At 40.0% G+C, this 288,358-nt stretch overlaps 6 protein-coding genes across 20 annotated transcripts; 2 read left to right on the forward strand and 4 right to left on the reverse strand.

Annotated features, from left to right (window-relative positions):
- Nucleotides 1-32,633: 32,633 nt before the first annotated feature.
- On the reverse strand, nucleotides 32,634-111,420 carry CRADD (CARD and death domain containing adaptor protein). 3 transcript variants are annotated; one of them, XM_014249127.2, is made up of 3 exons: nucleotides 111,339-111,420; nucleotides 107,824-108,129; nucleotides 32,634-33,151 (listed from the first exon to the last, which is right to left on the reverse strand). In XM_014249127.2, the coding sequence occupies exons 2-3, from the start codon at nucleotides 108,119-108,121 to the stop codon at nucleotides 32,856-32,858; spliced, it is 594 nt and encodes a 197-aa protein (XP_014104602.1). In that variant the 5' UTR covers nucleotides 108,122-108,129; nucleotides 111,339-111,420; the 3' UTR covers nucleotides 32,634-32,855. The 3 variants fall into 3 exon arrangements, 2 of the variants coding, with proteins under 2 accessions (XP_014104602.1, XP_014104603.1); XM_014249128.2 differs by lacking the exon at nucleotides 111,339-111,420 and adding an exon at nucleotides 108,669-108,909; XR_001331243.2 differs by lacking the exons at nucleotides 107,824-108,129; nucleotides 111,339-111,420 and adding an exon at nucleotides 48,544-48,775 and having other exon boundaries at nucleotides 33,026-33,151.
- An 8,474-nt stretch (nucleotides 111,421-119,894) lies between these two features.
- SOCS2 (suppressor of cytokine signaling 2) lies at nucleotides 119,895-125,992 on the reverse strand. The gene is made up of 3 exons (XM_005519428.3): nucleotides 125,842-125,992; nucleotides 124,062-124,338; nucleotides 119,895-123,162 (listed from the first exon to the last, which is right to left on the reverse strand). The coding sequence occupies exons 2-3, from the start codon at nucleotides 124,204-124,206 to the stop codon at nucleotides 122,714-122,716; spliced, it is 594 nt and encodes a 197-aa protein (XP_005519485.2). The 5' UTR covers nucleotides 124,207-124,338; nucleotides 125,842-125,992; the 3' UTR covers nucleotides 119,895-122,713.
- Nucleotides 124,539-148,168, forward strand: LOC106628036 (uncharacterized). Of its 11 annotated transcripts, none has more exons than XM_088055537.1 (8): nucleotides 124,539-125,268; nucleotides 129,391-129,503; nucleotides 131,292-131,372; nucleotides 133,661-133,753; nucleotides 135,264-135,373; nucleotides 135,671-135,744; nucleotides 139,799-139,909; nucleotides 147,941-148,168. In XM_088055537.1, the coding sequence occupies exons 1-5, from the start codon at nucleotides 125,010-125,012 to the stop codon at nucleotides 135,306-135,308; spliced, it is 591 nt and encodes a 196-aa protein (XP_087911663.1). In that variant the 5' UTR covers nucleotides 124,539-125,009; the 3' UTR covers nucleotides 135,309-135,373; nucleotides 135,671-135,744; nucleotides 139,799-139,909; nucleotides 147,941-148,168. The 11 variants fall into 11 exon arrangements, 7 of the variants coding, with proteins under 7 accessions (XP_087911663.1, XP_014104505.2, XP_014104506.2 ...); XM_014249030.2 differs by lacking the exon at nucleotides 135,264-135,373 and adding an exon at nucleotides 143,929-144,195 and having other exon boundaries at nucleotides 147,941-148,022; XM_014249031.2 differs by lacking the exons at nucleotides 135,264-135,373; nucleotides 147,941-148,168 and adding exons at nucleotides 143,929-144,195; nucleotides 145,704-146,047.
- MRPL42 (mitochondrial ribosomal protein L42) lies at nucleotides 142,212-150,058 on the reverse strand. 2 transcript variants are annotated; one of them, XM_088055538.1, is made up of 6 exons: nucleotides 149,944-150,058; nucleotides 147,918-148,072; nucleotides 146,056-146,119; nucleotides 145,012-145,096; nucleotides 143,578-143,741; nucleotides 142,212-142,329 (listed from the first exon to the last, which is right to left on the reverse strand). In XM_088055538.1, the coding sequence occupies exons 1-6, from the start codon at nucleotides 150,021-150,023 to the stop codon at nucleotides 142,284-142,286; spliced, it is 594 nt and encodes a 197-aa protein (XP_087911664.1). In that variant the 5' UTR covers nucleotides 150,024-150,058; the 3' UTR covers nucleotides 142,212-142,283. The 2 variants fall into 2 exon arrangements, with proteins under 2 accessions (XP_087911664.1, XP_014104511.1); XM_014249036.2 differs by lacking the exon at nucleotides 149,944-150,058 and adding an exon at nucleotides 148,356-148,695.
- Nucleotides 150,059-157,360: 7,302 nt separating this feature from the next.
- Nucleotides 157,361-176,633, forward strand: UBE2N (ubiquitin conjugating enzyme E2 N). Its single transcript, XM_005519426.2, has 4 exons — nucleotides 157,361-157,473; nucleotides 174,737-174,983; nucleotides 175,166-175,306; nucleotides 175,949-176,633. Exons 1-4 carry the CDS (start codon nucleotides 157,444-157,446, stop codon nucleotides 175,987-175,989), a joined length of 459 nt encoding a protein of 152 aa, XP_005519483.1. The 5' UTR covers nucleotides 157,361-157,443; the 3' UTR covers nucleotides 175,990-176,633.
- Nucleotides 176,634-181,716: 5,083 nt separating this feature from the next.
- NUDT4 (nudix hydrolase 4) lies at nucleotides 181,717-208,608 on the reverse strand. Of its 2 annotated transcripts, none has more exons than XM_005519425.3 (5): nucleotides 208,276-208,608; nucleotides 194,817-194,927; nucleotides 188,903-188,947; nucleotides 186,330-186,414; nucleotides 181,717-185,286 (listed from the first exon to the last, which is right to left on the reverse strand). In XM_005519425.3, exons 1-5 carry the CDS (start codon nucleotides 208,372-208,374, stop codon nucleotides 185,084-185,086), a joined length of 543 nt encoding a protein of 180 aa, XP_005519482.1. In that variant the 5' UTR covers nucleotides 208,375-208,608; the 3' UTR covers nucleotides 181,717-185,083. The 2 variants fall into 2 exon arrangements, with proteins under 2 accessions (XP_005519482.1, XP_005519481.1); XM_005519424.3 differs by having other exon boundaries at nucleotides 186,330-186,417.
- Nucleotides 208,609-288,358: the final 79,750 nt, after the last annotated feature.

A 288,358-nucleotide genomic window follows, 5' to 3' on the forward strand; every position in this document is an offset into this window, starting at 1 on the left:
TTTTTCCAGTAGTTTTCCGGGAGATTTGTCTTCATTGCCATTGTAGGTGTTTCTAGGCCATAAAATATTCTCTTCTTCATGAACAAAGCCAGCAAAAGCAATTTCAATGCATTTTAAGCTTTATTTCTCTATGATATTTTCTAAATAATCCCATTCCTTCCTTTCCCTGAAACCAAATTTTTCTTCTTTGCAGAGGTGGACCTGGTGAGGGGTAGGAGCAAAGAGCTTTATAGGCACCATCCCTGCCCCCATGGCCATCATTATCCCACTTAGGAAGAAACCACTTGCATTTGGATCCAGTCCTACAGAAATGAGTCATTACAGCAAAATTCCCAATAAATTATCAAATTTAAGTCTCCATCCCTATAGCTTCTTCATTCCCTGCAGTTTTCTCCAATGAATGATCCAGGAAAATTCCCGCTTCCTTTGACAGGCACTTATTCACCTCTTGAAATCTGAGGACTGTCACAAGCAAGTTTTGTCCTTGATGATACAGTGCAATGCCAAAGCAGAGTTGGACAGTTTGTGAGTACACACTGAGGGATATGGGACTGAGGCAAAGGGAAATCTAGAGGGACTTTGAAAATGCAGCAAGATTTTCACAGAGTTTTGGCATGGAAACAGGGTACCTGAAGCAAACAGAAATTAAGAAAGCATGGCAGCATCTGCAGGGCAGAGGTGCAGGAGAGGAACTGATAAAAAGAACAGATGGAGAACTCTGGAGGAGGAGGAACAGGAGTAATGGGGTGAGGTAGGAGTGCAGGGAAGATGTGGATGCAGAGGAAGGGAATGTGGAGAGCACATGATGCTATAAAACAGCAGTTTCAGCAGAAAGGCTCTTGAGTCCTGAAGGGCAAACAAAAGTAGATGCGTGACATGGGAAGTGGGATTGTAAGTAAAACAGGTTTGGAAAGTGCTGCCAAAACATTATGCAGCTGTGCTCAGGTTGGGAGTGACAGCCCATTGCACTGCCCCACATGTGGCAGAGTTAATTTAGGGAGCCCAGAAAGGTTCCTTAGCTCCTGCATAAGAAATCCTCACCTTGGGAGGCTAAGCCACTTCAGCACCACATGAGTCACCCTGGCACTGTATTCTTAGAGACTGACAGGGGTTTTGGAGAATAAGATATAGCTGCTCGATTCGACACTGTTTTCAGTACACATACTCTCTGGAAATGTACTCTATCCACATCCATACCCCATGTGGCTGTTTGAATCTTATATCTCAGCTAAAAAGAGTTCCCATGGCAATGAATGGTCTAATAATAAGTCAGTGGAAAAAAGGTTTCCTTTTATTCATCTCAGATTTCTTGCTTTTTACGAGTCAGTGAACTATTATGAAAAGGGAGAAAGAACTACTCACATCTTCTACTTAATGTAAATAATCCAGATTTCAGTTGTACTTTCACAGACATCAAGTTGCAGAGTAAATAGAAAAGGAGAAGATTTACAGAGGAATGAGCACAGCAGGGTTTTGCAATAGCAGGAAGAGCAGATGAATGCAACTTCTTCTTAGCAACTAATAGAACCACCCAAAACACAAAAGGTGGTATCAATGAGATTAACTCCCACACAGAGATTTGCTAGAAGAGAAAAATAGCAGGATAGATACAGTCCTCAAGATTTTGGGCTGTTCCATGAATAGCATTGCATTGTTAATGCAGAGAATGAAGACAGCAACTAGAAGAGAGGATCTTCCTCATTCTCTTGTACATAAGAACATGGAAGGGAAGATGATCTTTACAAGAGTGACCATGATATGACATATTCTATAACTCTTAGAAAAAACAAATGAGAAAAGACCAAACTAAAGAGAATGGGTTTAAGAAAGCAGTCTTCAAATTACTCTAGCAGATCTAGCAGGCAAGATCAAAACAGAAAACAAATGTAAGAGAGGAAGGATTGAGGGAAGGTGGAGAGTCCCTGAATGTTAGAGTAAAAATCTGATCTGCCCTAGTGAGGGGAACGTCTAGAATTGAGTGTCAGAGGAAAATGTGGATAAATCAGAAAGCTGAGAAAAGGTCAGCATATTTCTCATCATTATAAGGAACAGGGGAATTACAAGGCAATTAACTTTTCTTCAGTTCATAGAAAAATGCTGGAAGAAGAAATCAGAGAATTTGGGGCACCTAGAAGATAAAAAACAGATGAATGACACCTAACAAGGATCTGTCATGTCAAACTAATATAATTTATTTTCTGTGTCAGGGCAACAGGTCTTGTGACTTTGAAGGAGGAAGATAATGGCACATACCTTTATTTTATTAATGTTTTCAACACGCCTTGCATGACATTCCCACAAACAAGCCCAGAAAAAAAGGAGTAGTTAAATGTTAGGAAGAACTGTTACTGGTTAAAAACCATGTAATCAGAGATTAGTGCTCAACACTTCATTCTCAAATTCACAAAAAGTATCTGCTGAGGTTCAGCAATGTCTGTACTGCATCCAGCACTGTTCCAGATTTTCAACACTTCCATGGAGAGAAGGCATATGCTTTTTAATTATATGAATGACTAAACTGGGAGAAGCTGCAGTGATGACAGAAGACAAGATGGGAAGGTAGAATGATCTTGACAAATTGAAGAAATTATTTGGAAGAAATAGGGTGCAACTGGAAAAGGCTAAATTAAAGGTTTTAACCATTAAATAGTTACAGCAAACTCCACAAACATAGGGAGAAAATGCCCAGTTAATGCAGGATAATGCAGCTTGGGGGTATAATAGTCTGCAAATTCACTACTAGTGAAGAATTCAGACACAAAATAAGCAACAGCTGTGTTATGATGGATACAAATGACCAGTCCATGAAATATGATGTAATTATTTTGCTATATGTGGTGTTGGTTAGGTTGTGTTCCACTTAGGTCACAGTGACTCAAGAAGCATTTTTTCTCTAGGGGTTGGTAAAGAGACAGGTTGGAGGAATTTGGGACAGTTTGGAGTAGGCTTCTGTGAAAGATGATGAGTCCTTAAATATCTCAAAATGACACACCCAAGTTACTAAACATAAAAATAATTCTTTAAAGATACAAAAGCTAAGTCATAGGAAAGGAATAAATTTCTCAATGTCTGCAAAGGGTTGGATGTAATGTCAGACATCACAGCAAGGAAAAGAGGTTACTGCTTACCAGGAAAATTTCTGCAAAGCAAGGACTATGCAGCACTCAAGCAAATTGGAAAAGGGGAGCAGTAAAATCTCAACTATCAGGGCTTTTAAAAATGGATCAGGTAAGCAATTGCCAAGAATCTACTGTATTTAACTATTCTCTGTCTACTTCCTTCTTTGTATTACCCATAATTTTGCTATCTTGCAACTCACACTGATTCCCAAATTATTCACAAACACTGTGAGTAATACAGGCACCAGTTCAGGATCCTCTGCGTTTTACCATATATTTGTAATGAAAATAAGCCTGTAGTCCTACCCACTGCTTTCTGCCTCCCGCAGAATGTCTGGCTCATGACAATACTCTGACTCTTACTTTCTCTCTGTTTATCTGAAGGGGTGATACCTGACTAGATCCATGTAGAAATTCAAACAATTTACTTTGCCTTCAGATGTTACATTGCTCTAATTTCAATGATAGTTTCAACCAGTTCTGAAACATGAATGCAGCAGTTACTGATCATTGCCATATCTCAGCCTGTATGTGTGTAAATAATGGATAAGCTTTCCGTTTGAAGTCCTCAGGCACACAGTAAGTTCATTTTCTTTCAGCCCATTAGCCTGCTTGAGGAGTGGAGTGCCTTCTCACTCACATAGGCTATCTCAGAGTAGCAATTCCCAACTTCTTTAGTTTGCTCCAACACCTCAGTTGTGATATTTCCCCAACAGCTTCATCTCGTCAGTGGGAACAGGTCCAAAATTAACACAGGTGAAGACTTACTCTGAAATATAACTTGCCTTGTGCTCGTTCAGTTGCTTCCTTCAGACCCTGGTAGTCCCACAGTCCTGTGGATTCTTTCCTATGATTATCACATTTGACAGACTTAAGAAAACTTATTTTTATCTGTAGTGTTTTTTGGGTTTTTTTTAGTTATATCCCTTTGAAGCCTTTGTTGATCCTTCTGATTTCCTGGTAATTTATCACCTACCATAATTTATAATCCTGTTTATTGCCCTCAGTAGGGTCAGATTTCTAAATCCTGGACTGGCTCAAATTACCTCTTAAATCTTGGGACTTGGAATTCCTGTGCTGTGCCTGGTTCCCTCTTACTCAATCCCATGCATATCTTCTGACTGTTTTGAGTAGCATAACTGTTTTGAGTAGGTGACTTTCTAGGGATTGTACTTTAATTTTAAAGCCTTTTAAACTAAAGTGTTCATCATATGTTTTAATGTTTACCAGAACACTGTCATTTTCTGGTGTTCTATTTTTTCCTCTGTGAGCCCAATTGTATGGCTGTCCCGAATTATTTAGCTACTGTCATTTTCTTTGAATTAAGTGCTGCATGTTAATTAAGATTGAATGGAGATTAGCTTTCCTTCTGATGTGCAAGCTCTTGGCCTAGTTACTCTGAGATCCAACACTTGCATCCAAGAAACTGTCCCTCTGGGCTGGTGTAAGCTGTCTGACCTGTGGCTAGGCTGCTGAACTCTCCTGCCACTGCCTCTCTCCTGCTGCCGGGCTCTTTCTCTCTGTACTCACTTTCCTTCCTTTTCATCTGCAGATGTGTATTTTTTGCTGTGAGCTTGCCATCAATCTGGCAATGTCACTTTTCTTGGCATTCATAAGCGTCCTCTTTCTCTCCAAAGACTGCGCATATCTGGGTTTTGCTCAGGTTGGCATTTTGTCAGCAACAGTATTGAGTTGTGTCTGCATCACCCACAATGACTAATTCCCCTCCTGGCTGAGGGGGCCCTTGGGCAGCAAGGGCACTCTGGCCACAGTATGCTGCTGGACAGGATGGAACCCCTGCTTCCTCTGTAAGCTCTGGAAAAGCTTTCACTTCCCACCTCAGCCTTGCAGAAGCGAGGAGACCCTGTGCTCCAGGAGGACCTTTATGGCACAGGAGTGAGGAAGGACAACAGCTCAACTCAGTGTTTAACTTGGAAAACAAAGAGCTCTTCAGAGAAACAGTTCACTGAAAATGGTGCTGGACATGGCAGGGCTGGTGTGCCTCTATTTCCATCCCAAGCAGATGATGTGTCTCATTAAGAGAATACAGGCAATTGTTAATACATCTCTTTTGAAGAGTCCTCATTCGGAGAGTTAATCTCATTAAACCCATCTGCAGCAGCCTGGGCAGTCACAAATGCCTGCTCAAGAGGCTGCATAATGAGGCAAAGCCTTCTCCCTGCTCAGCTTCCCCCAGCGTGGCTGTGCCACCACACACTGTCCGTCCCACACTGCCAGGGACACACACCCATCTGTCCTTGAAGGGAACGCGTCGCACACTGCTCGGCACTGAGCAGGAGGATGTGCTGGGGGCACGGACACATAAACCCTCCCCTGTCAGGCTATGGGTTACACAGCTGTTTGAATTGTTGGGAGGCTTTCCCTCGGTGGCTCTTTTATATGGTGTGAAGAGAGCATTACTCTTCAGGGGACTTAAAGCCCTTGGCCCGATTTGTCTGTGGTCTTTAAAGATCCCATGACGCTTCTGGAAAGAGCTGGAGAATGAATCTCTTTGTGCTGCTTAAATTTCAGCAGGGAGAATTATGTTTTGCTTTTCTATCCTTTCTCTTTCTGTGTTCTGCTTTGTAGATTCAGGCATTATTAATATCTTTTATAGCATTTTAAATGTGCACTGTGTGTGGCAATGTGAATGGAAATCTGAGGGGTTAAAGTCAGAGGAAAATCCAATTGTGAACAGTTTCTGTGCTGGGTGAAGATTGTGGTAACAGGCAAGAGGCAGTGCTGGCAGACAACATATGTGCATAGTGAATAATGAATAAAAAACTCACAGTGCTGTTAAGTACATAAAATTTTTTAAAATTCTGGTATGATTTTCAAAATACTTTTTAATTGGAAAAAAGTGATATTTTCTTCAAAAGCATATTTCTTTGACATTATGATGGAATTAAGAGGATAACAGAGCTCACATCTGATGTAAATACAGAATACCATGACTACATGTCATAAACCAACTTGATTTATGGCAGTGTAAATGAAAGCAGAATCTGTCCTGCAGCAGCACCCACGTGACAGAGTGTGGTAGCTGGTCTGCTGTCTCACGCTCGGGTTTTTTCTCAATGTTTGAAACAATCAAATGCCAAATTTGCAGAAATCTTCTGGCTTTGTGTAACAGGTACATAATATCCATTAAGGAAGAGGTGATGAAATGAGAGGAAATTAAATGGAAAAAACTTTTTCAGAAATAGAGAAAGGAAAATGGGCAGTGAGAAAGAAACAGCTTCAAAGACAAGATTTTAAAGTCCTCAATCAATTTCTAAAAGCAGTTATAGGACATGCCTGAAGATTTTCTACAGTAATTAACAACTGTAATTAAGTTACTGAGAACAGAAAGTGCCTCAACACCACAGGTTGTGTCTGCCCTTAACATGGGCTTTCTACCAGAAGTGGTGGTGCCTTCCAGACCACACTGTAGTTGTTGTCTGTGCCAGTCCTAACAGCTACATTGTGCCCCAAACATCACGTCCCAGAGCATGTTCTCTTGCAGGCAAGCCAGCCAGTGAGCCACCAGCTGCCCACCACCCATTCTCCCGCCCCACAGGTACCCTGCACAGGCTGCACCGCTGTCCAGACTCTGCTCAGCTCCACAGACCCTCCCCCTGCCTCCTGCATGGCTGACTCTGGGGGGCATTGTGTGGCACCTCCTTTTGCTACAGCAGACAGAGTAGTACTGGAGCCTGCTTTTGGGCAGAACTCCTTGCCAGGCCACAAAGTGTGGGGAGCCAAGTGCACTGAGCATGGCTACCAGCATAAAGTGAGCTTCTAAAAGCACCAGCAAAGAGCCTTAAACTCAAGTGGCATGTTCCCCCTTCTTCAGGAGAGACTGTAGCAGGAGCAGGGACGTGGAATGCCAAAAATATTATTGCTTCATGTCTAATAAGCAATAAATGAATTTTATTATTTCTGTTAAGTCATAACCCCTCTGTCGGGTTTCAGAGCTGCTGTAACCTGAGATAGCTAGTATATTAGATAATACTGTGTCAAGGGGAAATATATGGCTTCCTGAGGTTGTCACTGCCAAATCACACCCCATCACTATTGTTCAAAAATTGCCTGAGTGTTAGAACTGTAACAGATGACACTGGGAAGTTATGTTAAAGCACTGTAGTCAAATATCAAGTAATCACACAGTGGGGCCATTCTGATTTAACAGAAGATGGAATTAAGTTTGGAGTTATGTATACTTTTTTCTCTTTGATTTTACACAGGCCATGACATATCACAATTGTTTCTTCTCTTCCAGGCTGCATGGAGGAAGTCTTCAATCTAGTGGGTTAAAAATATAATGTGAAGACATTACAGGAAAACCAGAAGCTTTTAAGGGAAGAAAAGCTTCTTTGCTTATACCTGGGCATGGGTTTGAGACAAAAGAATGTTATTTATTAATAAATTAAACACACAAGACAAATGACTATTCAAATTATTCAAATACTTGCCCAGCAGACCAGGGATAACACACAGAGTTTGCTCAGGCTGACATGGGTCCAGGGAAGGGAGCTGTGCATGCAGCCTCAAGGTAATAGTTTCCTTCAGGAACCAGGAAGAATCTAGAGCAACCAGTACAGATACTTGTTCCCAACTTTGGCTTTACAGCTCCAGTTTTCTGATGTGCATGTCTGACATGTAATGAGAGGCACACAATTGCTGGCATCTAATGGAGGGGAAGTGGGCTTGTGGCAGTCTTATTTTTCTAATAGATGGCATTTCCACTCAGAGAAAAAGAGAGAAAATATCAGTTCCCAAGGACTCAAAAAGAAATAAAAGATTGTTTTAGGGTTTAGGAAACTTCCTTGGTTCACTGGAACGATTTCACAGCTATAAACCTGACACCTTCTTTGCATCTGGCAAAGCTCAAAAGCCTTTCCTCTGGACACATGGGCATAAACCCACCTTATCAGGACAAGGGGGCTGCTTTGGCTGCCCTGCCAGCAGCCCCAGAACCTGTGAGGGTGCTAATCATCAAAGCATCCTAAAATTTACTGTTCTGGTGCCAATGGACATACCCTGTGACAGTGGCTGTGTAAGAGTGTCTGGGCTAAAATCAGTACTGAAATTTCCACTGAGACATGCCATTCACTCCCTTCTCCCCAAAAGGGATAATTTAAAGCCATTAGATTGTTTCCTTTTACAGAGACCCCTCTGCTACACGGCTTGGGCTGCTGCCTCCTCTCCAACCCATAGGACAAGGGCAACTTTTTGGAAAGTGTGTTAATAGCAATTCCTGTACTTCTCCAAACAGATCCTGTGCAGGCAAAACACTGCACTTCAGAGAAGACTGCTCCTTGCTGCTCTTCCTCACATTGCAACCCAATTTAAGGCTGCAGCTGGACGGGGAGGTAGTTAAACACTTCTCATCATATAGTGCAAGATGGGGATAGACTGTAAAGAAGACTCACACATGGCTCTGAACAACTACATATGACATGTTTATAGCATCAAACCCATCTCAGAGCTGCTGGCGTGCAGACCTGCTGAGGAGAGTAGTGAGAGCCGCTCCCTGGAAACCATACAGGCAACCATGAGAAGTGCACAGTTTCACTGACTAATGGGCAGAGATTATAATTCATGATGTGTATGGTACTGGAAGGAGCTTTAGCTACTGAGAAATGGGTGGTGGATGCCTGAGAATCCCTGTGGATTCTGATGGGTTTGGAGCCCTATGAGAGGATGGGAATCAGGCTTCATGGGGAGGGATGAGGATGCTCCTGCTGCCCACCACAGTCAGCTGCCTAGCTGGGACTGTGCAGGACAAAGGCAGGATGACACCCAAGGCTTGCAAAAAGCTCACATTGGAAAACCACACCTTGTATTTGATGGGAAAGAGGTAGCAAGACTGTTTTTGGGGCCAGGGGAAGACTGCTACTTGATGCTGCTGCCTGTTTTGCCTCACTAGCACTAGGTGTAAATAGAGGAGCTTGTCTGATGAAAACATCATTTTTTATAGACCTACAAAAACAAAAAATATTTATTGTGATTTTGCATAACTGATGGTGTTATCTGAGAAGATAATTGTTGGGTGTGACAGCAAACATTCCTGTTCTCCACACAGCCAGCAGGTTTTGGGAATGAATAGGGAATTCTTGTTTGAGCATTTATGGGCTCCTGTTTCTCCCTTGAAACAGGACTCACTGCTCCATCTTGGGGCTCCTGTATCTCTCAAATGCAGCCCTTGCTTCAAGACTCTCACAAAGGTCAGCAAGCCCACAAAGCAGCAGTTGTGAGCCTCACTCTCTTGTGGTTTCTTTTTTAACTAATATGGGTTATTTAATTAATTGTAATGACGACCACTGTGTAGAAAATCTGAAGACCACCCGAGGTGTGAGCTACAAGACAGTCAACATGGGCTTTTTTCCAAACATTCAAGTGGCCCTTTGAGTCCCCTCTCAGCCCTTGCTACCTCCATAGGCACAGCCAAGGAGTGTCACTGCTATCACCACGCCAATGCCAAAAACAGCCCTGCCTGGGTGAAAGCCGTGTCAGGACAGAAGGGAAATAAAAGGCAGTGGTGAAACAAGAGAACAGGCCTGTGCACTAGCAGACCCAGTGTGTGCTAGGTTCCACACCTGCTTCAGACCAGGTCTGTCAGATAAGCAGGAGACTCCCACGCCTCTGCCAGTGTGCCATGGGTGCGCGACAGCTGTGTAAACACTGTGCTGACCACAACATACTAAGCTGGTGGGAGCACAGTGACAGATCATTATAGCAGTGGTAGAATAGGCTTGGGACTGCAGAATATGGTATGTCATCTATGTTGGTATGGGCTTTGGGACAAGGACTCTCTTGCATATTTGTTCTTGACTGTAAAGACATGCTTGGTGGAGGCACTCTGTGGGGTGAACTTAGCTTTCCTAAGGATTCATTTTCTCTTGTCATTGTGTCCTGGTGCTTTCTACAGAATCACTGTGGATTTCTCTTTGTTGCCTGATGCTTGGGCAAGTGCAGCCAGCTTGCCAAACTGGCTCACTTGATTGCTATTTTTACCACAAGCTACCTTTCTTCCTTGTATCTTTGTAAAAGCTGAATAGGAGTATGAATTTTCAGCTTCTTGCTTGATAAGGCTATCAAAACTGCTGTGTTCCCTTCCTGGTGAAAAGAACATAAGGCTCCTTGCCAAGTGCAATGGGGAACAAGCAACGTGTGCTATAAAAATCCTTCACGCATGGCAGCTTCACATCTTCACCTGAATGTACAAATGCTGTTCTACATTTTTATCTCTACAGGTGCCTGCAAAGGTGATGCAGAAGCTTTGGAATTGTAAAGACCTCTGGACATGCGCTTTGAGTCTGGGAAGTTGCTGCAGCCTTCAGGTTACCTGGGTAAGCACCAGGAGTCCAGTGTGATCCCCTGCAAAGTTGTGTGGTTCTGTGGGGTCAATCCATATGTAGGGCTGTGGGGAGAGAAGATATATCTTATGCTTGACAGGAGAAAGGCTGTGAGCAAGTGAGATACAAAGAGCCATCTGAGAGAGAGTTTGTGAAAACTTCCCACGTTCTCTGAGTGTGTTATATTTGCTAAGGGAGTAGTTATTGCCTTGTCCTTGTGTGTTGTCTCTGTCAATCTTGTTTTAATTTCTCTTTAACCATAACATAGAGAAGAAAGACTTCACTGTGCTATGTTTACTGTTTTAGGTACATGCTTCAGTGAGTAAAGGCACAGGTTTTGTAATGCTGGGATAAGTAAGCAGCTACTCAATCAGTGTGAGCAGTGGAAGAGAGACACACAAGAAACCTGTTGGTGGGGACTTGGGCTTAAGAAAATGAGAGAAACAGGTGTTGTGGCTGTCAGTAGCTTGAAATGGGAAGATTACATCTTCTTTGGGCCACAAAACCTGAAAATCTCAAGGAATGGGAAACTCAAAAAACTCCACATATTTTTCAGATAAGATGTCTTGTGATTTTCTGTGGCCATTTGTGGTAATGTGTGCACACACCACCTCCAAAAATAAAATTTCACAGGAAAACTACTCTGGTAATGTGTTTTTCCAAAACCAGGCAGCAAGACCTTCAGAAGACTCAGGACTACCTCCAGCAGCCATTTCAGCCCAGCATCTTCTGCATCAAGCAGGAGATGACATAGGCAGGCAGAAGTGCTCAGGCCCCAACAATGTGCCTGGACGGGCCCCAGGCAGGATGTGCTTCCCATGCCACCCACCCCCAGCACGTGTGTAAAGGGTGAGTGGGTGGCCAGGGTGTGACATCACAACACAGCATCTGCTCACGTCTTTACGCTGCTCCAAAACACCACGGGCTATAAAGCACACAAAAAGCTTGAAGCCATCTCCCGGGGTTTTATCCCTATAGCCTCCTGGGAAATCAAGCTCTCATTCCAGACTCAGACCTAGTTACATGTGAGATGACAAACATTGAAATGAGTCTCAGATCTGAAGCTCATCTTTTTCTTGTTGACAGCATTCAAATCTCTCTGGTTTTAGGCCAAGTTTTTATAGTTGTTTTCTTGTGGGTTTTTTAATCCTTTTTGTTATAAATACATCTCTGCAATTCTTTTTGAGAGATTTCAAACAGAAATTTCTTATGTGAGTGTGGCAGAAGACAACTGAGTTTCAAAACTACCCTTCAAGACAACCACAGAAAAAAAGCAGAAAGAGAAGACAAAAATTAATCCTTGTCATATAAACAGACATGAAGTTGCCGTTTAAGCTGCAGTTCATGGTTTTTATTTGAGCCCAGTATGTTCCATCAGCACTGTCAATCCAAGTGTTATTTGATTAGGAATCTTGAATTAAGTGGCTGCTCCTTAAAAAGTAGTCTATGAGACTAAACTTAGGGATTTAAATTAAGGCGCTTCCTTCTGAGGAACCATAAAGGGCACTGGGAACATGAGCTGTTTAGTGGATTAGCTCCTGAGAGGAGCCAGATCTCTGAAGCACTGTCAGCTGGAGGTCCTGCCAGGCAGGCAGGAGAGTTTTGGAGAAGGAGTGCTGGCCACATACGCTGCTGTTCTTGCTGTCTCACATGCAGCACAGCACAGGCAGGTCTGGTCCTGAGAGAAGCCCTGCAGCAGCTTGCACCATCAATGCAGACATAATCATGATGGCTCAGAAAGGAGCAGCAGTGCAGAGAGAGGAGTCCTCTTTACCAGGAGGAAGGAAAACTGCTGGCATGCACAAATAGGGCCTCTTTCAGGCATGTGGACCTAGAGGACTTCATGAATGCCACAGTCTGCAAGAAGAAGGGTAAAAACATTATGTCTTGTACAGAATACAGGTGATTTGTTGCCAATGGTAGCTAGGCAGGGGTGTCTGGAAAATAGAAAACAGTGCTAACTGGAGATGTATAGATAATCCTCTGAGTCATCATCAGGGCCTATGGGCAGTTGCTGCTTGGTGGGGAGAAGATGAGGAGTGGAAGATTAGTGTAAAGGGTGTCAGAGGTATGTGTTGTTCCAGGTGCAGCAAAACGGAGGACATGTCACTTCCTTGGGGATTTGCATTCTCTGTCTCTTCCTTTCTCCATCTTTGTTCCCTTGCATCAAAGCAAATCCAGCACCCATCTTCAAGTGCCAGTGACTACATGCTGCTACAAGACTTTCTATTCTTCCAACAGCTCCTAGACATCTCTCTCCTCTCACACCTTTTTCCTCTCCTGTACCTACTGGTTTCAGTATCCCTCCACTGTGACCTGGGCAGAAAGCAGAATATTTATGCTGTTTAGAGGTATTTAAAATGATTTAAATAAAATTATTGTTCCACTGCGGTAACAGCAGCTTTCCTCTCAAAAAGGCAACTAATTTGGGCCTCCTTTCTCTCCACAGCTGCCCGTTATCCCAACACTTGTAGGATCTTTGAGATTTCTGTTTCACTGTCAAATCTGGTGGAATTCAATCAACCTGAACAAATTTATGAAGAAGGGGACACACACATAGGGATTCCACAGTTCCATAAATTAAATTACGCTAAGAAATCCATCTACAAAAGAGCTTACTGCTAGTCATAAAATGAAGAAACTGCTTTCATTTGCAAAGAATTTGCAATCTGGCTTTTGTGGTTTTCTGCAGGGGAGACTGATAAAGGTCTGAATTCCAAGCAGGGGTGTAGGCAGAATAAAAGAATTAGTCTCCTCTTTTAAATTATGGAAAACATCAAACTGATTAGCCCAGCAGACTTGTACAAGAAATTTTTACTTTGTTATTTGTACTCAACAATGATACAGTCCATTCTTATAGTATACATCAGCTGAGGATCTCACCATGCCTTGGAGCTCATTGAGCACTCCCACCTCCATTTAAAAAGCACCATCTTTGGAGAGATACACAACAGCTGCTTTGCAGCCGCACAAGAGCTGGCAGGGAATGTGGAAGAGAGCCGTATTGCATCTTTCCTGAATGGGGACTGATCAATATGCCAAAGGTGATGTTTTGTTTGTAGTCAAGAAAAAGGCTTGGGACATGGGTGTTATTCTTTGTCAGTTACCTCTCTTGACGTAGCTGGATATGCCATCACTTAGACTGTGTACAGAGCAATCCCACGGTGCCCATGAGGATTTGGCTATGTTGTGTCACCAGATGGCAGAATTGAGGACTGAAAGCTAGGAGTTGTTGATGGTTACCAAAAGTTTGTCTCCCAGGATGGCTGTTTCATCACCCATGGGACACATTTTGCTGATGTCAGTGCACTTCTCACAGAATAAGTGATCAAATTACCAACACTGTCAGCAAGGTCAATACAATTAGCTTTCTTGCTGGTCGCTTCAGAAATTAGCCCAAGGGTTGTGTTGAGCCTTTTCTTATAATTTAGTAGTTTAAAAGTAAGCCAGACCAAAACTTGGAGTCATGGAGGGTGCTGTTCCTGTACCCTTAAGAAATGGCTGCTGAAAGAATTTGGAAGTGCAATGGCTGCTGAAAGAATTTGGAAGTGCAATCACCAAAATGCTGATTTTCAACATCTAGCTTCAGCCTTGCTCCAGCCATATTTGAGCAGTCACATTTCACAGTCTCTGTGTGTGACAGTCACAGATACCTTCTGCCTCGTGCTAGCCTACCCTGAGGCCCGTGTACACGCCTAGTGCAAGGCTGCCGTTCTGCCTGGCTGGGACTCACGCTGGGGCCAGGCACAGCCTCCTCTGTCACACCTGCCCTGCAGAACTGCAGGCAGACATGAAGCAGGGCTGCTCCAAGGCAAGGCTCATGCTCCAGCATAATCCCCATCCTCAGCCTTTAGCTACCAGCGCTCCTGCCCTCCGTGACCCAGTGCCCCACATACACCCAAAAGCCGCTTCCAGTGGCGGTGAAAGGGGTTGTGGCCAGCTGGAATCAGCATGGCCTTCCCAAAAGTAAGCATACACAGGATTCTTTATATACTCGTGGTTTAAGCTACTGATCTAACTTTGTTCATGCTTTTTGCAAGAAAACTGTGCTGTTACTGCCCAGGAAAGCTTTCTATCAGCTTAATTTCATACTCTGGACTGTCACACATGAATGGCAGCCTCCACAATAGACCACAACCTTTGCAACCCTGCTTTTGTCCATCAAAGGGCTTATTTCCTTTGTCACATGTAGATGATTGTCTAAATAGAGCTGAGATCTATCTGTACACCTTACAGAATTCATGCTTTAATAGGTACTTGGATTTCCAGTTGTTTATTTACTACCTCTGGTTTCCAAAATCCTAAGCTCCTGGGTATGTTTTTGCAAAATTCATCCCAGTTGATAGTGCCACCCAAAAATCATCTGTGGTTGCTATTCCAATGGCTCCTGAAGCACTTAGTGCTTGAAATGTTTCACTCAATGCTTGAAGTGTTTGCAAGTGACCTTATTGATTCTGTGTCTGGTTTAAACTGCTTGCACATAGCAGCTAAAAGAGTTTCCTACTGTCTCTGTCTGGGAAACCTAGCCTTCAAAACCACAGTCCTCTGTGCTGCCAGGCTGTTCACCAACACCTTTGCATTGTTATTGCACTGAGAATGGAGCCCTACAGGAAAAAAGTGGTCTCAAAATCTCCCTGTATTCAAAATAGGGTCCCTGTGGCTCAAATCCTGCTCCTCCATCACATTCCAGCTCTCTGATTCTCACTTGCAGGTGCTAAAGCTCAAGGCTGGGTCCACAATGCATAGTCAGCAGCTGTAGAACGCAGGAGAAAGAGGTCAGGGCAGGACTTGAAGAACACTCAGATACAATGGTGCAAACTGATACCCAAAATGACACCTCCAGACCAGGAAAACTTGAAGAACAAAGGACAAATGTAACCCTTACTGGCAGACATCATGATGGGTAAGTTATGGTCACCCAGAAGGACATTGGCAAGTCAACCAGCAGATGTCCATGGTCCTATTCATACATTTCGTAAAGAAAAGACCTCAGCTCCTTTTTTAAAGGAACAATACATTTGATAATGATATTTTTTCCAAAATGAGATTTGGAGTGGCACAGCTAGTGAGGCAATGAAGGGATAACCATCAGCTGTGACAAATTACTCTGCTGCAGACAGTCCACTGATGAACAGGTCTCCTTTTAGATAAATTCCTTTATCGACCCCTGACACTCATGTAGAGGCTTCCCCTCTTCCCTTCCCACTTTATGCATGTTTCCATAGCATTCTTCTTTTCCCTCCCAGTGCCCTCTGTCTTGTTTTGAAAACATCTACATGTAAAGTGGACTGATTATCAAGCTCTGGAGCTCTCTGGAGTCACTACAACAAATTATAAATGATGTGAAGTGATGGTATGAAGTTAATAATCTCTGCAAACGGCATGATATACTAGCCTGTCTGCTGCATTAGTCAGACACTTTGCTTCGGTTCAGCAAAGTGCTGCCAGAAATTCTGACCACACCCAAAAAGAAACATGAAAATATTCCTCCCAGGAAAACAGAAAGCTTATTTTAGTCAATTTTTGAAATGACATGATAGCCAGCTAACCGGATTTGGCACAGAAAGAGAAAAAGAAAGCAGTGTAGCCCTCCTTCCTCAGAAGCAAATTATAAATCATTCAAAGAGTATTTTTAATTATTGGGCTATTACAAAAATGCCGACAAACGCTGGATGTGTGCAAGATATACAATTCCATTAGGGGTGAAATTAGGGGTGAAAGTGTGAATAGATTCTAGACAAGCACATTGCATATCATTAATGTCCCCTTTGAGCATTTCAGAATATCAGAAGATAAAAAAAATGAAAGAAAAAATCCCTCTTAGGTCAAACACAGGCCTGGCAGAGACTTGGGTAGCCCTGAGTACTGACTCAGAGTCACCTAACAGATGCTTTGTAAAGAATATAACGAAAGAAAGCAAATGCAGAGCAATCCTACACTTCCACACTCAAGTAGGCACTGTGGGGACTTTTTAAGCTGGAGGCTACATCTGGAGCCTGATTTTTAATAGCCACAGAGATGCTTACTGCTCAGGTGGCCTTTCTCTGCATGCTGGGGAGGTTTTCCTTGTAAACAGAACAGAGGAACAGCCCCAGGGACTGCTTTGGGCTGATGCAGAAGCAGCTACCACCTGCTCCTGCTCCTCCAGGGAGCCCCAACTTTGGGGCATAATTGGTCCTGGGTTCCTTTGCTGAGAAAGCCAACAAAAGTTATTATTATTAATATAAATTGTGGTGATGGACTCCCTAATTCTGTTCAGAGAGGTTATTATACAGCTATTACACTGCAACAAAATGTGACCACTACTGATCTGGGCTGGTTTGAATTAATGACCCAGAAATGAAAGGCTCTATATCCTATTAACAGTCTGCCAAGCAATGCCAAAGCCCATTACTTTGGTTTATTTGTAACCCATCAGGAAGGACCCAATGCAAATCCAGATCTGGAGTCAATCCAGAGAAACTCAAACAGGCATCTCTACACAGTCTCTCTCACAGGGCACAGCAGTGACTGTGGTGGGGAAACATTTCCATGGTGTTTTGTTCACTCAGATGCACATGTTGGAGGGTGATGGTGGAAAGCAACTGGGGAGACATGAAGAGGGACTTAGACTCCCACTTTGCAAAAGCCATCTGCTGCACCAGAGCTGCAAGGTGTAAATGCAAGACAATTACCTTCAATTTTAGCTCTGGTCAGTGCATAACCATATTTTGTACTTTGCTGATTGCAGCTGGGAGAAGAGGGGTGGGTTTGGCAGTGGCAGGTGTGCAGGCCCTGGTGTGTACTGTGGGGACAGGTCCAAGCAGGTACAGCCCATTGCCTGAGACATGCAACCCCTCTCCCTGCTGGTCTATTTGAGCCAGCAGGAGTCTTCAGCTGGCACAGGGCCACCACAACAGGACTGTCCCAGGGCATGTTTCAACCCAGCTCCCCACCCTACTATTCACACAGCTGTTGGTGCAGGGAGTGAAACTTTGGTACCACAGTGATAACTTTATGTCCTTGTGTTAATTCAAGTAATAAAGTGATAAGGGAATACCAAGAATACTGTGCTGGGAGTGTGTTATGATTGTGGGGCCATGTGCCAGTCTTGGCAGCTTGATGCTAGTGATTGCCTATGAAATAGCCCAGGTAAGTTGTGTGCCGGGCTGGCAGCCCATTCACATGCAGCACTGCAGGTTTTCCTATCTGCTTACTGCTGGAGATTGCAAGTAAGGATAAGCATACAAGTGAGCTGAGGCAATCTGCAAAGAAGAAATCTCTGCTTTCTTCCCCATCATTACCATCTGATGTGAAAGGAAGAGGAGAAGGGGGAGAAAAGGCAGCCTTTCCTTCAGCCCCTCTGCATCCTCTGCTCCTGAATGAGCTGATGCAACAGCATCATCACCTCAGCAACTGACTGCAGCCTTGATCCAGTCCAGACTTTCTGCAGATCCCTACTGGAAGTAAGCCATTTTTCTTGAGTGTATTTCCAAGAAACAGTTGACAGGCTTGGCACAGCTATTCCTGGAAATGTTCAATAGGTCATCTTCTGGAAGAGAGTGCTGACTGATGGAATTGAACAGATCTTGTTCTGCATGCTGCGCACCGCTCGCTCCCTCTCCCATGATGTCTTGGCACTTGCCTTTTCTCTGTGCCTGTCCCCCCCGCCTCCTTGGCCTCCCCACCCTCTGGCTTCCGCAGCACACCAGCCTGTGTCCAACCTGCTCTGCACCAAAGTGGCCACAGGATTCAGTGCGCTGGGAACTGTATTCCCCTCCTGGCAGCACTGCCGTGGTTGTCTTGTGCTGCCGGAACAATTGCTGTTTGAAGGCAAACGTCCACAGGCAGTAAATTACAGAGCTGCCCCCTTTGCACACACGCACAGTGCCATGGAAATCTTGTGCACATACGGAAACAGGCGTGTGCGTGGCAGTCAGGAACATGGGGACATGAGCGGTCCCTGTTTTTCCCTAATACAAGCATATGCCAGAGATGGGCTTTTAGCTTTTGCGTCATGTCGTTGATTGCCAGCAGCGAGGAAGCTCAGGGTGAAGATATCCTAGGAGAAAGTTGCCTAAGGTGAGGCTCTCTGGCAAGGGAAAAACCCAAGATCCATGTTGGGTGATTTCTTTTGAGCTTTTCCTGTGTTTAACCTGTTTCTGGTGGTATTAGCCAAGGAAGATCTATTCCCTTCACTGTTTTTGGGGCGGATCCTGGCATCTCTTGCTAACTGAGGAAAAGGTCTTGTACAACGATCACAGCCCAACCTGAGCCAGGGCAGATCAGGATGTCTCGCTGGCACTCCCACCCAGGGTGAAGAAGTGCTGCCATGTGCCAGGACACCCCTGCCAATGGCAATGGGGAGGGTCTGGGAGCAGGGACAGTCATTCAACCTCCCTAACCTCTGTTTACCAGTTTTGGCATGTAGAGACTGCCAAGGATTGTGCCCTCAGGTCACCAATCAGGGAGGAAAGTTGCTTCATTTTAGAAAAGCACTTAAGTTTGCTCCATGCAAACTGCCATAGCCTGACTCTGCAGTGTCCCAACCAGCCTGGCTGCAGACAAGGGAGAGCTCAGGACCCCACTGCATCTGAGCTTCAGGGTCAGGCTTGCCCTTCTGCCCACAATAGGTATTTTATATCCATGTTCAGAGAGATTTAGCATGGCTGGATGATTTTAATTATGGCCTACATAGCTCCTTATCTTGCTGAAGGATCTTTGCTTCTGTAACAACGCAACCCAGAAGGTATGCACTGTTACCACCAACAGCAGCCATGTAATGCTCTCTGCCCCGGAGAGGAGCAAGAGCAGGGCTTGTCTTCATGTCCATCCTCAATGCTTTGAGATGGATAAAGCTCTGGAAGTACAGCCTAGGTGTTTGACTAGGATGGGGCACAAAGAGCTGTCCTTGACTCTGCATTTGGGCTGTGGTGATTCTGGAGGTTAAATAATGTTTTTCTTTTTCTCCTGCAGTCTGTGAATGCAGCTGTTCACTAAAATGATTTTTAAACAATGCTTTGCAGGTTCTGTTTTGTCCCACTTCAGTGTTATCCACAAACAATGTACTTGCACACTGACAGGAGTTAAATTTCATCTACATGTGTAAAAATATCAAGACAAAACACACTCAGTCCAAACAGCTGCCAGAACAGATCCACCAAGTCTTCAGGCAGAGGCTCAGAGAAACTATCCTTTCCCCTTATTTCCCTCCTTATTGCCCCCTCCTTGATCCCCAGTGGCCCAGTGCTTATCTCCTCTAGCCTGTGAATTCCTAGAACTACTTTAGCATACAACTTCAGAGGTATTTTAAAAAAATGAGGATTGGAAGGAACTCCTTTGTGGTAGTAATGCAAACAGGGGTGAACATGCAGTGGACACTCATTCCCAGTGCCTCTGGAGCAACCTGGAGCAACCCTAACTTCCTGCTCTTAGATGCTGCAAATTTTTGCTGATTGGAAAATCCAAAGGATTGTTTCAAGGTGACAGTAAAATCACTGCCCCTGTTTAGTGGTGAGCGGTACAAGGGGGGTGACCCTGAGCACACAAGCCACTGACTCCAAACCAGAAGCCCATGAAAGAAAAACGTAACACTCTTGGTTGGTCACCCCATTGCAAACACAAGAACGAACCCTAAAGTGCAGCCCAAAAGAAGGACTTTCCCCAGTGATGAGGGAAGGTGTGAAATGAAGGGTTCATTTTGGAGAACCTCTTTCAAAGGGATGATGTAACCCTTCTGAGTACAGGAATGTGCCTTTACTCTTTAGGTTTTGCTCTCTACCTCCAAAGTGTGGGATTGAGGAAGATTTCTCCCATAACCACCCTCTTATGCGTGGGTGCAGCTGCCTGCTGCAGCATGTCCATTGGGATGGGAACCATGCCCGTGGCTTCCCTCCCTCATTTCCCTTGCCCCAGCTCCCATAAGTCTTCTCATCCACTGATGTGAACCACAGACACGCATGCACTGTAGACCTACTGCTATATTTCTCTAAATTGAGCTCATTGTGGGGTGCACCTGCTCTGCCACACTGGCAAAGCTGTGTTTTTCCAAAGCTCTGTTTTCTAGTGCTTTTTTAGAGGCATTAATAAACATCTCAAATCATCATTTGTTACTGACTTAATTACTGGTTGTCACCACTCAGCAAGTATTTCAAACAGCTGACAGTGAGAATCACTCTGTCATGAGAAGTATGGAAGAGGAACTCTTGAAAAAAGAAAAATATCTCTAAAATAAAGGAGGAGTCATTCAAAGCAACATTTTTTGGGGTCCTTGCCTCCTAGGGGGTGGACATACAGAAAAATATGCCAGAGTCTTTTATCAAGCATTCATTCAATCATTCATTTATTCATTCTTAAAAAGCTTCCCAAAGACTAATTTTAAGGAGCTCACAGATGCCAGTGGGACCAGCTCCCACGCCTTCCTCAGGGTCCGGGGTTCCCACCCTGGCAGTGGAGGCTGCAATTCCATGGCCCTCCATTCTAGTGCAATGTTGAGCAGTGGGAGGGCCTCCTAGAAGAGGCAGCTTTGCAAAGCAGTGTCTACCTGAAGAACACACCTTTCACCTGATCCACTAGAGACCACTTTTCTTTATGCAAGACTTGCTGAGTCAGCAGGAAAAGCCATTTATGGCTAAATGCAAGTAGGTCAGGGTAAGAGTGGGGAACAGGTATAGCAGAAATGGGACAAGTTGTGGGGTTTTGAGTAACTGCAGGAGAACTGACTGTCCTCTAGCTGAAAAAGAAATCCTAGCCTACATTCTGGGACTGGATTCATGTGAAGGATGTATCTTTTAAACCATATAGTGTTTATGAATAGAATATCCTTTCCTAAACCTAGATTCCCTATAGCTTGGTGTCTGCTGATGGGCACCTAACAGTCAGTGTTATTTTGTTTATTTTTGTCATTTTGTTCAGAGCTGGGGGTTTTTAGAAGCTATTTAAAAACATCTCTTCCATTTTACTTGCCTGTGCATCTCCTTAGTGTCTGGACAGCTTGTGGCTGATAGTTTTCAGTGACTCACAGATAAAACCTATTAAAAAAAAGCCCTGAGCAGTGACGCACCAGATGTGCACTGAAATTTTAAAAACATGCTATGACTTTTTAGGAATACATGCAATTAATATTAAACAGATGCCTGAAGTTTCCTGCACAGCTGTTTCTCTGTTACGTGTCATGACTTTTAATGGCACTGAGGTGAGACATACAGACATGAGGAAAAGCAAGCCTATTCCAAATTCAAGCTTTTAAAATTTGAGCAAGAAAGGCTATAGGGGGTGGCGGGGGTGGTGGGGTGAAGCCAAGCTACTAAACCTCTCACAAGGCCCAAAAGGGAACGTATTTGCCCAGGAGTGCAAGTAACTTGGTCATGGTAGCGATGTACTGCTGAGCATTTTATCACCTTTATTTGACACCCTTGTCTTTGCTGGTTTCCTCCAAAAGATCTATTTTTGTAGCAGGGATCCACTTTGTGTTTTTACACAGCTGGGACCAGAACTCAATTACAAGGCTGCATTTTGTTCCAGAATCCCTCTTGCTGGGCAGGAACTGTTTAGACAAACAGAGTAGGTATTTCTCCAAGGAAGTTTGTCTTGCAAGTTTCAATTTCCTTTTATTGGATACATGAACCCTTTATTACCCCCAGAAAGGCCTCCCTGAAATTCACCTTGTCAGGACATTCACAGCTGGTGAGATGGCAGCATTATTGCAGTAGCCAACAGCATTGGCAGCCAGAAGCATCAGGAGCTGAAAACACTTTGTCTCAAAAATCGGTACTTTGGTGGGGTTGGGGGTGGGGGGGATTGATTTAATTTGACACAAGGGATGTGATCTCAATTAATGTACACACCTAAGGCTGATCTGGGCATCATCCTAGAAAAAAGTATAAGAAAAGGTAGATGAATTACACCCAAAAGGCACTGCCTTCTCTCCCTTGACTGTAAAAGGCTGTGACAGGGATCAGCTCTGATGTAGGTGTCACAATGAGAGATGTCTATAGTTAGATAAATCCTTTGGCTTTCTAACACCAAATGTTTGGCCAAAGCTAGTCATCTATGCTCCTTCAACAGTTGGTGGAAAAGAGATTCTTTTAGAAGTTATCACACACTTCTACCTGACAGGTGGGCTGAATTGCCTGCCTATAGGGCCCAACTTCATTCTGCTGTCCAAAGAAGTGTAGAAGACATGCCTGATCATTAGCTGGTGAAAGTCAGTGAAGCTGATGAAGGGATGATGTCAGGTCTCCATCTCGTAGGGTTTCTTTTCTTCAGGTTCCCATCCTCCTCATTCACCACCTCAGTAAGGCTGCAGCTCATCTTTGGCTGGTACATCTTTGGCTGTCTCAGTACCTTTGTGTTTCCTTGTGTATCTCTTCTGGCTCCAGGATTAAGCAGCTACAGTAACACATGAAAGCCCCTGGATGATAAACAGTTCCAAACTAGGTACTCTCCAGTCCCTTACATATATGGTGCAGTTTCCCCTCCCACCCACTGCCTTCCATCCCACAGGGATCTCCTGTGGCCCCACATTTCTCCAGCAACAGCTGCTGTCATTCCCTACGTCATTTTGGAGTCTTGTTATAGTTCTGGTATTTGCTTTCTTGCTATTCATCATGCATTCTGCAGAGAGTCACAGCCAGTTTATCAGTTACCAGGAGCATGCTTTCTGGGCTGAAAAGCAATTTCCTTTTCTCCTCTTGTTGCAGGAGCCTAAAGAGAGTTTGATTTATACCATCAGTTTTAGATTTAAAAATCTTCAGCTTCACCTAGGTACATTTCCTGGAGATCAGCAATGCTTAGTATAGTAAGCATTTAGTAATGCTTAACAGATGAGCAATTCTGTTATGCCATATGATCATTTCTTATACATTAGGTCTGGATTTTTCCTACCATGTTAGTTATAGCCAATGTCAAACAGTGTCATCCTTCTTTTCCTCTTTCTCCTACCAAGCTTATGATCCCAGGAGAGGTCACAGCAGTGAATGTGGCAACCCTGTATTTGCCGCTTCTGATCAGCTGCACTTCTAGCTTGCTATTGTTCAGCACTCCTACTTTGTTGCTGTAATAGCCCTTAAAAACGTAAGTGTTCACCAACATGTTCATGTAGGAGAACGCAATGGCATCATCTGAGAAATGTCTGCCGGGAGATGGCATTCACCACTGCACGGATGGCTTAAACTCAACCATCGGATTTCTTCAGGGCTCGTCAGAAATATGAGCCACTGTGGTTCACCCTGAGGGTCTACACAAACCCACTCCTCCATGGTAGGGGAGGCACAGTGGTACTGGCCATGCATCAAGCCCAGCTTGGGCATACAGCAAAAAGGCGCCATGAGGAATGAGCAGGAAAGCAGGCCTCTATACTGGGCCTAGCACTCACCCCTTACTCTCTTCCAAGTTTGGAACAGGTTTCTCAGGGAGGTGGTAGATGCCCCAGTCCATTCAAAGCCAGGTTGGACAGGTCTCTGAGCAAACTGGTCTAATTGTTTCCCAGCTGATTGCAACGGGCTGGACTAGATGGCCTTTAAAGGTCCCTTCCAACCCAAATTATTCCATGATTCTTTGATTTTATAAAACTTCAGAGAACAACCTGCATTTGTAAGATGGGACAGTTGTGAGAGATTTTGAAGCAGCTGATACTTCAGTTGAGTTAATTTGGTTCCCAAGGAACCAGCTATTTTGGTTGCCAGTGTCTTGAAGCAAGGCTGCGCTTTGACTCATAGGCCCATACCAGAGCTGGGAAAGCCCCTCACAGCCTCAGACCAAGCAGGATTCTCCAGCCAATGGAGCCTGACCTTCCCATGCTCCAGCTCCACCAGAACTGCACCCAAAAGCTTGGGCATTTAGACCTGTTCCCAACCCATGGTCTGAAAACCATCAGGATGAAAACCCATTGGATGGGATGGCCAAACCTCATTGTCCAGCCCTGCATGGTGCATGTCCCGATACTGTCAGAGCAGTCCTGTCCTCTGTGTGGTAGGGCAATGGTGGCTGTGCACCCCTCGGCCACTGCTGGGTGAGCGGAGGCCACAGTCAAAAGTGTTTTCTGTGGTTAGCAGTGCTTGGCCAAGTGCCTACTGGTGCTTCTCTTGGAGGATGGCTTTGCTTCAGTCTCTCATGGCTTGCCACCTTGCCAGGATGCACGCCTTGTGGAATTAGCTTTTGGAAATCACAGCTGGGTGCCCTGTGAAAATTGTCCCTTCTAGGAAAGCATGTTAAACCTGGAGCCATCGTGTCAGCTGGATTTCAGAGTTAAATCTGTGTTGGTAATGTCTGACTCAGAAGAGAAAATAAAGAGAAAGAAAAATCCTACTTTCTCTAGCATGTGCTCACATCTAAGGACAGGGGACCAGAAGGCAGGGACCTGGAGCAGCACTGGGAGAGAGCTCTCTGGGAGCTCTGAAGCATATTCCCTCCTCTCTTGACCTCCTTTATTTATGTCCTTTACATCCTTATGCACACACGTCCCTCTCTGACCTGCTTGCTATTCCCTGGCTTTACCAGATGCACAACAGCTGACGCCCCAGAGGCCCAAGCTGACATGGAAGCAGGGAAACCACCAACCAAACACCACCAAACAAGGGAGCTCAGTCTACAGCTGAAACAGAGAAATCACAGCCCTCAAACTCACAGCAAACTGGTCAGCCAAACTCAGGACTTCATTTCCTCTGTGATTTTCTCCAGATCTTTGTTATTACCCTTGCCTGCTGATATTATGGGGCTCTTGCTTTAGACAATTAGTTTCAGAGGTTTAGTTGATTTCCTTTTTTCAGAGTTCTGTGGGACCCACATATTCGGTGCTGGGTGAGAAAACCTAAGTGTATCACAAGGACGTAAACCTCTGGTTGCCTCTTCAAGGCCCATGTTGACATGCTTTGTACCATGACTGAAAAGCACACCCATGCTTCTCAGAGCTCCCTTTGCTCTGCAGAGGTTTTTGAGGCTCCTGGTTGCCATGCAATGGCTGCTTGCTTTGACAGCAACCCTGAGTGTACACAATCTCAGGCTCACTATGCCTTCATCAAAATTTGCTCACCAAAAGTCTGCATCACAAGCTGCAATGTAAAGTGGTTTCTCAAACGTTGCAGTCAGGACCAGAAATGGAGAGCAAGAATATGTAATTATTAGGGCTCATTTCACATGCAGACATCAGACCCAATGCCACAGAGACCTCAGTGAGAGGCAAGTAAAATTCCTTCAGAAGGTTTGGTTTCCCAGGTCTCTTTGTGGCTTGTTTATTAATCCTGAGATTTTTCTCAGAAGTCTTTATTATCCAGAACACGGGTGTGTGCTGTTCGCATGCTGCTTCTTGGAAATTACTGGGAGGCAACTTACTGGGAGGTAATTCTAGATGGGAATCTGAACAAAAGGTGTTGCTTAAGCATTTCGAAGAATAATTGAGCACTTGCTATGCAGTTTGTTTAATAACCTGAAAGACGGATCCTTATCAGAAGTCTCCACATGCTCTAGTTACTCAATTGCTTTCTTATTTAAATAAAGCCTATCAAATATATCCATAAAAATAAAAGTACCTCATAAAAGGCAGTTTCACTGAGGTGTGCCTGCTCTAGATAATTAAATTAAATGCTATATTTTTCCTCCTAGTATGTCTTTATATAATTTTTTTTTTACAGGGGTGCTGTATGCCTGTTGGGCTTTCAAGGGCAATGACTGAGTCATGAGTCCCCAGCAGTACTCCAGTTAAGGTGCCATGGTGGCAGATGTAGTTGTTGGCTCATCCTAGCTGGTCTCAACCAAGTGGAAATGCTCCCAGCCCCTTCCTGGAGTTCACAAGGTGAAGCTGGGAAGCTTCACCCTCCTGATGGAGAAAGTATCACTAAAAAAAATCAAAATAAACTTTGAAGCAGTGTAAGAATCTCTGTGTACCTGCTTCCTAGAGAATGGAGTCCAGTTTACGTGTAAAAAAATCCCAAAACACCCCACTCTAGTTTGCAAGGAGAACTGAATGACTGTCTTCAGGATAACCCAAAATTAGTGTTACAAAGATAGACAAGTACAATAAATAACAATAAAATAGCTTATGATTGAAAACACAGTGAACAATGACATGCATAAGTTGCAGGTAGTAGAATAGTTGCACATTTTCAAAGTAAGAAGGACTAACATTTGAGGCCCACACCTGAGCTTCATGCCACTGGGCAGGCTTACTTGACAGCTACCAAATGACCAAGTGCAAGCATCCCGATGGCAGGGAAAAATTCCTTCTACAAGCACAGAACCCAAACCAGAGAGGAAGTGCTAGATCAATTCTGAATTTAAGAAAAAAAGATATTGTTTACCAAAAATTAAGCCTGACTCCAGAAATACATCTTCAACTAGGAACACTGCTGATTGGTGCTAAGCTTGAGGCAGTGCTCCCAGCTAAGATGTTGTCCTAACCTGCCCTGAGCCTGTTCATGGAGGTGACTCTGTCATGCAGAAACAGGACCTTGGGCAGTTAAATATTATGCCTAGGCACACATTCCACAGGACAGCCCTCACAAGAGAGAGAAACAACTCACCAGCCAGTGAAAGGGCCTCTGAGCACATGCTGCAAGGAACTGCTAAGGAGGTCTCTGTATATCCTCTCCATGTGAATGAACTTGTTGCTGGTGTGGTGAGGGCCTGGCTGTCATCCTGAGAACCCGGTGGCCTCTCTGCACAAATCTCAGCAGCCACAGCAAAGCACAGAACCTCTGCCCCAAGGTCTACTGGGTTTGTCCCTCTCATGGCCTGTGGCCAGTTCAAGTGCTTGGCTCATTTGATCCTGCCTGCCCTTTCCCAAGTCTGACAGCAAGGACAGGTTCTGTGTGGGTCAGATGTGAAAGTTGCAAAAAAAGAAGAAAACCCACAGATTTCTATTACATTTTGCTTCTTTTGGGTCAACAGTGGCTTTGTAACCTTGATCTCAAGGTGGAAAACTCCATGAACGTATTAATGATCTCCTGAGCCATCAAATCTCAGGTTTTATGGGATTATTCTCATTGCAAAACCCAAAGTTATCTTGGTTTTAGAGACTTACCGATATGCTTTGTTGAATGGTTCCACTTTTCTGGGTTTTTTTCCTTTTTCATGGCATTTACTTTGAAGTGAACAGTGCAAAGTAGTACCCGTGGCAGTGAAAAGAGGACCCCATAGCCTAGAATGCTTATTACATCCACAAAACTGCCTTTCCTTTTGATTGCCTCAAATCCAAAAAGACTGCTTTTTCAAAAAGAGATAGTAAAAGTACCATGCCTCAGCAGGTTCCAATTAAAGAAGGCCTAATCCAAAGTGCACTGAAGTTAATAAGAGACTTTTTGTCTTTTTACTGTTGGGGCTTGGACCAGACATCGGTTTCAGAAATGGTACCTGTATCACATACAGATGTTTTAATGCAGACTCCTCCTTCAGAAGAGACAGGAATCTTCCTGTGCCATCATCAGCTCTACCCACCAGTTTCAAAGGAAAATTGCAATTAATCTTTTTCCACAACTAAAATGCTAGGTTCAGAGGTGAATTCTGCTAAAACACATACTAATTTTTTAATCTGCGTATATTTGTTTCTGGAAAATGCTCATTTTTCTCAGGTAAGCAGTTAAAAAAGACACTGCATTCAGGGTGGGGAAAAAGCCAGAATTTATTTTTATATCTTTAGATCTTAGGTGACTGTAAGACGCCTTGAAATTTAAAAATCTTTTCATTTAGTGAAATTTAGACAAAGATTTTGAATCTTCATTGTAAATAGACAAAGGTTTTATCAACTGTCCTTTTAGCTCTACTTCTACTGTGTCTTGACATTGGTCTATGTCTATGGAGAATATGGAAGCTTATAAACAGCTTTAAATATTTATATATTAGCTCTCAGAGGCTGTTTTCATTTCCAGTAGGAAACAAAATTGGCAGCATGACCACATTTAGCATTAGATGAGCATGCCTTTTATTTTCTTTAACTATAATATAACATTGTTTATTTTTTCAGACTTTTGCAAAATGTTTTATTCCATAGATCAATGGCCATCATAAAATATGACTCCAGATGGAAATTTCCCTCACTATATCTGGGAGAAGTGGTTAACACATGAATGCATTTTCACTGGCAGTCTGACATGCTTTTACCCTGTGAAGATCCTTCCTTTGTGATTATTCATACAGCTTATGCAAGTGAGAATTAGTGCTCTTAGGTCTTGCCTATTGCCATGCTAAGAGTCCACCTGTACTTGCAGAGTACAAAACAGTTTTATAGAGCTTATTTACCACTCAGAAGAGTTAAATGGGATGTCAGAGTCTCCTCTGGAGACCAAGGAAGAAAATCAATGACGACTTCTTCCAAGGACTGCAAGCTATGCCATCTGTTTCATTTGAAGCTCCAGAAGTGGCCACATTTTATGCTTTCCTGTCCTGGAGCTCCTAAACTCTGCCACAAATAAGTAGATACCAATAACACCAAGTTTCACTAGTGAGGATTTTTCAATATTGATTAAGAAACCTAAACACATCAGAGAGAAGTTTCTTCTGGCTCACTTTTGCCAAACTCACACTCCATCCCAGAGCCCAAAGTGGCTGTGCACTTCACCACAAACAGTGGAACTGGGGTTCCCCTGGAAGCCAGCCTGCCCCCTGCACCAACCCTGGAAGCACAGCGGGCAGGGAGGACAGGAGCCCCTGTGCAGGTCTCCTGTCATCACCCAAACTTTGGCACAAGAGAGTTTGAGGTAAAGGGAGAGATGGGGAAACTCACTGAGTTGTCTCGGTCCTGAACAACACTCAAGTTGCAGGCTTGTCCATGAGATTTAAATAAATAAATTTGCTCTTAAATTAGCAGAAAAAATTAAACATTTTCAGATCTTCTGAGTGTTCTGTGAGAGAATAAGAGGCCTTACTATACATCTGAAGAATTAAACTGCCCTAATTGCATCCTTGTGCAAAATAATGCATTACATACAAAAGAAAAATATTTTTTAAGTGGATGGAAAAATCCACTGAGTTAAAGGAATACTACTGTCAGTTAAATGTATCCCTGCATTTGTGTAGTGCAAAAACAAGCTTTAATAAAAATGAAGAATCTGATAGGAACATTTCCATGAATTTTAAAATAACAGCAATGGAAACAATCTCATAAAACAAGTAAACCTCTCCCTCAGATATTCAACTCAAGTATTAGAGCATTCATTCAGGCCCTGGGAATGTGAAAGCAACTATAAATTACGAATTATATGCTTTGCTCTACAATATGAGAGGCCAGATTTTATAATCTTTGTCTAACTGTGGCTCCTCTAATTTTAGTACCAGGTGCAAGGGTTGTACCATTTAGCCCACCTAAAGAAACTGGAGAAATTACCTGATATGATACTCACCTATCAGGTTTCCAGTGGCCCATACTAGATGCTCAGACAGATCCCTATCTTGAAAGGAAGCCTTATTTGGCATGAAATTTCCTATCTACTGAAGGTTGTTTTCTTAACCATTAAAAAGATTCTGAAGTTATCCATATTAGTTATGGATTACCTGACATTGGCCAGCCATGGCCAGCAGGTTGAGGGAAGTGATTATCTACCTCTTCTCCGCTCTTGTCAGACCCCAGCTGGAGTGCTGCTAGCACCTCTGGAGTCCATACACAGGAAGGACATAGAAGCACTGGAGTCCAGAGAAGTGCCATAAAGAGGACCAGAGGGCTGGAGCACCTCTCCTGTGAGGAAAGGCTGTGATAGTTGGGACTGCTCAGCCTGGAGAAGAGAAGGCTAAGGGAAGACCTTATAGCACCATCGAGTACCTGAAATAGACCTACAAGAAAGCTGGAGAGGGACTTTTTACAAGGACATGTAGTGATAGGATAAGGAGGAGGAGCTTCAAACTGGAAGAGGGTAGGTTTAGATTAAATATTAGGGAGAAATTCTTAACTATAAGGGTGATTAGGCACTGAAACAGATTGCCCAGAGATGTTTGGATGCCTCATTCCTGGAAGTGTTTAAGGCCAGGTTGGATGGGGTTTTGAGCAAACTGGTGTACTAAAAGGTGCCCATGGCAGTTGTGTTGGAGCTAGATGATCTTGGAGGTCCTTTTCAACCCAAACCATCCTATGATTTCATAAAATAAAGAACATGAAATGCAAAGTTCACCCAGAGAAGCAGGTACCAGGGTCCTGCAAGTGTGCCCATTACATTGCTTTACTGCCCAGACTGGTTGCCTCCTTGGAGCACTGTGATCATTCTGGGTTAATTGGGGATGAACTGTCTTGAAGACCAGTCTTGTACTCAGACTTGGTCCTTGCTGGTTCAGAACAAGATAAGGTACTTACATTTATGACAGTGGGAGTCAACTGCTTCCTCTAAATCACATTTTCAGTAGTTTCTCCTGTCAACCATCTCTAGCTTTTTTTCCTCTGAACTGCTGTCAGGAAGACTGCTTTGCCTCTCCTTCCTAATATGCAAACCATGCTCCTGTCAATCTCACTGGCAGAATTGCTTCAAAGTCCTCATCCCACTCCCTGTGTTGGGCTGTGCTCGTATGAATTTGCCAAATGCCTGTACACCTGCTCTGGGATGGTTTTCCACCTAAAAAAGAACATGTTGGCATTAAAGCATTGTGAAACAGAAAAAATAAATAAATCCCAAACTCTAAATTAATTTAGCTTGTTTATCTGGAATTTGTTGATATAATTAATCTCTGGAAGCAGGATATGAATAGTTGAGATCTGAATAGGAGTAGTTAAGATCTGAGTGAGGTATAACAGTATCACAATTTAATGAGGGTCATAACTGTATACAGAAGATTAAAACCAAAATATTACCAGATAGCTTCAGAACCTGCAGGAGCCAGATCCTGCCAGGATATATTTTCTGTTTCTATGCTTCTAAAAACCAAGGCACATAGGATTTCTTTAAAATCTTTTTGTCTTTTCTAATTTCCTATGTATTTCAAAATTTAGGTATAAAACTAACAAATTTTAAACAATAAAAAGCAATTAAGTTCATTCTTGCCCCAGTAAAGACTTCAGACAAGGCTGTTAAGCTGTGAAATTAGAGCAAATTTTGCAGGATGGGAAGTTCTTTGGCAATGACTCTGTAGATGAAACAGTCTAAAGTAACTTATTCATAAATAGACCTAGAAACTCAGCATCAAAATTCTGTTCTTCATTTACTGTACAGCAAACTGCTCAGGGAGAATTAAAATGTATTCTGCCTCTTAGCCTTAGGCATCAGAGAGCAGCTGGTCACTCCCATTGCCTTTGGGTATCCTGCAGACTGATCCCCACTTGCCTGGTCAGCAAAAATCTCAGCATTTTTTCCCAGCAGGAATAAAATCTCCATGACAGAAGGGGAGGAGGAGAAGAGCACAAACTTTACTGTTTTTCTGTATAAAATCTTATCTTCATTGGTGGTACAATTACACTGGCAAAGAACTGAGGACAGCAGTGCCAAAACTGCCCCGTGAGGTGCAGAAAAGCTGGTAAAAAGTAAATGAGCCTGGTGCACGGCTGAGGAAAGCTGTAGGGAGAATAGTGGGAAGTTCATCTTGACCAGAAAGGACCTGCAAAATTCACTATCCTGTTGGGTGTGCAGTGGTCAGAGCAACGTGCCTATGGATGTTTGACCTCACCATGAAACAAGATTGCCTGGATACAGAGCATAGTTCAAAGACTCAGAAGGTCTCCCAGTTTATCTATGGACAACTTAGAAGCTGTCTCCTTTTTTAGGCTGCTTCTTGCTCAGTTTACTTGGTTCTTGCCTACTTCTGGTCACTTTTCTACTGTGTGTCTTCCTTGAGAACTCCCCACCTGTGACATGGCATATGCACATAGGGCCTGCCTGCAGAAACCTACACCCATTAAATAATAACAGCAGAAACCCTCACAAGCACCCTACAGTCCTGCTATTTCCACTTAGGACCTTTTTCAATGGCAGACAAAAGTGACAGCCATCTATCCTAGCAAGAAACTGTATGTGGTGAAACTTTTATAAATGTGAAATTAGCCACCTGCAATAACTGTTGTAAAATTGTTAAATTAGTAATGGTGATTAGTCTCATTTTTTGCTATAATATCAGGGAACTAGCATGAAACAGCAGTAAAAAGACTCCAACATAGTTTAGAAAATAAGTGAAACCAAGTCTTGTTCCCTCAGTGAAATCAAAAACCTTGCTGAACTCACTGCAGGCCTGCCTGCTTGCAAGAACTTTGTCACCCTATATCCCCACTGAAATAGCACAAAAGGGAACAGGAAAGAGTGATCCATTTTTTAATGTCTGCTAAAAATTAATCTGGCATGAAAAGAATTACAAGTCATAAGATGTCACAGAAAACTGGAATGTTTAAGCTTAATAAAATCACAGATCCCAACTTCAGTTTTTTTACAGTTTGAGACATCCGATCTTCAACATACATTTCCATCCTCTTCACTTAATTTAATGAAATGTGTGGAAGCACTGAATAAATAGCATGTCTTCACTCAAGCATGTACTGTATCACCGAAGGATCCACTTCCTCTGCCATCAGACTGGCGTGCAGTCTTTGAATTGTCGCTTTTTTCCCCAAACGCTGTTTCCACAGGACAAATGCAGCTACGATCTGAGACTGCAGGTTGTGAGGGTGATTGACTTTACATCGATAGATGTCAGTATGGGACAAACCCAAGCACAAAACTATATGCTCCCATTCAGGTCCCAGCCTCCTTGCCAGCTTGTTCAACTGCTGATCTGTCGGTGACATCTTCAAAATGCATGGTGCAACTTCAGTTATGTCTGTAAAAGAGAGAAAGAAAAAAAAAAAGAGAGAAAGAAAAAGCATGTGTGTCACTAGGCAATGCTGTAAGAGTTAATGGGAGACATTGATAAAGGAGGGAATAAGCATAAGCAAGGCTGAGGTGAAAGAATTAATTAATTAAAGAAACAGAATACATATTTACCTAGAAAAATTAATTATGTAATGAACCAGAAGATTAATCAGAAGAAAACTATTGCTCAGTAGACCATGCTAGGTAGCCTTGTGATTCTGGACATCAGTAATCCAGACATCAGAACTGTACACCAAAGCCAAGACTTCCAGAAGTAATTATAGATTTCAGGGTAGTGAACAAGAAAGGTTTTCAGGGAACCTGTTTCCAGCAGCCATCATCCTCAATGTGTTTGCACCAGTATGATATAGTGACAAACATGGGACCAATAATTCCTTATTACTCCTATTCTGTGATTCCATTTATACACTTCAGAAATAACTTTGATCTCTTACTTAATAGGCATTACTCTTTTTTTCTTCTGAGGGTTGTTCAAAGGAAATTCTGTCCTAAGATGCTACTTACCTATTCTGCCCTGTCATGTATAGCAAACTCATCTTGAGGAGACCAGCCTTGAGGGCTTTTCCTATATTTGAATTAATCTATAAGCATGGTTCAAGTGAACCCAAATGAACAGGGCATCAACAGTGTTCACAAATACAAGCTACGCTTCTTTATCCCTCAGCCCAGTTCTTGTAACACTCCTGAAAGCAGGCATGTATGTGCCACAGCTCCATTCATCTGAGCTCCTTGAAGATGTTTTCAGGAGAATGCAAGGAGGTCCAATTTTTTCTCAGAGATTTTTGCCTGATGTTTAGTCCCATAGGATTGTCCACATACCCAAGAGAATGCACTCTTCATCCAAAAAGATGTTTCACATTAAACTGGTACCTGAGGAGGACAGGATCAATTCAACTACCAAAGCAGCTTTCACAGGAAGAATTAAGATAGCTGTAATTATCATCAGTAAAAATCTTGTAGGGACTGAAGCAAGCATTTCTTACAAACACAACTGATCTCTTTATGTGTTCCCTAGAATAATCTGGTGATTAAAATAAAATCCCGAAAGTATTCATACAAACAGTGTTAGTAGCCAAGTGAGAATACAGTGCTATTCAGAAACATGCTATGTGAGATCCAGCTCACCTAACTACAGATAACACCTCTTGAACTAAATATGCTAGGATTAATTACTGCTGAGAAGAGAAATAGACTCTTCTAAAATACAAACTCTCTCACTGGAAAGAAGATTTCTAAAATAATCAGATTAATTAACTAAACTCCTCTAAATGTGCACATTTCTCTCCACTTAGTGTAAAAGGAGAACTGGGTATAAGCTTAAATGTTGACGCTGATGCTGTAAACAGCCAGTGCCAGTGAAATTATTATCTTCCTGTAAGTTCAAACCACATGCCAGCCTTTAAAAAGGTGCATTTAGAAAAGCAGCATAAAACACCTACAAAGCATATTTATTCTTCAATAGCTTTTGTGATCAAAAGCTGAAATGAAGAGTCAATGCAGTCTGCAATTGCTGTTCTACTTCTCTTGCTGAAGATACTGCAAAAAAACACAGGCAAAATATCCCCTTGAAAAATGCTGATAATAGCCTGTTGGTCTAAAGCAGCAGACTCCCTACAGAAATGCTGCTTTGCAAAATCTAATTTATTGTTCTAATATCATGCTCACAGTCTCCACTACAGCAGAACAGCAATACCAGAAAGCACATTCCTTTATTTTATCAGAAGTTATTGTTTTCGCATAGAACACCCAGAGCCTGCAAATGTTTGTACAATTTCAGCCAAATAATACACAAGAACTATACAAAGCTGCTTTGAGTAAAGAGAAAATTGCTTTCTGAAGACTATTTAGGTCTCTTTGATCTTTTTGTCTCCAGACAGCCAAAGGAATCTGGGGCAAGTGCTGGTTTGTGGATAGGGCAGAGGATGCACAACTTCTGAAGAAGGCTGAGCAGTACCAGTGGGACTGCCCTATGCTGTCACATCACATGTGATACCAGTTTCACAGGTAAGTCAGGACAAGGCAGTGTATTTCATGAATGCAAATAGTAGAGAATAAAATAAATATAGCTACACTGTGCTGTCACCAACAATACTTTTTGATATTAAACCCTTTCCCTGGCTTATGGTCAGCTACTAAGTGTGTACCCACAGCAGTAATACCTGCCAGCCTGGGCTTTTTGCTCTCACACTAAAGTTTTTATATGTCACATCCACTAGCAGAATGATTTTGCGATACTGAAATGTGATCAAGAAGGAAGGCCTAACAATAATACATGTCAGCTTGTCCATCCAGCCTTTGATATTAGACAGGCTTTTTTTTACTACAATAAGTATCTTGTGTTCAGTCTGTTATCAGCCCTTTAATTAGGATCAGAATAAAACCCATCCAGGAGATCTTTTCATCTTACGCTACCATCTGATTCTAATATGGATGTGGAAAACTCTGGGACAGAAGCCAAATGTTAAATTTAATACAAAGGACTGGTATTTCAGTCTCATTTTATTTTCTTTGATAGCTCATTTTCAGCTCTGATACAAAAACACTGAGGAAAATCGTAGATAAATATTACATGACAGACAATATTATTTAGAGTTATAGAGAAATATTTAGTGAGAACTTTCTGTTATGACAAATGCAAAATCACAAAAAGATCTAGGTAAGTTCTAGGATTAATGTCACTCCTAATTTAATAAACCTAATGGTATTTGAGGTGAAATAGAAATGAGTTCTCTGTGCTCATGCCCAAACTGCTTTGCATATATTGCAAAAATATTAAAGATATCTTTTATTTTAGCTATGTTTACTACAAACTCTCATTTATAATCTCTGCTTGTCAGGAACAGCCTGAAGGAGGTAATGAGATTAGAGAAAAAGTTTCAATTATGCAGATCCTGCAGTTGCATTTGAAAGGTACTTTTAGGATACTGAGACCTCATTTTTGGAAAAAAAGGTCAAGTTTTTCTTGTTCTAGGTGGGTCTGATGAGTAGGTGTACGTGCTTCTGTCAGGCAAGCGCTTCTGCTTAGCAAAACGAGGACTGCGCTGTTAAAAATGGGAAGAAGTGGAAGAAGTGGGGCTTGGGGCACCACCAGAGGGTGTTGAGGGTTGCTCTGGAGTAGGCAACTTGTGCTGCTGTCACCTCCACCGAGAACACCAAATGAAACACTGTGTCCAGCTGTGGCCATGGTCTGGGCTGCAAGGTGCCAGCGCCACATGCTGCAGAGATTTAGAGGCTGAAGTCTCACTGCTCATGCGGAAACCACTAAGGTCCTGAGCAATGAGGAGCCAACAGCTCTGTGCTGGGGAGAGAGGCAGCCTGGTGCAGAACTTCTCTCCTGGGACCACCAGCCAGCTGGCTGGCATGGTTCTTGGGACCATGAAAATCCCCTTCCCTAAGGCTGGAGATGGGAAGGACACTCTCCACTCTGGCTGTGAAGCTGAAACTGACCCAGAGAAAGACCTGCAGCTCCTTCTATTCAAAGCTGTAGCATGAGGGAATGTGCTTCTCCCCATGGCTGGTGAAGGAAGCTCATCCACACTGAGCTTTATCCTAGTTGTTCCAGTTAAAAAACAGGAGATGTTGACAACTTCTGGCCTGTGTGCACATCTGTACTTCCAGACCACTGCACAAAAGAGGAGTTACAGTGGTGCTGGTGAGTGTGGACAGGAAACACAAGATATAGATATAAATAGTATCACAGATACAGACCAGACAAAACAGTCACCCAGATAACAAAGATACAAAAAACACAGGGGGAAAAGGCAGACAGTCAACGCTTTCGCATTTCTTTTTCTTCGGAAACTCTATAGCTTTAAGTAGAAAACTACAAGAAGATACTGGAAAAATCAGGGGGATAGAAAACAAGCTGACCTTAGCTGTGTCTCACTTGGCACAAATGGAAGGATGTAAGATAAAGTCCACACAGGAGACAGCAGCAAAAGGAGCTGAGGCATTCACTGCTGGATAACCTGCAAAATACCCAGCTGATTCCTCAGAACTGCTGGGGACCAAAATGCCTTACAGTTTTGCCTAAAGGGCCCTTCTCTATGTATGTGTGACTTCTTTGTGCATGACCAAAAGCATTTGTTGGAGTTTCAGATAGATTTCTCTGTGAAGTCAGTACATTTTAACACAAACTCAACTTTTTGGCTTTTGCTCCCCGCTGTGTAAAAGGGACTTGGATGGAAATTGCACCTGAATCCAAATTGCTGAAAAGATCTGAGTCAGTTGCTGCCTAATCCTACGAGAACAATGCTACAGGCAGTTCAGAAGACAGTTGAAGAGTCAGGGATATATTATGGCCCATCTTTTATCTAATAACTAATAAACCTGTCTGTTGGGAAAGGTGTTTCTGCAGACTGGTCTTTGCTTCCAGCACTGCCTCTGTATTTTATCCGCTTAAGAGGACCATGTACATACTTGTTGGGTAAGACAAGAAGGAGCCGTGGAAGAGGAAATGGGAATCCAGCTGTCTCTTGAGTTGCACATTCTAATGCCCAGACATACTCCATTTCTCCTGGTAAATCATTACAGAAAAAATATAAAGATTTCCCTGGGAAGGGTCAAGAATGCTTCCTAGCCTCCAGAACAGCACCGGCTTGAGAGAAAACTCTCCTGGGAATCAAGGAGTATGCTGAAATCAAGCGTGCAAGAGCCCTTGGCAGGAACAATGCTAGGAAAATGCTCTAATTTTTATATAATGACATCAGAAACAGGTCAGCGAGTCTGGTCTTCAGACCCTGCAAAACTGGAATGGGACTGTAAAGAGGAGTAACTACTTGGGCATGCATCTGGCCACAGCATCTCCTCCTGCTAGGTGTATGGAGTCCTTCAGTGATCTGGACTCAAGACGCTAACTACTGTTCATTTAATCCTCTTATCAGATACTAGTGATGATTTCTGAAGAGTTCAAAGCAAGCACTTCAGAGTCCTCTTTAATCATCTTTTCTGGCATCTGGAGAACAGTTCTTCCCTGAGAAGTGGTAAAGTTGGATTAAGAGGTTCTACAAGCAGCAAACCAAAGAAGCCTCACTTCCTCCCCAGGATGTGAATCCTACAGAGCTGACTTCAGGTCTTCTCCAGCTGCTTACCTGTTCTCAAGACACTCATGAAACTGCTCCTTTCCTCAACAGCAAATAGGCAGGCTTCTTGATGTTGGATAAGAGGTTCAGAAGCTACTAGGGGTACATGCATGCACACAACACCCCACAGCAGATTAGCACATGGCCCTGGTTACTAGAGGAAATTCAGCTAAAAGGGACTCTGGAGCTCCCCAGAGCCATCATGGCTAACATGCTATCAGTGGCATGTGGGGCACTTCAGCTAAAGAAAAACATACATAATATTGAATTTAGTGTGAGGTTCTGCTTCCCTCCAGCTCATTCATTTAACTAGCCTGAGCCACAGACCCAGCACTGGGTACAGAAGGGGCACGGTTGCCAAGGCTGTGTGTTGTATGTTTTGGCAGCTGTGCTATGTTACAAAAATTATTTACTGACTGAATGTCACAATAGTAAACAACTTGCATATAAACAGGTATATTTGCTTTAGAGTAAAATCCCCTTGTCATGAGCACAATAGTGAGAGTGTGTCATGAACAAAGACAACACTTGGCAGATCAGGACGGGACAGGCTTTCATGAGCAGTGAGGGTTGCAGAACCTGAACTGAAGGACACTACGTAACGCTCCTGGAGAGACTGAAGATTTCTAGGAGCTGCAACCTCCCTGAGCTGCTAGAGATGCTGGATGAAAAGAATAGCAGAGAAGAAACATTTTGAGGGATCCCAGTAAGTGCCACAGATAATTGAAGTAAAATGCAAAATTATGGTGGAGATCCTGGTGAGAAGGCTAGAAAAGAAAGAAGTTGTTGGGTAACTGCAGGGGATTGCTTGGCTTGATTTGTTAGAAAAGAAGATGAAAGGTTACAGTAAGTCTCCATTTGTAAGCTGCTCTGCTGCTTTCTTGTTCAGCTGTTCTCTCCCAACACTGTTAACAGGTGAAACTGCAGGCAAATGCCTGTCTCTTCCTACATCACATTCAAATTCATAAGCCAACCTGCAGCCATGAAGGACTGGAGTGCCAGACAGGAAATTATCACATACAATACTTGGCAGGTCTTCATGGAGTGTCCAGCACTTAGTCCTGCCTGTGCAAGTCAGAATTGTCATGAAGGATTATAAGGCTATTTCATTTCAGTGAACTTTAGGATCCAATTTGGGATCTGTTTAAACACAAGAAACAAGTTCAAATTGCTAATCAATGAAATCAATGAAAAAGAGTAAAACATACTATCCAGAAACCAACCCCTACTATATAATTTGGGTGTTATTTTTTAATCTTGTCATTGTTGCTAATTAAACACCAGACCGCTTCAAAGGCCAAGAAGGAAACATTAGTATTTTGCAACAACTCCAAATAATCATGCTCCAGAGAACATGGAGAAAGTATTTCTCTTCTAGGTATCTGTCATGGAGTTACTTTACCTTTAAGAAAGTTTAAATTGCTGGGAACTGCCTGGAGTCTTTTCTCCTGACTCGGTCATTGCTGAGAATTGACAGCAGTTTAGGCCATTGAAAAGTGGGATCAACTTGTGAACCCTACCTTAAAGCGTAAAACCAGAGCTCTCTTGGTTCTCTTTGTTTCCTGGCTGGGAAGGGTGGCAGAGCTTCAGGCCTCCCGTTCCCTGCCCAGCCCATGCGGCCGGGCGGGGACTGGGCTGGGCCCAGCGTCTCCCGGCCGGGGGATGCGGGCCCTGCGGAAGGTTTTCCCCGGGCTCTGGCCGGGCCGGGCCGAGCCGATCTCTGGCTCGGCTGCAGGTTTTTTGCTGTAACTAAATTCACTAGAAACTGCTGAGTGAAGAAAGAGAGAGGCTCTGGGCCTGCAGCGGGCTGGGCGCGGCGACTGCACTCTCCAGAGCAGCCATGAGGAACTTTCCATCGCAGACGGCTCCAGCTCCTGCACAGGCCGAGGCCACAGAACTACCTACAACAGCCTGGGCAAGATTTTAACTCTTTCATTTCCCAGATGAGACTTGCGGATTAATCTTTTTATCCAGACAGAGAAAAAGAGAGCGATCAACATGAAAAGAGACTTTATAAACTACCAGTGTCAGGAAAGAAAAGAAGCTTCAGAAAAGGTAGAGAATTAGGAAGATGCTTTAATTAAGCTGAAATATCTTTCTGTTAAAACTATGGAAATGGACAATAAGGTCTTGAAAACACTCCTTTAATTCATGACAGTATATAGGGAGGAATAGAGTGTTCAAAGTGTAAATTTTGAGTAAAAAGTAGAGTAATTATGGTACAGTGAAGTGCTGGAAGATTTGAAGCCTTGACAGGCAATGAGAAAACTGTTTTCTAGTGAAGCTCACAGAAACAGATGAAGAAGACTTTTTGCCTTTGAATAACTTATCCTTAAAAATCCCATCCCTAGACTCATGGCCCATACACACTTGAGAGTGATGTGAAAATGGGAGGAGTGGGCTCTAATAACAGCAGCTCTGGGCAGCTAATATTAGGGCAATGGAAAACTAACAAAAATAGTTTTTCTTGTGAGAAACTCCATAAATTAACAGTAAGAAACTTCTGTTTCTCTACAAAGACTGGTGAAAAGACTGTAGCAAGAATTGGGACTGTTTTAACCATCAAAGTTCCAAAGTTTTTGTCTCTTTTGTCATGTGAACAAGGGAATAGTGGGTAGACAGGGGATGAAAAGGTTTTTCTGGAAGTTTATTCTGGTGTTCTTATTATTGTAGTTTGTCAATAAACTTTCTTTTTTTTCCTTTTAAGTTTTATGCCTGTTTTGCTCTTGTTCTAATCCATATCTCACAGCAAGAAATAAGTAATTTTCTTAGTTATTGGTTTAAAACCATGACAGTATCAACACATACGTATCTTCTATGCATCTGCAAACAGCATGGATCACTCGGCCCATCCAAAGTCTACTCAAACCCACCAGATCTGCCTTCTGGTTTCAGTTGGTTTTAAAGAGTGTTTGACGAAGGAGTGAGAAAAACTGAACTGTACTATTTGCAGACAGATACCAGACCCCATAAGAGATATTTTTCCATATATAAAGTTAGTACACTCAGCTAGAATTCACTTACAGAAGAAGAGTAAAATAACTTGGAGAAGTTGTATAGCCTTCTCCTGCTTTTAAACGCGTGCATAGCTGTTTCTGTCTCTCCTGCCAAATGTGAGCAGTGAGCTCACTACAGGGATAGCTGCAAGGTGGGAGGCTGTGACAGCTGTTCCACTTGTTTGTGCTGGTTGCCCCCTCTAAAGGCTCCTGCTGACTACCAAAGAGATGCCGACCTCCTTCATCCCATTTCAGGCTACTTGAGAACACCATCTGATGATGACTACCAAGCAGCAGCTGATCTCTGTTCTCTGCTTGGGAAATCCAGATTGTTCCTCCCACAAAGTAGACTCTGCATGGGGAAATCCTGGTGATGGAAAAATCCTGGTGATGGAAAACCTGCACCTTTGTAGAAACAATAGATCCAATATCTTCTTAAGAATATATACTATCTTTTCTAATGCAATCCATTCAAATCTTGGCCAGTTAAATATCCAGAGTAACCTACAGAATGGAATCTCTACAGTGAATACACTGAAAGAAAAACACCCAAAATAAAAAATATACTTTAAAAAGCAGTATATTTTTTTTCAGCTGACCATGTTACAGTAAAACAAATCTAACAGAATTTTATGAGTAGTCATGCTTCACAGTTTCTGTAACTTGGTAACTTCTGATCTGATGAATGCAAACATTATATATGGAATTTGCATTAATAAAATCAACTTCTGTCAATTAGTGATCACAAAACACGTACTTGTAAGCATACTTCTGTCATGGTAATTTACATCTCCAAGTATCTTAATTAAATTATGAAAGGTACTAATCAAAATGAAAGTGAATATGAAATACATTTTTAAGATTGGCTTCATTCTTCCTCATTGTGCTGTTTTTTATGACTTGCATTAAAATATACTAATTTCTCTGTCTTATTTTTAACAAATTGGAAACTATCATACATATGACTGCCAATATGTAGAATAAATTGTGACCATGATCCTTTGGTAATCAAATTGATGGCACTTCCCTGAAGTGAAGCACAATCCACCTCAGGTACCAAATTCAGCTCCTTCCTGCTGAAAGCTAGCTGGGACTCTGCATTAGTGGTATAATTAAAAAGTACATAGATCTTAATTTGTTGGCAGCTCTTCTCCTCTGTGAGCTCTAAAACACCACACTTCATGACATTAAGTACATTTTGGGTATTAGGGTAAGAAAAACAGCATAAAATTTTGTAAATCTACAGGCAATTCAAGAACACAAATGTTTCTATTTTGGCTCCATTCCAGCAGCTAATTCATATATTCTTTATCACTTGCTAAGGACTGCCTAGTAGCTGCAGATGGGGAAGCAGACTGGTAAATCTGAAACATAAACATTCAGATTTCACAACAAAAGTTTTTAGTTGTATTCCCACTATTCAGTTTCAGTTGCTACACAGTTTTCTTGAACATTTTTTAATCTGCTGCTGCATACCATGAGATCAAGTAATTAATTTAATGAATAAATGGCAGTTGCAGATGCATGCAAGGAAAAGAGCACCAATGCAAAGTAAACAGAAACACAACATAATATAATGTCTACTCTTTTCAGGCAGGATGACCTAACATTACAGGCAGTGCTGGATTTAATCATACTGTGGCTTTAGACCTTGCATTTTATGTTGCTCTAGGCACTGATGTAGAAGTAAAATTTGCTTGATATTTCCTATTAATTTCTATATTGTTATACATAAGTGAGCAATATGCATGAATACTGAAATCACAGCTAATGATGGCATCTTTGCAGTGTACCTTTGATATAAATGCATGAACAAGTTCAGCATGGAGCAATACACTAAGGGAAAAAAGAAAGATCTACTCAATTGTTAGGTTCCATGGAACATTCAAGCTTTCAGGAGCTACTAGACAGCACAAAGACACCTGCTAGTCTGAAAGAGTAGAGAGTTTTTGTTTTACAGGCCAGCAGTCACACCAACAGTCAAGCCTACAAATAATGCTGAAAAAAATGAAATTCTGAAGAATGTCACTTCATTTCTATAGTTTCCAATGCTCTGCAGTTCCTAGTGAATTGAATGGTGTTTGATAATACAGAACTTTCAACCATTAATTATAGATCTGAAGCCTACAGAACTAAAATTTATCTTAGTCAAGTTTCTTCTCCATGCTATCATAAATAAAAAAATTATCAGCAGGTGATTTTATGAAGTTGTGATGATCATAAAATACATTCATATTTGTTGTAGACTTCTTATGGTATCATAGGAGGCAAATGTTTACCCATGTGGGTTGGGCAGCTCTGACAGATTAATTCACCCACTCTAAGTGAAAAACAAAACTAACTGGAGCAATTAATGATTGTTTTGTCAGTGAGGTGACAAAATCATCATGCAACTTTTGTCAGGGGATTGGAAGCTAACATTTTTGACAGACGTTACTTGAATGCATATTTCAAAAAGCCTGAGCTGTCTTTCAAAGAGCTGAGGCAAGTGCTAATCCTGCTGCTCCTTTGCATGCAAGACTCAAAGACTCTTTAGGCTTTTAATCTGATGAGTACAATAAGTGAGTAAACTTTTTTTACTATCAACTTTCCTATCAAGAAATCTTTCTAAAAGCTACAGCATTTCAGCAATAAAATCATGTGCTTGAACTTTAGCTATCAATATTCCTTTCATGCAACAACAACAACAATGACACTACCAGTATGAAGGACTGTTTTCTTCTAAAACAAAAATATATCACACATGTTTCCCTTGCAGGACTAAAACTAAATGTGACAATAAGCCATTATATTTAGCCTTGATAGAACTCTTCATTCCTCCTCAAGATTTTTTTTCCTCAAGTTGGCTCCTCTTTTTTGCTTTGGCTCGAGTCATTAGAAATATCAGAATCAAAGATCTGCATGACAGATGGAGCTCAGTTGTGAAGAATGCCTTTGGCTGGTGAGGATCTTTGCCTGGCAGGTGTCAAACCAAAATTAATACTGCACATATTATAGCGAAGTGAGACTGCGTTCCTTCCTGACCACAAACATATATTAATAGAACGAGCCACTCACAGCAAGCTAAAACAGTACTATCATTCTGCTGAATCCTCCACTGCTTGGCATTTTATTTAATCACTTACATCCGTGCAAAACAAGTAAACAGTGCAACAGGTGAGTTTAGTGTCTCCTTACAGACATTTTGCATAGGTGTAAAGACTTCACAAAATGCCATAGGCGACATGGATGTAGACCCCTCCTGGTTTCTTTTCTTCTTCCATTTTTTGCATCAGTACTCTAAATGCTTATGAACTTTAGTAGACTTTTTGACATTTCAAAATACACAGGAAAAAAAAGGTAGTGGTACTAAAATACACTGCTCAGCTACCATCAGTTGCTGTGCCTGGCTTGCCAAATGCAATTCAACAGCCTGAGTCAGAAGACAGAGCTTTCCATAGGTGTCAGGAAGGAGGGCTTCAGGTGGCGTCACTTGTGTCTCTCCATTTTCAGATGAATGGAAGGCTTAGCATCACAACCAGCCCTCTCAAGAGCCAAGTCAGTCAAAGATATGCAAGAAACCAATTTAGAACCTCATGGCTGGTTTCACAGATCCATACTGTCCAACAGCAATTTTAGCTGTCCAATAGGACCGTAATTTTAGAAGGTCACAGCCACAAGACTTTCAGTTATCTGTAAAGCAAACGTGAGAATGCATTTGTGTGTGTGCGCATATAAATACATATATATATATGTACATATATACGTACACACACACACATATATATGTATGTATGTATGTATGTATGTACATGTATACACAAACCTCCCTAATTTTTCAAAATCTTAATTAAAATATATGGAAGTCTGAGATATATGCAAGTCAAATTAATTCCCTTTTTAAAATTTCATTTCCACAAATTGGTTATGGATCTGTCACCTGATCCTGGTAGGAAAAGGGTAAAAATGGGAGTGTGGGTGAAGTAATTTCCGAAACCGAGGTCCAGAGAGCACTTTACACCAGCGGGGATTGGATGAGCACTTCTTTTTCCTCCTTGAGTCAGCACAGCCCGCACCATGTGCTCAGCAGTGGGGCTCGTGGCTGCCCTGTGACATGGCTGGTGCCGGGTGACACAACACGCTGATCCTCTGCCGTCATTAGAGATCCCAATACAGCACGGAAAGTAAGGGGATGACTCACAGCTGCAACCACGCACTCGAGGGCTAAGGACCCAATTACTCTACTACTCAGGAACAGCATTATGCCAAAGGAACTGAAGTAAGTTCAAAATTAAACAAGGTATTAGCAAACATTTGCATTACTTAGGCTGTTTGTAGAAGATTTATGCTACTATTAGTGGGATGATTCATATGCAAAAACCTAAACATCTGAAAAAAATTTTCGTTAAACAGTTAATTTTCATGTCTCATGCATAGACAATGTTTTCCCTCTTAGTTTTGTAGTTTACTAGCTGCCAGACTTTAATCCAAAATTGAAATTTCAATCATTTTGGCTTTTGTACCTAATGAATCAGAAATAAAAATGTTTTAACAACAGAATGAAAAGGCTGGAAGATTGACAGACCATAAAAGATTTGTTATACTTGGTTTGGGATTTTTGCACAGCTATGTCTAATCTAAGTAAGATTGAAACAAAAGTAAAAAGCAAAACTAAAAACTACACAAATCTCTTCTGTCCCACAGATGCAGAAATACAAGTGATATTAGTGTCCTTAAAGGAAACAAACCTGAAATCCTGCTACAAACAAGAGAAAACGACTGTTATTTCCTTGACAACTGTTCCTGAGATCACAGGAACCTCTTAGAGGTAACAATGGAAAACAAATTTAAGAAAGGATTTTTTCTTTGCTTAAGCAAACATCTTTTAGATTCTACAAACTCAGAAACAAAGAAATCAAGAGGCTTTCTTCATAATGCTGAAAATTTTAGCACCAGAACTGTAAACATCAGCTGACTTTATTAAAGAAATCAAACACACCTTGAAATTAACCTTCTAATTGATTTGAGGGTTAGGGTGAAGTATTTTGACCCTCACATTCAACATATAACCTTATTTTGTGTGTGTGCTCCTCAGAGAAGAGGTAAATGACCTGGCAATGGGAGGTTAACACATTCTACAGAAGTGGCCTCAGTTTCCCCTTTGTGGAAATGCACCACACCACATCAGCATATGAAAACTCAGCTGTGTTGTGCAGAAACCACACAGTGCCCACCCACCTAACTGAGCCTTCCACCTGCACCTTAGTATCTGGGAATATCCAAATGACAGAGGGTTCATGTACAAGTTTACAAGCACCAAGACAGAAGACAGGTGAAAATTTGGCTACAATTCTTTGTTGTTCTCTGATCTTGGGAGATTCGAGCTTTCTAAGTCTGTTACAGAGCCTAGGAATTGTATGCTAAAGCCACAAGACTGACCTATTTAAGTATCTTTATTCAGTCTTGTTGATTGAAACTGGAGGCTTCTTATCTACTCAAAAGAGGTTGACAAGAAGATGAAGGTACTGCTACAACTCAGGCTTTTCAAGACATACAATTTACTAGGCATTACATAGTGATATTTATACTGTATTTGAGACATTTGAGAACTTCAGGCACCCCGTGAAAAATCCTTGCTTGAGGCATCTTGGCATTTATACATATATAAAGATTTTCATGTTCAAAATTGCCAAGTAAATGGGAATAGTCAAGCTGAAAACTGTAAAGAGCCTTCCTCTTTTCAGGAAGATCTGTGCAGGCAGATTATGAGACTTGGGACAAGAATCCTTGGATCACCTCAAGAAGCCACATCTCCTTTTGAAACAATCCAGGTCTCAAGCATTTGACAAAGAGACTCAGCAGACCCCCTCTGTAAACCAAGCAAGGAAAATAGAAGCCATTTTTAATACGGTTCTTTGTGTCATGCAAGTATTTCCACATGAAAGTAGAGAAACTCAGTCAACCAAAGATGCCTGTGTCTGTAAGGCAGGAACACAGCTTTTACAGGGAGCAAGTCTGTTTGGAACAGCTGAACAAAAGCTTGATGAAGGAATTTCAAACAACATAGAAAATTGTCTCAGATACACAACTGAAAAAAAAAATAGCTCTGTAAATCCACAGAATGCTCTTCTAAAGACCCTAAGGAACACAGCTTGAGAGTATCTATCAAATAAGATCAGTCAGATATACATGCAGAGACAGCAGGAGGCAGCTGAAACAATCTGCAGCACACCTCTAGTGCTCATCAATCTCTGAGAAAAAAGATAATTACTGCATGAATGTGCACATTACACCAAAGCACAAAGCCAAGGAAAATACATATCTCTGCTAGAAAGAGAAGGTGAGAACTCCTCAGGTTTTACACAGTGGTCTACAGCTCTGTATATTCCAATCCAGTATACTTTCTTTGACTGAAAACACAGCTGTGGCTCTAATTTTGAAGTCCACATTTTTCTGTGGGAATCATTAAATGTAACATCTTTGTCCTGTTCAACAGAAAAACAAATTAATTTATATTTTTTTATTCCACTGCAGCCTTAATTTAATTGTGCAACATTTGCTTTAGAAAAATATTTGAAGATGTTTTAGATATGACCTCATTTATACACCATCCCAGGCTTTCCAGGAACTCGGAACCATCAGCCTCCTAGCCTTTCTTGTACCTGAACTACTGTATTTTATGGCTTCCACGCTGTACTGTCTGGATGCTCTCTGAGCAACTGGGAGGGGAGATGTTCTGCTAAGTACAAACACTTGGGGAGGGGAGTTTGCAGTCTCAGGTGTGGGTTGTGAAAAAGGCTTTGTATGTATTAGGTTATCTACACAGAGTTTGCCACGATTATGTTAAAATAACTCCAAAGAGCTGGGCCTACACATGTCAAAAAGGAAGAGCATCAGAGGAGCCAACAGCCCAGCAGCTCATTTATCCTGCATTTCCCACTCATGACCACAAATTTGAAAGGTGCCCATATTCAGATGCTGCTGGAGCCCTGCTTGCCTCTGCAGTTTTAATCAAAGAAGCTAATTGACCAGGTCCTAGAAAGGTAAACATATAGGTCATCCCAAATAATCTTGAGTAAGGAACTGAGCATAATGGAATAAGGAAATCCACTAAGGTACTGATAACAAAAGGGAGCAGACAACCAAAGGGGTCACTTGCTATTTGAGCCAGAAAGGCTGAAATGTTATGGAAACAAATAGGTACATATATAAACCTCACCTCTACTCTGCCAGCTGCTTCACACAGAATTTTAAGGCATTGAGTTTAATATGGAAAAACATACCTTTGATTCAAATTCTGATGTCTGCATTTACACAAAGTGATAGTTTTTCCAGGACAGTTCACAATGTAGATTCCTTTTTGTCTCTTATCACTGGCTTAGTCTGTTCCCACCTTCTATCACCTTCTCAATCTCTCTTCTCTTCCCTGCCTCATGTTGCAATTGCTGGAGGATTCTGGTGCTGGGACACTGTGCTACCACAATGTCCACCCACCACAGAAAGGCAGCTGGTCTCTTCCCCAGCCCATGCTGGGCAGGCATGCAGCCCTCCCACTGGATAGGTGGACTTGTCTGTCAAAGGTATGTTGCAAGTTTTTCCATGACAAAAATCCCCTGCTACTTTTAAGAAGTGCATTTGTTTTCTTCTTTTTCTCCTCCAACTTTTTCTCTCCTTCCCCCACTTTTTGAGCAGGAAGGAGAGTGACAGGGAGAATAATGATGTCCTCAGCTTCTGTTGGAAAAAACCCACAAAAATTTTCCACCAAAAGTGATTTTTTTTCTGGTTTGTCTTTTTTTATTTTTTTTAAATTTTTTCCTTGTTTTTTGTTTTCTGTGGGTTTTGTTTGTTTGTTTGTTTGGATTTTTTTTTTTTTTTTTTGCACAGTGAGGTTCAGAAACCATGTTTTAAATTTAAATTTCCTAAATAAGGGTCCAGTTAATGCTGTCATTTTGTGTGGAGGGTAGCAGAGACCTGGCACCTTTGTTTCACTTAGCACAGATTGCCGCTGTAAGTGTGGCAAGAGGTCAGCTTGAATTTTTCTCTTGAACTTTTGTATCTTTTCAAACCTCTTTGCAGGGTTTCAGTTGTATAAATCAAACCCCATATTCCAATATGGATGGACAGTTCATCAGGCTTGCTTTCTGCCAGCTGGCTCTGCACTTCACAGTGTTAATTCCCACTGGCTCCACATATTCGAGAAGAAGGAAGAAAATCACTGGTGAGCAAAGAGAGGACCGGAGCAGGCAAAAGCTGGAGTGGCCTTCCCATGCATGGAGAGAGCATCACAGGGGGGTGCAGCAGGTAATGAAGAAGAAAAAGTGTGTGTATGCACCACACACTGTCTTGGTGTCAACTCAGGAGTCAGCCTTGTTTCCTGTGCGCTTTGTCTGAGCAGATGGCAAAGCATGATGGCTGCTGGGTTAGGATTCTGCTGCCAAACCAGCCCCCAGCTGTTTTCAGACTGCTGCTCTCTTTACCAATGCAAAAATAGTCATCTCCCTAATTCCCTCCTTCAAAGTATTATTTTTGGTATTACAGGAGCATATACCTAGCCAGACTATATAATTAACATTACACAATTTTTAATTATCTACCTACAACCATCTTCCTGCTCTAACTGGTGATGGTGGTGTTGAAGGGAGGTTGTTTTGCTGGGTTTTTTTTTGAGACTACTATGAAAATCTGAATTCCTGGGTAGAAACTCACTCGGTACAGAGCCTGCACTACCAAGAGTAGAAGGTGACCCACCACTCTAGCTGTACCACACCTCCCATGGAAAAAAGCTTGTGACATTGTGACACAGAAGCAAGCCCAAACTTCATTTGCAATAGCAAATACATAAGGCAGGAGTGTTCTAGAAAAGACAGTGACAGAAACACATACTTATTTAATTTATTCCTTTGTCAGCTGGAGTTTCCTCATTTATTTTTGTCCAGGAATGTGCTATAAGACTAGGTTGTTAACTGACTAGGACCCTTCCATCAGAGTCTCCAAGTTTGTGCTCCACAGGGCAGCACACCTTCCTTTGGGTATCCCTGCTTCTGGCAGTGCAAAAAGGCTCACTAGCACAGCAAGGTGTAACTCCATGCCACCCTGACCCAGGAGCAGGGTGTGGGCCTCCTGAAACTCAACAACTATCTACAAAACATGAAACAAGTGAAAATCCAACCCCGTCACCTCGTTAGCACAAGTAAGTTCCAGACAAACCAACACAAATACAGCTCTTGGATACATGAGTTTTGGGGATAAACAACCGTCATCCTCTTTGCTCCATACCTCTGAGTTTGCTTGCTCCTGGAAATAGCAGAAGGAACACCCCAACTGCGTGTATATGCACGCACTTCTCAGCAGGCCAACAGCAAATGTTGATCCAGCAACTATAGCTGGAACACAGCAATCCTACACCAGCAATAAAGCACCACTGGGTCAGATGTTATGGTGTCAACCCAAATTAAGCATCATGAAGCATGCATCAGCCAAGCCAGCAGCCCTTCTTAGCTTCAATAAGCCTTGAGCTGTGCTATGTGGAATTGCTGCTTTCCACATGGAATATCTCATTTAAAGCAGGGGCTGCCACAGCAACTGCAATAGCACCACTGATTTTTGATGCGATAAGCTGTATTTAGAGCAGGAAAGCATTGCTCTGTGAGCTGACAACCAAGCCAAACAATGAGTGATAAAGTCACGAGCTTCAGGTTTTAATACCTGGTGTCAGTCCCATTTCCCAAAGCAAAGGGTAGTTTATGTACATTGTAGACATTTTCTGTCTGAAGCAATACTAACACATAATCTCTTTATTTATACAGCCCATGAAGTGTCCCCACCCACACAATGGTCTGATTCTAGATCCACCCTACTGTTGTTTGTGGGAGGAAATCCAGGTGTGTTGCAGAACCAATGGGTCCTCATATTCTGCAACATCAGACATGATTCCTTCCTCACAAGGCTCCAAGGTTCTCCTAGACCAATTTTAAAAAGTGAGAGGGCAGGGATAGGAGGGAATGGTAGACAGATTTGTGGTGGAACTAAAAACTCAGAATTTCTTGAGTCTTTGTCATATGCTGTAATAGCAAAATCATGCTTCCTGTCTTCCACATAAACAGCAAACCTTTTTTTTCAGGATACGAGATCATTAGGATATTCCCTAAACTCACCTTACTTTGGTTTCTTCCCTCACTTGGAAACATAATTTCAAAAAAAGATCAGGCCATTAAATGTAGTGTGGATTATTGTTTCCAAATACCCCTTTCAGCATGGAAAGGACCAACCATGGAATAACCAAGCAAGTCACCCTCTTATGCAACAGGCAAGAAAACTATTTGTGCTGGTACACTATGTTTTTAATTCCTCTGAAGGCTGCTTTCCCCCAGGGAATTCCAGTAATCTGACTGATTGAAGTGTGTTTTGACAAGTTATAACAGTCCAGAAAACCCACTTATGAAATTACATCCTGGTAGCATCTTCCAAAGTAAACTGAAATCTTGGTATCACAGCTCATTTTGGAAAGTACTGTGCCATATCTTTCATTTGTTATGAGAACATAGGTTGAGTTTTAGGTGTAGATAAAAGGTGGTACACCTATTGATGGTACAACAAGATGTAATCTTCCCCTGTACCAGGTTTTTGTACCAGCAGGGGCCCCATGGATCATCTCCTGAAACTGACAAGAATAAAACCATACAATCTTAATATATTCCTATTTCATCTACTTTCTTTCACTTTAGGTGAACACACTGTAAAGTCATCAGCTCATCCTGAAGCCTGTTTGTCCATTCCCAACAAAGTAAATCAGAACAAGATGCCAGTGTAGATGTCAGCCTGTTGGAAAGACGGGAATATTAGCAGAGTCTAAGGAGCAGAGTCTAAGGAGCAGAGTCTAAGGAGCAGGCAATGTTATGCTGAGAAAGTCTTTTTACTACTCCCACCAGCAGTGCCTGCAGGCGCCAGTCACGTGCCACATGCCAGGTACAGCACAGGGTTCCCATCATGTAGGTTTTCTCTGGTTACACCACTACTCCACAAGCCTACCAGTCTCATACTGTATTTTGCTTGCCACTGCCATGGAAAGAAGATATTTGACTGGGTTTGAAACCCTTATATATAAAGAATTTAGGATTCAGAGTGCAGAAGTTTTAAAATGCTAGAAGTGACAACATTTTGGGAAGTGAGTCCCAGAAAGTATGGATGGAACAACCCCATTCTGTCCCTGGGCTCAGCTCCAGCCCCAGATGAGTTAGAACAATCTGGAGATATCTACTAGGAAGACAAAGGAGACAGAGGCACTGAAAAGATAGAAAGTCCCACACTAACATATTTCATTATCCATATTTTTCTTCCTGAATATCCCAAAACAGAAAGCAGACAGATTTTCTGTAGAAGTTACTAGGATTTATTAAAGACAGGATATTGATATGAAACATTCATGACCCTCAACTTAGCAGTATTTCTCTTGGATGGGGTAACAAGGTAAATTTATTACACATCAGTGCCAAGAAGCTCATAATAAAAATACAGATTATAGTTCTCAGACTCATCAACTCAAACCAGATATTGTTGAAGAAACAGTCCAGCACGAAGAATGTCTCATAAGATACTTGCACTACCAAATCAACATATGAAATATATATTTTATCCAACTATAGGATACAAAGAAAACAATTTGATTTAAAGACCCTGACACAAAGGCAGCCTGTGAAGACATGAGGAGACCCCTTGTCATGTTATCCCAGGTGTGGAGTGTGCAGAAGAAGGTGATAGATATGTTAGATATGGGCAAAGCAAGTAGAGATTTTATAGCATCCTGAGCTGATGATATTACAAGACATTAAATGAATTAATAAAGCATGAATAAAGCAAGATAGAGAAATACTTCAACTTCTTGGGAAGCTAAGCTTCAGCAAAGGTTCAGGCAGATCACAGCCACAGCAAATCTTTACACCAATTTTACCCATATAATTCAGCCCCTTTCCTCTTCCGTTCCTGAGCTTCATTTACTTTCTTTATTGGAACATATATAGTGAAGAATCAGTAATTGAGGACCAATTCATTAAATTCCTGATAGTGAGATCTAAATATTTCATTCTGCTTCTGCTGCACTCCATAGAAAATAAAGATATCTCTTCAAGATGGTCCCACAGCTTGCCTCTGTGGCATCTGCGTGGTCTGCATGGCTCCAGGAACACCTAACACATCAGCCTGCTGTGAAAGGAGGACCTAATATGTCCTTAGGTTTTGAAGATTGAAGGCGTTGTAACTGCTGAAAGTTTCCATAAATCAGAGTATAACAGTCCTTTAACAACTTGTCTCTTCTCATTTCCAGACATACTATCAAGGGGAAAAATTTATTCTGCCAAGGATTTCCAGTGTTTCCAATTCCTCACTTCTTCCATCTCATTCTCAGGAAAAACAAAGCAAAGCCAAAAAAACACAACCCTCCCCCAAATTCCCAAAACAAAGAAAAATTAAACAAACAAAACAAGTAAGCACCACAGTGTTTCTAACTGCCTTCCAGAATACAACAAACAAAAAAGCATTTAAAATTGTTCTAGTTTGGGAAAGTTACTAACCATGAGATCTCTAGTGTGTGTCTGCATTTAATAGAGAATGTAATGGAAAATAAAAATAAAACTTTAGTGACCATCCAAGAAAGATTTCATGAAAAACAGGGTGGAAAGGAGTTTGTTTGGATTTAATGTTTCCCCAGAAGCATCTCTAGTCCAAACATTACACCACAGGTCAAATGGAGGGGAGCCAGAAAGTGGAACACTTTAAAAATAACCCCTAAAAAGGAAAGTGAAAGTGGCCAGTCTAGTTAGAATCACAGAATGGTTTGGGTTGGAAGAGACCTTAAAGACTCTATAGTTCCAACCCCCATGCCATGGCCAGGGACACCTTTCAGTACACCAGGTTGCTCAAAGTCCCATCTAATCTGGCCTTAAATACTTCCAGGAACAAGGAATCTGCAACACCTCTGGGCAACCTGTTCCATCGCCTTATCACTGTCACTAAGAATTTCTCCCTAATATTTAGTCTAAACCTACCCCCTTTCAGTTTGAAACCACTCCTCCTTGTTCTGTCACAATACGTCCTTGTAAAAAGTCTCCTTCCAAGTTCCTCCTTTTGTGAGCATGAAATGGATATTCTGTGATAAAAAACAAATCTGGGCTCTGGTACCATCACTGAATATCAGTAAATACTGCACCCTACACATAGGAAGTTCAACAGAAAAATATATGTTCAGCTTGTAAAATTCTTCCTGACTGGTACTACTGCTTTCAAGGAAGCTTACATTAAAATACTTCAGTTTGGAACTGACAGTTTAAAATACTACAAACTATCTTCAACCCTCTATTGTAGCCCTTTCAAGATGCCTCCTTGCAGACAAAGAAGCTCAACAAAGCTTTCACATGAGACCACCTACTAGCAACATCAGAAAAACTGTATGGGGCAGGTGCCTTGGTAATATTTTATAGCAATAAAGTTCATCTTGACAGTCTGTTTCATGCATATTAATACTGACTTTATTTAAGATGCTCCTTCCAAATGAAGGAAAGTAACCTGTTCAATGTCTGATAATGCTCAGACACTGCATCGTGATGTTCATGTAAGTTCATTTCTCCTTTATAGCATTTCCCTGGATCTCAAGGTTGAAGATGCTGAGGGAAGAGAGAAGGATGATGTTGAGCACTAAGGCAATGGAAAGCAATCATATGTTGTCCCAGTAGATCTCACAGGCAGCCCTTGCAATTTCCTCGATGCCTGTCAAATTGTCAAGATCACAAAATGCCTGGAAGGAAATTTTTCCCTCTTCTCCAGCTGCTCTTTGAGACAGAGATGTATGCCATTTAAGGGGGAACCAGAGGATTAAGCATTAAATTGCCTGACAGACAGAGCACTTGAGGCCCATGCAAGCTAAATATCTTAATCAAAGAGAAGACAATTCCAAACTTCTTGTCAAGCATGACTGAGAAAGAAGTGATCTTACTAGAGAAAGAAATGACCAGCAGCTTGAAGCACTCAAGCAAGCTGTAGAGGAAAATTCTGACACAACCTGAGAGGATGCTGAGAAGAGCTTTGAAAAGCTAATTTCTCCTGAGGCTCAGGAAGCTGACGGGAAACGCCCTTAGAAGTCAGAGGAGCTGTCAGCTATCTACTCTGATGTGTCATCTTGCAGGAAACACTGTAGCTTGACAAGGTAGCAAAGAAAAAAAAATGAGAAAAGACTAGTTCTGTATCTTGGAATTGACCCAGAGCGGGAGACTTGCTCCACTACTACAAGCTGAGCACTTCAGGCTTCAGAAGTAAGTAAGCTCTGGAGAGAAACAGGCAAATGCAAACAACACTCCAAGGAAAAGATGCTGATGAAAGGTATTGTGCTGCATGCTGAAAAAGAGAAAGAATGCTTCAAACAGCCAAAGGTTCCACAGAGGTCTGAAAATGAAGTGTAAAGAGGTAAGTACAACTTGGAAGACTTCAAAGACTGGATTTTCGTAGGACCCTTCAGATGCTTTCCTGAAGGGTGAGGCTCCCTCTTTGCTGTGCACAAGGTGAATGAGACTTCTGAGAGCATGGTCCACAGCAGCTGGCAGACTGAGCAAGAAACAAAGCAATGAGAAATGCTGAGCCCCTCAGTAACATGAAAGCCTAACACAGGGCCACAAGGTAGTATGTCTCCACTCATGATTTGCAGCCTAGAATTCTCTTCCAGAGATGGGTAAATACTTCATTTCAAAAGCAAGCAATGTCGTAGCCCTTGCAATGAGATACGAGAACTAGCGCTGCCACTGACACCCTTCACACAACATCTGTACACCGACAATTCATTTACAAGGAGGTTTGAAACCACAGCCCTCAATGCCCAGAAGACTGCACTGACCTCTCTATCCTTCCCAGTGAAGTAGTTCCTCTGGCTGCTCTCAGACACCAAAGACATGTAGGGCTTTCTAGCCTCCTGCCTCTGTTCACAACCACTGGTTGATCAAGGGTAGGCAAATGACTAGTGAAACTCTCAATGTGAGCTGCTAAAGGAGACGAGTCTTGCAGCAGAACCTTCTGTCCCAGCAGGGCCAGTGGAAGCAAGGGAAGAAATAGGAAAATTGAATCAATTGAGGAAACTGTCCTGGTCAGGAATGTCTTTGGTTTCTTAACTGCCTGATTTAAAAAGATAAAGAAAACAAACAAACAAACAAACAAGCAAAAAGAAGATGAAGAAAAAAAAAAAAAAAGGCTGTGGTAGAAAAGGCACAGTCAATCAACTAGTCAGTCATTTCCAGTTCAAATATTTCCATAAGTGTTTGGCAGTGTTTTCTACGTAAGGGACGTTTACTGCTGGTGAAAGATTTCTTAGATGTCGGAGAATTCCCCTTGATGACAAACTCTCCTTAGACAAGCTCCAGTCTGGGCAATTTCCCATTGGAAGCTTTCACAACTTGTTTGTTCAAGCATTCTGAATCTTCTTAAAAGAAGGCTATCAGTTGTATTTCCAAACCTGACTCACTGAAAAAGGCAGTGCTGAAGTGTAGGAAAATTCCTAAATTTAAGACAGCAGGAGCATACTTGACCTGAATACTTTACCTTTACAGAAAACATTTACACAAGTGCTTGGTGTGTCTCAAAAGGGTGTACACACAAGATGTGTTTAAGAATCATTTTATCTGTTATTAAAACTCATTCTAATCTGGATTATAACTTGGCAACTGAAAACTGGCAATTCTTACACAAGAAAGTATATAGGTGGTAAGTAAAGAGAAATACTGCAATCTTGTATGTTGTGATAACCTAAACAACCCTGAAGTTCTAAAATATAAATAATTTCATATTGTTCATTGCTTTGAATTTAGATATCTCTTCTTACAGAAAATATTGTGGACTTTTAATCAGCCCCAGGAGCTGAAGGGGCTGAAGCTTAGCTCTACTAAGCTTCCCAGTCTCAGCAGAGATTTATAAGATAGAGAATTCATGACCTAGCTCTGCAAGCAGGCAAGAGATTGCTCCACTTTTTAAAACCATTAAAGCATATATGAACATAACAGTAGTTCTACTCTCTTCTGCTCTGCTTTTGAATGGTTATGTCCTTGAGATCACCTTCTGTAGTTTGCATGTTAACCAAATCAGCCTTGCAGGTTTGTTGGAAATCTAGAAGGCTTTGCCAAGAAGATAAAAGCTGTTCTCTCCATATCTTGCCTCTAAGACAACTCCCTTACAAGTCAAGCAATGCACATATGAACACAACACACCTTAGTCCAAACTGAAGAGCAGAATAGAGCCAAACTCTAATTATCAACCCAAGAGCAGAGCATACTCCCACAAAGCAACATACAGGCCAGCCAGAACACAAGTAAGATTATGATCAGTAATAAAAAAAAGGAAAATGTTAATTATGGTACGTGTCTCCATTATGAAAAAAAAAGTCTAAAAACACCTATTCATTTATTTCCAAACTTCAGAAAGTGGTTACTATGCCAGTAACATCGGATCTTCAATCACAGCATTTGGTTGCTTTGTCTTATTTTTCTTTGTTGCTTATGCTGGCAAATCACATACAAGGACAGCTAACAAATATTCCTCATACTGGCAAATGCTCTAATGCTTTCTGAAAAAAAAAATATCTAAATGATGCAGTTTCTCTTTCTTTGTGTATGTGTTGAGGGTTTTTTAGCTTTGAAATGGGAAGTGAAGTGCTCATCAGCTGCAAAGTGTTCCTTTAATATCAGCCATGGAACAATTACCTCTGCAATAACCATCATTATATTAAATTATATGCTACCCTTCCTCAGCTCAGTGTGAAGACTAGCTGTAGAATAAAACAAGAAAAAAACCCCAACCCACTGAAAAGCCACTGTAGAGTACTGTGCCCACACCACAAAGGTAAGTATACTTCCTGCAGAGAAACTAAGTATCAGTTAAGAACTGCCTGTCTTTGTTGGAAGTCTTAAGTGAAACCTAAGTGAAGGCCCCTCACCTGTTCCAATATTTATTTCGCTATAATGATGCAGTGCTATTGCTGAAAATGCATACATATTGCTGTGTAATTCAAGAGTACACAGTTATGATGAGTCAAATAGTGAAGATGATTTTGCTTTCAGCATTTTCTTAATTTAAAATATTTTTCTTAGCAACCCAAATACTTTAATGAGGTCTCTTTCAGTACAGAGCAGGGATTTATATATTCTGCTACTTTCTCTGAATAACCAGAAATAGTTTGGTTTTTCCTAGTTAATTTTAAAGATATATTTGTACTTGCTGGCTTTTAACAAACATGCACCATTCTGAGGCTTTAAAATGAAATCTATTTTGAAAAGTGACTTACTGAAACCACATTCAAATTTTGCATCTTTTATCTCTTAGTGACTTCCAGATAGAATTAATTCCATTTACAAGGTATAGGTTTGGTGTATTTTTTTTTTTGGTGGTGTCTTTTCTTAACTCTTAGCTTGATTGACTGCCCAGGAGCTGAAAAATCAACTGCCCTCTAAATCAGTTATTAACATTGGTAGTTAATAACTAGTTAACACTAGTTAAAACTGTGCAGGATAAGACATGGAAAGAGAACAGGGCAGTGTAAGTAAAGTCAGGCTCAGTGTAAGTAACAACTCAGCAAAGATTGACACTGAATAGAAAAGAGTTCACAGCTATGCATGCATTTCAGCATTCTGAAAACAAAACAAAACAAAACAAAAAAACAGAAATAAAAAATCTCCAAGGAGTTTCAAGACTTTGTAGGCAAGGCATGTTCCTTGCTGATGGATAACTCTGTAGCAAGGCCATGAGCAACCACAGCATCATGAGCAGAGGTAGAGAGAGGCTGAGCAATGGAGGTGGATACTGATAGAACTGAAGGGAAGGATAAAGAGCCCTGCTTCAGGATCTGCACTCCCAGATCACAGCTTGAATAGCAAATGACAAATCTCCTCCATGTCCTCGGTCAGAGAAGACTGGATGGAGGGCAGGTACCTCCCTGTCCAACACTGGGTAATGTGCTGCAGGAATGTTGGGATCATCCATTTGATTCAATTCCATTTGATTACAACTTTGTGTAGTTCTGGCTACACTGGACCAGTAAAAATGATCATGTGGATAACCAACGGTTCCTGTAAAGAATATGGAACTACTTTCACTGGTTGACATGTAATTAGGCTCTGAAGCAAGCACCAGCTGCTGAAGTTTCAATGGATAGAGGGTATTGCCAACTCTATCACAGCCAATTTGCATCTCTGAAAGCAGCCATGACTTTCTCTTCAGATTTAAGAAATCTCATTGGATATTGGGGGAACCGGTTGAGAAAAGAGAGGACCACAACCAGCAAGACAATGATGAATGTCCCTGAACTCATTCTCGTGGAATTAAAATGCTGCTATTGTTGGCACCTTTGGCAGCAACAAGATACATCACAGGGAATCCCACTGATTATGTTCTCTCCATCAGTTTCTCATGAATTTCCCTTCTACTCTGCAAGATTTTTAATTTCTGAGAGTGAAGAGCTAACAGAGATAGTCCATACTGAGAGCATAAGTATGGGGGTTTGAAAGCTCTTATGTTTCCAGAGAAACAACAAATAGGCATCTATTTGATCTTCATGTCAAGCATGACTGAGACAATGTCTATCAAGGTCTCCAGTGTGCATTTTTTATAAAAGTAGGAATACGGTAGCATATTTATGGTCCAGAGTTCCAAAATATTCATATTATGTGATGTTTTCAAAATGCTATGTCAGAAACTACATGCTCTGCTAAGCCTCCTAAATTATTCTGGAAACACCAATGATCAAATCCGCAACTGGGGAGCCAGTGAGCTAAGAAGGAAACTTTCTGTGGGAGTTTAACTCATCTGTCAACTGAGAGAACATGAATCAACATGAAACCTTTTCTGTAAATCTGCTGTTAAAATAAGGAGCAGGTGCACTGAAGTCAGAGCTCTAAGGAACAAAGATAACATCTAGCAAACAGCAGCACATTCATGAATATCAAGGTATTTTACAGCACATCAAAGCATATCTGGATAATCCTTAACTGGATTTTATTTCAGGCCATGCAACACAAATGGCCACAATCCTTAACAAAAACACTTTTTAGTCATCATGTTTGTCATAGCTCCTAGACAATTTGTTGTCATTGATTGCATCAGAGATGACATTACTGCACTTTTTTAGGACACAACACAAACCCCAAGAAGACAACATATTCTAGGCTGCTTCCAGTTTCTTTTCTTTCTCTTGGGCAGAACTTCCAACTCCTACACTGCAAGACAGTAGGAATGTAATCATATTACATTTCAAACCATGTGGAGGAATCATACACAAAATCTGATCAGTAGTAGAAGTTTATTCATACTTTCATTTATTTATTTTGCAACATCCAAAAATTAGATGAAAGGAGAAAAGAAGATAATCTTTATTCAGAAACAAATCTAGAAAGGACAAATTTGAAGTCTAATAAAAATGAATGGTTGGATACATAATTCAGTTCATCTCACTATGACAGAAAGAAAAAGGGAGTTGTAGTGGGACCACGTTTACTTTATTCTGTCATATCTTCATTGGTAGGACTCACAGGAAGCAGATATACAGAACAGGAATGACACGGACAAACAGTACCATTAAACAAACTCTCCTCAAGTTGATGCACACCTACTGCAGGATGGGACAGTAACACATAAGTAAAGGAAAAACAATCTGGCCTCTGTCTTCCAAAGGAGTACAGATGATAAACTGAACCTGCCCGTAGTACACATCAAGCTTGCAATTGCCTGGCATATACAAATGCACCCTTGAGTGAAATCTTGGTGTAACTGAAGGATAATCTCTGAATAATTCAGGCTAGAAGGAACCTCAGAAAGTCTCCAGTCCAGCCTTCTGCTCAGAGTAGAACTGGCTGTCAGGTCAGATCAGGTGAATCTTAAAAACCTCTAAGAACAAAGTCTGCATTGCCTCTCTGGGCAATCATTGCTTAACCATCCTGATGGAGAAAACATTTCTCCTGAGGTCCCCATTTCAACATATGTCTGTTAACTCTTACCCTATGACTCTGCATCACTGTGAACAGCCTGGTTCCATCTCCTCATTTACTCCAACAGAAGCAGTGAGGGGCAGATGTCAAGTCCCTCCAAAGTGATCTTTTCTGAGATGAGCCGGGCCTGGTCCCTGGTAGGTGCAGCATCATGATAGTTCTTTGCTGAACTCATTCCACTTTATTGGTGCCTTTCCCATGCTCAAGAGACCAAAACAAGCCAAGTATCTAAATGTACCCTCATGAGTGTTAAGGGAGATAATCCCTTCCCTTGATTTACAAACTCCACTTATCTTAAAAGAGCCCAGGGTGCTCTCAGCCATTTTTGCTGCCAGAACACTGTTGGCTCATATTTGCCTGCTATTTATAAAATATTCACATTCCCTTTTGACACAGTTGCTCCCCACAGTCAGTCACCTTTTTTGCTTCTTTTCCAGATGCAGGACTTCACATTTGGTCCTGTCCTAGTTTCAGCCAAGACAGAGTTAATTTTTTTACAGTAACCAGGAAAGGCATGAGGCCAGACCCTACTGTTAATCAATACCATCTCATGTCATATGCAATGGGCAGGATTAAAGGACTCTTTCTCATTTCAGGACAGGGAAAAATGTGGTGTGGTGAGGAACAAGTTGGTATTTTGTCCCTGCAAATAGTTTCTTTGTCTTATACCTTTTGTTCTTAATGCTGTTACCTTATTTCATTGCTGTTTCCAGTAAACTGGATCTCAACCTGTAATTTTCAACTTTTTGTCCCTCCACTTCACAACTCTGTCCTGGCATCAAGAAGGGAGAGGGGAAGTGGAAGGTGGGAGAGAAGCAAGCAGCATCTGGTTTGGGAGAGTCTTGGACTCTTGGACCTTGGGAGAGGTTGGTTGGGGGCACTGAATTGGGAAGTGCCATTCCTAAACCACGACAGGCCCTAATGGCTTTCCTGCTGGCTCAGTCTACCCACGTGTCTCTGAATGGCAACCTTGTGCATCAGCGTACTGACTGGTTTCCCTAGTTTGATGGCATCTGTAAACCAGATGAATGTGCACCTGGTCTCCTCACCCAGGTCTCTGATGTTAAACAGGGCATGCCCCAACATAGACCCTGTGCTTGTCACAGGCCTCCAGGCTGAACACGACCCGGTAACCACTAAAACAGTCCAATCCAACTTCACAGCACCATGGAACAGGATATTGCATTGCTTGTACAAAACCAAGTGGGTTTACAATAGCAATATCTCAAACTGTTTTGTGGGCTACAGTAAGTTTCAAAGGGTCATTAAAAAAAGTATGTTCTTATCTTATTTGAAACTGAGTCTGTGAACATTAAGAGCCACCAGCTGTGGCTTAAATCTTTAAATGATTATTTGTCTTCATACTTCCCTCTAGGTAATATTTTCTTTTTTTATTTTCAGGACATACCACCATGTCAGCAACACCCACTACAAACAAAGGAACAGAAAGTCAGATGCAAACCACCCTTGAGCACAGGTGCTTACCATACATACCTTAACAGGCTGCTTATAAAGAAAACACAGTAAGGAAAAAATTAGGTTTTTTCCTCACTCTACAATTTGTCAAACTCATAGACACAAGAAGTTCTAGAGGTTAAGTAAAACTGGGTTCAAAACAGATTAGATATATTTGAAGGATAAACAGTCTCTAGTAACTACAAAACAGTGATCCAAAAGCAGCCTTTGGACATACTGAAGACCAATATATATATATATATATGTCTCCATCAGTACCTCTTAACAGCCTTTGTCAGAGAAGCAACACTGCACTAGGGTCTTTTTACAAACCACTCCTCAAGTCTCTCTGACAAAGAGGAAATGTTTAAAATAGGACCTCCCATTAAAAACCCCAAAAAAGAAAGAAAACAACAAAACAAAAAACAACTTCCCATCAACTGCCTCATAGATTGATCTTAAGCTCTCACAGAAAGATCCTACCTTTTTGTCTCAGTTCCCACAATACTCTAGGCTTGTGTTAAACACCCCTACCAGGCTATGTTGCAATATTATGCAATGTGACATAAGAAACAAATCAATTCAGAGATCCAAGTCTGGATCTGAATACTTGGGACTAATTAAAAGAATGTTTGTACTTCTAGAAATCAGTATCTCTACTAACAGGCTAAGTCAGCATCTTCTATGAGATAGTATCCATTCCTCAAGGAGCTGGCTAACCTGGAGAAAAAAATCTGTTTTTTGCTTCAGATAATAATTTCCAACTCTTTCTACAAAATTCTCCTTTGCTATGCTGTCTGCAAAACTTCAGCAGTATTCAGAGGACAGAGGTGCTGAATTCAGGGCCTACCATCATGCAGAAAAATATGTCTTATAATGCACTGTGGAGCATGGTGGTTGGTTCATTTGCTAAACAACTGGAGTAAATAAGGGTTGTGATTTCTGAGGCACAGCAGATTTTCTGTTAGATGGTCTAAAAGAGAAATATTTTATTTTTTCATAACTCAGGAGACAGAATTGTTTCCTGCTAATTAGGTATGAGGCAATGAAATATTAGATATGCAGCTGGGCAGCTTAAATCTAATGAGAAGGAGTGGAAGGTGATGTGATACAGGATGATGAAAGTATTTGCATATGATATTATGAGATAAAAAGTTTGGATAAGATATTTGTAGGGCTATTATTACACTAATTATATTCAAAATCCAAAAACAGGGTACATGGTATAAAGGCAGGGTTCATATAATAAAAATCAAATTGGGTGGTTTGATTTACATGGTTTATAAAAGCCCATGTATGCAGAGCTTCCTCCAAAATGGAGGAAATCTTTTTATCTCAATAGAACAAGGTGATGCAAAAAGTAAGTATAAAAGGGATCTCAAAACACTGGTGGAGTTACGTATTTAAAGAATAGTATCTTTGATTTTAGTAACAAAGGAACTTTCTGTTTACATATATGAATAACTTGCCTTTAGGTATCAAATTATTTCTTCTTTGATATGACAGTTTATGCCAAGTCTGACTTGGAAGAGGAACTGCATCATCTGCAAAATTAAGATGATGCTTTGCATTTGCATAATGATCCCTGGTTAGCCCCTAAGCCCATAAAAAAATGTCTATAATGAAAATAACAACAAAACCACACAACTTATAGTTATGTGTCACAGTCAAAAACTAAATCTCACAACAAATACCACTTTCCCAGCAATGTATTAGTTTCTATCATCTTCCAAGCTCTATGCAGAAGAATCAGAGCTGTTCCTGTGCCCTGAACAAATGTTTCTGGGAATTATAATTGACTGATTTATGAAATACATTATTAATGCCATTTATATTTTTATGACAGGTATTTGAATAAACGAATTCTCTCATAGTTGGAGTTTCTATGGATGGGTCAGATAACAGCAGATAATCTGCCTGAGATTTCTAGAGAAGACTACTGGAGTCCAGTGGGAGCTGAACCCCAATGCAGGCATACTTTACGAAGTCTCAGACTTGGTTCACAAGCCTATTATTTCTGATTCATGGGACTATGGACACATTTCACTATGACATCAAACTGTCACTGCTCCAGTGATTTCAGTGGGAGGATCATAAGCAGTGACAGAACTGGGACCTGGCTACAGGCGTCTAAGTGTATTTTCTGCTGTCATAAGAAGATAATTTCACTAAATTATATGGGTTTCTTAATTGCTCCACACATTATTATTTCACAGCTCACTCACCTTCAAGCCTTACCCATACCCAGGATCACAAGAAATAAACAGTATATACTTGTTGTGCCTTCTGTCTGGGGATCAGAGAGTGCCATATCCACACTGCCATGCCTTTTTTAATTAGCCAAATGTTTTCTGCATTTTATAAATTGACATGTAGAGCTACAGTAATTTTCTTCCTTGCCCATCCTTTTCTTGCATCTGTTTCTTCCAGAAAAGTATGACTGAGTTTAACAGAAGTGATGAGGTTCACAGAAGAATTACTGTGCAGAATACAGACCCATAATGTGGGAGGACAGGTTAAACAGTACCTTCCAACTCCCTACTTCTCCTGTCAACCCCAGCCTTACAATTACATTGATGAGACATTTAACTTCTACATTTTCTGCCTTGGTCATATCCCTGGACCATTTTCTGTCTCTTAAGTGTAAGTGTGGGGTTCCTCAGCTCCATTCCTGTCTGGCTACACTATGTCAGTGACAGCAACTTTGCAAGGACAGTTGCTATGAGTTTCTTTCTAGATTTTCCAGTCTTCAAATTTTCTCTGTGGGTAGATCTGTTTGTCTTTCTAAATCATTGTATCCAGGTGTGCCCTCTTCAACATTTTCTCACATCTAATCCCAGACTACAAACAGACAAGTGTGACAGTAGTTGAACTTCAAGCACAAGTGTTTGTGTTCTAGCAGTGGCACAGCTCGGCTTCTGCATAGTCTCCACTGTCCCCAAACAGAGGGACCTGGGGACAGGCTACCAGCACCAAAGAGTCCCTCTGACCAAACCTCAGCAGCAGATATAAAGTGGTCTACAGGCTGGACAACTGTTTCTTGTCCGAAGTATCAGCCCCAGCCTTCCCAGAGGCATGCTGCTTTTCACCCCACCTCACAATGGATGAGTGCTACAGCAACAGAGGGTGGCAGGCTGGGTAAGGGGCCACACGTGGTCTAGAATTAGATGCTGAACCCTCCTGCTCTTTCTAACATTTTTCATTAACATATGCCCTTTTATTACAGATTGTTGCTCTTGCACTAGGTTCAGCTGTGTTGGAATACAGGACAGATTTATGTCTGGCTACAGTGCATCTACCAGGAAATCTTTCAGTCTTTACTAAATAGAAATATTTAATTTGTCAACCAGAAGTTTCCTCTAAAGGTTAGTGACCTGTCTTATTAAAAGTATGAACCCTACAACTAATTTGAAATTTTCTGGCCTCAGAGTCTAGCCACTGACTCCTGTTATGCCTTCTGTTCCTGTAAAAGTGACCTTTTAGTAACCCCTTATTTTAGCATCACATATTTTCTCCTCATGAAAGCACTTAAACATTACAAATGACCAACACTCTAGTTTCATTTTAAGAAGAGAATTCAAATGTTAAGTTTAGCATTCTTCTTAAGTAATTGGAGGTCGTGTAAAAAAATATCTCGTCCCTCATTTCTACATTCTCTTAATTAGAGCCAAATGTTAGAAATATCCTTAGAAAGCCAGAAATAGGCAAGACATCCCTGCTTGGCCTGGTTACACAGCATGACTCAACAGTGGCCACAGATTTGCAACACATTCAAACATTTTTAAAAAGGGGGAAAAAGAGCATTACTTATGCAGGCAGTGAAACAAAGTTATTCCCTGTAAATCTAGTATAGCATTGAACCCTTATGAATTATTAACTAGCATGGAAGTTAAAGAATTTAATTATAACAAAAGGAAACAAAAAATACCCCAACTGGAATAGCAAAACTATACAAAATTGTAAACTACAGATTTTACTCTGATTAAACTTATAGTAATAAAAAAATTAAATCACGTTTGAAGAGCGGTGATATTCCAATGTTATCTGGAAGGGAGGTATTTTTCCTTCTAATGACTGAAGATTTCCTAAGTTATTATTACTAACCTGCTTCATTCAAAGTTCCAGAATAATTTTTGCACTGATTTCATATCCTCTCCCTTTTTTATTTTCAACTAAAACTTAAAAATAAAAGCTTGAACATTTTTAGTAATTATTTGTTAAATTAACTTAAAGTACATTTTTTCATGTTAAAAGTAGCAGATTCAGGCTTAAAATTACAACAGAGGTTTCACAGCTTTGAGAGATTTGAGATTTGAGCAGCTACTTAGCAAGTTCAGTGGCTGAATATGTAATGCATCAGTGTATTAGCTGTTCTTTTATCCTCAGCAGTTTCCTGATAACCTGGTAACTCAACCTGATAGCCTTCTCAAAGGAGATGACTTCTGGGTGGCGAGGGGAGAGCAGTGGATGTTGTTTACCTCAGCTTCAGTAATGCCTTTGACAGTATCTCTCACAACAACCAAGCAAAACCAGTGATGTGTTTGGTCCAGGTAAGAGGACAGGGAGCTAAACTGACTACAAAACAACCTGTTGAGCTTTAAAGGTTGTGGTTAGCGGCACCAAGTCTAGCAAGACACAGCTGAAGTACCCCAGCAGAAGATCCTGGGGCCAACACAACTTAGCTTCTTCATCAGCGATGTGGATGCTGGGATAGTGGGTACCCTCAGCAAGTCCACAGATGATATAAAACTGGGAGCACCTTGCACTAGAGCACCTTGCTGCCATCCTGAAGGACCTGGACAGGCTGAAAAAATTTGCCAACAGAAACCTTGTGCAGCTCAACAAAATTAAATGCCATATCCTGGGCAGGAATAATTCCAAACACCACTACAGGCTGGAAAGCAGCTCCCTGAAGAAAGACCTAGGCATCTTGATGAACAAGCTATGAGCCAACAATGCACCCCTACAGCAAAGCAGGCCAACAGTGTCCAGCATTACATTAAGCAGAGCATCACCAGGAGGTCAAGGGAGGTGATCCCTCCCCTCTCCTCAGACCTGGTGAGACACAGCTGCAGAGCTGGGTCCAGTGTTGAGATGCCCAAAAAAGAGAGACATAGGCATGGTGGCCTGAGTCGACCAAAGGACCAGGAAGACTGAGAGGTCTTGGAGGATCTGACAAATGAAGAGAGGCTGAGAGAGTAGGCAGTGTTCAGCCTGGAGAAGCTCAAGGGCATCCTATTCATCCTACCCACTCTTGATGGGGGGAAGCCAAAAAGACGGAGCCAGGCTCTTTTCAGTGTTGTCCAATGACAGGATGACAAAAAACAGGCAGAAATTCAAATAAAGGCAACTTAATTTAAAGACAAGAAAACTTCTCACTGAGAGGATGATTGAACACTGGACCAGACTGCTCAGAGAGGTTGTGGAGTCTCCACCCTTGGAGATGCTCAGAATATGATGGCTTACAGTACAGAGCAACGTGTTCTGTCTGACTGTGATCTCAGCAGGAGGTGTTACATTAGATTATGTCCAAGGGTCATTTCCACCCTCAACCATTCTGTGATGTTGTGACTACGCATGTGAAAGTCAAAATTCTTTCCATTAGAGATATAATTTTGCCACTCTGAGTAATCACTTACCTCTCACTGCAAACTGTTTTTTGAAACTTTCATGATCTATAGAATTGTTCTCTTGGCCATTTTGATAAACATTTCTTTTTCCATAACTCATCTACTCTGCTAAGAGGAATTAAATCCTTCCAGTCTGAAAGAGCATAATGTGTTTTCAGGGTGAAAAAGCAGGAAGAGGAAAATAATACAGGATGAACTTCTTATGCTAGGAAAAAATACAAGCGGTTATATTTAGAGAAGACAGCAAATGGACTCTTGGAAATGGCTTTGTCAACACCTGTGATAAGTGGAACTATCTATATACTTGATGTTAGGATTGGGATTAAGAACATTGAACAAGAGTCAGAGTATCATACAAAGAATCCCCTTGAGTTCTGTTCAGCAGATGGACAAAATTTAGAGCAACAAAATCAGGCAAATGAGCCAGACTAACATAAATGCAGCCATATCCCTGGCTGCCTTTCCACTGGTCATCCCTACTAATAAAGATATACCCACTAGCCCTTAAAGTTATATCTTATTTACTTACAGAGTTTCTATGCCATAGATACCAATTCACAACCAATTTGGTCTACACTCATAAGGCTCTTAGGAAATTATTTTCATTTCAAAGTCCTAAATATGCACATTAGGAAAAGGTTCCTACTAAGGTTGCTAGACATTTCCAGATAGAGCCCAAAAGCTTTAAAGCTTTGCTACCAGGAAACGGAAGTCACTCTCCAACACGCATACATGTGCTTTACAATGCACATCATCCTGAGATATCTGCTGATGCGCACCACGGTCAGATGACAGACAGAACAGGCTGGACATGACACGCACAACACACCGTAACGGGTGTATGAGTTGTTTTCTTCATTATAGGAACATCTTAGCAGAAACAGGGCACCGGGGTACCACAAATGTAAGATACTCTAACCTCCATTGTGCTCTAATGTCAAGAGGACTGTGGGAAGAAGGACAGAAGAGATCTAACCGGTTTCACCATTGCTCACTATTAAATTAGCTTGGCAACTTGTCCTCATTTTAATTTAGATAATTTGAGGGAAAATAAACTTGTAATTTGGGGATAGGAAATTTTAGAATAAGCAGTGTTGCAAGAGATTCCCACTCTGGCTGCAGTGTGGTTTGAAGAGTGGGATTTTCTGGGTTTGTTGGGTTGAGTGTGCAAATTGCTTTTCTCGTAACTCAGAGAAGTATCTGAGAGCTGTGTGTTTTTATGTGGCTCAGAAAATATAATTTCCTACCAGGCTGGTGAACAAATACAACTGAACGACACTCAGAGTTATTTTTTATTATCTTGAACACTTGAAGAACTCTTTTCTATTATTATATTGAATAAAAGAAATATGGGAGGAAACAGTTTCTCCCTTGCTTGTTTTCTCTCCTTCACACACAAAAAAACAAGGCAGCCCCACTATTATTTTAATGTTGAACACAAAAATTAAAAAATGCAGCTCAGGTTCCTAGTAAATTTTCTACAGAAAGGACTGATCAGCCTTTCTCGTCTTCCGTAGACAACAAACAAAGGGCCACAAGAGGCCTCCAGTTCCCCTTATGTTTTGGTAAAAGCAAACTGCAGTTCAGATAAAAAGAGAGATTCAGTATTTTGGCCTTGATAAACAGATTCTATTGAAATGAGCAAATCTCAGCAACGGGGAGATGCTCTGAACATTTAAGCTGCCTGTTCTAGTCTCTCGAACCTCATAAACTGCACCTAAGTTTCAAGGGTTTTTAATAATACTGGATTTAGGAAGTTCTGATTTACTACAGAAAAAAATGCACTTCAAGCCACTTTAAAATCCTACCATGTTTTATAATAAAAATAAAAAGCAAAGCAGCAAATACAGCTGGCAGTGCCTGGTTTCCATGAGCTCCTCTGCTATTTGTATCACTCCACCATGCAGAGCTCACTCCAAATGGATGTTCTGGCAGACGTCCCAGACACACATGCCACCAAGTCACAAGCAGCTCATCGTCACACCACCCTAAATAATGAGAGCTACAGCAGCAGTTCTTCAACATCTTTTTCTCTATGCAATCCTGGGATATATTCCTTATGTCTTCTCCTGCCTTCCCCAGCCAGATGGAGAGCTGCTGTCTCCAGGAGAAACAAGGAACGGAAAGATGGGGAACTGCAGGCTGCCCCAAGAGGATGAGGTCGCTCTTGCAAGGAAAACCATGGGGAGGGCAGCTAGCAGTGACTGGGCAGGAGTAGCAGGAGCAGGCACCCAGATCTGACCACAGCTAGAGGAGGGTAGGCTGGCAGCCCCCACAGCTGAAGACCGGTACTGACTGGCCACTATTCTGACAATGCTCCTTGCTGTGTTTGCCCTCCTCCTTCACCTTCCCCAAACAGCTGAAGACTCCCCAACTCCTCCAGCCCTGCCCTAGCCACCTCTTCCCAGGTGCTTCTTTTGCTCTGCTCTCTGAACACAACCTTCCACAACCCCACCCCAGTATATTCCACATTCCCCAACAGACAGAGGTGTGTCCTGGCTTGGCAAGCCACTGAGCTGCATCACTGGGAAAGGAGAACAGCAAAACATTATATGGTGTGAAAAGCTGCTTGGATGAGAGGGTAGGCAGCTGGTATGTGAGAGAAGGAAGATTCAGAGGGAAAAGCTGCAAAGCAAAGTTGAGTCCAGGTGAGACACTGAGTGGTAGGCACAGCAACAGCAGGAGAGAGAAAAAAGTAGACAAAGATCTTCCTTCAAAAGAGCTGGAAAGGATTATGTAGGATTGTGACCACATTTTTCCTCAACCATCCAGGCCTGCCTTCCAGCTATGCAAAAAGTAGGAAAGCTCATTTTTTGTTGTGCACAAGGAAGCTCTGGGAAACTTCTTTTGAGAAGAGTGGCTATTCCTCATTCAGGGGACAAGAAAGAATTTTCTTTTGCACATTGCTTCAAGCACTGAGATAATCCAGCTGCTAGTTTCCTCCTGAAGCCTGAGAACACCCCTAAGCATATACAAAATACTGATGAGCAGAACAGTTAGCTCATCCCAGAAAGCAATGGAAAGGAACAGCAAAAAGATCCACCAGACTGTGACAGCATACATGTATGTTGGAAAGTGAAATGCTTTTGGGGGTGGCTAGAAAGGATGATAGGAGAGGACAGGGACCTTAGCCACACTCAGGTCTAATAGAAGGGACTGAGGGTTTGGAAACCAGAGAGTGTAAGCATGAGCAGCTTGAGGTTTTTATGAGGGAAATCACAAAGAATGTGATGACTGGGGGGAAATGGGGAGAGTTCTCTAGGGAAGTCATTGAAACATAGGCATATACATTACATCATTGTCTTGCTCTCTCGGCCACCAATGTAACACATACGTATATTCTCTATGCTCCATGCTGGGTACCTGGGTGGGTTTGATGCTACACTGCAGCACCAAGAGGGAGGAGACCCTGCCAATCAAAATCTAGCACAGGTCTCACCATCCAGTAGAAACTACCACAGTCCTCAAGTCAGATCTACCATTCTGCTAAATCAATGAATTTGCACTACATACAAGGCAAAGACTAAGGAGGAGGAAGGCAGTTTCTCATTGCTTTTTTTTTTGGATGCAACATGAACTTCATTATACAGCTTTAAATCAGCCTCTCATGTGCAAGAAAGAGATCTCTCTTCCCTACAGGCACTCTAGCTGAAATGACTGGCAGATGAACTTGTTGGCACATTCTGGGGTGCTGGTGGCCATTTAAAGGATAGGTAGCATGCAAAATCACTGGGCATCTCTGGGTTATGAGATTTTGGATAGTTTATCTTACCCACCTCTGTGGTAAGCCTAGCTGAATAGGAGAAAAAGCTGTGGTGTGTTCCAAGAAAAAGGAGGCTTCAGAGGGAGAAGAGGATGACAAGCATGAAACAGTCTAGCATGTCTAGCAGTCTAGCAAAAAGTCTAGCAAAAGCAGGGACTTCATAAGGGTGGCCTTTTGCTGCCTTTTCCTGCTGGATGTGTGAGTCCAGCAGGGCTGTGGCAACTGCAGCCAGCACTGAGTCCTGCATGAGGCACTTTTGGAGTGGTATAGCTTCAAGGATTCAGCATGCCCCTCCTCTCAAGAAAGATGTTGTGCAGATTGCGTGACATTTAAAACACAAATCATCATCAGGGCATATAGTCTTCTTCCATAATTTCAATTATCTACCAATAAGTCATTCAAATTAAGAATTGCTTTCCAAGACGGCACAGGCACAGGCATTTACCACACCTGCCTGACTTCAGCAGCACAAGCAGAGAATTTTTCTAGAGGGATCTTGGGTTTTGGTGGGGTTTTCTCTTGCTATTTTTATGCATTTCAGCCAGCCAGAGACTTCTGCCCAACAGAATCACGGTGTGTGAGAAAACTCTTAAGGTTTAAATAATTAATGTCAAATATTATAAGTTCTCTAAGGGAACCTAAAGAGAAAAGCAAAATCACAACTGATATCTATATTATAAGTAAGTCTGCAGTAAAAGTCCAACTCACTTGTTCCTCAATAGAGAGAAAATTGCAGGTTTGGAAGAGAAAATGCTTTGCAAATACAGGGCTTCACTCAAGTTATCTGTTACAGTGAAGTGAGGAAATAGATGTTACTCCTGTCCCCTGTAACTACTACAGGGTGGATCCGAGTCAGTCTCTACACACAACTACAAGTGCCACCATGACAAGCAAAGGCATGAATATTGTCAGCAATGTTGTTTTCTCAGCATTGAGACTATAATTTAATTTACTGTGGTTGACGTAAAGTAAACACCAGCTATTGAAAAGGATATTGTCTGTATTAGAATCCACTGAAGAAATACCACTGGAGAAAACAAACAACTTCAACCCAGGAAAACCTAAGTGAGGAAACAGAAAAGCAAGGCAGCAGAAAGATCAATTTTCTGGCCCATCATCTAAAAGAACAAGCATTAAATCTTCAAATGGGTTTTAGAGCCTGTGTCTGGTTTGAAGGTATCCTGAAGAAATGCAAGCATTATGTACTGCTTACTTACAATTTGCTTGGCTAAAAGCACATAGTTAGTATATCCAATGATATTTGGCCTCAAATGGAAGAAGTAAGAAATGTGTCCCAGGATACATGCCAGGAAAAGGAGTAGGAAGGTATTGCTTTGGGAAGCAGCAAGTTAGCTTTTTGAAGGCTGTTTCAAGGAGGCAAGACACAGGCTCAAAGCATGCTGCCAAGAGCCAGGTCTGATGCAGAGGAAAACAATCATCCTTCTGCAGAGCTAAGGAAGAGGCAGTTTCACTACCAGCTGTTGTCTGGTTTGGACCTGCTTTCCCCTTAGATACTGTTGGAAAAGACCCTCTTTGCACACATCAATAATTCCTACTCATAAAATAAACCTAGACTATAATAAAATAAGTACTTGCTGCTGTGCTCTGGCTGACTACTGGAAGTGCACTTGTACTCTTGATTGACCACTCAATTAAGCTGAGCTCAGCCTCCACTAAAGACATTATTCACTTCTCTCAGATGGCAGAAAGTATTGTAATCCCAAGAAGGATTAGCGAAGCAGTATCATTTTACATCATGTGGGAACCAGACTATTTACCTTAAACTGCATTTAATTTCATAGGCTACTTATTTCAGCTTTTCCTAGGAGTTATTATTGCAATCCTAAAAAGAGGAGAGCTACACTGGGTATTAAGACTCAACAAGATAGGTCTGGCAGCTGTGAGACACATTCTGAGATAACAGAGCAAGTAAAATTTGGTTCCTAAAAGCAACCTTGAATTCTGCTGATGTGATATTTTCTTGTGTTTCACATTTACTAGTCTAGTGTTTCCTTTCCTCTTCTCTTTTTTTTTATTAATTTTAAAATAATTTGTAAAATAGTAGTCAGTAATAATAATAATAATAATAATAATAACAAGTATCTACTTGCAGCCTCCAGTGACTGACGGAGGGATTGACTTCCTCACTAAGAATGGGATAGGAAAGTGCAAGATTAAGGAAAGTACTGCCATGGTTTCCTCTGAATACTGTGTGCCACTGGACTTAGGCACTGGGAAAAAAAGAAAGAGGGTGGAGAGAATAACAAAATGCAGAAAAGGACTAAAGATAGAATACTTCTAAGGAAACATCTGAAAAAAGGAAGTATAAAATGAAAGAAAGATTGGCTTGTTTAATGCAGAAAGTAATTACAGAAATGATAGGAAAGAAGGAAGCTCCTACTTTCATAGAAGACAGCAAGAATAAAAAGCCAATATGTTTAACAGAAGAACAGTAAATGGCAACAGGCAATTACAAAATTTCTGTATCTTTAAAAAATCAATTTTAATTATTTACTTATCCCTTCCTTTAGTTTTGTTATTAAAACCACTCTCTTTCAGAGGGAAGTGTTTGCTTGTTTGAAGTAGCAAGAACATATCTGCAATTACTCTTTGTGGGGTTTTTGCTCCATGAAGTGCAATTAAACCATATTAAACAGTTTAAAAGATAACACACAGAGTCAAAAATTAGAGAAATCTGTTTCACTGCTTTCCATGCTTAAAAATAAACTCAATGAATTGATGGCTTTATGTTTTCAAATTCTAAGTAGAACATTTCTTAGTTCCAGAGTTCCTGGAAAACAGTAAGAGTAACTAAGAAAAAAAAACTAGGAACAGCAAAAGCTCAACAAATAGCAACTGTAACTTAATAAAAAATTACTTAATTTCATACTCAGCTGCAGGAAACACCTGTAATTGTAACAGAAATTTTGGTCTCTTATTCAACTGTCAGCCTGAAATAGTTCATCAATATATACTTTAATATGTTTTTAATGTGGATTTTGCTGGGGAGGGAAGATCATCCACTAATTATTCAAAAGCTTTAAACTTTCCTGTTCTATTGTAAAAAAATTCCTCAGTTTTGAGAAAGAATAAAAATTTAAAGCTCTGTGACTCCATCAACAGCCTTTAATAATTTCCCACTTAATGTAAAATGTTTGCATGAATGTTAAGAAATAATTCTGAACATTTCCGTCAGGCTCAAATGCCCAATGAGAATTTATTGTATTAGAACTAATCATATTAAGGAAATATGCTGCCCTCATCTATTACCTAGACTTCTTGAAAGCTTCAGCCAGTAAAAGTCAATTTACAAAAGTATCTTCATTTTTCAGGAAAATATTCTTAGAAATTGCAGCTTGTTAATACACGCAGTCAAATATTAAAATGCTTTCCTGCAGTGCTGCTATGCTGGGTAGTAAGACTCTCCTTTAATACAATAGCAAGCAGTATTAAATTTATCAACTTTTACTATGCTGTGTGAAAGTCCCCAGTGGTAAATCTTTCTATTAAGCTATTAAGCAATGCCAGCAACTGGCTGGCAGGGAAGAAGACTGGCCTGGCTGAATGGAGTTTTGGCTGGAACTCAGGAAAAAAAAGGAGAGTTTATGACCTTTGGAAGAAGGGGTAAGCAACTAAGGAGGATTACAAGGATGCAATGAGGTTATGCAGGGGAGAAAATCAGAAGTGTCAAAGCCCACCTAGAATTTAACCTGAACAGTGCAAGTTTGTAAGTTTGCAAACAATACCAAGTTGGACAGGAGTATTGATCTGCTGGAGGCTAGGAAGGCTCTGCAGAGGGATCTGGACAGGCTGGATCAATAGGCCAAGGCTGCACCTAGGTCACAACAACCCCATCCAGCGCTACAGGCTGGGGGAAGAGTCGCTGGGAAGCTGCTCAAGGAAAGGACCAGGGGGTGCTTGCCAACAGCAGCTGAACACAAGCCAGTATGTGCCAGGTGGCCAAGAAAGCCAATGGCATCCTGGCCTGGATCAGCAACAGTGTGGCCAGCAGGACCAGGGCAGGGATTGCCCCTCTGTACCCAGCACTGGTGAGGCCACACCTCACCAATGTCACTGTAGGACAGACATTGAGGTACTGGAGCATCCAGAGAAGGACAATGGAGGTTAAAGGTCACACATCTTATGAGGAGCAGCTAAGGGGAACTGGGGTTGTTTAGCCCAGAGCAAAAGAGGCTTACAGGGGAACTTATCACTCTCCACAACTGCCTGAAAGGAGGTTGTAGACAGGTGTGGGTCGGTCTCTTCTTCCAAGTAACAAGAGCAAGATGAAACAGCCTCATGCTGCACCAGCGGAGGTTTGGTTTGGGTATTAGGAAAAATTTATTCATTGAAAGAGTGTGAGAGCATGAGAACAGGCTACCCAGGGAAATAGTGGAATCAGCATCCAAGGAAGTACTCAAAAAAACATGCAGATGTAGTGCTTAGGGACATGGTTCAGTGGTGAACATGATGGTACTGGGCTAATGGTTGGACTTGGTGATCTTAAAGGCCTTTTCTAACCTAAATGACTTCATGATTGTGTGAAAAATCTCCCAAATAAAGGTGATCATATAGGGAAAGAATGAGCAGTGGAGAGAAAGGGAATATGAGGAAAATGGTAAAAGGGGAAAAAAAGAGAACATGAGCAAGCAGGATGCTCCATTGACAGTAGAAAACATGGAAGGCAAAGGAGTCAGATTTGTACCTAAGGAAGGAGGTACTTATGATGGGAGGCTGTCCTTAACAGCTGAAAACCTGTCATCTAACTGGATCTATAAATAAGAATGGCATATCAAATGGAGATGGAATTTGGAGTTAGGTTTTTGAACAATGCTGCACTTAAAAGATATGGCAGTGGGAAAAGGAATGCCAGTGAGTAAAAAAAAAAAAGAGAAAGAAAGCAGATTCAATACTATAGAGTGCAGTAATTGAGAGGAAACACAGGATTATGCCTAATCCGGTACAGGAAATGGATGTGGTTAGTGAGAAACAAGTGAAATGATTGTATACTAATACTTAGGTCACAGACCAGGGAAGAAAAAAATGGAATTTCAATTGCTGATGCTAAACGTGAAGCAATATATTGCAGGAATAACAGAAAATGCAATCAGGATTAGAGCATGACTATGTTTGGGAAAGGGGAAAAAAGAAGTAAAAATGGTGGACAAGAACTGAACATGAATAATGGCAATGAGATGAGAAGGAATAACATGAATAATACAAAATCCATTTAGGAGAAAGACACTGTGCAGTAGTTTCTCAGTTCCTTTGAAGGAGACCTCTTCTTCTTTTCCCCCAAAGGAATTTTTACCTAAAAGACACAACTCATAGTAGAAAAAAGAAGATTTTAAATTATGAGTTAGAAATAGCAAAACAAATAGATCTAGTAGCAGCAGGGGTCCAGTTATATCTGGGTGTGAAATCCTATGCTCTTTACTAAAAACAGTTAAACAAGGAGGATAGTGGGTATTCTTAGGGTTGATTTTGGGAGTAGCAAAGTTTTTTGTAAAACAGTTGGATTAAGTAAATAATGAGTTGTGAGACCATTATTTGGTTTTGTTTACACTAAACAGAGAGATAATCAAAATGCTTGTAAAAAAGTTAAGGACTTCAAAGGGGCAATTTTGATAAACTTCAAGAAAATAGTTTATTAAATATTCACTTGACCTGAGGAGGTATCAGATAGGAAGAATTATCTGAAGTCTTCAGGCATAGCTACAGAACCACAACTGAAAAAGCAAGACCATGAACAGAATGACTGAAAGCCAAATTTACGTTATAAACTGGAAACTCATAAGCTGGAAATATCAAAGAGAAACTCATAAAATTGCACAGATAAAATCATATATATTTTATGCATCATTTTATCACCCTGATATAATCATAAAAGACAAAGACACTGCTGAAGAGTATCAGATGTGCTTCTGCTAGACAAAGGTCACTGCAGTGCCCTTGCTGTACAAGTCAAGAGCTCACCTTGAGCACCGCGCAAAGGTTTTCATTACCCATATTAAAGGAAACTGGTCTCAAACTGGTGCAGAGCAAGGTTACCAGGGTGGTTGAAAGAACAGATAAGCTTTGCCTAGACAAGAAGAGGACCCTTGGTTAACCTTTGAAGAGGTAGACTTCTAAGAGAGCTACAAGGTTTGTTTCCATAAATATTTTTCAGAGGCACTAAAAGAGCTATTTAAGCAAAACAAGTGTTAACTTAAGAACAAGTGGATATAAACAGGCCACAATGAAATTCAGTCTGAAGTTAGAAGAAAGCTTCCAGCCTGACTGCACAGAGGTTTTGGAACATAATTTTAATGACAGCAGTGAAGACAAAGAACTTAACCGGATTTTGATCACTTTGCAAATGGCATAGCAGAAGGAGGTTGCCTGGAATAGTAAAAGAACAAATGCTAGGATCAGGAAATCTTTTCCATTCCTAATGTAAATAAAAAAATGTTCACTGAAACTTGGCAGAAGCTATTCAATGCTGTGTTTAAATGGCTGTCTTTGTTATTTCATGAAATGTACTTAAAAGGATTGTTAAAAGAAAAACCTTTCTGTTGAAAGACAGCATGGTGTTTTTATGAAGTACAAACAATAAGTATCCTGGAATCCTAGCCAGCACACTGAAAGCCCATTAAAATAAGTTGCAGTAAATTCATTAGGAACTAGTAATAACTATAAAAATGAGGCATTATTGCAACAGCCTAAAATTAATGTATTCTGGAGTTATGCATTTTGGTAAAATTGATGATAGGAAAAACCATCTGTGGTTAGGACAGTGGACTGGGAGTTAACAGTTCAGTTCCTGAACCTGACATAAACTTTAGGGAAGCCGTTCATTCTACTGCTTAATTTGCTAGCTGTAGAAGTAAAATAATCATATTCTTTTCCCTTGCCTGACATATATCAAGGTCTCCACACCTGGAGATGGTGACTGTTGAGAACACCAGGGCTGGTTCTCATATTACATTTCTCATGTTACTGCAACCAGCAAATTGATCATGCAGGATGACTTTGGCTCTGCTGGTTTATTCCCAGTGGTTTATTGCAGTGCTTATACAAGTAATATCACACAACAACTTGGAATTCAGCCATGACAGAAGTCAAGCCTTCTGTATCAACCTGAAAAATCAAAGCTCTGGCTTGTAAATGAATTATATGTAAATGGAAGACAATGCGACTATAACCACTCCTCACAAGGTCGGTCACAAAACTGTCATATTGACAACTGCCAGTCTTCAAGTTCAAAGGTCTAACTCAGTAACACTCTTAAGATTTAAGCAAAAATAAAATGTACATTAATGTACTCTTTAATATCTTTTCATGGAATGTACTCTATATTTTAAGACAGCTCTTTGAATGCTTGTTTTATACAACTTCAGTAAATCCCACCAACATAACAAAAAGAAATGGGATAAACCCCAAGGATTTCAGAGTAAGCAGAAAATCTTGCTGCATGTCTGAAGAAGTTTTTGTAAAAATTACCACATTTGCATAAAAGTTGACTTGTTTTAGTCCATATTTTGCTATGGAAGGCCTTTCATAATTCTCTTGCTTATTATTATTTCTACCACCTATAAGGCAACATGGAAATCCATTCTACATCTTATGAATTGAACACCTAAAAACTTTCATCTTTGTTTTAAAAACTCCAGCAGCTATGAATTAATAAGCCCTACTTCACAAGATGCAGAACAGATTCTACCTATCTGCTATGCAGAGAGCAGAGTTTTATTATCTTCCTTCTGCCAGAAAATCCAGTGAAGAGATGAAGCAGCTCTTTTGATAGATCTGGAAGGCTGCCCATGTAACGCAACATTCACATCATGGCACACATTATTTTGGGTTACAGTTGAATGGCTACGTGAACAGTGCAGATTAATCCCATGCTGAAAAGAAACAAACAATGCTTACAGTTGTGCCAGCCAGAAAGCAGCCACACACAGTAACACTGCTGGGGACTATTTTATACAAGGGAGACAGACAGATAGACATTGCCTTTTTGCATAGGAAGTTGGTTTGTCATGCATTGTACACAGGCCAAAGGAAATGTTTACAGTCTTTGTGCAAGGCTTTATGTAAATAACACCAAACTGACACCTTCAGGTAGTCACGTGCCATTATTGTTTATCAGAAGCATTCCTGACTTTACAGGTCCAATCCTAAATGCAAAAAAAAGCTCACTTAGGTCTCCTGAGCCTAGGAAGAACCTTGGTGAATGTAGAGGAGATGAAGACTAAAGAGAAAGGGTCTTCCTGCATACAGCTCTTAGAACAACTGGAATTTGCCTCTGAAGGCTGATATTTTTATTACATGGCCAACACAGGCCGCATCCTTGGTGAGAGTATACTGATGTCTCTCCTTTAAGTCAACCATGTTTGGGGAACAGAAGTGCATCAAATGCAACTCAGTGGGAAAGCAGGTCAAAAGTTAAATCTATCACAATATCCAGGCACCTGATTCCAACAAGCATGTTCTCAAATTAAGGGAGAGTAAAAATCATGAATGAGAATACAATGCCAAGATACAAACTGCAGCTCATGAAGCTTCCAGGTTCCAGCCTCCAGGAAAAGCATGGCAGATACCTACTGCCACAGACAGGTCTTTCTGAAGCTCTCCCTCAGCCATTGGGCCATGATCCTAATTGGAAACAAGTTGCTAAGACAGATGGACCTTGGTCTGCCTTTATATAACCACCATTAGAGTTCCTGGAATGAGTCCACAGAAGGGCCATGAAGATCATCACAAGGCTGGAATTGTATAAGACAGGCTGAGAGATTTGGGACTGTTCAGTCTACAGAAAAGAAGGCTTTCTGGAGACTTTATAGCACCTTCCAGTGCCCCCTAAAGGGAGCTACAAAAGATCTGGGGAGGGACTTTTGACTAGGGTACATAGTGACAGAACAAGGGGGAATGGCTTAACAGTGAAAGAGGGCAGATTTAGATTTAAAAAGATGTTTACATGTAAACACTCTTCCTAAAACTTATTTGTTAGGAAGAAATTCTTTACTCAGAGGATAGTGAGGCACTGGAACCAGTTTCCCAGAGAAGTTGTGGATGCCCCATCCCTGGAAGTGTTCAAGGCCAGGTTGTGTGGGGCTCTGAACAACTTGGTCTAGTGAAAGTTATCCCATGAACTCCCATGGCAGAGGGGTTGGAACGAGATGATCTTTAAGGTCTCTTCCAACCCAATAGTTATTCTATGATTCTATGATTTTTATGTGTGTATTTTCTCAAGGTCTGTTCACACACACACAAAAAAATAGAATCATATGTTTTTTCATAGAGTCAACACATGGCTTAGTAGAAATCAGTGATATTTCGTAAAACACTGCCAACCCTGAGGGGTTTACACAACAAAATGACAAAACAAAATAAAAATCTGGAAATAGCAGAGGCAGAAGAGGAAGTTTATTTTACAAATTTTTGACTAGCTAATTTGTTTTTCAAAGTTTGATTCCATAATTGGTAGGGGTGATATTTTTACATTATCAAGAATTCTTTGCAGGATTCAAGTTATTTTGCCATAGGAAAATTTAAGCTCTAAAACTGCTACAAATTGCATCAGTAGAGTATTCAGCATGTTATACCCTCTAAGACTGGAATTTCCTTGGGGTTTTTTCTCTTCTGGTGTTCCTCAATATTAGCTCACATAATGAACATTGCAAGCGTAAACTGAACCTGCTGATAAAATCGATGCAGAGCTCTCCCTCCCACATCAAAACTCGGGAAAGGTTCAGGAAGAAAATCAGTGTTTTATATACCCCAGCACTGAGACTTCTCTCCCTCTGCTTATATGGGAGTAACCTGCAGATTCTCAAAATATTTCCTTGATCTTGGGAAATCTCTGGAGTGCCACAACATCCCACTCTGGTGCTAATCCCATGAACTACCAATTAATTTCACAGCCATAAGCCTAAACCATGAACATGACTTTAGGAGAGCTGCACCTGCCCTAGCTTGCAACAGGATTCTTGATGGCACACCTAAAACTGCTTGCTAAACTTTCTTTCCTAAGCTGGGCACCAGCAGTGGGACAGGCACCAAGAACCTATGATAAAGAGCAATACTCTTCCCTTCAGCCAAAGGTCTCTTCCCACCACATGAATCTGAGATCCTTTTAGCCTACCCTGGGCCTGAGTGAGGATATAGCTCAGCCTTGAATATTCTCCCTGCCTTTACATAGTAATGAAAAAATCAATGACTATAGGAAAAGCATTAGTCTGTCAGGGTGCTCTGTACCACGAGAACAAAATTCCTTAGAATCTCATCCCATGCCAGGCAAACAGACAGAAGAGCCTGCTGGTTATAAAGCATGTTGTTAATCTTCGCTTTTCTCTTCCTCTTGCAAGCAAAACAGTCCCAACTCTAGGAATTTTACATAATTCACTTTACTGCCAATTAACATAAAATTCTAATTACTGATTCAGGTATTCGTGGGGGGTGGGGGGAGGAAGAAATTAACTTCTCCCCCTTCCTAGCCTCAATTTCCCTTGTTTTCCATCACCCTCAGTCTGCTGGAGGACAGACAACACAGGCAGCTGTGGTCAGGCAGCTACTCCTTCCTGCTGTACCTTCCTTATTCCTTCTCCCCACATCTTGTTCTTCCTGCCCTTCCGAGGACCAGGAGTGGTCCCACAGATGTGTCCCTAGTGATGGCCCCTTTCCAGATGTCTCCTCCTGCTTGCTTGTGACATTGCTGTTTCCCAAGCCTTACTGACACCCTCCATGGGGCACACCCCACAGCCTCACTCAAACCCCCTTACTTACACCCCAAACCCTCACTGACAACAGGACCCCATAAGCCAGCGTTGTTGTAATTTCAGAAATCGGACCATGAGCCCCTCTTTTGAACCGGCAAAATAAGGAAAAGAAGGAAAAGAAACGGCAAGAGGCCAAAACACGCATTGCCCAGGCATCTCCGAACGCTGCAGCAGCTGGGCTGCTAACGCACACAGCTGACATCAGCCAGGCTGGGTTTTTGCAAGCAACTCATTCTGTTTTTTCCAGACAAAATCAGTTTTAGCTGCAAAATCCAGTTTTCCAGGTGGGTGTCTCTGGTTTGGGGAAGGAGAGGGGGAGTTTTAAGCATGGGGAAAACGCACTGGCAGGGTGTGGGAAGGGGCCAGTGTTGCATCTGCTGGGGTTGCAGTTCTCAGAGTCATACCAGCAGAACTGTGAATTTTGTGCATGTAAAACTTTCAGGATAATGCTCCAAAAGTAATAGCTGTAAATATTTATCTTTTATGCTTAAAAAGCCTGACTGCACAGAATGCTAGATGTTGGTGCATGCAAAGGAGGGATAGGAGAAGGGGAAAAATGTCAAGGCCCAGGGAGTTGTCTGCTAAGGTCCTTCTAAGGTAAATTTTCTGTAGCCTGTTAGCAAGAAATAGTCCGTTTTAGAGAGAAGCACGCATTGGAGTGTTTTGTTTTCTCAGAGAAGTGTGGAATTTGAATCCAGGTCCTTTGGCTTATCTGTTGTAAACCATGACTGTTTCTCAGCACCACACCACTCAGTATTTCCTAGAGAAGGGATTCTGAGAAAAAAGAAAGAGCCCCAGTTCCCTAGAAGCATTAAATTAACACAAGGGATCTGTAAACGAAACAGCAGAGGTTTGAAAGCCTTACCCTTTACTGTTTCCTGCTTTCTTGGAAAAATCTCAGTATTAAAACAGATTGGATTACATTACAGGACTTAGTTGCTGCTGAAGAATTTTATTTTGGGTTATAAAACACAATGTTTGCTGTTTTTCTAATTCAATTTGCTTTTACCTTCCTTATGTCACACTGTTAGTAAGGCTCCTGTGAGAAAATGTAGGTTGTTATTGCCTGCAAACTGCCCCAATTATCATCTGCTCTCACTTTGTAAAGTAATGTGGGTAGAAACTGTGTAGTAAGTATAATGCTGATCTAAAGAAGTATGTTACGATTTTAAACCCATTTATAGCTTTTGCTTTGGGCGTATAAAAAATTACATTAAGAACTTGTTTCCCAAAAAAATCCCCAACCTTAAAAGGTTAACACATCTCTAAATTAAAACAAACAGTAATCCTAACACTACCAACCAGTTTAAATCTCTGAATTATAAAATGTAAACAAGTGATCTTGCAAATTTTATTTTAAAGGGTTTGTGCCTTTGTAGTGAAGTTTTCAGCTCGAATAACAACATCAGCAGCCTCGGGTGGACTCAGAATAATTTCACCACAAACGGCTGACTATAACTGCAGCCCTATGCCTGCAGTCCTGACTAGGAAGACTCACATTTAATTTAAGTGGGAATTTTTGCCAGGTGATAGCTATAGGATCAGGCTTCCTGGGTAGGATAAAAATCTAAAGCAAATTTTTATTTCACGTTTAAAAGTTTTAAGTAGGTGAAGTGAAAATTCTTGGCTTTCCCAAATGACATCAAAGATTGAGGGAGGAAAAAACCAAGAGATTCTTGGTAGCAATATATTTAGCACCTTTCTTGGAATGTAATTGTTACTGGAAACTTTGGGGGTGTATCCATATGCGTTAACCACTCTTATACAGTAAAGTCTGGTTTCTGAACTCATAAAAGAATTACACAATATTCTAACTACCTCAAGAGGCCTGAGAATAAAATCACAGAATTTCACAATAATTCTAAAGATAAAGAGAATAATCAATTTAAGCTGGAAAAAATATTCTACTGCATATGTTACTGCAATTACAATTTCTCTGCATACTGCAGTGATGCTTTTCACATGGCAAGTATGATCAGAGTTAAAAATATAAAAGTGTCAGCCCTAGGCAAGTAATTGATTCTGCCAAATTTATATATGTGTGTAAAAATTTGATTTAATTATGTCTTTTTCAAAGTATTCATGGGTTGTATGAAAAATGGGGGACAAAGGGAAGATGCAGTGAAAACAAGTGATGCAGGTCAGGATTAGATTGTTTTTCCTCTCATCTCTTAATAATATGCATCTGTTTGGTTTCATCTTCCTGATGCCACCTGTATGCTAAAACACTGAACTTTTAATGAAGAACGTTAAATGATACCATAATGCCCGTAAACAATAATCCTTCTTGAGATGGCACAGGACAGCAAATACCAGATTTGAAAAAGAGGGAGTTGTGTGACTGAAAATCTATAGCCACTACCCAGTCTGTTCTGGAGTGTTTATAAGCAGTTTTTTTAAAAACTCAATTGAACAGCAGGACAGTCCACCAAAATCCTATACATTTCACTTGACAAATACTTTACCACCACCACCTTTTTTAAAAAAATACATACATCAATCTAAAATCAAACTGCTGAACCATTTTTAAGCTAGACAGGAAGAAAATATGACATGTACTAACTAATGAAAATGATGCAAGAACTCTGCAGATTTATAAATTATTTATTCTGGTCCTTCTTACATACTAATGTAGTTTCTAATATGATTAGTAGAAAATATAGACAACCAAACATACAGTTATTACAATATTAAGTAAATACTTCAAGTGTAAAAGTTTCTGCATTTCCAACTGAAATCCTGAGATCTTTTTCAAAAAATTAAATACAAAAATCATGGCTCAGACTTGCCTGCAATTTGCAGGTGACTTAAAATGACCTGAAAAATAAATTAAGATAGTATTCACCAAAATGAATTTCTAGTTGAGTATTCAGATCAAACAGCAACAAGGACAATAGCTCATATTATCTTTTGAATGCAATTTAAAACTCAGACACAGAATTATAGTAATTTTGACAGCAGAAGGAATAATTATGGTTCATACAGAAGTCTTTCTGTCTCCCAACTGCACATGTATGTAATAAGTTATAATAAAATAACTAAGTAGTTGCTGAAGGAGAAAAAAAAAAAAATTGTTGTTCAATACACAGTATGTCTGTTCAGCTCTTAACACTTTTAGACTTACTTTCTTTTACCTCATCTCCTTCAGAATACATTTACCACTGACCATCAGATATTTCTAAGTGCAGCCACTGCCTGCCTTGGGACATGAGGGGTGCTCCTTATTATAACAACTAAGTTCCAACTGCATTAGAAAAAGCCATTAATGGACTAAAAATATTCCAGGTTGTCTTAACCAATAAATATCCATGTCTGAATGTTTTTAAAGGAAGTTAATGTTAAATCTAGGTATTCTATTTGAGTCATAATTCAAATAGAAAGGAAACTGTCTGAGTTATTCCCTCTCTGCTAAAATGCAATCCCTACAAACTTCTGGGATCTTTGGATTTCAGGAAAATCAGACCAATATTACACAAGCATATGGAACTTTATGGAAATAAAATATTTTAAACTCTTTGTAAGGTTCTACACCCACTTGTTCTTTCTATAGATATATATGTGGGTAAGTGTGCATACACATCTATTTTAGACATCTGCATATGTCTGACTTCTTAAAAAATCTTAAATATTGATCAGATAATGTGTGACTAATCTAAGTGCCAAGCTACCCACAACCAACAACAATAAAACTATTCCCAGGAAGGATTTTTCTTAGCTTTCTGTAATAGCTGCAGAAACAGTTCCATGTTTTTAAAATTTATAGCTAAAAAATTATTCCACTGACAGAATTATATAAAAAAACACGGACACACTAAATATTTGGTAAAAGTCTTTAAAATAAATATGATTAGTGAATATGGTACCGTATCAGCTATTTTATATATACATTCAAATTTTCAGATTATTATGCCTTTCTTTTTATAAAGAGGCTGTGCTTACAAATAGGTTTTAAGAACTTACCAAATATACAAATATACAATACACATATATATAATATACAATACACAAATATACAATATGCTTGGAGGAATATACTCCTGATTTAAATGTGGAGATGTGACAAAATATTTGCTTTGAGGACAGGGAGTGACAGAAATAGAAAAGCAAATTCATTCTGTCTGAAATATTGAAGCAACTTAGTGGCTTCCTACTCTAAATCCTACTTACAGTATAGAATATGAAAACAAGTCATTAAAGCTTGACAATAAAGCCAGAGATAGTGCTGTAACTGATAGCCTTGGGTGCAAAGGAATAAATGGCTTAAATGCAGAATGTGGACAGATTCTCACTTGACGGCCCACTTGTTTAGCTGTTTTCAGTGGGACTATGACAATTTAAACCAGCTGAAGGCCTACCCCACCATTTTCTTGTTCAAACAATTAAATATGATTCCTGTTTCAGGGAGAAAGGAGGACAAGATTTCTAATAAAAGGAATACCACCACCTAATTTTGTGTTTTCGTTATTTTTATAATAGGCAGAGCTGTAGAAGTCAATAATAATATCCCATTGTAGATGTGGGACTGAAATCAATAAAGCACAGTAAATTCAGTTATGGGAAACAGCTTTGAATGGTTTTAATTATATTTTCCTAGAAAGGCTTATAGAATGTTATTGATATTTGACCTGGAAAGTTCTGTTTTCTATTACAAAGTACATAATATCAATACAGCACCATATATGTCTGCATTCGAAGTCTTTAACCCTTTGCAGGCCACAAATGAAAGGAGAAGCAGGTGGATTTTTTTTTTTTAAATCTGAGGAAAACAGATGTAAATAAACCTGTCAACTGTCATAAAGCTTTAATCCTCCTTTGAAGTTAAGAAGTAATGATGTCTGAAACACCATCACATTCTAGTATGATGAAGAAAGAGAGCAGACTATTCATTTTGTCTATGATGGTAGTTGTATGTTAACTGCTAAGATATATTTTATTTTATTTTACAGCTGCCTCGTTCTTTAGCTCTCCTAAACCCAGCTCATCTGCCTGGCATCCCTGGAAGCCTCTGCCTTCTGTCACTTTCTTAAGTGCACGTACCAGCTGATCAAATCCTTTATTAAATTAGACACTGAATTAAAATTTTAAAAAAAAAATTTAAAAAGCCAGAAAGAAAAAAAAAAAAAAAAAAAAAAGCCATACAGTATGAGCAAAGGAATACAGTTTCTCAGAACTATAAATTTCAAATCCATCTGGTCTGGGAGGGGGACAATAAAAATATATGGAAAGTGATTAAGAAGTACTCCACGATACCCACTCTAGCTAGCTACCACAGATTCTCTGGACCCATCCACGCAGTATATTCATACCACAGCTAAGCAGCTCTAGGAGATGCATAAATGAATATCATTGCCTCTAGTGAATGTAAGAGAAAGCAGACAAGCAGTCACTTGCCCAAAGCGATGCTTTAAATCAGCGTTAGAACTAGGAATAAAATTCCCAAGTCATTCTGCTTTCCTGGTTCAGGCACCATTCAGTGGATTGCAGCACAAAAAGTAAAAAAAAAAAAAAAAAAAAAGGCACCACAGACAAAATTAACAGTTTGGTGTAAAGGGAAAATTATTTCAAGACAGAAGCATTGTGACCAGGCTAACAACAGCCAAATAAATGCATTCAGGCTCAATCAGAGCACTCACCTAAAATGGGACTGCTGATAATCCCGAAAGAAAAGTGGGTAATTTAAAAGCCCTGGTCATTATGAGCACACCATTTCAAGAAAAATGCAGGCACACTGTGACCAACAGTTACCACTTCATTACTTACAGTACATATACTCTCTATATACATGTGTTTGTATATATATATAGTTATATATATATGTATACATTCACATATATATTCACTCACACCGACACAGAATACAGGTCTCAATGACAATTCAGTAAGGTTGGAAGTGAAAAGGAGCTGCACAGTACTTGAAAGGATGACAGAAATTAATGGAGACAGCAAGGCTCAAATGCACGCCCCAGACATCGGCAGGATACAGAAAATCAGAGCTATAAATATAGGTTAGAAATACACAGGAGTCACTGGTGCAATAGGCCAAGAGAGCTGTTTCAACACCTTGGCATGCTACACAAAATGATCTTTAAAATCCATTAAAAAGGGAATATATAGTGAGAGTGAAAAGGCAGCAAACGTAAATGATTAAAGAAAACAACCTCCCACCCAGTTAATGCTCTGCTGGGTTATATCCTGCACCAACACAGCTTCAAACTGATACCAAGGGGGCACCAACACACAAAGGGATTTTTCTTCCTCTTTTCTTTTTTGTTTTAAATATCAAAACAAAGTTTCTTAAGAGCCACAATTAAAATGCAACTGTTAACCCTAAGAAGGCAGCAAAGGAATTTTTTATGAGTGAAGTTTTATTCATAACTAAGGATTCTTTCATGTTTCTCAAGAAGCTCTAAACTAAACAGCTAGATATTTGGATGGATGACACATCTGTGAGTGGCTTGAAAATGCCATTTGCTGAAAATGTAAGCAAAAGGCTCTTAGGGTAGTTTTTTGATGACTGAGGAGGAAGTCTTTGGAGAGACCATATACAGTGATTATAAGGGCAAGAACTAAATTCATCAGTCTTAAAGGAGAAGGGAATTTACTGCCCTCAGACTGTGACAGAATCAGTGTTTGGAAGTGTGAGATATATAGCATTTGGGTAAATACACTGGATCAAGCCAAAACATAAACCAAAATGTAGATGAGACCAAACAGGGAGTTCAGAAACAACTCAACAACAGCATGTCAGGGGACAGCTTGTGACCTGCAAGACAGGATGTAAAAAGGCACAGTTGAGCCTGAGTGAGAGAGACAAGAAGTAGGAATGCACAGAGTTACCATAGCGTCCTTTAAAGAATACAAATCCTGCTCATTTACCACAAACAAATGGAGACCTGCATGTCAAGGAAGGGAAGAATGGAACAAGCCAGTTGGGGCAGCAAGACTGCAGTCTGAAGAGGGAACTAACAGGCTCCAGAATGTGGTGTTCACATCCCACCTTCACCTTTGCTACTCACCCAGCACCAACAGCTCTTTCTCCATGGGAACAACACTTTTGTTTGTTCTGCCTAAAGGCCCAGCTCCTGGCATCCTTTTGCCAAACACGCTGCCCTTGGTTTTGATGAAGAAAAAGCCATACATTCCCCATGAAGAGGAAAGGAAGACAAGATTTGAAAAGTTAACCCTCGAGAGTTAGAAACGAAAACCATGCATTGCTCCTGTGCAATGCCTGCAGCTGTGGTTGCCAGGCTCCAAACACCCCTCCAGCACATGCCAGCAGAAAGGCAACTGGTCTCATGCACGGCCTCAGGAGAGAGCAGATTTTTGTGATCCTGGTTTGGCACCCAGACAAAATTTAGTCATGGTCCAGATCGAGACCAGAGTTCCCCACTTAAATCTCTCTTCTGCAGGCACAACTGTCATGTAAACAATCATTTAAATCCCATTTTCTTTGGTAACATTTTTTGGAGGACAACAATAAGATGGCATGTGTGACTGCAAGCCATCTCAGCCACCCGTGAGAACAGAGCAAACAATTAACTTTTTTTTACATCACTGTTTGCTGTTGACTTAAAAGCAGAAATTCCTTTTTCAAACAATTTTTATGGGCAGTCAGTGTGTCCTGGACAAAGATTAAGATCCACGTAAACTACAGATTAGTTTGGAAAGTTCAAGCGTCATAAATCAGTTGGATCAGAAACTCTGAAAAAATAGCATAAAGCAGCAATGATGCTTCTTGACAGAGCAAACTGAAACCCTTTAAAAAAGCAACTATCCCTGAAAAGTCGATTATGCACTGTCATTTTTAGTAGCCAGTTCAAGAAAGAACATGACAAAACACCAGACATTACCAGCTGCAAATCCTATCTCAGTCCCAGGGGAAGGGGGAAAGACAAAAACGTTTGATTATGTGCAATATCATACAGACAAATCAAAACAGGTTAAGTAAAGAAAGTAGAGGTTTAAGCAGCTACTGAAATCATGAGCTCAGTGGAATGACAACGTGTGTTACATGACCTTCATCTTCTCTTCCAAATGCAACACAAGGCGTTGATCACAATCCTCTGAAAGCTTTAAAAACCTGCGCTGTAGTTAACAAAGATTCCGTGGTAAGTTATGAATACCTGGGTTCACCCTGGTATTAAAACTCCTCTCCAGCAGCAAGAGGTGCTTTGCAAGAAAATTTTAAGTCTTTGGAAAACGTGTCCTCTGAAACATCTGCTTCAGGGCCCCAGGTCCCAAGGATCTTCAGTATGATAGCAATCAGCTGTATTTTTATTTATGAGTTTTAAACACTAACTTCTGTAAAAGCTTCAAAGCCTAACAGTAAAGTGTTTCCACAAGATCACAGCTTTCACGTATTTTATTTATGTACAAGATAAAAAAAATATATCATTGCTAGCCTTTACGATGCCTGAGAAGTATGCTCCTCTTAACAAGATCTCTTCCTCTAGTCCCAGTGCCTGATGGGAAAGTGAGATATATCAACTGTGGGATGTTACCTAATACTAACTGGTCTTAAGTTCACATTTCTCCTAAATATTCCTTAGGACAGGCCACAGAGTAAACCTGAAAACTAGCACCTTCATCTTAAGATACAAACAATAAAGGCCTGCAGGTGCTGCAGTGACTTCTATTCCATAGGCAAGATTCTTTACAACAATTTAAGTAAATTATTAGCAAATTAAAAGAATTTTTATCTCACCATCCAAATTTCCTTCACTATTTTCCTTTAAAGATTACAATTTACCTTTTCCACCACAGTCAAAACAAAAGCAGAAAAATGTATCCTGGAAAAACAAATCAGCAACAAAAAGACAGCCTTGCCTAATTCACAGAAATGTTTATTTACCAAAAAACTTTCATAAAAAGGTATCTTCTCCCTGTGGTTCATATTTCTCACGGTCCAAAAGAAAATAAGAACTGCTAATAAACACGATGAGAAAACACAGAATGGACAGGACTTTGTATATCAAGAGCACCTTTTCCTTAATCTTTCTTTGAAATGGTTCATTTGCGCTCAGAAAAAAAAAAACAACAATAAAAACAACCCAAAACTTAAATCTTCAGCTTGCAGAAGAGTTACGAATGGCTTTATCTTCAAACAAGAAAGATCCTTTAACATTCCATTTTGAGACTTTGTAATGAAACGACACCAATTATTGAGCTTTGAAGATTAACTGAAACTGTACAAAACAGCTGCAGACAACAGGCAAACTTCAGCTTTTCCTCTAGGTTTAGTCATGAAGAAAACTACCCTGAAATTAAATTCTGGTGCATTTTACAGTATAAATGTAACAGACACACACTTTCTGTAGTGGGAAAAAGCTCCAGCTGCTATGAATTGCCTGTTCAAAGTGTAAGACACTTTTCTGAGAAGACTGAGAAGCTCACCAGCGTGCTGCCTAAAGCAAAACACCCAACACGTACAGAGGGAAAAAAGTAAGTGATGTAAAAGAAATCTAAAGACAAGCCATCTACCTTTCTTCAGTACTGAATATCATTCTCTAAATGCAGATTTCCTCATTAGAAAACACTATGAATAGCAAAAGATTCAGCTACTTTTCTTCCCATGGTCAAAGGTTCACCAGCCAGCCTCAGTATACCACAAGGTAAGAGGATCATGGTCTGCTAGAAGCATTAATTCTCCTGAATAGCCTAATTTCAGTTATTACAATATATCCCTTTTCCATAGGAAATGAACTACTTAGGTATGCATATACATTCTGAATTCAAGCTATCAAATGTAGGGTGACCCACTCAAAGCTGAGAATACCTTTCATCACTTCCTCATAACCCATAGGCAAAAGAAAGCATAGAATTGGTTGTAGGTCTGTCAAATTGCTACATGCTATCTGGCATTTGTCTGCAGACGCCAATATTTATTTTATAAATCTGAAATGGTTGGGAAAAACTTTGTAATAGCACATTCCCCATATCTTAACCCTGAATCATACCTTGTTTTGAGTGACTGTCCTCTGCCTCTACATCTGAGGTAATTAATTTTGGTGTTCCAGATGTGGCATATGCACTTTGTTCACATATGTGTTGTATTATCACTCTGCATGAAAATAGTTATGACTGTGATGTTAAAAAACAGAATTTTTATTACCTACCTCCAGTCAAATGAAAAAAATCAAATAGAGTAGTAAAACCTATGCCTAAAAAGGCAGTCACTGAAAACACTGGGATTAAATGCTCAGTCTCAACTTAATCTTTCCTAGACCACTGTCCTGACTGGATTTCATTCCTGGGACAGGCACCACAGGACTAGATGTGGGGAAATCAAGAAAATTACTGCATATGACTATCAAGGTAAAAGAGAGGCTTGAAGGTCAAAGGTGTTCAAAAAATGTAAAAACAGTGGGCCAAAGGGGAGTTTTGAACAAGGTGGTGCCATTTTTCTCTGTCTGGAGACAGGACAGTAAAATGGAGTGGGAAGAGGTCCTGTCACACTGCTAGGATTCCCTGAGTCAAGCTTCCTTCTCATGGTACTGTGTGTATTCAGCTTGACAGAGCCTGGCAAAGGTTAACAACAGGTTCCTTGACACCATGGGTGTATTGAGCAAGACAGACCTGGCATAGCTGTCCTTCCACTGTGTTTCATCCCAGCGTTCTGCAACAGAAATGCTGAACAAAACCTCAGGCATCTCTCTTTTTACAGCTAAGACCTGATGGGTTAAGAAAGTTCTCTGAGCAGCTGCAAGTCTGCTATAGGGGAAGGAATATTGCAAATAACATCATAGATCCTACAGGTGTGAAAAAAATTATCAAAGCCTTATACATCCCTACAACTCCAAGGCAAGGGAAAAAACACTGTACGTTTGTAATGCAGCTTATACAAGGATAGGATAGGATTAGGATTCCATCTTGAGAAAGCTCTTTCTTTAAAACCAAGATGAGGAAATCTAGAAAGCGTAGTAAGCCCATCAGCTGTGGTCAGGAATCAGTGGGTATTGCTACAAAGCTGCAACGATGTAAGGAAAAAGCAGTAATTGTAACTGTACATTAGAATTTGTATCTGATATAGAACATCCAGGAAAAGATAAAAGATCATCTCAGCAAGAATGTCATCTCTGCAAAAGAAAGATGAACACTTTTGTATAAGGGTCATTTTGGTATTGACAATTTTTCACACAAGGAAGAAATTATATCCAAAAACTGAAACACAATATCCCATTTCAATGTCATTTCCTAATAAGCATGTTAATAACTCACGGCAGTACCCCATGGTGAGTTAAAGCAGCCAGCTCTTAATACTTTATATGTTCTATGTTCCAATGACTTTTTTTTTAACCTTGTGATACCATTGGACTCAGAAGAGAGTCCAGAAGCACATGTGCTCAGTCCAAATCTCCTTACAAAGGCAGAACATGCAATCCTAAGAGAAAGATCCAATTAATGACTTTGCTTTCAGATCATTAAAGATGCAATACAACGACACACATTTTATTCACAGAAATTACATTAAGCTTTTCTCTGATATGCATGACCAATGTGCTTCACATGCCAGAATTAAATCAACTACATGTTATAATGTTGACTAATATATAAAATGGTTATGAACATGAAAATAGTAAACTCAGAATTAAAAATCTATGTAGAATGGGGAAAAGGCTCAAAAGTTGTGGCACAGGCATGACTGGAATCATGGAGAAAGGAGACTTTTAAGAATTCATGTAAGGGGTACAGGATTTTATACCCTACTCCCATATTAGTTTACTCAATAAAGTACAGGACCTAACCTATTCAGAGAGCAGCTTTTCATTGTTAACACAATAATATAAATGTTTTTCTTGAAGCAGAAAACTAAATTAGGAGTCTGAGTAACTAAATAGTGACAGCTCTATGGGAAGAAAAAGGGTTGTGTTGATAGCTTGTAGAGTCAACAGGAACTCAGCAAAAATAACAGCAAAAACTACACTTACAGCATAGAATTGGAGAAAAAGATTTTGTTTACTGGTGCATATCTAAGAGGTGTACAAATGTTAGCTAGTGTCAAATCAGAAGGGTAATTAATGCCTGGAAGTACAGAATCTCTTACTACCTCCCTCTCCTCACCAATAACAGGCATGCTTTGGGACTCTGTGCCCACTTTGATGCTCCAGGATTAATTAATTAAAGTTATTAGATCCCCAATTTCAGGACTTCTGTTTTCTTTCCAGCCATGTGTGGAAAGAGCTCATAATTAACCCACAGGCAGTAATGCAAGACAGTGATGAAATCAGAAAAGTTCTAGGCTTGTCTGGATACGTGTATCCCAGATGATGTTGCGGACATGATGACAACTGTCCCAGAATGAACATACAAGTTAAGGACAACACATAAAAAAATAGTGTTTGTCTTTATGTACATAATTGTGAGGTTTCACAATTTTAAGTAGACAGCATATTATTTAGTTTAAGAAGCTTTAGGAATGATGATTGCACAAATAATTCATAACCCTACCAGAAGGAATCAGCTGGCATGAAATCAGTATCAAGACAGGGACATTCTATATATTTCTTCAACTTAGAACTCTGAAGCTTTACACACAAAAGTTACCCAATATCTGATCATATTTAACGAAAGAATGCTGAAGTTGAAAAGCCAAGATGTAGTGTACTTTGTCCTATTAGGAGGGCTAGGCACTAACAAATACACACAATCTATGACGAATGTAAAAGGCTTATACACAAAAGCAAAAAGCTAGTTCTGCCTTTCCTAACATTTATAGGTAATTTAAACACAGAAGCCTTACAGAGAAAGTCATGGGATTACTGTTGCTATAGTCATCAAGATTATTTTTCTTTAAGTCCCTAAGTAATTTCAGCACTTGTCAAAGAACTTTTGAATTGGAAGAAACAATATATTTGTACACTCAGAACAAGAGAAGGAAACCCCAGCACAATGCCGTTTTAATCAGACAACAAAAATACTCTGATACAGGAGAAATTTTACCAAATGCATGAGCTACTGAACCGTGAAAGTAAAAAGCTGTTAAGTCATAAATTCAAGGCAGTGAATCACAGTTCCCTTCGTATCTGGCTTCACGGGGGAAAAAAATCAAACAAAACAAAACAAAAAACAACAACAACAAAAAAAACAAACAAAGAACCAGAGAAATTCTCTAAACCAGAGCCTGGTATGCCAAGAATTTTGTAAAAGGGTGCACATACCAATGGCAAAATGAACACTGCAGTGGACATTTAATCACACTAGGAATGTCTCTGATCAGCATTAGCTAGGAAAACACCTTGTCATGTAGCAGGCTAGAATACAACACTCAAGTGAACAGTGAGTTTACACTCCAATTCTGCATGATATTAGTCTGAATAGAAAGGCAGCATGCTTTTTCTCTAAATGACTTCATATTTATTCATTTACACTACTGTAGGTGGAAAATTGCAAAACAAAAGAAAAATGTTAACAGAACCCAAACAAGATATACATAATCCTGTATTATTCCCCTGGACTCCCTGTGCTTCCTTTAGTGGAAACACAGTTGGTTTCACTCCTACAGACTCTGTCTATATATACACTATAGCCCAATCCTGTGGATCATTAAAGTAAACTTGGAGCAAGTAATCCGCCTGAGGCCACTGAGCATGTTAACAAGAATACAGTCACACAAACCAATGTTTGCAGGTTGAGTTTGACAATAAAAATATATTAACTCAGATCTCTTTAAATTAGCTATTCCAATTAAATTTTAGCAATACACATGCTTCCACTAATTGGTATATGGACAACATGCAAGATGACTATTTACTTCTGGAGACTGAGAAGCTCCTTTCAGGACTTTGTCTTGAGCAAGGTATCAGATCAATGTAGTGCCATGCCAGGAGCTGGACAACTTTCTTACCTCAACTGAAGCATGGTAACAGCCTCTTAATAAACAATAGACATTGGCGCTAAACAGGTATTGCTCATTTCTTCTCCTATATTTCACCCCTTTGTCATACTGGAACCTAAACAATCCCTAATATAAGTAACAACTTTAAAGAGACAAGTGAAGCGCATGTGTCTACCCTCTACATAGGAAAAGGAATGTTGCACTTAGTTGAAAAACTTAAAGATACATTTAACATTGCTATGTATGAGAACTAGGATGAATGAAACAAACTATGATAAATGCAAACAAGACTCACAGTTACAGAGTCAATTCTACTCCATTCAGTTGCAAGGCAGAAACACAGGTTTATTGTCAATGCCCTTATCCCAGAATAGGTCCAATTATTGTGCTGAAATCCATGCACAATTTCTGAGGAAACTTAGGGGCATTAAGGAAGGAATTCACAAAGGCCAGCACACCAACTCAGAAGCTGCCTCAATTAGCCCAGGTGAAACAGAGGAACTCAAGCCCTGTCTCTTTCTAGGACTTAGAAAAAGTTCTTTCAACTACTGGAAAGGACTTTAATCTACTCAAACTTCAATATATGAGCTCTCTCTTGGAGCTATGCCTCCACAAAATATTTACAAACACAGCTGAGGGGGCACTGCTGATATAAACCATAGATGAGCTTATTAGGGAAGCTTCTAAGACATGAAATCACAAGGAGGTATCCTACCTGTTACTCTATGGGGTGATATCAATATTACACTATTCCATGTGAAGAGCTGCACCTTGCTGCCAGCAGCTGGCAGGGACATAGCTCTGTCTGACAGGTATGTGCTGCAAAAGCCCACAGGATTTGGCACCGTAGGTGAAATGGCCAGAGAAAGGCCTGGCTGTGCATGCCAACAGCAGTGATGAGCGAGCACTGCGCTGCTTGGCATGGCTAACAGGCAGCCTGGGACCTGCCCAGAGCAGCGTTGAAGTGACCCAGGTGCTCCAACAGCAAGAGCTGCAGTGCCTGGGCACCCGGCTGGAAGCACAACCAGCAGCTTGCTGGGGAACCATTTAAGGCTGCCCATTTAGAATCCAGGTGCCAGCAAGAGAAATGCCCTGAGAATCCTGAGTTCATTTCTATTGCAAACAGCTGGATAGCATTTCTCCTATAACCTGAAGTTGCTTTTAAAACAAGCACTTTGCAGATGTAGTCATCAGATCCACCATGAGTACATTAACCAAGGGGATGATAAGAGTGTTTTGCCACCCTGACTGCAGCAATCGCTGGTCAAGAATATCAATATGAAACTAATCTTACGTGGGATGTAGCAGAACTGGATCACAGGGAAATAAATGACTTTTTAATTAAATGGAAAACAAGTATGAATAAAGAACATGTCACTTTCAAAAGCTGAGCAAACAAAGCCATTGCCTACAGTGAATAAAATAATAGTTAAATAAATATTTTCTTCACATACAAATACTAGAAAGTACTGACTTTCCTTTTCATTCCAGCTTTTCTTTCCCAGTAGTTATTCTGCTGAGGACACCTATGGCCCTGCTTACATGCAGCACTACCTGCCTATGGAGGGAGCTTACATGCCACCAGAGCCAGACAGAGATCCCTGGGGCTGGCAAGGGGCTTAGTCCTTTACCTGTCAAAGTCCTTTTACTCATTCCCAGCACATACTTTATTAGAAAAATCAAAAACTGAAACAGGCTGTTTGTTAAAAAAGACAACATATTGTTAACTACAAATGAAAGCTAAGAAAAGCATATGCACAGGACTAAAATCACCTTCTTTAAAGCCATGGGGAGCTTACCCTTGACCTTGACAGGAGAAGGGTTAAGTGAGCTTGGGTTAACGATGAGCATTTTGGAAAATCTCAAGCAAAGTGATGAAATAGTAAGATTAAGAAGGTTGACAGAAGAAGTGGTGCCCTAATACTGATTTATTTACCTTGATCCAGTGCATTAATGCTTATTTCCTGCACATATAAACCCTATAGCATAAATCAAATTGGCTCCTTCTCTAAATGTAAATTGGAAGGAACATTGAAGCTTCACTTCAGTTTGCATCAGCAGAGATCGTCAAAACACATATAAAACTCCTTGCCAATACATCAATATATGGGGTTTTCTCATTTGCAAGAATAAATTACTCAGTTATAAGTTTTCTCAGTTACTCTGGAGCATGTGTTAGCACGTATCTGAGGGGCACAGAGGACATTAATTAGCATCAACAAACTTATTCACAGAAAAAGCAAGAGCAGGAAGAAAAAAAGAAACTCTGACAGTATACTGGAACAATGGCCTAATGGGAAAAAGAAGCAACAAGACTGGTTTTCTGTTTACACAATTACCAAGTAGATAAAAATTGTCTTTAAAAGTCTTGTATAAAAAACAATAAATCCTCTAACAAGATAGACTGTATCACTTGGAGGTAATGAGTGATACTTGGGTGCTTTAGTTCTCCTTCACATAAACAAATATATGACTATAAACAGATCTGGAATGAAAACTTAGCTGCATAGGGCAGCGCAGGGAGGGCTTCAAGATACACTAACAATGTAATTAACTGTATCCTAGAGGAACCTCCTGACCTTTGCCATACAAGTGACATTTCCTGGTGAGGATTAAGTCACACCACTGCTGATACTCTCAGTTGACAGGCAAAAGGAGTATGGAGACTAAACTAGTAATAGCTTTCCAGATGTGAAAGTTATTTTTCTTTGAAGGTCAAGTCATGCTGCCATGTCAGTGCAGGGAAGACAGCATAGCATCCATTCTTTCACCAGAGAGAACATTTTAGTCATCAGTGGCAAGGCCTTTGTCCTGCTCTGGTCAACAGGAGTCTGGCCTCTGACTTCACTGGAGCCAAGACTTTTACTAAGACACTATTTAGCATTTTTACTGACTTTGGGAGGTTATGCAGCCTCCTCAACCCAGATAAGTTAAGGCGAATGTGTTTTCTCTGCTTGGTTGGCTTTTAAATAGTACGCATAAACTTAATTTATGAAAGACAATAGATTTTCCCATACAATATAAATAAAAAATTAAACATCTTCAGATGATGCTACAAGGCAACTGTGAAGGTGCTAAAAAAGAAGCAGGTCAGCTCTGAAGGAGAATATTAATGAAGATAAAAATTCATAAAATTAAGGCTAGAGACTCCTAAGCAGAAAGTTCTCCCAGTTATTTTGGAACACATATTAGCATGTATGTATGGGCCACAAGAGCCATTAATTAGTATTGACAGAATGCCTATATTGATGCAAAAATAACAGTTGCATCTTTTTTTATGCTTACAAGTGGCTTTATCAAGCTGCAGGATCAAGTCCTTACAAGAAAGTTTCCAGTCTTCTCCAGAAAAGAATTATCACTGTCTGTACAAAGCTTCTTCAATGGCTGCAAGCAAGACCAACTGTGGGAAGTTTGCAACAACCAATAAAAGATCTCAAGGATCACAGAGGATTGCAATTATGCATGTTTTTGGAAATATAAAATACAGGCAAAATTTAATCATATTGTGATGCAAGTTGAGGAGAAATAGTGACAGAGAATTAAGGCATTTTGTCTAATGGAAAACTACAGGTAGTGAACTCTGTAAGCCATTTGGAATGGACATACTCCAAGATGAGAAACAGTACTATAAACTCTAGGAAACAGAGATATTAAAAAAATCAGAGGGGAAAAAAAAAAAAGCATTTATTTGCACGCAGCAGTATCCCTGATATGATACTCATCTACATCTATATGGAAGTATGAAAACAGAATTCTGGGAAGAAAGGATTCCAAGATGGCAGGTTCCATTAGTGGACAAAATTTCTCCCAAATTTGCCCTAAACCAGGACATCACCTCATTCCGTGGCCAGAGGAGGATACAGATGCTGATACATGTGTATCAGCAAGCAGTAGAGCAATAGGAGACTAGCTACACATATACAAATACAGATTATGCTGAGGATCTGGTGTTCAGACTACACACAGTTGGAAGGTTTCACTTCTAACTTTGTTCTAGTCTGGTCCTATGGATCCAGTGACCAATTTTCAGTTTGAATTCACCTGAAAGAAATCTAATTCAAACACTCCCATTCACTTAAAAAACACATTCCTAATCTGAACTTGAAGTCACACATACGCATCCAAAGTACCCTGTGTCAGCAGCAGTTACATTTGGAATAAAATCCCATATACTGAGCTCGGAGAGTTTGAAACCAAAGTTACAGAATCACAGAAAAAATTAGGTTGGGAGGTACTTTTGGAGGTCATCTAACATCAAAGTAAAGCCAGTTTCAAAGTCTGATCAGGTTGCTCAAGGTCTTGTACCCCTGAGTGTTAGGTGTCTCTGAGGATGGAGATTCCAAATCCTCTTTGGGCAATCCTACTTGCTCTGCAAACTCTCCTGGCCAGTGAATTTTTAAAATTCGATTCAATTACACTTCCCCTCACTACAACTTGTGGCCACCATTTCTTTTTCTTTTGCAACACACCCACATCAAGTGTCTGACTCCACCTTTTCTGAGTCTACTTGGCCTTCTATCCTCCAAGAATAAAGTCAGTTGTTTCAGCCTTTCCCTGTAGCTTACACTGAATTAACCACTTTAGTGGTGCTCCAAAAGACTCTAGTTTATCAGTCTTTCATTTGTACTGGTGGCATAAAGCTAGACAGAGTATTTTAAATACAATCTTCTAATACCAATATAGGCAAACAATCACTTCCCAAAGCCTGCTTGCTGGCTTTGCTTTTGCTGACGGAATCTTGTGCGTTCATCATCATACTTGTTGTCTATCAAGACAACCACCTTTTTTTTATCCAGATTTGCAACTGGCCAGTCAGTGCCCAGCTTGTACAATTTTGTGGGAATTTTGTATCCCAGGTGCAGGACTTTACACTTCTTTCTCCTGAACATTATGAGGTTCTTGCTGGCCCATTCATCCAGCTTGCTGGGGTCCCCCTGAGAGGCAGTCCCACTCTCCTGTGTCAAATTATACCCAGGGTCTGGAGTCATCCTGTTTTCCAGCTTCAGGCACCATTCAGAAGGTCAAGTAAGCAAACAAAATTAATTCACCTAACAACTTCCTGAAGATACAGTCACTCCAATCACCCAAATCTCTGACAAAGAATTGGTCCCACTATCAGCCCTGAGAAACATAATTCCTGATTAGCCACTTGTTAGATGGACATTGAAGCTGCAACCATGATCCTCTTAGACTGGTGGTCCAACCTTTCTTTAAGCCGCTGTGCAGGTCACCCATTCAGTCCATACCTTCCCAGCTAGCCACAAGAATGCTACGAGACTGTGCTGAGAGCCTTGCTCAAGTCAATTAAATGAAATCTGCCGCTGTCATTCACAGAGGTGGTTGTTTTATTATAGAATGCAAGAATCAAGCTGGTTAAGCTTGATTTACCTATGGTATGCCCAAGGTGGCTGTTCCCTGTTACTTTACTGCATTTTGTGCATTTGGCTTGCCACAGCCTCCCAAACATGACAGAAAACAGCCTCTCAAAGACATAGTCTGGCTCCCTCAGTTCTCTCAGATATATCCCATCCAGCTCCATGGATTCATGGAGAACGCTGCTTGGACTCAATTCCTTCATAAGGGATCACTGAGCCCTACAGTCATCCTTAATCTCCTGAAGTATTATTATAACCATATGAGAGAGTAGCAAAGTCTGATGATGCCAGGTCTTGGCAACCTCTGTGAACCAGTCCTTGGGGAAGCAGCAAACTTTGGAAGGCATCAAGTCTGGTCAGCACACGGATGTCTCCACTTCCTATACCAGGGAGTTTTCAATACCAGTTACCCATTGCTTCCTCTTAGCAGCACTGGTTAAGAGTAGTTGATTAGGCATAGCTGGTATGAACACCTCTCTTGCCAGAACTCACTCCTCCTTCCTTGTTTTCAGGTCTATATGTTTCATTAAACCTGTACAATTATTATTAGCCTCACACATTTGTAATACTTGAGTACACCAAGTATGGGTATATCTTTCCATTAACTTACCTGAAAGAAACTGCTTGAGGCTGGAAACACTACTTTCTAACACCAATGCCTAATATTCAGGCTTCTCAAAGTGAAAACATAAGATGTATGCAGCATAAAGCCAGCTACTCATGAACATGGCAAAAAAAGAAAGCAAGCAGATATTCCTTAAATTGAAAGAAAAAGAAGAAAAAAAATATACACACATTAAACTAAAACTACACACACAGACTGTTCCATAGTACCTGAGAAGTCAATTACTTGTCCATGTCATGATGCATACAGTTAATATTGAGTGTGTGCACAAACCTTTAATGCCAGACTTCACAGATCTTGCTGCAGTCAGGAACACAGCCAAAGCCATAAATGTAACACCCGATTTTCAAAGGAGATGGGAATGTGAAAAAGAGTTTGGGAAATTCTCCTATGAGGATGCCTTTGAGTTGCTCCAGATAGTCAGAGAATATTTTCTGTAGCCCCCAGCCATTAAGATGTGGCACAAGGGCATTCCTTCATCTCCAGGTCAACCAAGTGAGACCAAGGCTGCTAAGCCCACCCCTTTCCTTCAGACATACATAGGAGGAAACTCCCCCTTCTGCCACTGGACTATACAAGAGAGGGGAGGGAAAGTGAAGAAAAAAAATCCTACCGTCTTCTGTCCACCATTTTAGAGAGAAAAGGGATTCCTCAGCTGCTTTTCCTATCTGACAACTAAATGGGAATGGCAAGAGATCAGGCTGTTTCCTCACTGCATTAGATGGGAGAGAAAGCAGAATAGAAGGAGGGCAGGGAGCAGCCAACAAAAGGTAAGAGATACTAAAATTCCCCACGTACTAATGCTTTTGCATTTGAATCCAAATTCTTAGAAATCCACAAGCCAGCTGTGGAGAAAGGACTTTGGGAAAGCTGGGAGGGGATGGAAGGATGTCTCGCTTTCTCAGCATAAGTACTCGGCATAAGTGTTTTGCTTTGTTTTGTATTTTCATGCTTCATCCAAAGTGTTACACAACATGAAGCTTTATATAGCTACATGACAACACACAATCCCCACACATCCAGGGAAAAACCTCAACCACACTAAAATTTGTTCAAATGAACACCCAAGTCTAGCAGGACACTAATGTTGACTAGGTACCACAACAAAATTATGCATTAGAAAATATTCCTCGCCTAGTTGTGAGAGTACAGCTTTCCCATGGCAATTCTGGTGCCCTAAATTCACTAACATTTGCCAGATAGCAGCAGCTGCTCCAGGATTCCTTTGGCAAACGCCGTATCTCACTTTTTTGTTCTCGGTATGCTGCAATTTCCTGTGGAATGAAGAAATCATCTATACTACAAAGAGGTGCAGTACTAACACTTTTAGAAGTAAATTATTTTACAGCACGTGTATTATGGAGAGAAATATAATACTTGAGATGAGAAATTCCCAACCAGAGAGAGATTAGAAAAACAATCTGATAAACAAACACCATCAAAACTTGTATTTTTTTTTATTCAGAGCAAAAGATATTGGGTAACTGTTGCTGTTTGCTGTTCCTAGAAAGAAGGGAATTCTGTTGCAAACAGCTGTAGTTTTTCATAGGAATTATAAGACTATATTGAAGATTTATGTTCCTGACAAAGGCATGAAGTTATCCAAACTAGGGCAGAAAAATCAGAAGTCTTTCCCCAATGAAACAGACACGCATTACTTTTGTTAACTGTTACTATGGCAGAAGTTTTGATCTTCAAAACCAGAAACTCATTCTGTGGTCGAAGTTTATAATGATTAAGTTTGTGTGGCAATGCCACTCTGCACAGGGTGAACTGGCTTATCACAGGTTGTTATACAAACCAGAAAGATACTCTATCACCTTTAAATCAATTGAAGTCATAAACACTTACCTCCAAAAGCACGACTTTAAACTTTCCTCTTGAAATTTTGGGGTTTTACAATTATGCTTTCCCTAACTTATGAAAAGGTTTCCTCAAAGCTGTGGCCATCTGACAGTTCCATAGGAGAGAGGAGAAAGGAAAAATGCTGTCCTTGCATGAAGTAAACAAGCAAGGGGAAGAAATCCTGTGTATGCTGCAGTTACACAGATGCAACTGGCCCTACCTGCCTGCACACTACCCTCCTGATTCTCATGGAAAAACTATTCCTCATGCTCTGCAGAATTAAGGTCTTCTGTGGTCAATGGAAGTACATCAGATAACAGTATAAAGAACTATTATTTTTAAGTCAACTGACATTCAGCAATAAAACTCAGGATAACAGAGGTTTTAAAGCTCATTTATTTGCAAGCAGCTGAACAGCATAGTCTGGGCTGAATCCTGGGCCAATTTACAGTTCCACTCTATGCTGTTTCATGAACATTACACCGAGTTACACAACTTAGGAATCAATAAATCCATTGCCTTGAAAGAATTTGCTTAAAGACTCACAATGAGTCAATGGCAGAGTCTTGTCTAGATCTCAGACTTTGGCTTCCATTTTACAGTTGCTTGGTCCACCAGATCGTATTTATACAACACCAACAAAAATATTTTTATTTCTGACTTTCTGAAATTGCTGTTTGTTTGATTTGTTGGTTTGGCCTTGTTTTTTACTAGGAAAAGAAAATAAACTGAAAGTTTCTACATAATTACAGTTTTGAGGTTTTTTTAACCAACTATACTTCTCAGCTGAACGAAGGATAGAAAGCCTGATCTCTTTGAACAAAATGCAAAATAATTCAAAGGCCTACACAAAAAAAAAAAAATCACAGTGTACATGCCAGTTTTCAGGTTCAGATAGACATAATTTAATAGTCTATTTAATTACTGACTTTAAAAATCCTACATGTAATCACTGAGAAGCAAAAGACTAAAACAAAACCTTCCATCAAGGATCAATTTTCTACCACTCCTTACTCCTGCAAAAGGGTCTGTAAAAACTAAGGATAGTTTTTTTTTTTCCTTAACAGAATTTTAATTGAGCATAAGCAAGTGAACAGAAAGCACTCCATTTCCATGGCATTTATGATCCAAAGTAAAAAAAAAAAAAAAATTAAAAATCTGGGGACATAAAACCAACTTCCATTTTAAAAGACTTAGGATCTAAAAGAAGGATAGTGTCTATGTGGCAAGCTTTTTTCATCACAAATGGCTTCCTTAAAACAAATTACCACTGACAAATAATCAGTTATAAGCATAGTTTCCAATAGGGCATAAGTTATCTAGCATAGCACTAGAGAACACACTTAATTTTAAATATGCTTATGGTTTTTTTAGAGCCAATGGCTCTTTCCATGCTTAAGGCTAAGTGCATGTTCATGTACTCCACCAAGACAAAAAGCTTCCAATGTTGTTAGAATGCAAAGTGAATCTTTTTATCCCAAACCACATTTTCTTGCATGTAATCAGCTCTGATGCTGCCACCATAGTTTCCAATTCATTCCAGGGCGCACTCAGCATTTATGAGGGCACAGATGGCGCTCTTTCTTTGGTTTCTAAAGAACATGCCTAAATATTAAAACAAACTTGGCTTTCCGCCTCCTATCCTGTTCTTACTCTCTGTATTGCCACCATAAAAATAACGGTAACCTTTGATCTAACCTGGAAGCCTTCTCTAATTTACACACAAAATTTGGCAATAGGACTATCAAGTACAGTCAGCCCACTTGAAACCAGAGAACCCGATACGCAGAAATCCAGCACATTAATCACAAGCCGTCAAGAGCAGGAACAAGCAGTCCACAAAACAATCAAAAGGACAAAAATTGGTAACAATTTTTTCAGTAACAAACTATATGATCCTGACTGTATTTAATGGCTGTGTGTGTCTGGAACTATAAGGTTATTCACCAGCTTAAGCAGCAATTATCAAACAAAGAGGCTGATTTGTAAGGCTAATAAAGAGCACTAGCACGACAGTATTTAAGTGAACAAGGCCTTTTCCAACACACTAAATGCCATGGTTTGCATTATGCTGAGAACTTGTAGGCAGCATAGGACACTTATTCCCAAATTTTGAAAATTGTTTACTCATTTCCAAGCACGCACACAGCAACGTACACAGAGACCAACAGAAAGACCAGCTGTCACAATATTCCATTAAAAATGTCCTAAGGTAAGGGAATCTCAGATTTGTCCAGCAGATCTTGATAAAATGTTCTTGAACATGCAGCTAACTGAGATGCAGGTGCACATGATGGTCAACAGGTCTTAGCCACCCTTCTTCACAGGCTTTCAGTCTCACGCAAAGCACACTGACACTGGAAAAATCACATGTCATGTGCATCAAAATATGTATGACCAAACTCAAATGGGGGTACAGCAGGAGGAAAGGCCTTGGAAAAAGATTAATCAGACTGCTTGGATAAGATGTTCCCAAGTGAGGACTATTTCACTACCTCACTGGCAACATGAGGTTAGCAGACAGTGCACACTGCCAGAATCTGGGAAAAGAAATGTGCATTTAAAGCTGTTCACTTGAATTCAGAACAGCTCAGCAACTGTATGCATAGACTGGTAAAGAAACATCTGAACAAACATCAAGTCTAGAAAACTAGTTTTAGAAGTACATTTAAATGCCAAAAAGCCAGAGATTATACTAAAGAATCAGTTAGCTCCTACATTTGTTTTAAAAATAAGCAACGGCTAGTAATTTTGCAAGTAAGGATCCTAGATATGTGCACTCCACTAAATACAATAAACTAAATAAATCTAAATTAGCATACAGTACTAAATCAAAATTACATTAAAATCATAATAAAAGTCAACAAGTAAAAACACTGTAAATTTAAATGTTTCAAGAACAAACCACTGTAAAACATACATAAATGAAACAATATTAGATATGGATGGCAAAGACACTGTTCTGCAGCTAGTCTAAATTACTTTTTATAGTCCATTCCCTTTGAGGCAATGGGTCCTCCTACATCCCCGCCTCTCCCAAGGTAGCCCCTCCTGCTGTCTCCTTGTCTCCTGAAACTCAGCCCTGCTCTTGTCCCAAACTTTGCAGTATTTCCTGCGGTTTGACTGGCTTCCAGGAAATTCAGGCTGTTCCCTCTTCTTGGTATCATGAGTTTACACGACGCATAACTTGAAATTACTGGTACATTCAATACTTTCAAAATTATGGCTTGAGAAAAAGCTTCAAAATAGCAGCAACAGCAACCCTGGCCTTACCTGAAGGATCTTGTATTGTCATTTCCTTCCGCTTCAGCATCAGCTTGTCCTTAACCCACGGGAACTCCTGTAAGGAATCCAAGAATGCATCAAAAGCTTTGGGTCCTCTAGTAGGGAGAATGTCAAGGAGCATCATGGTCTTCCTCTGGCTAGTGGTTTGGGCTTTTATTTCTTGAACATGACTGTCCGTGAGAATCCCCTCTTGGTAGAGATACTGAATAACAAGTCCATCCACCAGCACTTCTGTGCAGAGCTCCAGGCGCAGGGAGCGTAAAAGCTGCTTGTCTCTGGCATCCATCTGGCAACCTAGAGAAAAGGAGTAAGGAAATGTGTGAAGATTAAAATACTTCAACCTTTAACATTCAGAAGTGATATCTGAACATCCCAAAGTGATGTCTGACACCTGACAACCTTTAGAGAAAACTCTAAGCTCAGAAATCACCAACCTGGCAAAACTACTAATGATCCCCATCATCTTCTTTCCACTCGGATTTCACTGTCTCATGAGGTAAAATGATGCAATTTCTGGGAAATACTAGACAGGAATAGAACATTTGGCATTGCGAAGACCAGTCCTTTGCTGGAATGAAACCCATGCCAAATAATCCTGCTATTAACTGGTTAAGGTCCATACTAAAGGCAGTTAGAGCACTTGCCAGACCTTACGAGACACTAACTAACCCCCCAAAATTAAACAGATGTCACACCTGACCACTGATACAATTACAAAAGCAGCAGCAAGACTGGTAGATGCATCTCAGCCAAGCAGAAGCAGCAGGGACAGAATCAGCAGGTAGCTTTGGCCTACATGATGCATTTCAAATTTAGGAGGGGTAGAAACGTACCTTATGTACCAGGTCTTTCTCAACCTTGACTCATCTTGGAAGACTGCTCAACTGTTCAACAGTTGATGAGAAGAAACTTTCTTTGAATTTCCATCTCAAACTTATCCCCTTCTATTTATAGGCATTTGTTCTGCCAGAACTGTTGCTTAGCTTAAGTAGCTCTTCTCCCTCTCTTCTAATGTGTTCACAGGAAGTGATCAGATGCCATCTGCCAGCTTCTGTCTCACTTGGCTAACACTGACTAGACAAAAGGTGAAAAAGATGCATTTATTGCCACTACAAAAGAATAATCAGGGTCCAGAGACACCAAGCAGCTCATCCAAGACCAAGTCAGAAGTTCAAGCCAGAACCTTTGAACCAAATCAAAGTTCTTAACGACAAACATATCCCTGGGCCCATTACTAGCACTTGAAAAGGAAAATGACAAGACAACATAATTAAATACTTTCTCATTAGTAAAATGAAGTAAAAAAATGGCAGCAGGTGTTGAGTGTGATTACCAAGAGGGTTTCTCATAATTAAACTAGACACTGCTGTTTGAACCACTAGACCTTGCAGAAATTCCACTTCATTCAGCTTGAGGATACAAGGACAGAATCTTTAAAGCTTTTCCATGAAACCTGATGAAGCCTTCTTACCAACAGAGGTGCCTACTCACTCCCAGGGCCCCATCAAAGACAGTGTGGTTGGCCTGGTTGTTGAACTCCAGGAGGGTGACCAACAGAATATATTTGCATGTAAATGGCACCTTGGACAGAATGCAAGAACTCAGTGCCATGGGAGAGACTGGAAAAACCTGTCTGTGACATTCTCTGACACAGCTACTTTCCAAAAATGCTTCCATCAAGTGCCAAAAGCACTGCTGGAAAGCATCTTCCCGGAAGACTACCATCTTTCCCAGGTTACCCAGCGCATTTCTCATCTACTGAAGTGAATTTCAAAGTGCTTATCTTCTGTCTAGGGATCATGTGGGAATCAAATACTGCTATGCCAGCCCATGTCCCTATGAAATCCTAGTTTGCCAAGCAGAGTTCAAACATCAAACTCCATCATGGACTGAGACAGTAGTGCAAGCAAGGAGATAAAAAAGAGCAGGCAAGAAAGAGAACTGGATTTTCCCACTTGATGTCAGGATGCTAATTTTGGACAGGTGAAGCTGAAGATTCTGGTCATTGTACCTGTACACTACAGGAAGCAATATCTGGACTACAGGAAAATTCAGGCAGTAAATCCTACCACTTCTTCCTTCTAGGAGAACATCCCTGAGCTCATGAAGCACTTGCAGGGTTCAAGAAAGGCACCCAGAAGCACCTCTGAGGGTGTGACCTCAACCCAGGTAGAAAACTGTTACATATACTACAAAAGTTTTGTCTCACATTCTGAATGGGCGCTGAGAGTCCCCGTCCAGGATCATCCTCACGTGCTGGATGAGGACTGTACAGAACTTGATGAGCTCCTCTTCTTCATGACCAAAGCAACCAACACTTTTCAAAAATAAAGCTCTTACAAACCAAAGGTTTTCACCTTTGAACACTGAGAAACGCCAGGAATCTGAAGGGGGAATTTCTGCTGAAAAAGGCCTTTGCCTTCAGATTGCAGAGTGCACACAACTGAGGGTCTAAAGTCCTGGCACTGGCCTGGTAAACTTCCAGGATGGGGCATGCTGATTTCTAAGGCCTTTTTAAATATAAAGTGTTTCTTTGTGTGTGCTTACTGTGAGAAGCAAATGTCTAAGTTAGGAACTAAGCATCTAGATATGGAAATATATCAGGATTTTGATGTGTAACAGTGCTGGGACAGAGTTTAGTGCAACGCAGAATTAACAAATTCATTTTAGCCACAGCCTGTATCTAGGGATTCAAAGTAAGCTCTGAATTAAATTTAGTCTAGTAATTTTACAGAAAGTAAAAATATGAAATGTCCATTTACCCAAAAGATTACATGGTTCAAACATCCCCAGATACTTCTGAAAATGGATCTTTTCCATTCTAAAGCCAAATTCTAAGAAATATAGCCCATGACCTGCTGAATGAGCACAGTCCTTGATTCAGCAACACAAGCAGGTTTGCATTTTTCTGGATCTGACAGAGTAACTGTACATGACTGGGGATAAAACTTTTGATAAGGACCCCTTCTGACACTAAAAAGGCTCATTCACTTAGATTTTTTTTGCTAGAAACATTTCACCGTTTTCTAGAACTCCAACTGCACTCACCTGCCTAACCCATGAGTGATTCTGGCTACTAACAGCATACCTACGGGTTAAAAATCTTACCCACACCCCCCCCAGAAAAACCAAAAACCCCAAGTTCTGCTTTAACGTCTTCCCTGCCGAGGTCTGGCAGCTGCTGCTCCTGTAACAGCCAGGGACCAGCTGCCCGCACCCCGGCCCGAGCCCCCGGCCGGCAGCATCGGCCCGCGGCCTTCCTCCCCTCCCGGCCTCCCTCCGGGCAGGGCTGCGGCAGTGGAGGCGGCCCCGCCGCCCCGGCCCGGCCCTCCCGGGAAGCCCGGCCCCCGCCCCGGCCCCCCCGCGCCGGGGGCGCCGCCGAACGGCGCCGCTCTCCCGCTTCCCCTTGGCGGCGCCCGGGACGGGACGGGACGAGCGGAGCGGAGCCGCCGGCAGCGCCCGGCGAGCGAGCGGCGTGCGAGGAGCGCCCGCCCCGTACTTACGCGAGGGGAGCGGGAAGCTACGCGGGGCGCGCCGGCGCCCGCGGGGCCTGCGCGGGGAGCACCATCTTTGTTGAAGGCAAGAGGGCTCTGCCGGAAGCCGCCGCCGCCGCCGCCCTGCTGCGGGCGGCCGAGGAGGGGCGGCCGCTCCGGGCCGCCAGCGCGGGAGGGGCCCGCGGCCGCCATGTCAGCTGCGGGCAGCGGCCGCGGCCCGCCCGGGAAGGGGCCCCGCCGCTGCTCCTGCCGCTGCCGGGGCGGGGACGGGAGGTGTCTCCGCCAAGGAGGCGCCTTTCCAGGAGTTCTGAGGACCTCCTGCGCTCTCAGGAGTCAGAGTGGTGGGGGTGTTTAGTGAGAGGAGGGGTTGTATCTGAAATCAAAATAGAAATCACGAAATTGCAGTTTTGATGACATTAGAAACAGCTGATCTCATTACTCTCTAGGCATACTGGTTACTATTTGTGAGTATGCGCTAAAATGAACTTCATCCTGGTGCTGGTATCGTCATATCAAACACGGAGCATATTACAGCGAGTATTGTACACATTTAGCTTCGTTACTTCTATGTGAACAGCCTAAAAATGAAAAAACTTTAATTGACGAAAACCATTTAGTAAAGTAATAGCTGGCCTGTGTCTACCACAGTGCCGTGCACATTCTTGTTGTTTTATTCTTCTGTTAATGAATACTGTATTATTCACTTGGTTTTATACAGATACCTGGAACCGAAATACGGTAGAAAAGAGAAGACTGTGATTCACAGAGCTGTAAAAACGACCCGGTGTCACTTTCGCTCACACATCATGGAATAACTTTTTCCCCCTGTTGCATAGGTGTCAGGTGTCACACGGGATTGAGTGGTGTCAGCCCTTTTTCTTTCATGTCGGGACCGCAATAGCGATGAAAGAGGAAAAAAAAAAAAAAAATCTTCCAGTGCTGGAACGTACTACCTTTGAAGCTGCAGGCAGCCACAGCAAGCTGGCTGTGGTCTGCACAGCGTGCTAATACCTACCCTCTGGAAAAGATGGAAAAGTGGTTGCTGCAGCTGCTGCTAGAAACGTCGTCACCTTGTGAATCCCATTTGTACACTCTGTTTAGACTAATCGTACAGATTTAAGGGTATTTGAAATATTTAAGGGTATTTGGAAGCTAGTTGTGGAAACCTTTACGTGTCTTTCCTAGATACTGTACCCTGGAATTACTTGCCATGGAAAAACGTTAGCAAAAGTATTGGTGGAGTTCACATACTGCCTATGCTTAGCATGTTATCTGTCTACAAGATTTTGCATAAAGATAGGCAGTCACACTCAGGAATCTTAAATCCTTTCCCTTTGCTTTTTCCTGTGGCTGACATTTGAGAATTTATGTGGACACAGAATATAAATCAGCCTCGAAGGCAAAGTTTGTATGCTGGTTTTAAGAAATGTTTTAAAAAAATAGATGCATTTGTCATGCAGCCAGTTTCTGCAAAGATGCTACTTATTTGGCAGTTTTATACCAGTGTTTTTGGTTTTGGTTTGATGACATAACACTTTTATCTATAATTATTTCCAGGTAATAAGTTTGATACAGCGGGTTAAATTGCTTGTGAATAATTGATAAATAGTATCTTATTGTAATATATCTGATAAACCAAGGTAAATATTTTTTTTGTCTCAGGGACATGTTAGTCTTCTAGGAACACAGACATAAAAAAAAAATCTAAATGCTCCTCTATGTTGTTTCAGAGCAATCTATTAACAGACAACAGCCAAGTAAGTCATCATTGGTAACTCCAAGACAAAAAGTATGCTGCTGTTGGTGCCAAAGTACAACTGAGGTGGTTTTAAATTTTCTTGCCACAACGTTTGTAATATTAGTTGTGAGAAGATACATTTGTAAACAGCACAGAGCAGCACCAGGGAGCAGAGACAAGCACAAACTGTCTGTACAATCTTTTCTCAGCGCAGCGCTACACAGCTACTGAAAGTTTCCTTTCCCAGCTTCTTGTACTTCTGATGGTCAGTGCTGGTTGTTGGTTTTTATTTTGTTTTTTCAGTCGTGATCTAAGGACCTGTATTATATCTGGAACAGAAGTGACCAAACGTGGACACTTCAGAGAATCTCATCATTGCAATCCTGACAGCTGCTTTTAATTGCAGATAATGTGGCTGCATTTTAAAATAGAAAATTAGGACAAGCAGTTACATCACTTGCATTTACTATATCTTTTTGCCAGATGAGGCAGATAGGTTTTTTTAATTTTATGCTATCCAAGAATGTCTTAGAAAGTTATAGATAAAAAACATATGGATATGCATAGAGCAGCTCCAAATTCCACCCAAGGAAATTATAGCAGTTATACAGTCAGCATTTAGTCACGTATTTGCTTGCAGTCTGAAGAGAGATAGAAAGAAGAAAAGCAGTGAAAGGAAACAGATAAGCCTAGGAAGGAAGAGGACAGCGCCAGAGGTCCAAAGCTCATTAAGGGAAAATCTGGTGTTTCCTTTTCCTAATATTAATAACTAGTGCTGCAAATTGATTTAGTGGAAACTGTAAATGTGCTACTAGTGTTTTGGGTTCATCTTTAGCAATGCAGCCCAGGCTTTGATTATATAGTACAGGTACAGGATAAGGATACACAGAGTTAATACTTTGTCCAAGGAGTGAAGTCCTTAAATTCTTTGTTTTAGTCCCATTTGAGTTCAGCCCTCACTAAAAGTCTTCCAGTTCTGTTCTGGTCCAAGTTCAAAAAAACTTCAGAGAGATGGTTTGGTTCTATTTCAGTTTTAAGGACAAATACATACATATATTTTAGATATATTTGAGCCAGTTTGGTGTCAACTCAAAGGCCCACTAACTGCTTAAATCTCAAAGCTAACCATGTAGATTAAAAAAGTATTTCCTGGACTTTGCAGATCAATGGACCACAGTCAATTCTGCACATCAGTATCCTCAGACTTTTGGTCTTAAAAGGTTGTTCTGTTTGGTTCTGCATATTGAGAGGCCATCATATCTGTATTTTGTTTTCTACAGACTAGTTTATTTTCTGCTGATAACAAGAGGCCAAATGGGTTGTTAAAACTGGCACAAGCAGATTAAATCTATTAGGATCATGCTATTTTCAGTTGTCTGCAAGACAGCATTCCAGCTTTAGGGACAAAAGAAAAAATAGGATTTTGTTATTAAAATAAGATTTGTTTACTAAAAACACATCTAAATGGTTAAATCTCTCACAAAACCTCAGAAATTAAGAATGGAAAAGAGAAACATATCTTGTATGCTTGCCTATCAATTTTAGAAAAAAGAGCACAGAAAACATTTCTGTAAGTGATGTGTCTCAAAAACAGTGTTAAAATGTAAGTCATAGTGAGCCAAACTAGGTGGCCTGAAGGCCAGATGAGGGTCTTGCAAACCACTGCTGTCCACTGCTGAACCAGACAATAACCCCTTCCTCCCTCTTCTCTTCCTCCTCAGCCTGGTGCCCATTGCACTCCCCTTTGCAGCTGTGGGCCTCTGTAATGCCAACATCCAGATCTCCTGTGCCAGTCACTGAAAACCTGGCTGTGATGCCAGGGAAGGGAAGGGCTTGGTATAGAAAGTTTGCCCAAAATGTAGACCAAAACCTAGGCATGCTGTGCTGGATGCTGGCAGGATTTGAGGGCACTAGATGGTCAGTTGGGAAGGGGTGTTGCTCTTCAGGTGACATCTGCTACTAGAAAATTATTCCTTATCCCTCCTAAAAAAAGATGTTGGGAGGACCGAAGCACATCACTTGGGCTGCTGCATAATTGTTCTGATACATTGTAACTTCCATTTATTTAAATAATAAAGGCTTTAAATGCAGATCAAAGAGAGGAATTAATATAAAATATAGGTGACATGTCATGAACTTCCTTAAAAGTAGCATTTTATTAAAAGGCACATCCAGCATGTAAGTAAAATATAGCACAGAAAGTTTTAAAGGATCTTAAAACATGGGGTTTAAAGTGATTCTGTAGTGTCTATACATTTACATTTGTTTCCATAATAAAAATAAGTGTTTATTAGCAGTACTGCAGTGAATTCTTAGTGCTGTTTCCTATGATACAAATAATCCCTAGCAAAAAGTTATAAAAAGGAGAAATAGTTATAAAGGGAAGCAAGCATCAAATGCAAAACTTTTGCATACATTTCATTTTAAAAATCCACTGAATTGTAAAAAAACCCGTGTACTTAATAATTGCAAAACATGACTCAGTATTTCTCAGAATTTGTAGTCCTTCAAATATATGAATTCATGTAGTTCTCTATTTTTAAGTTTAATTTAAAGATTCTTTGAGGAGACAGATGAAATACTGCAAGCCTCTTATTATTTATTATTTATTATTTATTATTTATTACAGACTTAGGAAATTATTTTTTAAATATAAAGCACTATTTTATTAATATGAGAACAAACAAAGAAAATTCACTAATCAACCTGAAAATCAAACATGGCAAATGACTAAAATAAATTAAAGATTGAAGTCTGAAACCTTTTCACAAAACCAACTTACTTTACTTGCAAATTACAGCATATTAAATGGTTTTCTAATATTTTAGATATGGAAGGTTGATTTTATTTAGGTGGAGAATAGCTGTTGCTATTATATATCTTCTGTTGTTTTCCCAGGATTTGAACTGGGCAAATTCATGCACAATACCTGCATTTTGCAAGGTTCTTACTTTAAGGGTAGACTTCAGGAGCTAGTAATGATTCATGGAATGTTTTTACAGGTAGCCTAACAAGATATTTGCCACTGCTTATACCTTTCCCATACATCCTGTTTTCAAACAAAAAATACTGTTTGATTTAAAATTCACTTGATCTATTTTGTTCGCTTTCAAAATGAAACCTGCCTGCCTGCAGGCTAGTGAAGCATCCTGCAGTAGGCACTGCATCCTCTATCAGGAGAGTTAAAAGAAACAGATGAATTTCCTGAAAGATTCTCACAAACAGTTTCCCTTGCAGAAAACACAAGTCTGAAGCACTTCAGCTCAGGAAGGAGCTGTGCCACATCCACTGCAATCTAGTTAGACAAGGATCACACTTTTCTAACTTACTTCCTTCTCTCTTTTTAGCAGTGCAGCCAATCAAAGATATTTTCCTCATTGCAGCTTAAGTCCCTATCAATGTTATTTGAAGTATAAGCCACTTTTCACCCCATGCTGAGAAATTACAGAATGTTGAGTCCACCGCCCACTTTACAGATGGATAAATTGCAGCTCAGTCTTTAATAGTGCTCTTTCTACAAAAAATGACCCAGCTCAAAATCCCTTGAACAGTAAGAGTTGGTCTACAACTTGTTCTGCCCTCCAGATGTGTCAAACAGGGTAAGAAAAAAAGCAAATGTGTGTAATAAGGTGTCCAGAGCAATCTCTCAAATTTGGAGAGTCTCCCTGAAGGCAGAGTGTGGGTACAGCAACTCAGCCAAACAGATCCTATTTCAGAGCTGCAACCTAAAGAGAGAAATTGTAACAAAGCATTTTGAAATGGGATTTTTGTGCTTTCACCTACCAGATTTACAGCTATTTTTCAAAAAACTCCTGTTATCAAGCCTGATCCAAGTATCTTCAAAAGAAGAATTTGCACTGGGCTTTGAATCTTTCCCCATGTCTAACATACCTCTGCATTTATTATTTGTTAACTAACAGTGCACCAAGTTGCAAACCTCAGCTATGAAACATCAATTATAGAACAGTTTGACTGGAATCAAAAGGATTTACTTACATAAACCTTGCCCTCCAGTGGAAGAAAAATCAAGGCAGAAGCATTGAATTTGTTTGGATTTTTTCAGTGTATTTTGTTCTTTGCAGAACTCACCACTAAACTTGCACTGGATATCTGTTTGAACTTTTTCCTACTAAATGCCAGCTCATTCCTTATGCTAATATAAATAGTTTCTGCTCCAGTATTATATTCCTCCTTAATACCATAGAAAGGACTGGTATTATTTTGGTGTTTCAGCTCCTGGAAAAATAAAGGCTCAAATTCTGGAAGAAAACAAAATTAAACACAGGTGCAATCCCTTTTTAAAAATAGAATCTAAGTAGAATAAAATACACAATTTACCAGGCAGATTAATCAGCATAATTATGGTGATATATTTTTGTATTTCTATAGACTTTCTCAGAGGCACTGGCTACTTTAAAGCCCTGTAGATAACCTGATTGATTAACACAGTTAATCTCTCTCCTGCTTGGTAACCCTGGCCCCAGGACAGACTTGAGTTTGCTATAAGCTAATTTTCTTTTTTCTCAAAATTGAGCTGTCTAGCTAGACTTTGTCTATGTGTGGATTCAGACTGTACTGATACTAGTTCTTCCCCTAGACCTTTAATCTCTACTAATACACCTTTTAGGATTGTACTCATCCAGGTGGTTAGTTATTTGATACACCTTGTGAGAAGTGCCACCTCTCACAGGAGTTGCTGGCTTTTCCATGTCCTTTTTCCCTCTAGTCCCTTCTCAGACATGAAAGCCAGACAAGTAATTCCCTCCTTAGAAAGCAGAATATTCTCTCATCTTGTTCCTGGCAGCTGTATTTCACCTAGCTTGTAGTGTGCTCTCTGTCAAAGACAGGGGATAGGGACCAGGGATGGTCAGCACCTGAACCAACTCTGCCTTCCTGTTCCTTTGACTGATACTCAGCCATTTACAGAAACTACCCAATTTTAGCAATACTGTGGCAAATTGCCATGTTGTTGTAAAGTAAGCTCAGACTATGGTGACTGAAGTTATGTGTCAGTGGAATGTTGTTTCCAGGCATTTTCAGTCATGCTAATGGCTTAGCAAAATACTGAGACCTGCTGAATCTAATGCTAATAGAGAAGTGGTTTTCAGGAGCTAGACTGAGATACCAACACAGCTTGTCATCCCCGCTTCCTTTGTGTATACAGAACTAACCACTCAAATAACTTCTACTTACTCTATTTGGAATTTTTTTGGTTTAGATAGTAAAAGTTACATTAATTTCTATATTTTTAAAATACAATTTCTTCTTTCAGCAACTTTTTTTACTGTTATTTAGAATTAGCAATACAGCTTTTAGAATCCCTCAAGCCATTGTTTCCTCTAGCAGTAAATACGATACTTAGATTTATTTTTATGACTGCAGAGTTGGCAGAAATTTTGTTTTACATTATTTTAAATGACTCTTAGACATGATACCCATGTCTAAAGATATCTCTTGCCATTTCTATTATGTGTTTTGGCTTAAGGGAAGCAAAGCCTTGATATCACTTGACTTACTTTCTGCTAGAGCCTAAGATTATAGCCAAAGGAAAAATCAATAGTATTATTATCAGGAATACAAGAAAAAGCTCTTGAATAGAGCATGTAAGTAAATAAAGTTTTCTAAACGATCTTTAACAAGGTAATTTAACTGCAGGAACATTTTGCTAAAACACAAGAGTTGGATAAGGTACAGAAATTCTCACAACTACAGAACTCTGTCCTCCCTGTCATATGTAGATTCTGTTTCCTCAAGGTGATGAGATTTAGTCTCATTATAGAAGTAAATTCCTCATTGTTGTAAGATATAAAAGAAATTTCTACCCTCCAAATTCTAGTGAACAATTTTTCCTTCTTGCTAATAATTTTATATTGCTTATCTAGAATGTGTTTACATAAAATATAATTAGGACGATACTGACAAGATGAGATTAAAATAAAATTACTTGTAATGCACTGGGTGCAGCTGCTTGGTTACATTCCCACTCTGCCCATTCATCTTGTACTCAAACCATTTTCTGTCTGTGGTGATAATACTACCAGCAGGAAGATACCCATACAACTAAAATGCTGCCCTAGTTTACACTTCTGCTAGGTTTAGTGCTAAACTAATTACTGTCACAAATTCAATTTTCATCATTCATCTTGCAATTGTATTTATTTTGGTTGTTTTTTAAAGCATTGCCTTTTAGGATTGTAGGATTCTCAGTTTTCCTTTAAGTAAAGTGAAGAGGTTTTCTAACATTCCAGGTATAAATTGGAAAATCTGAAACTCCAAGACTCAAAAAAAAACCAAACCAACACATGGCTGTGTGAAAAAAAGGCTTAGGATTAAAGTCCTTATCATGATTTTTGGTTGACTCATGGGCATTGAACCTGTGAAACTGGCTTTGCCACACACTCTGTGCAATTCAAGATTATATATATCAGTTATATATATATGTATATATATCAGTTAGAAGTAATTTTTATAATCTGAAGGGCCCACAATTTAAAAGCTAGTGCTGCAAACAAGCTACAACATCCATAAGAAAAAAAAGTTAGGCACTGAATTTTTTTCAAATGTTTGAACAACATGTCTGAAAATTTTCATGTCTGAAAATTCACAAAGTCTACATGCAAGAGCTTTGTAGCGCTGAAATCTAATCATGTTCTATCATTAGATATTTTTGTACCAGAACAAATCATTCCTCTGTGCTGCATTAGAAAGAAGCCGAGCTTTCTGCAAGCTATACTGTGGTTTAGTTTTACTAGTGCAATGCATCAGCCCTAGGACTGGCATCCTAATGAGGACAAGAACTGTGCTTTCATACAAAGAGGACTAGTTCCCCCTCCAGTCTGTTTAAAATATTGTTCACAGCTTCGAGCACACTATAGTTACAGAGCCTGCTTTTCTCACAGGAACTAATACAAATGATATGAAGTCTAGGTCAATACGCTCAGTGTTTGGTGACTTGATTCCACATCACAGTAACTAATCTTGATTAGTTATGAGAATCACCACCTTTCACTTTGCCAGCACTCCTTGTCCTCAGCCTGTCATTTGCCCTTGTGCTTTGGAGAACTGTTATTAAAAAAAACAACAAGCTTCTCTGATCTGCCCCTTCTTGTTCCTCAGAGCTTGGCTCTGCTGTGGGGTACACTTGGCCTGTGACTGCTTACGTGGTCTGGCAGCAGCAAGCCATAAATCATTTCTTATATTTGCAACACAGCAGTCTCATTGCACCCCAATGCTCTTATCTTCTCAGTCGGCTTGCTCCAGCACTGGTATTCATGATTTTAAACCCCCAGGGATTTATTTTAAAGGTCTTTAGTACAATGTGTTTACCATTGAGACCCCAAGCGTATCACCCTGGCAGAAAAGGCACAGTAGTAGAATGTTAACACACCAGCGGATTAGAGTGTTTGTGACTGTGATGAAAGTTATTCCATACAGCAGTTCTCTCACCACATGGTAGAGCTAGACAAGAACTGTAAGAAAAGATTCATCAGAAACACAGTTTTTTGACAGGCTCTGCTCACAGGAAAAGCTCTTCAGCCTGAGGGTGGCAGATCTTAGCAAGACTGATGACAAGAACCGTGTGATTATGACACATATCTAGAATACATAAGCTCTTTGGGCATGGGAACCAAAGGGTGGTCACCATATAATGTGAGAAACTTCCAAATACATTTTGGCAAGACAGGGGGAAAATTTTACATAACAAAATATTTTGGTTTGTTTTTCAGAAGAAAACTCCTCCCATTTCTATACTAAAGCTTGAGTAGAAAATGGGGACAGAAAATTGAGGCCATGGAGGAGGAGAAACCCACCTTTTGCATAGAAAGAACAAGAACATATCAAGTATATGTCATACCAAGGAGCCATCCACTCTGCCTCAGGTTCCTGCTGCCTTCTTTTTCTCAATGGCTCAGCTACTCATTTCTGCCAGCATGTTACAGACAAAACTGAGTGTATAACACTGGGAGTTTAGATGCAATAAATAAGCTGGTTGGTGCCCCAGAGTTTATGAGAAGGGACAGAATGTCCTGACAGTACAGCACAGCAGTTAAGTCACAAAGAAAACAGGATTATTTTATGTTGTTTCTATTTCAGCCTGGACAAAGCTAGATTACAGCAAGTCTTGACAACCCTCCTTGTTCAAGTACAGGTCTCTTTGCTTTAATTAACAAATAAGCTAGGGAAATAATTAAAACTATTAATTTGTTGACTAAGGATGAGTCCATGTCCTTGCTTCTCTTTTTACCGCTCTCCTATTATTCTTGTCCTGTGTATTTTTTCTATTAAATACTTTACATTTGGGCTGAAGAATGGGTACTGAGGGTCTTAGTCTTCTCTTCCTGTTTGGAAGACTACTGTAACAGAAAAAGCAGTGTCCTATGCTAATACCCAACTACAGGAATTCAGCAGGTAGCCTCTAAGCCACTAATCTGAATGTAATCCAGCTATACTTTTGAGCAGCACCACAAAGGCAAAACAGGGGTATTCATCCTCAGTGATACATGTGCATTTATCTGAGTATTAGCTGGGAAATTATATAAGTTCCCATATAAGAACACTCTTTCCTGAATAGTAGCAAATCCATACATACAAAGATTGGGAGATAGTTGTGCACTTTGATTTACTTTATTGAGTAATCATCTGATAGCTACAATGGTGAATTGAAAGTTAAAAAATAAAATAAAATAAAATAAAATAAAATGAAATAAAAAGAAATAAAGAAAAAGAAAATAAAAAACAAGAAAAAGGTAAACCAACCCCCTTAAAAAAATCCACATCGTATTTCCCCACATTTTGGGAAACAGCCTGAAGAAAACATTCTACACTGTAGAAGACACATGTAACTGCTGAAATCCATGTCTTGACATTGAAACTGCAAGTCTGAAGCATATAGTTCTAAAGCCTCAACCAAAAGAGGCTTAATAATAATAGCATGGATACATCACCACTGTGAAGATGTTAACATGTTAAGGATTCTGGGATACCAATCTGGTATAATCAGCAATATACTGGGTTCCTGTGAAAGATGTAGCATTTCCTCTTAAGGTCAGCTTTCAGAGAACTTTGAAAAACAGTATTTTAGACTCATTATTTACAGTACTCCTTTGCTTACAGAAAAGCAGGAGAGTAGTTCAATAAAAACTGAATGCATGATCATTTTTCTGACTGGATTTGATTAGTTGCATAACTTTAGTAAGATTATCACAGTGTGATCTAGTTAAGCTTTTAGGATTATATGAACACCAGCACCAAATTCATCTTGGAATCAGACAACTGAGATACTTGTAAACTCTCTTATGTCTCTGACCACTTATGAAATCTCTCCCGGTCCCACTGCTTCAGTAAGCATTTGATAGCTAGTGCAGCATTTTATTGACAAAGCAACACAATCTGGACAGATTCCTGGCTTCTCTCTCCTCGCAAGAATAGCATGCCACCTTGTCAAACCCCCAAGGATGCAAACTAGGATTATTTTACATAAAGTCTCCCTTTGTAGCATCTGAAATAAAAACCTTTCCCTCAGAACTGCCACTGTTTTGATAGTGAATTCCATGCCGAGTTGTACAACTGGTTACTCAGTTCTTTGGCTGATTTTAAGAATTGCATTCAAAAGTTACTCTGTGTTAGAGGCATTTAGAAAATGTATTTATACCTGGTATTGATACTCTTTCAAGTACTCTTTTAGTCTTGTTGGTAATGGCAGCTCCCAGATCTGATTTGTGCTCTTGTTTATAGCTATTCTGCAGCGGTGTTGCAGAGATGGAGCAGACGTATAGAGGGGTTTGTTCAAGTAAAGATGAACTGTTCCATTTGAAGGTGTTTCAGTTCTATCTTTGCACATAAGAACATAGTACTCAATCAAATGCACAACGCTGTTGAACTGTTTAAGTCTAGATCTGACACAAGTGATGGAGTCCAGTCTAAACTTGCCATCTTGATATTCTATACGTAGATTGGTCGGTCCCGCTGATGTTTTTACGGATATAGTCAGTAGATACTCTGAATGCGAACTATCCCTAACCAAAAAGGTCCCTTCGGGGGCATCCTGTAACCTTTCTTTGGCTTCAGCAACAGTCATGTTGCCCCAGTACCATCCTGTTAAAAGATGAGAGAAAGAGGGGATTTGTTTATTCTTGTTTGTTTTAAAAGGTGCTCTCTGGCTGATATACTTCTAGTCACCTATTTCTTCTGTTGTTTGAAAGCCAAAGTCCTGCAGGCACAGTAAATTTTTATTTGCTATTTAAATTAATTTGTTTTACAATGACTCGTTTTGACAGAGCCTTCCAGGTCACTTTTTATTTTCATATCTATGCATACACACGCACAAACTTTCCCGCAGAGTCCTGCGAGGCCGCCCCTGAAGCAGCAGGGACGCGTCCCGCGGCTCCCTGCTGCTCTCCCGCCGGGGCCAGCGCTGCGTCCGCAAGGCACAGGCTGGCAGCCCGCAGAACGCCCGCTTTGGGTAACTCGGAGTAGGCTGCTGTTGAAATGAGCTTTGTCTAGCGATCGAAAGCAGAGGGATAAGAAAAGAACTTCGGCGAGGTAGCTGCGGTCCTGGCGCGGCTGCGATAAAGACAAAAAGCCCTTCCCTCCGCCCGCAACCAAGCCCCGCATCCTGCGGGGCCGGGCGAGTCGCCGCCGCTCCGGCGAGGGGGCCGCAGGGACGCGGGGCCGAGGGGATGCGGCCCCGCGGCCGCCCCGCCGGGCGGCGGCCCCCGCCCCCCTCCCGCCCGAAGCTCCGGGCCTGCTGCGGGGGCGCGGCGGTGCGGGCGCTTTCGCTTCGGCCGCCGCAGTCCGCGGAAGGTCGGAGTCGTAGCCGCCCCTCTCAGCCGCGGGAACGCGACCTCTCAGCGCTGGGCGGCGATGGCCAGGCGTCGCACCGCCGTCCGGATCCCCTCTCGGCCCGGCGGGAATCCCCGCCAAGCCGCTCTGCCTCCCCCCGGACGGCGCCGCCGCCCAGGGCGCTTTCCCCCTTCCCGGCCGCCCGGGCTTACCTGCCCGCCGCAGCTCTTCCATAGCCGCGGCCAGCTGCTCCGCCTCACGGCACTCCTCGGCAACGGGGGCCGCCGCCCCGGGGTGCCCCCAGCGCTCCCCGGAGCTCTCCGCGCTCTCCAGGGACTCGGCGGAGCGCAGGGTCATGGGCGGGGGCGGCGGGCGCGGCCCCGCTCGCAGGCAGGTCGGGGGCTGCCGGCAGGAGAGGGCTCCGCTTCGCCGCCGCGGGGTTCAGCGCCGCACCGGGTGCATGGTCCCGGCCCCCAGCCCGGGCGCCGCCTGCGAGCCGAGAGAGAGCGTGGTTAGCGGCTAGCCCCGCGAGAGGCGCTCCCGACGCAGAGCGTCTTTCTGGCGATCCCGCTTCGGAACTTCCCAGCATCCAGAGGAGGGACCCGAGGCGAGAGATCACCTCCCGGCGAAGCGGGGGAGGGACATCTCCTCCCCCCCGCCGCCCAGCCTGTCCTCGGCGGCGGCGGCGGCCCGGGAAGGTGGTCTCGCTTTATCGCAAAGGCGAACCCGCTGATGCCCCTCTCCCTCGGCTGGGGCAGGCGAGCCCGACCGGCAGCTCTGGGGCTTTGGGGAGGAGGTCGTGGGGGAGAGCCGTAAAGGTATGAGAGAGGAGGGGTAACCAGCAGCGCGGGGCAGAGGTCCCAGCCCCGGCCCTGCCCGGGTTTCACGCTGCGGGGCGTACGGACGGTACGCACCGACGCCTTCCAGTAAGGTCATTCGCGAAGTCGTACCTCTAGGAACGGGAGCCCGGCGTGGGCCATGCTCCTGGGGTGGGAGACCTCCTCTCGGGCAGCGGGGTAAACGAGGAGCTGCGGGGCGGGTACAGCCGGCAGCGCCGGCTCCGGGGGCTCGCCGGCTGTTTGGGAACGGAAGGGGCAGCGCGGTGGAGGACGCGCTATAATTAGCGCGGGGCAGGAAATATGCTTTTCCCGCTCCATTAAATGCTGATATTAGGGGGGAAAGAAAATTTAAAAGAATTTTTCCTCTTGGCTGAAACTAACAGGAGGGACAAAACGAGCCTCTTCTCTCCTGGGAGCACCGCCACAACAGGAGCAACACAAAGCCGGGCAGTACCAGCGACGGGGAGCCTAGCCGGTTTGGCCGGAGAGAAGGGACGGGGCTCACGGGGAAGACCCGGAGCCCCCCGCCGATGCTTGCGAACCGGGCAGTCTCTGCCTGCGGGTGCGCAGCAGCCGCCAGGTGAGGGGTTATGCTGAAGTGGTTCCTCCCTTAAGAAATTCCGCAGCAGAGCTCAGAAACTTTTCCAAATTAGACTGTAGTGGCAACTGATAGGGTGTTCTGACGGGTTTCTATCCCAACATATGTAGGCACACACCCGGGAACCCCTCGCCAAAGTCCATCCCCTCCTTCCCCCGCGCAGAAGCTCCCGCCGCAGGCTCGGTGACCGGGCGCAGGTGCGCCTGTCGCCGGAGAGGCTGCGGGCGCCGGGCCGACTAGCGCAGGTGGGAGCAGCTCTGCCAGCGGTGTCCGGGCGCGACCCCTTGTGAAAGGGAGGCTCCGGGAGCGCCTAGCCGCTAAGCGCCGCCGCCACGGGAGTTCGGTGGGGACGGAAGGCTTGCGAGGCGGTGGCGGCTGGCTGCAGCCGGGCGTTCCCCGGCCGAGGCGAGGAGCGCCGGAGCAGCCTGCCGCCGGCTCCGGGAGTGCCTCCATCCCGGCGGTCGGCAGCGCCGTACCGAGAGCGGGCGGCGGGCTGCCGGCTCTCGAAGAGCGGAGGGGCATCGGGCGGAGGGGGGCAACGACAAGGGGACTCACCCGGGCTCGGCGGGATGGGGCTGGGGCCGTCGCTGCCGCCGCCTGGAGGTGGGACGATCAGGTTGTTCTAGGTCCCGGCGGCGTCGAGGGGCCGAGGAGACACAGCACCCGCCGCCGGGGAGAAGCGTCGGGGCTGTGCTGGGGCGGACAGAAGCTGCCGGAGGAAGATGGTGCTCCTGGGGAAACAACACCCTCCGCTCCCCCCCCTCTCCCCGGCGCGGGCGGTCTGCTCGCCTTTGATTGCGAGGCGAGGGCATCCTGCCCCCGCCGCTCCCCCCTCCCGGGATGGTTACATACAAAGGCTGCTTTCCAGGAACTTTCCAGGAACCGCATCATGTGACAGGACCCGCTCCGGCGCCTCCGCCGCGATCGCGGCCAGCCGGGGCCGACGCACCGAGCCGCCGCCCCTGTCACGCCGGGGCAGCGGTCGCCGAACGCTGCCCCGCGGCCCCCCCGCCTCCTCCTCCTCCGCCCGCGGAATCGCGGGCGACGCGCAGGTCAGTGCCCGGGGCTGCGGAGGGACCGGGCCGACGGGGCCGTGCGGGGAGCCCTGAGGGAAGCGGGCGAGCGCTGGAGCTCAGCCGCCCGTCCCGGGGCCGGAGGGGCGAGGGGCGCCCGGCCTGCCCGGCGCCAGCAGCCGCGGGCACCTGAGCGCGGCGGCGGGGCCCGCCCGCAGGGCCGGGAGCGCGGCAGGGGCTGGTGCCAGGAGCTCTCTGCCAGGGACTTGCGGCGGCCGAAGCTCCTGGGACACCCCACCCTGGTCTCCACCCCCCTTCACCCTCCGGCGCTAAATACCTCGTTGCTACAAACAGCCAGTGCCCTCCGATGCGCGCGCCGATTTCCTCCCCCTCCCCCCTTTTTTAATTATTATTTTTTTTTTTTTTTTTAATAACCACGAAGCTGTTTTTCAGCGTAAAGATGGTTGATTGCGTCGTGGGTGCTGCTCGGTAACCAGCCACCTTTCGCCGCTGCCCCGGCGGCCCCGAGCCGACTTTAGAAAGAGACACACACAGAGGGGGGGGGGGGGGAAAGAAAAAAAAAAAAAGAAAGAAAATAGGGGAAACAAAGCAAAAGTAGCCGTAATAGTCTCACCCCGGCCCTTGGCTGAGGGTCAGAGCTCCCTGCAAATTGCACGGGGGTGTCTGGGAGGGGGAATTGATGGGAGAAGGATTAAGGGGTGTCTTTTTAAAGATTTCAGAAAAGAAACCCTAACCTATAAAATAATAAAAGATAATATCTTTGAAAAATCGGGGCGGGAGGGGGGAGGGAGCCTTTGTTATCAGAGGGGTAAATGAATATGTATTAGGTTGGACTGTCTGGCTGAGGGAGCAGGAGAAGCTCCCCTGCACAGGGAAAGCTCCCACACTGAGACACTGCCTTGGGTCGCACTCCTCAGTAACGTCTGAAATGCAACGTTTCTTTAAAAAGAAATAAAAATAAGGGCTGAGAAAGGATTAAAAAGCCTGAAGGATTTTGTAACAGTTATTGCTTATAATTCTTAAGCACCAGGGGAAATGAGAATTAACAGTTACCTTAAAAATCAAGTTCTGCATTTAGTAACTAAGTAAATTAATCTGAGAAAAAAAAAATCTACATTAAGTGAAATATCGGTCAGTATGATTTCATCTGTTTGTAATGCCTGGGTGCTTTTGAATTTAATTTATTCAGTTTATGAAAAAAAGGTGGTTTTAATCACTGGCAGCAGCACAGATTTAAAATGAGGTCTGAGGAACAAACACGGGCTTTCTTAAGCATTTTCAGAAATGGTTTAAAACAATTTAGGTCTTGAAGGTCATTCTTGTTCCTGTTTTTGTCTGTGAAGTTCAGATAGCCTCAGATGCAGCCTCCAGTGACGGCTGTGGAATCCCCACTAAGTTTTTTTTATTGGATAGATGTGGAAAAGGGAGAGAATAGGTTTGTGCCCCTTGAAATTTAGTTGACAGTTCAACTACCTGTGACGTGAGATCTTGCAAAAAACCTCCATTACTTTTTCAGAATGGCACTGACTTCACTATGTTCAGAATAACAATATAAAAATAATAAAGATCTATTTTTATTACTAAAATAATTCTATATATGTAGGCAGAGAGCTTTTGCTCAAAAATATGTTCTTCTAATACCATAGTGTTCAAATTAAGGCTATTTCTTTTAAGTTCACTAATGCATCTTGGAGAAAAGGAATACATCTTGTCTAGATGCAAAGTTGCTTTTTTACAGCTTTGCTGTAATTCTCTTTTCCTATGTTATTTTATTAATGGGATTCTTATGTGGATAATATCTCAAGACTTCCTTTGCTTCTGCTGTTTATTCATCACTTAAAGTCGTAATAATTTGTTTCTAAAACCACAGCCGGCTGCTATAAAGGCAGAGGGAGGAAGACCACAATTTATGTGGTGAATGAGAAACAAGAACAGAAGAATGTAATAAATGTTTGTTACTTAAAACTTCAGATATTGTTATGAAAAAGGTAGCATAAAAATTAAATAGGCAGTATATCAGCAGGATCTTTCCGAAACAGAGTTCTGTTATTTTTTTTCATGAGTACTTATGTCTCTTAAAAATAGCACTAAATATCTGATAAACTTACAAGAGTAATGAAATTCAAACTTAAAAACTGCAAATTGATCTTTAAATGATAATACTGGCACCTCATAAGAATGCTCTGGTTCACAGTTACCTTTTCTCTCTGCCTTGAGACATCTGAAAGTGTTATAGGTTTGGTGGAGTACATTTGTATTTCACTGTTTCTTTCAACAATGTTAGTTGCTCTTTTTCTCCTCTGTCTGCATGAGTCTTCCATACAGTCACAGGAGAGAAAAGAAATAGTTGTAAGGGTAAGAAAAGGTGACTAAATTAAATTACTTTTGGGACTATGGGCTGCATGTAGTGCATGAAACTACTTAACGCTTCTTTTTAGCTTCTTTGGCACTGGGATATTTAATACAGGTTTGGTCTGCGTGAAGAGTTTTACTTTATAAAAATCAGAACGGAGCAGGAGAAAGATGTGAAATGGAGAAAGAGAAAAGAAGGAGCAGACTCAGAAAACTTAGCTTTCCATTGTGTAAACAAAACAAGGTTTTTTTAATCTGCCATGTAACAAACAAACAGTAATTCTTCTAGTCACTAGTACAAAAACTATATACAAGTGGGGATGTAAAATTTTCATGTACAATTCAAACCAAATGCTTTATTTGTCTTTAATCTTTGTGTTTTGGGGTAGCAATTCTAGAACAAATATTGCTGAATGTATACAAATATGAATGCTTCTGAGCCAGTTTTAGAGGCATATCATCCAGCTGGAGATGAAAGGCACAAACTTTAGCAATCCCTGTTTTTTTCCTGATACTTTCTACTATTCATAAATGTTGGTTCTGACTGTATATCATCCATATAGTAGATATTTTAAATCAAGTTTTATATTAGTAGTGAAAATATTAGCATTAGCATTTCTTGACAATCACAAGCAGAATATATTGTTTCTGACAATTTCAAATGCATATGCTTGAGACAGGGAAGGATGAGTGAATTTATTTTTTATTTTTCCTTTAGGCAAAAATCCCTTTCATGACCAAGGAAGGAGGCAACATTTTTACAGTCCTGTGAAGCGCCTGTTACTAGAAATGATTTTCACTTTGTTCCTGAAAAGTATGCCAAGTTTACTGGTGAGCTAGTATGCTGATTTATTTATATAATATGATGTGAGCAGAGGGGGAGTAATGTGCTTTTGACTCAGCTGATTTTGCTAGATTTACTCCCATTCACTGAAAAGATTTACTGATTTATTAGGGTAGATTTACCTAGCTACCTGGAAGAATACAAGGGGCCTTTCCTTGCTCTCTTCATCCTTAACTTCCCAAAGATGCAGCACAGAACATACATTATCCATGGCATACCATTTGGTTAGTTAAAATCACCTTCAGTTAAAAGGACAGCTATTGCTTATCACATACATCTACTAATTGACCATGTTTTGACAGCTGTTTACCTGAACTGGTCTAAATAACAATGTACAGCTGCCACGGTTTCTCCCTGTCCTGGGATTGCAGTCTGGTTCTTGAGCAGAGAAATATGAATATTGAGCCTTTAGCTCCAGGAAATTGGAATGAGTTAATTGTAACTCCACAGCATGAATAAGGTCTGCAATGTGAACTCTTAGAGGATTTCTCACTTAGCAGTTAGGAGAAAGGTTTGATTATTTCACAGAGCTCCTAAAACATACTAGATAAAACATAGAGGAAACAAATATTTTAGTGTATGGGATCACCCTGCTCTTTACAGCTGCCTGTGGAACAGAATGTTTTGATGAAATAGATTAAGATTTATACCAAACAGTTTTACTCTTTACCAGCTGCCACTTTATTTCCTGCCATTTTTATCTATTCACATGTGAACGCTTTGCCTTTCTTGATAATATACACTTGTAAAGGACAATAACAAAAGAATTCAGTGAATAATTTCTATGAATCAAGAGGTGCTCTAAAAGGAAACTAGTACTTGTAATTTAAAAGTAAACATCAAAAGATGGCACCAAGAGAGTAATACTTTGAAATAACATCCAGCTTCTTTTCTTTCAGAGACAGTTGATAAACAGAAGGATCATTCCCTTTGGTTCAATGTAAACAGATAATCACTGGCAAGCACAAAACTGACCATAAAGAGGTGGCATTTAAGTCCATCTCTCATCTCATCCTGTGCTATCTACTATCTAAAAGTTAAGGCCTAAACAGCATTGAGTAAGAGGTCACCTAGACACTTAGGATCTTCAATGAAAATAATTAAATGTAGTGTTTGCTTAATTTTTCCAATTTACTATTTACCAATTAAGGTAAAACAAAAATAACATAAAAATACTTTGGACAGGCATGTAAAGGGAAAATAGAACTTGGTAACGCAGGGTACTAAGTATAAAAAAAAAGATCATTTACACAGAAGTTTTTTACTTTGTTATGTTAGGCTTCTTTATAAATAGCAGAATTCTGGTCTATCACTATATTATTTTGTGAATTATCGACTTTCACTCTGACTGAAACTAGCTAAATATTGCTGCAAGTTACTGGAGAATGAGTTGTAAATATATGTGTTTTGATAGCATTTTCTCCTCATTCATGCTTCCTTCTCATGAACGTGGTAGAAAAAAAGGACTGGTAGAAAAGACCATTTTTAATACAGTCTTTTCAAACAACTATTAGGAGAATATTTGATATGGATTTTAATATTCAGATTATAGCATAAAATGCTGTGACTGTAATATTTATTTACCTTTTTTGGCTGAGAAAGAGCATATAGGTGTATATACACACTACACCTATGCACACGCATGTTCAGAACCACGCTCCTTGAAGTTTTGGATTTTTTAGAGAAACATACACGCTTGGGTTTTTTTTTTTTTTGGAAAAATCCTAGAGATAGCACAGCTGAAAGCACTGTGAAATCTTGCATTCTCCTCCTAGATGCTGCCAGAAAAAACAAGCCTTTTATGCTTGAGGAGGCTGGAGATGTTTTTCTGCCAGTTGCAAGTCCTACGCCTCAAAGTAAGAGAGAGCAAGTAATGTCTGTGAAAAAAGTTTTCCTGACAGACAGCATGAAGGCAGCTCTCCTATGCTTTGCCAATCCATAAGTAATAAAGTTCTTTTGTTGGCAGAGAGTCAGTTTTGAAGCTAATAAGGAAAACTAAAACAGGTGATGCAGTGGCTATCTCTAAAAGGGAGATTTTTTGAGTGAAAAGTAAAGTGAAGCAGAAACTGGGTTATGTGTCTCTGAATAAATGGCCTCCCATCAGAAAAAGATTAATTTTAAATCACTGTTCTAGTTCTTACATTAAGGATAGTTTAATTCACCCAGAGCTATTTGGCCTTGAGGATGAATTCCTACAATTAAGTGTTTATGATTGAAAGTGCTGCCATGGAGAGCAGACAGATGAATATCATTTTAGAAGTACTGTGAATCATTAAATGAGTTGTAGAACCTTTTTCTGGGCATGACCCACTTTTAAATTTCAGGCTAAGGCTATAATAGACTTCAGCATAAGGCCTGGCGTGTTGCTGTACTTAGAAGTTTGAATAACAGGATAATCAATGTTTATTAATGTATTTATATAACTTTAAACTTCTTAAAGTTAATTGAAAATACTTCGCCTGTTGTATGTGAATCTGCTGCTGGGCTGAAATACATTTTTCAGATTAGTACATTAAGTGTTAGTGTCAGGTAATGAACTTAACCTGCCTCTGATGTGTTGGCTTCTTTTGGCTCAAGATAGGCATGGCTGCTTTCCCTGGTTCAATATAAAGAGAGGCTGGATATGGAATGTCATACAAACCTGGATAGATGACAAGAAAACAGCGCTAGCTGCCAGCTACCTTCTCTCTGTTTGTCAGGATTAGTGCTTGCTTTTTGTCAGGATGGCTCAGTGCATCATCCTGTACCTGACTGGCATACTGGGAGGACGTAAACTGAAATACTGGCCAGACAGGCTGGCAGTTTTTAGGCTCAGGAGAGGAAGCAGACATAGTGCTACTCTTTCTGGTTAAGGAAAGAGCATTGGTCCACAGCTCGCCTTTTCTTGGCACAGCCTGTCCATTCCCAGAATCGCTTGCTCCTCCTGTAAGCAGTTTTTCCAGGTATGTGGAAATTAAAGCACAAACAGCAGTGGATAAAATTGGACAGGCTGCTTGAAGCAGTATCCCCCCTGTACTGTACCCAAAACCATCCTGTGGCTCTGACAGAGCTCTGCCTACAGCAGAGAAGAGAAATTACCTGGTGCATCTCCTCCTCAACAACTTCAGCTTTCAGACTGGTGTTTTAAGAACAGCCCCAGTTTCAGTGTGGCTCAAAACTGCCATTGATCAGGAGCAGCCTCGTGAGCTGTTTGGTCATGAGGTGGCAATTCTGTCCTGAGGTGGGGGGAACAGCCTGTGGGGACAGTAATGACTCCTTCAACCATCTGATTTTAATCCCTTACCATATGTGACTTGAAGTCCTTAGATGCCCTCTACTGCCATATACCAGAATTAACAGATGGCTCTGTGTAACCAAATTCTGATTTGCTTAAGTTTGTTGTTATCTCTCTGTCTTTATAAATGAAGAGAGGAGGGAAAATAATATCCATAATTATTACAAAATATGCAAAGCGTTTTCTAAAGTGTGAGTTTGGGCTAGACATATTTTCTGACTTTCAGTGTGATTGCCCTATATTTCAAAATCTAACACTAATTTTAGTAGTCTCTTCGGAGCTAATTTCTCTGATAAATTATCCCTCTGTGAATAAATGTGATCTGGAAAGACGCCTGAGGCACAGCAGAATTTTTTCCCCAGCATTTCATGCCACACGATGCTAGACAGAAGGAAGCTGCAAAACCTGCTGCTGTAGATCAGCCTTTGTTCTGGTGAGGAAGGAAAGGATGAATTTAGCCATCAGACGTATCTTTCACGTAAGACAGAACAGCAGGTAAGAGTGTACCTAAAATGGAACAAGAATGAAATTTCAGGCCTTCCTTTGCCTGTGTTATGACAGATTTTGTGTGCTGGCAGGCACAAAGCAATCCTAAGTCAAACAGAACTAATCTTGGAGGAAATCACTCTCCAGGCTCTTAAGAATCAAGTGGCTCTGTGGTGCTTGAGCTTTAGCTGCGTTGGGTATGTCAACTCCTTTTCCTTCTAGAAGGAAAAGCCAGCAAAACAATCCTACCTTTAATTCCCTCTCCTGGGTTCCTATTGCTGATTTGACTGAGTGGGTTTGGTCTAAATTAGCAGCTATGTATTGTGTACATTTTTAAACATGCCTTACCTTTCCTGAGGAGAATATTATTTCTTTCTACTCTAGGTGTTTGCTGGTGATGTTACAAATAGATGCAGGTGTGGCAGGAGGGAGCATGAGCTTTCCAGTGGAACATGTGACAGCAGGGACCTGTTCCAGGTAAATGGAGGACACACAGGAGGACCTCTGCCAGGCCAGTAAAAAACTTGAGCTCATGAAGGATGCAACTTTCACACTGTGCTTTCTTTTTCCTCCAGTACAGTCCTCTACTTTCAGGTACACTGGTCTAGAATATGCTGCTTACATTTTTCAGGAGTTTTTATAATTTTTCCAGAACATAATCTCAAACTAACGTAACTCCATAGCAAAACCTTATTATGAATGGGGGCTTTGTTCTTGGAGACTATTTTTGAAAATGCCAGGTTATCAGTTAGCCATTGCATAAAAGGCTGAAACATTAATTTGTTCATATGCCTTTGTTTCAGCATATTCATTCCTTCAATTCCTCTCCCCACTTTCTCCAAGAAATACATACAGCTCTTCAAGTCCTCCTAGCAGGTGGGCTGTATAATGTTATTATATAGGTGACAAACCTAGAAAGCTTTACCAATTTATACCACCCAACAATGTAGTTCATTGCATGTATTTTTATTAGATCATCACTTTCCCAATTTCTTTAAGGGCATTTCAGTTTTTCAGTGGCTTTTTTTCTTCCTGTATCTATCAGGGAATGAAATCATGTGTCCACAGAATGTAAATAACAGCTGTCCCTACTCAATTTGCATTTATATGCTTAGCACTTAAAAATAGCTCATTTCTAGAGGTTTTCACAATCTATTCAAAATTCCTTCTTAGCCAGAGGTACTAGTGAGATGTTAATGAAATCCCTTTGGACTGGCTGATCAAAAAGGCGCAGCAACAACAATGAAATTCCTCAAATAACTGATCAGTTATGCTCCTGAGTTACATTTCAGCAATCCACTGAAGTGTGTCTTTTAAATCTCCTTGGGCATTTTAAGATCAGTTCCTTGGGCTGCTCTAATTGCTCTAAGGGGGCTAAATACACCAGGTAAGGAGATTAATGGTTAAAAAAATCTCTGCTGAACTGATAGTGTATTTCTAGCAAAATTAATTTATCATACAAGAACAGCTAAACAGGGGGGAAAAACCCAAAAACAACACCTGGCAAGGTGTTTTCAAGGGAACAGCTTATTTGCCAGTGTCACAGATCTTTGAATAAACAAACCCCTTAGGCCCTGAGAATAACTGAAAAACAGCTCTTTGGTTTTTATACTACTATTTTCTTCTGCTGACATTTCATTAATCCTAAAGAGGATACACATTTTTATTTATTAATGCCTGAATGAAGATTTTAAGAATTATATCCAATTACTGTGGGTTTTTTTCCTCCAGAAACTTTGGAAGCCTTTCACTTCGTTATTTTGCCAAGTGTCTCAACTTGAACCATTTCTTCAGATTTCTTTGATCCTCTGAACTGAAAATTACAGAACAATGACATTTAGCGACCTTTGGTATAGTTAATTTAGTCCAATGTTGACTGTGTAAGAAGATGCTTGCTCCTAAATCCAGATTTGTTTGGTGTTACAGAAATGCACTTTCTTCTCTGCATATTTGTTTATTCAGAATAAAAATTCCTTTATTTTTACAGGAGTCTCAGCTGGGGCATCTCTGGAGACTCTGGACTGGTGACTGAAATTGTTTAGAAAAGACTAATTATGTGTGTGAATTGCTGCTATGCATAAACCTGTGTCAAAATTGGTAAGACTCTGGAAAGACAAAAGTAATCTAAGATCAGGTCATCTCTAAAAATGCTGTGAGTTCACACTACCTGATTTCAGAGGGCAAGCATGTATTTCTAAATTAAAAAAGAATGTCCCTGATGTCAAGAAGGACTTATACTGGGAACATAAGAGGAATATATATGGCTTATATTCACTAGCTGGGCTAGTACCCTTGAGAGCAAATTCCCATATTCACATTCCACAGTCCTTGGACTCTTTCTGGTGCCCCTCTAGACCCAGTGTGCAATTCTTATTTTTCTGTGTTATCTTTCAGTTTGAAGTTCGTGAAACGATGGGAAGCTGTCCTGCAGCCTGTGAGAAGGGTGCTTTCCTAGCATCAAAGCGAGGGTACGTGTTGTACGTTCTGGGATGCGGTAAGGCTGGAGGGCGCAGCCAGCTTGGGTGGTTTAAAAGAACACATCTCGTGTAGTCAAGTGAGATGTGACCTTGGGAGTGCTGCTTGGGCTGCCCCTGCAGCAGGGGGAAGCCACTGCTTTCAGGAGGGCTTGTGGAACAGGGGGAGGCAATGGAGGTGTGGGAGCAGCAGCGGGCGCTGAGCTTGCCGCCAGCCTGCCACGGTAACCACGTGCCCTGAGGGATCCTGAACATCTCTCTGCTGCCTGTGCCACCTCGGGGGTGGTAAAGCCCAGGGTCCTGGTTTCACCTGACACAGTTACACACGTATTTCCACTGCAGAATAAATGCAGCACTGTTAAAGAAATACAAGGCTTTTCCTGCATAATTTCCACAAAGTCATGAGTGAAAATCTTGGTTGTATTGAAACAAAACACTCACCTAGTTGTAACAACTCATTGTCCCTGGACTGGACAAGGCACGGCTCGGCACTGTGAAGGTACTAACCACTGCTGCTCTTCTCTTCACAGGCCATTGTGTCACCTTTCAGCCTTACCAGTGGCCTCTTTGGGCTCACTTCAAATCTTTCTCCAACAAATATGGCCATATAAAGTCAGTGAATTGTAACCCCATGTAGCAAACACACTGCGTGTTTCTTTCAGTATTTTAATACAAATATATGCTCTAGAAAGGGATTTTCTCCATTTTCCTTACCTCTGCTTATGATGAATTTCCCATGAATTTTATTTGCTCTGTGTTTCTACTCTGGACAGGAAATCCTTTTTTCTTAATCTAGTTCTAAATTTTGTGGAACTTGCTACCACTCCATCACTAATGCCAGGATTTTAACTGTAGAAAAAAATGGCTTGGGGGAAAGGGAATTCTGTAAACATCTATTCTTGGAAAATAACAAATGGACCCATACTGAAACCAGTCAGTATTAAAAATTACAAAATAAATTTTGAAAAGGATATGAAGCCTTATGCTGCTTATACCAACCAAACAAATGTTAACTAATTAAGGGTCAAGGAAATCTTTTTCCTAGCATTTGTTTATTATTCAATAGAAATTATCAGTTTGTCTAAACTAAAACAAAGGTGAAGACCACCGCTGCAGCACAGCTCTGATGCAGTGTAACTCCTACAGACACCGACTTCAGAAAAACAGTACTTAGCATATTATTTGTTTAAACAAATCAAGCACATTTGAATGAGAAACTAGCAGTGTTTAAAACAAGAAACTTCAGCAGTGTTTGAAAAACTTGGTGCTAATGACTAGGAGTGTTTAAGAAACACTAATCTTTGCATGAAACTATTAAGCTCTGTTTTGTTACCATTAGGGAGTAGGAAATACATGTTTGTACAGGAGGGTCATGCTTCAATAGTTTAATCTTTTACTTGGGTTAAATTTTATTCAACATGGTAATGGCATAGTGCAATAACTGTTCGCTGTTCATTTAATTTTTCTTTGTAACTTTCATGGTCAACATTTTATTAGTTTTAGCAGAAGAGATGCTTAAAAACAGTTCTTGCAGATTTATTTTTTTAATCATCTCAGATTTTGCTGGTAGGGAGATCCTTTTGCCAAGGAATTAAACTTTGGTAGCAGTCAAAACTGGTCTTACTCAAAAAGGTAAACTGTCTCTGACCTGACACTGTTTTTCATCTTGACAAGCAGTAAAGTTGAATATAAGCACAACTTCTTTCTGTATTTATGTTTCATAGACCAGTTGGCAAAACTTCTTAGTTCTATTGGCTGTGCCAACATCTTGTATTATCTCTACACAACGAAAAACTTCGTGATACATTGATTATCACTTCTCACCTACATTATGACCCTTAATAAAGTGGTATGTCAGGCCACAAACTTCTATTTCTCCAGAAGCCATGAGATGCAAAATTGCTGACCAAACATGCTGTTTAGTTCACGCAGCTTCCACATACTTGTCACTGTCTGATCTGCCGTGTTCCAAAAGCTGTAGTTCTACACAGTGGAACTAACATTCTGTAGCAATTGTATTTAATGTTTCAGATAATTCCATGCAAAATTCCCAGTAAATCATAATTTATCATGTTTGTTTTTGCAGAACTACCTAAAGATAATAGTTGAAATCATAGGCTCCTTTTATAAGAGATGCCAGAAAGATACATAAATAACTTATTTCTCCAAACAGCTTATTATTTTTAGCATTAGAGGGTTGATTAAATACAAGAGAGATTAAAATCTCATACACAGTGTACATTTACAAATTTAAATGTGTGAATTACTCTACATAGAAAACCAAGAGCTCTTATATACAGACTACATACTATTGAAGGCTAGCAGAAACACCAAAAATATTTTTATCTGAATTTTAAGCGTATTTTGCATAGATGTGCTCCTAAAAAAAAAAAAAAAAAAAAGACAGAGAGAAAGCCCCAATACCCAATACAGATATCTGAATCTCATCTTCATCCTTCCTTCACAGAGAAGGAAAATGCATCTCCAGAGAACAATTATATGACATATTCTAGACAATAAAATATTAAAATAAGATCAACTGCCTAGTGCACATGCTTTTCCTGTGCCGACTGACCATAAGGGGAGCCTGTGAAGATTAACTCAGGTTTAGATGTCTAATTAGTATCTGTCTCAATCTTGGACATAACCTCAATTTTTATGTATTGTAGGTACACAATTTATTTCTTTATACTGGTGACTAGTGGGTTTGCTCTAGGTCAATTTTGTTATATTGTAGCATTAAAATAAATGATACATCTATTACAGATGAGGAATGCAGTCTACATCTGTTCGATCTCTCCATTTTATAACTTTGTATTGACTTTGAGGATGGAATGAGCATGTGAGAAATTACAGCAGAGAAGCTGCTAAAATTCATAGAGACTGGAGTAACTGAGACACGCAGTGCTGGCTTTAACAGGCAGTCAGTACTGTGACTTATAATGACCCACCACAACGATTTATTGTGGTACAGCAGAATTTGGACATGACAGGCGAAGTTCAGACCTATTTCAACAGCAGCAAGAGATGTGTTTCCTATAGAACTTAACAGCTGGAGGGGTGGGGAGGGAGGGAAGGAAGGATGGGTGGGCGGATGGGCAGGGGGGTAACTGCTTCCTCCACTGTAGTCATGGGGAAGTGAAACAAACTCATTACACTTGTCACATGGGTCCCCTTACTGCCTCACTCGCCACTCTTTTTTTTCCCCAGACTGGGATGGTGGAGCTTCTTTTTGTCTCTGAGACACCCTACAAAAGTTAAAGCAAACAGGCAGAAACCCTTTGACTCCCAGCTGGGGAGCTCCTTTCCCCGCAGCGGTGCCGAGTGTCACTACGCGCTGCTGCTGCCTCCCGGCGGTGCCGCGCAGCACCTCCGGCAGCACACGCCCAAGGGAAACACCCCTCCTAAAAGCACCCCAGTCCTTTTAACCTGGGCGTCATCAGAGGAGGGAGAAGGATTCTTTTCACTAAGGCACCAAGATTAATTGAACTGCGGTTGAAATGGCCCGGATTCCTGTTCGGGAGCACTGGAACAGGCTGCCCAAGGAGGTTGTGGAGTTTTCTCCTCCGTAGCTATTCCAAACGCACCCGGCTGTGTGCTCGTGTCACCTGCTGCAGGTGACCCTGCCTTAGCAGAAGCACTGGATGATGTGCTCTCCGGAGGGCCCTTCCAAACCTAACAATTCTGTGTTTCTGTGAATTAAAGCAACATTTTTGATACGTGACCGAAACAGAGTTTTCCCACAGCATGAAGGACAATCAAGGCCTGAGGAGACTTTTAGAGACACATTTAAGGAACAAAAATCCCTCAGTCAGATGTACCCAAATGTCTACTATCCACAGCAACGAGCCTAAAACGCTCTGGAACACTCAATAGCTACTAGATACAAAGCAAATGGCTAAGTGCCCAAACTTGGAAACAAAGTAGCAGAACAGACTTAACATTGCAAATTTTATGCAACTTAAGTTTTCAATTACAAAGAGCAAGGGCAACAGAAAACAGAAATCGCAAACTAACTTTCTAATTTTTTTTATTTTTTTTTTAATAGACATGGAACAATAATCAAGTGGATAAAATCTGAATTCCAAGCTTTCAAGTGAAGAGAAACAAAGACAGTTGTTTGAGACCTAAGAAACCAGGAAGAGAGCTTCAGATTACGGTGAGAGTAGTATTTTAATTGTGTCATTACCTAGGAAAAAGTAACCTAGGAAAAAGATTCAGTAAAAGAAAACACAGTAAGATTGAAAACAGCAACACAATGCAGGGAAAGATTGTTTTAAAACATCAATGCTATGAACTAATAACAAAAGGGCATAGGGTACATGTAGTGAACATGTGTTCTAGACAGTTTCCAGCCACTGGTCAGAAGAGAAAGTACTTTAAAGATAGCAACCAAGCACATCATAGATTTTTAGCTCTCAAAATGCCTGAAAAGCATCCAAAAGTGTTTGGGAAACATTGTTATTTCTACAGTGATTGTGGATGCTTGATCACAAACAGAGTTTGATAGGCAAGAACAGACAAATGTCGTAACTGAAGGTTTGTCTGTAAAGCATGATTTCTTAGCAGCATTAGGCAGGAGCAGTAAGCAAAAATATGGGGAAAACATTGGGAGAAAATAAGTTTAAATTAGTCCAAGGATATCTCTTCTTACACTGAAGTCAAATGGTGACAAATTAGGTCTCAGCATTCCAAAAATAAAAGGGACTCAATTTTATGCATTGGAAAAGAATAAAAAACTACATGAGATGTAAGCTCACTTATACACGAGTCCTTACCAGGGACCACAAACTGATGGACGTACCAAAATTTGTTGTACTACAAATTACTACAATCTATTAAAAAAATACTGTTTCTGGCAGAAAAAGCCATGCTTACGTTCATGTGATTGAACTTACAGAGTTAAGCAGCCATCCTTCAGAGAGACCCCACAGACATGACTTCACAACAGCAGATTTATTATGTGAGCAACATACTATTAATAGGGAGCCACAGTAATTTGGCTAATGTTGGCTTGAGCATGGACTCTGATATCTTATAAGCACAACAGAGCAAAGGAGCAAAATGATTTCATGCTCTGCCATGAAAAACCATTATCAGCTACCCAGCATTCAGTTAAAAATGCACTGACACTTGTTTTGTGTAAAAATTTCCACAGGTATTTAAAGGCAGTTTTTTTACACACATCCAATCTTGCTTTTTTCACAAATAAAGGATGTTCAAGGGAAAAAAGGTTGTTCAATAGTATCTTTAGAAACTAACAGTTTCTCAGCTTCTCAACTGAGAAGATGAGTGGTACTCAACTTCTAGCAAAATCTGTAGAAAAACACACACTGGCAAAATGACACTAGACTATCAGAAGAAACAAACCCCTTCCTAGGTTATCCAAATTGCTTTACAACAGAAATGCAATAAAAAAATATGATGTATATGAGATTATTTTCTGATTATTTAGAAGGATCTACTAAGAAGGCTTTATGAAGTCACTGGGATCTCTGCAGTGGCACAATGTTCTGAGCTAGCCCTTTCTATCAGAGGGCTGATGCCTAAAACTGTAGACTGGAACAAAGGTTTTTTTCCTTTTCCTGAAGGAAAAAAATGCCACATGACAAAATATTACAACAGGAAGTAACATTTATGCACTACAAACTGCTAAAGCAATGAAGTAGAATCAGACCAAGTTTTTTAGTTTAAAGCATTTTATGTAATAAAGGGTCAATCCTTCCTCCTTGGTACTCTATAAAGAGTGGTGATTACCTCGCTGATATAAACAACTTCTGCTGTGATACAGCTATTCCAACTTATGAACACAGCATCCTCACTGGGTGGTAGGTAGGGTGGGATTAAACAAACAAAAAATCCCCCCATGAACCACAAAAGCGTACAGTTCTGATATTTGAGAATATCAAATGGATGGATGATTTAGGAAGGGCAAGTTGCTGTATCTTGGATGCTAAAAACTAACCAAATTGGCCAGTTTTCCATACACAACAATAGGCTTAAATACAATCACTTGGCTGATGTAGAATTAAACATGGAACCAGGTATCTTGCAAGTGTAACAGAAGGAAAACTTTGTTTTCACAAATACCTCATATTTTTCATAAATACTATTTCATTAATACTTCAGTATTTAAGCTCACCTGCAGTTACTAGATTCCTTGAAGAAAAAAAAAAATACTATCCTACTCAAAACCATCAAACCCTAACATGTCCATTTCTAGACTTCCCATTTTGACACAAGACTTGTATGGATTCACTTGACCAATGATGAGCCTCTGACCTCTTGAATTTAATCAGAGCACTCCAGCCCTCTTACATCCTGTTCTAAGACTAGTCCATTTGGTGACCAGGAATGCACAACTGCTTCCACTGACTTCCTGTTTTGTCAGTGGCCTTTTGTTGTTTTTAGTAGAAAATAACACTGAAATCAAATTAAGCATGTTCTGTTACAGCCAAATGTGACACTTCCTATAACTTTTATTTCCAATCAAAATTAACAGCAAAGTCCTGATGAACAAGAAGTTATTTTTGCTATCGGTCTTTAGGAGGATTAGGATTCTTGCGTCTTCTATGATACCTAAAAGAAAAAAAAAAAGGTTGCAATGAATGCAAGCTGTGGACAGCCTTTATTTTTGTGGTATTTCTGCCCCCAGTGAGTGACCTGAGGTTACACAAGGAAGTGAAATACGAGATACATGAGCACAATCCATCACCACTCTTTAGATGTCACTCTGTTGTTTGTGGAGTTACATAATGCTACTCATTTCTATTGCTACATCTGCTACAAGCACGCAATAATCCCATCAGTTCTACAGCTGAATAGGCACAAAGGCTGCTGTTTATTCTTAATCCTTTGTGTGAAGTTAATTTTATTACATGGTCAGCCTTCCCTTTGGCTAAAATGATTGCTATAGAACAAAGATATTGAAAGGAGCTGTGCCAGACTTTATGTTAAATAGTGTAATATTTTGCTGAAAAACTAAAAAACAAATTCTTCAGAACAAAAAATGATCCACACTTTCCTCTTATTTATGTTTGTTAAACAAGGCAGATCCTGTCTGATCTTCATTAAAGTGACAGCTACCCTTTGGTCATAAAAGTCCTACCTTTCCATTCCTTATATCTACTCCCAAAGCAAATTAATTAGTTTTCTGTGGACAACAACAAAAAAATTTGCCTGTGTTATGTCTCCATAGCTATAAAATTAGCAGCTATTGAAAGATGGCATACTGTGGAGTGGAAAGGAGTAACACCCACCAGAATGCTGCTTGTTTACATTAGTATACCTGAATGTCCAGAGTTCCTCTTTAAGCTCAGTCATGTATATATACATCTTTCCTCCTCCTCAATTTCTGAATACGAGGCACAACAAAGAGCACTTTTCACCATTCCAAATGAAAAACCTCTACTACTCTCAAGTCTGAGAATCATCCCATTGAGGTTACTAAGGAATAGGCAATGCATGCTTCCAAGCTGTATTTGCTTATGTCCATTGAGAGTACTTTACATGCTAGATTCTGTCATGGAACTTTAGTAAATGACTCGAAGCAGTAGCTAACTGGATGAATGAAAAATTTCTACACTATTACATATTTTACCAAAAAAAGTGGCAAAGGCTACCAAAGGAGCAGTGTTTAAAAAACCTCCTTATAAAATACAGTCTTCCATTTACCCAACACTGCATTGAAAATTTTATGAAGTAGCCCAAATGCTAGAGGTACCTTGTCTGACATTACTCATCCTAGGCTGAATCTGGTAATTAAATTATTCCTGTATGTCCCTTTACTTCCAAAAGGAACAAACAAATCAAAAAGAAAATACTTACTGTCCCACAGGATACCAGCGATGTTTTGTTGTGTAAAACATTTTGCTGAGCTCTTCAATTGTAGGACCTCTACTGTTCTTTAGCTCTTTTTCATTCAATCTGGATTTTAAAACTTGATCGAGGTTTTCTTCTTTATTATTCACCGGATCTGGCCGTGGTATGGGCTAGCAAAACAGTAATGTATATCCTGTTTCTGCTTGTTTTATTTAATTGAGAAAGTCAAAAAGACAAGCTACATTAGAGTAATCTGTAATGCTATCTAACAGCTGAAACCAAAAAAATGTAGAAAAATACCTGCAACTGCACTGACTCTTTATTATCCCTGTCTTCCCACCCTGAATGAAACCACAGCAGCGTGGAGCAGATGTCTATACGTATCTTCTTACCCTAGGGGCTACAGCTGATGACCCTACCCCTAAAACCAGCATTCTTGTAGTCATTACTGCAGATCTCAATCCTACAATTCACTACCTGAATCATCAGCTTCAATTCTACTAAGACAAAAGTATCCACACTATTCCCAGTCAGAATTCATAGCAACCATCATCATTGCTAAAAATCTTTTAGAGGACATGTACCTTTGAGAAGAATATCACTTCCTAATTTTTCATGCAACAGGTAAAACCAAGTTGTTTGTTTTCAATTGGAAACGTAACTACTATTAGAAATATTTTAATTTGTTTTAGCCTTTTACACAAGTTTTTCTTGAGGTATGTGTAACTGAGAGATTTGAAAATACTGCTAGGTAATCTGCAGGCAAAAAGTGCTAAAATGATTTAGGTTTCAATGGAGAAATTTCACACTGGGTACTGCAGCAACACAGCTGCCAGCTGCAGTATTTTACTAGCACATGAGAACTGGAAATTCAAACAAAAAGTGTACACTAAAAAGATTTATCTAGGTGTTAATCCACAGCACTAGATATACTTTCGTCAATGTGAAGAACACATTGAAAGTAATACTGATAGATAAAAATCAGTATTTAAAGTTCTTTGCGGCTTTTGCAAACTCAGTGCTGAATGGAATTTAAAGTTTGTGTTGAAAATAGTAGCAGCAGTTCTTTGTATTCTCTTGCCCAGTAGGACATGTGAACCATAACCTGTGTTCCCATCATCCTCTCTGCGTAGTACCCATGTAGACAGACACTACTTTCTCTGTAGTACACAAGTGTTCTAGTGCCTTGTTCAATTCTACTAGAGCTACTGTATGCTGTGATATCTGAGCTCTTCTCACTCTGCAACCTTCCCTCAATTCAACTAAGAGTAAATTCCTCCTTGTGGCAGCAGCTATATTCATCAGTCATTTACTTCACAGATGTGCTGATCACATACTAAAAAGTATTTCAGATTTAAAAAGATGCTCAAGACTCAAACCTGTAAACTACTAAATGCCTTTACAAGAGTAAGAAATATAAATGTACACACTTGGACATACTTTTGTATGCTCATATGGAATCTCAAGTGAAGGGTGGTAGCAGACAATTGTCTTCAAATCAGATGTCACTGCAAGTTCCACTTTGCTATAAAAATAAAAAAAAAACCTCATAACTTTCAGAAGTACTGAACAACTGAGAAGCCCAAGTCCCAAAGAAAACTGGATTTGACCCTGCATTTATGAATCCTTAATAATCTTCTATAAAATAAGAGTCATAAATATTTGACCCAAACCTCCAATATTTTGTTTCCACAGTTATCTTCCTTTTTCTTTTTCAATGGAGAAGAAAAAAAGGGCTAAAATAAACTATTAAAATAGCTGGAAATATGATTTGGAAAAAAAAATCTTAAAAGACTGAAATAGTTGCATATAAAACTCTAAACAGATGAGAATAATGATCTCTAGGACAACATGCCTTCACAAGATGCATGGCATCTGTAATGAAGTAACAGCAAACAAAGCTTGGTTTGGGGTTTCATCTTTTCTATTACATAAAAAATGCTGAACAAGAAGACTTACTGAGAGTTTCATTGTGAGAATATAACTTTTCTCACTTTTCTTCCCCTTCCCATGACACATTAAGATTCCTAAAACTGTGGATGACATGAATTCAGTGTTTCTCACTATATATATATATATATATATATATATATATATATATATATATATCAGTTTTTCCTATTTCTACACAGGTTTCCCATGCAGCAGCACAAATATACCTGGACTTTGTCTGAACAAGCATCAGTGGAAATGACTACTCTAAGCTAATTTTGCTCTTCCACAAACAAAACTGCAGGGGAACTGGGGTCATCAACATGTTTATAATGAGTCCTGAATGACTTTTCATTATATTGAAACTGGATTACATTACATTAACTTCACAATCATTACTATCATTAATTTTTACTTCAGCTAAAATCATTACATATATCCCATATTGGCAATAGATGTGTTTGATACTATAATATGATGACTTCACAACAGAGAGTTGCCCTGGAATAAACATTACATGAAAAGGCCACACATCAAAGCACGTTTACATACCAATTGTAGTCTTCAGGGAGAACTGAGAATGTAGATTTATGGCAAGCATGATACACAGCTCCATCTGCAATAAAAACCCAAGTAAAGAACTCTGATGTAGAAACAAGCAGAGCTGTACCAAATTAAGAATATTTACATTTTCAATTTTCATTCTGTTTCAAGTCTTAATCAGGGATAATAATCATATTCAGTTTTAGATTAACATAACCCAAACACTGTCTAAATACAAGCTCATTTTAGTACACAGCTTTCTAGCAGTGCAATAAATACAAAAAAAAAAAACCAAACCAGTATGCAGGCAGCTACAACCTATACTTACCTTCCTAGCTGTACTGTTTTCCTGAGTAAAATCACTGTATGAACAAAATACCTATAGAATTCAACATTAGGCAATATCTTTTATATATGTAAAGAACATTACCTTATAGCTTAGAGGGAAGATCATAATTTCAATCACAGAATATTTATTATAAAGATCAAAAGGAGGGGGGCTCTGACTGGATATGTAGAGAAATGTTTTCCTCATGAGGACAGCCAACCAGGGGATTGAGACCCAGGCAGGTTTGTGAGTTCTCTGTCCTTGGAGATTTCAAAGACTCCGCAAGCCCAGAGCAACATGATGTGACTGCAGAGCTGACCCCGCTTTGAGCAGGAGCTTGGATCACAGACCACTCCAAGTCCCTTCCCCATGGTTTGATTCCCATTTTTTTAATAGAATAACTTAGTTTGGAGAAGACTTTTAAGATCATAGAGTCCAAACACAAGCCTAATATAAGGTGTCCAATAGCCCCTCACATGGGAATCATCCTGTAGGCATTACTTTCCACAACAATGCAGGTATGCATGCCTCAGGTGGGCGTGGGACATGCCTGGAGCTGATTTCCACTGAGAACCCACTTCCTTTATTGCCGGAACATGACACAAATCCATGTGGAAGTTTCTGTGTCCAGTGAAGCCTTTTCAACAACTATGCTTTTAGAACAGAACTGTGATCACAAGAAACAAGTCTTCACATGTTCTGAGCTTTCTCTTAAGTCATAAAAAGGCATCAACTTTATCTGGCATTATTTTATTTAGACCACCTTTTAACACAAATAGGATTCTTCATGGATGCTCCTGACAGAGCAAGAGAGCATTCATTGTGTCAAGACTGCAAAGGCTGAAAAAACCAAGAAGAAACTTTTGTTTGTAGCTATTTTCCTCTCAGAAATATTTTAGATGCAAATTCTTAAAATTCAGAGTTACTGTTAGCACTTTCACACTTCAGTTCTTCTAATGAAACTGTTCTTAGGTATTAAGCAGTCAAGTTTTGGCAAGTTATAAGTATTTCTTCCTAATTTTTTTTTCCCTACCTTGCCCACCTACCTCTAAAATGTAAAATGTCTATTCTATTTTCTCCATTACTGTCTTTTGTACCACTTTTACTATCTTCCCTATGTCTTCCTATTGATGTCTAAAATATGGACAAAAATCTAAGAAATAGTACTGTCTGTTTCTATTTGTTCTCTGTTTATATTAGGTAATGAGAATTTACTATAGCCTTTTCTCACCACTTTTCTAAGTCTGAAAAAATAAATTTAAATCTTCAATCATAATCAGTGGTAAAAGGGGTAGTATTTACAAGCTAATCTATAAATTTGGGGAGCATCCTATTTGGACCATGAAGGCTTTAAAAGCACAAAAAGAGAAAAAAACAAATAAAGATATCCTTTACTATTAGAATAGAACACAGACTAATAGACTAGATTCTGTTCAAATAGAAAAATCACTTCCATGCTTCCATTACTTTAAACAGTACAGGAAGAGGCTCTCAAGGAACAAATTTTAATATAGGACCTCCACAATTCCACGTCATTACTTACTCTGCAGTGGGACCTGCTTACAGGTTGCTACTGAACGCATCCGGAAGAGGTGGGACCATGCAGATCTAAGTGACATTGCCATGCTGACAGCAGAGAGGAAACCAGTCCTGGACAAGATGGAACTCAAAGAACTCTTTTTCTCTGCAGAACACCCTCTGAAAGAAACCAGTTTCATAACTATTCAGGCTACAAAAGACTAACAATTAAATTTCTTTTAAATCTTAAGGAAAAATAAAATCTGTGCAACATAATTCTTCATTGTCAATTGTTTGATAATCGTTGTGATAAGAAGTCCTTATCACTTAAGATAATGATACCTGTCTCCTTAATAGTCAAAAGTAGCACAAGACTTTATTTACTGAGAGTCTCTGAAGGTTCAGCTTAAAAGAAAAGCTCCCATGCCTGTGTATTCTCACAGGCTTTTCTGTTGGTACTCACCCACCTAAAATTTGCATCCTTCCTTCTGCACGCTCCATAAAATAGCTCATGAAATGTGCTTTTCTTGTTCACAATATAAATATCATCACCCAGTACAAAAATAGAAGTACTTATAAACTCCACTTGCTGTAGTGAAAAACCTCTCTAAATGCAGCTAATTGGTTTCATCCATCTCAAAAGCAATACACCTAAAAACCCAGAAACACCATTTAGAATATCTTAAATGTTATCCAAAATTTCGCAGTAGCAGAAAGACATCTTATGTTTTCATTGTCTAGCGAAAAATAATTGCTTTAAATAGAAACTTATAATGAAACCTAGAAAAATGTAAAAGTTTAGGGATATTAAAAAAAAAAAGTTTAGGGATCGAAAAAAAAAGAAAAAAAAAGTAACAAGAACTCTTTAAAAGTACTTCGTATTTTGTGCTTCAAAACATCACCAGAAATGTGCATTTTCCAATTTCGACATATTCAGCATTCTTTTTATCTGTGCCAATGCTGCTCAAGTTAGGGTACCACCAACACCCACAGAGCTGCTCACAGCTTGGCCTCAGAAGCTCATTAACAAAAAGGGTGCGAGGAACGCGGCGGATCTCGGTCCAAGGACAGGGGTCAGGCACCAGCCCGTTCCCAGCCCCACCCACTGCGAGGACCAGCTTGAATGGCAACATTCCCATCCCTGAGACAGGGCACAGGAAACTCCGACGCGTGTGCCAGCAACGCGCGGGAACACGAAACCTGAGGCACAGAATTAAAGAAGATATTTAGCATTTAAAAAAAAAGGTCACTAATCCGTCAAAGCAAGCAACAGAGTACCCGTTATAACAGTCCTGAGCGCTCCGCACAGGGTTCAGCCCCTCCGAAAGCGCGCAGAGCCTCTCCCGGCCTTACCCCGCGCCAGCCCCGCCGGCGGAAGCGGCGCCGCACGCCCATTCCGGCTCCGGCGGCGGCTCAGCGCGCGGCACGCCGGGACTCGCAGTGCGGCCCGTGAGGGGCACCGGCACCGCCCTCAGCCACCTCCCCTTCCGCCCTCAGCCGCTCCGGCACGGAGCCGCTCCGCAATAATGTGGTGGTTGGAAGGGTAGGCCGGGCCGGGGAGCAAGCGGACGCACAAACACAGATTCACCGAATCAGTTCGGTTGGAAAAGACTTCTGAGGTCGTCCAGTCCAATCTTTGAGCCATCTACACATTGACTCCTAAGCCACGGCAGTAAGTGCCATGTCCTGTCATTTCTTGAATACCTCCAGTGATGGTCAGTCCACCATCTCCCTGGGGAGCCTGTTCCAATGTTTAACCCTTGTTCCTGTGGAGGAATTTCTCATGATGTCCAACCTGACCCTCCCCTCCCTTGAGGCTGCTTCCTCTTGTGCTGCTGTCCACAAAAACCCTGATTCATTCCCTGGTGTGCAACAAGTCAATAATTAGCCACTGTGGACAACACTGTCATAGGTTGTCCAACCCCCACCTCATTACAACCTCTTTTCAGGTAAATTGTAGAGAATGACGAGGTTCCCCTGAGCCTCCTCCAGGCTAAACACCCCCAGCTCCCTCAGCCACTCCTCATAGGGACCCTTGGTCAAACACTCACTGCTCGCTCCCCTGGTCCCTGTGCTGGGAGGCTTTTGGGACCTCAAACCCACAGTGAAGGCACTGGGGCAACCTCGTCATTGGCAGCAGCTGTTCAGCTGAGGGAGAGGGCACAACTCCCCAGCAACAGGCAGCAGTGCACCTGCCGGTCCTGGGAGCGTGCCAATGTGCCACAGTCTTATATTAGCTGCAAAATAATCCCCTCTAATCCCATAATTCAGAGGAACATTTCTAACATTATTGGTTATTTCACAAGCTTGCAAGCATAGCCTGCTTGCTTTCCAGGTTAAATTACACAGTTGGCTGCAGTAGCTTCCTCTGTTCAGTCAGCCAGATCTTCACAGTACTTGTAATGCTCTTCCACAGGGAAGGCCTGTGGATTTCATGGAGATGAAATTGCATGTTTCCAATATTCAAGGCATACAGAAAACTCACCTGAATGTCCCAGGCAAACTGCTGCTCTGGGGCTACTTGCTGTACTTATTTCATAGACTGAGTCGCAAAGTGTTTCAAAGACAAGGTTATATTTACACAACATTGATAAAAGACAAGAAGACAAAAATCAATTGTCTGACCTGCTGCTCTAGTATCTGTAATGGCTCCAGCACTTTAGGCATTTACACATCTATGAAGCCTCTAAGTCACATCAGCAGACTGTGTCTCCATTCCTGCCACAGCATTACCCTTCTGGAGACTCTTGGAGTGTCTCTTGAAAGGCTGCAACCTCTTCCAGATATCTTCCAATGATTGCATGTTTTCTGGTCATTGATTGTGGTACTGCAGTTTTGTGCTGTCATCAGTGAAAACCCCACAATTTCAGCAATGTTTAACTTTGGTCTGTAGTTGCAGAGTTGTAGTTACACTGATAACTTCCAGCAGTATAGCAGAAGTATAGCCAGAAATCAGTAGTCAAGAGCTGACCACTCCCAGTAGCATTGACAAAGATTTCTTCTTGAATATTTTTCTATACATAGGAAGATGGAATTCATCCATTTTGGGATTCCCTGCAATATTAGATTCATTACACCATAGAAAAAGGGGACAGAGATGGGCCAAAATATTTTACATACTCCTTAGACAGATGCAACCAAGGTGAGAAATCATAGCTTCACTACAAAACTCCTCCAGATTGGTGGAGATAAACTCACTTTTTCATTCCAGCAAGTTTCTGTGTTCAGATACAGAGGCATTGGATCTGAGTTCATGCACCAAACAGAAGCAATACAGTTCTGTGTATTTTCTGCTGTGTACCAGCTCGTGATTCCCACAAGGAAATCCTTGTACTAGGATGAGGACAGCATCCTATACAATTCAAGCAAGACAGTGGTTCAAATGGACAAATAAAACACTTGGAGGATTTTTAAACCCAAGGACAGTGCTTAAAAAATAAAATGGTAATAAACTGTCCAAAACAAGTACACTCTGGAAATTCAAAGAAAGGAATGAATCTTTATTTAAAGACTTAGCTTCAGGAAAATCTTGTCCATATGCATAGTGGGGGTAAACAGTTATGTCAAAGTCTGTCTTAACAGGAGGAGTTTGTGACAATGTGAGAACTGCTCAGGATTCTTACTCCTGGTCGGCTGCAGTGTGACACACCTGTATGCAAATGCAATGTGTGTTACTTGTGTGTGTGTGTGAACCTCTGACAAGCACATTAGGCCTTGATTTCCTTCCTAGGAAATACTAAGTGAAATTAAATCTTCTCTGACTTTTCTAGAAGATGAATTAATTGTCATAGCTTCTTTAAAAGATTGCCTAAAGTCAGGGATGATGATGATGACTGTGGTTGACAACTCTGATTCTTAGCTGCTTTCTCAAAAGGGTATTGTTCACCCATGCAGGAGACAAAAATTCTTTGGTGTGTAGAGGAAAACTTGAAATTAACTCCTTTCACAGCTGGAGACAACTATAAATTTCACCTATTTATTTCTTCAGTGTAAGACACTTTTTTTTTCACCTTCTTTATATGGACCTGCAACTCTTAAAAAAATTAAAAACCTCCCTAGTCCCTTAGAAATTGTCACCCAATTAAAAAAACACTAAACTTGATATGCTTGAGTATATTAGTCATGATTACAATATAAGACTTGTGTGGTGCTCCGACCTTACTGTTTCCTTTAATAACTGTTTTGCTTTAATAAAGACAATTTTTTACTCTTCAGTGCCATATGTACTTCCTGAGGACTGCATACAGACACACACTTGCAGATATGTGTGCTCTCCTCAGACAGAAGTTTGAAAAAGTAGAGTTTCTAATTTCCTGGTGAATGTCACTAACAAGTCTCCTAATGGTGGGATTTTATAGGCTGGTGGCATTGAGTTGTTAACCGCTAAGAAGCTAATTCATTAATGAGATTGTAAAGATCAACAAATCTTTAATTTGAAGCTACAGTCTGTACTGCTTGTTTTCAATCATGTATATTTTTCTGTAAGGATTTTATTCTGGAAATGTGTACTTTTAGAACATCCCCATAATGGCAAATCTTGTAACTTAAATCCTAGTCCTGGAAAGTTGCAATAGAAGGCACAGAACTTTATTTTTACTTTTTAAAAACTGAACCACATACCCTGTTAGGCTTCCAGGCTATTTTTAGGTGGTTTCTATAAAAAGATTTTTAGGAGATAGTAGATGAGGTCTACTCCCTCCCTGACGCATAATGTTCTGCAAGTGTATTCTTAGCAGCATGTTCTGACAGATTACAGCTTTCTAAAGGGAGATGGGAATTGCTTAAGGACAGCTCAGAAGCATGACTACACACTTCTCCAGCATGTCTGGAGATAGGGTTATTAATAACTGCCAAGGCCCTTGCTTGCCTCAGCAGCTTGTAGATAGCAAAAGGGGGAGACGCTCAGTCTGTATTGGCTCAACAGGAAGGTTGTTCTCCCCGTTACCTGTGGAGATACTATGGAGGGACTAATGCTGAGTTCCAGACCTCTGGGACTTCATGTCTCTGGAAAGCTGGAAAGTTTTGTTTCCAGGTTGCTCTCTTACTGAAGATAAACCATTAAACTGCTTTTACTCCAATAGTCAATTACTAACTTCTCCAGGAAGTGCTCTAACTGATCAGATGGTTGAGCTATAGTTAGGCCACAGACGCTATGTAGTGATGAGGGAAGGACTATGTTAGTTGGCTCTGTTTTAGAAGAACAAATTTATAAATCAGAGCTATCATCTGTACTGGCGTGGGTTTTGTGTGAGCAGTTGCACACACACATACACAGCCTTTCTGAGAAATGGAAAATTGGGACCTGGCTGTTCTAGCTCTTTTGCTGCAGTGGCATATTTAGGAAATTGTTACTTAGAAAAAGCATTCAGGCTAGATCATTGGCAAACTGAATATAATGCACATTTATTTTTTTCATAGAAACCTATTCTATTTCTGTATTCATAGAAAATATTCCTAGGAATAAGCATTTGGCTTCCTTTATTTCCTTTTAAACTGGCAAGGTACTACACAATCATACCTAGAAGTGGACCTGAATTTGTGAATGGATGGATGTATTTTGTTGCAAAGGTTATGTCTTAACAATGGGGATGAATGGGCCTCCACTCCTGAAATACTGTGTCTTAATTTCTATGAGGTTATCCGATAAAAGTAGGAATCAAATTTCTAATAAGACACTGTAGTTTAGTTATGGTCTTAATTCTCAAGTTTTCTCCAGTCATGTTGTAGACAGACAGATTTCTATGTTTTAAGTCAAGCCTGTGTCAGTAGGGCCTCTTCATTCTTTATCATATCTCACACCATCTCATCACTGGTCCATCCTGTTACTGGTAAGGAGGAAGCTGCAACTGTAAATAACAGATGACAAAACTAAAGTGCCTCAGTAGTCACATGCAGCCTAAATAATTTGTGCTCCTGTTGATTACCATAGTTCAAGGAAATAATGTCTCTATTCAAGCAGCCACTTAATGAAAAAAACAAAAATTATTTGCTACAATGAAGGCTCCTACTCATAGCATCACATTTTGATGTTCTAAGTTGGTAAAACATATAACTGGTGGGTTTTTTTTTCTTCTCTCAATATAGTTTCACCCAGTCCTGCCAGTTCAGATAATTTTGAAATTGTCCAGTGACACTTTAAATTACTGCTAAATGAAAAACACTGCACTTCTGTGCCTTACTTTGTCCCTTTGTACAAAGCCATCACAGCAACTCTTATGAAATTACTCTGCTATTTACTGAACATTTTTAATCTAAAATTTGGATGTTACTGTGAGCATTCATTCTGTATGTGTACATACATACATCTGGTTTTTGCTGTAGAACAGATTTTCTACAATACTTGGGAAAAATATAGAAATGCTGTTATGCAAAAATAAAGAATCTGGGATTTGAAAGAGAGTTGTAATTACAGTAAAACTATAAGATTGCAAAGAGGGATAGGAGGAGGAAATAAGATTAGTCAGCCTCAGGCTCAGCTGGCCTGGATGCACCCACTCAGTGAGTAATTCAATGACAGCAGAAGCTGTCACAGGAAGATGGTCAGCAGCTGTATTGAATTGTTCTGGGCGTATTAATTGCCTAATTGCAATTACTTCTTCACCTTTCCTGCCTATAGTGGCATTATAGAACACTTCGTTGGTGAATAAGGTGGTTGCCTAGCTTTGTTCTTGGAACCGCTGTAATCCCAGCAATGGTATGATAATCACAGATTTGTGGGAGGAAGACTGTGCTCTCCAACCTGGCCTTTGCAGTGGTGCAGGGGGACAAGATCAGCTCAGCCAACAGAACAGGTCACTGCTGTGGGAGGGAGTGGTCCTACATGTGCACCATCTCACTGTTTTCTGCTACTTCTCTTCTGCCAGCTCTGATGTCTCAGTGAGCTGGTCAGAAGGGTAATTTAGCAAAAAACAACAACAACAACAACCCCCTATACCCCAGTAGATACATACCAATGGCAAGAGTGGATCAGGAATATAGGGCAGGGAAAGGGAGCAGAACCTCAGTGCTGCCTGCAGCTTCTCCAAAAGGCTAAGGGGAATCCAAAACTGTGTTAATTCCTCAGGGATACTGCAATTTCACTTGGGTGCAATTTCACTCCCACTTCTATTACCTTTTGTTGTGTGGGGCTTCCCAGACCCCACTGTAAGACAAACCAATTCACCAGTCCAGCAGAAGACTAGACTGAATGACTGTTTTTCTGCCAAGTTAGTGTATTGCATCAGCTCAGCAGAATGAACAGCAGGGAAAATGCCATGTGTAAGGAAGGAAGGCAGAAGGAGTGAGATGGGAAAGGGGAAAAAGAAGCCCTCTTTTTAACACATTGACTCAGCTGTTTGGTCTAACTTAACCTCAGTATGTGGTTTCACACTATCCCTAATGCAGGGAACTACAGAAAATCCTTTTCTCACACTCTCAGGCATGGGTTCCTATCCCCTTGTTTATGCCTCACCTGTACATCTATGTGGCTGCCTGTGGTTCACAGCAGCTCACTGCTCACCTGGGAACCATCTATGGTTTTTGATCAGCTCATCTTAAGTGAGATCATGATGTGAGCTGAGGGAACAGCAGTGAGACAGACGAGGAGGGCAGCAGCTGTCTTTAGCAGCAATGCAAATAAAAAGTAGTGAGCCCTTGACATGAAACTCTCACTCAAAAACCACTGTGGAGGCAAGCCTTGGTGGAGTTGGGCTGAATGCCCATTTGAATGGGGACTACAAGTGACAGTCTACAGTCAGTATTCTGGAGTAGCCAGCTTGGATGGCTTTTCCAGCCCGATATGGATATTCAGGGATCTCTGCAACAGTCCTTCTAGGAGCTAAAATGGCTTAGGGGGACAATCTAAATATTTCTAAATATATCTAAATCTAGATATGACAACAGAAATCAATGTTTTTGTTCACTGTTGTCTCTTGATGAAGTGGACTTCAAAAGCCTTTTAAAGAGGCCAGGACAGGTGTAATGAAAACTCCCAGGATGTGACAGACCACTTGTGCAATGAAAGCTGTCAAAACATAATGAGCCAGATTGACGTGCTGCAACTTCCAACTGAAGCAAGATTCATGGTCTACCACACTTGAAAGGGGACAGTGAATGCAACACTGATGAGCATATATTTGAGCCAACTATGCTTCACTCTGTTGTTGCATCTCACAGACTTGCAAGAAACTGAGTGGCATCTTACTCCCACAGAGTGTACACTCACCTTTTGGCCCATGTTTTCTTGCATGTATACCAGTCCTTTAAGGGACAGTATTCTGGGAGAAGTGTAAAAGAGAGAAAAAATAAAAAAATAAGGGATGAAGGCAGAAACAAAGAAAGAGATGTAATTCAGCATGCACTGTAACAAAAGACAGCATCTTCCAATTAGTTTTGTCTTGAGGGTATGGCCCAGTGAAGGTGCTTTAATATCCAAGTAAGTGTAGGAGTCATGGAGTCTTTCTCCTAGATTTGCCATTGCCAAAGAACTTTACTGTCTACCAGAGTACACAGAAATTACGTCCTGCTTAAAGCCAAGGCCCGTTTTAAACCAGAAGAAAACACTTGACAGGGAATTGTATGTACATAGGGTTCTATTCCTGGCTGTGCTGCTGGCCTGCTGAGTGACCTTTGGGAAATTAGTTCATCTTTCTGTGCTTTTATTTCCCATAAATAGTGATGCACATTCTTAGATGTTGCTATTACTATGCAGCTGTAGTAATCTCCTATTATCCTTGTGCAATAATTATACTCCAATGTTTACAATATTCCTTTTTCTGCTGAAAAAGACGGAGGTTTACTAGCCAGGTGTTATTAAGACAAAGATCATAGAGTCACACAATTGTTAGGGCTGGAAGATCCTATTTCCAACCTTCTTACCAAGGCAGGGTCACCAGGAGCAGGCGACACAGGAATGTGTCCAGGTGGGTTTTGCATGCCTCCGGAGAGGGAGACTCCACAAGCTCCCCGGGCAGCCTGTTCCAGTGCTCGGCCACCCTCAATGCCAAAATGTTCTTCCTCATGTTGAGGTGGAACTTCTGGTGTTTTAGTTTATGGCCATTGCTCTTTGTCCTGTCATGGGGCACCACTGAAAAGAGCCTGGCACTATTCTCTTGACACACACCTTTGAAACATTTTTAGGTATTGATGAGATCTCTTATCAGTCTTTTCTTCTCTAGACTAAACAGGCCCGGCTCCCTCTCTCCAGTCCCTCTCTCGTCATTAGAGAGATGTGCCAGACCTGTCATCACTTTTGTGGCCCTTCGCTAGACTCTATCAGTAGCTCCCTGTGTTTCATGTACTGATGTTCTAGGATATCTTTGAGACAGGTTTAGGGATACGCACAGAAGCTAAAAGGGCCGGGCACACATTTCGCGCTGACAGCGCACGGCCCCGCTGCCGATGGTTTCACGCGGTCCGCGCTGGGTGCTGACCCCACACCAGCGATCCCTTTATCCTACATTTCCCGGCGTCACGCGCGCAGGGCGGCGCCGCAGGAAGCGCGGCGCGGGTCTTTCCGGCCGTGCGCGCGCCCCGAGCGGAGGCGCGCCCCGAGCCTGCACCGACGAGACAAGATGGCCGGGCTGCCCCGCAGGATCATCAAGGTACGGCCGCGCGCCCTGCCCGCCGCGCGCCGCTCCGGTATGCCCCGCCGGGGGCGCCGGGCGCGCCGGGCCGGGGTCCCGCCCCGCGGGCAGCGCTGCGCCGCGCCGGCGCCTCTTCCGGTGCCCGGGAGCAGGGCCGCGCTAGGGCTGGGCCGCCTCCCCGGCCTCCTCCCGCCCCTGCCGGGCGAGGGGCGCCTCGCTGCCGCCGCTCCCGCGCCCCCGCCGCTTCCCGCCGCCGCCGCGGGGGCCCCCCCGCGCCGTGTCGGGGCGTGCGGGCGGGCGGCGGGAGCGCCCGGGCCCTCCGGGGGGGGGGGGCCCCGCCCCCATTGCGGGGATTGCCCGGGCGGCGGCGGCGCCCCGCGGCCCCGGTGCTGCCGAGCGCTGGTATCTGCGCACCCTTCGGGGTACGGAGCTCGAAAGACACCGCGCACAACCCCTCTCTGTCCTCTGCCGGCCGTGCGGCTCCTCACCGGGGGCTTCCGCCAGGCCCCGGCTTCCCGGCGCAGCTCTCGGCGTGCTTGGGCCGGGGGAAGGCGGCGGTGGCGCCGTGCTCGGCTTTCCTGTGCGGTGAGGGAAAAGCCACAGCGAGCAGTTAAACCTGGGCTACAGCTCTGTATGCGCCGGGACATTCGCGCCGGTGGTACACGCTGGGATAATCCGGTTACTGCTACGTGTGCTCGGAGCTGTCGGCCCGTACCCACTTAGTGTGTCGTGACGGCGGTTCGGTATCATGTTTCGGCTTTGATTTGCCAAGCTTTGCAAGGGCTCTTATTCTGGGGTACTTTCAGCAGATCCTCCGAATTCAATTCCAGCTTGAGACTTGAGTAATTTGGAGTCACATGGAGATACAGGTAGCTGTATTGCAAGCTATCGAAACAGCTCGGTCCTGTAGCTCACGTGGTTGTTGCTTCTGCACTGCTGTCTCCTACTTGATTTGTAATCATGTGAATTGAAGCCCTCGAATGAGTGATCATTTCCTTTACAAAAGTTTTTAAGTGATTCCAGTAAGGTTCGTTAGCCCTCGTAGGAAATGACAGCATCCTCCTCATAGCTTGTTACAGTGAATGGGTGTTCATTTATAACACTGTGAAGCTCTTTTGGTTGGTAACCATTATAAATAAGTGAATTTGGAAAGTGTTAAATAGTGGATGAAAAAATACAGCTATTTTGTCTAAGAAGTCGAGTTACTGAGTAGGTGATAGAGATGATGAGGTAAAATAGGACAGGAGTAGCATTTATCTTCTGTGAAACAGAGCTAAACTGTGATTGGTGCTCAGAATTGTAAGCAGTAAAAATAAAGGAGACCAATCTTACAGATTTTGATGCCTATCCAGCTGCCTGAGTGCACAGCATACTAATCTGAATGTATTTGAGGTGTGATAGGGAACAGTGATTCATAATACAGTGGAACTGGTATTTATCACAGAGTTGCAGTAAGAGCTCAGTCATGAGGCTGGTGTCTGTGTTAAATTTTCATTGCTCTTGACAGTTCCCCAGAATACAACCAAGAAGTGCACCCACTTGTGCTGGTGCATAAATTTAGTTCTTGGTACTTTTGTTTTCTTAATGGTTTCTAGAAAAAAACGTTGGCACAATTTACACAACTCACTTCAAAGATATGTGGTGATGCGGGACTTTCTTTTCCTGCTGGAGAAGAAAGGTGAAGGGCAAAAAAGAGTCCTAGAAACTCCAGATTTTCTATGAAGGATACCCCTTAGACATATGGTGGGTTGAGTATTTCCATGCGTGCATTGTAAGTTGTCTGCAGCCAGTCTAGAGCTTTGAAATCTTGGCTTGGTTGTTTTAGATGACCAGGTCTTCAGCTCCTGTGCTGTGCATGCCTTAAGTTACCACATGTGCGTATGATCTTGGACTTGAGTCTGACTAATTGCTACAGCCTCGAAAATGTGCAAAGTCATATTTTGAAATATCACAGCTGCAGAGGTACAGACCCAGAAATATGCCCAATAAGTCGTCAGGAGTCTTGAGTGAGAATTGTTTGGATCTTTCCTAGCATGCCAATTTTGATTTTAGTGTTAAATTTCCTCTTCTGGATGCCTTAGAGGGAGGGGAGGGAGTGAATTCAGTTGCAAGTGAGAATTTGAAAGATCAGGGAAGGAAATGGGAGAGATAGGAAGGAGCTGAGTAACGGTAAAATAACTCCAGTAAAGAAAATTAAATCTTCATGTCATGCACAGTAATAAATTTCATGATAAACAAATGGTTTAAGTTACTTTTAGGAAAGACCTTCTCCCTTTTCACCACATGCACCCTTTGTGTTGCCATCCAGGAGAGATCATCAATGGCTACTTGGGGCTAGGAGAGTGTATTTGGACTGTAATGAAGTCCTGAGCTTGGCTAGCCACTCCAAATGCAGTTGGCATTCCCTGTCTTGAGCGACTGCTGGCAGATGGCCGGGTTCTCAGGTTGACTTGCAGCCCTCTACTCCTCAGCCTGCGTCTTTGCTATGTGCAGGCTGTCATCCAACCCGGGAGGAGAGCAGGAGCTTTCCTTGTCACCGTGGGAGCTCTGTTTATGTCTCCAATACTTTGTTCAAATTCTATGAAAAGGTGACAGTATGGATGTTGCAAAGCAGTTGTTGCAGAAGATGCAGAATTCCCAGTTTGCTGTCCTTTGATTACTTAGAAACAGACTTCAATAAAGTATGTGTGGGAATGGTCTATAAGTTCAAAAGATAACTTGCTTTAGAATTATTACTGTTAGCATATCACAAATGGTGAGTAGAAGACAACTGAATTAGTTTTGAATCTTTAAAGACAGAATTGGAAAACTTTTTATTGTTTGAATAGAGATATTTTTGTTTTCTTCAGTAATTCAATACCAGGGGTCCTGTAAGAATAATCTTGACAAAAAAAATCCGTTAATGTCAGATAAAATTAAAATGTGTTATTGGCACATTTACATAGATATGTGGTTTTGATGCTGTAAACTTTTTTCCAAAAAGTGACTATTTCCAGTATTAAGAGATGAGCCTCTGCAGCAGACAATGAATAAGCCCAGTGACTTTTATTTTCAAGCACTTATTACATCAGTTCTTTCCTGTGTTGCAAAGTCACGTACCTTCAGTCGAGTAAGGAATTGAATTGCATCTGAATTTTTTTTGTTGGCTGACATTCAATCCACCTCATTGCTGTGTCAAGTGCAGTCAGAGTATGTGAATGGGATGGACAATATCGCCCCATATAATCTTTTAAAATGTTTTTTTTCCCTGCTGTTTTCATTGCTGCAGTGATCTCATCATTCGTGATTTGATGCACAGGTCTCTAAGTTGCCTGTAGCCAGTTGTTATTAGCACTTCTGTTATAATCACTGCAGCTGCTCCTATCATGAAGTAACCATCTGAATCAGTAGCTGAGACTCCTTCAGATTGTTTTTTCTAATGAATTTATCAGTGTTAAATTACAGAGGCTTTGATTTCCTCCCCTGCACAATACTGTGGTGTTGTCTGAGATACACATTCCTTGCTATTTACTGTGTGAAGCTGTTTCCATTATCTGCAGTGAACTCCTGCTTGCCGTATTTTTTGAGACTGGGAACACTTGGACTGCTCGCTACAAAATGCTGCTTCAAAATGTAAAATTTCTGGGAGGTTTTATGGAGACTCTCTTGGTGTGTGTGATGCTAGGCACTTTGAACATTCTGTAGTAGAGGTCAGTAAAATCAGCCTTATATGTCTGGAGTTTTTTTAAAATATAAATCAAGTATTTAGCCTGCACCTGGAACTTTCTAGAAGTTCTTTAAAAGTACTACTGGCAGCCGACTTGAAGCTTCTTACTTTTTCTTGAAAGCTGTGGGTTTTTTTGAGGTATGAACTTCTGTCTCCACATTAACATTTAAGTTGCTGCTACTTTTTGATTTCTCTGACATTTCTGACTGCTTTTTTATTTCCTGCATTAAAAAAATGAAATAAAAAAGACTTGAGGTAAAACTAATGCCTTTTTGTGGTGTTTTGTATTTCTTTGGATGGTGGTTAGGTACAGAAAACATTACTTCTGAAGAATGCCGTTCCTTGACATTTGTCAGAGAGTGTAATGTCTTTTTGCACCTTGTATGCCATTTGAATCTTGTTCAGACTTCAAATTTAATAGAAGGGAATTTTGGGAATTTTCAGAATTGTTTTTGTCCTGTTCTTAAAACCATATTATCCCTGCTCCTCTCTCCACCGTCGCCCCCACCAAGTGTAGAAAAGTAGAAAGTTTGCAACCCTCATTGAGTCTTCTTGCCAGGTGACTGATACAGCCTGGGCTGGCTGGTATAATGGGAGGGATATACAGACAGGTTTTGGAAGCCTGGAGCTTGGCAGGGAAGATGCTTTGTGCAGACATGGGAGGGAAGCTGAGAAGAGGGCTCAGGCCCAGGGGATAAGAAAACTTTCCAATTAGGTCTAGTCAGGTTAAGTTTTAAAAAGCAAATCTGGAGTCTTAATAACAGATCTTTAAGAGGTCTGATAACCTTTTCCTTAAAGAAGCTTTCAGTATACCCTGTAGAATAAAAACTGAGGAAAACCCAAGCAAATAACCCAGATTGAGGCAATAATCCTGTTTGGACCAGCTTGTATAATACTTGAGCAGCTTTGAGGCACAAACCTATAGTAAACCAATGGATTTTTAGTGCTTTGCATGCAGTTGTTTTGTACTGTACATGTCTTGCATTTAGATGGCTTTCAGAGTATCATTAAAATTAGTTTTGATAAATATTTTATTTTGTAATAAAAAAAAATCACATTTTTGTAGTTACTTGTGACTGGTGGATTAATAGCGAGAATCAGGTTGCAAATTTTGCCATAGATGATGTGGTAGATTGACCCTGGCTGGATGCTGCTCTGTCCTTCCCCTCAGCTGAGTAGGGGAGAGAAAATACAACCAAAGGCTCCTGGGTCAAGAGAGTCACAGGGAGGGATCACTCACCCATTACAGTCTTAGGCAGAACAGACTTGCCTTGGAGAAATTAATATCATTTATTACCTATCAAATCCTAATACGTTAATGAGGATATTAAAACACCTTCCTTCTACCTCACCCTTCCTCCTGGGCTCAACTTCATTCCTGATTTTTCTCCCTTTTCTAACCCCCAGTGGTGCAGCGGAATGGGAAGTGGGGTTTCTATTCAGTGCATCACACACTTTCACTGTTGCTCCTTCCTCCTTAGGGGCAGGACTCTATACTCTTCCCCAGCTCCAGCATGGAGTCCCTCTTCTCCAACGTGAGTCCTTCTCACAGGCTGCAGTCTTCACTAACTCCTCCACTGTGGGTCCTTTCCAGAGGTGCAGTCCTTTAGGAGCAGACTGCTTCAGTGTGGGTCACAAGTTCATACCACATGTGTCACACATAGTGCCAGCAAACCTGCTCCAGCATGGACTTCTCTCTCCACAGGACCTGCCAGGAGCTTGCTTTACTGTAGGCTTCCCATGGGGTCACAGTCTCCTATGGGCGCATCCATGTGCTCCAGCATGGGGTCATCGATGGGCTGCAGGGAGACAGCCTGTGTCACCATGGGCTGCCGAGGAATCTCTGCCCCCACACCTGGAGCACCTCCTCCTTCTACTTCTTCACTGACCTTTGTGTCTGCAGAGTTGTTGTTCTTACATAATCTCATTTCTTCGGCTGCTGCTGCCCAGATTGTGCATTTTTTTCCCCTTTCTTAAATATATTACCTCAGAAGTGCTACCAGCATTGCTGATGGGCTCAGCCTTGGCCAGGGACAGGTATGTCTTTGAGCTGTCTGCCAGTGACTCATGTGGGCATGGGGGAAGCTTCTGGCAGTTTCTCACAGGGGGACCTCAGTAGAACCCCCCCCACTACCAGAACCTTGCCTTGCAAGCCCAGTATAGATAGCATTTTCACAGAAGCTCAGTATGAATTACTGTTTGCATTAACCATGCTTTGATAGTTATCTCTACACCATATGTTAATGCAATCCTCCAGTGCAAACGTGCTCCATCAGTATTACTGCAGGAATGGTTTACACTCTTAGCTTAGTGAATTCAGTTATGCCTTTTACCTTACAGTAGCTGGGGATGCACCATGAAAGACTCTATCTGTGGTATCACATCATCCTTTAGGAATTTGCACAGGATCTCAGATTCACAGTTCCAGAATCCTGTAATCTGCTGTGGAAAATTCAAGAATGAGGTCATTCTTGGGGGAGAGTGCTGCTGGCCTTAAAATGCCCCTCTTCATGTTACTGCTTGGCTACAAAGTCTTCCAAGAGTAGGTAGATTGTGGTTGTTTTTTGTTGTTTTTTTTGTTTCTTCTAGGAAGGCACTATTAATTGGAATACATTTGTCTTCATCACAATGCAAGTGGTTTTGCAATGGTTAAAATTGTGTGGTGATGGGATTTGGAGAGACAGAAGTGTGTGAGAGGATTGTGAGCAATCCAGAGTTCATTCACAGTGCTTGCTTAGCAGAGCTATAGTATCAATTTGCTGGACAACTTCTTGTATATTGAGTACTAGTTAGTGTTTTCTAAATCTGCTGTACCAGTATTTTATTCTTTCTTTTTTTACAGCTGATGTCTTTGACATGTTAACACTTTGAACATGTTTTCTCCCCTATTTTTTTGGGAGGAGGTGTTAGATACAGTTGGCTGGTGACGGGGTCTGGGAACCTGCAGGGTGGTAGAGGCATTCATGTACAAGGGACACTAGCCCAGTAATGGGTCCAGAAAGCAGGGGCATGTGAAATGCTGATACTTGGGGATTGTATGGCAACGAAGAGAATTCATGTGGAGGCTGGCTTTTGTGAACCAAAGTGTAGACTCCTATTTATGATTACCCTTGCTTTACAGTTTAATGGGCTTTGCTGCTAGTTCTTTTTCCCTTTGTCCTAAAAGGTAAAGTTGTTTTCAGAAGATTTTCTTTAATGAAGTTACTTTACAGTGATAAAATTTTAATGTAAACTTACTGAAATCTCTCTGATAATATGACATCTGCTTAGGTAACTAATTTATTAGGTAACAAATTTATTTTCAGTAATGCTGGTTACAGCCAGTTCTTTACATAGTTGTAGCTAATGAATTGATAGACCCTAGAAGAATTTGTGCCAAAATGTGATGTAATGTTATACTAAGTTTTGAATTAAGTCTTTGTAGTTTTATGAGGCAGCTTTACCGCTATATGTAGAAGACAGTTTTGACTGATAAGTTTCACTTTTCCCACTGCCTCCCCCTCAAAAATCAAAGCAAAAACGTGCATGCTTTTTTACCTTCTTGTGTGCAATTTATCACTCCTCAGTGAAGGAGATGAGTGTGATCTTCCCCCTTATCACAGTCAGACAGGAAAGAATTGTCATTTGGCAAGTAATTATAACTTGTCACTGTGCCAATACAGTGCTTTAACTAAAACCTTAAGTTTCTATTTCATACCTCAAAATCAGTCTGGACTATTGGATGTAGTTGAAAGGTAATGACACTGGTAACTGGCAAGGGTTACCTGTGGTCAGAATGAAAGTATGAAAGAAACGTATTCTCTGCGTAGTCTGGATTGAAATGCCAAAGTTGGTTATTGTACTTTTGTGTTTTTGTAGAGAGCTGTACAAGGTGAAAAGTTACCACCTACTGAAGGTAGCTTTACCAAAAGTTTGTAAACTGATCAATCTGACTCATTCCTGTAGCAGCCTGCCAGTACCTAAAGTAGGCCTACAAAAGATCTGGAGAAGGGCTTTTTACAAGGGCATATCGGGGTAGGACAAGGGGACTGGATTCAAACTGAAAGATGGCAGGTTTAGATTAGATCTAAGGAAGGAAGAAATTCTTTACTGTGAAGGTGGTGAGGCACTGGAACTTGCCCAGTGAAGTTGTGGATGTCCCATTGCTGGAAGTGTTTAAGGCTGGGTTGGATGGGGCTCTGAGCAAGTGGGAGGTGTCCCTGCCCCTGGCAGGGGAGTTGGACTAGGTGATCTTTAAGGTCCTTTCCAACCCAGGCTGTTCTATGATTCTGATTCAGGTTGAACACCTTTACTGTATGAACAGATTCAGCTTGGATTGTGCTGGCACAAATATTTTTGTGCCACTGAGGTGAACTTAGACTGAGGAACTGATTTGGCTCAGAACTCTGCAGTAAAAGTTATTTCTTAAGCCAAATCAATTCTGTGATCTCATCTGTTATTTGACTTTGCAAACACTTGGGCTGATGAGGGGATTACGTGGAAGGGTGACTGCTCAAATTAGCACTGCTGCTGAGAAGCTGGAGTTTCCCATTCAGGCAAACTTGCATTTTGTGAGGAAAGGAAATGGTGGAGGTAGTTACAGATGTGAATGAAGTTAATCAAGAAGGACTGAGAACCATGCTGAAATGGTGGGTAGAAAAGCAACTTGACTTAATTGTAAACTCAACAGCCAATGAAGAATGAAACAAAGGACTTCCACTCTCAATGACTAAAAATTAGTGGAACTTAGTTGTGATTTAAAAAAAACAAGAATCTTTGATTTTTGCTATTGGTATTGTCTTTTCATCTGTTTTAGAAATCTTCCTGGAGGATTTGGCAGCAAATATCTGATCTCCCTTAGGAAGCAAATACTGAAATGACTGATGAGCAATCAGTTAAACTGAAAGATCTCTCTTTTTCCTCAGCACATTTTCTCCCACATAAATTGTTGTGTGTGGCACTCTGCAAGTGATGTTATCATTTCAGCTGTAACAGGAAATGGAGCTAGTTTTTGGTTTTAATTTTAAGTCTGTCAGCTCTTTCTCAAAAATTCTTAATTTTCAGTGTCATCCATGGAGTCTGAAACTGTACTGCATTCTCTCTAAAAGTGGTTCTGCATACCACAGCTCAAACACAGATTAAAAAGTACTGTGTGATTTATGGTGAGGTGGGCTGACCTTGGGCAGATGCTCACCCAGCCACATTCTCTCCCCACCTCAACCAGGCAGGGGGAAGCTCATGGGTCAAGACAAAGATAGAAAGATAATTTACTGATAATCATCATGGCAAAACAGGCTCAACTTGGGGCAATTAATTAATTAATTAATGAGCTTTCAGGTAGGATAGATAAGATAGAATTTGATGGTGAGAAACAAAGACAAAATTAAAACACCTTTGCCACCCTTTTCCAATGCTCAGCTTCAGTCCTTCACTCCTTATTCTCCAACTCCCCTATCCCTGGTGGATGCAAGGGGGTGGGATATGGGGGTTTATGGCTAGTCCACAACAACCCGTCGGTGCTGTTCCTTCCTTCTCACACTTTTCCCATGCTCCAGAGTGGGATGCTCCATGGGCCACAATGTGGTTGTATGCTCCACTGTGGTCCTTCATAGGCTACAGAGGATCTTTGCACCAGTGCTTGGAGATCGTCCTTTCTGACCTTGGTGTTCACACTACTTTTGCTCACAGACTTCTATTTTTTTTTTCATCCCTTGCTGTTCTCTCTGTGTGGTGTTGTTTTCTGTCCTTTCTTAAATACATTTTCCCATGTGTGCCACCAGCTTGGCTAATGGGTTCACCTGTGGTATTTTTTGGAGCTGGCTGTGTCTGGTGAGGTACAGCTCCTGGCCTCTCCTCATGGAGGTCACCCCTGGAGCCCCTCTGCTGCCAGCAACTCGACACATACACCCTGTACATGTGCTCAGTTGGTAATGCAGTTAAATTAGATCATACCAAATACAAAAAAAAATTGGGGCAAGCTGATGTGGATTTCTTTCAGTTGGGGTGCCTTTTTCATTTTACAAATAACACTTCTTTTTGGCCATTTTGGGACTATTCCTACAGTGTTGAGTGGCATCCTATTGTTCCTTTTGGCCAGGGTTACCAAAAAGTTTGTTTTGTAGCTGGCTGTTTGGAAACCTTTGCTTGTAGCACCTGTGGAAGAAACTTGTCAAGGGATGTGCAGATATTTTTCATTTGTACTTGTGGAAAATGCTTTTATCAACAGCCAATACCAGCTGTTCCATGGTTTCTGTTGGAAATTACTGTCCTCTGCTAGATGGCAATAGAGTTTTTATGTTGTCAATCAGCATTTTTCAGGTTAAAGATCTGGTTAGGAAGACCTAGTTCACTTTTCCTGAGGTGCATTGAGAATGCTGACAAGGTGTGCTTTCTCAATAGAATTGCAGAATGGTGATTTCTGGCAAGGTGGCAGCTGTAAACACTCATACTTGAGCTGTAATTCCTGTTGTAGATTAAGTCCACATCCATCATCTGTCTTCCCTGATCTGTTCCGAATAAAGCTAGGGTTAATTGAACCTACAAGTAAGGGTAGATACTGTCTACACTTTCTCACTGTCTATTAGATTAGAGAGGACTTGTACCTTGCCTTGGCCGGACAAAGTTGTTGGAGTGTAATCTCCATCTTAGCCCATGATACTGAAGGAAAATTGCTTGACTACTGCTTAGAGAATTGAGGTCGTAAATGTGCCACTGAAAATATGAGGAAAGAATCATTCTCTTGAGACTTTGTATAAAGATGTGGTATTTAAATGGCATAAAATGTGCCATTTTCAATATTTAACAGCTTTAAGACCTACAGTGTTTCTCTTTATGTAAGGGGCCATTATTAATGTTTTGTGTTTTGAGGTTTCAGAATAATTTTAGCACAGATATGTCAGCCTCTGAATGATATTCTCTCTCTTTTTAAGGTACTCACATAAAGTTGCTAGCCATAAGGATGCTTTTCTGTAGTCTGTAGTGCTAGAAAAGGTTTTTAGATAACTGTTTATAACAAGTAAGATACCAGAGTCTTTGGTGTTTAAGACCTTTATAGATGGATGAAGACTTTTAATTTGGTATTTTACCATCTGTTACTGAAATTAGACCAGTTGGTAGTTAAGCTTCTTCCTTTGGAATGAGGAGGAAGGCTCTGCATTTCCTCTTTAGGTTGGTTACAGAATAGTAATCTTACACTGGTATCCTGCTGTGATTAACACTGCAGTTCCAGCTCTTCAAACCAGCTCTTTCACCAAAAGGAATCTTCTCCCACCCTTCTGAGAGCATTTGTTTTCCCCCTGCTTTTTGTTGGCACAGCTGTTTTCGTGGAACATGTGGTGCACTGCATCAGGGACTCTTCTCTCTTGCATGACTTTTTTCCCTTTCTTTTCTTTTCTTCCAGATTGGCTACTTGCTATGTTAGACCATGAGGTCAAGAGACAGCTATACAGGCAAAAGTGAAAGTGCATAATAGGCTGAATAGGAAAGGTAGCACAATTTTGGTTTTTTCATTTCCTTTCCCCAGTAGCTGATCATTTATCACCTTAAAATAGTCAGGCCTTATAAGGTGGTGTGATTTTTTTAAGCTACCTTTGTTCTCACGGATTTTACAAAGTTCACTAGGTGATTTCACAGCTGGTATTAAAGGACAATGTGGACCAGAAGACCATTCTGTAGAATAGTGTGTTCCTTCAATTGTAACACTCACTGATACCACAATAGTTATTTAGTGGATTAATAAGCAGCATTTATTAAAATAATCAGCATATCAGTAATATTGAATGTGAAATAAGAAACCTGGGGTGTCTGGAAAATGAAGTGCAGATAGATGAATTAATAAGCAGAGCGTATTTGTCTAGAGATATGGAGCTTGGATTTCTTCTTTGAGCTAGCTTGTGCTGACTTCACAAGCAAGCTTCTCTTAAATTCTAGTGGCCTTCATATGGTAGCTTTAAAGTTCACGTATTTTATAGGTGCTCGATATTGATTTGTTCCTAACTGTTTTAGCCATGTTGCTTGGCAGGCAGTGTAAAATTTGTGGTGGTTAACTATTGCCAAAGCACAGGGAACAGAACTGCTCTATTTTTCCAAGCAAAGAGTAGTTCTCCTTTCTAGAAAGCAATGAAGACATTTTTAAAATTGTCTAATTCCATGCCAGCATTTCTTCCTTCAGTACTGTAATGGTCTCTGTAAAGCAGAGAAGCTTTACAGTTCAGTTGCAGTGCCTCTGCTAGGTAAGAAATAGCGTTTGGGTTTTTTTGCAAGTACTTGCATAGTCAGGTCTTCCGATTGTGGTATTTGCCACTTCTGTATTTTGGCACCATCTATTTGTAGTGATTTGTTTGGTCCTGCCTTAGTCTGTTGACAGCAGAAGTAGCTTTTTGTTTTTCAAAAGGCTAGCACACAGAAATCTTTTTTTTAGTTTTGACTGAGGCCTTGGCAGCTTGAGGCTTTTGTAAACACTTCTGCAGGACTGAAAGTGATTGAAATGGTATATTTCTAATGGATTCCTCCTTTGTATGCTTGCTCATACCTCCATATTCATTAGCAGTTGATTTTCCTGTATCTGTGTATGGAAGCATCTTCTAGGCTGTTCAGTTTACTTCTGTAAAGAAGTCCTCTGTCTTATTCTGTGAGTATGAACAAGGAGAATCCTGGTGGTTGTCTGATGTTCAGTAACATTTTTTTCCCCTTTTACTGAAAGCAGAATAACCAAGCAAAAGCTCAATGAATGAAACCTACTCTCCTGCAGATCCTTCTCTCTTCATTGTGTGGCTTCTCTTAGCCTTGGCAACCTCAAAAGCCCTCACCCCCACCTCCTGCTCTGCTGGTCTCTTCTAAATATCACAATGCTCTCTCTTCCTGAGGCTTCCTATCCTCACATGTTAATGTAAAAACAGGTTGAGAGTTTCTTCCCCCTCAGGTACAATTAGTTTTCAATTTAATGTCTTCATAGAAGAATAGCTATGCAGAATGTCAGCTACACCATCTGTCCCATCAGTATCATCTGTCACTCTGCTTCAGGCCACCTGTGTTAATAAGGAAAGCTTTGCTTTTGCTTGTCAAAACACCTTCAACACTTCTGTGTTTTCTAACCACTTAAAAATAAAAGGGGGGAGGCATAACCAGTTGTGATTGATTGATTGATTTGGTTTTTTCCAAGTAGGGACTGGCATGTATCTTCCTTTTGGGTTTGTTAATTTATGTAGTCAATGGAAATTGTTGCATTACTTGGAATTGGAAAAAGTGTAGCAAATGCAGGAGTGAGAAGAAATCTCAATCTAAAAGCATTGCAGAGTATGACAAATAGAAATAATTGCCTTTGGCAGCATGGGAAACAATTGAAAGCTCTAGAGCTTTCAAAATATGTGCTGAAACATCTTCTGTGAAACTTCAGTATGCTAGAGGAGAGCTAATAAAAACCACCACATAGTACTGTTCTGCAACACTTACTTGATGAGAGTTTGTATTCTTGTTGAAGACAAAATTAACTGTTCTATTATCAAAACATTTATTGTGAGCAGCAGAACTACAAAACCTTTTCTCGGAATTTCTTCTTTTTCCTTTTTAGCATGTTTATATGTGTATGTTCCAACTCTCTTTTTATCCTTATTGTCAGGGATTTTTGCTGGGCAAGGATGGTATATACTCAGTTGGAATAAACTGGCCAAACAGCAGTAGTAGTTTTTGAACTGTTCATCTCTTCCTCTCCAGTAGCACTGAGCTTGGTTAGCCTTATTCACTGATAGCTTACAAAACACACAGAACAGCTGAAATTGGACAAAGGGTTTAAAGGCAATTTTGGGGGAAAAGGGGAAGTAATGGAGTGCATAAAACTCACTTCCTCAGTTAAAAAAGTGTAAGAAAGACTGCCTAAAAATATGTGAGAAGTCAAGTATTGCATGTGCTCAGTTCTCCTGATTAGTTAAAAAAGGTGATAAGTTAAAAGTTCAATTAAAAGAAATTAAATGTTAATTTACTTATTTAAACATGTTTGAGAGACTTATTTTCATTGGGTAGCCATCCTCTGGGAATTAGAGAATAAGATCAATGTACAGTTCAACATTTCCTTCACATTTTGTCCACATCTCATCATTCTCTTGTGGGTGATGTACAGGGTGGTAGGTGGTTATTTTTTGCAGTGTTTTTTGTGTTTTTGTTTGTTTGTTGTTTTGGTTTTTTTAAATTCAGAATGTGCACTTAAAAGATTAAAATCTTTAAACAGGTCCACCTCCTGACTAGGTGCATAGCATTGCCTCTATACTGAAATTTTTTTCTCTCAAATATGACTTATTTTTGCAAGTTTTATGGCAAATCAAATTTATTTTAGTATCAGCATGTCTGCAATTGTCCATCTTACCCTAAAATGTGGAAATCAAGTCCATGTAATCACTTTAGAATTGGGCCTAGTTGTATGTTTAAGCATTTTATATGCTTAGACCTTACAATATAAACTTTTGATTAATTTCTCCCTTACTGTTCCTTTTCCATGGTGTCCCCCCCTAAATATATTTAAAATATTATTGTTAATGTCTTCATAATTGCAGGACAAAACCCTGATTTACTGTCAGAGTTTAGGAGGTATTGACGTATTTAAGTACAAACATGGCACATTCTCTCAAATGGCATCTTTGCTGTGTTTCTCACAGTCTAACAAGCTTGTCTGTGTTACACAGTTCTAAAAAGATGTGTTTTCTGAAGCTTTTGCACAAAGGCAGTGAGTGATGTGTGTTCACAGGATCATGGCCTTTCATTTTGAGTGTATTGGAGAAGTTTAGCTGGTGCTTGCTCTCTGCTGCACCAGAGCCTGGCAAGTGTGAAAGATGAGAGTCAACCAGTTCCCTCACAGGTATTCACCCTCATTTCTGTTTGAAAACAGCTTCAATTGCACCAATAGTGATGGAGCTGTGAGCAGTGCAGGAAGCAAGGTGTGCTTGCTTAAAGGAATTTTCATCTGATACTGATATTCCCCAGGGTGCCCATACGGGCTCAGAGTAGGCTCAGTAGTGGTGCAGCATAAACACTTTTCTTCATGCTCCCTTTTTCTGGGGTGTTTCATAGCAAGATGATCACACTTCTGGAATGTGAAGGCTTGAAGGGCTTTCTGAGCGGGGCGATGTGCTCACAGTGGTACAGCCCCTTAGGTATTATGGGGTGTCTGCATTGAAGGAATTGTTTTTCTCATATATGGGCTCTCCCGTTGTTTACTGACAAATGGTTTTTAGTGGCAGAACGTGCAGCTTGCAGCCAGACATCGCTCTCTCAGATATGCTGGCAGGTAAAATGCTGATGCTGCTGCCAGAGAACTGCTGATTCTGGGTTATTTTAAGCCAGGATTGGCTGCCCAGTATAGTTGCAGTCAGCATACTGGCATAACTAGGGAGGCAGTCTGGGGACTGGGGTGTTTCAGGGGGAGCTGGGGGCTGCTGAGATCAGCCCAGCTATTAAAATGGGTTATTAATGTATTAATATTATTATTTAATATTACAAATATTTTAAAAAGTCTTTGAGTGTTCCCATCAGAACCAAAGCCACAATAGGCTTTCAAGCACATCTCTGGCAAAGTCCAGCTCTGAGGAAGTTTAAAAATTGGTCTTTTCCATAAGTTCCTTATTTTTAAGGTTTCAGTTGGCTCACATTAGTTTATATTTAGCATAAGACGCTTTGTTCTGCCTGAACTGTCAAACAGTATATGGTCCTTCAAAGGCAGAAACCCAAATTGTCCCATATATCTGGGGCAGCACTCATACTGACAGCTTGCTGAGAGAAACTGAGAGTGGTCTATGCACTTAGAAGGATAATCTGTAGTTTCTTGCTGACTTTTCATACCACTGAATGTAAGCTATCATAATTTGTTATAGCTGTTTTTCTACACAATTAGGGTACAAGTAAATAGCCAGCAGAATACAAATGAGTAAGTTATGAAATTATGTGTGTAATTTAAAATATACTCACAGAAGTAAATGTAGGCAGCTGTCAGAAGCTTGGATGGCCTTTCAGTGAGGTGTGTAAATGGCATCTAATGTCCATGTAGATGAGTAGACAATACATAGTTGCAGCAAGGAAGCACGCCAGATACGTTTAGTTTTAGGTTCCCATATGTACATAGGAATAAATTCTGTATTATTTGTAGGACCTTTACAATTCAGAGATGAGTAATTGGATTTTAGAATTAATTACCTTGACTTCACTCCTTTATGTATTGATTAGTTTTTGTAAAATGAGGTGTTATTTTAACTGCATCAAGACAGCCGTATCACTTAAATGATGCATACACTTATTTCTGCAAGAGTAGCATAGCAGTGCAGTTATGTTTGAAGAATTTATTTAGCCAAGTAGAGGTAATCTGTCTGTTTTGTGCTTGTATTGAAGAGAGATTTACTGTATTGGAGAGAGGCTGACTGCAAGTGTGTGTGCTGAGAGGACAAGGAGAAATGGCTCCAAGCTGAGAGTGGTTTAGGTACGATGTTAGGAAGAAATTCTTCACTGCGAGGGGGCTGAGGCAGTGGAACAGGTTGCGCAGAGAAGTTGTGGATGCCCCATCCCTGGAAGTGCTATTGTAGATATATGGAAGAAATATGCTGTAAAAACAGAAATAATAAATTAATGTTATACCTACAAGTTGACATCTTGTGTCAGTAGAAACAGGATAATTTTTCTTTGTGAAAGCCAACACAGAAAGGTGGTGAAAAAATTACACAGTAAAAGCAAACTTTGAAGGGGGAAATGGGACTAAAGCTGTGTGAGGAAATGAGGCTTTTGCAGGATTTTTTTTCCCTGCCTAGTGTCCTCTTGCCTATTTTGGCCTTGGGATCTTTTATGTAAGAGCCAGAATGGTGCCCATTAAGACTTGAGGAGACAGGCAGCAGAGGAGAGGCAAGATGTACAGGACTTGGTCTGTCTGCTCAGTGCATTAGCAGGATGGGCAACTCTTAGCTGTGGTCACAGCTTGGTGCCTGAGGTAGGTGTTGACAGAATGGACGAACAAAGAAACCAGGTCACTGTAGGAGACTGGCCTTCCCTAATTCTGCTGCTTACAGAATATCTTGACTGTCTCCTACTGTCTTTTAGGGTGACCTTAAACATGGTTATATGTAGGCTGAAGGTACTTATACCAAAGCTATTTATGCATATGTATGTCTAAATATATAAAACAGCCTTATAATACACCTTTAGTGTTGCACCTTTAGTGTTGCACTTTAAATTCTTCAAAGTTGGATCTAACTCCAGTACAAATGTTCAGCTTAATAAACCAGAATGGAAAATGCTTTAGGAGTTTTCGTTGTGGTATTCTTTAAAGTACTTTTAAGTATATTGAGAAAAACACAGTGGCTTGGCAGTGGTTCAATCAAAAGTTAAAAAAATTGAGGAGAGCTGAGTTATCTATTACTGTGTGTTACAGAAGCACATAACAGGTGAGGATCTGGGAGGAGATGGGTACCAGTTAACCACAGCTGTCTTTCTTCACATATTCTTTGACTTTAACATAGTTTCTGTGAATATAGGCTAAATAAATGCTTGTTGCTTTTAAAATGGTTTGTACAGGTCATGTTTATTTCAAATGGGTTTTATTTGTTTCATTGCCTCCTTTTCTTCTAGGAAACCCAGCGCTTGCTGGCGGAGCCAGTCCCTGGGATAAAAGCAGAGCCAGATGAAAGCAACGCACGCTATTTTCATGTGGTCATTGCAGGTCCACAGGATTCCCCCTTTGAGGGTGGGACATTTAAACTTGAACTATTCCTTCCAGAAGAATATCCAATGGCAGCTCCTAAAGTACGTTTCATGACCAAAATTTACCATCCTAATGTAGACAAGCTGGGAAGAATATGTTTAGATATTTTGAAAGGTAAGTGTTACTGTGTTTTCTTTCTTCTTATTGTATTAAGTACAGATATTTGTAAGTTGACCCTGAAAAGAGTTTTCATGTGTTTAAAGAATATCTTGCTTCTTCTTTAATCTGTAAAAACTTGCTATTTCTGTTGACTGTGGTGAATATGGTGTTTCATAGTGCTGTAAATGTTTCTTCAGATAAATGGTCCCCAGCTTTGCAGATTCGTACAGTTCTGCTATCAATCCAGGCTTTGTTAAGTGCTCCCAATCCCGATGATCCACTAGCAAATGATGTAGCTGAGCAATGGAAGACCAATGAAGCCCAAGCCATAGAAACAGGTGATGTATTTTCTAACTTTTTTTTTTTTTCTTCTAGTTTTAGGAATAGCTTATTATTGGGTATGTAATACTGGCTGGGGTATGTAAATCCTGACCTCTAGTTTTATGTCTGCAACTTGGTGAAACAAAAAATTGCTGCATAGTCATAGTCTAGGTGCTCTGAATGAGCCTGCAGTCGTCTGTTTTTAAGTCTGTGAGGCTTGATAGAAGAAGAAGCTCTCTTGATCTGTTTTATCTTGAATTTTGATGGTGCTAATTTGCTAATCTGTCTAATTTGGAGTTCTGGTAAAATGAAGGCGCATTCTACTGCTTGTCCTCTACATCTTAAGGAACAGATTAACAGGTTCCAGAAAAGTACATCTCATTGATATTGCTGGATCTGTTGCAGGCTATAGTGGAATGGAAGAGTTACTATGTTATGTCTCTTCACTTTTGGATCCACTGCTGTCAGACTGCTTGTATACGCTACAGAAGTTGACAGCTGCTAGAATTCAAAATTGCACTTAAAAATCTCAGAACTAATGTATTTTGTGTGCTTGCAGCAGTGGTATAAAAGAAATATTTAAGAATATGAATTTTAAATTACTTCAATCAAGCCTGAAAGCTACATCTTTTCTTAAGTATGTTTCTTTTTCTTTACAGCCAGAGCATGGACTAGGCTATATGCCATGAATAATATTTAAATGCGCTTTGAACATCAAGTGTGCATCACTTCTCCTGTTCTGCCAAGACCTCTTCCTTTTTTTGTTTGCATTTAATGGACACAGTCTTAGAAACATTACAGAATAAAAGCCCAGACATCTTCAGTCCTTTGGTGATTAAATGCACATTAGCAAATCTGTGTCTTGTCCTAATTCACTATTGTACCGCATGAGCAGAGGCTAGAAGTATCATCTGGATTGTTGTGAAGTTGTTTGAAAGCAGCAGCACATCTCTGCTTTTAATCATTTTCCCCGTCATGGTTTAAGTATAAGCACTGTGAATGAAGGTAGGCAGGGTTAGCTGTGGGGCTTTTTGTTTTAATTTTGTGGGCTCCTCCTCCCTTTTTATGGTGATGCTAATTGCATTGGTAAAAGCAGCTAACCAGTTATACTTTAGAATATACCCTCTAGCCCAGTCTAACTTAGACGCTGTAGATGGACAAGCTTCATTGTTTGAACAAAAAATGGGAACATTAAACATCCATCACCTTCACTAATACTGTAGTGATTCTGCTGTCAAGTGTAGAAAAATCCCTCCAAGAAAAAGCTTGTGACCATTTTGTATGGCTTGTCTGGAAAATCTCCTGTAAATCTTATGTTTTAGTAAAATATTTTTTGTTATTCTACTTTGCCTTTGTATAGTTTATTTTGCTGTGTTTTCATTTCTCTGTGACAATCGTATTTAAAAAAAATGAGTCCAGAATTGACAATTTTTCTTCACCAGTCTGACAGATTTGACAGTAAAGAGGGGGAATTCACAGGGGTTTTTTGGTTTTATTTTATTTGGTTTTATTTTATTTTTATTTTTTTCCTTCTTCTGTTTCCTGACGTTTTTAATTAGTTTGTGTTGTGCAGGTGACCTTGCCTGGCCAATTTAATATGAAATTGCATTTGGAGTGACTTTTAGAAACAAGTCTCTGATGTAACAATTGTAACCTTAATTATAGTAATGTGTCAATGTGTGTTTTCATGGAAATAACCAGAATGAAGTAGGAGGTTAAGAGCAAATGACAGCACTAATTATGAGTCTCTGCATAGCAGCACATTTTTCTAACTTTTTTAATTCCTGCCCTCTAGTAACTTGAAATTCCAGTGCTTAGAACCACTGTTAGAGCCAGCTTGTGTACTGACTGATGTCTGCTTAGCCACTTACAGCTAGCATCTCATACCACTGGTTTTCTCTACAAGCCTTATTAAGCTACTTGCTTGAGCAACTGGTCAGCTTAAATAGCAACAAAGCTTCTTTTATTGAAGGGAAGTGATGAAAAATTCCTTCTCATCCTTGTTTTTTGTGTATGCATCCTGTCTAGGAGTCCAGTATCTTTTCTGGGAACCCATCTAATTGCTTCCCTTCATTTCTTGTATCTCTGTTCTCTTCCTTTTCCCAAACCCTCTCCCTCACAAAACCGAGCAACCAAACAAAACAAGCTTAAAAGAAAAGCTTTTGGCAAGGCCAACCTGAAATGTATAAATGACAGCTCATAGTGGTTGCAATAGGGAGTGTTTTGTCATGCAATTCAGGGGTATGGTTATGTAGTCTATGGGTATTCTCCCTCTTTCACCTCTTCTTCCTCTAGTGTCATCTGAAATTTCTATAGAATGTGGTGTATTTATTGTGCTCTTATGTAAGATGAAGAATATCTATTAAAACTATGTTTTCCAACAGACAGTGCTTTCAGTGGTTAGTAACTGGTATTGTCCCTTGAAGTTCTCTGCAATGTGGATGAAGAATGGTTCAAAATTCAACTTTTTCACCAAACTGGGTCATAAAAAAAACTGTTTTAAAAGTAGTTTCTGTGTTGAATGTAAGCCAAAGTTGGGTCCAAGACTTGTAACATGTTCCTCAGAGTGGGGAAGCACCGTTAACTCTCTTCTCACAAATGTCTGTTTGGGGTTGGCTGGCCTATGTCCTGGATCTGCTACTAGCATAAATAACTTTTGTAGCAGGCAGCTGAGAATAAGTGAGCTGTGCCGTAGACTCTGGATTCACTTCACCTACCTCTTAATGCTTTATCTTACACTACATATGCAGCTTTCCTCAGCTCTGTCTCTAGTCCAAGGGCTGGTGGCACCCCCAGAGGACAGTCAGACCCACCTAAGCATCCTCTTTGAGAGCAGCTTTCCCTCCCTTCAGTCAAGAAACAAGACCTGAGCTGGCACTTAAACAGTTTTAACTTTATAGGCAGGATGAATCCAGACCCAGATAATGTATACTAAATAATACTTATTTTACTTTTCAACCTGATTTAAGCCCTGTATAAAGTCAAGCTGGGAATTTAATTCCAGCTTGTGCCAAGGAATGTGTGACCCTCAGGCTAAATTCTTTGAAGCCAGTAAGATATAACCCTTTCCTCAGTTAAGCAGGTGTATATTCACAGTTGTTATGTGAAACTCAGTAATTTCTCTTACACCTACCATTGCAGCTGATTAGCAAATGCAGCTGTCTTTTAGGGAGTGTTAGTTTTATCTCCATTTTTACTACATGTCTATTGGATCAATTTACAGTAACTTCAAAGTAAATGGATTTCCTCTACCATTACTGGTGCTATGTGTCAAATGTCCTAAAATCCTGAGCAAGAATGATGAGATTGCATTTTCTGTGTCAGTGTTTGGGTAGTAACTGTGTAACTGTTGAGCCTGGGTTATCACATGGGCTCTATAACCACACACACGAAATACTTTTGCAGTAGTTTCCTGTAGATCAAGAGGAAGGCTTTTGGTTTTGCATAAATATTCAGTGGTGGTCTCTTCACATGTAGCCATGTTCTGTCATGGGTATGAAGTGTATTATTGGGAACTGATGGAACAGGTTTTTTGTATCTTAGCTGACTTTAGTCTAAACCAAGTGAAATGTTGCTTCGATAGCTTTCAAGTTATTGTATTTCTAACACATTGAGACTATTGTGGAACATCTTAATGGACTAGTGACATCAAAAATTGTGACATCTCTATTTATATACATTCCTTCTTGGGTTGGGTTTCCTGGGGTTTTTTCTGAGGGTTAAAGTAAAATGTCTGGTAGGTTTTGTCAATAACATGTCTTGACTGTAATGTAATATGACACTGAAATAAAAGGAAGAGTGATTATTCATTACTTAGGCACTGAGCTTCATTTAACTACAGTGGGCTGCCATCAGTGTGCAACAGTTTCCTAACAGTTCTTAACATCTGGTAAAATAAGAAAGATAACTTTTAACTTCTCATAACTTTTCAATTGCTTGTGGTTTCCTGCCACATTATATGGAGAGAGAGCAGCACCTCTGTCCTAGAAGTCCTCAGAGGAGACTGCTTTGGTACTCAGCTCAGAGGATGTGAGTCCCTCCCCTGCTTCCCCCACTTTTTTGTTTGTTTGGAGTTGTTTTTTTTGTTGGTGTGGAGTCTTCTGTTGTTTTTTGGGGTTTTTTTGCCTGCCTGTTCAAATCTGTCTGGTTCAGTACAAAACTTTCCTACTTACATGCATGGTTTGGAGGACAGTTTCTAGTGCAATCAAATTGATAAATGTATTGAGCTTTGCTAAACTGTGTTACTTTGTGAACATGACACAAGGTTAATAGTCATATGCCTGCTGGGATGGAGTTTGTAGTTTATTGTGGCCTTTACTGTGGTAGTGTGCAGGATGATTTTAAAACAAATAATTAATTGTTACGTTGCACTGAAATGCATTAGAAGAGAGGCATCAAGCAGCATGACTGCCTTATCTGTGGTGTTTGCTTTCATGAACTCCCCATAACACTTAGATAAGGGGTTATGTGTGAGCAAGTAGAGTATCTCTGGGTAAAGACTGCTGCAGTGGAAACACTCAGGGAAACACTACCCAGTGTCTGACCTGGGTTAGCAGAGGGAATTGTACCCTAAGAGGACACAAATGGGTAGCTCAGTTAGTTGAGCTGTCACTGTTGGTCAGCCCATCAGTGAGAAATTAGAGTGCTCTAACTGAAGGAGCACTGGGAGGTGGAAACCACAGGTACTTCTCACACTGCATGAGCCTTCCCATATAAAGAGATGGATGCAAGTGTGGCATGTAACAGAAGTTTCTATTAAATTTTTATGAAGGTAAATACAAATTATTTCATATAAAATCATCTCTGACTGGAGTACTTGTGCAAGCTTGTCTCAGATACTCCTGTAAGCTGGTTTCTTGTCTTCAGAGCTGAAGGAGTATTTTGGTTTCCCAGGCCTTACCTGCACCTTCCTACCTAAGTTGCCTACTAAGGCTTGCAAGGTCATTTATAAATCTGAAAGATTTCATGTGTGCTGTTCAGTTGTTGCTTGCTGTAGCAGGTGTGCTTGTCTCAGCCTGAATACCTGCTGTGCCTTCAGAAGAACTGCTGTCATTTCCCCATCAGCTACTCCTGAGTAATAGCGTTCTTCCAGGTACCACTGAAGGCTTAGGCTGGGTCCTGGTAAATTTATGGAAGAATGTCTGTGGTCCCATGCACAATTATCAGGGGCAGACTAATCTCATAAGACACAGTAAGGTAATTCTAATGGTGTTTTTATTTCCTTCAGTTGCTGTGGATGTTCATCTACCTTATTCAAAGACAGGCTGGGTTAGTGCCATAGCCAGAAAGCAGGAAAGAAGGAAATACCAAGGAGAGTGAAGCAGTATCTTGTCCCTTAGGACAAGAGCCTTGTTACAGAATCTGTCTGGATGTAGTGGGCACTAAGTCACAGGTAAGCCAGCAGCAGGGTAAATGCACAAGCTGATGGTCTTTGGCCAGCATCATGCATTGCTGTAATTCTTCTTCATACTGCCCCATCCATCAGAACTGGTGGTAACAAATGAGGGAAAGCTGTTGGGAGCCAGTGCTACCACTGAGCTACTGAAAGCAGCGTGGGCCATGAGGCAAGCAGCAGATCACACAGCAGACAAATTTAGTGGCCCCTTGCCTTCCTAAAATGTCTCTTTGAACAGTATTTCATGCTTATTTAGGGAAGAAAAGTGTCTGAGAGTTTGGGGTGGTGGTGCATAGCCCATAGCCATCAGATTGTCACAAGCAGGAATATGCCTGCGATTGCTGAGTCTGAAGGTTAAGAGGTGACACCATTCCTTATGTGGAGCATTGTCCTAATGTGGATGTGGCGCTGTTTCCATCACTTGAGCCAAGGAGGCAGGGCCTTGCTTAATGCCACAGCAGCACTGAGACCCAGAGTATTGAAAGAAGTGAAGTTTAAAAAAAACCCCAAACCTTTTCAGTTTAAGCTTGAAGATTTTTACCGTATCTCTAAGTCCAAAGTCAGTCATTCTGCCTTTCCTGCCAGCTGTTGTGCTTTGTCACACTTCTGCCTCAACATGTGTCTTACACTTCACTTGATGCCTTGGAGATACGGTGATAGGAGCCAGACAGGACTATGGCTACTGCCCTGTACCAAACTTAAGCTGAAGAGAGCAAGGTGTGGTAACTGTCTTACCTGTCAGAAGTCATATTCAGAGGGGGGAAACACAGGAGCTGCTTACCATCCTAACAGCGTGGAAGAATGCTGGTTCTAAAATCAAGGTAAGGAGAAGGTAGGTCTGCAGCAGCAGACTGAGCACTGCCACCAGTTTTCATGTTGGGACAGGCACTGGACATGTGTGCTAAGGGTAGAGGGAAGTGTCGTGACAAGGCAAGAAACAGGAAACATTACTTAAATGTAGTTTAGAGGGGGTTGAAGCCTTTCACACAACTATGTTTGGTGCAGTATTTGCAATGGAATGACTACATCATCCACAGGACTAATTTAGATTTTATTCTGGTATTTCTCAAATATAAAAAGTCAAAATTCTTACATCAATCTTTAAAGAAAATCCATGCAAGCAGGTCAAAATGTTTACAACTTAATTCCCTTCCCACCCCCCTTCCTTTCAGTTTTCACTTCACAAATCATGCTGGTAAGTAAACCAAGTGTCTGCCCCTCATGTTTCTTTTCACAGCACATTGTTAACAGAACAATGCTAGGCTAAGTCAGGGGTGCAGTAAGCACCAAAATAAGATTTTTCACTTGAACAGCCTCTCTGCAATACCTCAGGATTTCTTGTGTTTAAAAGCACATCAATTTTGCTTAATTCTGGCTCCATGAGATTTTAAACTTTAAGGCTCTTTTTCCTTTGATACCACCATAATGTAACTCATGAGAATCTCAAAACCTATCAGCTAGGAAAAGCAGCAGTACAAACTAGACTCTGACAATTGCAGATGACAACCTGTCTCTTCCTATTTTCCTCTGGAGAACCAAATCTGGATACATTGTACAGAATTTTTGGCATGAGAAAAATCCCAATTTGCTTTGTTTGAAATAGGTTTGGCTCATCAAACTAGAGATCCATGTAAAAACAAAATGCTTCTAACATTAAAATTGATAGGAGTAGAAAAAATTGTAGCCTTCGTATTCCCATTTTTACAACTCTTGCTGTTGGAACTTTAGTGTCAGGTTTCATTAATACTGAAGCCACACTGCTGTTCCTTTACTACAGTTTTTCCCTGTAGCAAAACTCAAGTGTCTTCAGTTTACAGCTGCGATTCACTAAACATTTCTTTTTGAAAGGGAGTCAAAGCAATAGAGCTTCATTCTGAAGGTTGCATAGAGACTGAAGAGATTTATACAACAAATGCCATTAAAAAAAAACAAAAAAACTGTCTGGCACTACTGAACAGCTCAAATGTGTGTGACCAAAAATATTTATAGGCAATCAACTCTGAGTTTGTTAGCAACAGTAATACTGTACATTTTACATTGTTATCAAATACATAATTCAAGAATTACAAAATAAGATCATGCATTACCACTAAATTTCATACAAGCTTGGATTGATTTCATTCCAAGAATTTGAAATGGAGACAGCATTTTTTTTTTTAAAAGAATAAAAACTCAAGTCTGGATTCTGTTTTAGCTTTCATGGATTTGATATAATCTTGTTACAAGAAAACCTATACAAGTTTGCTCAATTTAAATGTTAAAATAACTACTGAACAAAAAAAGCATTAAAGTGATCAAAAAAGGGAGCTACATGATTCATTCTTTTAAAGGCAGGTTTGGAGCCAGAGGTACCCTTCCACACCATGAGTATGATTTTAACAAAGATCAGACATTCATTGTGCTCAAACTCATCTTCTCCTGTTTCACCAGGCAAAAGAGTTTAAAGTAGCAAGCTGAGCAAATGGTGTCCCAGTCTGGAACAGGTTCAGTGTCAAATAGGTGTACCCATGTGTGCACGACTGAAAGAGCAGTGCTCCTTCCTTCCCTGGCCTCCCACCTCACAGCTGAAAGGATAGGTAAGTTGTTGGCAATACTTCCACCTTTACATGCACCTGAACACTTGTGTGTTCTTTCCAGTTCTGGAAGTGACCTGGACTAGGAGCTAAGAGGGATGGAAAGCAGTGTCCTACCCACTGTTCCAGAAGTCTTCAGCTTTGTGGCTCACGCCTCTTCTCAGTAGTATTTATGCCTCTTCAAAGAGAGCAGCAGATCATCTGTCTCCCTAGTCTCACTGCATTTACATATGGCACAAGATTGTTTTTCTAGGAGTAACTTGTGGCAACAACATTTTTTTTCCCTAAAAAAGTGTAACAGCACAAAAAAATTCATAGCAGCATTTTACACAATTTGTGTTAAAAAAGTAGAAGTTAACCATTTGTGTATTGAGTAACAAAAGGTTTAAATTACATTTATTTTCCATTTTACACTCACTATTTACTAGTTGGACTATTTACAAAGGTTCAAATGTTGTATAAGAGAATGAGCTTTTCCCAGAATAAACTTCACACGTGAGGTAGTAGTCTACCTCTACCTGTTTTGGCTGGATATAAAGGAGGTACAGGTGGGTTTAGATCCTAGAAAAAATACAGAAGTAGGATGTTCATGTGAATTAGATTGTGTTCTTGTAGAAGAAACCATGCACACACACACATACAGAGAGAGTAATCCTATGGTAAAAACTTTAAGACCAACAGTAGATTTAGTTTTCATCTTCTTGAATGAAAAGCAGGAGAAATAATTAGAACAGGGAGGTTGTCAGCTGTACCTCATTTATTCCAACTATATTTTTACCAAGAGGCCAGCTTTTATTTGAAGAAGCTAAAATAATTGATGTTAAAACAGTAGAACTGAAGGATTTAAGAATTAACTTAAAATTGGGGGTTTCAGCACTCTTTCTAATATGACCAAGGAGTATTATTTCTGTACTGGTGTAGTAGGTACCAAGACCCCTGCTCCAAGCACTGGAGGCAGCACTACTGGCTCCTGCAGGGCAAGGCACCTCAACACATGCTTGCTAATGGACACCTCTGCAACCTAAGGGTGCCCCTGGTTAAGCCTTACTTTCCTCCAAACATTTTAAAATTGCAACACACTGCAGGAACAAAACACTTATCCAGGTTAAAAGGAAAAAAAAAAAAAAAGAGGAAGAAGGATCTACAATGCTTTTCACACAAATCTTCTGACAGTTCACCAGCTGACCAAGTGATGAAACAGAAGTCTAGTGGATAGTTTTGGTAGCTGCAAGACAAAGTTATTGTTCTTGCCCTAGTTATATGTTACATGAAGATTGCATAGGACAAGGCAACCTTTTGGATAATTGAGGCAAGCAGTGTTGGTATCCTTTGCTCTTGACAGGCTGAATGTGGTTTAGTGCTTTATTGTAGTCACCCTTGTGCATCTCTGCCTTCAACACATCCATTTAACCCAAATACTGCCAGCTTAAGGTCTTAGCACTTTAATCTGTGGATACCAAGTAAGAGTTTAGTATAAGACTATTTGCTCAAGCTTTAACTACTGACAAAAACTCACAAGTTTTAAATAAGCTGAACACCACTGAGATGCATATTTTATTTTAGCAGATACGGAAATTTATAAATTTATATAGTCAAGTTTTGTTTTTTTTTTTAATGGCCTATTAAGGCATCTTTAAAAACTCCCTATATGGCTTTGGTTTGCTGAAATACTACTTTACATTGTTAAAAGAAAAACATGTTCAAATAAATTTGACATTATGACACATTCACATATTTCACTTAGAACTGACAGTTATACAGATGCCTACATGTGATCACAGATGTCTCCTGTTGTGATGACACGGATAAAAAGGTAATCCAAATGTTTATCTCACAGTAGAGGGCAACCCAGAAGTCTGTGCAGAAGTGACATATAAGGAGTTATTGTCTGGAAGAGGGGGAACCACAGAGTTTCCATTAGTGGGTGAACAGCTCAGTTTCAGTTTTTCCAAGTATTCTGCATGAACAGGCTTGTGACACTGAAGGACCTTGATTGCATCTTCTACTTTAAACCATTCTCTTTTCCTTCCTGAATGAGTACAATCCAGAAGAAAGAACAGAGTTATAAAATTTTAACAGCACTACTGGTTGCTATCTAGTTACTCACTTTTTCTCAGTTCTTTGGAAGATGAAGTTGTCAGGCAAAAGCGTGAACGAAAAGATCTTGAAAGAACTGATCAATGCAAGAGATTCACTCAAGCTTACTGAAGTGCAATTCATAGTAAAGCCTTTCAGATAACTCTCTTGGAGCAGATACTGGACAGAAACTCATGTGACTCTTTATATACTCCAAAAGCCACATCTGGTCATTAGAGGAAAGTGTGATGTTATATAAATAACTTGGTACTGCCATCCTACATGGCCTAGCCAAAAACCAATCTTTAGACTGAACATGCATGCATGAAGAATGGCTTGGTCTGATTTCAAAAGCCATGTTCCATACTCAAAATCTCCATATGCATCCGTATATGCAGTTACTTGGGTTAGCTGTATGTTTTAAAGAATAATATACCTTGTATCAGACATGTTTATATAAGTTTCAAGACTTCACTAAGATCAGCTTAAGATCATCTTTCTTTTACAAGTCAGTCCTCTAAAATTCAAAGTCTCTGAAAATACATATAGACAAGGTCAATGCTAGTATTGTTAAAAATGGAATTAATTCTATTTTTCACTTGGTTCTACAGCATTACAAGTACTGTGCTTGAACATATATAAACCACTTGTTTAAGATCAAGGACACTTTCAAAAACACCTTGGAGTATCAGACAGTAAAACATTCTACTTTTTATGGAAAAAACAAACTGGCAGTATAGTATTTGACCTTTAAAAAGTTACAATGTTTATTCTGTCATAATGTTATAATAAGTAGAGTATTCTAAGAATAAGAGCAACACTATATTGGAAGTGACCCTAGATATGTGTGAATTGAAGTGTGCAAAAACAGCATCCCTTGACTTTTCCTAGAACAGAATTAGTATTCTCCCTGAATTATATCAATTGCTTCAGAAAAATGAAAAGTTTGTTTAAAACATTTTTAAGTGAGCACATAAGGACAGAGAATTAACTTACCTATATTAACTGAATCCTCCCAGTCTTCCAGTATTTCTGTCACAGTAAGAACATAAACGTACGTCCTATGCTTCCGATCCTGGTTCTGCTTGAATATTAGAAGTACAAGTTTAAATTCTCATCTAAATAACTTACAGACCTACCACAACTACAAAATTAGAAATTACTTACCTCTAAAGGATAGTTGCCAGCAAGCCTGGCTTTTATTTTCACTAAATAAACATCTGTACTGATGAGACCCAAAATGATGGGAAAACAAAAGTTTTATTTGAAACAGCTGTTCTCTTTTACTAGACTAAAAAAACTGAACCAGACCAAAGACAGTACAAACAATGCAGAAGATTGTGAAGTTCTGACCAAAGTGTGTTCTTGGTCATCCAGCTTAATATTAGCAGTTGTCCACTAATACTGCCCTAAATAAGTACTAGTAACTTATCTTTTACATATGTTATTAATTACCACAGTACACCACATTTGCTAAAACTGTTTCCACAAAGCATTTCCTGGATGAAAGGTCATTTAAAAAACCCCAACACTTTTTGCAAGATGGAAACATTGCATCATGTGGCTGTGTCATCTACACAATGGCAATAAATGGCAATAAAGTTTCACTCTGTGAGAGAGGCAAATTAAATAGCCTATGCTTGCAATCATGACAAATGCAAAAATCATTGTCATCTGCTCATTCAGCAGGTTTGCCACGATGGCAGCATGCACCACCTGTTTAGAAGGCATGTGTTTTGCACAAGGCAGGTTAAACAGAGAGTCTATCAGAGGCATCTGCTCAGGGCAAGGCTGCAGCCAGTCCACATGAGGTTGGCATGGACATTACTCCTTCTACTCCAAAGCAGGCTAGTGGCAGTGTTTGAGGTGCTACCCGACCAGTCAGACCATCCTTCCCCTTGGAGAAGAACTGAACTCCTAACAAAACCAGGACCATCTACAATTACAACTATATTAAGAACTAAGAGATGTTATGGCCTTGTGCCAATAACCTTTCCTACTTTTAACTTTGTTTCACTACAAGCTTAATACCGTTTTGAACTGTTGTGCTTTACTAGGAAATAAAAATTCTCCAGGAGTTCTCTGTCAGTATCACCATTAAACAGGATACATATATTTATAACACATATCCTTTCCGGCTGTATGTCTAGAACAAGAGGACTCAGCAGCACAATTTATTTCCATCTTCTCTTAGTTCCACCCCCAGTGGCCCCCTCAGTGGTACGAACAACAGTTTTTGAGGGCCTGTTTATAAACAAAAGTAGGGCCTTGATTTAAGTTAGAAGTAACCTAGAAATTGACACAACACCAATTCTTCTCTCTTTTGGTCTAGCTGGTGTAAATGGCTTCAGAAGAACATATACCTGAATTACCAGTTAATTATCATGCTTTGCAGCTCCTGTCTTAAGCCAACAACGTAAGTATCCTGGGATTTTTGGTCTGAGCTGGGAAATGGGGAATACTTTTGTAGACTGGCCAGCAGAATTAAAACACAGTCAAGTTGTTAATGTGTAGGACCATCCATACACATGATAGTTCTACTCAAGCCCAAAATATATCAGAAAAATGTGAGTAGTACTAACTACAAAGCTTCAGGCGCTACAGGAGCTTCTCTAATTAATTGTGTCATGGCTTGCATACTTCACACAATAGGACACATGACAGGAAATCCCTGTCAGGAATCCACTATAAAAGCTGGGTGAAGATTTGTACCTGAGAGTAAGGGACTTCCACTTAATATGCAGCACAACAGAGGAACACTGGATGTATTAGGAGCTGAAAACTATTAAAACTACAGCCTGCTCCTGTCTAGAACCTAAGCAGAAATGGGCAACACCAAGACTAAAATGGAGTTCTAGCTAGCGTGTGTCCTCACGCTGTCAGTAGTTCAGAGTCTGATGTTTATGCTATCAAATAGATGTTTTGAACTACATAGTTTGCTAAAGGTTGGATTTATCTGTTATCCAAAGCTTTGACCTTTTTTTAATGAATCAAAGCCATAATGAGAATTCATATCCAGACTCCTCAATTTACATGTATGAAAGTTGACAAACTACTTCAGCAAAATCTAACCAGGAAGGAAATGTCAAAAGAGTGCCTCAAGAAAGGCTGGTGTAATGTTTCAGAACTCTATGAATGGTTTGGTTTCTAGGTTTTTGGGTTTTTTTTTTGGTTTTTTTAACATCTAGGTATTGTCCAAGTACTAATTTAATCTTTCCAGTAAGGGCCAAAAATGACCTGAGATTAGCTCAGCTGGTGCAAGCCTGGTGCTGGATAACACCATGGTGATGGGTTTGGTCCCTCTACAAGACATTCACTTAAAAGTTGGACTTGATGATCTTTGTGGGTCCCTTCCAACTGAGAATATTCTGTGAAACTGGTATAAGTACTTTGAACTCTTCCTATTCAAATCTTTGTTACATCATGTAACACCTCCTAAAGTCCTGTCTAATGTAGCAGATCCACTAACTCTGCAAAATTATAGGTAGGTAATACTTTTGAACTTAAGTCTGATGTTGCAGTTCTCACAAACAAACCATTGCTTTTAGAACTTAAAGGAAATAGCTCACCTCAAATATCCCAAGTAGTCTGCCTAGCTTTCCCTTTACTCCAGCCTATAAAACAAACAGGAAGAAGTGTTAGCATTTGGTATTAATTGAAAAAGAATATAAAGTATCAGTATCGTCATCCTACATCACACATACTCTTCCTTATTAGGGTTATTTAAGTAAGTTTTAACTTAAGCTTTAATTAGATAGTGCTGCACTAATTTTGGAGATTTTAGACTATAAGCATTAGAGTACAAAAGCTTGTTCTAATGAATAGATCAAAGAATCCATAAATCTTTCAATGTTTCCATCCAGACCCAAATATTTAAAAAAACTTTATTACTTACCACATCTGTAGTGTACTGTATTTTATTAAATCGATAAATCATACCAAATACTGAAATAATTCAGGAAAATAGAAAGGACAAGAGAATTTCAAGTAGTATTAGAATTAATCTAAAGAAGCAGTCATTGAAACTCCTGTGCTATTTTACACAGAAATTTAAGTACAAGTTTTCAAGATACAGTAATACGTTAAACTGTAGATTGCACGGATCTTGCAGCATGACTTCATGTGTGCTGGTTTTCATATCAAAGTAGCTTTTGGCATGTAATATAAACCCCAAATTTATATCCCCAATTCTCTGCAGTTCTGAATTCTTTTTCTAGCTAGTACAATTACAAAAGGCTTTCAATTCAGAGTTTTACTCCAATATTTTAAAATAATCCCTGCATCAGCCCATGCTTTGTGATTTTTTTGTCAATTCAGATAAGGTGGTCATTACTTTCAACTAAGACTGTAAGGTTTGCTTTTCCAAAAGTAATATATAGTGCCTCTTCCACGGGACATTGCTTACAATCATCCATTAATTCTAAACAAAACTCAGTCCATATGACTGATACATAAAGGCATATGTTGCCTACTGGCAGACAAAGCCATATTTAGATTGTTTTTGTCTTGTTGTATAACCAATATTTAAAACAGGGCTTCTTAGTGCTAAGATGACATTTTCTGATTTTCAGTCTCAAGCTTCTAGCCTTAGCCAAAGACAGTTATTGATGTCTTATGTCTTTATATAAAGGACCATATGGATCCTCATTACATTTTAATAAGTAACTCTGACAAATAACTGGGCAGGCTTTAGCAATAAGTCTAATCAAAGTCTTCCAAGTGAATGTTTTCTGTGACTTTTTAAAGAAATCAGATGGCTGGTGTTATTTATTAAGCCATTTTAGTGAAGGAAGCCCAGTCACATCCTGTGCAAAATCATCAAGGCATTTTGCTTATCTAGAGCAAGAGCTAGAGCAAAAGTTAATGCAAAAGTACATACAATATTCTGTGTGTCTGCTGTGATGGCCAAGATACCTGTTAGAATTCATAAAGCCAAAATACACAACTGGACCTGATAGATAAGTAATTAAGCAGCACATTAATTAGGAAAGTGACAGGCCCTTATTTTGGGCTGAAAGAGTAAGCTATGCCCAACAGGCACTAAAGATTGCTTGTGCTTTGTACTGGGTAATGAAAAAGCACTTATTCACAAAAAACCAGCATGCTGAAGAAATGTTTAAGTTTTCCTGAATCAGTCTTAATTTCCTCAGCATTACAGTATCACTTCAAGTGGGAGTTTGACAACTAACTAATATTTAACATGTGGCAAAACCACCATGACCAGCTAGGTTTACTGATACTGAATAGCTTTCACAGAGTTTTGTCAACGTATTGGTATCCCATAGTCACAATGTGAATTTATCAATGTTACTCTAAGTGGAATTTACTTAACAGTTTCTCTTTTCTCCCTCCTAGCAAATCAATGTTTTATACAAATACACTTAGCTGAGTAATTCTGAATGAAACTATTAGAAGCACTCCATTACATCAAGTGTAAAAACTCCCCAAAGCTTGAAGTGAAGCTTTGGTGCAACCAGATGTAGCTACATAGATGTGATTACTATAACTGAGGTCTAATTATTCTCTACTCAAATATATATTTTTCCAAAATGCAGCATCATGCCTGCAGACAACAGTGTATTCTGAAAACCTCCACACTCAAAAGTGTAAAAAGGAGTTCAAAGTCTTGTGATTTTTTTTTCCCTGAAGATAATATTCAGCTGAATAATCTTCATAGTTGAAAAAGTACCTTGAATTTGACCGTGATCTTTTAAGTGCTTTTACTAACAAGAACATTTCCTTCAAGTTCTTTCTGTAATGTAGTTCAAAATGTGTCTAATTTAAGTGCTAGAGGACCAAGAAATACTTCAACTTTATCCCCAGAGCATCATAAGCAGTTCCTCCTTTTCCAATGGTAAGCTTCTAATCCAGTGCACTTGTTAAATTCTAGACTTTGAAACATTTTGCCTCTCATAAAAATATACTTTTTCCTTTGGCTTTTATGTAGCCACGGCTATTAAAATATGGTTCTTCAAGTAAACAGAATCCTCTAGGCTTCTATAAGTGTAAGGCCATTTAAAGTTTTGAAGAAAAGCCTGGAAAAACTCCAGCTTTCTTCCAACAGACAAGCTGTTGAATGAAGTGCTATACTTCCCCAGAACAATTCTCTAAGGAAGTCTGAGTACTATGCAAATAGGACCTCGGATCTGAACCGTATGCACATATTTTAGCATTAGTCTAAATCCAGCCACAAGAGAGAAAACTATCCACTTCATCCCACAGTCAGTCTGGCCTGGAGGTCATTCCTGTTCGCAGATGTGAAGGTACTGCAGTCCAGATGAGCGCCAGGCTCGCCTGTTTCCTGTAGATGGAGCAAGAGTCATGCTGCAGTTTAAGTTCTAAGCTAACAGTCTACTAGGGCAGAAAGTTATTGGATATCTGAGAGATTTGAGTTATTTGTAACTCTAGCATCTGTAAGTTAGTATTGTAGCCATTTTAATGGCTACACTCCTGAAAGGGATGGTGGCAAGACTACTCCTGCCCCATACTTTTGCATAATTCTATAAAATGAAATGTTTGACTACATCTGCCTAATCTTTCAGCTGAGAGTGTGCTTTATTACTTTATTTTTGCAGTGTCTAATTCTAGTCTGTAGCACCCAATTATTTTTCAAATATTAAATGCCCATTGGTGCTAATTCCTCTATTTCCTGAGAAAAGTCTTAATTGATATTACTGCCATTTTCACAGTTGCAGCAAATTCATCTTCAGGATCACCTCACTTCTCAGGAACTATAGCCACACAGGGCTAGGAGAGATTGCGTATTTTCTCATAGATCTTTCAATACACTACTAAGACAAACAAAGCAAGAATCTCTTTTTTGTAAGATGGAGCAAGAAAAGGGAGGGCTTCAGTCAAGTTCACAGAAGATCTCCATTTACAAGGCTGGGCATCATTGGCTTGCCACTCGTTTGTGTCATTTTTCTTTGAACAGTGCATGTGCAAACAACTTATTTTCATCTTTCATGCAATTAAAGACAAAGCTCCAAATTCATTAATGGAGTAGCTCCTCATTTAGATGAGGTTCAATACCCTTCTGGGACTGCTTTATACTGTAACTTCATTTTGGTATTCTACTTCCAGGTTTGTAAAAGTTTATTGTATCTAAATAATTAAGGTAACTCTCAATTTCCTGTAACTTGTGAAGTGTCAGACAGCCTTAAATGAAACACTAAATATTCAGTAGTGGTAAAAACCCATATCACTAACATGAACAAAACCGAAGGATTAAAAAAACCCTGGAGGCATGTACACAGGCAGACTATGAAACAACTGCCATGTGCCTACATCTGATTACAGAGATGTTTTGAGTTGTAAAACGAAGATTCTAAATACACTACTACTGGTGTAGAAGTGAAGATATTTAAAGCCAGTAGGCTAGCAACACTTCTACCATTAATGAAGGCCATTATAATTCCCACCACTAATTTATCCATTTTAATAAATTATTAGTTTGTGCATGACCCAATACTGAAGGAACACATTTCAAACCAGCACCACTGTGCTTTCTTTGAAGTTTATTCATTCACAAAACTCTTAACAGTTCACTGTACTGTAACCAGCTTGCCAGGTGACCTTAGGATAAAAATAGAAAGGACATCCACCTTTAGAAAGGTCAGTATGAATTTCCATGGCTCAAACTCCTAAATACTACTCTTTTTCTTTAAAAGTGGCACTTGGTGATCTCATGCAAGCATATAAGACTTAGCCGGTAGCTGAAGAATATTTTACTTTAAGACATGAGCTTTTAAGTCTGATCAGCTATACAAGCTATCATACCCCAGAAATTCTGAGGGAGTAGAACAAGTGTAACCAAATTAGTTTTGCTTATTAAAGCCCCATGTCTGTGAAAACTCTTCATGCATTTGCAAGCACAGCTCAAAGCTGAACATGGCTGGAATTTTATACTCGAAAACATCATAAAAAGCATAGTCCCTTCAAGATCATCCATTCTTTACACCACCAAAGGAAAAAACCCAAACATATGACTACAGTTTAGTCAGCTTTAATTTAACATGGAGATGAGACTTTACTATCCCTTATCTTGGACTATAGTCAGATCAGCAATTAAAATTACCAGTGTTCCTAAGAACACTGAGGAGAGGACTGTGCTTTTTAGTCCTACCCATGAACTCGTGACAGTGGGAAGACAAGACTTTCCCTAGAGGTGTTACTACTGCTTGGAAGCCTAAATCTTTGCTGACTCATTGCTAGAATCCAAACTCTTTGCTCCTTTCAAATGGACTGTACCCTGTGGCTGAGTACATCTTGTGTAGGTCAAAATGGGCTCCTCCAGCAAAACTGAACTCAGTCCGGAACACCTTTGATTCAGGGAGGCTTATTCATTCTCAAACCTTGCTGCAGGATGGCTCCTGAGGGCAGTGAATAGTGAACTAGTCTGTTCCCCAGGTAAAATGGGAGAAGGGTCACTGAATCACAGTTCACAGAAGATCTCATTTTGACACTGAATAGCAGACACTGTTCGGTGCAAGTCACATCTACATTAAGTTCTTAAGCCTCAACACCACAACAGAACCAGTCTTAAGGGTAAGCAGGATAAACCACCAAATAACATAGCTAATAGAAAAAAAAGTGTTACACATACTAATCAGCAACAATTTTAGTGTGTTTTGGGAATAGCAAAATTGGATGAGAAAGCTTTTTTAGTAGAAATCCTGTACTTCACTCACTCACCAGAATGCATCCAATTTACGAAGAATCTTATACCTTTTACTTGAAAGTATTATATTTTGATTTTTCTTGCAGTTTTATTTGGTTTAGACATGGCTGTTAGATATTAAAGAAAAACTTAATATTTTTGACAATTTCCCTAGGAAAAATAAATGGCAAATGAAACCCCACAATTCTGAACTTAGAATTTAAGTATTGTAGTATAGGAAAACTGCATGAATTCATCATGACTTAAAGCTCTGTTTTGCCTAGTCATAGGGCAGAGACAGAAAGGCAGACTATAACCATAGTGCTTTCTTTATAGATAAGCCTTAAATGTATGAATTCTCAACAGCTCAGCTAGATCAGTTTCTAATCTGTTTAGTTTGGAATGTCCTCAAAGGTCTGTTGATTTCTTGTTCTTATGCAGTTACATGTTAATGGTTAGTTTACCTTCACTCTGTTCTAGAAGAGCTGCAAGTCAAACATTTTCTTCACAAACACAGCAATGTTACACTACTATAATATGTCATTTGGCATAAAGTCACAGTTTTACTTCCAGTACTTGTTTGTAAAGGCAGACAGAAACTAGCTATGAAATGAAAGAGTGCTGTGAAGAAGCTAAGTTAATTAGTTCACCTCACCACACTATACCCCAGTTCTAACACACAGAACTGCAGTTCTTTGAATTCCATAACCACAAAGGTCTCAGTCAAATAGTGGATAAAGGAGGCATTCCCCACTTCCTTCTTGGTTCCCATCTGAAGGCAACAGCAGCAAAGATCAACTGTATTTTTTACTTTGTTTTGTTACCTCTTCATACACCTCTCTCACGGCTGCTCCCCCTGGCTCTTCTTCTGGTTCCATTCCTCCACCCGGTACAATCCACTGATCTGGATATCGGCTACTGCTTACCAACAGCACCTATAAATAATTGCAAGTGACTTTTAAAATACAGCTCACAAGTCAGGAATCTCACTACTATCTGCTTTTTCATCAACGCACTTATTCACCGAGCCAGATGGATTATAGACTTTAGAAACAAAACAGGCAAGTAGGAGTTGGAAAAAGAGAACAACAGTTAACATCCAATCTTTTTTATAAAACTAAGTCAAGACAATGTCATTGCAATCTCTTTGTACAAATGCTTTCATTGGATACTTAGACACAATGTGGAAAATACAGAATAATGTGCACAGGAGTGAAGGCATATGACAAAAATCTAATAATGATATTTTCCAGAACTAAGGCTTCAAATTGTATAGATGGCAAAGTGTGAAAATTAAGACATTTTCATCACAGAAGTTAAAGTCTTCTGGAATGGCATCTTCTGGCTAAAAATAGACTTTTGAAAATATTTCTAATTTTTAGTCAGAAACATTCTTCTTTTTAGTTATCAGAGTGTTATGTTAGCATGACATGCTTACACTATTGCATAACTAAAATGCAGGGAGAGTACTTCATTGGCCCTTGTCCAATTTGGTTTCTTTTAAACATTTATGTAAGAGGAAAAATAACAACACATTGAATTTGATTTCTAAATTTAACATTTTTTCCAAGACACCTTAATTTCACTTAATTTGACTCTCAGCTGGTTCTGTCATTGATATACACCAACTTCAAATCCCCTGTCTATAGGGCCTGTCCTTCATAATATTCAGAGCAGAGATGTTGTCTACCTGTCCAACTATGATACCTTGTATTCAGAGCAATTTTGCAGTAGAAGTTTATTAAAATAAGGCCTTGATTCAAGACCACTTGGCAGTAGGCAGTTTAACTTATATTTGAGACATGTCCCAGTTACTAAGACATGCTCAGTCATCTGTGTAGTAAAAGGCTTCCTATTCTAGGCAATACTTACATAAACCCTACCCTGAAGTCAAAGGACAACTGTGGGGAGTAAAAGGACAGGGTCAGCGCTCAAATCTTGAAAAGCAATCAAAAGACTAGAACAAGAACCTCAAGTCTAAAGGTTATAGTTTTAACTGGTGCCAGACATCTGAAGTGACAGCCCCAGCCCTCACCTTTATGGACTTCAAACTTACCCCCAGTTGGGTTAAGTAGGAAAATGGCTCTCTGATGACAGCAACAGGGAAATTATTACCACTTATACTATGCCCCTTTGGCACTCATGGAAATAGGTTGTGGGTTCACCTACAGGAACTGGGAGTGTAATTCAGATGACTGCATACTTTGTGAATGAACAATATGCGTGCATACTGAAGTGCACCTGGAAGAGCCTTATCAGACAAATAGTGTCTTGCAATGTTTCTCTCATGTGCAGTCAAGATTAGTACAGTGGAGACTCCTTTATGGTAAGACTAATTTCCCCAAAGTTTTTTCCTACGCGAAGTAAAGAATACAGCAGAGACATCTTTTAGTACAGGAACATTGTTAGCATCTGATTGAAATGTTCATGTTTTCAGTCAACTCAAGTATTCAGCTATCTAAAAACCTAAAAATAGTCAGCAAAAGCAATAAATTTAGACGCAAGTGCATCTCAATCTTTACAGCCAAAAGTTTTGGTTTTTTAGGATTCTTTGACACTAACAGGAGATTCACAGACTTTAAACAGCACTACTAAAAGTAATTTTAGAAAATATTTTTGAACACTTAGGTGGAGCATCTATATCACTACAAAGAACCACTTTAAGCAGTGCTTAGAGCAGTTGTAAAAATCAAGTTATGAATTCACTTCTGAGTTCCAGATATAAGCATTAAACATCTTTTTCTGCTGCTGAAGCTAGCACTCAATCCAGTCATGTGAAAGCTAGCAACAATAATGAACAAAAGGATGATTATTGTTAAATCATTCCCATCAAGGTAGAACAATTTAAAATCAGTATTCATTGCTTAGTTAAGGCTAAGCATACGACTCTTAATTACTACTAAGCAATAAATCAGGTTGCTCATTCTGGCAGTGCAGTGTAAAGCCAGAATTTTTTTATGCCTTTATATACAGTAGTTGACTATTGCTAATCTGACTGTTAAGCTGGGCTTGTACATATATTAGCTTTAAATTACCCTTTTAAAAGGAGAAACAAATACATCTAGCAAGTAAACAACATTAAAATACATTAACTCTTGTAGATAGGCTTTACGGCTATGTATACAATAAACTCCCAAACACTACAGCCTGGGAATTCATTTTAGCAACTACCCAAATAAACAGCCACTAACCCTGTAACTGAAGCATTTTCTCAAAGATCTTTCCCTCTATGCTTTATTCTCCTATGATCCTACTGCCTTCACAGTCTGAATCCAAGGCATCACACTAAGTTATATCTCTGAGATCCTCAGATACGTAACTTTTTTACCCATTAACACATGAAGCCACATGGTCATGAAGCATCTGTCCTGGGGTAATGCTATCAAAACCATACTTGGTGTTAATCAGATTCAACAAACAAGACCTGATAGCTAGGAGTTGCAGAAATATTGTTGTTTAGTATGTTGTTTTGCATTCCATGTAGTTTTGAGGTGTTTTCATCTGTAAGTGGCTAGAAGATACATTCTTCAGTACCTAAATGATGAGGTTGAAAATATAAATGTAATTTAACTGTGAAGACACCAAAAAGCTGTGCTTGGTTAACACTGTACTCACATGCCAAGAGAGGTGCAAAAATCAGCAGCAAAAATGCAGCAATTCACCTTTAGAAGATAATCAAACTAGGAGAAATGTGATCTAGACTGTCTGGACATCCAGTCTTTTCTGAGGAGGCTCACAGTCAAGCAGATTACAATAGTCTACTGGAAAAGAAAAGACTGCAGAATCTCACACACCTGTATTTTTTTCTGGCTTACACACACCAAATTTTACACCATAACCCCATTGGGCTCAGAAGAAAAACAGCAAAAGTATGTCCTATGCAAAGAAGCCTGTGTCCTGTATCCCCAGATGCAGAGAAAGTAATAAGATTTGAGTTGTATTACTTGCTAGCAATCACTGCCTTTCCTATGTCTCTGACTAAGACTTAGTGTTGATAGCTCTTGTTCAAAAAAGGTAGAGTACTGCAGTGAAAACTGCTTGTCTAGTTATACTGCTAAGTTTATCTTAGACTAAGGTAAAGATACCATAATGCTGCCAAGTGAAGAAGTGAAGCTGCAAAGTTCAGCTAAGAGGAAACAAAAGAAAAATTCTTCCATTAAGTGTTACCAGCCAAGTTTCACCTCACTTCCAAGTCCAGGAATAACAATGACCTTTGAGTGTAGAGAGGAGGAGAAACTGCTAGCCAGCCTGCTTGTAATAAGCACCTATCAATACATGTAACAATAATATGGTTATCCAAAAAGATTATTACAGGGCAGGTGGCATCATGGGACTTGCTCACTAGAAATGCTAAGCTTGCAGACAAACAACTTAAAATTTCTAAAGATGCTTAAGGTTCGGCCTCTTTAGTGTTCTCAAGTCAAAAACACTCATGAAACAGTAGCCATTTATTCCAGAAGACCAAAATGGCAACAGCTCAGAGCAATACAAATTACAGCCCCAAGCTATTAATCTTATTTTTTTCATATTAAGCACTAGAGAGTTAGAAAATGGTATAAGTTTATATAAAATATTATTGTTTTCCATCTTTTTTAACTGAAGGACATTATACCTTACCAAAAGAATTTACATACAAAAGCAAGAATAAAGTTTAAATTAGCTAGAGCAAACCCCCTCAGCTGGATTCTTTAGACTTCAAAACAAAGCCAGCCCTAACTTGAAGGAAAAACAGTTGAAAATATACCATTCCAATTTCACAATAATTATTTGTTATCAGATGACTAAGTTCTCTGTTCCCAGCCTAATCCCATCTATTCTTGTTTTCCCCACTGCCATTTTCTCCCCTCTCATCACTCCCACTACTCCAGCAGCTGTGTCCAACTTGATGCTTGAATTACCTGGAGATCGCCAAGTCTGCCCTTCTTTACAGCCAAGCTAGCAGTTAAAAGAAGCAATATCCTAGAGAAAAGGGATCAACCCCTCACTCCCAAAAGAGCGCTGAGCATGTGTAACTCGGCTGCAAAGAACACCACGTTGCTCAGGTGTACTGCTCGGAAGACAGGTGCGTGCAAGACAAAGGATTCAGCTCCCAAACTCTACTAACACGAGTGCACACAAATAATTTCAGAAGATTTAAACTGATCAGAGTATAGAAAAGATCATTAAGGCATTAAGATGTACCTCTCAGACACAAAACAGTGTCAAACGCTGTTAAATGTACTGCATATTTTCATAGGCTTCAGAAACATTTAAAGGATAAAAAAATCCAAGTCTACTTTGAGAAAAAAGACAGGAGCCATTCTGATGGAGGTGAATGTAATATAGTTTAACACACTCAATATGGAAACTCGGCCAACATGGTTGGTCTGCTAAAGTTACAAGCACCCTAAAGAGTCTGAAAGATAGTTTAATCCTAATACAGTCAAAAGGGTGAGACAAGCCCAATGATTTGTTTAAAAACAGCCATAAACAGATGCTCAGGGAAGAATACAAACAGTAAGTCTTTTATTATTCCCTAACACTTTGGACTTCCAATTGTTTTCAGCTCAGGAGCATCCTTAAGAGCACTAGGGAACAAATTTGAATGCTGCAACACTATTGAGAAGCAAGGAAAAGCATCTCTTACAAACACTGGATCATATTTGAAGAATTAACTGTATATTTTTTTAGGCAAAAGCACAGAGAGCATATGTCAGCCTGGTACTGTAGTTAAGAGCTTTAATTTATCTAACACTTTTTTTTTTCTATTTTAAGAATCACTGTCTCACCTTAGTAGTTCTGAAACAGTTTCTCAGCTCCCCTATAGGTTAACATGGTATCCTTGTCCTAGAATGCCATTGCCTTTTTTTTTGGACTGCAGAAGGTTGGAAAATTAGGGTCTAAATCTTGCCATAGCAATGCTACACAGGCAGCATTTAGTAAGGAACATTTGCTTTCCTGAAAAGATTCTCAGTAGAGTGACTGCTTATAGTCCTCAATTGTTACTGCAATAATTTCCAAAATTACTTTCTTTTTTAAACACGGAGAAATAACATGCACAAAGTTAGTAAAGTAGTAACAAAACCTTAGGATCAGACTTGACAGCATTTTAAGAATTAATTAAAGTCAAGGTTGCAACACCCTTACCTTCCCCCTAACACTGGGATAATGAGTTCAGGAAGGTGATCTGGATGAAAGCAGATTCCCCATGAAAGCTTAGTGTCCAGCCTGCACACACGGCACCCATCAGGACACGGCCATTCAAGGGGCAGCACTGCACAAGCTGGGGCAGAAAGGCACCACAGAAACCTCCCCATTTCACAGCAGCCTATACCAACTCAAGACCCTCCAGACTGAAAAGCAGTCCCCAGCTATGACAGAGGTTAAAAAGATGTTCAGTGAGGAGCCAGCACAATGGCAGAAGAATGGTTAACTAGCAGTACAATGCTCATTAATTTCAGCACAAATCTTGAATGCATCTCAGAAAACTGGGTTCTGTCTACACAATATATTAAAGTCTGAAATATGCTCCCAATTTTAAGATCACTTTTCAAAGCAGCAACACAGCACTTGGCTATCAGTCAGTGCTACTTTACCCCCATTCTGAAGATGAACAGTAAAGATATATGGATATAACTTTGTAATACTTCAAAATTAGATCTGGAAACTATTTTTCCTTTGAGACCTTCTGACTTTAAGGCTATATGGCAATAAGGAGAGATGCATCAGACTTTTTCAGAAGAATTTTTGCTTTTGACTTGCTATTACAGCTATAATATTTTATAAATTTTATTTCACATTAAATTCAAATATTTGGCTAACATGTTATAGTGATACAGAATTTGAGTGTCTTCCTCTGGCTATTTAAAACTTCAAAACTTCATTTTGTTCTTTGGCTAAAGTGTTCATATCAGGAATAGAACAGCACTGTACTACTATGGCATGACAGAGCACATTTTCTCACATAAAGTGACTCAAATCGCCTGTAGCATTTGATCTCCCCCAAAGCTTTAGCATGCTTTGGAGAAACAGATGTTACGGGTCTCACAGGGTGATGAAGGGTGCAGATCTTGCACTCAGACATATGACAAAAGTAGATTCCTGGCTGAAAAAAACCCCTGCAAAAAAAACAAACTTCCCATAAGTGCCTATAAAAGAAGTTTTACTTCTCACGCTGGGCCAGTTCCCCAAACCACATCACAACCTCCTTCCCTCATGCTTGCTAATGCAGACCAAGGGAGAAACCACAACTTCAGGTAGCAGGGGAAGAGCAAAATTAACATTGCTGCCCATTTCTTTTTAACTAGAAACCTCGGCCTAATCTCAAGCAGAGCTGGGTTTTACTGGTTACTCAGCAACATAATCTGTTTGACTAAGGGATCAGCTTCCAAGCACTTGTCAGAAAGGGGAGCTCCAAGCCTTTGAGGGCTGCTCAGTTGCAGGTAAAGATTTGCCAAGGTTATTTCTTGACAAGTACCAGTTACCTTGTAGTCTTTTCCATCTTTGAGATAGATCTTTAAAGACAAATAAAAGTATTTACATTTGTAGCAGTGCTTCACACAAGGGCTTAAGCACTAAGTCAAAAAGTCACTGAATTAAAGCAAGTTTTTCAAGAGTTCTACAAACAAGACTGGAAAAATATACACATAACCTATAGTCTGTGAACTCACATATCTATATGAGATGTTTAAAAACAGCCATGTCTACAAACCCCAGCTGGAGATAAGAACGCACGTATGTGTGTGTGTGTATATAGGCATATATGTATCTAGCCAAGACATTAATACATTTCTGAAGAAGTCCACCATTATGCTGTTTCACAGTAGCTTGGGAGTTTTGAGCACCACTGAGTTAACTGAAGCAATTCAAATAGAAATTTTGCCACCAGTTTAAATCCCAAGTAAACTCAGGATGATGCAAGTAAGCTAAAAAAAGTATTTTTTTCAAGTATCTTAGCACAAATATAACTAGTTAAAAAAGACAGCGTCTTCTAAACAGGGCAAAAAGTGCTTTGTTATAGGACATCTTAGCCTGATGTTATCAACCCTACAGTTGCATTTCCTTCTCTCCTCAGCTCACTTTGAGCAGCTATCAACCCCATTAAACAAATCCATATGGTAAAGAAAAGTAATACCATAGGTATGGGGAAAAAAATAATTGAGGTTTCAAAATAAAAAAAAAACACCTCACAGTTGACTGATGTCAGTATCTGAAGACTTATGAATGAAAACTGAAGATTTCTGCCATGGTGAACAGCTGAATTCCCACAGCCTCACTAAACCTGCAGGCTTCCACTGTTAGCAAGTAGTTGGAATTTGTCAGAAAATATTCCAGCATGAAAACAAGGTGCGTATGTCATGCCTGTAGAAAGCTGCTTTTCTGTGGACATAATAAACACACCAGTGTCTTGTATCCAGAGTTGGTTACCTGAAATAAATCCTACCACAACAACCTAACATTCAATTTTTCTTAATAGTAACACAAGCTTTAACCCCACATGAACCTGCAGGGATACACTATAAGAAAACACTGCCTCTGTAGATACATCATTAAGAGCCATTTTGGAAGCTGCTTATAGGTCTTGATTTTTCAAGCTATACCTTTTCTACAACATGCAGATCATAGATTCATAGAATGGTTTGGGGTGAAAGGGACCTTAAAAGATCATCTGGTAGTTCCAGCCCCACCAACACAGGCAGGAACACCTTCCACTAGACCAGATTGCTCATCCAACCTGGCTGATACTGTCCAAATGTCAAGAAAATGCTGAGGAAAAGCTAAGGCAGCAATTATCCCATGTTAATTATTCTTCCTGTCCATTAGGAGGGCAGGGACATGAAACAGAAAAAAAAGCCACAGCGTGCTTGAAAGTCCATAGTGAAATGTGTATTCTCTGGCATTTGAAATATGTCTATATTTTATCAGACCATCATAACACATGGTAGGTAACCCATACCACTATGGAGCCCCTGCCAGCCTTAAATAACACACCATGGTCATACCCCAAGTTATCTGAAAGCACACATTATTTGTGTGTTTACACCTGAGAGCTCTACACTGAAGGATAATGAAACCAAATGAAAAATTCCATGTCAAGTATGGAATATTTTTCATGACAGTGCAAGTTTATTTACAGTAATTCCTAGAACACCTCATTTTGCCAGGGTAGCCAGGTGATACTTCTGGGGCCTGGCTTTATAGATCAGGTTGCATAACAAAAGATCTTTCTGGCTTTCAGACCATTTAGACCAACGCGCATAAAAATAACATTTTACGTTTTCCTTTAATAAAACCATTGCTAATATGAAGCAACAGCTGTACAAAACTGAGGAGTGCTATTTTTTTTTTTTAAATGATGAAACTGTGACCACTGTAACAAGACATAAGAAACCCACACTTTATCTTGGCATTCTACAAGCAAATAAATAGTTATTAAATCAGACCAAAAAGGAGCTATAAGATTAGGAGCTTATAATTTTTAAGTCAAGAATAAGATAGTTAACACGCAAGTGTATGCCCTGCTACAGAGTGGGGAACAAAAAAATAAATCTACATATCCTGTAGGCGTGTAGCAATACGTTTGCTGTATTGCTCACTACTGTCTCAATATTAAAAAAATCTCCCATCTGTTTGCATCTCGTGTACAAGGCTGAACAACAAAGGCAAAATTAAAAATTGAAAAGCTTGAAGCCTTTTTTTGCATATGAAACTATTTTAGGTCTGCCACTAGCAACTGCTGGCTGAACACTAAAGTAGGGCTTTCAGTACCATATTTGATTACATAAAGCACTGTTACAGATGCCAAAGTAATTAGAATGCACTCAAAGTTTATATTCAAGATACTTAAAAATAACTGCTCATTTATTTGTATAAGATGTAGTTGATGGAAAAAAATTAAATTATGTTTTAAAATTATTTCAGTTACTCAAATTGGTACAAAATTTATGTTTATTACTATTTGCTCTTGCTGCTTTAAAGGCGTGCCTTGTTCTCTGCACTGAAAAGTAAGAATTTCCTTGCCTACCCTCTGCCCAGACCTTAAGACAGAAGGATTTTTATGTAAAACTACTATTTGCAGAACACTGAATGCATAAACAATTCCAACCTGTGGAAGCTGTTGGTCCCCACCATACCAAGAGGTCTCTCCTGCAGGCTTATTCTAAAGCTGCCATCCACTCCTAGTTGCTCAAGAGAAACTTGCATTTCCTCATAGACAAATCCACCAGCCCATCCCTGCCTGCTGAATACCATCAGCTTTTTTGCACACACCTACCAGCTTCTTGTTTGTTCAAAGCAAAAAGGCTGCACCCCCCTCCACGCACTGCATGCCCACATAGCCTTGCTTCATTTTCTTAATGGGATTTCTCCCTGCAATTACTGGTTAATTTCCTTAACAAATGAAAGGAACCAGCACTTAAGCTCATATCCAGCCATCTTGCTGCCTCTTCAGCCTAAACGACAGCACTGAGACCAAAACAGGCAACATTTTAATGACAACAGTCTAAGGGACTAACTGCTTTAACAGTCAAAAAAACCCCAAAGCTACTGGGCATCTTACTTAGCTGTTTGGGCTTCCTCCTTTTTAAAGGATTTTTCTTTTAAAATCATATACTATGACAGCATAAACCAAAATTGACTATATAGCACTAAATTGTTCTGTGTGGAGGCACTTGAAGATGAAGAAACATGGATTTTCACAGTGGTGCAGCTGAACAATCATCAGTCATCTCGGGTACCTGTTTTCAGCTGCAATATCAGCTCTCACAGCAGAATCTTTTGACAGGTTGCAGGACTGCAGGAAAGCCCAGTTTGTGGCCTGTAACACTCAAGAGAACTGACTCAACACTTTTAAGCCTGGCAACAAGGACTGGCAAGTCTGGCAGTAAGTCTAATTAGACTGGGTGCTGTAGCTGGGAAGTAGGAGTTCGGCATCTGTATTTCAAACCGCATTCAGGAACCACCAGGCTGAATTTTGCCTCAGCAGTATCCTACAGCACACCTATGTTTCAAATTGAGAAACAAAGAAGCAAACTGAAACCCAATGTAAATAGTTGTGTAATTGTATTAAAATAAATAGATGTATAATGAAATGTAAGGGATGGGTTGGACTAGTCTTTTTCTATCGACTTGTTACTTCACTGCACATAAAACTCAGCTGTAACATCAACAAGGCTACAAAAGTAGCATAAGAAGCACTGTGTGGTTAAGAAGTCGACCAGGAAGCCATAACAAGTAGATTTTGCTAGATCAACAACAGAGATACAAAATGTTTTAGTGACTTGCCCAATTTTTGTCAATGGGTACAAAAAGCTGTTACTGAAAATGCCTAAGTCTTTAGTTGAGAGGCAGAGTCCAGAAGTCATGATATTGACAGGGGACATCACATGAAGTTGCAGAAGAAGGACTACCTTCAAGTAAGAACACTGTGGATTTCTGGTACAAGCTGAGAGTTCATGAAGTGGCAACAAGTTAAAGAGATGTAGATATCACCAGTAAATGCAAGATGACTACACAACAGCTTTACAATTGCGATAGAAATGGATCTTGTTACATCTTTTCTAGTATTGCTAGAGAAGTGTTAGTAACCTTTTACACAGCACAGCATGACCCCATCTAAGGAACCACAAGTGTCACCCACATTAAAAAATACATTCACCAAACAGAAGGAGATGCAAGACCTACCATGATGAACAAAAGAGAAAACTTTTTTTTAAGAGAAGTTGATTAAAGACTTCAAGTTCATAAGAAATGCTAAGAAAGGAATGACTGCTGTTTAGATATGTCAGAAAGCTAAGTGCAAGAAACAAGAAAAAAAAGCTTAAGCTCAGCAATAACTGGCAAGGGACTAGCCTTCTGGACAGTCAGAATGGAAGTAGAAAAAAAAAAGATTAATCCTAGAGATTTGTATCACAAGATTGTTATAGCTACTCATTCCTCAAGATAGAGCCTAATCAGATAAAAAGTAGAACAAATTTAGTCTTGCAGACAGTATCTCAAAAAAAAAATAAAATTTGAGAATTGGATTTCTTGCTTTTAAGACTCCTAAAAATAAATGTATTACTAAAAATTGTTTTCAGTTGTTGGTTCTATTTTCTCGACTCCAATGTTGAGCAACTCTTTGCTTATCCTATAAGTCAAAATAACTATGAAAATTATTCTATCCTGTAGTTCAGTTCTCCTCCACCCTCACCTCCCAACAGCTTCTACAGGAGTCACCTGTTTCCTTCTTCTCCAGTAATTCAGGTACCACACCCTCGTGCTCCTTGCCCTGCAGAAGTTGCCCGACACTTAAACACCCTGGAGATGTAGCTTGGCTGAAAATTGATGCTGCAGTCTCTAGAGACTTAGAAAAGAAACATGAAGACATTCACATGGAGTAGACCAACACAGAAACTACCAGGACAACAGCGTTCAAGACAGAGGCAAGCATCAAACACCTAATTTGGGGAACATGGCAGGTGATTGAAGTTAATCACAAACAGTCAGGCATTAAACCTCTAAGGAATAGATTCTGTTCTGATACAGAAGAAACTGACACTTGGGAACCAGCTCCTAAGGAAGTTCAAGCTGTTGGCACTGCTTTCCTGGAAATAACTTGTCAGAAAACAATTTTAACTGTTTCCACACACATAATCTATGTCCAAAATCTGATATGATGTTCTCCCACTCATTTCATCCTCAAATATGTCTACCTGCATGATGCCAAGGCCGAGCCTCATCCCACCAATACAGGTACTCCATCCAGAATACCACAAAGGACTGCAGTGCAATAATGGTCAGTACCCTTACTCTTATACAGCCCAGTGAAGCTGCTACTATCACCCTTAGCCTCAAAGGCTAAACACAATAAACACAAACAATATTCTGAAGCAGCCAGTGATCTCATTGGATGCAAGACTGAAAGAGAATGACAAGAAGTTGTACCAGGAAATGAAGAATGAATGGAAATCACTGACAAAGGTGACCCTAACAATGAATTTCCAACTACAGTTGGTGCAAAAAGCCATAACAGTGGCTCAGGTGTTCAAACCACATATAAGTCTAAGCTGGAGTAGCATCCAAAACTAAATATTGAAGTCACATAAGTGGTGAAGTATGTTGGAGTGTCAGAGACCAGGAAAAGCTATAAACCAAGAAAAAAGCTGTAATAAGACCTTGCAAGATTTTTGCTGGGTGCCTTTCTCTTTTATATTAGGAAACACTCATCAGCATGGCCCCAAGGCTGTATTTATACCACATAGGAAATAATTTTTTTACTTAAACCCAAGTGCCTGTATTTTGAGATCAGGCCTCTTCCCACCGAATTATATTTACTTAGTAGATGTTCAAGGAAGACATTCGCTGTACTGACAGCTTGGGAAGGGTACCAGCATCTTCCAATTTACAGAAAAAGGCAGGAAAAAACCCACACACACTAACCTTTATAGTAATTTCATGACTATTAAACAAGAAAATAAAAACAGAAATCGCAGAAGGGTATGTTTCCAGCCCGAGACCATCTATAAAGGCATTGTGCAATGAAGCCATCAGTCGAGCTGCCAGATAACGGGCTGTGCCATTGACCTTGGCTCGGAACACGGGACAACTTTGTTGCCACCTCCCGACTCTGCTGCAATATAAAATTTCGGGTGAGCGCTGCCCGCTACAACAACTCTCCCTCTCCCGAGCTTGTTCACAAAATATTTCTAAGCCCCATTTTTCTCTATCTGTGGGAAAACTAGGTGTCCCAAGCACAGTTTTGTTTTTTTTTTTATCGCCCAAGCGGGGCAGGAGGTTCTCCTGCAGGGTGACACACCAGCCCTGCCTTCCACGCGCCATTATACATTAACCGTTTTTCCGCGTGTTACGGGCACACAGGAGAAAACCCTGGAGTTCCAGTCGGTGTCCTGGCCCATCCCGCCCCGCCCTGGGAGCCGAGTCTCCCTCTCGCTCCTCTCCGCCGAGGGGCGCCGGGGCCGCGCACAAAGGCGGCGCCGCGCACGTGGGCGCGCACCCCGCCGCCCCAAGATGGTGGGCGAGAGGCGCGCCCGCCCCGCCCCCGGCACCGCTCGGACCGCCACAGCCCGGGGGCCGCCCGCCACCGGCTCCGGCCGGCCGGCACCCGCGCGGCCTCACCGTGCCGCCCCTGCCGGCTCTCGGGGCGGCGGGAGCCCGGGCGCGGCTGTGCGCACTGGGGGTGTCCCCCGGGAGGCGCCCGTGCCCCGCGGCCAGACAAAGGGATGCGGCAGCGGCGGGGCCGGCGGAACGGGAACCTCGGCCGCGCCGAGCGCGGCGCCTCCCGCCCCACGTGCTCGGCGGGCTCACCTCGTCCTCCCGCTCGCTGCGGAAGCACAGGCACGCCGCCCGTTTCTTGTAGCCCTCCCGGTCGTACGTCCGCGTCTGGTTCGGCTTGAATTTCATCATAGAGGCGGTGACACGCCGGCTGCCCCCGGCCGCCGCTGCCGCCGCCACGGCTCCTCTCTGTGAGCGCCGCCGCCGCGCCCCTGGGACACCGGCGCGGGGCCCCCGCTCGGGAGCGGGGCCGGAGGAAGACCAGTCCCCGCCGCTGTCACAACAGCGCCGCGCCGCCTCTGCCGCTGGTGCCGCCGCCCCGGGAATTGCGCCGCGCCATGGAGGCTCTCCCGGCGCCCCGAGCCGCCGCCGCCCGCCCCCGGCGCCCGCCCCTGCGCCCCCACTATTTAACCGTAAGGCGCATTCCTGCGCCCGCCGCGCCGCTCCGCGCAGGCGCCGGGCGGGGCGGGGCCGCGGGGGGCGGGAGGTGCCGGGCGCGCCGGACGCGAGCGGAGGTGCGGGGTGGGAGCCGTGTGGGCTCGGGACGGCCGGCGGAGGCGCCGCTCCAGGGCCGCTGGGCCGGTGCCCGGAGCCGATGCCCGTGCCCGGAGCCGGTGCGGGGCGCGGGAGGGCTGCGGTCCGTGCCGGCAGCCGCCGTGGCACCGAGCCCGGCGTAGGTGTGCGAGGCGGGGCGGCTTTCCCCGCGCGGTGCGTGGGGTATGCACATGGCACGAGTGCCGTAATAAGAGAGTAGCTTTGGCAGTGTAAGTTAACCCCTTTTTGAAACAACTTGTTTTTGGAAGACACGCTCTATTCAGGCTGGTGTGCGGGCGGATCACGCTGGTTTTGCTTCGTTTGTATTACATTATTTGCGAGCTAAGGATAGACAAAAGGCCTTGCCAATGCTGCCAGTAGGCTGGGCAGAAGTCTACTAGCTCCTAAAAAAATAATATACTTTATTATCATCTGACCGTTGTCATAAAAAAACCCCAAGCACTCAAAAAACCCATCCCAAAGCAAAACAAGAAAATGCTACTCCTTTCAATGCCCCCCGATTGCTGTCAGCTGCAAGCAGTCATCAATACACTCAGTGCTTGTGCATGAAAGATTACTCAGCCTTGTTGGCAGACAGAAGGTAGTGTGTCCTTATTGTAGTAGTGTGATTGTAAAAATCTCCTGTCTCAACTGTTCCATAAACTTTTTCCTTCTGAAAGGAAATCTGAATATTTTTGCTGTTCGGCAGCCTCTTTTGTGCTTCTAGGGTGGACCAACGTGCTTTAAACTTCTATTCTGCTTGTTTCTTGCTGCTCTAGAACACCTATTTCTTTCATATTAAGATTATTTTATTAACAGTTTTGTTGATCTATAACAAGTCAGACTTTTTGTATGCTGTTTATGGCATGCATTGAAGGGAGATTGGTTTGTCATCACTGGTTGCTCTGGTTCTTAGTGAAATTTGGACCTTCTGTTCTTCAGAATATGAGCTAAGTGCAATGAATGAATCAGTGCAAGGTCATGCTTCAGAACCATGAAAGCTGAAGGAAGGAAAGCACAATTGTAATGAGTTATATTATTTTGCCAAAGTTACAATAAGCTGTAAAGTCAAACACCTAGAGATTAAGAAACCTCATATTTAATTTGTTTTTCCACATTAGTTATTTGTATAAATATATATTTTTAAGATAAAAAGGTCCCTGCCAATTTCTCACTTTTGCTGCTTAGCAAATGGACTGGCAAATAAGATTTCTTCCTCTTCTCCTCATTCAGTGCAGATCCAGGTTTCATTTATTGCTACTTGTCACCAGTGAGGCCTCAGGCTACATATGATTTTCGCAATGTAATGGATCTCCAGTCAGGATAAATTATTATAATTTTTAATTTTTTTTTTAATGTGAGGGAAGGATCAATACTTGATTAGTGTCTAAAATTTTTAGATCAAATGTTACCAAGTTTATATCTGAAGGCTTTGAGAATGCTGAGGAATGTTTTTGATGCTTGTATTCATAAATTCATCAATACATACAGAGCAGGGAGTGTGGTATAGTCTGCTGAACTCTCATGTAGTTTAAAAGACGTATCTTACATCTCTATGAACTGGGTAGATGTCATTCAACAAATGCATAAAAAAAAAAAAAAAATCTTGTCATTCTTTTAAAACAGACCAGGGTAGAACTCATTTTGGTTTGGGTGGTTCCTTGAGCTACTGTTTCAGGGTTTACCTTTCAAGACTAACCCATTTTAAGTCTTCCACATGGAAGACTTTTCACTGTTGTTTTTGTTTTGTTTGGTTGGGAGGCTTCACCTCTCATGGAATTGGAGGAAGTTCAAAAGTAGGATTTATACTTAATGAGAGCACTGTCCAAAGATCAGATGACCTTAGGCCAGGTTTTCCACGTCTGTACAACTCACCCCTTCCACCCCCCCAAAAACAAACAAAACATTTGACTGCCAAATCAGAACACAACACACAAATTTATCTGTTGTGAAACTCATGGTTTCCTTGTCACGTATCACAGCAATAAGGGCTGGAAGACAGAGCTCTGTGAGAACAGGCCAGTCAGTGGCTGTAGTTACAGCTCCTAATATTTTCATTTGTTCACTTTTTTTTTGTTTTCTTTTTTGTTTTGAGAGAGAGAATCTGAGATTCATTGTGCTGTGAATTCCTCTTAAGTGCCTAAAATTACTATTTTTTGTTTGTTTGTTTGGAAATTTGATCCTCAAAGAATCCTTGGTTTTTAGAGTCATTAGGAGGCTTGAATCTTCAAAGTGTTTTTATTTTTTCAATTGTTTCTTTTTTCTTGTAAATCTAAGTAATGTGGTGTGTGTATACACTGAAATCAGCATCAACTGTGAGAAAAAGTAATATAAACAGTGAATAATCGATATTTACAATGCTGTCAGGTATTCATATTCATAATAGTTTTGTAACAATGCATTGCTTTGTATTTTCTTAATGCAGTTTATGAATATACTACAAATGGGTATCAAATGGGATATATTGCTGAAAGGAACTGCTGCAGTGTGGTACCAAAGATCTATTTTATTTAATGATGGGGGGTTTTGTCTGCTTTTTTCTGATGAGTGTCTCTGGATTTTGTGTTTTAGCTCTAGTAATTGTGAAGCAAGTGGTGATATCTTGAGTACAAATATGAACCAGAGCTAAGTGTACAACCCAGGGTGCAAAGAAGGAGGTTCAAAAACCTCTACATTCAGGCAAAAATATTTTCTCACCTAGCTGTAGTTACGCTTTGTAGTGAAGTCTGCTTAAATGCAAAGGAACAATTTTCTTTTCCTTGAGATGAAAGAAACAGGTTTAAAAATTTACAGAGTAATTAGATTTTCCACTTGCCTTGACCTACATTTATTGCTGAGATTAGAAACTGCAGTGTTCAATAACTATGATCTGGCAAGTTTTATGTGACTTTCTTTGCCACTCTTACTTTATTATGGTTAATAAAAAAGAAATATTTGCTTTGGAGGTACTTTTAGTCCTCTGCTTAATATTTGCTTTGGAGAGGAATGGATACCTAAGATTTTTTTCTCACCTCTTCAAATAGCACATCCAATTAATTACTTTATATTAGGAAAACCAGTGTCTTTAGTTATTATTCTAGGTGATTGTTTACTCTGTCACATTTATAACATTTCTTCTTTATTCAGCAGCTAAACCAGCACAAAAATCCCAAAGTTCAGGAGCGAACAGTGTCTTAAGAATGCATCCCTCTCGTGCTGAACAGCATGGGCTTTTGGAACGGTAGATCCTCGTTCAGCTGCGCTGTGGCCAGGTGAAAGGCTGCCTGGCTGCTCCCCAGTCATCATTCCAGCAGAAGCTGCAGTAGCTGCAGTGTTGAGGTTGGAAAGGTTAGCCTGACAACTAGACTGGTTAGCAGCTTTCCCAAACCTAGAAAAAAAATTTCAAACATATTTGAATAAAAGAACATCTGGTTTATGGAAAATGTAAGGATTCATTGGATTAGTTCTTATTTAAGTTGATTTACTCCACCAAGATACAATAGGAGAGAGTAGTGATTCTTCTGAGATTTTATATATTTGGCAAGAAAAAAATTACTTTAGGTAAGCAAGCAAGTGAAAACAGTGCCAAGCTAGCTTCCCTGCAGACTTAAAATATTATCTTTTTAATGATTTAGCAGTTATGAAAATGCTAGCATTAGTTTTAAAATACTTTTAAGTGCCAAAAAATATGCAAAAGGCTTGCCAAATAATACGTGCACTCTCTTATGGTAAACACTGAACAGGAAGAACTTTGAAAAATGGAATACTTAGATATTTCTAAATTGTACTGCTACATAAAGAATCTTTTATGAAGTAAGTCCTGCATTATCTTTTCCCTTAGAGACAGATTGTCACCTGGCTTGTAAGTTGTACTTTGAAGTGAATACACATCCATGCTCACTATAATAGGATTTGCATTCACCATCCATAGGGCTCCCTAATTTTCAGGTGAATCTAGACCACAGCTGCCAAGCATTTTTTTCCTCTGTTGTTGAACAGCATGTATGAACTGTATGCAATTACACTATTACTGTCTGCCAGTCCACCTTTATAATCTTGACTTTTATCAAAAAGTATAGTTAGCGCTGCTTTGATGTCTGGTAACAGTGACCCTGCCAGTAAAGATAGGGATTAGTATCAAATGCTTATGAATGGGGATGAATAATAATTACCATTTAATTGAAAGGGGGAATCAATTAAATTCAATTATGTTCATTTGAATGAAGACATCTGAGCATATTTTTTTTTAACGTGTTTAGAGGTCTACCTGTTTTTTGTGCTTTTTTTTTTGTGTTCTGTGAATTGTGATTGGTTTGAATTTGCTTAAAATTGAACTTTTAGCAGAATAGAAAAAGTAATACTCTACATAACTGTTTAGCAAATATTATTTGGCTTTTGTGATAAAGTTGTATTGATAATACTCAACTTCATTCAAAATACCTGAAGAAGACTTTTAGACTAATACAATTTTTTTTATATTTATCATAGAGACAATCTAAAATCTGAAGGATTTGTCCAAATTCCATGAAAAAAGTAAGTAGAAATTAAGATCATTGTTAGGTATTTCAGATTTACTGTGACATTATGTAATTTTAAATTTGGGGTTAAGCTCCTAAGGCCATAAAGCTTTGTTAACTGTATCTCCTGTTGTTTAGTTTTATAGTCATAAATATTTCTTCCATGAAAGGTGCATTTCATAATTGGGTCCTTAGTATTTTCTCCTCCTTAGTTATGAATTCATTGCCATAACACTTTTTAAATTCAAGTTTTGATTTAATTCTGATAGTAGACTACTTTTAGTGCAAGAGGATGTGGTTTGGAGAGATTATATGATTTATTAGGCTTGTTCAGTGATAAAGTTATGCCTTCCAATGATTGCAATGAAATCCTGATTTATGTGCAAAAAAAATTAAAAGTGTGGCTCCACAAAGATTGTAATAGTATGGGGTTCTTTGTTGATCCTCATTCAGTTTCCTGGATAAAAAAGGGTAAAATAGTCTAGGTTTTGAGGAGTGGGGCTTCTCAGAGAGATAGGACTTCACTTATTCAAAGCTGCGAAAATACCTAAATAGTTTTGAGGGTCTACCTGTGGTTAAGACATTATCAACTCCCAGAGCAGCAGCAAGCCTTTAATAAATGCCAGCTGCTCCAGTGTCCTAGTTTAATATACAGAGGAAATTGGACCATGAACTGAGTAGCCAAGAGATGGACACATGTTCTGTTTAGCTAAATCCATGCAGTGTGTTTTCCAGCAGTGGGCTGAGGGAAAGAGTTTATAGTGGCCTTACATCAAAACCATGCAGCTCTTTCTGTCAGAAACCTACTTATTAGAAGCCAAGTTAATAATAAAAGGGTAGCTGTGTTATTATCAGGTGCATCAAAAATGGAAGAATAGAATGTCATTTACGCAACCTTCTTTCCTAATCTAACAAAAGTCTTCTTGGCACTCGAGTCTCATAGAACAGGTTATTTATTATGTTTATTTTGTTATGTTTGTGTAGCCAGGTTACTGACTATTTGACCCTGTCTATTTCTGATATGACGTTATAAAAATCTAGCAGAAGAGTTTGTATGACAATGCACATCTCTTTGGACTGTAGAGAAACCTAGTAATTTGTGGCAGAAACACTGGGGGTTTGACCAAGCTATGTTTTATGAGGAAATGTGCTAAATAGCAGTGGAAGCTGTTTTGTGTACCTGTGAGTGGAAGAAATACTTGATATAATTACTAAAGATAATTCCACATGAGCAGTAAACACTTACTAAATTTTTCTCTTATATCTGGTTGAATTTCAAAAGTAAGTGGAAAAAATTATTACTGCAAAGGTTTAGTGGCAGAGAAGACAATAAAAAACCCTGAATGTTCCTCTCCACTGTTTTCATCTGAAGACTTAATTCCAAAATGCTGGTTCTTGGCTCGTATATGTTTAGTCAGGCTTAACATTTCTAGTTGGAAGCTACCTTTAAAAAAGAGTAGATGATAAAATCTTAGAATCATTTAGGTTGAAAAATACTCTAAAATTCTGATAGATCTGTACAAAAGTATGGGTGGAGCAGATTTATAATAATTAGACCACAATTTTTTAATTATAGTTAGTCATTATAATCTTTATGACCCATTACAAGAGTCTTAAGATTGATTATGGGCTACTTGAGAACATCCAGACATGCAAGCTGATCATTGCTCCGTTTATACAGGAATATTTGATGACTGAATGCATTACTGGCTTTGGAGCCAAATTACAGTGGGGCCTGGTATTATCACTTTTATTTCAGTGCTTTTGTGGTTCAGCTACTGTTACTAAATATATGCAGCAGGGCTATTTGCAATTTAAGAGTTGAAACTCCTGGTGTTAAGAGGCCAGCAGAAGGTAGCATTTAAGCTATGCCTGAGGGCTCTGCTGAGGTCAAAGGCACAGATGTGTGCCTGGTTTGTTTCTGCACACAGAAAATCGTGAAAGGACGGTCTGCGGGCAAATGGAAGATTTGCATATAAATGTACATGTTGGTAGCAGTAGGAAATCATTATGGTGGCTCTGGATTTTAGCCTAGTGATTTCCATATGCTTTGGGTTCTGTTGCTTAACTTCTGAGCAGGTGGAATATGTTTTCTGTGTACAGCCACAATAAAATGGTATTGGTATGGGGGATGGATTCAAACATATTATTAGAACTAGCTAGCTTCAAGTTCTCTTCTCCACAAAAAAAAAAAAGAAAAAAAGAAAAAAAAGGTTTACTGAAGAATTTTATTTATCTTGACAGATTGTATCCAGAAAGCTTTCCAAGACCTGTGAGATAGATCATCAGAATGGTCGGATGGTTGGAGCATTGAGACCCAGTAAGCTCCAAATTAGGAAAAGCCAAGTAGGGAACTTGTAGTTGTTACTCTGACAAGTGCTCTGAGTGAGTACTTTCCTTTATTGCACAATCCACATGAATTATTTAAACGTTTACATTTATTTAAATTTACATTATTTAAATTTTATATTTTGATAAGTATCTGTTGAAACTTGTTCCTTTTTGTAAATGTTTGGGGTTTTTCCTCTCATACAACTGGTATGAGAGTGTTCCACTGTTTGTATGTAGGTAGTCTTGAGAAGCATTCACCAATGATATAGTTTTTCTTAATAGTAATTTCAATATCCCAAATTTTAGGAAGATAGAAGAAAAAAAAATGCACTTACACAAAAATCCTAGTTACACAGAATAAAATCAAGTTTTCCTCACAGAGTTCCCCAAAGTTAGTATGTCAGGCCTTAGCTACTACTTTATAATAACTACTGTTTGTTTTCAGTAGAAGCTGAGTAAATGGTTTATGAACTTTGTTCTGAGAAACAATAAATGTGGGCAATTTCAAATCAAGGACTGGTGTTTGATTCTATAATTTACCTTGTCGTTGAGATATCTGTTAACAGCTTCACGTCTTTCAGTGTAATGAGGCTTGGATTTTACTATTGTCTAGGTAACAACTATTAAAATATTGATGGCAGTGGTATTTGCTGTAAGTATGCTGTAAATTAATACCTTTTCTATTGTTACCACTTGTAAAGCTGAACCACAGTAAGAGTTGATCTGTCCATTGTTTTATTAAAGTTCCCTATTTCCTGGGTTTGGGATGAAATCCAGCTGGTTTGGATTCCTCCATAGAATAAAAATATTTTCTATTCTGCTAATTAAGTGTTTTTTCGGGAAGAGAAGTTTTGTTACCATTTTAGGATTTTTCTGGTCTGCCTGTTGCTAGTGTTGACAGACAATGCCTCTTCAGGTTATAGCCTTGTTTGAAGTCTGCTTTTTTTTCATATTCTCTCTTTGCTGTATTACTTAATTTGTTGTCCTATTAAATTAAATAACTAATGCAACAAATTCCTTCTTTCCACCATGCTTGTGCAAGCTTTGTAAGTTTATATAAGTTGACTGTGTTACATAGAACTGTTCATGTAATTGTAATTGACTTACATTATGACATTGTAGATCTATCTTTATCATAAGATTTCCTTAAATATTGTTTTCAGCTTTATCTCAAGGCTTCCTTTCTTATGTGACAGTGCATGTGAGTTTTCAGGGATGCTGCTGAGTTCATCTCATTCTCAGCAGGTCAAATGGAGTGTAGAGGGCTTGCAAAGTTTTAGCAGTGTTATGCATATTTAAAATTAAAATTTGATTTTAAAAAGCTTAATTTTCCATATAACAAATTTTATACTGCTTTTTCTTAAAAAGTAGTAATAAATTAGTAAAATTTCTGATTTAATTAAAAAGCTCTTCTGAATGAATACTTAATATTTTAAATATGGACAAAGGCTAGGTGAAGAAAATTTAACATTTCTTAAAAGACAGTATATCTTCCTAAATTATATGTATATAAATTTTATACTAAATTAAAACTCTGGGATAAGGGTTTAGGATACACCTTAATTCTAATTTTAGAAGGCAGTTTTAACATTTCTCACAGGATGGAAAAGGGTGAACTTTCTTATGATTTTTATATTATTTTCTGAACCTTACTGTTACTATACTTAAGAGTTTAGGTAAGGCATCTTTATATAGGAAAGAAAATTCTGGCAATAGCAATGCATTACTGGAAGCATAAAAGATGCCACAACCAACCTTTTCTTTTTTTTTTTTTCTAATGATAATTATAGACCTGGTTTCTGTGGTTCGGTGTTTGTCTCTCCTTCTGCCTGACCGATGAGCACTAATCCTAGGGAAAGACCAAAGATCCTATGGATTAAACATATCCCATGGATTGCTAGTATTAGCAGGAAGCTTGTAAGAATGATCCAGCAAGGACTATGCTTTACTACTGATCTTTTCAATTTGAGTTTTAAAGGAAAAGAAGATATTGTGGTTTAAATTAAGTTTGAAATAGGATTTAGAATTTGACTGAGGACAAATCTAGTTTAGATTGGTTAGAAGGCATAGGCTTCACAAGTCATATCCTGGTTATGGAAATACTAAAAGATCAGTTGTATTTGCAATTGCAAATTTGTTGCTCTTCAAAGTGGTGACATGTCTTTTGAAATAATTTATTAGATTCAAGATACTTGCCTTGAAATGTGGCTGAAACCAGATTTTGCAATTGAACACTTGGACTTTTTGCAAATGGGTACTGTTTTTTCCCTGACAGCAGGACCAGAAGTGCAGATAATTTCTAGAGATGCACTGAAAGTGGCACCAAACAAAGTCCAGTAAAATAAATAAAAACTGAACACATTAATTAAAATTCTGTAATATAAATGGTGAGCATGTGCTTTTTAGCTTTTATCTCTCTTTCCTTTTCTGATTTTCTCTGATGATCTCAAAGATAATTTAAACCTTTAAGGTTTTTGGGGGGTTTTTTGGGTTTTTTTTCCTTTGTGATTAAAATATTTTTTAATTTTTTGTTTGTTTTTTACTTTGGGAAGTGTTATCCTCTTTGTATCAGTTTTATGCAGTATTTATATCTAGACTGCTGACAGATGGACTTTGTCAAATTTCTGTAAAGTGTTTTGGGCCCTTCATGTATGTGAAAGGGACCTGAATATATCCAGTTGTGGAATTGGTATTGTACTGGGTAAGAGTGTTGTGAGTTTGATGCGTAGTGTTGCCTCAGTATTAGAGATCATAAAAGATCATAAAAAATCATTCTAGACCTCTGAAAATTACTAATAATAATGCATTAATTGTATTTTGTTGACTCCAGTGGCATGCTTTCCTCGTTCAATAACACCAGAGCAGTCCCTTTTAACTATGAAGTCATGTCTGCCACTCAATTTATCCCTAGCTGAACTCAATGTACAGGCCTCTTATATAATAAAGTCTAAATGACAAAGAATGAACATGTAGTACAAGTACTTTACATATTTAAAATTGATGCTGATGCTACCCATTGCCAACTTTTTTTTTAATGTTGTGTGTGCATTTTACAGAAATCGTAGTTTATTTGAATGTAAGATTGCTTATTTTACTGACTTTCCTGTTACAATGATTTTGATACATTCAGAGAATCTGCTTCAGTAGATTTCTATAGGTAATTCAGTAATTTCAGTAATTTCTATAGGTATTGTAAAATTCATGCTTACATTAAGGACTGTAAAATTCTACAGACACAACCATAACTTCTCTGTCTTGGCAGATATTTGAAGACATCTTTTATGTCTATAGCTATCAAGCATTTGCCACGTTATGAGATTCAACTTGATGTACAGTATGTTACCTCACTGCCTTTCTTAGTGAATAGACTTTAAATACTAAACCAAATTTTAAATGTAAAATGATATAAAGAAACTATACTTTCATATATTTTCAAGTAATACTTTATTAATCCAGCTGCTTAAATAATGCTATTTCATCATAAGAAGACTGGAGCACCTGTTCAATGTAGATAAAATATAAACTCAACAGGCTGTTCTTTCGTGTTTGATTTTTCTTGTGAACCATTGGATGGGTCTACTTCATCAGCTGCTAACCAACCCATAGTCCACATTTTCTTTCTGCAGACACAAAAAAACTTCTTAACGCACTGACCTTCATCGTTCTTACTTGGTAACATCCACATCTAACATAGTTTGAAACTTCAGCTTTGTGAGTAATATATTTGTGCTGTAAAAGTTGAAGAGTACTAAAGGAAGAGGAGGGCGTGATTGAGTGAGTGTGGGGAAAAGAATGTGCTCAGAAACAGCACATGTAAGGCAATGTGTGTGTGAGCCAACCTGAGTGTAGGTATAGAGGGTTGTGCCAGGGAATGGGTGAGTCTTCCCGGATATGCTGAAGGGGCAATAAATTTTTATCAAGGGCAGAGAGAGACACAGCTGAATGCTTGTACTTAAATATGTAAAATACAGTACTTAAATATGTAAAAAAATGGTGTTGGGAGAAAACATACAGAATATATACTGAGTCACCTTGCTTTTAAAAAATTCCATGTTTCCCAGTTTCCTTTCTGCTTTTCATTTCTTCCTTTTATGCCTGCCTGTGTCTATAGTGATAAGGTTATCCTGGCAGTAAGGAAATTGTGTGAGCCGTAACCATTGCTAGTAGAAGGACAGTTATGACTGTTCTGCTGTGTGGAAGGGCTGGTCTGCAGAAAGATTGCTTCAGCTTTTATTCTAGTTAATTGTAATCCAACAGATAACAGTAAAAACAACAACAGCAACAAAACCACAAAAAAACCCAAAAAACAACCCAGAAAAAACAAACAAAAAACCCAACCAAACACAGTGCCAGGAAACTGCTAATTGATTTATATTTCTAGTATTTAATTTGCATTTTGTTTACATTTCACTTATTTTAATGCTTCCATTGCTTTTCAGACAGCTTCACTGAATAGCCTGAATGATCTTGTAAAAGATGTACAAGTTTTTTTCTTTCACACAGGTTCTAAATCTTCAAACATATTCAGTGACTCTCTTGAAATATAATATTATGTCTAAGTTATTCTACTGTAGAAAAACATATAGGATGGCATAGAGTCATCTATGAAAACACCTTTCCTGGGATGGGTGATCAGAATTAATGGTCTCCATTGCCCTTTAGGAGATCTTCTAAGACATTTAGTAGATGCTGTTAAAATGTTACAGAGCATGGGAGGTTGAATTCTGGACATAAAAAACCAGAAGTGATCAGATGGTTATTTTCTTTCTCCTGTGCCTCATTTTGGTCAACTGTATACCTTAGTATAAGTCTGTTATGTTAATTCTTCCCACTAAGAATTTTAGCCAAGCTAATTATTGATTGTGTGTGCAGTCCATAGATGGGAAGTAGGGTCTGCTCTCTGCCTTCATCTCCTAGTCTGTGTTTTGGTGACTTTTTATAATTTGATGACAATGCTGTACTTACTCGTTATTGGTGCCAGATAAAATATCGTATCATATCTTATTTATAGTATAATATTTATATTTGTGCTAGTATGTGGAGTAGTATTTTCAGTATGCTTTTTTTAAGGCAATAGAAGACTCTTAAGTGCAAGATTAAATGGATGTAGATAGAAATACTGTGGATTTTGTGTCTTGTGACACATAAAAGCCTTCAATATTTGGTAATGCTTTTTCTTCCTCACCCTCTACTAAAAAACAAATCAGTCCTGTATTTTTCTGTATTTTTGTTGTCATAATTGAAAATCTGAAGGATTAGGCCTGTGATGGTTTTCCCACATTTTGCATTGTTTTATACTACCCAAATTATTTCTATATCTGTACTTCTGAAAAATTTTTACTTAGTAAGGTAAATGTGGATGTCTTATAAAAGTTCAAGCAAAATTAAATTTTACATTCTCAACTTTCTCACATCAGTCTCTGACAATATGTTTTGCTATATGGATATAGAAGTAGCAACTTGAAGCAACTGAAATCAAGTCTGAGCATTTAATGTGAAAGTAATGAAATCTCTGTAATTAAAAGAAAATTCCCATGGGCAGACAGTTCTAGAACTTGTCATATCAGGGCTTCTTATTACATCCTTTGAAGGATTTTCTTTTTTACAAGCAATTCTGGAAACAATGGTATCAGTGGCTTATCTACTATGACTTTAGTGGTAATGTTGGCAGAAATGAGCATCAAAATGACTTAAGTAGATAATTTGTTACTTAAATGACTCATCAAGAGTCACTTAAGTAGACTTAGATGATATTGATTTTATGAACAAGGAATATTTTCAAGTAGTAATCCAGGCCAGACTGGCCTCTGTAAATCCTAGAGAATTATTTTGCATGGGTAAAGTAAAGCTAGTAATTCTTCGTTTTGAAATAGTATGGAAACATTTTAAATTTTCCTTTAAAAAGTTTCCCTCTTTCAGCAGTGTAAACATCTCAAATTGCCCACTTTGTGAAACTGAAATAGTAGCAAATTATCTTGTGGGGTTTTGTTTTGTTTGTTTTATTTTTTGGCTTTTGCTCCTCTACTTTTTTCAAGAAAAAAATGGTTGTTGTTTGACAACATGTAATCAGTGAGTTCTGGACTGATCTGAAAGTACGGTAAAGTGGAATGATAGAAAGAATTTCTGAAAACTACAACAAGAAGAATGAGCATCAAAAAAAAGGTTGGAACTGAAAGGGAAAGGCAGGTATGGAAGAAGGGAAAGGCATATATGAATGGCAAAAATAAATATGATTTTGTGGTGCATACTAGCTGCAGTTAAAAATGGTGTTGAATTTGCCCATGCGGACTAAGATTTTTGGTTTTGCATCAGTGAAAGCACTTCGCTGCTGCTACCAGCTACCATTTTGGGAACCTCATTGCATATGGTATTTCTGATATTTCCTCTTTGACTCTTTGACCAAGAGCCAACATTTTCTTCCCAAAATGTGATGACTAAACAGGAGAACAACTTTGAAAATGTGCTTAGCTTTAATTTTTTTACAGTCTGAGGCTTTTGTTACATAGAAGTAATTGGTAAGATTGCAGTTAGGAAATATAAATGTCTTAGGAAAGGAAACAAGTTTATTCAAGGCATATTACATAAACAGGCTTAAAATCACATTGTCTTCAGGAGGAACACAAAAGTGTCATTCAGTTACTTAGGTAATGCTTCTATCACCTGATAGATTAAACAACATTAGTTCTTATTATTCACTGGTAAGGAAGGAATACTTGCTCACCTGCAAGTTGGACATACCAGTTTACACGTCTAATGATATCAGCATATTGGTACAAAATTTCCAATAGATGACAAAAATAAATCTGGTATTTCTCTGTATTTTTTGAGACAATTGTTGGTCACTGTTCTTGATGTGCTAACAGTGTACCAAATGTTTGTAAGCCAATGGCAAGGACTATGGACCTAGGCATTCCTGTGTTCAGAAATTTTCAAACTTAAAGTGTCACTTTCAAGGCACAACACGCACCTTAAAACAGCCTGCCAGAGTAAAACATGTAATTAAAGTGCAACTCCTAGAGTATCAGTCTTCATATTTTTTCCCATAGTTAGTTTGTAGAAGCCTCTTCTGGGGTGGGGGAGGTTTGATTTCACTTGTGTAATATATGTTGGTATAATTCCCGTTTTATTGTACACATATAAGATCAAGTATAAAAGCATGTTCTATGTATACAACACAAACAACTTGAGATTGCAAAAGCAGCTGCTGGAAACCCAGGAATTTGCAAGAGAACGACCCAGCAATTAAGATAACACCCAGAAGAGATGGGTCCACCCAAGCAAGATGAGCCTACTAACGACCCAACAATTAACAGCTGATACTGATCTAGTCAAAATCCTCAGGCCCATACATCTCAATGTCCAATTCCCGGAAAACTACTCAAACTCTCTCCCCTTCTCAGAAAACCCATCAACAGACCAGCAGCAGAAATATGAATATGTAACAACACAAGAAAGAGAAAGAAACTGAAGCTGCATAACCTCAGGCTGAACAAACTGTATAAAACTCAGCACTCTGAAAGACAGTTTGTGAACTTGGGGGAACCAGTGCAACATAGGCTGGTTCTGAGTTCATCCAGCACCGACCCCAGGCTTGACGCTGACTTTGTCACTGTTCTAAAATTCGATTTTACAAATTTTTCAATAGAATCCTTCTTGATAAAATTTGGCTGATTTCATTTATAACAACTTGTACCTTCTACTAATCAGATATAGGCTATTCTAGATACAGAGTCAAAAATGTCAGAATACTGTTTAAATCCTAACAGTCCTGCCATTGAGTAGAGCAGTCGACTAGACGACATTTTAAGTCGTACTTTTTCATGTCCTTGTTCTAGAAAGAAACCTTTTTTTCCTGATTTTTATTTTCCCCTTGGGATAATAATCTGACCAGTAGTCTGACCAGTAGCAATGTCTCATTTATGCAAAAGGAGATAAACTGACAGTCAGCTGTCACTGCTGCCAGTCTGTGATGACACTCTGGCATGCAAAAATAAATGTCTGTGGTGGTGTGCCCATGAACCATTTAAGACTTTAGGCATTAAAAGTAATATAAATAATGGCTATCATTTTGCACATTTATCTGTTTTTCCATAACAAGAAGAATTTCTACCCCTGATCAGAGTATCTTAGTGTTATAAATGCAAAGGCAAATTTGGGTTAAATAAAAAACAATTTATTATAAAACTATTTTTATAATAAAAATAAACAATGAGGAAAAACCACAATAAAACAAACAGCGCAGCGCTGGGTGGACAGGGGTCTATACCCAAAGGTATAGGTGTTCCCAAATCCACGAAGGAGGGTAGACTGTCCGGGGTTTTTATAGGGATTTTGTGCCTTGAGGCCAAATTCCAGGCAGGCACCATTCACCAACGGTCCTTGATTGTTGGATGAATTGATTTCCTGGCGTTGGAGAATAGAGTCAAATAGACGTCCGGACAGAGTCTCCTCATATGTAAAGAAGTTCTGGGTGTTCCTTGATTTCATTTTGGTTCAGGCCATCTGGATGGGATGGTTGGATCCGGGTTGGAGCTGATGGATATCTCGGCTGGACTTTTTCCCTTTGTCTGCCTGATTGCTTCCCCAACGGTGGCCTGCAAGGCGGGGTGTTCAGGTCCGGTGATGAGTATCTCGTCGGAGCCTTTCCCTGTCAGCCTGATGGTTCATGTCCTGTTCATTCTTTTCCGTTGATGGGCGCCGAGCCTGTCCCTGTCAGCCTGATGGTCCATGTCCTGTTTGCATCTTCAGTTGGGGTTTGCAGGGAGGGGTGCCCAGGTGCGGTGTGGGGTCGATAGCCATCTCGGCCTGGCTCCTTTCTTTGTTTAGCTTAATCATTCGTGTCCTGCTTTTTCTTTCAGGCTGATGAACGTCGCCTAGGGTCGTTACCGCCTGAATGGGTAGTTACTGCTGGGTTTGGGGAAATTCTTCGGCCACACTATATTTTATATACTTTTTACATTGTTATAAATCTAGTTATATACTTATTTATTTTTTCACGAATTTTTATCCAAGGTTACATTTATCACATTAGGATAAACCCTGTTTTTAGAACATGTTTCTGTTAATATGCTGGAGAATAAGACTCTAGCATGTCTCTGCATGTGCTAGCATTCTCAATTTTCTTTGACATTCATGATTTCCAGCACAACTGCTTTTTTTTTTTTTTTTTAATGAATGTCAGATTTTTGTAATTCGAACAACGATGTCCCATTGCCAGAAAAAAACAACAAAAAACAAACAAACAAACAAACAAAAAATCAAAACCCAGGAAGCAGTAAATGGAATTGATTTTTTAGAAGCTCTTTTTACTCTTAAAGTAACTGAGGAGCATGCAGGTTTTCAGAACAAGGTGTGTTTACCTTGGCAATAGCTGTCATATCCTGTTTTTCTTTTTTTCTTCAGTCATCTCTCATAAGGGGGGTAGAACACTAACAGAACATAACTCTAAAGAGAGTCACCCCTTAAATACACATTTCATTGTGGTATTATAAACTGGTGCAATGAAACTGCTTGGCAGCCAGGATAACTGTGCCCAAATACATTTTACATATATATACATGTATACATACATATGTATACATGGTTACAAATAGAACACAATTGCATAGTCTCAAATCCATTTTTAAAAGATGTGAGAAAGAGGTGACTAAGAATTTCCTTAATATTTGACTATGCCGTCAGAGTTTCTGAAAGAGTTATGATAATATATTGGTAGCTAGCCACTGCTGTCACTATTAGAAGCCATACATAATGATATGCTTGCTGATGTATCTTTTTCTGCTGGCTCTGTGGTTATCTCCTTGCAAAACAGACATGAATCATGCCTAAGACATGCATGTATTTTTCCTCCTTTCTCCTGGAAAGATATTGTACAGGGTAGTACAAAGCATCTCACTGCTGTTGGAGGGTAACATCAGTAAAGCTAAGACTGACAAAGGCATTTAGAGCCCAATTCCCATCAAAATCAATAGGAATTGGATGATTAAAGGCACTTGCATATGTGGATATGGTTTCTGGCTAGGCTGCAGAACAATGTTACTGGGAGGAACCACAGATGGGATGGGATCAAACAACACGTTTTGGGTTCCACTTCCTTTTTCATGTTGATTCCACCCATTGTTTTAACAGTGCTAGTCAGGCCTCTGGCCATGAGCAGTGGTGAGTTTACTGACAGCTTCTTCTTTGTGACAGTCAAGTTGAGCTTTCCATTGACAGTAACCCACAGCAGAGACTCCTTAGTTTCTGTGTTTTCATCTATCTTTTTTTCCTTTTAATTCTGTATCAGCCACAGATGTGTCAGTGCACCATGCTTATTGTTTCTCACTTTTTAACTTAAAAACATAGTCTGCTACTTAAAAAGATAGTCATGCTGCAACCAACAGCATGCATTTTGCAATTGTATTTTAGAAGAGAATTGTTTATTGGTTTTTTTTATGTTTGTATTCAATTAAATCTAATTAATCTAAGTGTCCCACTCTAACCTATTAAAAAAAAACAAAACGGGAGGGGGGCAGGGTTTAAATCCTGGATTTGTGTGGTAGCATGTTTCATAGCTACCATTGTTGTAAAGGTGAAGTAACAGCAGTGATTTTCTGGATTTTCCTCACTGGAATTTCTGTCCCGTCTTCTGGATGCCTCTAGTTCATATGCTCTGAAATGAAATGTAAAACATGATCAGTGTTTATATCTACTGTCACTACATTATGGAAACACAGCCATCAATATCTTCTGAGCTGCAGTCTGCCTTGAAGAGTTTCTTGTGGAGCTGCCCACACAAGAGGTTCTGCAGATGGAAGTTGTACCAGAAGCTCCCAGCTTTCAATCCTCAGCTGGAAACAAGATAGAATTTACTTACTGGCAGACAAAAACCAAAACCCTCAAGAAGAATCTGAATATATATAAAACAATTTTGTATTATACCAGATGGGAACGTATGAAAGGCAAGATAGAGGCAATAACATTTCCAATGGTGCTCAGGGTTAATTGATAGGCAGGTGGATATGCTATTTTGTAGTTTCATCCCTCTCTATTTGAAACATGGCTTCTTGATTACTGCTTTTAAAAGCATTAGAGTTGAGACTGAGTAGAGGATAAAAATCCCAGAAACTCTGAGGCATTTTTAAATTTTAGCATTTTGCTAGTCTTGATTCTTTCCTGGATGCTTGGATCACAAGAGTATTTTTTTCAAAACAGTTTCTCAGTGGGACTGCAAGGCTGTGAAATATAGCTGACCTTTAATATATACCTATACTGCGGACTAGAGTTTCATGTTGCTATACTGTACTATGTTGCTTTTGAGAAAAGTATAAAGGGAAAATTATTAGTCTTGGCAGACTAATAGGAGTTTCTCACAGCTTAACTTTCTACCTTTAAATTTTAGTATAATCTGAACTCATAAAAACATTAAGTTAGGTAATTGAAATGTGGTATTGTTCTAAATGAAATCAGCCAAATTTTATCAATAAGGATTCTATTGAAAAATTTGTAAAATCGAATTTTGGAAGAGCCACAATCAAAGTCAGCGTCGAGCCCGGAGTCGGTGCTGGATGAACTCAGAACCAGCCTATGTTGCACTGGTTCCCCCAAGTTCACAAACTGTCTTTCAGAGTGCTGAGTTTTATACAGTTTGTTCAGCCTGAGGTTATGCAGCTTCAGTTTCTTTCTCTTTCTTGTGTTGTTACATATTCATATTTCTGCTGCTGGTCTGTTGATGGGTTTTCTGAGAAGGGGAGAGAGTTTGAGTAGTTTTCCGGGAATTGGACATTGAGATGTATGGGCCTGAGGATTTTGACTAGATCAGTATCAGCTGTTAATTGTTGGGTCGTTAGTAGGCTCATCTTGCTTGGGTGGACCCATCTCTTCTGGGTGTTATCTTAATTGCTGGGTCGTTCTCTTGCAAATTCCTGGGTTTCCAGCAGCTGCTTTTGCAATCTCAAGTTGTTTGTGTTGTATACATAGAACATGCTTTTATACTTGATCTTATATGTGTACAATAAAACGGGAATTATACCAACATATATTACAGTATTCTGAATGTCCAGCTTCATTCTGAAATAGTAGACTACAGGATGCTTTGGAAGTTTAGCACAGTTTGCACTGAGATAGATGTAATTCCTGGGATGCTTCTCGGCTTTTTCGTGTCACCTTACTGCTTTGCAATATTCTTTCAGTTGTGGTCCATAGCTTCTAAAAAAACATAACTCAAAAAAATTTAGTGTCTCAAATAGTTCTGAAGTCAAATTGCCAGTTGTGTTGTCTATATGAGTTCGGAGCTCTAATGGTAACTCCCTGTATCTACATTGCAATTACAGGTGGGATAGTAATGCTCACATTGATCTAGCTAACCTAGACAACAGCAGTGAAAATACAAAAGTGTTTGGTTTGTATTTGGCTTCAGCTGGGCAAAATTCTGGACAAATCTGTACAGTATCCTGGTACTGTGTGGTAGCTGAAGCCTTTGCATTGTTTCTTTATTTTTATTGTTTTTTATTTTATTGTTATTTATAGTTACTGCTATTGAGTTTTGGTGTAAGTCAGCTTCAGTTCTACCTTTGGCTGCAACTTAACAGCAGCCTGGAACTCATTCTGAAGTGTAATATATAGTTGTATAATTCATGTTTTATTGTGTATGTATATAAGCAGTGAGAAGAAATAAAAACTGGTTACAAATATCAAACACACATGCATAGCAAGGAGTTGCAACAGGACAGCCAGGAGCCGAAGGAGAAGGGTAATTTGCAAAAGAACAGAATGGCACCAAGAAGAACAAAGCCTACCCAAGCAAAATCAGTGTACTAACGACTCAGTGATTTTCACCTGATACTGAACTGATCTAATTCTCCAGACCATGCATTTCAATACTCAGTTTCCGTAACTCTTCCCGTCCCCCTAGAACTTCATTAACAAACCAAACAGAAAATATCTCCAAATCATACATTTCAAAACTCAGTTCCAGTAAAGCCACTCAAACCTTTCCTCCCTACTCGGAAATCTTGTTAACAAACCAACAGTAAATATGAATATGCAAGAAACCCTGGGAGAAAGAACTGTACAGCCTCAGGCTGTAGAAACTGTATAAAAACTCACTCCTCCAAAAGACCAGGGGTGAACTTGGGGGAATCAGTGCAACAGAGGCTGATTCAGAGTTCACACAGTGCTGACCCTGGGCTTGCCGCTGACAGTGATTGTGCTTGCTTCCAAAATTTGATTTTGCAAATTTTATTAATAAAATTGTAATTGATAAATTTTGGCTGCATTTCATTTATAACATGAAGAAGGAGGAGATTCTAATACTAATGAAAATCTTTGATTTGAAGAAACAGAAGAGCCAAAATGAAAGAGGTGATGCTATGTATTATGACGACTTGTTTGAACTAACAACTGCCTTCTTGACAGGGAAAGACTAATGTGATGGCAACATTAGCAGCCAGACCATGTCTGTCTGGCTTTTGGGCCCAGCTTGACACAGAAGCTGTGTTTATGTGCATTTCACATAGACCATCCAACTACTTTGCCTTTTTCTTCTCCAGACTGAATCACTTTCAGCATGCTTTATTTTATTCTTGTCATTATGTCACTTATTACTGTCATTAATGCCATATATATGAATTGTTATAAATGAAATCAGCCAAATTTTATCAAGAAGGATTCTATTGAAAAATTTGTAAAATCGAATTTTGGAAGAACCACAATCAAAGTCAGTGTCGAGCCCGGAGTCAGTGCTGGGTGAACTCAGAACCAGCCTATGTTGCACTGGTTCCCCCAAGTTCACAAACTGTCTTTCAGAGTGCTGAGTTTTATACAGTTTGTTCAGCCTGAGGTTATGCAGCTTCAGGTTCTTTCTCTTTCTTGTGTTGTTACATATTCATATTTCTGCTGCTGGTCTGTTGATGGGTTTTCTGAGAAGGGGAGAGAGTTTGAGTAGTTTTCCGGGAATTGGACATTGAGATGTATGGGCCTGAGGATTTTGACTAGATCAGTATCAGCTGTTAATTGTTGGGTCGTTAGTAGGCTCATCTTGCTTGGGTGGACCCATCTCTTCTGGGTGTTATCTTAATTGCTGGGTCGTTCTCTTGCAAATTCCTGGGTTTCCAGCAGCTGCTTTTGCAATCTCAAGTTGTTTGTGTTGTATACATAGAACATGCTTTTATACTTGATCTTGTATGTGTACAATAAAACGGGAATTATACCAACATATATTACATGAATCCAGGAGCTCATGTGGTCTAGAAAAAATTCACGTTTGCATGACTTTTGTTTGCTTCTCAAAGTTTTGACTCATTGGATGTTCACATTTTTAAACTTTTCTTTAGAGCTACATTATAAATCCCTTTTAAAAAGGCCAGTACCCTCATACTTCCATGAAGAGTATTAAGAATCTGTGTTTGAGTCCCCTCAGCTGAGCAGTTGCTTTGTTCCTCCCTTGGTATGCAGCACTCAAGGCGGCGCAGGCCTCGGCCATGGCGTGTGGTCAGCAGGCCTGAGGAGGGCCCTGGAAAGGCTCAGCTAAACCGAGCCCTTGGTGAGCACTGAGGCAGAGCGCCGGGCACATGGATAACATCGCTGCAGAGAGCTAAAGCATCAATGGCTTCCGGGAGCTTTGAAGGCAGATTTGTATTCGTAATTACAAATGTTAGAGCAGAGCTGGTTGGTGTGAGGTAACACGTTTCTGTGTCTCTTCAGGCCTCCGTGCTCTCTTAGTCTGTGGCAGACTAAGTCACGTGAGTAAGCGTGTTCCCCTGGTGAAGGGAGCTGAGCTGCTGGGAGCTGCATTGCACTTTTTTTTGTTGACTTACACAACCAATTGCTCTAGGTCAGCTGAGGTATGATACTTGATTAGCTTCCAGCAATTCATTTGAACCTTTAAGCCTTTAGACACCTAAAAATCTCTGTGGATGTGGCACTGATGATGTAGAAGCAAGTTATCTGAAAGTGCTTTTATCTAGCAGTTGACCAGGGAAGACTCCTAAGCCTGCATTGGAATGAGAGGGGAGCAGCTGGCAGGGCATTTTTCCACACTGCTTTGGAACTTGCACTTTCCCCAATACCAAAATAGTTCTGGGACATGCTGCAGTGGCCCACTTGTTTTTCTTAGCAGTAAGGGGTTGGGAGGATTCTGGGGGAAGATTGTAAATATATCTTTTCAGCTGTTGGGCTATGTTTATTATCCAGTAAAAGGGAGCTACAGCTTTAGTATATCTTTATAACTGACACTCTAAAAATATAACCTCAACCAAAGGGTAAGCATCTCTTTCTTTAGAGTAACTGTATTCAGATGGAGTACAATCACAGAATCATAATGAGAAAGGAGGCAAATCTGTTCTGCTGAGAATTAGAAGAAAATACAGCACATATATATCGAGATACTGAGGATAACATTTGCTAATGAATGGAGCGTAAGTTCTCAGTGAACTATTTACTCTCTAATTTTAGTTATGGTAGGTTCACCTAATATTGGATTGCCATTTGCTTCCTTTCTGTGAACATACACAGTTACTCTAAGTAGAACATAGAATAGTGGTTACAAAAGACAGAAAATTTGAATTATTTTTTTCAGACTATTTTACTTCTGTAGACTTTATTACGTTCAAAGAAAAAATATCACCTTCCACCACTTTTCACATCATATATTTTCTCCAAGAAATGGAAGATATGAGAAGTGATAGTTGAAATGGGATTTGAAAAAAGGCTTTCACATATTAAGAACTGTAGTGACATGAAAAATATCAGGACAGAAACAAAGTCTTATTAAAAACAACATAACTGCAAAGAGGACTAAAGAGCACAAAAGTACCAATGGATTGGTCAATATAAAAGAGTAATTTCTCATACTTTGCGTTATAACTCTCTTACCTCACTTTCCTTCAAAATTTTAGGGAGTGTGTGAAAATTAACATAGTATTACAACACTGTCCTAACTCTATATAGAAGGTTAGGAGCTTGTATCTCATGAACAAATATAACCCAAGGTTTGAGATGCCATGGGATCATATTTCTTTTACATCATAAGTTATAAGTGGTCTCTACATTAGATTTCCCTCTCTTTCCATCACCTTCTACCTTCCAAAGTCCTTCTAGATAGATTACATCTCTTTGGAGTTATATTTGCTTTGCTAATGGCTATTTTTGGGCCATCAAATGGCCAGCTCTACTGCTGAAGCTCTGCTTCAGTGTCTTCTCTAATTTAGAAACTTACGTGAATGTAAATTTCAAAGTCCTGAAGTCCCATTTTCATAAGTGACTGATGAGCCTGTAATTCTGCTACTCTTGTAAACTTTAACCCACACCTTACTGTTTTGCATTTTTTGGGAGAATGAGACACGGGGAACAAGTTTAAATTATTTTTTCATAGGCATGATTTGGAATGCAGGTTTCCTCTTTGTTTAAATGAAGTTAAACTTACTCTCTGGTAGTTTGGTATGTGCTGGCCTGACTTGAATTAGATCCTCTCAGGGCTGAGATAATTTTGCTTCTCAGGTCTTCTTACAGGTGCTGCTGAAGATTTCCTGAGAAAAGCAGTCTGCTGCCTCAGACAATGCGCCTGGGTGAAAATACAACTGTAATAAACAGACTTAAATTTATTAATGCCTGGAAGTAAGATCTTAATGAAATGGCTGCAGCGAGCATGACCTAGTCCTATGATTGTGATGAGGATGCATAAATGGGCCTCCCATCTGTTAATCCCACTAGAGTGGAATGTAAGCACAGTGCAAGTAAGCACCTGAGTCTTCTATTGTATTAATTTCTCCAATTTATTTTGGTGAGATTAATAAATGATATGTGCAGTTATGTGCAAAGAGTGGGGAAATTGTTTATGATAGACCAGAGAGGAAGGTATTAGTATAATTTTGGAGGAATAATGTGTAGTATTCTACTGTTCTGTGTTCATAAAGGATGAATTAATACTGGAGCACATACAGGAAAGGCTCTGAGGTTGATCACAGGAATGGGCAGCATCTTATGAGAGTCCATAAAAGATAAATAAACCTGCATCTCTATAAACCTACGGGAGGAGAAAATTTAGTTAGACTGAAAAAAAATGTGGGGATAAGAACATGTGGGTGTGAACTAGGCTAAAATAATTTATGGTAAGGTTTTTACAGTCACCCAGCCTTCAATTATGAGGCGTGAGAGTGGAAGTCTTCCCTTAGGACTGATGAGTTCAAGAAAACAGCATTTTGACATTGAGATGATAACAACCTGGAGATTTAATTTATTCTTTTCAGTCCTGTTTCCATGTGGCTTTTGCAAGAAAATATGGTTGCAAAAATGTTTGCAATATCTCTGTTTTAGAATTCACAGAATAATTGAGGTTGGCAGGAAACTCTGGGCATCATCTAGTTCAATGCCTGCTCAAGCAGGGTCAGCTAGGGCAGGTTGCTTAGGGCTGCAGCCAGGTGTTTTTGAATATTTGAAAGGATTCAATCTTTAGACCATCTCTTGGCAACCTTGTCCATGGTTTGATCACTCACACTCACATAGAAAGAAAAAAAGGGTTTGTTTCCGCATGGAATTTATGTTTTAATGTGTGACCATTGCCTCTTACCCTGATGCTGGGCACTACCAGAGTCTGGTTCCCTCTTTTTTGTTTACTCCTATTCAGTATTTATACACACGGACAGGATCCACCTCAGCCTCTTCTTCTCTGGACTGAACACCCAAGGTCTTCCTCTGCAGAGCTGCTTTCAAATCAATCAGCCCCTAGCATATACTGGAGCCTGGAATTATTAAAGCCCGAGTGCAGGAATTTGCACTTCCCTTTGTTACATGAGGTTTTTCTCATTTCTCCTTCCTGTCAAGGTTTCTCTGGAAAGCAGTGTGCCTATGTGGTGTGTTAGCTGCTCTATCCAGTTTTGTGTTATTTGTGAACTTGCTGAGGATGCGCTCTTGTCCCTTCACACAAGTCATTAATGAGAGCATTAGAAAGAACTGGCCCCAGTACTGATCCCTGGGTTACACTGCCAGTGTCTTGCCTCCAGCTGGGCTTCAAGCCACTCTCTCAGCTTGGCCATTCTTGTTTTCAATCCACCTCATTGTCCACTTGTATAACCCATACATTGTTATCTTGTCTGTGAGGATATTAAACAGAGACAGTGTCAAGCGCCTTTAAAGTCAAAATTGCAAGGAGTTTCAAGGGGCTGTCAGAAAATGTCTGTTAATAGCTTTGAGATAAAGTGGAATAGCATATGGAAATTAGTGAGGGTAGGAGAGATTTGGCAACCAGAATAAAACTCTGTTAAGGGTGGAAGTAAAGAAGCTTATGTTTTTCAGAGCAAGAACTGATTCTACAAATGATCTAGTATACTTTGTACAACAGCTTGTATACCAACAGCTGTTGCCTTTTAAGTTGTTGATATAGAAAGGAACAGAATAGAATTAATGAATAAAATTATGTTTTATAATTAAAAGAAACTACCTTTAGTGCACACCACTGTTACTGGTTGGTATTAGGCTGTTTCCAACAGCTGAGTGTAGTGAAAAATGAAAACTTAGTGCCCTTTTCTCAGATATTTTTTGTATGCTGTCAAGGCTGCCACCACAAAAGAATGCTCTGTGCCCAGTGGTTAAAGCTGACTTTTGGAAACAGCATTCCTGGATGTTTAAATTACAGGAAAATAAATCACATGATAAGAGGGAATGATCATAGTGAGGTCAAAGGAACTGGACTGATAATGCAGAGTTATGTTTGATTCTGCAGGCAGTTCTAAAAGAGCCTTTGGTTCTGGTTGTCCTGTCCTCCTGTACGGTAACTGTACTACCAATGACAGTAAAATCAGATTTCCAAGTTTAAGTGTTTAAGCATGTATTTATGCCTGTATGAAAAAGGAATAGTGATAATAATCTAAGACAGCACCAAGGAAAGTCACACCTTAATTAAAGAGAATGTAATTACACTACAATAAGAATATTTCTTATTATCTTATTATCCCTTTACTGTGAGAATTTATGTGGATCACAGTTAGTAGATGATCCAAACTTTTTAAGTTTTACTGAAGTGTTTTATTCAAAAAGCCAAATACACCCTGGCTTTTTAGAGAGCTGAGGGCTGCCAGTTTCAAATGCCATTCTACAAGGCATGAATAGCTGTTAACAACACTGTTCATCTTTCCATAGCAAAACTGAGGAAGCACAGCTGTATTCAGAATGTAATTTTAAAAAGGCTGTCTATATTATTTCAGTAATATTTCAAGCTTACTTATATTTTAAAAAGATCAGTTTCTCAAATGTCTTTAAAGTTTTTTTTTTTATTTTTTAACACATGGAATTTCAATTAATTTTACATAGATACTTTTTAACACTAGAAAAAAAATTATAGTAGTTCTCAGGCATAGAAACTATGCTTTAGTAAAAACAGGTCCTTCCAGCTGAAATATTTCATGCTGGAAGAAAAGGCAGTCTCAGGCACTTCTAAGAAGAAAAAAGTTCTCACAAATCCAGTTCAGACTGTTCAGATGCTCAGATTATGTCATCCTGAGTTTGATGTCTTGAGGTCTAAAGAGGCCTTTAGTTGACGGCAGTTTAGATATGTATTATGGCATTTTGTTCCCTGAAATACTTAAACTAAGAGGGTAAGTCTATGGAGACTAGGCAAGCTTGAGATCTACACTCACAGAATAGCACACAAATATTAATTAAGCCAGCATTAACCCTTAGCCTGGCTCAGTCACCAGAGGCCTAAGTGAGAAGTGATAACATGCCAGTGCTATCCCAGAAATGCCTCTAATTAAGAATAAAAACATTAAAAGAGGTAATTACCCAAAAGATAAGCTTAGTTGTGATTATCAAAGTTCATAGAACAAGAGCTGTCTACTCAAGACAGTGCTCATGGGGCTTAGAGATTCTGAATGTACTATTCAGCAAGGAAACATGCACCAATATTTTCCCAAGCCATGACAAGGCTCTCACCCTCAGGCCAGAAAATGTGATGAGGAAATATTGCATTAGGTGCTGAAGGAATACAAGTTAATCTCATTTTAACCTACACCTACTTGGTTTGGGCTCTAGTATTTCACAGGAAGTGGACCTTTAAGATAATATTAACCCCAAGAATTCTCCAAAATACGCTTCTCCCATCCAGTCTATATTTCCTATTTGGACTTTATTACGGCCAAAATAGGAAAACTGCTTCCTGTGGCCAAAATAAAATTATAGGTTACTATACCACCTGTTTTAAGGCAATAAGCTCAATAAACAAAAATAAGTTCTATTAATAAAAATAGCTGATTTCGTAGCTGAGTTCATGTGTTACCCATCTAGCCTCTAGCTAGACCTGGCTGATGCATGATCTTATAATTTATTCTAAAATCTGAGCACCTCTCCTTGAAATAGTGGCTAGAGTGGTGATTTTCAGAACTGACTTGTTGGGGGGCCATAGGTAAAACTATGAAGAACAGGTATTACAAAATGATCTGTCTATAACAGTTATCTGAATATGTCTTTTGGAGTACTGGAATTTAAAAAGGCTGTAGACCAGATTCTTTCTGGCGTAGGTGGATGTCAGAAATACTTCCTCACAGCAGTGTCGAAGTGGGAAGAATAAGTAGGTGGGACGAATATCCATGTCTATTGATCTAAACAACACAGAACTTGAATAGTAACATTTTTTTTCAACCAGAACTACACCAAAGTTCAAAGATTTGAAGAGTCAGAGCTGGTTTACATTGTAATTATTTTGTCAGTATTTTTATCTGTTTCACATGACAATGTGGTAACTGCTTTTTAAAGAAAAATTATTTCAGTGAAGATGCAAGTGTTACTGTGTGTGCTTCTCTAACAGATCCTTAATAGACAGATGTCTCAACTCATGTCAGGATGGGCCAGCCCTTTAACTATGGAAGTCAAAAGCAAAACTCTCTCTAACTTGTAAAAGGAGGTGGTTAAAGAGGGTTTCTGAAAGGCTTTAGATAATAAGCATGACTCAATTTACATTTTAAGTATAATATTTGCATAAATGTATTTACTAATTTCTTTGGACCTTTTCAAGTGTTTGCCTAATAGTCTGTACAAACTCATACTGAATCAAAGGAATATAAAACTTCAAAATCCTAGTTTGTTACAGCTTGAAACTTGGAGAGACACTAAAAGTCTGTTTTCTTCTGTTATGAGTACAGAGAGTATATCGTTACCTTCAGAAATTTAATGTGTGTAATGGTCTCTCTGGGCAGTTTGGTGATGGGCATCTCATGTTTCCTCACCAAACACTGACTAACTTGTCAATCATGAGGTTCAGCCTAGTTTTTGACAACTTTCTGCCCTAACAGATCCATCTATTTTTTAGCCTCAGCCTATGCATTGTGGAAATATCTTCTGTTACACTTTCTCCTAAAATGAGCAGAATTTATTTTACCACATTATGAATATGGATTCCTGAGACATCTTGCTGCCATTGAGGTGTCAGACTGTAGTTTTTCTAAGTCAGCAGTTGTTTTCACATATATTTTTTCCCTGGTAATGGTCTTGATCAGCTTGATTTAGTTATTGTTGGGATCTAAATTAGAGCAAATTTGGGAAGGTAAGAGCCTTCTCAGGTTTTGAATCCCGACCAGAGAAATTTTAGTGAAGTTCATTGCAGTGGGAGCCATTAACTGTAACTCATTTGGATGGAATGATTTTTCTATCAAATAGGTCTGCCTGGTATCATTTTTATAGTACACAGCAGTTCTTATTAATCTGTATTAATGTTAATTGTAAATGTTGTATAGTGCTCATGCAGAGACCATCTGATTAATTTTGCTCCTGGGGTTTGCAAGGTCAGCTTTCCTATGACATTGTTACAATATCTCTGATGGAAATAACAGATTTTTTTTATGTTTTTGCTTGCATTCTAGTTTAGGCATAAGAAATGGGATCTGTAATTGTGTAGCTTCTTATGTTTTCCTAAGTAAAAATTCCATTGCAACCATAGACATTGTTCTGTTATTTTAACAGATCCCATATTTTAATCTATATATACCATCACACTATTTGAGTGCTGTTATTGAGGGTTTTGGGTAATCAGTTTACTCTTCATTCCTTCATCTGTACTGGATCTCTCTCATGCTCTGCTGAGGGAGTGGAGATGATCTGCTAGAGTGTTACATTTGACTGAATGTTTGCTTTGTTAATTTGCTTTTCAGTAGATGTCTCATTATGAAAATGTTAAAAAAGATGTAGTCAAAATTATTACATGTTTTTCTTTAATGTACTATAATTTCTGCAGGAAAGATTCCAGGGGTAACTGTAGCTCCCTTTTGCTAACCTATTAGTTTGACGGCATTTATGTCTTCTCTCCCAGACCTTCTCATTAATAAAGTCCCTCTTAATCAATTAAAAAATTTAAAGTACTTTAAATTGTTTATTTTTTCTCTTGAAGGTAAAAGAAGCTCAAGATATTTCTGATAGGTTAAATGTTGAACATTAAATGTTTTGGGAAAATGGCAAATCAGATACCTTGTCTGAATATTTTTTATGGTCCATTGCCAGATTATGCTTAGATTATTCTTTTTCTTTCTTTTTGGATAGTCTTTAAAACCCTCATAAGAAGTTGAATCAGATTAAGTATGTCCCCACAAAGTTCTTTATTCATTGGATTAGTAAACAGGAATAAACCCCTCTTTTTCAGAGAACTTTCAAATACCCTGCATCATCACCTTGTTTTCTGGCAAGGTAGTTTTATTGTTGGGACTGCAAAAGTCAAATCCTAATGTGAACTATAAACAATGACTTACCATTTTTGTTAGTATGAGACATCTGTCCGTTTGATTTGTATTAGTGTACAGCATGCAAAGATTCTTCATGATCTTGTCTGCTGTGTTGGGGTGTACAAGGTGGAGTAGTAAGCCTGGAATATATTTAGCAGCATATGAAATCTCAGAGTTCTTAAGTGATTCCACATATATGGTGTATCTCCTTAGGCAATTCCAGATACTTGCAGTCTTGTATTTGCAAGGTTCAGTACAGATGATGGTGTAAATTGACATGTTGACTAGTGTTGACTAGTATTTACTAGTGACTAAAAACAGTTATGAAGATAACTAGTGTCACCTTGTTGGTTGCAAAATGTTAATCCATCCATTTAGTACTGGAATCTGACAGAGAGTCTGAAAGACAGTGGCAATCCATGGCCTTTTCTGCATGAGGAGATCTAGCTGGCAAACAGTCTGTTGGCATAGTGCAGCTATCAAGTTCTTTTGGCAGAATACATTTACATTTAGTTGCTTCTGTTGGCAATATATTTCTTCATGGCTTCAGATTGTATTGGCAAAATATACACAGCATGTAAGAGGATCTTGGTAACTGTGTCTGTAGCGCTGTGCAGTGCTCATCTTGAAGCCAAATGTGTTAACTATTCATTCTGCTCTCGTTAGGGAGTTGTTATTCCTGAATCTGGGTGCACATGAAAACAGCTGATTCTCTTGCAGGAAAAACATTGATTAGTGCTGAAATTTTAAAGGTCATTCAAGAGCAGCCTCGCTGCTTTGTGGACAGGCTGTGTTCCTGGCTAACTCAGTTGCCTGTGCAGATATGATAGTTCCTTGTCCTTAGGACAGCTGTATCATTGCTTACTGAGAAGAGGATAAGGTTTGTGGGCAGTCTGAGTGTGTGTGTAGACCCAAGTATATTTACATGTCATTATTTGGCAGGCAACTAGGTGAGACTGCTTCTGAGTATTGAATACTGACTGAGCACCCTTCAAGAACTGATGGAAGTGTGCATTAAATCCATAGAAATTGCTCCCTCAAGGCTGTATTTAGTCTTCTCCCTATGTTCTCATTTGTTTCATAGAATCATATAATTATTTAGGTTGGAAGAGACCTCTGCAGGGGTCACCTAGTGCAACCGCTTGCACAGAGCAGGTTCAAAAGGATCAAGTTGCTCAGGTCCCTACCTAATTAGGTCTCCTCTCTAACTCCTCTCTTACAAAGACTAGGCAAACACAATTCTTCCATCTATGTACATCATGTGCTTAATTTCCTAGTCAGATTGGCAGCCTTCCCCTGAATTCACTCCAGCACATCAATGTCTTTCTTGTGATGAGGAGCTGCAAAGTGATCATGATACTCAAAAGCTATCTATAAAACAGTGAAGCTGTACTGATAATTACAGTGGTTTTGTCTGTGTAGGTTGGACAAGACTTTGTTCTATAACAAAGTCTAACAAGAGGTCTGTTTTTCTGCAGGTGAAATGGTTCTGGTGGTGAATGACACTTGTTGTACACTACATAATTTCTGCAACTATTATGTCCTTTGTTTAGGACATATTCAGGTGGATAAATAAGGTGTTTATAGTAGTTGTTGGAGTCAGAGACATGTCAGTTCCATCTGCTCTGGGTACCAGTTGTTTGAGGGAGCATGAAAGCATTGTGGTGACTTGGCCTATTCAGAAAGTGACTTTTTTTAATCACATGTGCAATTAATTTTCGGGAATTTTCATCAAATAAAAAATAAAGCTGGATTTTCAGATTTAGACTGTTATCAAGCTTAGCTTACAATACAAGCGATGCTCACCTTAGCATCTATAGCTACTTCTGAGTAGGAGGAGTAACAGCAAATCTCCATCAATGTTCAATATTGCTATAAAAATGGAGTGAGGAAGATGATGTAGGTCTTCAACCAAAGATTATTTTTCATGTTGTGTTGTAGATTCTGGGTTGCTAGTATTATGATTTTCTGATCAAGAATGCAGCTTAAAATACATTTTTTTTAAAAAATTTTAGCATATCTTCTTGCAGTTTTCAGTCTTTCAAGTTTTGTCCTAAGTCTCTGCAATAGGAGGGAGTTTATGTTCCCAAGATAGAAAAAAAATAATTTCTCTGATCTTCTCTGATCCATTTTCTTCCTGTTTATCATGTAGAGTATTTATATAATCAGAGGTACCCCTCAGATCCATACAGTAGGATCTGATGGTAGAAATCCTGGAAGAACTTTGAATGTCTGTGATTCCATTGCACATCAAGAGATCATCATGAAGGCACTGTTGTTGCCTGATAGTCTGGAAATGATGGAAACTGTAACAGCTATAACAAAAGGCCTCTGGGAGATGTTTCTGTATGCCACAGGCTTACTGGGTGGCATTCATTTTACTAAACACAGACAATTCCTCGTCTGGACTTCATTTATCGTGTGTAGAGGGAAATAGGCATTTATAGGGCTTGTTGTTTTCATTTTGCAGCACGATTTTTCTCATCCCAATGCCACTGCCTAAAATAAAATAGATAAATGACTTGTTAAAAACCTGGTTTTTTAATTTATTTTAAAGGGAGCCTGAGATGACTCTTTCAGCTCTAAAAATCTGTGCCATAGCTGACTAAAGCTGGTTGTAATAGGTTTGCTTTTATTGTAATAACAGCAGGCCAAAAGAGAACTTATGCTGCTTGGGGAAACAGTTTTAACTTCCCCAGTTTTTTTCCCTTGTTGTTCTCAGGGGAATTGGAAGCAGAGCAGGAATGCACACAGACTTCTGCTGGCTGTTATTTTTCCTGGTTAAGAGTTCTTTGTTGTCTAATGATTGTTCCAGAATAAAGTGTCAAACTCATCCATGCCTAAAGTTTTCAGTGTTTCAACCTGTCTCCCTGCATTAAGTTTTTTGAGTTTATTAGGAAAGCAGTCTTCACACTGTTAGATACACAGTGAACATTTTTGGAGAAGATGCAACTGGCTGATCATCTCTGTTTCCAGGATTTGAGCAGCCACACTGTGCCCTGGTTAGTTTCTGAAGCACTGAGTTTCACTTCTTCAAGACATCTTTTGTGGCTTTTTCTATTTCCTTTCAGTGGTCAGATTCAGAGAGTTGTGGTCAACTGCTCAATGTCCAAGTTGAGACCAGTGATATTCCTCAGGGATCATTACTGGGGCTGGTGCTGTTTAACATCTTCCTCAGAGACATGGACAGTGGGATCAAGTGCAACTTCAGCAGGCTTGCTGGTGACACTGAGTTTTGTGGTGCTGCCAAAATGCTCGAGGAAAGAGATGCCATCCAGAGGGATCTGGATAGGTCTGAGAAATGGGTCCATGTTAACCTCAGAGAGTTCAGCAAGGGCAAGGTCCAACACCTGGGTCATGATAATTTTAAGCACAATTACAGGCTGGATGGAACATAGATTGAGAGCAGTTTTGAGGTTTTGGGGCAAATGAATAATTTTGGAATGTTATTCTTAGAGTATTATTACCTTCTGTCTTGCTTCTATTCCTTTCTACTACCAATGAGGTCTTCAAATTATAAAATAACTTAAAAGCACCCTATATTTATTTGAAATTATGTGACTTGTCATCTGGTGTTAGATAACTTCCTCAGTTCAGAGAGGGAATTAAGCACATCTGCTTAATTTGTAACTGAGATTTATTTCAGCTGATTTTTAGGGTCTCTGAATCCAGTTCCAAGCAAAAATCAGTGGGATTTAAGGCTGTGGCAGTAGAAGCAAGTTTGAAAACTTAATGGTCAAATAAGGTAGTTTCTTCCCTGACACCTTACTGAGTTACTGTGGCAGTACAGAGGAGTCTACAGCAGATTGTTTAACAGACCATGAAGAACTTTGCTGTGTGTACCTGAGTTTGAGTTCCCTTGTATGGAAAGTTAGCATCTAGTTTCTAGACTTAAACATTAGAACTGTATATTTAGACATCAATTACCATGTTTTCACTATATAGGGCTTGTCCCAGAGTTTGTCCTGCCTTTGAGAACCAAGTAACCAGCACAAGTAGCCAACCTACTGTTAAATCAGAACATTGTTTTACATGAATTTCTGATATTTTTCTGTCTTCTTTTACTTGCTTTTCCTTCCAAGTTGTTTATGAGCTTGCAGTTGAAAAAGTTCATTTCAATCTGTCCTTTAAAGCTGATTTTAGTTTTACTTTACAATGATTTGTTTTTCAAGTATGAGGTGTTACTATTCCAGTTGTATAGTTGGTTATCACTTTTTGTGTTACCTAAAAGACTTGACCAAAAAACCAAAAGCAAAAGAACCTCAGAAGTTACATTTTTTAATTCACTGTGTATTTAAAATGTTGTCATCTTTTTTTTATTTTTCAGTTCCCAGCTTGAGCTGAAAAACTGACCACTGTATACTGATGTTAAATGTTTGGAAACGAGAAATTCAGAGGACTGTATAACAGCATCAGTGTAACAGACCTCCTGTGTATATTTGAACCTATTGGTCAGTGGCTGCTTAAGACCTTCCTGATGCTGAAGGTCTGATGTCATGTTCCAAGTGACTTATGCAGTCAGCAGTGCAGGTACGTCAGGAGAGCTGTAATTGGCAGAAGACAGAAAATATTAGTTAGTTGGTATTTTAGAGAAATAATTCTTCTATGTAGCTTTCATAGCCCTTAAAGTGAGTTGAAAAGACAATAAACATCCATCATTAGCACTATTGCCATCCTTGCTTTTCCTAACTTTTGAGCTGCTGTTAGTTTTGTTTTTCAGACTGAGGAAATGGGAGGGTGAATTTGGGAAGTGAAGTCGACAGGAAGCTGACAGTGCGCTGATAAAGTAAAGGTATGTTGGGCTGTCTTAAGCCACAGATGTTTCTTCTGAAATGTGTAGAGACTAAATTTGGAAATTATCTGTTTCTGTAGCCATTCACTGTAGTTCATGCCAGGTGGTTTGTATCTGTATATGGATACCAGTTACAGCAGGAAGCTAAGGAAGCCACCTGCCTTCACTATGTCCCTATTTTCTCATGACATTACCCTTTAATTCTGGCAACCACAAGAAAGTACCATGTCTTACTACAGAGATATTTATATAGCAATCACTTTAGGACTCCATCTTACACAGAAATACTTAAATTAGCTTGAAATTAATTAACATCAGTCAAATATCCTTATCAGTATAGATTCAGCAGCAAAGAATTCAGCACAGATTAACTTTCTGAATTGGATTTTCAGGCAGGCTTTGCAGTTGTGCCAAGTTCTGTAGCTTCACTGCTGAAGTGCCGGCAGGCCACATATGTAAGTATACCTTGGTACAATACAGCCATGCCTTGCTGGAAATGTAAGCATGTCCTGTTAGCCTGGATAGCTCCAAGCAGAATGGGCTTCTTTTGTGGTCACACTCTTTTACTATAACCTTGAGATAACTTATATAGCTGGCATATTTTGCAATTTTTTGTCTCCAAAATTTTATGGAGGAATGTCCGAGTTCCAATGGCTTAAAACTAGATGAAGATTGAAATAAGTTTTGAATATATCAGCAAAGTCATATCACTAACATTAGTGATTAGAAACAACCTGTTGGAAAAAAAAAAATTATTGATTAGAAACAACAGGTTGGAATGAAGTTTTGAGGTTATGCGTATGGAACTGGTGGCTGCTGCAAAATAAGTAAGCTATTAACTCTAGATCTGTGGCACTCATTGAATTTCTTGCCATTAGCAATGTACTTTCTAGAGAGATCTGGATTTGTTGCACTGGAATAGTGAAAATACTTGTGTTCAGGAAGGAAGCACTAAATGGACAGTATTGGAAATCTAACAACTGAAAGTTCAATAGTTTCAGTTGAAATACTTCAGAAGGCACATGACTAATAATTTAACTAGCTGGTTAGGAAGGCTTTATGAATTTGGAAAGTCTCTTGATGACTTCTATACTTAATCCTGTTTTCTGGACTGAGTGCTGTGACATAACTGAATAGTTTTCTAGAAAACCCCCAAGCGCTATTGAGGCTTTCATGCTGAACACATAGCTACAATAAACTAGAAGTATCCAGGTGTCATGGTAAAGGATAAGATGCAAAAGCTATCATGTACCATGAATTTATGAGCTGAAACCGTTATAAGTTTCTGTTGAAAAGGAAAGTAGTTGCAACTTGACAGTCTTAGAATTTTTTTTTTTTTAGATGTGGTAATAATACACTCATTTTCATGGTCTTATTTAGATCCATGTATTACTTGAATCCAAGTGTTAATGAGATTAATCACAGCAACATTTGATTTAAAAATATTTTTAAAAGAAAGGCTGAATTGCCCTCAAGAGATCTCATTCCTTTTAGAAGTGTATTTTATGATAGGAGGAATTACCCCATTTACTTCTTCCCCTATTACCGAGTATTTGTGCAGATGGTGAGAATGGACACCCAACTTCCACCTGGTTAGACAGATTCATAAGGACAGAGGAATCGTACCCATGGTAGTTAAAGTTGTATATTTTTACAGTAATAAATTCTAAGTAGTAGCCACTGTTGACATTTCAGTATCCTCTTGAAAAAAGGAAGAGACCTTATTTCTTAGGACAAGATTTTACAATGTATTCAAATATAGAAATATATCTGCAGGAAATAAATAGTGGGAAGTGTAATTTATACATTTAAAATAAATAGTGGGAAATTTACAGTAGGCATAATGTGGGCAATAGAGATGGGGAGGGGTCCAGTTTTACATTCCCTCTGAGCTTCATCCAGTTTAAAGGCTGCTCTGTATTCTGTCAGTTAAAACATTTCCTGAGGGACTTTTCCAAAGTGAATGGGCCAGATTATTGAAAATTTGTACTTTGACTTCTACCCACTTCTGGTCCCAATCTAATGGTATGTTCCCACATAGCCCCACCACTGAAGATCTTCCATATGAATGGGAGAAACTATGACCACCGTGTCTTCTATTTGTTTCACTGAATAACACAAAAGCAAACATATAAAGTTTTGTTCTCTCTGAATTCATAGCAAAAGTACCATGGATTTTAGTGGTATTAAGATTTTACCACTGGTATGTTTATTGGCCCCTCTGAACTTTCTTTTCTCTGCACTTCTGCCCTGTTATGTTGTCAGTTTTTCGGGAACAAGAGGAAGTGGTTACTCTTTTGTTTAAGCCAATAAATCTGAATAAGGTTTTGTTGAGACTAGAGTTAAAGCACTGCTTGAGGTTGCTGCTGTAATATATCTTAAAACAGTCTAAGAAAGTACCAGCCTAGTTATTTGCTGTACCATGTTTCACACATGTAACAGGATTCTAGAGGCAACAGACAGCTGTTCTGACAGGTGATTTGAAAACAAAACATTAAAACTGTCATTCTGGCCCTACCAGACCGTAGGACTAATGGAGCAGATACTGCTTGCTTTGCCATAAATTCACTATAACTGTCAACACTGTTGGAAACTCTGCTGATACTTGTGGGACTATTGTCAACTTCAGTCATACTTCTGTCGGAGTAATTTATTTGCCACAGTAACTGACTGGTGGTGTCTTTGCTGGAGGAGTTAAAAGAGCTGTAAATCCTACTCCCCTTCCCTGCCATTAGCAGCACGCAGTGTGCTGTGCACTCCTCATGGCACGGTGGGACACTATCACGTGGTTGTATGAAGTATATCAATACATGAAGCACGTGTTTCCAGTGCTGGTTATGATTCTAGGCTAACATGACTCATTGAGACTTTGGGGTTGGAGTGTGTGGGCAAAGGTGAGGGGAAAAAAAGAGAATAAACCCCAATTGTTAAATTGTTTAGGCTTTTCATAATGTTTCCATTACGAGCAGGAAAAGGTAAAGAATAAATTGCACAAAAATTGAGCCAGAAGTTTGGAATCTGTGATCTGCAGGCAGAATTCTGTTGACTTAATCAGATGAAATTCCTGCAGAAAGCCTTCTCCTTTGCCAGTGAAGTAAGTCTAATAGCCTTTCAGGCTAAAACAAACTTTTAAGGATTTGTAACAACAACACTATGGTTCTACAGAGACAACAACATGTCCATAAATTGGAACTAGTCATCTGACAGTCTCCATTTGTCTGACCTACTTTCTACTCTATAAACAACCACAAGAAGAAAATTTGGGGATGACAGAAGGGGCAGTTGGAGGACAGACAAGAGAGGCAGAATGTTATGTAGGTTACACATGCTTTGTATCTCGTAATTTATAACCAGAAGAAAATGAGAGAAGGGGAATCAAAGAATACTAGTGTCTGATGAAACATAAGAAGAGTGGTTCCTTCCTCCTGGCTATCACCAGTGACTGATGTAGGGGTGGCTATCTTAAGGGTCACCATAAAGATCTCACTGCTTTTTATCTTCCTAAAATGGATGAAAAAAAATCCATGTTCTGAGAAAAATTTCTTTCTCAGCTGCTCATGTTCCCTTTTCCAAATGTTGCCATCCCCAAAACCAGGAAGGCAGAATGTGTGCCAGCATGTCAGTTATCCCAGTTAAAGGTCAAGTTCAAGGCTGGTTTTGTTTATGTATCAGATGGTGAGGTGGAGCAGCTGAAGATACTTTGCCACACTGGTCTATGAACCTAAACACTGCCTTTTTGGCCTCATTGATTATGTAGCTGAAGCTAGAACCTATGTAGTGTGAACTGCTCAGTCACATTCTACAGCTAGCAGCCATAACAAAATCTTACTTGGTGTTGGTTTGGGATATTTGGGATATAAAATGTGCTGATTAGTAGGTTCTGGAAATTGCTGTTCTTTCTAACAAAGACACTGGAATCCTTCTATTGAATTGAAAACTCAAGCTACTGTTTTCTTAATAACTGCACCTTTTTTTCTGTGCTTTGCATTATTATGCATTATGGCTAGTTGTTAACCTCCTGCAAAACCTATTAAAAGTCTTACTGAGGCTAGGAAATTTACTGTTAATACTAAAACAGCTCAGTTTGCAGCACTGCCAACACAATGCACATCCTGATCTGCTCTGGCTTTTGACATTCAGGGAAATAATTAACTAGTAAACTTGTATGGTTTTCCTCATGAATGAATTCTGCAAGAGATACATGTGTAAGTACAGCTTCAATGCGTAGACAAGGCAAATACGCAATCATTCAAAAGCACCATAATGTTCTCTAAAATATTGACAGGTCAAGTAAATAAAGTTATGAAAAACGTTGATTCCAGCAGACCTATGCGTAAAGGGACCCCTAAAAGTCAGTGAGAGCTTGGAGCTGGTGCAGTACTTAGCACTCAGTTATGAAATAACTGGGCAATAAGATACAGTGGCCACGTGAGCACAGTAATTATAACACTTGGCAGTGCTTATGTGGTGACTGACCTCTTGCCAGTGCGAAACGCAAGAGCTGTACCATTCAGCTAAGGAGCAGAAGTTCTAGAGCAGGAAGCAGGAATAGCCCATGTTCTCTCTGGATTTCCAAAGGAGAAAGGATGTTTGCACACAGTGAGGAGTAGAGTGCCATTCAGTTTCCCTGTCTCCCTGAGGGCTGCTCTGCACTGCCCTATCTCCACCATCCTTTCCTCTTCCTTCCTCACCCACTCAATGGACATGTAGCTTTGCTGGTGAACATGGAGGCACTCCAGTTCTCAGCAGTTCTTTTCTATAATAATATAAAACCTTGATGTAAGTCAAATTTTAATGGAGAGTATTTTTCTTTAAAACATTCTCTTACTTTGCTATTTGCACTGCTATTGCATCTTGACTATGTGAGGAGTGATAATCACAGCTTTGCTGGCTTTTGCAGCTTTGCCAGGGAAGTAGGTGATAATATGGCAGCTTTCACAGGCAACTTGCATGAAATCTTTAAAAATGTGAACTTGAGTCTAGGCTTTGGAAAGCCTAAAGAATGAAAAAAGGGCAGTAGGGCATGGCAGAGATGAAGATGCCTACCTTCTAGAGCATGTAAAAGCTGAGATAATCTGAGACCGTTAGCACATAACATTTTTATAGGACTGTTCTATAGTTAGTTATTGCTTTTATTCTAGCCTCTAGGTGACATATTGTAACCGGCATTGACGGGATAACTACCAGTGTCAAAGAGACCAAGTACTCAGAATTTGTCAGAAACAGCCTGAAAAAAAAGATGGAAAAAATAAAGTCCCCTCCCATGCTAAAAGCATAGGGTTAGTCACAGACAACCTGTAATAGAAAGGTTTTATAAGCAGGAGTGGAAGTAGTGAAAGCCAGGCTATGAAATTTCAGGGCATTGGTCTTTCCATTAACTGCTCATATGGGAGGAATACCTGGAAAAATCCCAACAGGAGAGCTTATAGCCTCTTTTCACTTACCCTTTTTTCTCCTTTCTTATGTAGGATCAAATGAAGAAGATCCGATCTCTGATTCTGCCCTGCTTTTCCCTTGGTGAAAGGAAAGTAGTCAAGACTACCTAACTAAAAGAACAGTGTTTTGTAATCTGTTTTAATCTAGGCTTGTGGATTACTGTAACTCAAGCCACAAAAAAGCACAAAGATATAGTGCCTGATAAAAAATGAGCAACAATGACTCCTATACATGTCATACCTACGTGATTATTTCTCTGTGTTTGCTGATTCATACAATGCTACTCTACAGCACAGAGATTTCATACAGTACCCCAGCTGTGATAACCAAGTTCGCAGTAATTTGCCAGCTAGACATACTGAATTCTTGTGCTAATAAACAGGGTTTGGCTGCTAACATGTTGTTTGTGCTATTCCTTACCAAAGGTATAGAAGATCATAATTTTGTGCAAACCTTAGTACTGGCAATCAAAATAATACTAAGAGGTGCTTTGGCAAATTTAGCTTAGCTTTCAGAAATGCCTCTTTATAAGGTCCGTCTAATGTGCATGGGCTCTATGTCACCCATGGGATATTCAGAGTGAGCATTTCGATAAAGGCCTTAAAGAAAACTCTCTTCAATAGACTCTTTTTTCTATAGTGTATCTTTGGGTTCACAGGGAACTCAGCTGTTTATACTGGTGTCCAGAAACTGTTGCCAAGCTTTTGTTTGTCTAATATAAGAAAAAAGGAGAGTTAGGTCAAATGCTTGAATTACAGCACAGTAAAAAAATATTTATGAAGCCTTTATGAAGGAGGTTTAATCCACAGTTTGTTTTTGAAAAAATGAAATGGAAGATCATTCAAAACTTTACTATAAACATTGTAAGAAAACATAAACATATAATAACATATATTTTCAAGAATAAATTACTTCTTCCTCTCTATTATCCTCTGTCCTACAGTGGTAGGATAATATCTAGGCATGTGATATGGCTTGAGAGCCTTGTACTTTATGATGATCTTGATTCAGAAACTGTTTTTCAGCCATAGGAAACACTTTTTGACTGTGGTACAACTTAGTGACAGACTATCTCTTCAAATTTGACTCCTGCAGAAGCAGATGCAGTCTTGTGCATCTTGACAGTGAGTGACTGGCTGAATCAGCATCAGTTGAAATGATTTGCTGTATAAATTGTTTTATACCTAAGCATTCTTTCACCATATAAATTCTATACTGGCTTTTATATCAATAGATTAAGCCATATGATGATTTAGCCACGTGCCCTGTTAGTAGAATCTAAAGCAGGCCTAGAGCACAGATATTTCAGCACTTCCCAATCAATGTTGTGATTAAACTGTTTGCCTGCAATGTTGATGAAGAGGCAACAAAGGAAGCCTGCCAGTAAACAAACTTTATTGCAGAAATCTTATCACAAATGTCAACATATAAAAGAAAATGTGACATAAAAGTGCATGTGTGAATTAACAGCTCCCAGTGACACTCACAGAAGTTCCATATGTACAGGAGAAAAATAGACTGGTTGGGCAGAGGACTAATGTGATATATAACAGACCTGCTGCAGTTTTCCTTCTTTGATTCTGAGTTGGTCATTTAGTCACTGAGGCTTCAGTGACTGCTCTAAGTGTGAATTATGCCTCTGGCTGACACAGGGTGGGAAGTCTCCCATGTTTGTGCCTATGCTATGCCCAAGGGAGCTGGACTCCTGATTGATCACTCACCCATTTCTATAAAGCCATGTTGTTACCTTTAGAAAAGTGGGTCTCCTAGCCTGTCTAAATCTCATATCATTCCTTTTGCAATGTGTACCTTAAGTCTATTAAGAAGTGGTTAGCAGCTATCTTGCAAGAAGGGCAGATGGGATAAATTTTGATGTCCAGCTAAGTGCAGCATGGCCACCCTGCTTTTATGATCTGTACATGTGTACACTTGGACCCTTGTTAAGGGAAACATAGGTCTGAGTCTCCTTTCCTCAGTCTTCCCTATATCTACCTCATGTATATGACTGAATTTGAAAGTTAAACCAAAGCACAATTTTGAGGTCAATATATTGTCTGTACTTCATTTCTCCAGCTCCAAAATTGGACAAAATAGAACCTTGCTGCTATTTCACTCCTAATAATGGCATCACTGCAAATTAAAATGAAAGGCTGAAGTGCTTGAGTACTGCTGTGACTGGGATCGTGAAAGCATCGTATGTGATTGTATTGCAGGTTTGCTTCTTGTTCCTATAGCAACATCCAGGCAAGGATCTCAAGGCTCTTTACAAGTATTCATGAATTAAGCCTATGAGGTCAGGGATGGCGATTATTCTTGTTTACAAATAAGGAAATGCAGAGGTTAAACTGCTTGATCAAGGTCACACAACAAATCTGTATCCAAGCCAAGAATAAAAGCTGACTCTGGTCTGTGCTTCAGTCACCAGCTGATATTCTCTGTTTGAAGGGCTGAGGGGAAAGCCTTGTACAAAGTCTACAGATTTGTTCATTCAAAATGTACATTCCAGCTCAGACTGCCTCACTTAAGTGACCTTATATTTTTATCTCTTTGTCTATCTAAACTTTGCCCTTGTGAAAACATCTTTATATACAGTCAAAGCAGGAGTAACAAGATCTTGACAAGAGTTTTGCAAATCTCTGACAAAGCAAAACTGAAGCCTATGCTAAAAAATTTTAACAATCTCTCCATGTGTGATTGCTAATTCTTCAGTGGCAACCAGATTAAAAGGTCCAGAACACACCTGATAGATTTCAGTGACTACATAAACCAAAGAACCCAAATGTATTTTTATTAGGAACAACTATGAATTTTCTCTGGAGTTACCACAGAGATAATGTATTATATGATGAAAAAATAGGGTTTATTGATAGGCAACAACAAATAAAAGTGCACTCTCCTGAGTTTCTTTTTAAATCACAGGAAGGGAAGAACTGTAAACTCTGAAAGTTTATTTTGGTATCCAGCCTCTGCTCCCCCTTCTGTACGTAGTGCTTGCCAGTGCCAGAATGTTGTGAACTGAGATAGTAGAGGAGAACAACAGCCATGCTTTTTTAACTCCATCGTCCCACTGGATGCTGTTTGTAGGATCAAAGAGTGGAAAATAACAAGTGTACTCTTAGGAATGTCCTTTTCTAGTCTGGGCTAAATAGTGTAAAATGCTTTCTTGCTTCCTATCCCTTAGGCATATGGATGTCTGACCCAAGTCATGATTTTTCTACATACCATTCCTTACAGTTATTAGGTGGATGTTGGGCTGCTTGTTAGCTATATCCTTGTGGTCATGCTCTTTTTTTTATTTGGGTGGCTGTGACTGAGAATTTTACACTGCTTAGAGGAATGGTTTGCTACTGTTTTCTCAGGATCATTGGCTACTATGGCTGTGTTGGAATTCTGCTGGAGAACAAGACAGCTGGGTGAATATCAGTAATTTAGTGAGAAAAAGTCTTGTGAGAGTCAAGGATCACGTTTAGCAACATTTGCAAGTCTAAAATGTTCACAGAAGTGCTAAGCAGAAAGGAGGCTTATTGGACTGGCTTTATTGCTTAAAAGGAGCTAAAGCAGGGGTGGGTTAAGGACAGGAAAGGGGAGGATCAGCACTTCCCCCTGAAAGATAAAGCAGACCTGGAAGCGAAATAGCCAAATCAATATCTATACTTATATCTATATCTAAATATAACTAGATATATCTAGATATTTTTATAGATATTTTTATAGATATAGATACAGATATAGATATAGATATAAACATAAACATAAACATAAACATTGACATTAACATTAACATTAACATTAACATTAACATTAACATTAACATTAACATTAACATAAATATATCTGCCAGTTGGAATGAATATCTTATAATATTCTCAGTTTCTTAGAAATCTCACATACATGAGCATTAAAATATGTGAGACCCTGGAAGGATAAAGTTTAAGAGTCACATAGGGTCTGCTATCAGCCTGCATTTTGATCACTTTGTTGAGTGACAGCTGCACCTCAGCTGTTGCTGTGCCCTCCGAGCTGGGCAGTGGGAGATTGGGATGATTTAGCCTCAGTGCCACTTTTTTTTTTATTAGCTTACTTTTCAAATGTTTCACTAATCTTTTTCTGAAACTTTTGTAGCAATCAGACTTGCTTGGGAATTTGTATGTAGCCAAATGACTCAATATTATCAGTACCTTGCTTTAGAAAGGACCACTTTGTACACTGTACTGGGGTACTCAGCCTGATTTTTTTCAGGTGATTTTGACTAATTTTTGATTATTTTTTACAGGTTAGAGAAAGTGAAATGGGAAAAATGCAGAAATGAAATGGGAAAATGAACTTAGATTTAACTGTGACTCTCTGCTTGACAATCTCAGGCTCGGGCCATTAGTTCTTCCTTTCAAAAATGATATCCACATTAATCTCACAGAGATCTTTACACCTGTGGCAATAAATGTTTAGGTGGGAACACTTTAAATAAATGAAATTACAGGTTTTACTTTAAGAAGATCTACTGATCTTTTATTGCATTGAGGTTTTTGAGAGAAGATGGCTTCTTCTGTATATTTATAGTTTTTCTCTGCTTTCACAGGTTCGAGATGAAGTGAACCACTGTAATTGTATCTGTAGGGAAGTCCACCTCATTTTCATTTCTTTGCTCTCCTGCTGCTTTTGAAAGAAGGAAATTCTACTTGCCAGTCAGCATGTTGCAGCTTGATGGGAGATGGGTAGTTTAGAAGTGCTGAGTAGAGATTTGATTCTGCTGAATACACTGGGTCCATGATCCACAGTCCAGGGTTTCACCTCCTGGGAATGCAAATGCCTAGTGTTTTCCAGACTAACCTGTAATTTCTCCCAATATTGAGCAAGGTGCATCAGTGATGTAAAAGGCACCAAAGGGTTTCTACCCTTTGTTGCATTTGGAAACAGATTAACAAATGTCACAGACGGCACTCTAATAGTTAACTACATGTCAGTGTGAAGTTATGAGCCTCTTTGTCTAGTCACCACACAAAGCTGATAAATCTAATGGAAAGGTTTTGCAGAATGTACAACTGGGGTCCTGATGGCTGGTCTTTGAGGCATTTTCCTAAATGTCAGTTGAGTTGCTGCCCAAACTCAGCTGCACTTTATCTGAACCATCCTCTTCTGAACTCTTGTAGTCACAGAAGATCCTAGTCAGGTAAATGTACCCCTGTGGTTCTGCAGCTTTGATGATCAACCAAAGTACAGTATCAAACTTACCTTGCTACTATGAAATGCAGCCTATCACTATAAATAATTTTCTGATAGCTGGAAGTACTTTTCTGAAATACATTCCTGGGGCTAAGTATAGGAGCCAGCTTATTGGTAATTTATCTGATCTGATCTGGCTGATCAGATTTACCTTATTCTGAAAAGATTCATGAGATGAACTCCGAATTTTCTTAACAGCTTCAGTGCAAATCCTTTATATCTGTAGTGAGTAGCTATGAAGCTTTGTTAGGGATAATAAGGGGTGCAAGCTTATCTCTAATTTCTGTGGAGACTAACCCTGGTAAGTAAGAAGACTAACGCAAGAACAAAAGTGTTTGTGGAATATACCACAGCTGCCCACCATACATGATATTATTTTTCCTGTTGTGGTAGAGCAGAGTGGACTAGAAGAACCTTTATAAAAGCTGAATGCACCAGATTCTTTCATGTCTGGTAACACCTCTACATGTGGTCTGATTTAAATAAACCTAATAAACATGTCTGAAGCAAAATACTGCTCAGACATCATATGGCCTTTAGAGAGAAACTGATGGAAGAAATTCTACACTCAGGTTGTCACTCAGTTGTTGACACAACTGTTTGGGGGATTGTGAACTGGATCAGGCAACCAGATAAGGTTAAAAATAATGCAAACAAAAAGGGATCAGGAGAAGGTACCAGCTTACTTCTGTGGAAGGGGAAAGGTTTTGGACTTCTTCCCTGAGCTGAGCTGCGCTTTTGGCTCTCTCCCCCTCCTGGACAACAGTTTCAGTATTTGTCAAACCCTTCCTGAGAGGATGTAGCTCACTAGGCAGAGCAGCAGAAAACTATCCAACCTTGTTTTTTACTCTGCCATTTTAGCACACTACATTATCCCTAAAGAGGGTCTGGTGAGTACCAGAGCTAGTAGGAGATAAGCAGCAGAAGCACGACCTCCTGCTCATAGTTTCAGGGACCTAATAGTTTAGCTCAATGTACCTCTGGAAACCCTGTGCAAATAATTGTGTCATTGCATGTGGGGTAGGAAAGAGCACCAGTGCTAAGCAAAACAAATGACTGACAGAGGGCAGAGAAGAATTATACAGCCAAAATCCCCTGATTCATGAAACTGAGTTGTCAGCATGAGACAGAAGGACAGCCCTTGTCTTTCTGTGTCAGCATGTAAAAATCAGGAGATTTAGAGGTTCAGAGAGGTCTTAGTAGTGACAACCTAAAATGCTGTATTTATAACTAGCTGTAGGATTTTGAAAGAAATGTAGAGTTGAGTGTATGAGTTAAGTAGAGTTAAGTAAATGGAGGATTTTCCCCTTTAAAAACAAAGATAATTAGTGGAAAGATTAAATTTAGATTTCCTTATAGAATGATTCTCTATCTTATCATTGCCTAGAAAATAATTAATTTGTTATTTCAATTCTGAAGTCCAGTTAATAACACAGACTGTTGGACAGACAGCCCTTGGTGGATTTTCTATACACATTCTTCATGTTGATCTTGTCCTTCTAGCTTTGATGATCTCCCTTTGCCCCTTAGGGACCATCACCAATAGACCAGTTGTACTAAATCCATAGTACTTCCACAAACTTATTTTCTTTCCCATTACAATCTAACTATGGTAGGCTGAACTGAATTAGGAGTCAATGGATGTTACCAGGATTTCTTCACTCCTGGAGACTCAGCTGATTGTCAGTAAAATGAAAGCATTAAACTCTGAGGTTAACTAACACCAGTTTAAATTAATAACTAAAATGTAGTGCCTAGCCTTTGTCTGCTCAGTGATGCTCAAAGTGAACATGTAGCTTCAAACTGGTTCTTAAGTACCACTTGTGATATTACCACAGCCCATTTATGAACAGTATTTGTATTGTTGATTTCACAAGGGAAAGACAGGACATGTCTACAGGAGACATCATAGTTATTCTGTGGGTAGAGGATGTCATTCCTCAGTTAGCTATTTTTACTATAATATTGATTCCAATTTATTTACAATGCACATTAAAGACAAATGGTGAAATGTGACATTTGCATGAAAGTCGATTTGCGCACAGAAATGAGGGCATGGTTTGATGAGACTGGGATATTGAGGGAACCACAACTTTATGGGAGTGCTCCACCTTTCTGGTGGTGCCTAAAACCCTGTCAGAGTGAAGGTGCTACTCCTGATGCAGATCTGCTATTTGATCTGCTGCTCAGTGTAACCCCACAAATACTTCCATTGGCATGACAGAAAGAGGGGCAGAGGGGAACTACTGTGTTGTTTCACTGAAGGTCTTTTGTCATTAGCCTACAGCCAGAGCACTAGAAACATCTTTATCCACCTTCAGCTCTCATCTAAATGAACCAGTTCTTCTTGTACTTATGCTGCTGTTCACTCTTTTCTTTCAGCTGTACTGTGGTAATCCATGTGAGGCTGACCATAAACTGATCATTGAAATTATTCAGATTGAAAACCCATTCCCATTCCATTTTTAATGTTCTGACTGTTCAGTTGATATGGTGTTAAACAACAGTTCTATACAGGGAGTTGTACAGCACAAATAATAAGAAACAGTTTTCCAAGGATAAGGACTCTGGAAAACTTTACTATTGGTTTGCTTGTGGGTAAAAATGTGAATAGAACTACTCTTTAAGTGTAAGGTGCAGTTTAAAATGAACTGAGTTTATTAAAAGAGTACTGTTTTGTATTAAGGGTAATCTTCCATTTTACATCTTTGTCTGAGAGACAGGTTTCATTTGCTCACTGATATTCATGGAGAGGTTTGTACCAGTCTGCCTACATGGGTTTGAAACGGGTGCTCTAATCATACAGATTGTTCAAATTCTTTTCTCCTTGTTAGTTAAAAGCATTGATCAATTTTCTCCTAATTGCCCTTTTTAACACTGAAAAAAATTCTGCTTTATGATTATCTTGTTGATCAGGTTCTCTTTTATTTTGAAGTGATAGGTGCACAGTGTTCATTAATCTGATACAGGAATAAGCAGCTGTGGTGGTGTGATTTACATAGTTACCTAACATCTACATCCAAGCCGAACTCAGGGTGACACATCCTTGGAAAGGTTCCTAGTGAAAACTGCCCTGGAGAGAGCATGTCCAGCGAACAAAATTACCCAGGGCAAGGTTTGTCAGTTACTGCAATCTGAGAAGAGGCTGCTTGGAAAAACAAACTGGGCATTGCTGTAGGAAGGAAATCATGCCAGTGTGTTCTGTGAGAGACTGGGCACATGGTGAAGGTGAGGACACCCTCAGAGATGTCCTCCTCAGTGATACTTGGATGGGTCACTGAGGTCAGAAGAATTAAAATAGTCATGGTTATACTCAGTGTCTATGACATGTCTTGCAGCAATAGAACATTCAAATCTTTTGCTGTGCTCTCATTTTAAAAATTATATCCCTTCAATCATTAACATTGAGTACATCACAAAGTCCATAGCTCCTTGCAATTTCAAGGTATCTTCTTTATGTCAATTTTATTTTCCTATCTAGTCTAATTTTAAAACTCCTAGTTAACGTGAGAGCTGGTACCAACAACATGCCAATTACTGAACTTCCTGTAGTGTGAGAGGAACAAAGCACACCGTTTATTGAGAGGATTTAAAACTTCCATGTGTTAAGTACAGATGGGTGTAGCCTCCATATTTTCTGTTTAATAATTACTCCAATCTTGTACTTTCACACAATGATAGAAATACAAATCTGTAGTGCAGCTGAAGAAATAGCCTAGATTAATACTTTCTCACAAAGCAGGTAAAAGTTCCTCCTCAAATTTAAAGCTAAGGTATTTTTTTAAATACCCACCCTTGTTTATTAGGCACTGAAGATGCTTTTCTCCTAAATGATAATATTATTTAATAATATTAACTGCAGCAAGGAACAAGAGCAAGTCTTAAGTAATACTGACACTGGTATTAATATTGGTATATACATATACTATTATAATACTTTCCCATAGCTTGAGCACAGGGGTTGCATTTTTATAAGGGATATCAGCAGTGCACCAAAACCCCCAGTATTGTACACATTGTGTTGCAAAGCAATCCAAACTCCTTGACAACAAAGCTGGAGGATGTTCCCATAAACTTCTTTCTCACAAAGAACAAAAATAATTTCAAGTTTATGGGTTCTCCTACACTATCCCTTGCTATAATTTAATTGATTCCTATGCTTGTATTATACTTTTATTTTACTAAAGCTATATAAGTCCTGGTTAGAAAAGCTTTGTTGAAGATTCACTGCACAATCACTTAACTCATTATCAGTTTTTAATAGAAGCATAATTTTTAACATTTCCTAATAGTATATTCATTCTTTACATATAGGCTGTGGTCATCTTTGTGAATAGCAAAACTGTACCAAAATGCAGTTTTAGAAGGCATGAAGGTAATAATTTTTAGGTCCTATGCTCAAAGATTTTCCCATTTAAAAAGGAAAATAATGGAATTTTAGCATATTTAATATTGTAATTTGGAAAGTTTAAAAGTTGAGTTTTGAAAGGGCATTGTGATTTGGAAATTTTCCTCTTTTTATGATTTTAACAGAAAGTGTATTATTCTAAACATGAAAAAAATTACCATTTTTTAGCATGAGTGAAGTGTTCTGGGTGAACTTGAAAGGAATATCCACGTTGGCCAATTTTATGAGCACAAAGTATACAAATACGAAGCTGCTGGTGTCTGAAATTTTAAACTCATTTTAATGTGATATTGTATACTGAGGTTTTCTAGGCCTTTAAACAGGTTGAATATATATATATACATATATATATGTATTATATACATACACCAAGCCATATATTGCACTTGCAGCCATTTTGAGCAGCAAAACAGTTGCAGAAGCAGCCAGAAGTTGGTCTTCTTTTGTTTGAACAGGAATTGAGAAATTTACTTTTTTAAAAATTAACTTTTCTTATGGTGGAAGTATACTTGTTCTTTGTATCCCTTAGACTAGAACGTTGGGGAATTTATACCCTGTAGGACTTTTTGAACAGGACAGTGACAAAACTGAGGGTGGTTATTAATTTATACAAGCAGTGTCTATTATTCTGGTATATCTATTGAATTTCTTCACTATTCCCCTAGTTTCATCTCTATGGCTCCCATGTAAGATGTGGTATGACCTCTCTGGCTGCATTGCCTTCATCCCTTTCATGAGACTGTGATTTTTTAATGATATGAACATCAGTTCATGCTGAAACAGTACCTTTTCTAAGTGAATTCACAAAATTGTGTCTACTGAAACAAATCCTTTTGATAGGGGCTTTCTGTGCAATCAATATGGACAAGAACAAAAGAGACTCCCTGGAGATTATTATTATACCCCTCATGTCACTGAGAGAATAGAACCTAGGCAGATTTTTACTTTCTTGAAGTCACCCAGAGTTGAACCTTCTTCCCACTAGCATTTGCTACACCTTTGCACCAAGAAGAGTCAGAAAGTTTTTGATGGCACAAGAACCAGCCATAGAAATGTGTTTATGTGGAAAAAAATGAGCTCTGAAGAAAAGTGGAAAATTTTTTGCTTGTAGCATTTTGAAACTCTGGTTTATAAACATTTGTATTTGATTAACTTCAGCCTCAATAATAACTCTGACTAAGCTTGCAACCCATAATTTTGAGACCACAAAGAACTAAAAAATACAGAATGTCAGGGTTGACATTCTGGAAATGTGTGAAGGAAAGGATAAACAAATAAAACCAGCCCCCATGTTTTGTGAAAGAATGTTCTGTGCACTGGACTAGAGTCATGGGACTCACTTGAAATGGTAAGGAAGAGTAAGCAGTATGAATTACTGAATGTTGTATAATCTTGGTGCATGAATAAAATAATGAAGAGGATGTCTCTTGGCAGAAAAGCAAATGTCACATTAGGAGGAAAAAGTTAATACAGATCATCAGTCAAACGTTAGTATGTGATACAATCTAATCCAATCAGAGGACTGCTAGAGCTCTGCAAACTCGAATGTAGTCTCTCAAGGCTCCCTGCATGCACAGTTAATTGCACAAGCAATATATTCTTCCAAAATGTGATTAAATATGGCTAACTTAAGAAACTGCTGTAAATCGCTCCCAGAGGATTTCTTATTTATCACCTAGATAGCTGAATATTAGTGACAGGTAGTATGAAGAATATGTCTGCATCTCTGCTTTCACCTTTATAAAGAGGAAATGATACTTTTGGTGAAGCTTTTGGAGAACTAAGAACACACTGCTGAATGACGTTTAGGTGTTGCTATTATTAAAATTACCAATATGCCGGTTGGCTATATATGGTCTTAAGAGTCTATGCTAGAGACATAGACATTTTTTGCAAAAAAATTACCAGATGAATTCTCAAAAAGATTTAGATAAAGTTTTAGGCTTAAATCCTAGTTCCAACACTGAGTTGAAAGGGGGATTTATCTCATCAAGTGTTGGTTGATAATCTGGAAATGATCTCCCTCTGAATTAAGGGAAGAGAAGTGGTAACATTTTAGAGTACGCACAATGAACTAGGTGTGCATTTCATCCTGAAGGTGACGTCAAAAGCAGGTCATTAGTGTCTTTGTTGATGAACTCAGGACTTTTCTTCAGATATATAATCCAGTGTGATGAATTCTACACATGGCCATCTAGGGGTTTATTCAGGAAATTCTACCTACAGCTGTCAATCAGTTATTTCTTTTGGTACCTCTCAAGGCCTAGATTTGTTCAGAAGTAATTTATATGCAAAGAAATTAGGGAATGTATAACTAATTTGGCCTGTAGCCCAAGGTCCAAGTCTTCTTGAAGGTCCAAAAGAGTAGGGTCCTAAGTCACTCTGGCACTTTCAGTATGTTTATTTTCAGTGCTTTTGGAAAAGACACTGCTTTACATAACAGAATAGTAATTCAGTTTTGTGAAACTCAAGTCTTCATTACATTCACAGTACCCATTGCTGAGCCTTTGTCACATGATTCTGAACCATTTTTCACATCCGCTGATGAACCCTTAAAAAAAAATGCACAAGTAGAAAAGACAATTCAATTCCATCTGCAGGATTCACATCCTAACAAAAACATTGGATAGAAAAGGTCAGTGAGCTAAAAGTCTTTTTTTGGCAGTGAAGTTAGGAGGTCCAGAAGAGTTTCTGAAAATAGAAAATGTAAAACAAATAATAAATGTAAATCAAAAGAACATCGTGTTCATGTTTATCTTGCAGATGAAACTAGAAATTCACAAACATTTATGCACAATTGAGAGGGGGTTTAAGACGACCTGTTGTCTGCCTACAGTCTGAACAGCTGTTTGTAAGAGAATTTTCCACATAGGTCACTGCAGAAAAAGAATAAGGTGTTGACAGCCTGATGGATGAGTTTGGCTGGTGTGGTGCCCATCCAATTGTACAACAAACACTTTCATGTACAGTAAGTGTTACACACATTCAGATTGCCTCTAATAGAGTGGCATTTCTTCTAAAGTTATTCACAGAAGCAAGAAGATCACTTGAGTTCCTAAAGAGCAAGACACTCATCTCCTAAATGCTCTATCATTAAAAAGAGTAGTGAAAGTTCAAATTAAACTTAGGAAATGCTCTTTATGTGAAAGGCAGCACCTCTTAATGTGTGAAGAGGATAATGCTGCTGTGCACACTGAGCTAAAAGATAAGCAAAGGCCCCATTGTGATGTAGAATTGCACCCTATTTCCTAGCACACATTGTTTCAATTAGTTTGTATTGGTTGGGATCTAAAATCCCAGGAGTCTCATCCCTTTGGTTTGTGTATGGAATTTAGTGTAAGTGCAATACAAAAAAAAAAAAAAATCTTTGCCACATTTTATATGAAAAGAAGAAGAAAGGCATATCTTTATTTTTGCCAAAGGACAAATACTTGACAGTGTCTGCTAAACCTTTCCCTAACATTTCTGTCTAAAAGAGAAGCAGACTCCAACATGGTAGACACTTGATCTGTTGACCAGTCTTGGTCTATTAGGGTATGGAATTGCAAATATGTGCTTTTTTGAAGTCCTGCTACTAGGTGGCTCAGTGGCTATATGCAAGTCATCTGACGTCCATGAACTTACATGCATACTCATGCATACCATGGCAAATGCCTGCAGCTGGCTGGTTTAACCTTAGTCTGGAAGTGAATTTGGGGAAACTTTGCTTTATGCTTGTCTGCCAGTGACTTACAGAAAAAGAAAAGGAATTGAGTTCCTTAACTACTCCATTCCTCAGTTGCTGTATTTTTAAAATTGCTGTTATATTTATCATTTACCTGCTTTTGCAAACTATTGTGACGTATCTACCAGGTGAATCTGCTTCTGTACAGAGTGCTGTCTTCCTATGAACTGAACATCTAAAACATGATTTTCATCACCAGCCTGGCAAAAACAAAAGCAATACAAGAGATTTTTCCTCCCCTGTTTCTTGACTGCATAGGATAGGAGTTTTAATTATCCAATTTTTTTTAATAATGTATTTTTCATATATACATATATATATTATGTATATATATATATGCTTAATCTGTATCAAGCAAACCTTTGGGATCTCTCTGGCAGGGGTTATTATTCTTATAGAAGGAAAATGTGTTTTACCCCTACTTTTTATTGTAGTGGTAGGACAGCACATGACACTTAGTTTAACTCCACAGTGGAGGCACCTGAGAATATGTAATTACCTTCCTCCCATTGCTGGGGGAGCCTCCAGTGATATGGGCAGGGTGAAAGGTTTTTGCAGGTGCTCCACCTTGTTTTGCCCCAGCCTCTTCTAAGAGTTTTTCTAACCCCAGGAGAAGAGCCTCTTTGCTATATTACACCAGGAGAAGGTGAAGCACTCTGATATCTGTTTAATCTCTGTAGCCATGTAAGGCAAAGAAGACTGAGTTCTGTCTTAATTTTACAGATGTGAAAATGGACAAGGATTTGGAAAAGGCCTCGAGGTGTATCTGTGCTGGATACGGAACTGAGTTATTTCTGTCAGATGTATCCTCCTGGCTATGTATTTGCAGCACTTCTGTCTTACAGTACACACAAAAGGTAAAATTTCTTTTAACATCAGTATTTTTAGTAAGAAGTTGACAGGAATGATCCTCACCATGTTGGAAGAGACATCTTATTTTAACTACTTGCTCTGGCAAACCTGGTATTTTTTTCACTTCTTAGATAACTTTTTCCTCTTTGGAAAGGAGGAAAATTTCTAAGGAAGTTTCTAGGGAAGGAGGGAATTTCTAATGCTTGCTCTGGTGTGATATTAGTTTTCTACTTCTTTTGACTACTAGAAACTCCATATTGTGCTTAATCTCATAGGCAGATGGAACAGTGGCTACGATGCCAGCTAGTTAATTAGGGTGTTGTGGTAGAGGTTCAGGAGGGAGCATGTATTTCTGTAGAGGTATTTCTAAGCTATGGGTAGAGTGATTAACTGCTTAATTTTAGTCCCAACTGCAGGGAAATGAGTCAGAAGAACCGTTAACACTTAGCATTGAAACAATGCCTTATTTCACTGCCTGACTTATAAATAGCCAAAATTTTAAAATTTAGCAGAAACAAATGGAAAATGCTGACAGTACAGACTACAGAAATGATGACATTAGGAAATGTGTCATGAAACTGAAGAAGTACCCCCCAACACTGTACAAATTTCACATTTGTAATTACAAATGCTTTCTTCTGCAATATGTTGTATCTCTGCCTCAGAACCGAAGCCCTGGGCTTGGCAAAGATTGTGCTGATTGAAATCTAGAGTGAATCAAATGCAAAGAAGTCATTCTTGAGTCATACATGGCCCACCAGATCTTTTACTGGCTTGATAAATAGTTCAAATTAAACTGATACTGTGCTCTGTGTACAGACAAAACTGGAGGATTCAGCCAAGGTTTCCAAGTTTCACATGCAGTGAGCTGGAACAAAATGCAAACTCTGAATCAAAAAAAAACATTATGGGTTTTGAGCAAAGGAGGCATGTTGCCACAATTGCCTTATTACTGTGTGTCACTAAGCTTCACTGGTGCCTACGAAAGTTGCTCAAGCATGAATTAAAAGTGGCTCAGCAGGGTAACCTGTACTTTTTTCACTGTCATTTGGACATGAGCGTACAAAGTGCCTGCCTCCCTGCTTGCTATAGACATGCAGAGCTTTTATCCCCCATGGTACAGTTTTAAATTGTTTCCAATGCTAAACTTCCTTGGTCACTCTGCAGAAAGTGGGTTTGACCTACACTGTTGGACTGAATGACCACATCAGCAAGGTGCTGGACAGGGTCACTCACTGGTGGATGTTTCTGCAGAGAGAGCACAGTTCTCAGCCATGCAGGTAAAGCTAAGTGGGCTCACAGACAGCAGCCTTGGTCACAAAGCAGACATAAAGAGCTAAAATGCAGTGAATACTCTATCAATTATTTTTTATCAATCAAATGAAGCAAAAGCTGCTATAATGAAAAGAGTACTATTCTTAACTACATATATAGATGCATGCATAAGGTATATAAGACATTCAGAGAAGAGGAAACAGTTTAGAGGCTGCTGTCTGCCCAAGTTCTGCACTAATTTTGTAAAGTAACTTATTTTGTACTTATGGATTACTTTGCAAATGAAACAATTGCAATGAATGTTTTTGTGTATAATACAAATAGGAGTTTGTATTATACAATGTTTATAATGTGTATAATACAAGTTTATGGTATAAACTTGATATAGGACTGAAGAAGTAAGCTACAGACCATAAATACAATATGTCCTGCAGTAGAGGTCAGCTATTTTATGCATACTGAGTAATACTAACCAATCCTAAAACATGAGGAAACCTCCAATTCAGATGATTTGCCCATCAGATGTTGTCATCTCTTAAGTCAGACCCTTTTGATAATGTTACAAGAACAAATCTATTTTTACCCAGCTCTGTTCAAATATCATTCACTAGCTCTGCAAGTGCTTTGGTCCAAAGCCTGAATGAACAGGTGTAAGAACATTATCTGACCAAATCTGAACTCATGTATCTTATATATTATACATGCTCACACTTTTATTTATAAAATGAGTTCATTGTCCCTGGCATTTTACTTGCACTGTTTCTGACTTCTCTGTGGAAATCTGAAATGAAAGCAGCACCAGTAACTTCTAAGCTTTCACAAAGACAAGCAAGTAAAAACTAAGTGAAAGATGAGAGGTTTTTTCCTCTTTGCTGATGTAGTGAGCTAAACACAAAGTTTATTTTAGTCTTTTAGTCTTCAGGAATAAATTAAAACAGTCATAACTATTTGGTTTTGTCTATGTTGCTTTTTTTTTTTTCATTTAAAGGTTTTGCCTACCAAAACTACTGAGAAATATAAGGAAACTTTTAAATTGTCTGTAATGTATATTTTTTCAAGGAAGAACATAGGATGTAAGGAGAATGTTCATGTTTTTAAGGACACTGTGTGGGGGTGTACATGTCTGTTTAGTTTTCAGCAATGATTTTGGAAGGAAGTACTTAAAACATCATTATGCATTGTATAAAGATCTTTGCACTTCATGTATGGGCTTTGTTTAATGAAGGCCTGGGATTTTTATGTCTATAGACACACCTTCCTTTTCTTGCCTAGCTCAGGATGCCTAAAACTACTAACAGTTATTCTAAGATCCATTGGTAAGATAAAAAGGAATTATGTATAGATAAAATGAAAACCCAAGACACATTTTGGAAATGTAAGATCATATAACTTTTAGACATGCTAGAGTCAAATGACTAAATGTGTGCTTTTTAACAAGGATTTGATAGCAGAGCAGCAGTATGACATTGGCAAGCAAGCTCTATTCCTTGTTTGGAGGTGGCTCATAGCTACTATGTGCATAAGTGCAAGCATTTTTAGCAAAGTCTGTTAAAGTTGGAGCTGACCACCCTTCCTATTCAACCAAGGTCAATATTTTTTACTGAAGCAAAGTTAAAGCTAATGGAGGTAATTTATTTTATCTAAATGAAACCACTAAACCTGTATATAAGTACAATTCCAAGAGAGGCAGATAGCACTGTGTGTTATTGAGTGTCCATGGCATGTCCTAGTATGGATTTGTGTATCAGTTGCTCATAACTTTGAGAAGCTTTAACAGTTTTTGTTGCACTTTTTCATTGCTGATGGAAAACTCCAAGTGGAAAACTTTGACAAATAGCAGCTAAGTGATTGAGTAATTTCTGAAAGGAAAGCTATGGGAAGAATATGTTGCTTTATTCCTTAAAAAATATTCTTGAAAGTTGTCTCTGTTGTGTTGTAGTGTGGCCTAGAAACTGGGGAAAATGAGAGAAGGAATGGGAAGCAGCTCTATGACATAGGGGAGGGACTTGTGGAGAAGGTGCAAGAAGAGGGAGAGAATATAGAGGGAAGCTGAGTCTGGAGAGAAAGATGACTGAAATGATTGTAAGCTGGGACTTCAGTAGGCAAAAAGGAGGACAGGTGGCCACAGGGATGCAGAAGAGAGTTCACATGTTGAAGCCAAGGATGGAAGCTGCTTGGGAGAAACCCTGAGAGGAAGGGAGATTGGGCAGGGTCATTGAAGACAAAGCAGGAATGAACTAACTTGTACATACATGAGCAAGAAATTGGGATAATATTCCACCTGGGAGTTGTTGGGAGAGCAGTGACTTTGGAGGGAAGGCAAAGGAAGAGAGCTAAGAGTGACTTAGCAAGGACAGTGGGACTGATATAAGAAGCTTGCTGGAAAAAGAGGAGCTGCTATTACAGAATGCCTTATGTGTGCATAGGAGAGATAGGAAGTGCTGGGCATTGTCAACAAAATCCAAAAAGAGTGTTTGGGAGTTTTACCTGTCAGAACACATTCTTCTTTCTGCTGTCCCTGAATTACCTTTTCTATCAGCCACTAATGGTAGTAAATGTCACCTGAAAAAGCAAATGTCTTGCAACTTCTGCTGGTTTACTGGTATGAAGGCAGCTGATCTGGCTGAGAGGCCTGTGCTTTGTGTTCAGGAATCTTGACTCGTGGATGATGGTAGATACTTGTGACAGGCAGGAGTTGTAGTGATTGAGTTCTGTTCTGTTCAGGCTTTGATGTGAGAAGAATCTAGGAAATTATACACTAACACTGTAAAATCAAATGCCTCAAAGTTACTTAGATAAAAGTGTGCTCTGAAATCAGAGAGAATGATTTCCTAATGCACTTTATTTTCTTGTGCCTCTGTACTGAATTTATTCCATAATACTCCCATGACACAATGGGGCTTTTTGTATCCTGTCTTTGTTATCTGCACTAATTTATGACTGATGTTCCCAGGAGCTGATATTTCAGAGTACTCAGTGTTTTGTAGTGCTGACACTCAAAGTAAAGCATCCACATAAATCAACTACAAGCTGACTCTTTAGCTCTGCTTCAAATTACAACTTACAATCTCAAACCACATATGGGAAGACGAGGAACATGCAGTTGCTAAAAAATAGTCAAAAGTGTGATTTAAATGGCCTGCAGAACCCCATGGCAAAAAGCCATCTTCATTCACTTTCATTGTGACACCTTCTGTTTTCTTCAAGTTTGCCTTTTATCACTTGCCAGTTTTTGCAACAAATGATATAAGGGGAAAAAGGAGTGTCCAGAAAGCTTAGCCTTCATCACTACGTTGCCTGGATTTTGTCCCAGAGGAAAGTCATGTAGTAAACTGAGTAAGGCAAGGGCCCCAAGAAACTATTATGTAATAATGTATTTTAAGAACTTAACTCAGTGTACAGATAATCCTAAACTCAACATCATGTCATAAACTCAGGTGCTTTTGGAGATTGACAGATACTTAGAAAAAGAGGCTTAAAGTTTTGGCTTCAGAACTTTGTGAACACCAGGCCATGCCCTATAACCTGTCCTTTGCTACTACTACTGCAGGAGGATTGGAATAAAAGGGAATTACATAAGTTTCTGATTTTATTTTGCAAGTGCATTTTTAAATGCAAATATACTCAGAGAAATGTCTTTACCTGAAACCAGAGTTTTCTATATTTCTAATCGTTATTCTTATGTTAAATGTGTTCAATTTACCTAGCCTAATGACTACTGCCGGTCTTTCCTATCCAACAAATTCAACCTGCACCACACAAAATTAAACAATAATATTATAGGACCATTCCAAGCTGGGTTTTATAAGAGTGGATGAGTGCTGGTGCAATAGACATGTTTATATATTTGCTCCCGCATTCCTCTGGGAATCTGGATTGTCCACATGCTCTTGTTATCTGTGACTCTTTTGACCTGATGTGGCTCATGTGGCTGGGTTGGTGCATAAACGGGCATGGCAGTTCTGCTCAGCACCTGAAGAAAGCCTACTTTTCCTTAGCACATTCCCAAGTCTTACTCAGTGGGCAACATACTCCTGCCTGTGGCAAGACAACTGTTGTTGGCTTTGTAACTTGATGGAGTGGGAGGATTTTCCATCTCTCCTAGCCTGTTCCTGTGGAGGTTAGGTACAGCCTGGCCGCTGTCAGGAACTGGGACTCCTGTGGTCAGAGTTGTGGTAGTTGGCATGTTAGTGTAGACAGAAGACTAGAAATAAACTTTCTACCCTTAAGCTGATTCATCCTTGCCATTCCACTGACTGCTACATTTTATGAATGTCAATCAAGCTATGAAATAACCCCTGAACACTCTGGAAGCAGACAAGTAGAGTAATCAGGTATGCATGCCTGAGTCACTGCATGCATAGAGTCACTTCAGTACCTATAATTGTACCTCAGGAGGGAAACACCTGAGGGAAAGTCATTAAGAAATTACAGTTATGTAGATGAATGTCAGGTTTTGTTTTTAAATGTGCAGCACATTTAAAGCAAAGAAGTGTTGAATTGTTATATTAGAACAATCAACACTGTCTGCTCAGGGTAGAAGGGTACAGAATTTTTTTTTTTCAATAGTTAATTGGTAAAAGTTTTGTATTTTTAAAGGAGGGGGAAGGATTCAGATGTAAAAGGGAATTATTGTAAAGGGACAGATCAGAAATGGGGAGCTGAACCACAGGACCGTGAGGTCCCAGGAGAGGAGTAGGAGTGAGTGTGGTGTACAGAAAACTCAACAGGGAGAGCAAGAGGAGAATCAATTTATGGACACTCTGCCTTTTCTTCTGGAGTGGTTCTTCTGGTTGGTGTTTCTGAGCTACCTTCCTCAGACTCTTCAGCAATAGTTGATAAACCTCTTGGCATTTGTAACCCTCATGTTGAAAATTACTGGTTCACATAAAGAGGATAAATTTAATCCTTAAATAAGGATTGTTTAACACTAACAACAGCACATTGCTTTTGTGTGGAGAAACCTAACCCAGGTATCAAAACAACATTTGATCCTAAAGAAAACACACTAGCCTTCTCTTTTACCTCACCTGCTTTCAGGTAGTGCATTTCAGAACAGTATCTGGATACAGCATATATGAAGCATATAGATTAAAGCATATTCCCAAGGCATAACTTTTCATCATAGCAATGTGAAAACTTATAGCCAGAAGTGCTTCAATAAAGCAATACCAAATGTAGAATTACCTCTGTTGTCTTCCAGTGAAGTCTCTGCACTGGCAGAAATTTGATCTTTCGGCAAGAAGGTGTAATTGTATAATGTCTGTAATTGTTTCCCAATCATTGAACTTTTGGGTGGGAATTCACCCTATTGATATATAGTTATGCCAGACATCACTTTACATTTGTAAAAGACAAGCACCTTTATCCTTAACAACTCTGGTTGCTGCTTTATTTCTCTTCCTGCCACTGCTGTGATCCTTCTGTTCCTGTGTCTTTCCATGATTTAAGACCTTTCCCTTAAGAAAGATGATGAACAATGACTACACTTCAGAAAAGCAGGTAAGCAAATAAACAAGTACTCAGTGGAGGACAATGATACTTATTTTCTTTAGCTATTATTTTAGTATTTTCTTCTTCACTGTCAATTTTATTCTATTGTAATTTTATAAGCAGCTTGTAGGAGTGAACAGAGACTTAGGATGTCCCATGAGCATTCTGCCTACATGAAGGATGTTCACTATCAGTCAAATGATTGAAAATAAGAGGAAACCTTGTACTGACCTTCATTATCATGTGATAAGATGGACTGACTTGTTATCTTGGAGTTACAGACCACCCTCCCCTGTAATAGACAATATCTGCAAAGAAGAGAAAGAAAAAATGATGTGTTTGTAGGAGCAGCAGTGTATTTGCCATAACCAGGATTGGTCTGAGACAGCTGTGCCTGTGCTTTCAGCCTGGGAAGTCACATGGTTTCTGATAACTGTGTGATAAAGAAGGGTGTGTCCCTTCCCACGATGGAAAGTGACCATGTATATATGTCACATTCTCAGAATCTACTTGCCCTGTCACCTAGCTGCCACATGTGCAGGTACATGTAAAATGAGTCATGGCTGATGGCTGTTGTGTGGCCATGCAGGTTTGCTCTGTCCTGTGACCACTGCACAGCGTGTCTTATGGCTGGAGGTTGCACAGCTGTCTTGGAGGATGTGCCTCCACAGTCCCACCATACACTTTCCTTGTGGTGTGGTTTTTCTTTAGGCAGCAGATGAAGAAATGGCTCATTCAGGCTGCCCAAATGATCACCTGATCTGTGGTTTGCTGCCTCTCCATGCTTCAGGGACACTGTGTGAGATGGTGTTAAGACTGAGCTGTGGCCTGGATGAACTGCTTGGCATGCTGTATTCAGCTCATGAGCTCACCACCACTGCACTAAAATCACTCTGACTCACTAGCTAGAATTTCATCCATTAGTGTAATTAAAAAGTAAAAGAAATAAAGCAGGGCAATGAGACTTCTTTAATAATCTCTGTGGATATCTCTGAACCAGAAATATAGAAATAATTTCATTTTAGAATAAGTAGACTTTATTTAATTGAAGTTTTAAAAGTGACTATGTTTTGAAAACTTAAAAAGCTGGATTTAACTGAGCTCCAAACTGCAAAGCAAAGGTCATGACTTGTTATCAAACACATAGTCTCAACATTTTTTCTCATGTTAGGAGTGCAAACAGATGTTTTGAAGGAGTAACACATTCAATTTGTTTTGTAAACAAGAAACTGGAAAGGGAATGCCTGTTTGTTTTTGCCTTGTGTCTTCTGAGGAAGGAAGGCAGGCCAGCAAAGTGTTATGTTCAGATTTTCCTGAAAGGTGGACCAACCATGAGCAGGAAAACCAAACTATATCTATTACTTGCTAGTCCCCTTGTCTCCTTCTTTTACCCTGGGTTCTGCCTGGATACATAAGAAGCCTGCTTTTTACTGATCTAAATCCCAAATGTCACTTTGTTCTTATGCAAAAAGGCTACAAATGTATTTAAACCTGAAAAGCATGCAGAGTTTGTGCTGATGTGTAGGTGCTGGACTCTCCTGATTTGATCTGAATCATGTCGGAAAATAATGTATCAAAAACTGGGAAAGCCATACTTATTACACTTAGTACACTTCAGCACAAAACCCTATCAGCAGACAGATTCACCTGGGAAACTGAGTAACACCCAGAGTCAGGCATTGGCTAGGAACTAGCACAGTGCCTGACTGATTGGAAGTTCTGGCAAAGCTTCATCCCTTCTCCCAAACTGTGGGTCCATTCAGAGGGTGAGAATGGCTGAGCTCTGGGACTCTGTCTACTGTAACAGTAACTATAATAAGGATAAGGTGCTTGAAATCATGCTTAAACATGATTAGCCCAAACATGAATGTTTGGATGGCTTTATATGAAATAAAAATATCAATAAATTTTGTATACTAGGTTCCCTTTTTTATTTGGTTGCAAAGCATACCTCTCTGGACTTCAAATTCTGCTTGGGTGGAAAGGCCAAAAGGCAAAGTGTTTTCTTAGGCTGTCCATTATTAGATACTGGAATGGAAAGCCTTGGGGTGGGAATCTGCTGGCATGCTGATTTTTAGTCTCCTGCCCCTGGCTGCATGATTCTGCTTCTTCCCTTATGTGACTTAGCTGCCTGTATGCTGATTCAGCTCACTGAAGCCCCAGAGAAAAATCTGCTTTTCTATTATATTCTTTAGATTAGTTTTCTGCCTCTTCAGTAAGAAATTTGTTCACTGAAAAGCAAAACATGGCAAGAAAAAAGACCAGATGACTAAAAATTGTGAGAAATTTTGGATGCCCCTCCTCTGGTTACTGTAAGACATTAGATATACTCAGTTTGTCTTGGGGATTGCCCTGTAAGTATGATCTGTATGTTGATGTGGAGAAGGTGTTTTTCATTGATTATTCTGAGAACAGCCATATGCCTAACTGCACATGTGACTTTTCCTTTAGGCCTCTCTTTCTGTGAGGACTGTCTGGGTTAGCCCAAATCATTAAAGTACTGGATGGATGCAAAAGGGGATCTGAGTTAAACTGGATTCTTCTGACAAACGTGAACACTGAGCATGTACATCTATGCAGGAAGGAATGGGAATAGATTCCTCAGATAAGAAATAGAGAGTTGGTGGTAGGAACCTTTTAAGAGGAGCATTAACTTTGTTCAGAGCCCAAACTTTTCTAGACAGACAAAGGTGATGTAATAGTTCCAGAAGCTGGAAATTACTTCACCTTAAACACACCTTTGAGTTTAACTCATGGAGAAAATTATTTCAGGCGAAATACATTTTGAAAACATTCATGGGAGGATTTTGATTTTTCTAATGACTTTTATTTAAAAGCCATAAATATCAAGCTTATTTCTGACATTCCAGAAAATCAGTTGGGTTCCATAATGTCGCAGAATTGATGCAGAAGATTGTTTCTGGATATCTGTTCAGTGGAAGCACTAGCATTAAGGATTAAAAGTCATGCTCTTCTTTGCTAAAACATCTGTTTGAAGGGCTTGATAGGTGTTGCTATGTGATGGCTTCAGGAAACTGCCATTGTAAAAGGTGAGGAATCCTTGTATCAGCTGAATCTGGGGATGGAGGGCTGACCCTACAGGGTAGGTGCTCAATGCTGTTCCTTGCTCAGAAACAAGTACAAGAAGTGCTGTAGAAACAGAGTCTGTTGCAGTGTGCCCTGACAGTCAGGCTGTCTTGTAAGGATGCTTCTCCCTAACTCTAGCATGATGGCTATCAGTGGTTACTGATAACTGATAATTTGTCTGAACTTTCATAGAAGATGGGATAATAAGTGATTAATTTGTATTTTTGCTCATTTAAAGTAGCGTGCAAGTATGGGAAAGAGCTAGCAAGTTGAACTTTATCAATACTAACCTCTCCTCTAACACAAAGAGTTGTTCAACTTTTTCTGTAGAAATGGGATATCCTACAGCCTGTGACTATAATGAGGGCTGAGGTGACAGCCCTGAGCTGTGGAGTCATTTAGAGGAAAGCAGTGGAACTGGCTGTAGCACTGACAAATTAATTTCAAACCTCTGGAAAATATCACTGACTTCTCCTCTGTGAGTTTGGGCCAGGAAGAAATACCCAGAACAATGAGATTAGAAACAGATGGATCTACTGTTATGTTAGGAGTCGGAGATCCTTAATTTTTTTCAGTGTTTTAGGAGGAGGAATCAAAACATTTTTCAAGTTCTTTGCATGTTCAGTGTCACACTGCTATGTACAGTTGATGCACATAAGCCTTTCCCAAATACTACAGACATTAACAACATCTCTCCAGTAACTGAAAGAGGATACAACTTTATCAAGAATGCCAAGCATTTGTAGAAGCAGATAGTTTGAAAACACACTAGCTTCACCTCGCCAGGTGGCTAAGTTTGCTTGATTGTGTTGACAGGAGAGTAAAGCAACATGATGCACTACGTAATTTGTTCCAGTTACCAGATGGGACTGGTTAGTACTGGCTGAGCAGATGAGGCTGCTCCTGCACCTTTCCTCCCACTGGCTTTTATCTTCATTCATCCTGTTTTCCCTTCTTTACAAATAGAAACGGCTCCTTTATGCATTCCTTTCCACCTCTAACTGCTCTGAAATACTATGAACTTGCAACAACTACAAAGCATTGTAGCTCAAGCATTACTGTCTGTCAATAACATCAGAAAAGTGGAGAAGCAGGAGCACAACAGCAGGATGGGACATGCAGATGAGTCTTAGAAAAGCTGTCCACCACGAAGTGGAACAAGAGCTGTAACTCTGAGAGCTCAAAGGGAAAAGAGGAGCACAGCAATCAGACATAAGAGGCACAACTAATTGCAATGTTATTGCAGACAGTGGAAACAGCCTCTGTGCTTAGGTAGTGTCAGGGCAAAAAAGGTGTCAGGGAACAGGCAAGCAGGCAAGGAAGGTGTGGCCACTTTTCTGCCTGCACTTCACTTACCTCTTTTGGCCTGACTGTTACGTATGCAGAAGTCTGCACAACTTCCTTTATTGGAATTGTCCAGGAAAGCAATGGAGGGGCTGTGCCATTATCCACAATGGCCCAAGTCACATTCAAAATAGGCAGTTCAGTTGCTTTTAGGGGGCCAAAACCTTTTTTTGCCATTCTGTATACCAACTGGACTCTTGTTCATCCTCTATCTTAGTTCATGCCATAGTTCTTGAATGCAAATAACAGTGTCGGACACTGCTGCTGAGGCTGTTGGCTCAGGGGGGAGATGAACAGAAACAGCAGTGACTACCACATCAAAATAATCTCAAGAAGAATGGAGCAGCAGGTGTCAGTTAAGCTGATGGTGGAAGAATCCACTCACCATGGAGGAGAAAGAAATGAAGGACAGAAAAATTGTGAGTGCTCATGCAAGGCAGTGGCTGTCAAAATGAGTCCTGATACCCAAATCTTTTTCTGGGTCATTGTCATCCTGGCTGACTGTCAGCAGACAATGAGGTATTAATATTGTGACTTCTTTTCAATTTCTGGTAATCTCATATCTTCTCTGTATTAATAGGGTTTGTGTATGTAATGTAGAAGAGTGCTAAACAGCCAAGATCTTCCTTCATCTACACTAGATTTTTACTGATAAAAGGTGATCTTTTTTGTGATGTGCCAGTCTTCCTCATCATATTGCTCACCAATGCTACTGAGCTGGGTCTTCTGTAGTACTTATTGGATCTGGCTTGATTCCTGTTTCTAGCCTTTTTTATTTTATTTTTTAATTATTATTTGATTGGCTGTCAAAACAGTTTCAGAAAATTCCTGCAGGTTTGTCCTTGCTCTGTCTGGGTACTCTGAATGCAGTGAGCTAAGGCTCACTGATAGTGATGAGAATCAAACCCATTTATTTCTCTTGGGAGAAAGACAAAGCCAAGTAATATATGTGTGAAGGCAGAGTGATAATGAGGGAGGACAACAGTTTAAGTGGTGTGTGCTGACTTTGAATTGAAAGGAAACATCTTGCTTGGGTGGCATATGCATTTGATGAAGTCTCTGCTTCCAAATACTTATGCATATCAACCCAGTGTAATCTTCTGTGGGGTTAATATCAGTAAATGTTCAACTTAGATTTTACAGATTGTCTGGAGGTTTAATTCTTTAAATCCCTTTGGGTAGAGGTGAAGCAAGTGCATAGCTTGGGATGTGTGCTGTGACCTGGAACAGGATCTTACTGGAATACACTAGCATGGGTGGCCTTCAGGAAAGAAAGCAGATGTTTGTTGATATGAGAGGAGTGCAAGGGGGAATAGAGGGAAGTTTAAAAATTAACAGAAAAAACCCTCATCTTTATCACTCCAAATAAGACCTTTCAGCTGTGACTATCAGTAAGAAAATCAAGAGCAAACCTGCTGCAAGCCATGTCAAAAACATACAAAGAGTAGTGATACTGGAGCATCTTAAAGTCTGAGCAAAACAAGGTTGCATGCCTAAAACTGCAGTACACTTGTACCACTAATATGCATAAGGTGAATGTAGCACAGTAGTTGTGCAACCTGCCAGTGATGGTGGGTGCTTGGAGACACCTCTCAGGTGGGCATGGGGTTGACCCTGGCAGCGCTGTGTCCCTGGCAGTGAGATGCCAGTTGGATACAGAGCATCAGATCTTCTTTATTAAGTTCTGGCAGAAGCTGAAGGGGTGGAGAAGGAGGCTGACGAGGGCAAATCAGCATTAGGGAAACTTTGCTAAATGAAGAATAACAAAAATGCGTAAGAAACCAGAATACAGGCCCTGGACAAGCTGGGCAGCACAGGACAGGCTGTATAGAGCCCAAGAAGCTCACTTGCTGACAGGGACTCCCTCAGAACCCTCCCTCCTCACATCCCTTTGCTGTTGCATCTGGTATCATTTCACCCAGCACTGCCATGTTTCTCCTGCTCCATGACTCAGTGCAGGTTGACAATTGGAGCATTATCTGCTTGTGGGCTGTATTTGCCATGCTGGAGTTGCAGGGGAAGTCCATGGATATGCATCTCCAAGTCAGGGCTTCTGTGTGTCTCTTATTTTCCATGCACTCCATCCCATTTGCCAGTCTCCCATGCCACAGGCCACCTTTTCCGCACACTGCTGTCAATGTCCTGCATTCCCTCTCCTACAGCCAGTGGCTCTGGAAGCTCCTCCAGCCCCTTTGGCTTCTCCAGTAGTGGTGCTGTGCATCTCTCCCACTGTGACCTCCTTAAGTATTGTCTCTTTTCTCCCAGCTTGCAGTGTAAGTTCTCTCTTCAAGGATGGGCAAGACTTGCAAAGCTGAGATAGCCAGACAGGGTGAGAGGGATAGGGGATATTAATGACTTCTGTGAAGAATGCTGGAAGTTCATGGTGACATGGAAGGGGTTGAAAAAAAACCAACTTAAGTCAGTGGATGTAGCCTCTGTTTTCTTGTTTCCTTTTCAACCCAGTAAGAATGAAACCTTCCTCTAAAATTTGCGGATGGATCAGAAGGGATGTTGCAGCTTCACATACAGACAGGAAGACAATTACTGTTGAGCGGAGTGCTAGGTCATGCTTTCCTTGCCTAAGATGTTTAGAATTTTTTTTTTTTTCATGTAGCTGACAGATGCACTCAGCTCTCAAAACTGGCTACTTTCCATTTCACACAGAGCTATTATTAGCAGAAACTTGGGAGGAGGTCAAATTTGATACACCATGAAAAATTGTGCAAATCCCTGTTTTTCTGTGTAGGAAAGCTGAGGGACAGAGAGGCTCAGTGGTAAAGGTTAAGCAGTGAATTGTGTACCAGAACTAAAATTAAACATGAATTTCTCACTTCAGGTTTCCTGCCTGCCTTTTAGCTCATACAGCTGTTTCCCAGTGCTGGTAACTCCAATGAGGTGGTTTTGGCTGTTTAAATCTAAGGTGTATGTGTTTTCTGTCATTGCCTCAATCTGTCATATTTACCAAAACTGAGTTACGTGGACTACTCACACTATCTGCAAAGGTTGATATAAGATTGGTGTGGGCGCAAATGTTACAGGAGTCATGTCCTTGTGCACAGGATTTTACAGGATTCTTTTTAGTCATTTGCAGGCTACAGTTTTGGTTTTTTTTTTAATATATGGTAAGCCTCTCAAATAAAAGATCTTCTGCAGCTAAGAATCCATGTTCTTAGCAGAAAAGAGACACTATCCAATATCATTATATTGGAAGCTAGGAGAAATAAGACTTAGAAAGTAACATTTAAAATAATTTATCATGTAAATCAAACCTACTGGAAATGCATGTACAGGCTGTATCCCGAGATAGAAAATGTATTTCAGTCAGGTGAAATGTGATGAAGTTTCTTGTGCACTGTTTGTCCTTAATTTCAAATAGTTTAATACAAATTTCCATTTCTGGGATGGAACTTTCATATAGCATCTGTGCTACTGTTTGCAATCAAGTCCTACAATTGTAATGTCAATCTTGATAATATCTATCAATCTCGGATTACATTATCTGGGAGTTAGTAAATCTGTATGTAAGTGTCTGTACTTGATTTTGCTGAAGCTTCAGGACAGTTTTTAGACACATATTTAAACTGGTTAGACAGCGCAGTCAATATGGTGTTATATGCAGTTTTTTTGAAAGTTTGCTGGTTTCTTTATAAGGCATTTTGTGCTATGCATACACACTGTGTGTCCAGTAAGAGACAGCATCAGCATCTAAGAAAAGCTTCCTTAATGCAATGAGAATATTATCTGGTAGGTATTAAAGAAGGTCTCTTCTAGTTCACAGAAATTAAATGTAAGAAATAAGAGTTAGTTATTTCTCACAGAAGAGGTTTTACAATAAAATTTTCTAGTACATTAGGACAGAATTCAAGTGGTTAGTAATATCACGCATTTACCAGAAGCTTCCGTGGATTAATTTCCTCTGAAAATTCACAGTTTTCTCATTATTGTAACTACATAACTCCCATACACAATTTTCAGTGCTGTCTCATGAGCACTTAATCAGTTTTCAATTCTCCAGGTATACAATGATAGTGTGATGTCTGAGCTATGAGACCACCACAGTGTCCTTCAGAAAGTCAGTCTGGGTGTCAACTCGTGTTGTAATTTAGGTTCTAAAAAAGAATGATTTTTCAGAATGGAAAATTCAAATGTTGAAATCTCATTGACTTTCAGAAAAAAGTTGTGAACATAACTTCCCTTTGTGCTTTTTTGCAAACCTGGGTGTGGAATTTATGTACTTTTGCTTTCTTTCCCCCTTGCTCATATGATCTCTTTCTGGTGTTAATCAGAACAATTGTTCTTACATGGGCTGGTCCTGAAGGGTGGTGAGTTGTTAATGGAACTGTGCATGTCATCTGCTCTAAACCATATACAGTATTCTGGGGTAACTGGGGATAAGTCCTCTGAAGTTGCTTTCCTGTTATCCTCTCTGTTCTATGAAATGGGTAGCCTCCTAAGCCTAAAACAGAATTGAAAAAGAAAAATACTTGTTTTGATGTCTGGGTGTTGGAGATGTATGTACTAGTGCTTGTTTTCCTTTCCCTAGGCATGATGAGATGGTACACTGTAGCCGCCTTATTTTTCTTGTCTGTGCTCCTTAGTTTCTCTTACATGGATACAAAATAATAAAAAAGAACTTGAGCCACATCATATCTGGGAGCTTTTCATTTAAAGCGTGTCCCAGTGCACAGACTGCACCACACAGTTGGAAAAGAAGAATTACAACTAGTTTAGTTGTTTTGATATAAGGTTTATAGGAATCAGTCTTAGACTGAGTTTTCCTTGAGGTCTTGCATACCTTTTTGTCTTCCTTTTCTTTCATGCATTGTTTTCACTCCATTGTTTTTACTATTGCTTTTGTTGAACCAATATTCAGTTCAACATAGAAAGGGTTTGATCAGCACACTTGACAGGCAGGAACAGGGCCTTCCTGGGTTAGCTTCAGTGCTGGATCTGAGATGTATGATTTGGATCAGTGTTAGAGTACCTGTACTTGTGTTGTTATGTCAGGCTTTCTTATCCAACTTAATCCAGTGCTCCTGGCTTCCCATTTGTGTCCATTCAGGGCTTCTTCCATTGCGCTGTCAGATCTGTTTGGGCACTTCCACACTTAGTAAGACTCAGAATGGATCCACCTGAAAATAATAATTTATTTTGCTGGGTTGCTTTACAGAGAGATCAGCTCTCTGATCAAGGTCATTGCTTGGTTGCTTGAACATTCTGGCTGGCAGAACAGAGAGGGAACTAAGATGGAGAAATTGTTCACACCATGTGAACAACACACGTGAAGTTACTACTCTGCCCTGAACTGCTTGTTTTAGGCACTCTGCATCTGATGGATCAAAGACACATCTTGCTGTCCTTTACCCAGAGCATTCAGTCTTGTTTGATGTTGACCAAAGGGAAAAGAATCCTAGTTTATGTTTTCAAGAATTATGTTTCACTTGCTCCCCTGAAGAACCTTGGGGACTTTTTCCACAGTTCCCTTAAATGAAAGATTAAGTGATATCCAAGAAATTCAAGCTTCCTGCATTTGCTTTTAGCAGTGGAATCCAGCTACAGGTGATGAAGCAGCAGAGGAACTGTGGGATAATATTGATGAATCTGCTTGGATGCAGTTTCTGGACTTTGTGGCAAGTGACATCATGCTAAATGGCCATATTCTCCATTATTCCTTGGTTTCTCTTGTCGTGCTATTTTTTTTTTTTTCCACATTAGGCAGAACTGAAGGCTTAATAGCATTTTGACACTGAAGGACTTTTAAAACTGTAGGCTTGCTTTCTCTTTGTTCTGTAATCATAATTGGAACTGAAGAAGTGGGTGGATATAGGGAATCGTCCAACATCAGAATGACATTTAATCATTCTGGTCTGTGGATAAGAGTTTAAAGATGTGATTAGAGTTTGAAATTACAGAAAGGGAAAAGAGAGAAGATACATTTTAGTTGCTTACAATAAATGGAACAAGAAGATGGAAGATTGTCTCAAATTTGATTCCATTCATTGCTCATCAGATAAGGTAGGAGTATTTGAGTTGATTTAAATAACATTTTTCCTTTTTTTCTTTAAGTGAACATTTCTGAAACTAATATATCCAACTGAACAAATTTTATGTTCAAATTTCTTTTCCCATGTTAGCCTTATCTTTGTGGAAAATGTAGACTTAAGATATCACAAGTAAAACTATCATCCTTGAAGTACAGCTTTTTCCAGGCATAAGATATGAGTCATGGTTGGACTATGTAATCTGAGACATCCTTTTCAACCTTAAGGATTATATGGTACCAGAAGAACATTATTTTTCATCTTTTGTACTTGACATACAAAACCTCCTGGATTTATTTTACTTGGACATTTTTAGACACCTCTGTGTTTGACTGACTAAGAAAAAATATCTATGCAGGTAACCCAGCTGTATTCCTATTTGTAGTCCATTAAATGAGGCATTCATATGTAATTTTTAAACAGCTGATCTTTAGTGACTTCACAAGGACATGTACTTAACATTAAGATACCTTTGCAGTTGCATCCACTACATCTGTGCATACTGTTATTGCACAAATGTGGGTCTCATATTCTTGGAAGGGTTTGGCATTTGTACTGTGAGGATCCCATGCTCTGAATTTCTCAATATAATGCACTGGTATCTCAGACAAACTGAAAAGGGAGAAAAATGTTTTGTGCACAAGGTGGCAGATGTAATTTTCTTGTATTAACCATGAAATGACACCCTGTGTTTGTGATTTATTTTTTTTTAAGGAATAAATGGATTTCAGTTTTTTTCTTCCCTTTTAAATAACTAGAACCACTATGGGTCTATTTAGAAGCCTGAGCTAACATGCAGTTTTAAGAAAAAGAGTGGCTGCCTAAGGTTATCCGCACTGTTGAGTATGAATTTGAAGCAGTTCTGGCTTTCTTTATATCATGGCAATGGGTTACTTCATGTTCAATTTGTGGTTTCCTATACTCCCAGCTTTTGTTTTTCAAAATTTTCGCCCACTATATATTTGTGCAATTAGCTCTCCCTGAGTGTAGTACTTTGAACTTACTATTTCTAAATTGCATCTTGTGTTTTTTCAGGGCCTTTTTAAAGTCTGTTTACTGCCACTGTGGTGCTTGCAACACTGCTCAGCTTGTTTTCATTTGAAAGGTTTTTGCTCCATTAGCAGCCAAGAGAGTAATGCAAACAGAATAAGATCCATGTACCTGTCTAACAGGAACTCTTAATGTATGAAATTACTTAGAGAAACCTAGTGAAAACTACTCTTTGAATAGTTTTCCTACTTGTTTTGTAGTCAGCATACAATATCTGTACCTTGACAATAGTCACAAGTTTGATTATGAACATGTTGTGTGAGACAGTATCAAAAAATCTTATTAATGCAATAACTGTGTCATCTGCCAAGGTATCTCCTGCAGCCACAGGCAGTTTTATCTTCTAACCATCTTAAGAAATATTTCCTATGTGCTTGTTTTTCAGTTTAGCAGGCTATCTATTGAAAATAGAAGTGTTGATAGAAGCAGGTTTTGCTAGAGTGAGCAAAATGAAAGGGTTTCTTCAAAGAAAGACATTTTTGTTTTATAAAAACAAAAAAATTAGGAACCATTAGGTTCCTAAAAAAATTAGGAACCAGTCAAATAATTGGGTAAATAAAATTCTTCTGCACAACCTAGACTGCCTTAAAGGCTGGTGGTGCTTTAAAATCCAGATCTCTCTCCTGCAATTAGATATATTGAACTTTGAGTTTTCTAAGGAGAGAATACTGGTTGTTTCCTAAGAAACTGAAAGGAAGTTAGAGCTTTACTGAGTGTCTGTGGATTACAGGATGTAACAAGAAAAGACTAAGTAACCATAAATTCCCTGCTTCAGAGACATCTTGGAAGATCTTTGAATAAAGATGTAGTTCATAACAGCTGCCAGAATTTTATTTTTCCTGCTTTGTGGTTGTTTTTTTTAAATTTCAGTTTAGAGGAGTAGTAGATAGTCAGTATGTCTGATGTCATGTAGCTATGTGAGGAATAACTAACTTCAATACAAAACCTGTTAATTGAACTCAATATAACCTGCAATATAGATTGACCCATGGAATGTCAGTGTCAACACATTTTCCTCAGTAATAGGAGACATATTTACTATTTCTCTCCTTGAGTGAGTATGTTGATCTCTCTTTTAGCTTAGGGGCAGCAGTAAATGTCATTGTGAAAAACTGTCCATTGTAAACAAAGTCTCTTCATGATGACAAGCTGTTTCAGTTCCTACCTCAGCACAAATACTCTGACTTTGCCTCCTTATTCCCTTTTATTTATTTTATTTTTAAACATCTCTACGGTGTCATGCTGATAAATTCACAGTTAGCTCTTCGTGACTTTACTTTTCATGAGTTAAAAGACATTTTGAACATCTTCATTTGCTGTACATTTAGAGCATAAGATCCTTGTGTCTCTTTCTCTTCCACTGAAAATCCTTTGCTAGAAGAACTTGATTTGATACCATAGCAGTGCAGGATCATGGGGTTGCTCTTGCAAAACTCTGCAAGATCTGTTTTGATTTCTGCAAAGCTTGTTTGACAGTAAAATTAGAGGTTGCTTAAGGCTGTTGCTGTATTGGTGCAGCACAGTGATAGATCAGTTGCAACATTTCTTTGGAGTAAGACTAATTTTTAGAACTGCAGTTAACCTGAATACAATAAAAGCTATCAAAAGTCTTAAAAGCACAACCTGTGAAGAGAGATGATGAAAGAAATTTTATTTAGCTTGGAGAAGAAAAGACTGGGGAATTGTGACAGTCTTCAAATATGGGGAAAGTCACTTCAAAGAAGGAGAGGGATGAGCCTTTGCTTGTACCATTCTTCCTGGCTTTTGAATGCAGTCTAGCTAGGTCATCATAGATATATATTATTTCTAGTGGTGCTATGAAGTTATTTGTAGTGTGTTGGTCCCTGAGCTAATATCTTGATGAGTTTTCATGTGGGTCATGCGGTTGTTCTGAGTTAGACCCTGGCTGGGTGAGTGCTACAGGTGACAAGAAGGCATGAGTAGGCATGAAGGAGGGAGCCAATGCCACCTTTGGAGGACACAATGCACAGCTTGTCATGGTGGCTGAATGTGAAACTTCATGTTCAGGACCATACTTAGGTCAGACAGCAGGATCTTTGCCAGTACTATGTGTTTTGACCACTTTCTGCCTTGCGCTGGCTGTGCTGTTTGTCCCATTTACCCACCACATTGTGAATTGTTTCTTTCATAAGATCATGGGAGCTTACGTCCTTCATACTTTTCAAATTACCATTACCTCGGCTAGATGAGTGAATGCCTTTACTGTCTTTCTTCTCTTTGCTTTTGGATTGACTTCTCTGTCAGCCTTGAAGAGTTATGTTGTTTTCCAGCAATGCATTCTCTTTGCCCTTTCTAGTTCTCATGTACTGCGACATGCCACATTGATTGAAGAGGTCTCAAATTGTCTTCTCTTTCAGCATATTAGGGAGCTTTCCTTGCTTTTACATTTAGCAGTTCTTAAAGAGAAATATTAGAGCATTAAATAAAAGGCAAGAGCAGTGGATCATCTTCTCTAGCTTCATGCACACCGTGTCCACTCATGGATGTTTTAAAAACTGTCTTGAGCTGGATTTTCTGATTGTCTCTGCTGACAGGAATCGTGTTAATTACAAGTGGCTGAGCAATAAGGTTCCACAGGTATCTGTTTTCAGATTGGGCAATTGCATTAAGAAATCACCCAAAGTGGAAGCAACTGGAGGGAACATGAGAGGTGGTTTATTTATTTGTGAGTTGCTACTTCAATCATTTTCTTATTGTGTATACAGTTACAACAAACAAGTGACTGCCTGTGCACAGCTAAAGAGGACAGCTTTGGGGCCCACTGCACTGTAACTCCATGAACACATACATGAGCTAAGTCAGTCTTGGACAGAGTGAGTCCTGTGTCCCTTTCCCCAGGTACTGGCTCATGCTCTCAAGTGTGTACGCAAGGGGTGAATCAGGTAGAAGATGTATCCCTTGAGAACTAAATTGAACAAAACAAAGGCAAAATCTATTTTTCATCTGTGTAAGTTCGTCAGTCCTGTTTATTGTAAATCTGCAAAAACATCTGTGTTTGCCAAACGGAAATTGAGACATGGGGTGGAAGAGAGAGTGGACTCATGAGATGAGGGACTACCTCTCTCAGAGGCTGAGCCAGCTGATCCTAAAACAAACATTTGTTGAATGATGAATTAAGGCAAGTGATGGCAAGTCTGCTTAAGATGTCCTAAATAACCTCTGGCCCCATCTTTCGGGCAAGTTATTGTAATTCCTAAGTCTTTCAACTCCTGCTTGGGCAGCTGTGCACTGACCCAGCTGAAAAAATCAGTGTTTAGATGGGGACTGGGGGTTCAGTCAGTTTGAAACCTGTTTGCCCTGGGAGCTCCTAAATGTCTGCCGTCATGAAGAAGGAAACAGGACCAGACTGCTGGTGGTGGGAAGAAAGTGGGTGCTGTTTAGTCTGGCATTGGCACTAGAGACAGGAATCAGCAAACTGAAGGGAACATGCAATTGTTCATATGAGAAGGGCAGTTATTGTTGCTATAAACACTCAGTTTCTTTTTTTTTTTTTTTCCAATTGGCTTAAAATTCTGTCTCTTGAAATGATAAGTTTCTCTTCTTCAAGTGTGAAAGCCAAGCATTCATTCATATATTTTGAGTCTGTTTCATAACTCAGATTTTCAGTCACTGGGTTTGTCTTTACTATTTTTAATTTTCTTCTGTAGCTGCTGTATTTCTCTTGCCTCTCTACATAGTCATATATGAGTCTAGTTTTTCTATTTATTCTTTTTTTTTTTTCTACTTTGTTGCATTCACTGGAGCATATGATCTGTTCTGTTTCATCCTTGCACTAGAATTACTGGATTCTCTTACAGGGTGAAAAAAAAACCAGAAAAAACCCTGAAAAAAGCTATGATTTGGGAAATTAGGTTTATGCTATAATATTTGGCTCTTTACATGTGTGAAATTCTCATTACTAGTAAAAGACATATCGTTGCATAATGGAAGGAATAGATTGGAATAAAGATCATATAAAAGAATAGTGTCCTAATTACTGTTCTCAGTAAGTGCTTCTCTATAGCAAGTAATGCAACCGGTGGTGTTTTTTTCAGTAGGATGAACCACCTTTGGTTTCCATGAGCCATAGCAGTATTGATGTTGGCACTGTGATGACTTGCCATATGACCATTTGCCTTTCAGTGGTAGAAGAGGAATGAGAGCTGAGACCAAGTCCCCAGACCTTGATTTAAACTTCTCCATCTTTAATCATATTTCTAGTCTCTGTCCTGGAGTTATCTTGCTTACTTGTTGAGGCAGCTGGTTAAAATGACTGAATGTGAATGCTGGGAGTAATGAGGAATGTTTACTGTCCAATGGGATACAAGTTTGGGCCCTTATCAGTGTATTTACACTTGTTAACCAGAAAATTATTTTTCTTTGAACATCCTCTGTGGGGGATTGGTTTTCACATACTGCATATTTCTGGTCAGCTGAGCAGTTTCCTGTAACAGTGAAGAAGCCAAAATCAGCTTCCATTCCACTGACACCATTCAATGTGGATCCATCATGTAACACACTCTTGCCTAGCATGAGACCTATCCATGCAAAATAGATGTCTGGTGTAACCATATACTGCTATGAGCTGCACAGAGTTGGTGTCACACTCTGAAGTCATCATTATTTTCAGAACACTTTGCCTGTTCCATCTGCCTAACTGTTCAAAAATAGTATTATATTAATAATATTATAATAGGCATTTTATGTTGAAATAAATTCCTACTATATTGGCATTTTTGTTCATCAAATAAATGTCTACCATGATGAGCAATAGAACACAGCGTGCACTAAATTTAGAGAAAAGATTCTTAGTTTTAAATTATTTACCAAAATCTTTGTTTCTGTCAGTATCAGATAGTCTTTAAGTAGTAAATGAATGCTGAATAGATCTAAAGAGAAGCCTGTCAAGTGATCAGTAATTGAATGCAAAATCTTCATCAAGAGCAAGATTCCAGCAAAACTGAAGGAAGTCTTCTTTCATTTGTTAGTCTTTATAACTGAGACTGATAAGAGTTATAAATTAGATTTTTCTTCTGGTAGGAGCTATTCATGGTGGGTAATTCATGGTTTGTGACAGTATGGCATTATCCCTGCTATTGATGTTTTTTCATGCTCAGTTACTCAGACTTCCTGTGCTGCTGATTTTAATTCCATGCGAAGGTAGAGTGGCATAAGAAGTTGGTGGTGGTGGCACAATGAGAAATGTCTTATGAATGGATTATGACAAAGATGCACTTTTATAGCAGCTAGAGAGGCTATGAAATTAACAACTGATCATCTCACTTTCCAATTATTCTGCACTGTGACAGGAATATTACTGCTCAGCTTTGCTGATGAGGGAAAATGCAGCTACTGGGAGAGATTCTACCATCAGGTCCTATCTTCATTACCTGCTAATTCTGTATTTAACCTGGGTTTTCCACTTCCACATGGGACATAGTGTTGAATCTAAAGCAGCTGTCGGAGCCATGCATGAAAGTGCTGTCGTGAGCTGCTTTGGTGGCTTTTTATCAACTGTTAGTGCCAGATGTCATCACTGGATGCATGTACTCATACAAAGCAATAATGAGTCTTTTAACATCTGCCCAAAAGCCTCTGGGTGCTCATTCCAATGCACTACTTAGCTGTGTCTCTTTGCATCATTGGCCTGAAAGGAGAGACATAAAACCTTGTCATCTAGTATCCCAACCTGCCTTCAGTCTCCTAATTTTAATTCATCTCTATATTTTAAGCAGCAGAGCAGTGGGCCCTCAGAAATCCAAAAATCTTCATACAAATTGCTTGATTGCAGGAGCACATTGGATGCCTGGTGTCAGTCTGAACAGAAGAGAGCAAAACCTGCTCTTTAGTAATGAAGGAGGAACAACGAACATCACGCTGTTTGACCAGAGGACTGGGGATTCTGATGATCAGTGTAGAAGAGAGATAAAGAGGCTGAGCAAGGTAGTGGCTGGAAATACAATGGTAGAAATCCAGTGATGAAATGGAATTCTCTGGTCTCCCCTGGGTGCACTGGGCAAAGGTAAAGATATCCATGTTGAACATGACATCTTCAAAGACCAGTCCACTCAGGCAGCCAGCAAAGGAACACAGAAATACAGTGGGAGGTAAGTAGCCTTCCCCTGCCTTGGAAAAAACTCAGCTTTGATATACCAGATGTATATCATACAAAGACTATAAGCAGCACAGATTAGGACTTGATCTCTCAGGGCAAAAAACGATGGAGGCAGTTGTGTTTATTCCTGTTTCAAAGGACAGTTTGAAACATGAGGTGTTTGCCAGATTCTGCACCTGGGACAGGGCATCCCTGAATGTATGGACAGACTGGGGAATGAGAGGCAGGAGAGCAGCACTGTGGAAAGTGGTCTGGGGGTCCTGGTCTATGGCAAGCTGAACATGAGCCAGCAGTGCCCTGGCAGCCAGGAGGCACCAGACAACCTGCAATGTCTGGGAGCATCAAACACAGCATGGCCACCCAGGCAAGGGAGGGGATTGTCCCCTCTGCTCTGCACTGGGGCAGCCTCACCTTGAGTGCTGGGGGCAGTTTTGGGCCACAATATAAAACAGACATTAAACTATTGGAGAGTGTTCAGAGGAGAGCTACAAAGATGGTGAAGCCCTTGAGGGGAAGCTGTGTAAGGAGCAGCTGAGGTCACTTAGTCTGTTCAGCCTGGAGGAGACTGAGAGGAAACCTCATCGCAGTCTGCAGCTTCCTCACAAGGGGCAGTGGAGGGGCAGACACTGATCTCTTCACTCTCATGACCAGTGACAGGACTTGAGGAAACAGCATAAAGCTGAGTCAGGGGAGGTTTAGTTTGGATATTAGAAAAAAGGTTCTTCACCCAGAGGGTAGCTGGACTGGACACTGGAAAAGGCGCCCCAGGGAGGGGGTCACAGTACCAACCTGAGTTCACAAAGTGTTTGGACAACACTCTCAGGCACCTGGTGTGACTCTTGGGGATATCCTGTGCAGGGCCAGGAGCTGCCTGGCATCACTTCAGTGATCCTTGTAGGTCCCTTCCAGCTTAGGATATTTTGTGATTGTATGTATGATCTTGAAAGTTCGCCTTCAGTGTTCTGTTTGGAAACTGCAATATTGCTCATTTTCCAGTGGTTCTTCCATTTTCTTCTTCCTTCATCCTGATCATATTGCTCAGACTGTTTGATTCAGTTATGAGGTACCAAAGAAGGCGAGTATAATTTTATTGTTGGGTAGATTTTCCATGTGACCACAGTTACAGCTCTCAGTTGGTAGAGTGGCTCTGCTGGGATTGTACATGCTACTTCTCTCAACAAATTTCTGGGGTCCCTCTTTGCTTCATGCACTTCACAATAGCTTGCAAATGGAAAAAAA

The sequence above is a fragment of the Pseudopodoces humilis genome, chromosome 5 (assembly GCF_049639895.1).
Source record: "Pseudopodoces humilis isolate 2021_Gansu_Grassland_sample_001 chromosome 5, ASM4963989v1, whole genome shotgun sequence".
Lineage (NCBI taxonomy): Eukaryota > Metazoa > Chordata > Aves > Passeriformes > Paridae > Pseudopodoces > Pseudopodoces humilis.

Excerpts from the sequence above, each read along its gene's own strand:
- CRADD (XM_014249127.2), bottom strand. The coding sequence starts at position 108,121 with ATGGATGCCAGAGACAAGCAGCTTTTACGCTCCCTGCGCCTGGAGCTC. Across the intron at positions 33,152-107,823 it reads GACAATACAAGATCCTTCAG|ACATAACTGAAGTTGCACCA; the intron begins GTAAGGCCAGGG and ends TCTCTTTTACAG.
- NUDT4 (XM_005519424.3), bottom strand. The coding sequence starts at position 208,374 with ATGATGAAATTCAAGCCGAACCAGACGCGGACGTACGACCGGGAGGGC. Across the intron at positions 194,928-208,275 it reads GCAGCGAGCGGGAGGACGAG|GTGCTGTTGGTAAGCAGTAG; the intron begins GTGAGCCCGCCG and ends AATTATTTATAG. Across the intron at positions 188,948-194,816 it reads TGAGAGAGGTGTATGAAGAG|GCTGGAGTAAAGGGAAAGCT; the intron begins GTAACAAAACAA and ends TTTGTTTTATAG.
- UBE2N (XM_005519426.2), top strand. The coding sequence starts at position 157,444 with ATGGCCGGGCTGCCCCGCAGGATCATCAAG. Across the intron at positions 174,984-175,165 it reads ATGTTTAGATATTTTGAAAG|ATAAATGGTCCCCAGCTTTG; the intron begins GTAAGTGTTACT and ends ATGTTTCTTCAG. Across the intron at positions 175,307-175,948 it reads AGCCCAAGCCATAGAAACAG|CCAGAGCATGGACTAGGCTA; the intron begins GTGATGTATTTT and ends TTTTCTTTACAG.
- SOCS2 (XM_005519428.3), bottom strand. The coding sequence starts at position 124,206 with ATGACCCTGCGCTCCGCCGAGTCCCTGGAGAGCGCGGAGAGCTCCGGG. Across the intron at positions 123,163-124,061 it reads GGAAGAGCTGCGGCGGGCAG|GATGGTACTGGGGCAACATG; the intron begins GTAAGCCCGGGC and ends ATCTTTTAACAG.
- LOC106628036 (XM_014249029.2), top strand. The coding sequence starts at position 125,010 with ATGCTGATATTAGGGGGGAAAGAAAATTTAAAAGAATTTTTCCTCTTG. Across the intron at positions 129,504-131,291 it reads AAAGTATGCCAAGTTTACTG|ATGCTGCCAGAAAAAACAAG; the intron begins GTGAGCTAGTAT and ends TTCTCCTCCTAG. Across the intron at positions 131,373-133,660 it reads TGCAAGTCCTACGCCTCAAA|GTGTTTGCTGGTGATGTTAC; the intron begins GTAAGAGAGAGC and ends TTTCTACTCTAG.
- MRPL42 (XM_088055538.1), bottom strand. The coding sequence starts at position 150,023 with ATGACGAGGTTGCCCCAGTGCCTTCACTGTGGGTTTGAGGTCCCAAAA. Across the intron at positions 148,073-149,943 it reads AGGGACCAGGGGAGCGAGCA|AGGGTGTTCTGCAGAGAAAA; the intron begins GTGAGTGTTTGA and ends GGTTTCTTTCAG. Across the intron at positions 142,330-143,577 it reads CGCTGGTATCCTGTGGGACA|GTATCATAGAAGACGCAAGA; the intron begins GTAAGTATTTTC and ends TTTTTCTTTTAG.